The sequence below is a fragment of the Leuciscus leuciscus genome, assembly GCF_965113295.1.
Source record: "Leuciscus leuciscus genome assembly, chromosome: 15".
NCBI classification, from domain to species: domain Eukaryota; kingdom Metazoa; phylum Chordata; class Actinopteri; order Cypriniformes; family Leuciscidae; genus Leuciscus; species Leuciscus leuciscus.
This window is the reverse complement of record NC_138739.1, coordinates 23,528,714-23,793,713: the sequence shown is the minus strand read 5'-3', so window position 1 is coordinate 23,793,713 and position 265,000 is coordinate 23,528,714. Positions and strand designations below refer to the sequence as shown.

Here is a 265,000-nt window from a genome sequence, read left to right as displayed (position 1 = left end):
TAAAGTGATATTAAATTGTTATCTAATCAAAATAAGCAATAATAATAATAATAAATAACAACAACATTAATAAAAACTAAATATATAAAATATGAAGTTTAATATTATTATAAATAAAACTAATTCTACAAATAAAAAAACTAATTATGAGAAATACAGTTAGTCTTTAGTATTCATAATTATCTATCTGAAAAAAGAAAATGAATATACTAATGCAATATAAAATAATAATATATGATTTTACTATTAGAATTATAAATAATAACAACAACAAAATAACATTAATAAAAAGCAATACATATATCAAATAAATGAATAACTTGTATTTTATTATTAAATAGCTATTTAATAAAAATATTGATAATAATACTAAAGTAACAATAATAATAAAAAGTAACATAATATATATTTAATGTATATTTAATGTTAAATATAGTAATGTGTAATATTAATCATATTAAAACACTAATTATGGATATATTATTACTATTATATGTATTACAAAATGCTCATTACATATTTTATTAAACTGTTATATAATCAAAATAACAATTATGATATAATATTAACAATTAATTGTAATTATAATTATGTATAAAAAAGGTATTGAAGATTTCTGTTGATGAACTTCTATAGTTTACCAACAGGAGGCAGCAGAGAGTCATAAAAAAACATGCTGAAAGTCTAATATGGCTGAAACCGAGCCAGAGAAAGATCGAGACAGAAACGTGTCTTCTTCATCATGTGTGGTAAAGCAGCAGTCGGCTGATTCCAGCGATTATTTGCATGTCTGAGGAACTCCCGGGTTATTTTGTGTATTTGTAAATTAGTCGCGCCACTGACGAATTCACTCTCCCTGTTCACTGGATGTAAATGAAGCAGCCTCGCTCTCTTTGGCACTTCACATGAAGCTGAAACAACAGGAAAGTTAAAAGTGTAGATCAAAGCGAGGAAAAAGGCTTAGGCCGGAGGAAAATAAGCCGAGAGACACTTCAGAGAAACAGCAGTGTGAGCATGTGCTCTCTTGTGGTTGATCTTTAAGTGTGGCACTGGCCACACAGTGATGAACGCCTGTGCAAGTGCACTGACGCCTACAGTACATACTTCACTTTCAAGCATAGCTGGGTTGGGTTTGAACATAAAAAACTGGACGTAGGCTACTTGAGTTATACAAACTGAGCTAAGAACTCAAGGTCAGAATAAACGATTGTAGGTGCCATATACTTTCTAGTTTGTTGGTTCAAACCTTGGTCTCGCGCAGGAGGAATTGGAGGTCGCGTCCGCTGAGGATGCCGTGGTTCTTCACGTAAGCCGGCAGGTGGACCGTACTAGTGCCGTGGACCGTGCCGTGCACTTCCATGTACGAATGAATGATGTCCAGGTATTTCTTTTTATCCTAAAACACAAATAAAGACACGTACATGTGAAAAATAATAGACACTGGTAGATCAAATGGAATTAAAATGGTCTTGTGATTAAAAATCACACTCTGAATGATGTAAGCAAGATTGTGTGGGCGTGGCTAAACATTTTTGGACTAATATTATATACACTGCTCAAAAAAATAAAGGGAACACTTTTTAATCAGAGAATATCATCAAGTCAGTTAAACTCCTGGGATATTGATCTGGTCAGTTAAGTAACAGAGGGGGTTGGTAATCAGTTTCAGCTGCTTTAGTGTTAATGACATTAACAGCAGGTCCACTAGATGGGCAACAGTGAGACAACCCCCAAAATAGGAATGGTTTTACAGGTGGAGGCCACTGACATTTTTTTCCCTACTCATCTTTTCGGACTGTTTTTCACCAGTTTTGCATTTGGCTAGGGTCAGTGTCACTACTGGTAGCATGAGGCGATACCTGGACCCTACAGAGGTTGCGCAGGCAGTCCAGCTCCTTCAGGATGGCTCATCAATATGTGCCATTGCCAGAAGGTTTGCTGTGTCTCCCAGCACAGTCTCCAGAGCATGGAGGAGATTCCAGGAAGACAGACAGCTACTCTAGGAGAGCTGGACAGGGCCGTAGAAGGTCCTTAACCCATCAGCAGGACCGGTATCTGCTCCTTTGTGCGAGGAGGAACATGATGAACACTGCCAGAGCCCTACAAAATGACCTCCAGCAGGCCACAGGTGTGAATGTCTCTGACCAAACAATCAGAAACAGACTTCATGAGGGTGGCCTGAGGGCCCGACGTCCTCTAGTGGGCCCTGTGCTCACTGCCCAGCACCAGGGAGCTCGATTGGCATTTCCCATTGAACACCAGAATTGGCAGGTCCGCCACTGGTGCCCTGTGGTTTTCACAAATGAGAGCAGGTTCACCCTGAGCACGTGACAGACAGGAAAGGGTCTGGAGAACCGTGGAGAATGTTATGCTGCCTGTAACATCGTTCAGCATGACCGGTTTGGTGGTGGGTCAGTGATGGTCTGGGGAGGCATATCCATGGAGGGACGCACAGACCTCTGCAGGCTAGACAAATGCACCCTGACTGCCATTAGGTATCGGGATGAAATCCTTGGATCCATTGTCAGACCCTATGCTGGTGCAGTGGGTCCTGGGTTCCTCCTGGTGCACAACAATGCCCGGCCTCATGTGGCGAGAGCATGCAGGCAGTTCCTGGAGGATGAAGGAATGATACCATTGAAGGGCCACCACGCTCACCTGACCTACATCCAATAGAACACCTCTGGGACATTGTGTTTCGGTCCATCTGACATCACCTGGTTGCACCTCAGACTGTCCAGGAGCTCAGTGATGCGCTGGTCCAGATCTGGGAGGAAATACCCCAGGACACCATCCGTCGTCTCATTAGGAGTATGCCCCGACGTTGTCAGGCATGCATACAAGCACGTGGGGGCCATACAAACTACTGAGTACCATTTTGAGTTGCTGCAATGAAATTTCAGCAAAATTGACAAGCCTGCTACATCATTTTTTCACTTAGATTTCCGGGGTGTCTTTGAATTCAATCCTCTGTAGGTTGATCATTTTCATTTCCATCAAACGATGTGGCATCCTTTCGTTCATAACACATTACCCAGTCCATATTAGTATAGATATCCAGCATGACATTTTTCCCCATTGAGATCTGATGTGTTTTCAAAGTGTTCCTTTAATTTTTTTGAGCAGTGTATATTAGTCCAAAAATGTTTAGCCACACCCACACAAAACTATACACATACACATATCTATATACATATCTATATATGGTTTTTTATATCTATATATGGTTCAAACTTTTTTGAAGCCATTAAATAAAAGATTTCTGCAGGGATGTAATTTACCAATTTTTTCTGTCACCAGATACTCTGATTTGACTGACTGAAGCAATCAAAAAAGACCACAGGAAGCTTAAGAAACACACACACACAGATTTTTTGTTTTTTTTTAGCTGTGTAAACTTTTTTTCAGTCGAGCAGAAGTGCAAAAGCAGACAGGAACAGTCAAACTGGACTCTAGGGGGAAAACCATGAGATGAAGAGGAGAAAATTAAGCTTTTTCTTTACAAACGCTACAAAGAAGCCCACTTCCTGTCAGAGGGTGGAAACAGAAACACAGCCGATGGGTGTGGGCGCGCGCGTGTGTGTGTGTGTGTGTGTGTGTGTGTGTGTGTGTGTGTGTGTGTGTGTGTGCGTGTGTGCGTGTGCGTGTGCGTGACAAGGTCACAGGAACCAAATGAGAATGAAAACACAACTAACAAAATATTACAAATAACCCATATTAATCATAAAATAAATAAATAAACAAAATAAATAAATAAACAAAACCTAAAAATATATAAATCAATAACATGAATAATCTGTATTTTTATTTATTTTTTGTCTCACAATGTTTAGCTGGGTTCACGTCTGAGTTATCAGAACACACACTACCAAACAGAATATCAATGATCTCCTTGTTTAATCATCAATTAGTTCCTTGTTTCATCGACTAACACACGCGCAATGATAAGACTATAGGAGCTGTGAGTAGGGAATGCAAACGCAGCTTGTAAACACTGACACAAAGAGATCAGGAACTACTAAGCGTAAAAATGTGCATTGTTCGGATGTTTAATTCATGCAGTGCACTTAAGTTTGCATCTCAAATGTAAGGCGTTCGCATATTTAAAGAGCGTCTGTGTTCGAGATAGAAAATATACGCACGTAGATGCATTACATGTGAACTTGTGCTAATAATGCGATGAATGTATTTGTGTGTGTGTGTGTGTGTGTGTGTGTGTGTGTGGAGACACAGCCAAGACTTTATTTGCATTTCAAAAGCCTATACACATATCCTCTGATCTCTAGACGACACACACACACACACACACACACACACACACACACACACACACACACACACACACACACACACACACACACACACACACACACACACACACACACACACACACACGCACACACACACACCAGATTCCCTGATTCAGGGTCCATGCTCAAGTTTGTTTCCATGGAAACCAGTACTTGAGAGGCTGTGCAATAGCAGGAGTCTTTCTCTCTTTCTCTCGCTGGGTGAAGGACGGCATCAGTAATATCGCATGAGGTTAAATGCGGATGTAAATATATCCGTTCTCTTTCGGACCCTTAGAATTAAACTGATGGTTTTTTTTTTTTGGAGACTGTACCTTTAAGATATGTAAATGAGCACTGTTGCAATTAACTAATGTCTGTGTATTGGCAAACTTTCGTTTCATGTCCACGAGAGAAAGCAATTTATACTTGTGATCTGTAATATGACTCTCTTCATAACACACTGCCAAATATGCAAAAACTTTCCCTGAGCTTAAATGCAAATTCGCTGTCATTAGATATGCTTCCATTCAAAGCTGCGGATGTAACTTAAGTGCCAATTTGTAATATCACATGAAACATTCGCGAATAAAGCACAGTTTCCATCCCACGTGTTCAAGAGAACAAAAATCGGCACTTCCTGTGAAATTGGTGCAAAATATCTTAAAACCTTCCCTGAAGGACATAGTAGAAATGGATTGAGAATTCATAAAATGGTCCTTTCTGGAAGGAAGTGTGTGGGATTAGATGTCCAGAACTGTGCGCGCGTACGGAGGGATTTGTTTTTCATGTGTGCTCTGTCTCTCTCATCACATGGGCCGTTTCGGATCCAGATGGGCAGCGAAACTGTCTTAACGCGGAGCCGGCCGTGACCTTGCAGTGGGGAAACGCTGAAGTCATCGGAGTCGAATTGAAAACACTTTTTCTGGCGCGCAAAGTCGGAAAATGTGGCAAACCAATCTAGCATATAAACACAACAGGGTTTCACACATAAACAGCCCAAAAAATGCTGGACGCGACTGTTGTTTGACCAGAACCCACCTTCCAGAAGTTGTCCACCTTGCCATAAACCAGCGACTGGTTTTGTCTCTTGACGTCGTCGATGTGTTTGACGTCACTGGCGTTCAGGTGCTGTTCCACCACGAAGCCCAGGAAGCTGTTATCTGGAGTGTGAGCTGCGGGGTAAACAGAACAACAAATCAGAGAACAACCCAATCAATATTAACTTGAAGGCATAGTTCACCCAAAAATTCTGTCATCATTTACTTGACCTCAAGTTGTTCCAAACCTGTACGAGTTTCTTTCTGTTGAACACAAAAGAAGATATTTTGAAGAATGGTTACCACCATTCTTCAAAATATCTTCTTTTGTGTTCAACAGAAGAAAGAAACTCATAAACCCATTTAGGATAATACAAGACCGGCAGACTGTACTTTATCCCTTGCATGTTAAATATCTAGTTCAGTCATGAAACTCTAGAGGGCGCAGTCTGAGAGGTCCTTGACAATCTGCAATCAATCACATCATTACCGCATGGCACAAGCTGATTGGCCTCTGGTGATCCTGCAGTCAATGAGATTGCTTGTTCAATATTTAAATAGTCTGGTTTGTTGTTTGCTTTAAAGGCACACTATGCAAGATTTGTACCTTAAAGGGATACTTCAGGATTTAGCATTAAGCCTTGTATTAGTAGAAAACCTGTAGTATTTTCGAATTACCGTGCTTTCCACCCTCATATCCCCCTGAGAGGAGAGATTTATGTCTTTTTTGTCTGGAAAAAATCCTCCGATGACGCAAAAATCGTCATTTTGCGTCATCGGAGGATTTTCTGGCCAGAGGCTAAAGACTACAGCCAGTAGGAGGGGCTGTTCCGCATGTTTTCAACCCGCCCATAGAGAGTGGGATCTCACTCACAGAATGTACACACAGTCAGCCGTCTTTCTTTGGAAGCTAAGCTAGCAGGCTCTTGTTCTGTGGAGAAAGCTGAGTAGTAGGAGAAAGCTGAGTAGTAGGGGTTACCATCCTCCTTTTCCCGGACTTGTCCGGCGGGCGAGATCGTTCAAAATGTCCGGGATTCAGCTTTTGCTTTCTCTGCAGTCGCCATTCATTGTTTACATGCACACCTCTTGTTTCAATCTAACTGAATTCATTCCGATCGGTGAATCTGAATGTAGTGTTTACATGAACGCTAAACAAGTGATCGGTTGATGTGCGTTTTAACATTGCTAAGAAAATTCCCGCTCCTCCGTGAGAGATGCGAGACCGGCGCGTCTCAGTAATGACGCCACCGGCCTCGCGCCGTTCTCCCGCGGCCGTCAGCCTCGACCTGCTCGCCACAGTAAACATAATGAATGGCGACTGTAGAACGCAAAAGCCGAATCCCAGACATTTTGGGGCGATCCCGAAATCCCAGGCAGACTCGTCACGGAGACTCACTGGTAGCCTAACCTTGTTGTTTTCAACTGCGCTCTCTCACCGGTAGGCGTGGCCTCCTAGGGCAGCGAAGCAAGTGCGTTCTGGGAGTTGTTGTCTTTCATCCACATAAGCCAAAAATACATTTTCTGGCTTTTCTCAGTCTAGAAAGCTCCAAATAAAAAAATGTCTTCACATTTCTTCTACATAAATGACCTATTTTAAATACACATTCATCTTTCCAGAGGTGAAGTATCCCTTTAATATAACAGCTTCGAAATCATTTAGATGGTAAATGAACTCGTAGTAGGACGAATCCTCCCGATATTCGCTGGCAAAACCAGCAATGCAAGTTTGAGAGGTGGCGCCCCGCCAAATCTCGCGAGAATCACGACTTGCTTTACGGCACAACGCCACATACATCAACAACATATGAAGCAGCCTCCATGGAGGACACTAGCACGCATTTCAGACGTGAATCATGGCAGAGTCGACGAAGAAAACAAAGAAAGCGCGGTCGGAAGAGTGCAGAGACGGCTCTGGGTGAGTGGTATTTACGACAGTAACGTTAAATACTAGTACTCCACGGCGACTCTAGGGGGCGCTGTTTGAGAAAAACAGAAACTGCATAGTGTGCCTTTAAGTTAGTTATGCATCACAATTCCTCTGAACATAATAATTAATTAAAACAACAAAAAGTTTTATTTTATTTTAAATAATTAAGTATTATTTCATTAACACTTTACACGTGTTCCATTTATTTACATTAGTTAACTACATTAGTTAACATGAACGACAATTAAAAATACCTGTGAAGCATTTATTAATCTTAATTAATGTTAATTTTGACATTTTAATTAATTAATTATTCAAATCTAAATATTATTTAATGGACCTGAAATAACATGAACAATGAACAGCTGTTTTTTTTTATTAATTAACATTAGCAACGGTTATTAAATACTGTAACAAATATACTGCTCAATGTTAGCTAACGCATTAATTAACATTAACTAATGGACTTGTTGCCTGAGGGAAGATGTTCAGATTAATTGGGTACGAGAAAGATCCATGTGGGTGTCCACGTTGCCAAGCGAGGAGTTGTTACCATGACAACGGTAGTCCAAGAGGTCGCCAGGGTAACGACGTTTGGCAGAGAAACACCTGAATGCCATCTGTCCAAAAAATTCAATCCTGAGATTAAGATTTCTTATTCACACACACACGCTCACACAACTCATATGCGAGGCTTATTTAAATGTGTGTGTGCGTGTGTGTGTGTGTGTGGTTATTGCCTGTGGGAGCAGCTGTAGTGTGTTGTCACGGTTACCCGTCAATTCCAATGAGAGTACAGGGTGAAATTCAGAACTCATGCGGCCCATAATGCAATTTGCACAATTTTGCAGAACCCATAAATGCCGTTTAAATGGAATCCTGGCCTCTTGCTCTCTTCCTCGCTATAGTTACTGTAAATAGCGCACATACACTTGTACCTACACAAACGCACACACACGTACAGTCTAATGTCACCTGTCAACAGCATTCGCAGTTATCGCGTGAACAACAGCAGAACGTTATTTGGGGAATTCTGCTGTCATGCAGTCATACAGGCTTTTTCTAAACAAAAAAAAATAAAAAGGGGAGGGTTCGTGATTTAATTGCGAAAGACGAGTCTCGAGCTTACAAACCACCACCACCATCATCCTTCAGAAAAGCGTTTCAAAACAACACGCAGAAATGCTGAAGAGACACATTACACGGTTTGCAGGCGGCGTTATGATGTCAGTAATTCCCAGGAATGCGGGGAGTTTGTGTGTGTGAGAGAGAGAGTTTATTAAGTCTAGTAGTGGAAAAACAAAACAAAACCTCAGCATATTACACACACACAGACACACACACATACACACGTAGTTATTCTCCTGTCACTGCAGCGGCTTTAATCGCGATAGACATCTTTTCCTGATGAGTTTTATACACTAATGTGCTTAGTTTGAGTGTGGATTAGTTTCTGAAGGCCAAAGCTTTAGTCTTATATAAAAATTACAGGATAAAATGAAATCATCTCAGGACAAAATAGGTGTGTTGGGTCTAGGATTGTCAATGAACCGTTTCTCAAGTGGACGTGACGAGATACATTTTTTGGTTACCGATCATCTCAAAATGGCTGAATAATTAAACTTCTATATAATTATTTAAATGTATAAATATGTTATGTATTATAAATAACTACACATATACAAATATGCATTAATTATAATAAAAATATAAATTGATTTATAATCCATATACATATATTTATTAAACACTTATATATAAAATGTATAAAATTAATGTATAACATATATATATACAGTACTGTGCAAAAGTCTTAGGCATGTTAATATCCCCCCCCATGCCTAAGACTTTTGCACTGTACTGTATATATATATATATATATATATATATATAAATACACACACACACACATATTTACGTACATGCATATATAATATAAGTTTAATTCATTATATGTATCAACTAACATAACATTTTTACACATTTAAATAATTATATATTTAAAATGTAAAAATATAAAAAGATTTATTATACATACTATATTTATTAAACACTTATACATAAAATGTATAAAATTAATGTATAATATATATACATATACACACACACACACACACATACATATACACACACAGTATACACATACAAACATACATCTGTTCTAATTTTTCCATATGGCATTAGGCAAACTCTCTCCCTGCGATTAATAATTCAACAGCATAAACAGATGATTGTGAACTACCGACTGCGACGGAAGCTCTTAATTAGGAAACTGCTAAACGAGAAGCGTTTTTAATGCACGTCGCGAAACGCAACACAGGCTGACCCTCCTGCTGACTCGGAATTTAATTGTTCATATTTTATGCATAAACACATTCATATTCATATTCATATTTTGGGCTATTCCTCGCAGTAGCCAGGGGCTCTACTTTTGTTTATGAAAGGTATCTGGAAACAAGCCAACAGAAAAAAACCCATCTTTTCTCTGTTCGCATGTGGCGGCGCCAGCGCCATGCAAACGACAGAGAAGTGGTTTCATTTCAAAAGAGAATGAATGTTAGTGTGGTCTCTCAAATGATTCAAGCGGAAATGTGTGAATATCACCTCACAGTTTTACTCAGAAAACAGGAACTATCCACCATGACAAACACAGAGCAGCCACAATTCTAAAGCAAACCTTAAAGTGAAACGAAACCAATCAAATGGTAACGGAGTTATTCCAGGTCCATAATACTGTCCTGAAAGCCACTTCCTCCCTCGGTCTCGTGACACGCCGGCGATACGCTCATCTGATATGTGTGGGAAGTGTTAAGAACAATAGCACCTGCAGGACGGGCGGCCCGGAGGACGTTTAACAAAAGAAAACAGGGGCATGTCACTCTGGTCTGTCATACAGACAATTTATAAGGTCAACAGATGTTTATCATCTCTCATGTGTCGTGCAATCAGATATCGCAGTGCATTGTGGGATGTGTCGAGGGGGCAACCGTATAAAGGGTTTTGACTGACAGTGTTAAGAATTAAGGCATATACACACGTGCGCATGCATCTGATGCAACCGGGTCGCAATATTTGAAGCGTAAGGTTTCAGAATCGCTTGAGTTTGCTAATGCGTCTGAATTGACTGACGAGACGGACAGTTTAACGTGTCACTCTGCTGTCAACGGTCATGTTCTCACTGTAGTTTATAGACACCTGTGGACTCACGGCGAGGTCGATTACACACACATGTCAAGGGTACATCTTCTCCAAATAAACCTCCAGGAGATCAGATACACAATACCACACACTCACACACACACCACTGTCAAATATATAATTGAACTCCGATGTCGAGAACATGTAGCTTACAGGTAATATTCAACTTGAAATGATGTTTTGCAATGTAACATTTTTCATGACTATTTATGTCATTACCGTAATCCAAAACCATATATTATTATTTATTGTTATTAATATTAATATATAGGTTAGTCCTGGCTTTAAATTTATGCGGATTGAAATACAAATATTAAAAAATATTGTTTATTATTATTTAATTTCAGTATTTTTTTTAACAATTACAGAAACTATGGTAATGAGAATACGGTGGAAAAATGTGCTTAATTGAAATGAAAAATGTCAAAATACAAATCAAATCAATTATATAATTTATTTATATATTATTATTTTCATGCCAGTTGCGCAGAATTCCCCACAAACTGTCATTACCATAATGCACACCAATTATATATTATTTAAATTGAAAAATGCTGGTTGCGTTATGGTAATGAGAATACGGTGGGAAAATGTGCTTAATTGAAATGAAAAATGTCAAAATGCGAAACAAAACCATTATATAATTTATTTATATGTCATTATTTTCATGCTAGTTGCGCAGAATTCCCAGAAATAATTATATATTATTTAAATAGAATTTTTTTAAAAATTTTTTGAATTACAAAAAATCAAAAGTAAAATGCTGGTTGCATTATTGTAATGAGAACACACTGGGAAAATAAGCTTAACTGTCATGAAAAAAAAAAAAAAAAATGTAAATACATTTACCAATATTTATCTTTTGCATTTTTTATTTTTTTCTATTTTTTATTTTCAGTATTATTATTTTTTAAGAACTACAAAAAAATTACAAAGTAAAACTTTGTAAATTTCAAAACAAATTATGTTAATTAGAAAATGAAAGAATATTGTGCAAAATGGAACAGTAAAAATAATAATAATAAAATTAACAATAATAATAATAATCTACATTTTGTATTTTTTCATAACAATTAAGCACATTTTTCCACTGAAAACAATACATTTTTATACATGTATATATTTGGTATTTTTGGTTTTAAAAACTGCTGTAGTTTAAAAAAATAACTGAAATTATTAAATACTATAATACAATATTTTTCTTATATCATTTTAATATGACAAGTTTAATTTTAGACTTTTTTGCAATTAAAACAATGTCTGAAATGTTTAAAAAAATTATAAAACTACATTTTTCTTATCTTTTTTTTCTCATCAGGTACGGTTCACTACATCACTACACCGCAGAAACACTTCAAACATGTGTTCGGCCGCACACACACACACACACACGCACACACATCTCTGTGAATGTGAAACCAATCTCTGCTCTCAAACGGCCTTGATCAGAAATAAGAGCAGTTCTGCTTGGAAAGCTGCGAGTGTTATGAGAATGTCAAAGTCTGTTGGTAAACAAAAGAGCCATTCAGAGCCCGAGACGATCGGAGACGCCACCCTAAATCCCCGGAACCCTGATGCGGTCCAGGATAAAGTTTCCACGTCCAAAGGGTAAAACGGAAAAAGTGAAACGCACACATACAAAAAGCCTCTCTCATGCACACTTACGAAACATGGTGTTGAACTGTTGGGGGTTCAGGTTCCACTTGCCCCACGGAGTTTTGTGACCCTTGGACTGGGCGTAGTGGGCGTGGTTAAACTCCGGCTCAGTCCCGAAGGAGTCCAGGACCCTCAGCATGCACCTGAACACACACACACCGGCAAAGCTTGAGTGTTGCGGCACACACGCACGGTACATAGAGATGACGTCTGTACCTCAAAAAACAAGACAAGTCAAATAATTATATATTTCATTATGGTGATAAAAATCTTAATTTTCATGAAAAAGGAAAATTTTTAAATAAATAAAAATCTTACCGATCCAAAACTTTTGACTGGTAGTGTACATTTCTATAAATGTATCTTTTGCATTTTCATTTTTTTCTTTTTAAAGGGATAGTTCACTTTGAAATTAATTTTTGGTATGTTTTAGCTTACCTCAAGGGCATCCAAGATGTAGGTGTCTTTTTTTCCGCAGTAGTTTAAATTGTGATATTTTTAGGTCAAACCGTTCTTGTCTGTCAGTCATATAATGCAGGTCTATGGTCACTGTCTCAAAGAGCATGCACAGAGTCCAAATTAAAACAATTCCCCGTCGTCCAAATTAAACAATTCCCCATCGTAAGTACACATTGATGGCCTAAGACACGAAACGAGCGGTTTGTGTGAGAAAACGAACAGTATTTATATCGTTTTTACCTCTTATACACCGCCATGTCGAAGTGATCTGATCTGACGTGTGCGCAGACTGGTGCATAGATATATACACTAGACGTCGCCTTAAAGACATTCATTCCAATGAACTGCCGTAGACAAGGCGACATCTAGTGTGTATATATCTATGCACCAGTCTGCGCACACGTCAGATCAGATCACTTGGACTCGGCTGTGTATAAGTGGTAAAAACGATATAAATACTGTTCGTTTTCTCACACAAACCGCTCGTTTCGTGTCTTAGGCCATCAATGTGTACTTACGATGGGGAATTGTTTAATTTGGACGACGGGGAATTGTTTTAATTTGGACTCTGTGCATGCTCTTTGAGACAGTGACCATAGACCTGCATTATATGACTGACAGACAAGAACGGTTTGACCTAAAAATATCAAAATTGAAACTACTGCGGAAAAAAAGACACCTACATCTTGGATGCCCTTGAGGTAAGCTAAAACATACCAAAAATTAATTTCAAAGTGAACTATCCCTTTAAGTATAAAAAAAACCTTAAAAGTAAAAAAAATAATAATTTCAGAAGACTTTCCCAAATCCGTCCATACCAGTGATGCGCAGGTTGATCCGAAATGAGCGGGTGCCTGCGGTCACCCGCGGTTACCCGCGGTTACGAGTCATCCAAAAATATTTTTAATGATATTCGGGTCGCGGTCGGTCGGGTCGTTTGAAATAAAGATGCCAATTAAACCTTTGTAATTTATATAGTAGGCTACTATAGAGAGCACATGAGCGGAGTGGAGCGGTGAGAATCTTCGCTCATCGCTCACGGAACTGTCCACCCCTCCGCTCCCCCGCTCAAAGCTACATCAGGCCGCTCCGCTCATTATCGCTCGATCAGCGCTCAACGCAGTTTGATCCGCGCTCCACTCAAATCGCCCCCCGCTCGCTCCAAAAAGGGGAAAAAAAATCTTCATGTAGTCTATATCACTGTAGCTTAGACCACAGCCTTACCTCCTAAAGAACTAATGAGCAACAACAACATTTTTCAAATAGAAATGTTTTATTTCAAATGACAAATTAGGCCTATGTAAGAAGGAATATAGCCTACACAAAGTCCTGTAAAATTAAACGAATAAATGGGCCTAATAATATAAATAACAATTATATAAACAAAAATATAGCCTACATACAAATTTTAAAAGTAAATTTACTATTAGGCCCGAATTTTGATAAGTTAACTTTTGTGCAACGCGCACGATTCAAATTTAAATGGGCTTATATCCATTGTACACACAAACTGCTGTAAAATAAAACGAATAAATGGGCCTAATAATATAAATAAAATTTATATAAACAAAAATATAAAATAAATATAGGCCTACATAAACGTTTTAAAAGTAGGCCTAGGCTAAATTAACTATTAGGACAACATTCTTATAACTGAACTTGTGCGCAGCGCGCAGGATTAAAATTTAAATGGGCTTGTATCAATTGTTTGCATTTTACGCTGTATTTAATTTAGGCTACACTTTGTTACAAGTTACCGTATTCAATTTGCTAACCTTTTGCTTTCTTCCCAGCGTGTTCACATATCACACTGCATGTTTTCGAGAGATGTGTCTTTTTAGATTCCAAAATTAATCTTTAGGCCTACTGACTGAAACGATGTCGTTTTCTTCTACCACATAATAGTTAGTTTTACACCTGTATGACTTCTTATTTTCCTTTTTGAAGTAGCCTACTTTTTGAACTCCATTATTGAGCCGAGTTTTGACTGAAAATAGAATCCATCTTGCAGTCATCAACAGTAGACTGAGTCAGGCTTGACTGAGCATGCTTCAGAATCTTGGTGTGCGCGGAGCGAAATTGGAGCGGGAAATAGGGCGACGCTCCATCCTTTTAAAAATGCCATTCTGCGTTCTGTCCAAGATCCGCCCGCTTGCTCCCGCTCCACTCCGCTCACATGCAATTTTCTATGAAATACATAGGCCTACACTTTATTGGCTGAATAACTGGCGCGAAGATGACGCACGAGCTCAGTCTGCAGGTAGAGATGGAGGCGGCAAGAGAAAAGGTGAAGACTGGGGAGTGGAAGCTCCGCAAATACACAAACAGAAAGAGCAAAGTTGCCGAAATAATGAAAGATAATGACCAAAGTGCTGGCTTTGTCATGTGTATTTCTTGCTATGCATTTACTAGCCTACTTTTTAAAAATGCGGGTCAGGAAGCGGGTCGGGTACAATATTTTCTTTCTTTTTTTTTTGCGGTCCGAGTTGCGGGCGGGTTAGTTGAAAACGTCGGTCGGGTCCGGGTTGTTTATACATTGACCCGCGCATCACTGGTCCATACACAAAGAGGTTCTAATTAAAGTAAAATAAAGGAATGCGGTCTATAACCCCAGAGGAAGTTATCCGTTAGCAAGCGATAGTGTTGGGTAACAGCTAACAGATCATTTACTCGATACGCTCTATCCAGGCTGGAATGACGGCTCGGATTCACACCGGCGCGGAGAGGACGAGATCGACCCCACACTGTCTGAAGGACACTGGAGATCAGGTTCAGGCTCATTTAAAACGGCTTTACGTGGCCAATCACGTCTCGCCGTCTCAAAAAGAGTCTCGCGTTTCTGAAGAAAACGTGATCGAGGAAGGTCACGGCCACATACAGATGTTGATAATGAAACACTAAAACACTTACTGATAATGGACCCAGGACGGGCCCAGAGTCTTCTTGAACTGAGCCAGGCCGACGATGTCTATGTAGATGAGCTCCACGATTTTATCACCCTTTGTGGGGCAGCTGGACTTGTTGCCCATGACCTTCTTCATGATCCTGGAGAGAGACAGAGCTGAATTAAAATGAACTGGTACCGGAGCACGCAGACATCAAAGAGAGAGAGACTCACTCCTTAAGCTCGGCGAGAGAGGCGGAGATGCGGATGTCGTGTCCGAGGAGGTACAGCGTGGTGATGAGGTCACTCCACTGAACCAGCTCCCCCAGAGGACCCCCGCTGAACGCGTTCTCTGCGATCTTAAAACCAGACTCCTTCGTCAGGAGACCCAAGTGCACCAGGATCTAAGATACAAAAAATGAAATAATTAATTACTTTTTTTTTTTACTTTTTTTTTTTTTTTTACAAAAATGTCCAATTTTTTGTTATTATTAAAATGTAAATAAAACAATTTTAATAAAAAAGTTTAACATTTAATTTTAATAATTAAAATGTAAACAATTTAATTAAAAATAAAATAATAATACTATTAAGCAACAGTAAATATAATGATCATATATATATATTTTTTTTTTAATCACTCTAAAGTGGACAATTAATGAAATGATATGGTGATTAAGTAATCATTGATATATCAACTTTAAAAAAATAAATAAAAATAAAATATATATAATAATAATAATAATAATAATATATATAATATATATATATATATATATATATATATATATATATAAATTCTTTATTATAGATAAATAATAATAATAATATTACATTTTACTAATAAAAATGTTATAATATTATTATTTAATATTTACTAATACAATTCATTATATTAAATGATTTGTTTTTTACTATTTTACTGCATTATTTTCTTTGATATTAATCACACTAAATTAACATTGACAGTCCTAATTAAACCTGATCAAAAAGTCTGATTTGATTTATAGAGTATTGAAATATAATAGTTAGCTTTAAAAATTATTTTTATAAAACAATTTAAATAAACCTTCAATTATTGCATCAATAAAAAAAAATAAAAAAAGCAACAGTAAATATAATATATACAAAATATATATTAACAGTATTCTAATATACAAAAAATACAGTCACTGTAAATTGACTAGTAATTAAATATGCTGATTAATTTATATTAATTCACAAATCAATATTTTTTTATATAAGTATAATGTATTTTTTATTTTAATATAAAAAATATGATTAAAAAAACTGATATATGTGATTAATGAATAACGCAAATAAAAATAAAATATTAATTGCATTGCATATTTGAAAGTTTCTTAATAATAATCATACAATTTTATTAAATGTCTGATTCTATGATTTTTTTTACAGTCTTAAACATCAGATATGCTTATTGTGAAGAAGTAAATGGAAAGAGAAGGTTGAATTCTGGGTAAAAAAAAAACAGTGGGTTGCTATATCTTAAATTCTCTTATTTCAGTATCTGCAATCTTCTATTTTTTATTCATCTCATTTGTTTCAGTATTAATATGTCAAGGGACTCATACCATACGCAGTCACATTTATTTGGTGGATAAGTATCAGCGGAGGATTATGGGTAACAGTGACATGCTTTTAAGCTCTAAACGACTGAGGTTATTTCAGGTTTGACATCAGGCGATCTCTCGAAAGACTTGCACGTGTGGTTTTAGGTCCCGCTGTGCCAGAGAAAGTCAAAGACGCTCTTGGGGAAGTGTGTGTGAATTATTCAGTGGGAAACACATGCTGCTTTATTAAAAGCCATGTCGAGTCAATCCCGAGATTCCCGTTTCTCACCCACCTTTTTGCGCTTGTGGTTGCCGAGGTTCTGTTTGGAGGCGAGGGAGCGAACGGCACTGACCCACGGCTCCTCCATGCGCTTGATCCGCAACATCATCCAGCGAAACTCCTCGCGCCGCGACATCACGCGATACAGCTCCTCGAAACTCGTGCGGAACTCCGTCTGAGCAGAAAATACAGAAACAAAACACTGAGGCTTTCTAATTCTGTTTCCTCTCTCTCTCTCTCTCTCTCTCTCTCTCTCTCTCTCTCTCTCTCTCGAGTTATTAACTGAATCACAGCCCATCACTGTATGCTGAGGTGAAACCTCTGGAAACAGCTGTGCACAAATTACAGTTCATTCAGTTCGCTTGATAAATCAGGAAATGTTTTATGGAAAGCTCATTTTAATGACAAAAGACTAAAAGAAAACCTTTTTACATTTTTTTTTTTTATTGTATTTTTAGTAAATAATTTATATTTAATTAAATTTACTTTTAATTAAAATGTCATTTTTACATTTTCAAATTTCAAATTTTCTAATTATTTTTAGGAATGTATTTATATACATTTTATCATAACCTGGATTTAATTTTAATGCAACTACACCTAAAATAAAACTTTTTTAATTCAATTTTATTTTATTTACTTTTATTTAAAATTTCATTAGATATTTTTGTTCATTTTATTTTAAGTTTCATCATATTCTAGAGACTCTTTTATCCCCAAATTCTAGTAATTTATTTTGAATGCCACTACACCTAAAATAAAATCATTATTATTATTTATTTTAATGGATGTGTTCATGGACGTTTTATCATATTCCATCTAGAGACTATTTTATCCCCAAACTCTAGTAATTTATTTTTAATGATGACAGCCTAATCCAGCCAGTACACCTAAAATAAAACCTTTAACCTATAATTTATTAAAACATATCTTTATTTAATTTCATTTTAATTTTTTTAATCAAATTGCTTGTAATCAACATTTGGTCATATTCTAAAGACCATTTTACCCCCAAATTATAATTTAATTGTGATGACTACAAATTAATGTGTATTTAATTTATTTTTAATACAAATGTAATGTTTTTTTCTTATTATTATAATTTTTTTATAGATGTACCTGTGCAAGTTGTCATATTCTGGAGACTTCATCCCTTAAACTAGAGTAATTTTAAATATTTTATATATAAAAAACATAAAAAAATTATATATATATATTATAATAATAATAATAATACATAATAATAATTATAATACTACTACTAATAATATTATATATATATATATATTTATTTTTATTTATTTTTTATGAATTTTAAATCACTATAGACTTATCACACCACTAGCCTTAAAAGTAAATATTTTAAATGTTTACAATTTTATTTTTATGAAATAATTTATGAATGTTTTATTTTTATTTTTATGTATATATTTATGAATTTTAAGAAATGTATTTTTATGTATTGTTTTATTTAGTTTTTATTAAATAATTTTTAGAATTAATTTAAACACACACACTGACCTGTGCATTTCTGTCGGCTTCATCCGCAATATTCTTGATCCTCCACAGCAGACGAGGGCACCAGTTTTCAACCTAGCACACACAAAAACAGTAAATTAGCATTCGTCCTAGCTAATGATCAGACATGTGGAAACAGACATCTTGATGATAGTCTATGTCCCATTTCTTTAAGTAGCCTTGCGTATTTACATATCAGTCAGCTCATTTAACTACCTGATCAAGATTTAACATCCGCTGCTAAGGAGAGAGAGACAGTTGATATGGAAATGTATGCATGTCACTGTGTGTGTGTGTGTGCAGCTCTTTCTAACGCATTTCAGATGTTAACACACATGCAGCGTCCGAAATCACGCAGTGTCTGAGTGGGTACTACATATGAATATAATTCGCGACTTATGTATGAATATATTAGTATGAATATGGGTAGTATGAATAAAATTTGGACGCACTATATGCCAACCTTAGTGTCATTGTTTATACATTTTTTATTTAACTTATTTAAATAAAAAAGAAATAAAAATGAATGTACTGCATTTAGCAATGTTTTGTCATATATTGAAGACTATTTTATCCCCAAACTATCATTTATTTAATTATAATATATTTAATTTGAATGACTACAGACTATCCAACCACTAGCCCTAAATGGAAACCTTGTTTAAAAGTGTATGCATTTTATTTGATAAATTTATTAAATTAATTTCTTCATTTAATTCTAAGTATTTTAATAAAAATCTATTTGAAAATAAAAAAATCAATGTGTATTTTATTTATTTTTCATTAAAATGTATTATTTAATTTCTTTTTATGGATATAATTGTGGAAGTTTTGACACATTCTGGAGACCATCTTATCCCCAAACTACAGTAATTTTATATACAGTATTTGACATACTTTTCTCTGAAAGTTTGAGAGGATCGAACCTTCATTTTGTGGGTTACGAGTCCAGATCTGAAACTATTAAGCCGACGTTTCCGTCACGTCTTACCTCACTCAGATAAATGAAGAACGAACAGGTGGATCCGTCCACTCCGTAGTTGCCGTAGCAGGGGTCCGAACGCCACATGTCCTTCATCCACTGAACATGAGGAAGAAGAAAAAAAGGAAGAAAAGACACAAAGTTTGTCAAATCAGATTAGGACAAAAACAGTTACGAGAGACTTTATATAAAGTATACCAAATCCCCAGTTGATCTGATAAGCAGTTGTGCAGGAAGCCGTGTGTCAAGCACGCAGTTTTATTTCCTGTCAAGTTATTGCAGGATATTTATTAAATTTTTAGATCAGCCTGACCTTCAGAAAAAACATTGGTTTCCTCTTCCTGTATCCAATTTCTTCTCACCGTGACACACTCTATAGGACAGAAAGGGACTTATTGATCGCACCGTGTGGTTCACTTCACACTTATCGATCTGGGTTTTTGAGAAGGATGGCACTGTGTTTTAAATGAGTCGGCACTTGACAAGAAAAAGTTTGTAGGCAAGATATTTGAGAAAATACACAATTGTATTGTACTAAATTTACACAGTTTTTCATATTTACATTTGTTTTTTAATTAATCAGCATGTGAAGAGAAAAAGCTCGGATTTGCATATAGACTTGATGAGAAAAATCTCAGATTCGCATGAAGACGAAACATTTTACATTGTTTATGCAACAAAAATTTAAAATATGCAATCATATAGTATTTGATTACATACGTTTGCACATTTTCATTTCTTTTTTAATGAGTCAGAACTCATTAAACGAAACATTTTACATTGTAAAAAAAGTTTTAAAAAAATGCAATCATATTTGCATACAGTTGCCTATTTACATCTGTTTTTTAATGAGTCAGCAATTGATGAAAAAAAAGCTCAGATTCATGCGAAGACAAAAAATTTTTTTTACATTGTCTATGTAAAAAAAAGAAGAAAATATGCAATTGTATTTGCATTTAATTTGCATATTTACATTTGTTTTTAAAGAGTCAGCACTTGATGGATAAAAAGCTCAGATTCATATGAAGATAAAACATTTCACTTTGTCTATGTAAAAAAAATAGCACTTATTTTGCATACTTTGTATATTTACATTTGTTTTGGTGCATAAGTAGCCAAATAAATCAAATTAAAATCACAGAAAGTTGATTGAACAAGAGTTTAACATATGGTTTCACCAAATTATTTGCAAAAGTGGTGGATTTAAACCTTCAAACGCACATTCTCTTGATCACACCTTCTTTTGTTTGTTTTTTTCCATGTACATTTCTTGGTTTAATGGATAAACAAAACTGTTTTTAGACCTTCTAAGCTTCCAAATTTGAGTCAAACAACTTGGTTAGGCTGTTCTCACTGTTACTGCAGTCACATTTTAGTTTTAATTCTGCATGATTTTAAGAGGATTTCCATATCGCAGGAATTTCCGTGAGTTCTAAGACCTGTGATTATTGCAAAAGAGGCCAAGCTCAGGTCTGATCTGACTGAAAACGCTAACGTGATTGGCCGACTAGCTTCGGGTTGCTCTGCTTGATGTTAAATCCCACGTAATTGGCCCTGTCTGGCTGCTACATCAACGTGCTGTAAAAAACCCAGAGGGACTCGTTATGAGTATCAGGTGAGGTCATTGAGAGAAGTGCAATTCAAAGAAGGAAAAAGCATTTTCACATGGTAACAGTCAACTCTGAATTATTTAAGGGATTTTAAAGAGGTTAAATAATGTGACAGAACAAAAAACATTTTAAAATCAAATAGATTCTGACCATTGCATAATGATCTTCATTGGCTGTCTGCAAACAACGTCTACTTTGACGTAGCTGAGACTGGAAGAGTTTGGTTCGTGTTGTCGACATGTCGAGAAGAAGCTGTTTTCAGTGCTGCTAAAGCAAATTGGTTTACGACACACGGTGTAGCCAGTAGACCAATCACAACAGACTGAGTCATCTGACCAATCAGAGCAGAGTAGACCAATCATAACAGACTGGGCCATCTGACCAGAGTAGACCAATCACAACAGACTAGGACATCTGACCAATCAGAGCAGAGTAGACCAATCAGAGCAGACTGGGTCATCTGGCCAATCAGAGCAGAGTAGACCAATCACAACAGACTGGGTCATCTGACCAATCAGAGCAGAGTAGACCAATCACAACAGACTGGGCCATCTGACCAATCAGAGCAGAGTAGACCAATCATAACAGACTGGGCCATCTGACCAATCAGAGCAGAGTAGACCAATCATAACAGACTGGGCCATCTGACCAATCAGAGCAGAGTAGACCAATCAGAGCAGAGTAGACCAATCACAACAGACTGGGCCATCTGACCAACCAGAGCAGAGTAGACCAATCACAATAAATTCGGTCATCTGACCAATCAGAGCAGAGTAGACCAATCACCTACAACGGACTGGGCCATCTGACCAATCAGAGCAGAGTAGACCAATCACAACAGACTGGGTGATCTGACCAATCAGAGCAGAGTAGACCAATCATAACAGACTGGGCCATCTGACCAATCAGAGCAGAGTAGACCAATCACAACAGACTGGACCATCTGACCAATCAGAACAAAAAATTCTCTCGGAAAGATGGGGTTTAGAGAGACTGAATTCTTTGTTGAACCGTTTCAGACCCTGTGAGAAAAGAGGTGATGGTGCAATGTGTATTATGAGAAAATTAAAGAGTTTTGATCTTGATCTTTTGAAGCATGTACACCTGTTGTAGGAGACCTCCAAAACAACATTAGGAGACTTTAAAATAGCATAATAGGGCCACTTTAATACCAAGAAGAGGCATATTACAGACTTTCATGAAAACGTATTAATGAATAAAATTAATAATAGCCATGAAGTCTGTAAATGACCAGTCCAAACGAAGTTTTCTTTCTAATCCTTATTCTTTTCTAACGTTTCCCAAAGCCCATGATCCTTGTAGTACTCAGCTCATTAATAACACCAGCAGTTTAAAGCTTTCAACTATGTCTCAAAACAAATCAATATCTTGCTGCTAATGTTTGTAAGGGGAACGTCCCGCAGAGTGCTTTTAATTTTCCCTTTCTGGATTCAGGATGAAAATGGTTTATAAATAAAGTCCACCAGATGAAAAGCCATCATGAGACAGTGGCAGTTTCAGATCGAGAAGCTTTTCTCAGCAAGTTCGAGTTTCGAGAAACACTCACCTTCAACTTGCCTTCACAATGAGGAAACCCATCAAGCGAGGGTAGTTCGCATTTCTCCTGTGCTCCGTTCAGCAAGTCTGTGCACACAGAGAGAAAGAGAGAAAAGAACATAATAAGCACACAATATTCCCAAAACTACACAAATCACAGCTGAAGATCAACAAGCTTGTTCAGCACACCGGCATTCAACTGGAAGATGAATACCATCCAATTATAACACAATCCGCTCGCAAATTAACTCTGTAACACAATATTAGGGCCCCAAACCCACATAGTGATTACAAAGCATTCAAATTGTCTCAATTAAGCTGTTGCCTCATATGAACTGGAGAAAGCAAACTTTACAAACCAATGTTAGCCAAGTCTTCAAGTTTTGCGTGGATGGGCCTTAATCACGAAAAACAAGCATGACAACGTTTGTTTGTAATTTGTGAATAAGCCATTCCTATGTAAATGTTCCCTTCTAAGCAGATAAGAAAATGGGAAATTTATGTAAAAATGTGATTTATGAATGATTTGCACACATATTTGTTCTGCTTATGGTTCATGAAAAGGGCCCAATGTGTAATTGGTTTAAAACCGTTTTTATAAGTACATCTTATGCAATAAACAAAATTGTAGCGCAAAATTTACTGCTTAATACCGTTCAGACTGAATACTACACAATGACAACTGAAAATAAACAAGCTTTTGGGCACTTGGCCGAGGAAAGAGATCAATAATTCACTTAACACGGCAAATTAACACAGTGTGAAATTAACACTAGGCCCAAAACACACACATCTTGCCAAGTGCAATCAAACCATCTTCAAATAAGTTCTGTTGTCGCTTTGCACTGCAAGAGGAAAAGGAAAAAAATTACAAATCTTAAACACAAGTCGCAATCTTAACCCATGTATAATACATAATTCATATATTTGTTAAGGTTTATAATGTTGATAAGATCAGGACTTACTGCCATCTCGCTACTAACAATAGCTGTTACATCATAGTTATTCTTTGTATTTTTTTTTTTTTTAACTAGAAATTTACTATCTTTACTGGTTGGATCGAGCAAGCACTTTATATAACAACACAGTTTATATCTTTTAAAACAAAGTTACACCAGTGAAATCAACTAAAAGTGAGAAAATAAAGCAAGGTTCAGTAAAAGTAAAGTTCATTACAAAATTACTTAAAATAAAGTTGCTATTTGCAAGGTTTAAAACATAAGAATACATTAAACTAAACCTTGTCAGACAGCAAAAAAAATTGCAAACTTAGGCTATGTTCACACTTAGCGTCTTTTTTCAAACTGCCAGCGTCTGTTCTACATTATAACCCTATGGAGTAAACCGTTTTTTCAAAAAAGTCCTGAGCGCTTTTTTAGACGCCACCGCCGGCGTCTTTTTCTGCAGCTCAGAGCGTCTTTTTAAGTTGAAAAAAGTTCAACTTTTCTGAAAAGAACGCCCTACGTCAAGCGCCTTTTTGACAGCTGACCAATGACAAGCGAGTAGCGAGACCTGTCGTTTCCATAACAACAAGAACAACTGTCTGTCGTGCACCCACAAACGTCTTTGTGAACCGACATTCTCCTCCCCGGTAACTTCAAAAGCCAACGCAAGAGCCAACTTTCTCTTTCTCGACATTTTTTGCATCACACAGCACTAGGCTACTGTTGCAGCTGTTGTTATAGCAACAAAAGACGCGCTCGGCTGCTATTTGTAACCGAACGCTGCCAGCGTTTTTTTTTTTGCTAATTTTTGCTATTACGGTAAATTTTTGTTCATATTTTTTGTTTAGTTAGATTTTAGTTAGTTAGCTTGCTTTTGTTTTTTGTTATTTATGAGACACTTACGATCTATAGTGTTTTAAGGACGTGTTAAAAAACGAAGTACTTTATTACCGGTTTTTTTTAAGCCATGTGTTTACGGTAAAAACTGGACAGTCGGTGAAGCACGGCTCTGTGATCAGTAGTAAACGCTGCTCCATCTGAAATCACTGTGAGTTTGAGTTGCTTATAACGTGCATTTGAAAAAGCAACACTTCAAAATTCTTTCCAAACATGAGAAGCATTTATGAACCTCTTGTTAAACAAAATACATCATTTAATAACATGCTTTACTCTAAACTCAGTTCATAACATCAGTTGAGTGATTGAAAACATACTTCTATGAGATGATATGGCTTCTTGCACAGAATAAAACGCACAACATATTATTTCACAGTATTCTATACAGTGATAAAGGCTATATCTTTTAGCACTGAAGTATAAATATACTAGCCTAGAAATCTAGACGCACCCTAGCGGCAGCAAAATGTATTTTGCAGCCAGGGTAGTCTAGCAACTCTCCGTTGACTTTCGAGCTGCAAAAACCTAAATTGGGTCAGGCCAATCACGTCGCTTATAGAGTAGGCGGGGCGGGCTTAACATAGGACGACAGAGTTGCGACGGTTACCTGGCTGCGACTTGAAAAAGAATGACGGCTGCTGGAGAACAGTCTTTCGAATCGGCTTTGTCCGCGACTCTGGAGGACAAGGAGTTAAGTTTTTCTTTGAGAAAAGAGCAAAGAACGGCACTTTAGTCATTCTTAAAAAAAGGAAGATGTGTTCGTAGTTTTGCCGGCCAGATATGGCAAAAGTTGAATCTATCAACTAACGTTAGCTCCGCTGTTGGGAAAACGCTCTGGTTGGTTGAAGCGATGTCCTATTGCGTGCAGAGGGAATTTGAAAGACAGCCGTTTATCCCGCCCCTCGGATTGAGCCGTGTCTATGGTGAGTTTCCAGACCAAACATCTTGATGTAGGTCTGGCTTGCCAGGCTATAAATATACTTTATCATCATGAAAATATCCGAGAAGGCCTGAAGAACTCAGATAAACCATATATTGTCATAGTCGTGTGTTTATTAGTCATGTTTCAATCTTCTGTTTATTCAGCTACAGTGATAGTATGATGCCCATAGGAATTTCCTGGAACGACTTGTGTTATTGTACTTCTGCAGAGCATATTTGGAGTTTCTGCGCGAGAGCGCCCTCTTGCTTTCAGATGGAGTAGCATTTACTACTGATCACAGAGCCGTGCTTCACTGACAAGCTGCGCATAAAATAATCGAAGCCTTTACCATATCGTGTGCGGTTTCATTTCGATTAATCATGCAGCCCTCTTCTTATAAAAAAATATCTTATTTAAACCCATGAAAATGCAGAATAGTGAAAATTTCTTTTTAAAACTGTTATTCTATTATTACCTCTAAGCATTTTGACTCATGTCTGACAGCTGCGTTTTGTTCAACTACAATCTGCACACATCATATAAATAAATGATCATAAAAAAGGGTTGGAATGAAGACTGAAGTCATCAGCTTTTAAATAACAGTGGCACAGCTTTGTACTTTTATTTGCCCCTATAGGGAAGTTAGAAATCTAACCTCGCTTTTTCCTTTCTCTCAGTCACAGTTCCTGTCAAGTCATCAAATTCCTAAATCTCCTTCCTTCTGTGAAACAACTGATATGGATTTAGTCAACAAAATTGTTATGAAAGAACCTTGGATCATGAATGCACGATTTGCAGATTCCAATCCAGGTGCTGTGGAGTAGGCACACATAATCTACTGTACAAGCAGATGTGTGTCTCTTTTCGAATGCAAACACGTACCCACATTCTGCAGACAAACCCTGATCCAAGTACAGACTTTCACGGTTTCAGTACGATTGCTCGGGTGGTCCCGGGGGTAAAGAGTAATGCTTCAGGGCATAATGGCGATAATATATATCAGTGACTCAAGTTACTGAGTTTAAACTGCCAAACAAAGTAGAATATCAAGTGCAAGGCTGAGTATATGATGTCATCCTGCGGAGCTGCCATTTGTAAGCGTGTTAAACATTACAATGTTTTAGGCTTAAACTGCTATTCATATCAGTTCATTTTACAGCTATTTGAGAGATTAAAGGACAGTTAAATCATAATATCATAACAGAAAGAGCCACAGTGACTTGAGTAATTTAGGTTAAAGTCATATGAATCTAGCGTTAGGCTTAAATGTGACCCTGACATTTTTTTGCCATAGATCATCTTCTTCTGTCTGTATTCTCCTGAGGAGATTTACAGGATCCATAGACCTGAGTGAAAGAAGAAGATTCTTGAAGCTTGCAGCTCAATCAAATACCATTGTTTTTACAGGAAGTGGGTTGAAACAGATCACAGGAAAGAAGAGAGAGCAGAGGAGAGAAGAGGAGACTAGATGAAGGAGGGGAGAGGATAAGAGGGGAGACCAAATGAGAGAAGAAGAGACAAGATGAAAGGAGACGAGAGGAAAGAAGATGATGTGAAAGGCAAAGAGACAAAATGAGACGAGACAAGATGAGAGTAAAAGAGATGAGAGAAGAAAGGAGATAAGAGGAAACAAGGAAACAAAACGAGATCACATGAAAGGAGCAGATACAAGACAAGATGAGACTAGATGAAAGGATAGGAATCTCGATGAGATGAGATAAGACGAGACGAGACAAAATGAAGGGAGAGGAATCCAGGTGAGATGAGATGACATGAGTTAAGATGATATGATAAAGGAGAGGATCCAGGTGAGATGAGATGACATGAGTTAAGATATGATATGATATGATATGATATGATATGATATGATATATGATATGATATGATATGATAAAGGAGAGAAATCCAGGTGAGATGAGATGATGCAAGATTAAGGGAGAGGAGAGGAATCCAGGTGAGGTGAGAAGAGTTGAGATGAAATCAGGTGAGAAGAGTTGATATGAGATGTGTTGAGATGAGTTGAAGAGTTGGTACAAGATGAAAAGAGAGGAAAGGAATTCGGGTGAGATAAGTTGAGACAAGTTAATAAAAGATGAAGGGAGAGGAGAGAAATACAGGTGAGTTGAGATGAGAAAAGTTGAGGATAGTTAAGAAGAGATGAGATGAGAAGAGTTGAGAAGAGCTAAAATAAAAAGAGTTGAGTTGAGATGAGTAGAGTTGAGAAGATTTGAAATGAGTAGAGTTGAGAAGAGTTGAGAAGAGTTGAGATGAGAAGAGGAGAGATGAGAAGAGTTGAGTTGAGAAGAGTTGAGAAGAGTTGAGAAGAGTTGAGAAGAGTTGAGAAGAGTTATGACATGAGTTGAGATGACATGAGTTGAGATGACATGAGTTGAGATGACATGAGTTGAGATGACATGAGATGACATGAGTTGAGATGACATGAGTTGAGATGACATGAGTTGAGATGAGTTGTAATGACACGAGTTGAGAAGAGTTAATGGAAGATAAAAGGTGAGGGGAATCCAGGTGAGATGAGATGACTTGAGATGACAGGAGATAAAAAGAAAGCAGGTGAGTCGAAATGACAAGATATAATATGAAAAGAGTGGAGAGAAAACTAGGTGAGATGACATGAGATAATACAAAATGAAAGGAGAGAAAATCAGGTGAGATGATATGAAAAGAGTAAAATGAGACAAGTATGTACAATAGAGCTGCATGATTCTGGATAAATTGAGAATCATGATCTTTTGGTGTAAAATGAAGATCGCGATTCTCCTACGATTTTGAAGAAGAAAAAAACATTAGACGACTACACAAAATAACATGCAAGAGGTTCTGACAAAATGTTCATTGCTTTAGTCTATTTAAAAAATTATAATTTGAACAAAATAATTCAATGAGTCAATCTCAAAAAGTCTATAAACTTTTATCCCAGTACACTTTTATCCCGTTATTTAAATGCTTGTAACACATAAATAACGATAATGTGTGGTTGGATCTGATGAAGCTGCTTCATACTGTACATTTACATGGCAGCTGCTCTCTACGGATCACCGGCAGCGCGAACGCAGATTTGAATGTTGCAGCGTGACGATCGTACTTTCAAAGGTTAACCAAAGTCCCTAAAGTCATGGGTTAAACAGTTTCACATTGCAAGCGTCAGCAGAGTGAGCAGCACGTGTTTTGTCACTGCTCATATCAATGAACGAGAGCATTCATATTGAAATCATGACGGCCGACTCTCACTCATTAACATAACACGGGCAGCGACAAAATATGTGCCATTCACGCTTGCGATGTGTAACAGGCCTAAGACATAGTAGAATCATTGTCATTTAGGAATAAGATCGCGTGGGTGTTTGAATCGAGTTCGCGACCTTTTAACGATTAATCGTGCAGCTTTAATAGACAGTAATAAAAGAGGGAAACAAGATACGATAAAAGGAGAGAACAAGAAAGAGGAGACAAAAAGAGATTAGAAGAAACCAGATTAAATTAAATTAAATTAAAGGAACCGTATGTAAGATTGTGGCCAAAACTGGTACTGCAATCACTTTCAAATTACTGTAGAGCGGTGTATGGATGCCGGATGCCGAAACACTACTGACTTCGTGATTGGTAGATAGGTGGAGGGTGGAGCATCAGGCCAAAACACAACATGACAACATCAACATCAGTTGAGGGCTGCAACTTCACTTTTAAATGACAATATCCTGGCCGGACTACTGTTGTCAGTGATATATACATGATTTCTTAATATCTAGTGACATATCAGGGCCATTTTATGATTAATTGAAATACATTTCTTACATATGGTTCCTTTAAATGAGATGATATAAGTTCAAGTTCACTTTATTATTTTAAGATGAGATGAGAAGAGACAAAACTAGAAGAGAGAAAACCAGATAAGATGAAAGGAGAGAAGAAGAGAGAGGAGAGGAGGAGAAGAAACAAGATAAGGCGAAATGAAAGCAGATGAGATGAGATAATATGTATTGGAGAAACAGAGATGAGAAGAGAGAAGGAGAGATGCGACAAATGAGAGGAGAAGAAACAAGACGAGTCAAGAAGATGAGCGAGCGGAAAAGTTCATGGGGAGGAAAGACGAGATGAGAGGAGACAAGACGAGATAAAGGGAGGAGAGACAAGGACACAAACTGCAGCCATGCAAGGGTGTTAGCCATGTGATCTCCAATTATTTGATTTGCAAGGATTGGATCATCTTTCTGCTCTCTTTCTCTCCTTCATAAAGCGCAAGACATGACGGCGCTGTAGAACAATGGCTAGAGCAGCACACATTAACAGCTTTTCCCGAAAAAGAAACAAACTCCCCACTGAGGGAACACTAAACTGTAAAGGACGTACATGTCATTCACAAATCCACATCGTTTAAGGTCACATGCTAAAAGAATTTAGGCCATTTTGTGAGTCACATGACACAAATAACCCAAAGGTCGTGGGAGAAACAAACAAAATGGCTCAATGAAGCATATTAACACTAGCCGAAATATAGCTGAAAGATGTAAAAAGAGGGATGACTATGAAGAGAAGACAAAAGCAAGCTGTGAAATATGTCTCTCAACACTAACTCGATCAGCTGGTTGGGTGTGTTTAACATACAAACACAATTTAGAGCTAAATTAGACCATAATTATGCCTTAAATGGACACAAACAAAACCTGATCTGTTTCACATACACACCGGACATCCTCATCTACCGCAGAGGGATTGTTTTTCAAGACAGAATCGAATAATATGAAGGCCCTTCCAAGGAATTATGAAAATCCAGGCTGAATTTGAATAACAGCATACTACTTTTATTATATCTACCATATCTTTTTATGGTACTACTATTACAATATGCTTTCCAAACTGAGCCCTAATATGCATGGTAAGCATAATAAATGATTTGCAATACTGGAATATGATTTGGAGTCCCAAAACACGTTGGAAGTACACAAACATTGCTTGGATGGTGTACGATTTTTAAAGCGTGCACCCGGGCATGCATTCTCAGGCTAATGTTACCCACAATCCCTTGCGTCACTTAATACAATTTGTTTGTGGTGGTTTTTCTATTGACTTGTTCTGTTAAGATGAGATGAGATGAGAGGAAATGAGATTAGACAGGAGAGGTTGATGGCAAGGCATTCTGGGATGTGGTGACATCATCTGTACTGATATTAGCTAAACATAATTCCACATTTGCATGCTATCCATAGTAAACCGAATTTGATATTTAAAATAGCACGTCGCAAATCATATTTTGAACAGCTGAAAATAGTACGCCAAACTTACTTATTGGCATGGCATATGGCATACTATTTCCAAGTGTGCATGCGTTCATGTACTTTAGGCTAATATTACTATATTGCTAATATTATAATATTACTAATATTACTTTAGGCTAATATTAATATAAGTTGACTAGTTTTTGGGACCTTTTCTGTTAAAGAAAAGCATCAAGAATTCAAGATCTGACCCAAAGTTTTACAATAATTAACATAACAAATAACAAAAGAAAAAAAAGTACATGATAAAGAGGTCTATGGTATAAAAATGCAATTTTATGCCATAGCAACGCCTCAATATTTACATACTGCCTTACTATACACTTACAATATACTTTCCTTATCACCACAGAAGTGCATATTTAAGACACTAGATTATGAAATCACATCATCACACGTTTCATTGTTGATTTGACTGAGAACGTCACGCTAGATATCAGTAGTCAGTTTTTTTCTATCATGAACTTTACTGAACTTCCGTATTACTGTCAGGTGCAAAAACAATGATTAGCTGGGAGGGAGACAGAGAGAGAAACGGAACAATTTCGACTATTTCTTCCGCATGTGCTGCTACATAAACAGCTGTGCTTGACACAGGCTTAACATACACCCTTGTAAACACTCTCTCATAAACACACACACACACACACACACAGAGAGATGGGCGTTTTCCATCACACACTCCTCCAGGCTAGTGTGAGACCCTGCACGACAAACATAACAATCATCAAGCTGACAATGAGTGTGTCTTTCAACGAGATGAAAACAGCAAGAAATTGAGGAGCGAGAGAGGAAAAGCACTCAGGAAAGCGCTCTCTCTCTCTTTTCCGCTTCAGTGAGACAAATTTCCCTCAGAGCAGCCGCGTGTGTTTGTCTCTCTCACGCCAGAAAACACACACCAAGGGCACTTCTACAGAGAGCGAATGTACAGCGCTGTGTGTGTATAATCTCTGTTCTAGGCGATTTGAGGCCATTCAGTGTCCCTGCCAAGCAGGAATGGTTTTGCTGAAGCTTTCAAATGGATGTGACTCACACACGTTTCATTTTTAAATGAGGACAGATTATAGATGATTTCGGTTTACATAAAGGTGAATCTCGTGAAAACAAGTCCAGGCCACATTGCACATACTGTATAAAGTATATATAAAGAGACATTATTTTCATCAAAATGTTCAAAATTTGCCAAATTAAACATGGTCATTACAAAAAGATCTGGAGGATTTATTTGGGCATTTGTTTATATAAAAATATATTTAGACCGCTTAAAGGAACACTCCACTTTTTTGGGAAATAAGCTCATTTTCCAACTCCCCTAGAGTTAAACAGGCGAGTTTTACCGTTTTCGAATCCATTCAGCCGATCTCCGGGTCTGGCGGTAGCACTTTTAGCATAGCTTAGCATTGATCATTGAAAATCGCAACTTTTCATTTTTCGTCGGTCTTAGTTCACGATGTAACTACAGAAGAGGCAAGTTTTAAATGGGAGAAATATCGAAACTCTTTGGTCCTTTTTTTGAGAGAGATGCTAACGGTCTAATCAGATTCAATTATCTATGCTAAGCTATGCTAAAAGTGCTACCGCCAGACCCGGAGATCGGCTGAATGGATTCAAAAACGGTAAAACTCAACTGCTTAACTCTAGGGGAGTTGGAAAATGAGCCTATTTCCCCAAAAAAGTGGAGTGTTCCTTTAACATAGTGATTGCTATCAGGATAGGAGACTTTCAAACAGCATAAAAAAAAAAAATTATGTGAAGAATCACCTATTGTAACTTACCTTTCATTTTCTTTAAGTAAAATATATTTTCTAAATTCTTCCTAATGATTTTGAGGTGAAACATGATCAAGCCATGTTCTTGACAGGTTACGTGACCTTATAATAAAACTAACCCTACGTACGTAAATTAATAAATAAATACATAAATAAATAGGTAGGTAGGTATTTGGTAGAATAGCAAAGTCCAAGAAGTGAGCTCAGTAATGCTGTTTTATGACCCGGAACGGTCGTTTCAAGCAACACATCCCAAAAATATATGAGGTGAAACAGTTCTGGACAGAGAAATGGGCCAAAATCACCCCACGCCGCTGCTGTAGGTCTGATTTGCAAATACAGAAAGCCTTTGGATGAAGATATTCCACAGAAAGCCTTAATTTGTCACTTTTTACATAGGGATTACAAAAACTGTAACTAGACAAACGTTTTATTTGACATTTTTTGGCCCTTATTTAAAGGGTTGGTTCGGAGTAAAATCAACCTAGGGTCCTTTGCACCATGACCTCGAGCCAAACAAGGATGTAGTGTAACGACGAATTATTATTTTTTCCGAAGTGTTGACACCTTAGTGTTATCTAATAATTGTTGCAAACTGATACTACCAACAAAATATTAGTGCATTCCTGGAACTGGGCGTCGTTCCACTACATCCTTATGCATCGCTTTCTGCCAGGACTTTTACGTGCTTTTCCCAAATCACGGAAGTGACCTCGACGTCCGGGTTAGCAGTAGCATGAGCCGTCAGGCAAGTGTTATTTAAAATAAACTCCTGATGTACTTACAAACTTTCCAATGCCTCGTTTTATGAGTACAGAACCTATTTGTACTACTGTAGAAGTTTGGTACCATTCTGGGCATTATTACTGGGGTAATTTACGAGATACATCCTAGCCTGCACTAAGCCATCCGGCTGATTTCTCTAAATAAGCTCTAACTTTAATAATGTTCAACCAAGGAAAAAAAAGCTTCTGGGGGGTGTTTGGCTCGTGGTCATGGTGCAAAGGACTCTAGGTTGATTTTACTCCGAACCATCCCTTTAAGTTCCATTGTGTGCTGACCATCTCTCTGAATCGGATCATCCTCCCACAGGAGAACCGTCCAGCACAATGGGCCTTTCAATACAGAGCACTGATAACTATCACATTTCTGACTACACAAAAGCTAAAGAGTCCAACAATGTGACTGACAAGACAATTAGTTACACACAAATGGAGACAACACAGAGAAAAAAAGACGTGTGCTCTCTCATCAGCAACACACTGCTTCATGACACACAAAAGCATCAAAACCGACAGATGAAACTCTCCGGGACCACACACACACACGGGCCGAAGACAAGTTTGTGTGTGAGCCTTGCTTCTTTCTGACACACTCACACTTTTGGGGAAAACATAGCTTAAAACATCTCAAAAAAAAAAAAAAAAGGTCTATAAGCTTTCTAAAATACCATCTTTATTAATTTCGAAACATGCTAAATGTTGTTTATTTCAAAATCGATGAAAATGATGTCTCACAACTACAAAACAGGAAGTACCCATCGTGGTTGGCTTGTGAGAAGAGCTTTTGCACAAGTTGTGGTCAATATTACTGATTAAGCCAGTTCCCCAAACAGGGAAGCCATATCCGCCCCGGGCCCGGATGTATGAAACCAACAGCAGAAACGCTCCACAGCCAACCAAAGACTCTCTGGAGACAGCAAAAACATACAGAACTGGGAACTTATGAGCAAATGTGAGAATAATCTGCGCTCTATGTTCAATGACCAAATAATCCGAGCCACCAAACAATCAGAAGCTTTTCCACAACAATATGTTCAAATGACACTAATCTAGATAACAGTTTCCGAAGGACAATGTTATGGGAAAACATGTGTTAAATATTTTAAATTATCACTGTTATGTAGGGATAAATGATATTAGTACTTTATTGTTTATTTATTTTTTATATCAGTTTTGGTTTATCTTGATTGAGTTCTGTTTCACTTTTAGAGTATTTCAAACAACTGATTTAACTTATAATATTTGTTCATTCATTCAGTCAAAAATCTCAACTTTTAATATCGCCCATCAACATGAAAATAATTATCGGCTAGAATTTTCATATCGGAAACCTTAAGTGGTAGAAAAGAGACAAAAAGAAAACCAAACTAGAATTTTGGTCACACATTATCTGAAGAAAGTGATCAAACTTGGCAAAATTTGCAACCCTGAAGTTAAGCTGATCGAGTTTTCACGCAAAAATCGAAAGTTTAATCGCTTAGAAAAGTAGCAGGACATAACATTTGAGGTATCATTCACATCTGTTTAGCAAACGTGTGGGATGAATTAATTTTTAAACTAAATGGCCGTTCACACCAAGGACGATAGGAATCAGCCAATCAGAAACCACCAACTTTAAAGAGCTCGAGCATTTAAAGCGGCAGACGCCACATATATTGTGTGTTGGTGTGGATCCTAATATAGTTATCTTTATAGTTAGCATTCTTGTTATGAACAGGCCTTAACTCTAACTTTAGCTCTGTCTCTTCTCGCTAGCAAGGATGAACGTGGTCTTTGTGCTATTGTTCTTAGCCTGCAAGTGTTTAGCTTATTAATTACACGTTGGCCTTGCGTCCACCAGCGGCATCTACGAGCACAATGAAGCCAGCCATTCTGTTTGCTAACAGTGGGCATCTCTGTCTGTGTCTCTCGTTCTCCTTCTCTCTCCGAGGAGTCGAGAGCCAGAAACGCAGAGCGTGCCAGCGGCGTCATTTCAACAGCGTCCAGAGAGACGGTAACAGACACCGCTGGCGCAAACAAACGCACACACATAGACACACAAGACACGGGCCGCACGAACACCTGGGCTCTCTTCGCCGCTGGCACGCGATGCCGATAACCTCTGAGAAAGAGAGAAAGCCTGGGTGAAACGTGCTATGTTTGGATAGATAACATCGGCGGGCGTCAGTTCAACGGTTTTAATCGGGTGGATCCGCAGACGCAGATGTGAGATAATGCCAATGCAAGTCTGATGTTATCCTGAAAGTGGAGATAGTGGAAAACAAACATTAACATAATTACAGGTGTCAAGTGTGTCAATTTTGAGCTAGCACTAAACAGTTTTTCCAATTCACTTCCAAAGAAGTCTCTCAAACATTCATTAAAATTGAGTAAAAAATGGTTTTAGCTTGTGTTGACCTTGCATCTTTGAACATAAGTTCTTTTCTAGCATCAGTTAGTTGTGATTTATCAGATTAATTGTTGCAGATATAATACTCTAATCCAACTCTGATGCATATGAAAGAGACAACAGTGAGAATCCTACACAAGAAAAATCTTTTTCTTTCATTTTTTAAAAATGATAATGAAGGAAATATAAACGTGGAAAATAGTTGGCTGAATATTTGGAAAAATAACAGGGTCTTTTAATGTAACTAGGTTATCTTTCTACGCTGAAAGTAGTTATATTTTCTATTCTTTCTGGGATAACTTGCCACTTGTTGTGGCAAACATTATTATTCATATGAAAAACAGCTGAGCTAACAGGCTGCTAGAACTATGAATGCTCCCAAAACAAACTCAACAAATAGATTCGGTCTCTATGATCTCATAATAAAGTTTTTCAGCCAATCAGAAAACAGATTCAATCGTATGTTGTAGGGCTGCACGATATTGGGGGAAAAAACGGACATCGTGAGATATACAGTATATTGCGATATGAAAAAAAAAAGGAAAAAAGAAAAGAAAAATCACAAGATGACTTGAATAACTCTTTTTGGAAAGAATGAATCATTCTAGAATTATTGGGGTGATTTTGCATAGAATACGCATAGAAAATAATCAACAAATTACAAGCATAGATAAATACAATAGAACAAAGACACAAATCAAATAAACAGTGCTTTGTGTTTTTCAGGTAAGACTAACAGCATTCATGTACAGAAATTGAATAATCAAATTCACTATAAATTAAATATAATTAATCTTTGTTACAGCTTCAAAAGTGATTGTCTTTTTCGTTTGTTGTTTGATTACCATCAATGACACAGACGGAAGCAGGGATATTATGCTGCTGTCACTTTGTACGTTCACGTGAGCCATATTTGACCGTGTTCACAAGGGTACCAGCCGAGACGGGCGTCTTGACATAATTTTGTGTGTATATGTCCATTCAAGCACAAATAGACGCGAAAGAGAACGGAAATGTTTGCGTTGAGAATTGACTATCGCGGCTGTGCACATCATGATATCAATGTCAACAGAGTAAAAACACTGCTGGGAAACATAGAACTTTTGAGGTTAACGGCAGGTGACCTACAGACAAAAAACCATTCAATTTCTTCAAACTCTTTTTTTTCTTCAAACATTAAATGCACCCATTTAGAGGAACCCGGGAAGAATGAGCAGAAGGTGAATGTTCTCTTGTGTGGGTGCAAGAGTTCACACGTACATTCACCGTTTTACAGTTCCAACATGAAGACCACAATGAGTCTTTGTGCGGGCCCTTCAGACGGTATTGGTTAGATTTGTCATCATGTTGATGGACTATAAAGAGTCGTTTGATAGCTTTGAAAAGCAGGACTTTTCTTTCATTTCTTCACTAGCTGCCAGGCCCCACTCGGTCATTCGTCAGGGAATAATAGCGCTTTAGAGAGCTTGGGACTGCAAGTAAAGATTCAAGCTGCTGTCATCCTGAACTATGACTTACATCTGAAAATGTTGGTTTGAGTTCTCAAAAACATCTATAGCTATGTTTCTATCACCCTGTTTTTATGCGTATTTTAAGTATCGCATCAGAAACGAGTGATGGAAACAGCAATTTAGAAAAAGAAATCCCTTAATTCGACAAAAGTTTTTACGCTAGTACGGATAATGGGAGATCGAAACGCATTTGCTGAATAAATTCTGACGTAGCGAACATTAAACAAACGTGACTAATCGGCTGTTTCGGCTGATGGTGTTTTGTTTACTGTTGGTTACTAGGTTACCAATACCACCGTCATCCGCTCAAACAACTTGATGGAAACGCACCTGATTCGTTTCTTGCGAACTTTGAAAAGATTCGCTTCACGTTTGGTTGGAAATCCAGCTTACGGCATGTCAGCCGTGTCCGGTAGTCTTAAAAGATCTAGTCTGTTAAGAAAACCGACCTAAAATTACATTCCAACACTTTGCTAACACATTAGAAAACTCACCGTTATAAAACTAGCGTCTTCTAGGTGGTTTTAGCGTGTAGGATTTCCTGGTTGTTTTAAAGTGTTGTACAGAAGAGTGTTCATTATTTAATCTAGTGTGTTGTTTTTCGGATGCTAGCGTGAAATGGATGGTTCTAGTGAATTGCTATGTAGTTGCTACTCTGTTCTTGGTCATTTTAAGGGCCGTTTACACCAAGGATGATAACTATAAAGTTTTATAAAGCTAATTCTATGAGAATAGGGTAGTCCACACCACAACTATAATAATAAATCACAATTTCATATGAATTAAGTATGAAAAAAATGAAGTATGAAGGCCTACCCTGATATACCGCCACTGGGGCGTAAGCAGATCATCCAAAAACGTACAAATGAGATCGTACAAATTCTAATTAAGACACCAATTCGCCAAAATGTAAAACAGTTATGAACTGCAATGAGACTGTGTTGTTTGTTCACATATCTAACCCCAAATATGATAGTGATGCTTGACTTGACTGTTTATAATGGCAAAAGAGCTAAATTATTTATGCACTGCGCAATTTTCGCAAATCAAGTTAGCATTGACAGGACAGTGTGTGTTACATAACATCACACCATATCCATCACATACTGTAATTTTAACCTCTCTTTGCTGCTTAATGTGCCTTAAAGCAGTTTAGCTCAGTCTGAGAGATAAACAAAGGTTGTCGCCAGAAGTGTCATCGCAGCGGTCTGTCACAAAAGCAGTCAGAAAGAGAGAGAGTTAGCGATATCCAGCCACTGTCAAGCACCACATGACTCAACAGGGGTTTGGCCTATATTAAGCACAGTGAGTCAGAGGCGATGGATCACATCCGCACACACACCCCAAGTCGAGGGACAGACAAATCACACACATACAACCTTTACGGAAAAGCACAGAGGTGGTACCAGGTTACAGCGAATGCATCAGATGATAATACCATGGTATTTTGATATAAGCATGGAACTAAATTATTACCATATGTTTTACATGTTACTTAATGGTACTTCAAAGAACACCATTATAGGTTTCCCAAAAACATGGTATTACAGTGGTACTACAACTGTAAATGCACAAAAACAGCATTACTGTGGTAACTGTCCAAAACACATTCCAAAAACCATCAATCATGGTATTACTGTACATGCACAAGAAAACATGGTATTGCTGTAGTAAATATCCAAAGACCATGGCAATGGAACTGTACACATAGAAAAACATGATGTTACTGTGGTAAATGCCTAAAGACATAGTATTACCATCAGGGCCGTATTAAGACAGTGTGGTGCCCCTGGGCACTATACCTCAAAGGACACACGGACAGTATAATCATCAGTGATGCACGCGATTACATTTAGAAATAGACAAGTTTTGTTTCCAAATGCACCAAGCAAAGATCCTTTTAATTTTATAAACTTTTATAAACCCAGCCAATATAATCACAATGAACACATCCAAAATAAAATCTTTAACACATACAGTATAACAACTGCAAAACCACTCAATTTCAAGACATCTGTCCATTTTGGATTTAGATTCATTTTCTGTAGCCGTTAAAAAAAAAAACACACACATTTGCGCGTACTGGCGCGCACTTGTTGTGGACCAACTCAACTCCGACAGATTGGGGAGGGAGGGGGGGAGTGATAGTGGTCATGTAATCTTTAGTTATTTATCATTTGTTATTATTATTATTGTTAAATTAGTGTTCATAAACGAGTTATGTATGGTCTTTCAAGAATTTCAAGTTAATAATATAACAATTTACGAAAAATATTTTTAAAGCTTGTGTCATGTGGTGCCCCCCTAGTGGTTGTGAATGGTTGGTGCCCCTGGGCACTGGCCCAAGTGCCCTTATGGATAATCCGGCTCTGATTACCATTGTACATGCTAATATACAGTAGTGGTAAATGTCCAATGGTAAACCATTGTATTTCAGTTGTACATGAACAAAAAAAAATTATTGAATTACGGTGGTAAATGTCCAGAAACATTGTATTACCATTGTACATATCCAAAAAACACAGTATTACAGTGGCACATGTCAGAAAAACATGGTATTGTTGTGATATTTATGAAAACTAACAACTGCAACCATAGTTCAACTATAGTATTTGTAGTGAAACCAAGAAACATGGCCACTAGAGTTTAACTATAACAACGCCATGGTTCATTTTCATGTTCTAAAACATGGTATTACTGTGAAAAATGTACAAAATGATACCCTTAAGCAATGCCTGAGATGTTACCAGTACAGACTGTGATAGTATGGTACAGTGATTGCAACAGATGGTAATACCATTATACTTTGGTATATTCAATATAACCAAATGATGGAGAGTACCATAGTTTTACCATGGCAGATGTCCAAATTACCACAGCATTACATTTACATCAGTCATCTGGTCGATTATAATCAAATTTGAAGTCTACCAAGACAAACTTCGCTTTGGTGACAAATTCAAGCTACATTAACTCTCAGCTCTGTCAATACAACCTGAAAACAACACTACATCAGCGGATTGATAAACACAGATGTAGTAAAAACCAACTAGCGTAACTGTAAACCATAAAAAACACCTAAGCGGAACCTTATTGAGGAACACAAGATCGTAAAGAAAATTACTTCTACTTTTAATGAACACATAAAAATGAACAAAGCAAAGCCCCATCTTACATTATTTGCTGATTAATATCGTCTTGTTTTTCAATACAAAGCTACCGCCCGTAACATAACCAAGCCCTTTCTTTCTAGCAAACACTTGATGGTGAAACTACAAATAGTTAGTTTTGTAACGTGGTCGTTAATCATCTTGTAGCTGAAGGAAAATCAATAGAGTCCAATAAAGAGGGCAGGAACTGTGAAAGAAAACCATGAATGTGTGTGTGTGTGTGTGTGTGTGTGTGTGTGTGTGTGTGTGTGTGTGTGTGTGTGTGTGTGAGGCATGCAAGAGTGCGTGCCACGACGTGTAAAGAGTGCTGTGTTTTCTCAGAGGTCTGCGGAGGGACACTGATTTTGGAAATTGGGGGGGGGGGGGGGGGGGGGTGGAGGGGTGTCAAGGAAAATTTGAAACGCTGAAATGATCAATAGGAAGACTAACAGAAAATATATCAGTGTAAAGAGTAAAATATGATGAGAAAGGCCATCTGTACCTGCCACGTTTACTTTTTCTGGGTTGACAGGGTTCGGTCCAGGGGTCCCGGTTCCATTGGTCAGGTTAGTACTTGTGCCGTTGTATATGATATTGTCCACTTTAGACTCCAGCTTTGATAATCTCTGCATTATATTATCCAGCAGAACAGCTAGAGTCTTCTTCAGATCTGCACAAAAGAATATTATATACATATGATTAGCTAAAAGAATATAGTAGAATAAAAGCAGTAATTATTAATTACTAAAATAAAATACAAATAAATTATAATTATAAATATATTATATAATTATATATATATATATATATAAATAAATTTACACTTATATTTTATTATATATATAAAAAATACAAGAAATATATTTTATACAGATTATTTCAATTATATATATATATACACATACATACACACAAATAAAATATTTTATAAAATTTTTAGAATGTTTAATAGAATTATATATAGCGAGATGCAAAACATTTGAAAAATAAGCATGTATGCATGCATGCATGTATGTCTGTATGTCTGTATGTATGCATGTATATATACACATATAGGGCCCTATTTTAACGATCTGAAACGCAAGTGTCAAAGCGCAAAGCGCAAGTAACTTTGTGGGCGGGTCTCGGCGCTGTTGCTATTTTCCCGGCGGGATAAATGACTATTGCGCCAGGCGCAAATCTAAAATGGGTTGGTCTGAAGTAGCTTCATTATTCATAGGTGTGGTTTGGGCGTAACGTGAAATAAACCAATCAGAGCGTCATCTCACATTCCCTTTAAGAGCAAACGCGCTTTTTCCATAGCGGATTGCTATTGAAACGGCGGATTTGCCAGGCGCGCGCCAGGAGCGGTTCACAGCCAGGAGAGCAACGCTCTCGTCACGGCCGTAAAAGAGAGAAGTTACATTGAAATGGAGAAACCCACCCAAATTAACTTCGGTTAAACAGGCGTATGATAATTTGGGTAAATGTGTAAGCTAGATGTATGCTTTTATAATAAATAGTCTATCTATCTATCTATCTATCTATCTATCTATCTATCTATCTATCTATCTATCTATCTATCTATCTATCTATCTATCGTAATAATGTATTCAAAAATGAAAACTGCTGCTTCTGTGTAGATGAGAGAATCAAAGTGTAGGCTATGTGCGTTGTGCACACGCTACATTGATTATGGCCAAGCATGCGCCCTTAAAATAGCATATGAATAACATGCGCAACGCGCCACTGACTTTAAACTATTTTTTCCTGGTTAGTGGCGCAATTGTTTTCTAAACCTGCAAAATAGCATGAATGAACGTTTGCGCCGGAACACGCCTCCTCTTTGCGCTGAACCGCCCCCGGGAGCGCAAGTGTATTTCCTAACTTACCGACGTGCTTCTGTGGAGGGAAAAGTCCGCTTTGCGCGGGTGCAAAATAGGAATGATACATGCGTCGGTGTACAAAGTCACTTGCGCTGGGTGCAAGATAGGGCCCCTAGTCTTATTTTTCAAATGTTTTGCATCCGACTGAAATTTCATGAGAGCATAAATACGCAACTTATATGCAAATATCTGTAAATAAGTCCCAACACCAAGATTAGTTTTTTTTCTTTGCTTTTTTTTCCTTTTTCTGCCACAAGTTTCAGACTAAGCATTTATCCATCTTGTATTCTGTACAAATAGAATAGAAAATAATAGAATGGAACAAATTTCTCATTTATATTTCCATACCCCCACACACACTTAACTGAATGAGGTCAAAACACCTTCAGCATTTCAAACAGGTTTTAATATGATTTCAGCAGAAACCCAAGCTTCCTGCAGAACAGAGGGATTAAGAACCATCCATATGCTCAATAACTCAATAATCTGGAGTTTCATCTTGATAACACACTATGAAAGATGATTATGTTCAAATGCAGAGAGAATCAGAGAGGATGAGTGAGGCGTGGAATGATCCAAATGCAATTATGAATCCGAATCTCGAGATTGATTTAGATTGATTCAGTAATTCAGTTTAAAGAATCCAATAAACAAACACACCACATGTAATAAACTATAAAAATACAGAAGGAGGACGAATAAGTATAATTATTTTACCATGGAACATTTCTCCTCTTTCTGGGTGACAACACCTCAGGGCAATTCGTGGCAACTACTTGAATAAAGAACAAATATGCTGTTAAACTGATTTCCAGTGACATAATTCACCAATCCTTAAACTACTTGTTCTTGTTTCTCACTCGCATCTCAAAAACCAAAAAAGGGGAAGAAGGAGAGAAGAGAAACAATGCATCTCACAATGCATGACTAGTGAAAACTTGTCCAAACCAATCAAAATCATGATCCAATTCCAATATTTCCAGCTAAATATAATTTTTCATGCAGAAATGTCTCACATTATGAAAGTTAAACTTGTGAATGTCTTTAACTCATTTCATCTCTTTCTCTCTGGCTCAAAAAATTGTCCAAATCCAGTCGGATTTTCTCTGACAGATGGAGACAAGAGTATAATCCATATTTCTATGTCACCGAGTACCTCTACTCACAATTATGATGACGTCATGACATCATCATCACACTTCCCAGGACTAAATCCCTCAGAGAGCAGTAAACCCTTCGGGGGTGGGGGCAGTCATGTGACATTAAAGGTGCTGTATATACATTTTTGACGGTATTAAAGCATTAAAATACCATAAGTTGCAGAGATTTCGGAAACATTCTAAGCTCAAATACTTGTTTTTCCAAAAAAACGACTCAACAACCAGTTATTCTACTTTGAAATGTGAGTTTCAGACGCTGGTGTTTATTCCAGTCTTTTAAAATAGTTGAATGATTGAATGCTCGCGAGGTGCCTGTCAGTCAATGACAGTCAACTACTTTGAATATTATAGCATTTTGGGCATTAACATTTTGGACACTCATTTTAGGTGGCGTTTGTTCAACTCACTGACTTTCACAGTACATTGAAAGTAAACATAACCGGAAATAAGTGAGACGTACTATTTCCAAACAGAAGTGCGTCACGAAGCTCAGTGCAAGTGGTCCATTGGGTGTTATATGAATGTTTATATTCTTTTTCTCTTATCTCTATATTAAGTAGTGTTAATAAGCGAGGCGCTGCTTTGTGTACAGCGGTACTAAAAAAAAACCCATAGGCTGTAAAAAAAAGACAGCGCTGGATTTGTGTTTTTACCCTTCATATTACCACGGAGAGTCATATCTGACCTTACATCTCTTTCTCTAGCGCTCTCTCAATTTCACTCTCAACGGATAATACAAATTGATCTTTCGCTTCGGCCTGGTTTAATCATTTCTGGGTGTCTGTAACTCTCTCCTCACCTGTCTGTCTGTCCGTCTGTCTCACTTATTAACTGCAAATGTGATGCATTAATGGGATGCATATCCGGGAGCTTCAGCGAGACAGATTTAGACAGGAGACAATATACCGACCAAGATTAGATTACAGAGAGCAAGATATAGATCCACATTCTAAACAAAAAGCCGCAGTTCTGGTTTACAGGGAAAGCAGAAAGTGGACCAGAATACAATACTTGAACGTACAGCAAACTAACTACAGATGCAAAAGTATACAAGGAGACCAGCTAGATTTTTGCTTCCTTGTTTACTAGAGAAACTAGATTCCATCACAGATGTCACTGTGCTTTAATTGAACAGGTCAAACAGGAACAGATCAGGTTGAGACAGGAATCTGTTCTTACAATGAACTAGGGATGTGACGGCGAAGAAATGTTCCCACCGGATCGTATAATCGATGTGTGACAACACCCGTAATAAGGGAGGCCGGGACTGGGTAGGTTTGACGCTGATGAATGCCTTGCGTATTTTGCTTTCGAATTAGCTGCAATTGCTTGAATGGTGGGTTCATTATTATTATTATTTATGACTATGTTTGCAGGATCCCTATTAGCATTAGTCTTAAATCCAAAATATTGCCAAATAGACGCTTTTACATTTCCGCCATCGTCTCGTCAGTCACCTCGCCTCACTCTCGTCACGTGATAAATGAAATCTTGACTCCTGCTGCTGATCAGTTTTTAATTGTAATGTCTGTTCTCTAATTGAACTACATTATTTGTATTACTATTAAAAAAAAAAATCAAAAGGATTGTGGGGGGTGGTGCCGCAGTGGGCAAGTGATGTAATTGGTGTGCGGCTGAACACCTTGCAACACCGATTATCGCAGCAAGCCTACAAAGGGCTATTAAGGGCTGCCCCCTAATAGTCAACTAAACGTTAGTTGACGAGAAGAGGCTTAGTCGACCAAAATTGTATTAGTCGGTTAGTCGCAGAAAAAAAAAACCTCCACAGAAAGTGGCGAAGTCACGCAGTTCGTGAGGGCCAGATCGTTAACGGGGATATACTATAATTTCCTTGACATTACAGTACGTCGGGTAGGAAATCATAACGTTCTCCTATCATCCATCCCCCTCAAATATGGCTTATCATTTGAAACATGCAAGTAGTAGCAAATTAACTTGGCCGCTTGGTCTAATGTTAACCTAGATCAGGGATGTCGAACTCAGTTCCAAAGTTTAGTTCCACCCCCTGCTTCAACACACATACCTGTAGTTTTCAAATAAGCCTGAAGGACTTAGCTGAATCACTTGTGTTTAATTAGGGTTGAGATAAACTCCTTTGTTTGACACCCCTGATCTAGATAAAAGGCTGAATAAACAATATTGGATCTTCTGAAACACCACCACAGACCCATTTTATCTACCAAGTGAAAACCGCAATTACAACCAAAATACAAATAAACTCTATTTTACTGTGTCTAAATACATAAACAATAAAAGACTCATTTTAAAGCAAAAATGTATTTAGACATCCCAACATTATAATGTACAATTTGCAAAATGTATATTGCTTTTGAGATTTGCGAAAAATTATTGCAAAAACAAGATCATTTGTTGAGATCATACGATAATTATCGGATCCCCTGTTGATGACCCCTGCCTTGAGAAAATGAAGTACTTCCTCCTCACACTGGTTGAGTTACCTCTAATAGCAAGGGCCTTAATTAGCAATAACCAACCGACTAAGGCATTTGTTGCTGATAATGTTACCACAGCAACATCTTACACGTCTGACATTTCACCTGCTGGAGCACGGTATGCTATCAGGGTCAACTCTCCTACACGAGAAACCCAAAAGTTACATGCGTTTACTTGCACCAAGTTTCTTGAACCCGGTAAATACAGCAACAAATTGCGACTTCATCTGTAAAAGAAGCTGTTTAGTGCAAGAAACGGTGGGCATATTGTTTGCAAGAAGTGTGGTGTGTGTCTTTGCTTCTGAATCGATAGTCATCCGTGGGCCGTAATGAGGCCTCTTGCCCAATGGAGCGCCTCTATTAGCGGCATGAATAAGTTATCGACGGCTGTGTTCTGAGAGAAGGGCTAAAACAGACACCGCCACAGCTTTCTTCTGCTTAAGAACGATGACATTGTCTCTATAAACATTGATAGTTATGGTTGCGGCCCATCACAAATGCGACTTCTGCATGGCATCGCTTCTCAGCTGCAGCCTCAGGTCATCATGGGAGCTAAATATAGGTTAAAACATGCAGTGGAAGAAAACAAAATACGCAGGGAAAGACTAAGCCAGAGGAGTTATAACAAGCCGTAGTGCTGCAGCAGTGCAGCAGTCGTGTCGATTTATACGGCTGATATGAAAAACGGACTTCAAACTGACTGCTGGATGCAAATTTCATAACTGCAGTGTTCCCATCTCCTGCAGTATCTTGGATTCCTGCAGCTTTTCTTTATAGTACAGCTCTCTTTTCATAACTTCTATTGCAAGCGGTAGATGAAAGTCATCGGTTGCGACTGACCAAAAAGATCTTCAACGTTCCCAAACAAAAAATTAGAAATACCAGCGATGAGATGTCAACTAAGCAATTAATCGTATGATTAAGTTGAACTGATTCTCAGTTATTCAGGTCATAATAGAATGTTATAGTAGATGTAGGTAAAGTAGATTTACTTATATAACTCAAAATGTTCACAGCTCATCCAGGTTGCTTCAACGGTTGTGACTGACGATGAAGATCTTCAAAGTTTCCAAATAAACAAAAAGGAAATATGAATGCGAGATGTCAACTATGAAACTTTGTGGTCAAAATTTACATCAATACATCAAGAATGGATGAGAATGGATGATTTGTTTTATTTTTTAATAGCGAATATCGCAATCTTGCGATTACAATTCTTCGTTATACAGGTTATAGTAGAATGTTCTAGAAGATGTATTCTGGTTAACTGGATGCATTTCTGTAGTTCAAGATGTTCATCACTCATTCCAGTGGCTTCATCGGTTGCAACTAGCAATGAAGATCTTTGACATTTCCAAACAAAGAGCAATAAGAATGATGAGATGTCAAATCATACTAGACCGAATATGATTTCGAATACAGCTAAGGACTCACCGTATGCCGTCATGGTGCCTACGTAGGGTCCGTCCATGACGCTCTGGTTCTCCTCAGCGAGGGCTTTGATATATCGCTTGCTGAGATCCAATATCTGCATGCGTAGCTGCGCGCTGCTTTCGTGCGTCGCCCTCTGCTGGATTGTGAAATGAAGCAGCATCATCCCCCAAATGAAACCGAAACTCACAAGGAAGAATCCCAGCTTTTGGGAGGACAACTTCCACAAGTACACAGAGCCCATGGCGAGGAAGTTCGTTTGAGTGTGTGGAGTGTGTGTGCAAATCAGGATGAGTTGAGTCTCATGGTGCTCAGGGGGGCGTGGTCTCTAGTCTTTTTTTTCCTCACTGCAGTCCATTCCTTTTAGCTCAAGCTGTCAATCACACCAGATGACACGCCCACCAGAAGCTCCATCGCAATGAAGACACTGGGAGAAAAAACAAACAAGAAAAGTCAAAATTAGCATAAAGGCAAGGCTTTTACCAAAATGTTAAAATTTTTGTTGTAAAGTTTTTGAATTGTTGGACAATAAAATGGGTCAAAAAAAGAAGAGCCATATCTAAAAACTACATCTACAAAGTACATAGATACTTGGAGGTGGACTTGACTTGGGCCAGTAAGAAACTACCCAGAAGACCCTAAGCAATAATCCAGAAGACCCTATGCAATAATCCAGAAGACCCTAGCAACCACTCAAAAAGTGACCACCCAAAAGACCCAAGAAGTGACCCTAGGAAACACCCAAAAGACCCTAATAAGACCTCTAACAAGCACTCTGATGACCCAGATGATCCTAACAACCACCCAAGAAATGACCAAGATGACCCTAGCAACCACTCAAATGACCCAAGAAAAAACCAGGATGACTAGCAAGAAGACCTAGCAAGAAGACAACCACTCAAATGAAAATTAGAAACAATCCAGATAACTGTAGAAATAGAATGCAAAGTAAACTATTTTGTTTCACCTGCGCTGCCAGGCAATGTGATTACAACTGTGACATCATAATGGATGACCACATAACCAGGCTCACAATACAGTCTCTAGTGTATCACATTGTTGTGGGATTAAACAGAGACTGTTTCAACAGACGTAACAGACCGTGCGGTGGCATTTCAATGAGGGGATCGAGTCAAAGCAAAGGATGAGAATGTTAAAGTAAACCTCGCCTGAAAGGCTTCCAGAGAATGAAAGACAAATAGGTATTTGATGAACACAAATATACTTGTTTGTATATGGGGCATAGATTTAAATATTGTCAGCAGAAGGGTATGCCACTGACATAATGCGGGCACAAAGGTTGAATACACACCATCTGTGTAACCAGTTTTAGAAATGTTGCCCAATCACTTCATTCTTCTTTCAGACCTACTATAAGTGACCTTTGATATTTTCTAAGTTAAAGTAACAAGCCACTCAATGTCAAGGCATGACGCAGTTATTACAAACCTATCAAAATTACTGCACAACCTTGGGTAACAGGATAAAAGTTATAACCTAAATAGTTGCAGCTTACAGCTCTAGGATGATATTGTCATTAGCCTAAAAGAGAAGTCACATTTACTGTTGCTCTGTGAAATTTCGTGAGTAAAATTTCAACAGGAATCCATGGTTCAGGAGTTTCGTATTATGAGCGAAATCTGCAAGAGGACAATTTTTACCGTTCAAGAATTTGCCGCACTGACCAACAGAAAGCTGTTTGGTTTAAAAGTAACTTCTCTCTGAGTTGTGCTTCATACATCACTACGACATTGACAAGGGAAAAGAAACCCATTTTCACACAATATTTTGCTTAAATTTAGCTAAAGTGTGATATTGCCAAAAAAAGCATGATATTGTAACTATATATAAACATAGTCGAAGCTCAGCCAATCAAACTATTCATTCTGCGTATCCATTTTAATTTTTTTTTACAATCCAATAGGAGTAAAATGTACATATGTAACTTATGTACGAATGTTATTAACAATATAGCTGCAAGCAACAATTATCGGTGCCAGGTGCAAGAAGACGATAAGACATGCCAACATGGATGGGAGTGTAAATCTGGAGATGATACGATTAGATTTTGGTGAAAATTGGACAAACGGACTAGGAGGAGTTTGAAAAAGTAGGTATTGAATCAAAATCAAGATGGCGGACAGGAAGTTCGGCCAAATATGGCAAACTTAGTATCTATGTTCTCGGCGTGACCCAAAGAATCTATTAAGACCAGTGTCATTACAATAGGCAGATTTATTCAAAAGTTATTCGCATTTTTAGGAATTTTGTTATAACTTTTGACCAAAAGGTGGCGCTGTCTCAAAATCTTTAGAGTACCTTCAGGGCATGGTGCTGATGGCACATACTGAGTTTCATAATGTTACACCAATGCATACATTTTATATCACAATACTGTATTAAAGTCAATGGCAATTTCATGTTTTGTTCTATTATAGCACCAACTAGAGGCACAAGTGCATATTTTTTTTTATGTGCTCTCATACATGTGTGTCAAATTTGGTGAAAATATCTAATTTCGTTTTGGAGTTATAGACATTTATATGTTTATAAACATAAAAAATAACCCACACCTGACTTTGTTAGCATTTTCTTGCCACTTACTATTGATATTTTGACATTTGGGCATTAGCATGAAGACAACGACCTATGTTTTAAAACTTCCTACGGTGGTTTCGTCTCGATCGGTCAAACAGTTTCGAAGATATTGGCAAATGTTTTTTCAAGCGCTAAATCACAACACTACACAAACAGTAAGGTGAAACCTAGCATGTTTGGTATCGTTGGACTCGGAAAGGATTCAGGAACCTAAGGAGATGACTCCCGTGAAAATAAGTCAACCACACCCAGAGTTATAAGCATTTGAAAAATACATTTTGCCACTAGGTGGCACTGGTTCGAAACTTCTCAGGCTCCTTCAGGGTATCGTATTGATGACCCATATTGAGTTTCGTAACGATACATTCATGCATTCATAAAATACAGCTTTTTGGTACAAAATTCAAAATGGTCGATATGGGAAAATTGGATATCAGTCGACTTGGCATGACGCCCTGAATCTAACGAGACCACTTTTATGATTTCTGGACAAATCGTTCAGAAGTTATGAGCAAAAATTGCCATTTTTTGTATCTCCGGACCAGTAGTTGGCGCTGCGCCGAAACACAGCATGTCGCCTCAGGCCATGCTTGTGATGACATGTACCAAGTTCGGTCTGAATGTGATAAAGCGTTGCGCAGATATAGCCTTAAAGCAGGGCTCAGTAGTTTCGGGATTTCTTCGCTGTATTCTCGCTTTTTGCTCGCAGGTTTCTCTCTAGAGCTCCCCCCACAGCTTCGGAATAGATATTTGACAACACTGTTGTAAAAACTCGTTGGCGATTCTCAGACACCAGAGGCTTGTAGATCAACGACATCAAAGCAGATGAGACATTCTTTAAAACGTCTTCTTCATTCGGGTTCGAACAGCGTGAGGGAGCGCAATAATGACAGCATTTTAGCAGATTTCTTTTGGCCGTAAAGCAATTGTTTACATCGCGAGACCTGATATCACGCAATACTGATATCAGCCCGCCGGCTCAAAGTTGCAAGTGCGGATTTTCCGCTCACGGGCACCAGGGGGGTGCGAAACGACCACCATTCAACCCGAAATAAGTAATATAACCATTCCAATGACTCCGAAGCTGTTCAGTTAAGGTAAAAAAGTTACTTAGAGCACCTTTAAGTCTGTTTTCGCAAGCGCAACGTAAAATTAGTTTGCACGGTATTCAACAACGGTTTGACGAATCAACTTGAATTCCATAACTTTTTGTTGGCATGGTCTGAAGATGATCTGGTAAAATTTTCTTGAAAATCGGAGCAACCAGCAAACGAGTTTGAAAAAGTATGTTTTTCAAAAAAATCTAAATGGCGGAAACATTTTCATGACGGAAAATGACATCATAGGGTGCAATCGAATCGGCTTGAAATTTAATTTTGTTTCTAGCCGTTAAGGTTAAAAAGTTATTAGCATAAACACGAGTGCAACTTTGGACAGTTGGTGGCACTAGATGGTGACTGTTCAGAGTGTCCTCTATCAGTGTGCCAAATTTCATAACTTTCCCGCAAGAGGTTCTATGGGCTGCCATAGACTTCCATAAGGAAGAAGAAGAAACGGAAGAAGAAGAAGAAGAAGAACGATTTCAAGAGGTGCCTACGCACTTTCAGTGCTTGGCCCCTAATTATTTGCTTACAATTATTTGCTTACACAACTTAAAAAAACAAGTTGTGAATACACACAACTAGAAAATTCACGTGTTATTTAATTTACTTGCGAAATTCATTAAGTGAAAATTGTTTCTACACAAAATAGACAGAACTATTAAAAACTTTAAGAACTGTCATCGCCAGGCATCGTTTGACGAATGAGAATAACACGCACATTTCGTCAATTCAAAATCAATTATTCACAGGTGGTCAAAATGTCTAATAAAACGCAAAAAGATAAGGGAGCAAGGGGGAGTTTTTATAATGTGGTCATAAAATACAACAAAAAGAGAAAAGACTTTAAAGTTTATCTTTTAATGCTATAAAAAGGACTACTAAAGTATAGTCACAGTTCAAGTATGCACACACACATCAGCATGGTAAAATCCTTCCTCCTGACAACAACTGCCTTTCTTTGCCAAACAGACATGTTGGATGCCATGTCATGTCATCAACCCACATGTAACCTCCCACACACTCTCTCCCCTATGCATACTGTTGTACAAAATATCAATGAATCTTAGATACAAATGCTTCAATATGAATCACAAAAACAGAAAACCTAAAAATCTACACTACAGTTGACGTGCATAGCGGTAAACCAGAATACATTTAGAAAAAAACAACAAAGAGATGCCACATGACCACAAAGAAACCAGGTCAAGACCTATTTTTCCATTAGGTTAACAAAACTTACTAAATCTGATACTGGTGTGTAGTAGGGGTAGATACAACTCCCAAGGCAAAACACATAAATACAAAAATACCCAAACTCATATCACATCACATTTAGTAATTACTGAACAATGACTAGTGCCTCAGAAAAAATGATACATTACATCATTTGCTGCTAAAATTATGTTTAAGAAGGTTTCACCCTTCTGTTGTTATGTCGGTATTAAGAGTAGGTGTAACTTTTTTATGTTTTACTGTTGTGGTTTTACAGTTTAGCAAACAAATACTTATTGGTCACTTTTAACTTTTAACATTTTTTGTTACTTATCCACAGACTTATATGTCTGTTCAAGTATTGCTACAAAGTACTTTTGATAAAAATCTAAATAGAATTAATTCGATAGTTTAAAATAGGACAAAGCATATAGGATGCTTTGTAATTGTTACTCAACAAACTTGAGTGAACTGTATAAAGTCTTGCAAGAAAATAAATGTGAAAGGTGTTGAAAATACCAGAAAATTACTAGATGTGTGCAAAACTACTTAATTTTAGTCTTAGTTCAGGCTAAAGTAAAAAAAAATGCTTTTAATAGATATCTTTATTTATAATTACAAAGATCTATTAAATATAATTATAATGTATTTTATTATACTGATGTATAATTTGTAATTACAGGCATGCAAATATTATTTTTGAAAAAAAATATCTTCCAGAGAGGAGTAGATAATATTGGAAAAACGTTTGACCTTTGTACACACTACCTGGAGAAAAGCAAACATATTTTGTTATCTTTTACAGTGCTATCTTATAATCTGGGCTTGAACGCCTCTAACAGAATTTCTCAATTTCCTCATGATCATATTAAAACTATTCTGTTGCACATTAATGTATGTAAATAAAAAGCAGCACCTTTTTTCACAGAGAGAACCTTGCGTGCTCAAATTATGTATAACCGAACGATGGAGACATAATTATTAATCTACATAACAAATGCATCGGCAAACACAAGGCCGAACTTTGGCTCTCAAATTCGGTTTAGTTGATTCTTTGCCAGACTTTGAATTGAATAATTTTGCCGATCAAGTAATCTGTAATTACTTGGAATTACGACATTGTTAGAACCTCCACAAACTCACATCCTCTTTCTTTGGAATTCAAGGTATCTTGCATCACGACTGATACGACAGTTTTCTCCAGTGTTAAAATGCTGCCCTGAAAATAACAACTTTCTACAGCTTTAGAGGAAACCTGCAGGGCGCAAAGTGCCTGAAATAGAGTGGAACAGCATTCACAGAGAAGTGCCTTTTGCCTCGGAAACTTACGTAACCATAGGACAGCTATGGGAAAATGCCTATGAATAATTTACAATAGGCAGTAATGTTTTGAACAGTAGTTGGTCAAAGAGGTTATTGAACAGTACTGAGAACACTCAAAACGGTTAATCTGTTGGTCTGACAGAATTTAAGTTCAGCCAACTTGGGTGATCAACACACTCAAGAACTTTAAAGTACTTAAGTTAAGTAAAGTACTTTAGTAGCTGCAAATTAGTCCTGATTAAATTTGCAAATGATAGGCCTAGGTGTTATTGCTACTCAGATACTAAAACTTTGCCCACATTTTAATGAAATTCTATGATAAAATTATGTACATTTTTTCCCAAGAACTGATACTAAAGTATTTTAGTGGTTGCAAATAAGTCCTGATAAAATTTGCACACGCAAGGTGTTATTACGACTCAAACTACTAAAACTTTGCCATCGTCTTAATTAAATTCTATAATAAAATTACGGATTTTTTCAGTCAACATAATTTGATCACACTGACTGCTGAGAAATATTCAACGGAATTACTATATCCTACAAATTCCAGCTCTAAGGATTCCTTTTAACTCCGAATCAAGTAAATATTGGCAACTAAAGTAAATATTCGAGATATCAAAAGTAATCAATGTTAGCACTGTACAAATAAACTCAGGTTGTACTTAAACATCACAAGTAACAATGAGCTTCATGTAACTTACTGTTCTTTCTGATGAAATTTTATGAGACTATGCACTATATGTTTTTATTTGTATTCTGGTTAACTCATTTTAATTTGATTACCGACTGCATGGAATCTTGCATGTTTATTGAATAAACATTGCTATAAAACATATACCTGATACCATCTGTGAATGTTAACACAGTGTCGGCTACAAAACTAATTACACTGTGTTTGTGCTTAAACATCACAAGGAGGCGAGTATAGTCAAATTTAGTGCTGTTAACATTTTAGGATTTGTTGATTTAGGATTGCAATATAGGCCTAACCTTAGTTCACAAGTAGTGTATTTAAAGTGCATGATGATGAGGCAGCCAAAACATAAAAATAGAAAATGTACTTGCACTTTTTAGTTTATTTTCATATTTTAACTTCCTGTTAGTCTTACTTCAGGTTTTTCATGCAAGTAATTTTTATTTTATTTTTTTGCAAAAAAACTACATGAACAGGTTGATCCAGTCACTGATGCCGGAAACATTGTCAAAGAAATTAACTATATCTTTCAAAGACTTTCAAATAAAGTAACAAGCAAAAATCTATCAAAAAAAAAAAAAAAAAAGAGAATAGCTAATAGCACGTACTGATCTCATTAAAAGAGTTTTGTATACAACCACGCTGTTAATAATAGGCTAAGACATTACCAATGCATGGAACATGCTATCCACGCTGGAACATGACAGGAAAATGCCTTTAAAACATTCTAAATCATGCTAATAACATTCTAGAACAGTCTTTCTCTTCTGGTAAAATGAAACAAAACAAAAAATTATGACATCATCCTGAACTACACAGCTTTTTGTCCAACCAAATGCTCTTCAGAATAAAAATGGCCCAACTCTAGAAAATACACATTGCGCATTTAAAATTTACAGTCTTTGGCTCCGATCACACCTGACGCGTTTTTTTGCAGTGAGAGGCGCCTTTTTTCAATTGGTTTCCTATGGCAGTGAGCGTTCTGCGCGCTGTTTATGCACCACAGGCGCCTCGCGTTTTACCGCCTGCTGTGCCTCGCATTTTTGCAGTTGAAAAAAAAAGCGCCCGACGTCATCGCGTTTTTCCCCCCTGTCCAATCGAATGAATGGAGAGGCGGGCCTTCCGTTGTAGTGATGAAAGCTACAGTTGCTTTGAACGCCCGGAGAGTGCGATGATGGAGGATAAACTTGTGGTGCTCTTGTGGTTACCAGGAGCTTAACGACTTCACGAACCGTAACTACCACAATGTTAACAGAAAGTAAATAAAGTTAATAAAAGGCTGATTTGACGTTTACTTGACTGACAGGACAGCTGTTTTGGTGGTTGCCTAGCAACATAAAAAAACGCAGCGCACTGCTCGTTCTGCGTGATGGGGCAGCGCCGTGCGCCTCGCGTTTTCGAACCTGAAAAACGCATTAGGGGTGATCGGGGCCTTTCTCTTCTGGGAAAATGAAACAAAAATATTGATGACATCATCCTGCACTACACAGCTTTTTGTCGAATCACATGCTCTTTATAATAAAAATGTCCCAACTCTAGTAAATACACAAGAATGAAAGCTACGCTTGTAATTTCATGGCTTTCAAGTTGAGATCTGACAAGTTTACTAACTGAAATCGCCATTGGTTACTAAACATATAATTTAGGATTTTAGAATTTAGATGTTTCTGTAATATGGCCCCAAGGCACGGGTCGGATAACATCCTAGAAAAACATTAAACTACAGAACACAGACAGGATGTTTTTAAAGGAGCTTCAGCCAGAACATTGCAACTGATTTCTGACAGCCAAACACAGCAAGGGTTGATCCCAGTGAGTGAGACCTTTACTCCGGGCAAAAAAAGGCCTTGCGCATGCCGGTGAAATGAGGCTTGCTGTCAGAGCAATTCTCTTGAGGAAATTTTCGGAATTTGAAATACGTTTTGTTCAAAAAAAAAAAAAAAAAAAAAAATGGTTAGTGAGAGAAACATAGGTTCAGAAGTCTGCCATTACATAATAAAAAATTACACGTTTTTTAAGAGAAAGCTATTGGCTTTCCAATGTAACTGCCAAAGGAATGCATTTTGTGGCATGTCGTTTTAAATCTACCAAGAGAAAACAGGTTCTGAAAAACTTTGAAGTGGTTTTTTTTGGTTTTTGTTGCTGTTGATCAGGTTTTTGTTGTTATTGCTGTTGATCAGGTTTTCTAGACAATGTTAAAGGGTAACTCTCACCAAAATGCAAACTAGGGTCTTTTTTGTGAATCTACCCGAAGCGAACTTTCGTTTAAAAGCATAATCAGAATGGAAACGCCACTTTTAAGTTTGACCGTATTTTAGTTTTCGGTCAAATTGCCTTTTGAATGGGAGAGCTTGGGGCACTTCTATGATAGCATCAATAAACGTCAACTAAACTTAAAATGGATGTCAAAACAATGGCCAACTGACAGTGTCTTGTTAATGCCTGTGGTGAAAACCAGGAACACAACATAACATAACTAGGTAATGTGGCTCATTCTGATTGGATGATATGTCATTTCCCCTACTTAAAACACATCAAACCTCCTGAACTGGTGAAACAGTAAATCTTCTCATACCTGGAAATCAGTTGCTATTTCACCTAGTGCAAACCACACATCCGTTCCACAAATTAGCTCGCATAAAGCTTCTCTCATACAGGTTTAAGAGGTTTGAACATAAAGAATGCATTGTGAAATACAGCGAAGAGGGCGGAAAGGTAGCCCGTGCAGTCGAGACGGAGGCAATATTGACTTGAAATGAATGGCCAAGGTCAACGGCTTTGATACCACAGATTATAGATACTGTACTGATGGTCTATTTACAGGCCATCACATGCCAGATTAAGCTCAGTCCAAGAAGAGGAAGTTATAAAGATGTAAAACAGCAATAAATAACTTTTGAAGAACATTTCTGGGCCTGATACAACATGGGGCATTGTGCCAGTTATCTCTGTGTTTCTCCAACCCGTGAGGTCAACTCATTTAGACGTTTGGTGTTCTGAGGAAAGCTATAATAGCAATTACTTTTGCACACAATTAAGGCTTATGGAGTTGAACAAATCCTTAACCTCAAGTATTAAACTTTGTCAAGTATTAAATTTCATGCCACTATGGACATGAATAATACAGTATAATTAATAGCCAAGAACTGAATCTGAGCATATTTTCACTTTGTATCTCAACAGCCATAAAAATTATCGACAAGTACGCACCAACAATGGAAATGGATGGGGTAAATGCACAACTGTGACTTTGAAGTGATTAAACATAGGCTGACATTGTTGGAAATACACCAGATTACTGTCTTTCTGTGTGGTGGGACAGAAGACTAAACACCAATATTACAAAACAAACACTGCACACATTATTAAATTATGCAGTGTGTTCAGTGAAACCCAGAGAAAGATAATAAAGTAATAAATGATGCAGAACTCGCAGTTATTCTTCATAACTGACAATGTCACATCAAAAACCTCTGTACTAGTCTACATTACGCTCTAACTGGTCTATATGCTTTATGAATTGGTACTTCTAGGACTCAACCCTAAAACCTTCTGTTTGACACCTCAGCTTTTTAACTACAACACCGAACAACTCCAGAATTACAATTAAACCAATTTTTAATAACTATATCAATAGCAGGCCAAACTTAATAAAGCTTAATTGCTAAATGCCAAGGCTGGCAATCCAAAGGTTGTAGTTTTGAACCCCATAATGTTGATCCGATCACCACTTTACCCTTGAGCAAGACACTTAACCTCAGATTATCCCATAATACAATATTAAAGAATTACTATGCTTGTACCATGAACTTAATTTAATTTTCAACCATTGTAACTACATGATTACCATGTTCAAATACCATAGTATTTACATTGTCCTCCAAGGTACTTCAAATTACTATAATAACGTGTAAAAATGCAATAGTAGTTTGTTGTATGTGTACATTTACAAAAAAGCACAACCTGCTCATCAGTATGTGCATATTAACAACAAAAGTACAAACTGCGTATCAATGTACCATAGTATTCTAATGTAATGTACCATACGAACACTATAGCTACGTATAAAAGAATACTGAAAAGTACCATGACTGTGGTATCATGGACCTATCATGTCTTTTAAACATGTACCATACCATAGTATTCTCGCAAGTACCTTGGAGTACAATGTCAATAGCAAGGTACATGAATTTCAATGCCATGGTATAGCCTACATACATCAAAGTACGATGGTATTACCATCACTTTCCGACAGAAAAGACACATTGTGTTCCTGTAAGGGTTATTTGTAAATGTATAATCAAATCACTGATAAAACACCTAATGTATTTGGGATCGATAGATTTGAGTGTATAAATAACACAAATAAAGACGTATAACACATATGCGCGTGTTCCGCAGTGGACTGCAGCGCACCAAACGCGCCCCGCTTTCATTTCATACGCGTTTATAAGGCAACCCAAGCAAACACTCACCTGATTAAAGATTTAACGTTATGATATGGATGTTAAAGGCTGTAGAAAAGCCGGTGTTAGCTCTGTGATCGGAGTCGGTGTGGTTCCAGGCACCTGACAACGGTCTGTGTGTTTCGTTTCGCTGTCTGATCACATTCAACACAAAGAGCGTCGACGCACAGGAGACCGCAGGGAGCGTGGCGATTTTACCTACGGGGTTGAAAACGTTAAAAAAAAAAAAACGAGCTTTCTAAGGATCCCTAACTTTGTAGAGCATTGGCCTACATGTGTCATTTTTTTCCTTCATATTTCATTATTGATTTCAAATAACCTAAAAACGAATTAATCTCACAAAATAAGACTCCACCGTGTTGTCTTTTCCATCCAATAACTACCAAGTGGCTGAAAAATAAATAAATGCATAAATTCACAATATCATAATTAAAGTACGTTAGTAGGCCTATCATAAAAGTTTATATCGATTTTTCCGAAACCATGTCAGGGTTTACAAGAGAAAAGTGAATGAACAATTCATTTGAGTCGGATCTTTGCGATGAATCGCTGCTTTAAGGTGAATTATTTTTTGCCTAACTGATCCGGTTCTCAAGTTCAACTCACTAGTCCGGTCTCAAGTTCAACTGTCAACCGCCCACTTGAGGGGAAGATTATCAGAGAATATTGACTTAAATACCGGCCCATTTTTCACACAAAGCGTTGTTGGCTATGATGTCTTAAGACTTGAAATATAGTCATATGGACTAGTCTACTTTTATGTTGATTTTGTGGTCTTTAGTAGCATAGACTTGACATCTTCAGTGCATTCAGTGTCGTTAAAAGGCATTCCTTTGTATTCCACAAAATAAAGAAAGTTGTGTCCGAAGGTTCAAAACGAAAAAACTTCAAACAAACTTATGAAGTTGTCATAAATCGTCTCGACCCACTCCATATCTCCCGAGTATTCAATCCATTTCCACGCCCTTTATGACGTATCACATTTTCGATATTTCGATATACTTAATTAACAGATTATATTAAACCGAACCATAAACAAATAATATCATAACATTGTAATAAAAATATATATAAAACCAAATAAATTTAATTAAATGACTACAACAAAAGTCATAGCCTAAGGGCTTAACCCCTTGAGGGTAAGAAAGATAATTTAGATTAAATAAACATATACTGTTGGTTTTGACATAGGCTATGGGCTAGAATAGGCTACGAAGTGTTGGTGTATTCTGCCATCTATTGGACGTTCAATGGACTTGTTCAAAAGCTGTTTTGGATTGTCATTGATTTCCAAATTGAATGATTAAAATCAATCTTGTAATCAATACTAATCAAAACTAATCAATATAATGAGAGAACATTTTTCTTTAAAACTGTTAACACCATGACAGCTGATTTCTTAAAGGGTTTTTTCACATTCATTACTCACTGCCAAAACCACACAACTAACTCTCTTCCGTGGAACTTCATGTTAATGTTAAACGAAATGAGGGTGAGTAAACCATGATGGAATAGGCATTGGAGTAAAATGAAGTTTGGAGTCCGTTTAAGACTGAACTTTGGGCTTAAATTGAGGCCAATTTTAACGTTCATTCGTGTTTTGAACAGAAATGATTCGAGCTAAAGTGCTTTCAGGAAAATTCAACTGAAAAAAGCGTGTGAAAAAAAATCTATTCAAAGAGGACATTGATGAAACTATGAAAAGTACTTCATGGTCAGACAATTTAGTGTTTCTTTTCTTCACAAATACAAAGAGGACATCCAACATGTCATGAGACAAGGACAGACATTTAGAATGTAGAAAAAAAGACATTTGCTGAAAAATCATTGATGGAAACTGGCCTGTGAATTCGGTCTTGGATGGAAAATTGGATGTTCTTTCTCTCATTTTAGCAATCTATTTCTATTTCTCTCTCACTTCATTTCAGCATGAATAAACACTCTTACATATATTAATCTCCCTTCTCTTAACAGGTGATGGCCTTGACAAGTTCTGAAGAAGGATAATTACACATTTCACTGAAAATGATAGCCCTATTCCCAGACATTCCACAATTCTGTGCGCAATAATACACTTAGAGGGTGTTACAGATCCTCAACATGGATCCATTTCTTGAACAAGTTTGCACAAGGCATATAATGTCATATCATTTCATATTATGTACAGATATGTGACCCTGGATCACAAAACCATGTCTTATGTTGCACGGGTATATTTGTGGCAATAGCCAACAAAACATTGTATGGGTCAAAATTATAGATTTTTCTTTTATGCCAAAAATCATTAGGATATTAAGTAAATATCATGTTCCATGAAGATATTTTGTAAATTTCCCACCTTAAATATAAAACATTTATTTTTGTGAATGGATGCAGCACTATCGCCAATAGAAATAGACAACTTTAAAGGAGATTTTCTCAATATTTCGATTTTTCTGTACCCTCAGATTCCAGATTTTCAAATAGTTGTATCTCGGCCAAATATTGTCCTATCCTAACAAACCATACATCAATGGAAAGATTATGTATTCAGCTTTCAGATGATGTATAAATCTCAATGTTAAAAAAAATACCCATAAGACTGGTTTTGTGGTCCAGGGTCGCATATGTAAAATGTGTGAAATGGCCACATAGTAAAATGATCCTCCTGTATATTTATTAGTTTCCATGTGTAATGATACGTGTGCATGTCCTCAAAGGGTGTGACTGGGTGTGTGTTTCACATAAGCTTTATGCTAGGTTTACAGTAAGGAATGAAGGAACCGGTTCTGCTTTTTGGTGGTTTTGTTGCTATGGAAATGGACAGTGAACACTTGGGCGAGTCTTCAAATCGAGCAGATTGTGCATGCTTGCACTTTCGCATGGTAAGAGGTCTCATAAAAATGCTGATATTTTCCTGAGGGATTCCGACAGCTGGATTGTTTGCCGTCGGATTCCGTTCCCCCCATGTTTCTTACACAATGAGGTTCTAGTTTACAAAACTGATGCTGGCTCATAGCTGTCAACCCTCCCGTTTTTTCTGGGTTTCTCACGTATTTTAGCTCTTTTCCCGCTGTCTTCCCGTTTTAGTATTTTCCCGTAAAATATCCCGTATTTTTACGCTCTGATTGTGTTAACTCAGAACACGCAACTATCTGTGTCTGTGAAGTGGCTTGCACTTGGGTTGCTAGACCTCCAGTAAAGCAGGTGGCAGTATACAGACAGTAGCTTAGGCTACTATCGAAGAAGAAGAAGACAGTCGCAGCCGCGGGGGCCAGGAAGAGGGAAAAAGTAGCGGGAAGTGAACTTCAAGGAGAGTAGAGTAGATGAGTGTGATGGTCGATGATGGATCAGGACGCCGACGGCCAAAATCACAGAATTAACCACCAATTTTTTGAGTTCTTTCTCACTCTGTCTCCCAACATTAAGCTAAAACACGTTGTAGCAAATGAAAATGTGTAAGTAATGTTTACTTTGTTCATAAATAAAGCACTTTAAACATATCCATTGGTCTGTAGTTCTTTAATATATATTGTGTAGTTATAAACTCTTTAAACTGTTAATGATTAGTGCTTTTTTGTAAAAGTTTGTGGGTAAGAATCGTGAAAAAAAAAAAAAAACCTTATTTTGGGGATGGATTCCGGGAAATCTTCCTTATTTTCAATGTTCAATGTTGACAGCTATGTGCTGGCTTTGTTAGTGCAGATAGCCTTGTGGGCATCCAGCTGACATGTAGTGCTATTGTGCCTTGGGAGAACCGAGTTCGAGTCCCGGCTTGCAGTTTTTTCCTGATCCGGTCCCCGGATTTTATTTGAGAAATTGGGTCGTGTTTTGATAGCTCTTAATTCAAGAGATATAATTATAATGGCAGGAGACTGGAATTGCACTTTGAATTACAGTGTAGATAGAAATGCTGAAGAACTTCACCATAAATCAGCACTTGTTTTATCCAATGTGGTTAAAAGTTTAAAGCAGGGCTATGCAGTTTCGGGAATTTCTTTGCTCGCTCACTTTTCGCTCGCAGGTTTCTTTACAGAGCTCCCCCTACAGCTTTGGAATAGATATTTGACAACACTGTCGAAAAACTCGTTGGCGACTCTCAGATACAAGAGGCTAGTAGATCAACGACATCAAAGCAGATGGGACATTCTTTAAAACGTCTTCTTCATTCGGGTTCGAACAGCGAGAGGGAGTGCAATAATGCCAGAATTTTAGCAGATTTTTTTGCCGTAAAGCAATTCGTTACATCGCGAGACCCCGCCTGCCGGCCCAAAGTTGCAAGGGTGGTTTTTCGGCTCACAGACATTTGTGGGGTGCGAGACGATCACCATTCAACCCGAAAAAAGTCATATAACTATTCCAATGACTCCGAAGCTGTTCGGTTAAGGTAAAAAAGTTACTTAGTTCACCTTTAAATCTGGAAGATATTTGGAGAATAAAAAATCCATTGCTTAAACAATACACTTGGGTAAAAGTTACAGTTCATGCTGCTAGATTGGATAGATTTGATATTACATGTGATTCTAGAAACAGAGTGGGTAATGTTAATATAATTCCAAATATCATTTCAGATCACAAAATGATAATGGATTTTGTCATTTTAAATGAAAGTAAAAGGAGTCTGTATTGGTATATTAATAATAAACTTGGGCAAGACAATGTTTTTTGTGCGAATTTTAAATTGTTTTGGGAAACATGGCAAATGCAAAAAGGAAATTATGATGATGTAAAACAATGGGACATTGGAAAAGTGCAAATTAGATTTTCTGTCAGCAATATTCTTCATATTCAAAAAGGACATTCAAGACCAGGATACAGGACTTGGAAAATTAGATCTCTGATATTGATGAGAAAATGGAGTGGACTGCATTTGGAAACGACTCTTTCAGAGAAAAAGCTTCAGTTAAATTCTTTATTGCGTGATAAAGTGAAAGCTGCCCTTGTTAGGGCACGTTTTATCCAAAATAAAGACATTGATTGACCCACAAAATTCTTTTTCAATTTAGAACGAAAGACTAATAAAAGAAATGTGATGGTGGGTTTAAAAAATGATGAAGGTGTTATTACCTATGACTCTTATCAAATGTTGATTTTTATACTGACTTACACACAGCCAATGTCACAGATCCTGAATGTGAAGAAGAAATATTTTCATGTCTTAAGAAGCGATGCCTGAGCAGCAGGAGGTTATTGATTTACCAATTACTTTTCGAGAAGTGTAAAATATCTTGCATCAGAGAAGGTCTAGATGGTCTTCCAACTGAATGTTTCTGGCATGTGATTGGAAAAGATTATTTTTAAATTCAATACTGGGTCTTTACCTAAGAGCTGTATTAGCAGTGTTGTCCTTGTTACCAAAGAAAGGTGATTTGTATTGTTTGAAGAATGGATTATAAGAATGGGTGGTGGTGGCGCAGTGGATAAGACACATGCCTTTGGTGTGAGAGACCTGGGTTCGAATCCACTGTGAGACACCAATGTGTCCCTGAGCAAGACACTTAACCCCTAGTTGCTCCAGAGGCGTGCGACCTCTGACATATATAGCAATTGTAAGTCGCTCTGGATAAAAGCGTCAGCTAAATGAATAAATGTAAATGTAAATGTGGATTATAAAATGTTTTTAAAATGTATTGCAAGTAGACTAAATAATTATGTGAGTGTGTTAATCATGAAAGAACAATCATATTGTGTAAAGGGGCGATGTATTCGAGATCATTTCTTTTTAATAAGAGATATAATAGATTATGCAATGTATAATGATAATGATTTAGATAATGATAATGACGTTCGTGGACCACGCTTATTTGTTTGATTTACTTAAGGCTTTTGGTTTTGGAGATGGTTTCATTTCATGGGTTAATTTATTGTACAATGAAGCTGAATGTGGTCAAAATAGCTGGAGGTTTCAGCGAAAATAAATTGGTCAAAAAGTGAGGCATTATGGTGTGGTTCAGAGAGGTCAAATGTCCCACAGCTGTCTAATAATGTAATATGGAAAAAAAAGATGGATTCAAGTTTTTAGGAGTTTTTTTAGGTTCTGAGACATGCAAGGACTTTGGAAAAAGTATGTCTCTGGTTATCTAACTTGAAATGGCTAATTCTCCAGCTGTCCTATGAAGGGTCTTAGTCAATAATCTTGTTGCTTCATCGTTGTGACATAAAATGACTGTATTGGACTGTCATTAAGGACATTCAGAGATGTCTTGTTGACTTCTTTTGGACAGGTCAGCATTGGTTGAGACCTGCTGTACTTTACCTGCCTCTTCGTGAAGGAGGGCAAGGTCTGATTGACATAGCATGTAGGATTGCTGCTTTTCGGCTACAAGCTGCCCAGAGACATTTGTATGGGAAAGATGTCACCTGGGCTGATGTGGCTTGAGGTCTCTTGAGGAGAGGAGGACGACTGGGACTTGTTTTTAATGAGTTTGAAGGATGTGGCACTAGTTGAATTAGCTCCTTTTTATTAGACGGGATTAAAATCATGGAACAGCTTAAGAATTGTCCGAGAACAGCGAATTGTAAGTGAATCATGGATTAAAGAGGAACCTCTTCTTTACAATCCTGCAATATCTGAAAATATTGAACTCTCATTCAATGCAGGCTTCTGTGGTGAGAGCCCAGTTTATAAAAGTCTCTCATCTTTGGAGGAAGAGTGATTGGTTGTCTTCAAGGGATATTGCAGCAAAGCTTGGCTTTAAATCACTCCGTACTGCAGAAAAAATAAAGACTGAATTTTCCATCCATCAACGTTTACAGAGTTTTACAGAGTTGTTGAGGGAGGAGGGAAAACAACAACAGTGTATTAATAAGATGGTTGAATTTCCAAATTTAGGAGTAAGGGGCAGCTGTGGAGACATGGCCGGAGGATGAAGGAAAGTTATTGAGTTTTAAAACTCGAGAACTTAATTTGTTCTGTTATACTGGAAAGCGAGCACTGTATCATACTTGTGTAAAAGTGATGCATTTTGAATCATTAAAATCTGTTTCAGACTCTAAATGACAAGAAATAGAGGGATTTGATTTTTCCCCTAAAGGTAGCTGGAGGACTTTATATAAACATTCAATTGATAAGAGAACTGGTGACATCCAATGGCGGATAGTACATGGAATAATAACTACCAATAGACATAGGGCACATATTGATCCTACAGTAAAGGTTGAATGTCCTGAAGATGTGCATCATTTATTCTTGCAGTGTGAAAGATTAAAGCCAATGTTTATATTGTTGGAAGAATGAATTAAAAGTAAAATTTATGAATTTACAATAAAAGGATTTATTTATGGGCCTAAATATAAGTAAGAGATGTATTAAATATTTTTTTTAATGGTCAAGCAAAGTTAGCTGTGTGGCTAACAAGAAAAGTGAAGCTGAATGGGGGTGTTTCTACTGATGTTAATATGACTTTTAGAGGTCTAATATCTGCCCGGCTTACTGTTGAGTTTACATATTATAAAATGGTTGGAGATCTTGATACTTTCAATCTTACGTGGGCTCTGAATGATGTTCTAATTCAGAAGATGGAATTTTACAAATGAATGTATGAGGTATTTTCTGTGTATGTAATGTATTTTTTTATGTTTGGTTGTTTTTTTTTATTACTTTTTTTCCCCTCTTTTTTCTTTTTTTTGAGTGTATATACATGTATATTTATGTGTTTTGTAGATTAATATATTTTAAATAAGTGGCAAGAAAATGTTAAATTAAAGAAAGACTAAAAAAAGTCTCTCTCTCTCTCTCTCTCTCTCTCTCTCTCTCTCTCTCCAACTTCGCTTCCTATCTACATATTGTTCAATAATTATGAAAGGCAAAAATGGCAAAAAGTAAATCTTTAAAACGATTTTGGTTCAGCTTTATCCACACACAGAATGAAATCAGCATCTTTTAAGACACTGCATCAACATCTCTCATCATTTCGACAGCTGGATGTTTGCCGTCGGATTCCGTTCCCCCCATGTTTCTTACACAATGGGGTTCTAATGTTTACAAAACTGATGCTAGCTTTGCTAGTGCAGATAGCCTTGTGGGCATCAAGCTGACATGTAGTGATTTTGTGCCTTTGGAGACACGAGTTTGAGTCCCAGCTTGCTGACTTAATATTAAAAATAATATATATAAAAAAAACAAAGAAAATGAGGAAGAACAGAAAAACAAATGATGAAGCAAAGTATGTAGAGAAGGTGAAAGAAAGGAAGAAAGAGAGTATTATAGGCCTTCTATAAACATTGAAATAATGGAGCGAAAAAGTAATTATTTCCAGTGTATGTGAAAGTATTGGACTAGCACTTATTTAAAGAGTAACTACTAAGATATTAAAGAAATGTTATTTGTGATTTTTCATTTCTCTGGGGTTGCAAACACATCCTTGAATTTTTATTAAGCAACTCATAAAAAAAGTGATAAAGACAGTCAGGCGCAACGTGATAAATTTGATTGATATCTTTAGGAACAGTTTTGCTGGTTCCCATAACAACCCTTTTTTAAAGATCACGGAAGGAGGAAAATATACTCAGGAACCTTGTCATGCTAACATTTCAGGAACAATTGCTAAAAATAAATCATGCACTTGACATATTCCATTGTTGACGCTTTCCGATTTTCGTATGAGTGATATTTCACATCACAGATTTCTGTTCGGTTTTTGCTTTCATTTGTGGCGGAAAGGATTCTTACACAACATTCGCCATGCTCACGCTTGGTTTAGTGGAAGGAAAAGCTTGTTGCATGCAGGGATGTGTTCCCACACACACAGACATCCGCACATTATTTCATCAATACACACACGTTTCCTTTTTCAGTGGGGCCTCATTAAAGGGTATGAAGGGTTTCTCTCTCTCTCTCTCCTTCTCTTTTTTGGCTCACAGGGTTTTATACTTGCAGTATGTTGCCTATACTGTATAACAGTGCCACCTTTGGCATGGAAACATTTAGCATTGCATACCGTACATGTGCAGCATTTACCTGTGGAATTGATGGCACCAGAATGGAACGACAACAAGCCAGTGGAGGGAGTGTGATGGCCAATGTTCTGCTGAGAAACCCAAAACATTGTTGCAGACCAGGTGCACCCCTTCATGACAATGGTCAAGTTGCCTATTTCAGCAGGATAATGCACCCTGCACACAAAGTTCAGGAATGGTTTGAGAAACATAATGAAGAGTTCAAGGGGTTGCCCTGGCCTCCAAATTCCCCGGATCTCAATCAAACCTAACAGAACATTTTATCTTAAAGGTGCTCAAGCGATGTCACGCGTTTTTTAGGCCAAAACTTTTTTTTGTCACACCCAGCAAACATCTCCTCACTATCCGCTAGCTGCCTGTCCCCTGAACACATTGTAAAAAAAATGCAGTCTCTGTAGACAGCCCAGGCTCTGCAAACAGCAACAAAAACAAACTGGCCCAGCCTGGACCACGAAACATAACAAACAGTGTTCCAGCCAATAACCAACAAGAATGATTTGGGGGTGGGGTTTGGGGGGTTAGTGAGCACATGAAGGGGCGGGGTGTGGGGAGTGGAGGAGAGAGAAGCATGAAGAGGGAAGTTAGCTAGAGGAGAGATGTCCTAGACAACGACTAACGTTAAAAATTTATATTCTTGAGAATTTTGATAGGGCCGACACACGACCAAAGAGACGACGTTCCGATGAACAAATAACAAAGAAGAGGGAAAAGGAGAAGGAACGCGCAAAGTCCTGAATTTACATCGGAAAAGCATTCAAAAGGTGGCGAGAACTCCGCCGGCAGAAGGGCTTCCAATCCGACATTCAGGTGGCTCAGGTGGGTAAATCCAGTTTGTTTTTTTCTAAATGGTTCATGACTGTTTTAGGAAGCACGGAAGGGAGGGGGAGGGGACAGGATGAGGAGGAGGGAGGGTCGAGCTATAGCCTCCGTTTTGTTTGACAATACTTCGAACGTCAACAAGAAGTGACGTCACCCAGCATCACTTAGAGCACCTTTAACACACATTTATATGGCCACCTAGAGTAGCCTATGTAATTTTAGAATGAAAGCAATTGATGAAGTCTTCCATTTCTGTATTCAGTGGTGTCTCTGCAATCTGACGCATTTCAGCACTATAACGTGTCCCTTACATTCGGCGGTCCAGCACTTATCTAAAAAGGATGGACGACCCAAATGAATACGATTAAAATAAAACAATGGCAACATGTGGTGCACTGCCCAGAATGCAGAGGAGGGTGCAAATCCCAGCACAAGAGTACAGAAGATTTAAATAGAGACAGAAAAAGAGGGAGACAGAAAGAGAGAGAAACTTTTTGAAGAGGTCATATTTTGAAAGTGGGCTTCACACTCTGCAAAAAGTCGAGCATCCTTCAGGGCAGAGTTGTCCTTACAAGACAGATTTGAATTTGAAAGCACAGGAAGGACAAGATCAAAGAGGAGAACATAATAGAATGAGGGATAGAAATATTTCTGCTGAGGGTTGTTCTAAATATCTTGTTTTTCTTTAGAATAGAATAGAATAGAATAGAATAGAATAGAATAGAATAGAATAGAATAGAATAGTATAGAATAGAATAGAATAGAATAGAATAGAATAGAATAGAATAGAATAGGATGCCAGCTAACAAAAAAAATGTTCTAAGAACATTTATCTAATTTCCCTGTTAAGTTATGAAAGTATTATTTCTGAATGTTCTGTGAAATCCAGTTTTTAAATGTCTCAAAATTGCTATAGAACGTTAAGGGAAAATTCCATTTCATTATTTTGCAATACGTTACTTTTGATGTTTAATGTTTTAATGTTTTCAGAAAATTCTGGAACAAGTAAATGCATTTAAAAAACAAAACATTAAATGAACTAACACGTTTCAGAAAAACATTCCATGAACCATGTATAAATGATGTTTTTGGCTAACTTTTTAGGAACATTATTAAAGATCATATAACATATTCTATAAATGTTACTGGAAGAACTCTTATTCATAACTTTGAGAGAACCTTGCCAAAACCTTAGCTAACGTTCTGAGAACGTTCTAACGTTCATTTCCTGTTGGGATCGCCTAAGCTGAGGTTGAATTCACAAGTTCACAACATTTTCTGAGTGGGACAATTTCTATATACAACTATATATAAATATATAGGCCTCATCTTGCTGATTGGTTAGAGAATTTGAACGTGTAAGATGTCTGTTTGAGACATGATAAACAGGGTGGTTAGTGTTAAATGATTGGCCAAATAAGTGAAATTGCCCTCAAGTTGCTGCATATTTTGTCTCTGTCTCTCCGCTATAGGCCTATACACAAACACAGAGGAGATGCTGTTCTTACTGAATGCAGCATAGTCTAGTCTAAAAATATTTTACACAGGCTACTTGTGTATTTCCCCTCAAAATGAACAGTCATCAGAAAATAGCTCACAAACACCCACACTAGACATGGATGGCTCATCCCAAATAGACAGAGCAATGTGAATATAAAGAAAAGGACAGGAATGTTAAAACAGATAAAAGGCTATGAACATCAAAAATGCAAAGACTTATGTAAAAAGCTTTGAAATTAATCTCTAAAACGCATTAGTGACTTCGACAGTGCCTTTTTCAATCCACCCGCAGCAGAATCGCATTTCTACAGCTGTGACTTTAACTCTCTCCTTCCACTGCATGCATAACCCTTGCCTACACGTTCATCTGAATCAACCGTCTCCTAAATCTAATGAAAGCGTCATGCTGGGGAACTCTGCGGGTGATCTTTTTGAAAGGCCTCAATACGCCGTTGCGCACAGTTATCTGAAATTTCCAGAGGAGATTGGAACAAATGATGCGGAATAGAAAACTTTACGCAGTTGCCTATTTTCTCAAGAAAGATCAAGTTTTCGACTGATTAGGAGAGGAAAAGTCATTTTCAATGCGAGCGACCCTCTGTGTTCGTGCGTAATTGCAGCGTAATTGAGAGGATTTCTTTCAACACCGATCTATTCATCAGAATATTACATCAGGTTGCATATTATTCAAAGATTTAAGTGGGGCGACTTGCCAGGATTCCTGACTGGAATTTCTCGCTCGCGGAATCTTTTGAGGCTCGCATCGCGAAATTCAAATAGTCTGTTGGCGCCCTTTTGTAGCTACTGTTTATTTAGCCGCCAAGTCGTTTTAAACAAAACAATACAGATTTTTTTTCATATATTTTTTTATGTATAATAATAAAATAAAATAAAAAAGCGATTCGAAGTAGGCTAATTGTGTTTTGTCCATTTCCCGACGGAATTGATATAGTTTAGCCTACTAAACGCGTCTCATGTTCGCACTCAGTGTCTGTTAATTTCTCTGACTGAAGTCAAATAAACAGCTATATGTTTATTTTTTTCTGTGTAGCGTGCAATAATAATTCTAAACGAATTCTAAATAATTCTAAAGGGCTCCAGCGGCTATTGTTGCTATGGTAAATTCCTAGCGAACATTCTGTTTGCAATTGTCTATTTAGCGCAGGCTGACTAACAAAAAGGAATAAATATTTACTTATTGTTATATTTACAGTTGGTGTGCAGTGTGAAAACGAGCCTTACGTAGTAGTACTACGTAATGTCAACGAACACAACTAGCCTACGTTCACTGACGTGTATAGCGTTCAACGTACATTTACGAAAACGTACGTACACATTCGCAGCCCATAGATCATTTTAACATTTCTGAATTTATTTCATTAACAGGCCTATAGTTTTACTTTTTACATTATTTATTTGTAATATTAATATTACTAATATTGCAATAACTTATTTTTTCTAAAAAATATCTATTCATCTGTTCAGTTATTTAGTAGGCTAAGGTTTTTTTGTGGAATTCAAGATAGGCTAAACAAATATGAGGGAAAAAAAACTGCTGCAGGCAGTGATTCAGTAAAAAAAAATATTCATTTGAACATTTAACACTGTCATTTCAACCCCACCAGTGGTTGCGCAGAGGTGCATCCTCTCTTGTTTTTCTGAAGGAGTATTTCTGCTGTGGGTGGTGGTATTCAGTTCACTTCGCTTTCAGCAGATGCTGAGTTCATTCTCCAGTGCAAATATGGAGCTGGGTAAAATCACTGGAATTGCAGGATCGGCGCACATTGAGCTTTGTGCACAGAGAAACCACTGAACACATCATTTGAGGAAACAGTCAATTTATATAAGTATTTGAAACGCTGTGAAGCATTTCATTATGTGGATTATAGTACTGTGGATATTTGTCCAAGTTTTGCTTGGTACTTCAGTCGAAGCACAGGTAAGATGAACAAACAATGTGTTGCTTTTATACACCCTTATCTCACATCACATCACCTTCATGATTTATTTGAATTTAAAGCCTTAAAAAAATTATATAATACAATACAATATCTTAGATCTAAATGTTTTTCTTCTTATCATGTTTATTGTGAAAGTTTGAATCTTTAATTGCTACCTTTCCATCTAATTTAACCCTTAAAATGACTTTTAACTAATCTAACATATTATGTAATTCAGTTAATATCTTTAATTTAAATGAACCAGTTCATTTTAATTTTACAGAATAAATCATTTTAGGTTGTTGCCTGACAAACATTGTGAAGTCATATATGCAAAGTCAGATGATGTGAATGGATTTATCTGGAAATATGACATAATTATATGAAACATTGCAGAAATTTTAGGAGTGAATTGTTGGATTTAGTTTTTTTTTTTTTTTTTTTTTTTGACAGATGAAAACAGATTTATATTGTAACTGCAAGCAAACAAGCATGCAAATGCCTTCTGATGCTTTTCATGACGTTTTGCATTTATGTGTAAAGCTTAAAGGTCTGTTGTTGGCTTTAAAACTCCATGATTGGAGTTCTAATCAAATCCAAGATACTTAAGTCAAACACTTAGACAATCAATTTCTCTTGGTTTTTGTCTCTGGACAGCATTTGGATCCTGATGTAGGCTTAACAGCTCAGGAACAAGTTCTCCTGCTGTATGACATCAAACTGCAGTGCCTTCAGAACATCTCAGAACACAACCCTGCTGGTAAGACTCCGCTTGGAACCTTTTTTCACTCTAAAACCAACATCACTTTGATGTTCGGTGGTAGCTGAGAGGACAGATCATTTGCATAACTGATAGAAATATGCTGATATGAAATAGTTTTATTCTTACACATATATAGATCCGCAATTAGCATTTGGATTCCCATGGTCTGGTGGTAGAACGTTTGTTAAGCGTGTCAGAGGTTCCAGGTTCTATTCTGTCCTTGTATAGTTTGTTTTTCCCTCATTAAAATCAAAGATATTCATTAATGATTGTACTGTATATCAAGAGCAGGGACATGTTTGTGTGCACTTTGTTTTGTGATTTCAATGGAACGATTAGAGAGTCTCTGCAACGGCATAAGATTGGCGCGCTCATCCCTGTGAAGCCAAAAGCGAACTCTCCGCCTTTGATAACATCGACATCGAACACGCAGCATGATTTAAAAAACAACACTCTCCAGAGCCAGATCGCCTCTTATTAAACACAAATACACATCAGCTGGATATCTTTCATTCGCATCAGGTACATCTGTGCGGCGAGATGTTTAAAAAAAGTGGTGGGGACAATATCGACCCTGGCAAAAAAGTGGAAGGGACATTTAACACCCGTCCCTCCAGCAAATTACGCATATGCAAATATGGGAGGATTGAGATAAAAGGGACTCTAAAGCACATTTATGCCATTTGTTCATTAGTTTAAAAGATTTTTACGTGTGAATTCACATCTGACGCCTAATCCATTGAACAGAATGTGAGATCTGAATCTGTTTAGAGGACTTATCTGTCAAAATCTACAGCCAGAGAGATCCAAGATCCGTTTAAACATGAATCTCTCTTGCTCCTGTCCAAATGCCTTTGGTCTCTCTGGTTTGATTCTTTATTTAGACACTGAATTACCTTACAATCAAATAACCGTAAATCTGGCCCCTCATATAAGCATGGATGAGATAGTTTTTGTATTCAATCTGATGCAGATTCAAGGATATCGATCTTGGCTGATTGATTTCCAGTCGCTTTTTCAAGTTGGCCTCGTTCGATTATAACATGTACATGAAACAAATTATGTAAATGAAATAAAGGTCACAGTTTTTCAGCCTAAATGCAAATACACGTAATGTTGTTAAAGAGCTGGACTGGTAACCAAAAGGTTGTGGGTTTGAATCCCAAAATGGATGCACGCCTTAGCAAGAATTAAACAACTGAAACAAATTTCATTTAAAAAAATTGCTACGTTTCACGAATAATACAAACAAATGACAAGATACACATTGAATTAAATTAAATAGTGTCTTCTTGTAAAATCTCATTTTAAAGGGGTCCTATTATGCTCATATACAAGTCTATGATACGTTTATGAAAAACTCATTATCTTTCTTATGATTTACATTGTTGCAGCACCTTTTTTAACCCTCTGTCTGAACGCTGTTTTAGTTGGAAATGTTAAATCCCTTATCATAAGCGGCGAGTATCGAATGATTTCCTGAGGCGCTACTGTAACTAACTAGTTCGAGCCTTAGTCCGATAATAACAGTAAAAAGAACAAGCTGATCAACCCGAACCACCTTCACAAGATTTGGGCAGTGCTTTTCACAGTGGTAATTCTTTATTTTAACTCTCTCTCACATTTCAGATGTGGTATACCTCATTTATAACACCCCATAGCACTGAACTGTTCAGAAAGCAGTCGTTAGAAAAACGGTGAGAACAAAACAAAAAGTTGTGGTTGTACTGCTGAAGAATAGTGTTAACACTATTTTAACCACTGCTTCCTTAGTTCGCACCCCTTTGGAAGGCCGAAAAAGGGTGGTTTAAATTCGGGATGGAATAAACAGCATCTCTTGGACATGTCCACAACACACTACTAATGCAACTCAACCAGGCCTCAACCATTTTTTGTGTGTGGGAATCATTTTAATGAGGATTATTGTGACGTGTTCATTCTGGAAGAAAACAGTGTGATGCATTTTTTACAGTGTAATGCACAGCGGCCTGATGAAAAACACTGCACTAGTGCACATCCATTACAATGCTTCTGAAATCTGAAGGGAGTTTGTGATGTCACTGATTAATGGTTTAGTGCGGCTTATGAGTCACCCTGCTGTTTACGGAAGCTGACGCACATTTGTTTTTTCTTCCAATTTTCCTGTTTTTGTTTCATTTAATTGTGTTGGTCCCACCATCATCCACGTGCTAGCGGACCAGGCATACCAAGATAAGATTGTGAAAGGTTCCTGGTTACCAGTGTAAGTCTGAATTAGGATGCTGAGGCAGGTGCGATTTAAGAATGCAAGAGATTATTTGTGCACATGTGAATCATTACAGAGAATGGCAGAACAAGACAATATTCACCGAACTGAACCAGACTCTCTTGTGAATGTAGACACTTATATTCAGCTGCACAAGATTATACATGATCTGAGCTTGAATCTTGCTATATCCTGCAGTTTATCCATCAAAATCTTCTTATCAGCCAGTAATCTCACACATGCCATGTCATGTCTCACACAGCTGAATATTTTCAAATCCAACAAGCAAAAATGGTGTGCTATTAGATTTAGCTATTAGTGAATCCAATGATGTCAATGTGTTTGTGTAAAAATGTAGGTAAGGCCCTGATATACTTCAAAACAAAGTTTGTTTCGGTAGTTTCTGTACTTTTGGCAAACTCCTTCGAACTACCATTGGTCAATGATGATTACGTAATAGATGGGTGTGGCTCAGAGGCTCCGCCTTCTTGGACGTGGAAATCTTCTCCAGTTTATTTCTTCAGTTCAGTCTGTCGAGGTTGGATGTCCACACAAATAAAAGCAAGAACACACTGAAAATCCACTTTATTGTAATCCACTTTATTACAATATTGTGGATTATTGTGGACACACACGTGATGCAGGATGAATGAACAAGGCTTTAATAAACGCAGAGAGAACGAGAACACTCCACAGCTAACATTACATTAGCGCAAGTCAAAGAAGTGAGGAAGACAGAAGACTTAAATACACAGAGGAAGGTAATCAACAGAACAGGGAACAGGTGAGGACTTTTTAGAAACGATGACAACCGATTAATGACTAGAACTCAGGCAAAACAAACAATGAAAACTATGGCTAAGGGTATGTTTACACAACAACTATGTACTAAAAACGGAAACGCGTACAGACGACAACGTTGCCAAAATGATCCCCGTTCAAGAGGATCTGCGGAAACGACTAAAAACGCTGTATTCTGCTGCCAGGCCAGTAGTTGGCGATGTCACTTTGTAAAGAAACAATACGCGCCTATAGACTGAACACGTAATGCGCATGACATCACCGTTTTCACATGGAGACGATAACGCTATCGTTTTCAAAAACTTGAACTCTGAACGTTTTTTGGACCCCATAACGCTCTCGTGTAAATAAACGGCTAAAACGCATAAAAAGTTTTAGTTGAAAACGGTGTAGTTTAAATAAAAAATGTAAGCTACCTTTATACAACAGTTCAATAAACAATAATTTAATGTTGACTAAATTACACTTTTAGACAGAACTGTCAGCTTCTTTGTCTACTTTTACTTTCTAAAGTTGTTTTAAAAAAATTCTTCGATCTTTAAGAAAACTATTTTTGGTAACACTTTACAATAAGATTTAATTTGTTAACATTAGTATTAACTAATTAGTATGTACTTGTATGCAAGTTAGTAAGTACACATTAACTAACATGAACTAACAATGAGAAAGATATTTTTTACAGTATTTATTAATCTTTGTTATTGTTAGTTAATAAAAAATACAGTCTTAGTTCATGTTACCTAAATTAGTTAACTAATGTTAACTAATGAAACCATAAAACACTTCCATTTTCTCACACTATATGAGCTGTTGAAACCATCCATTCAACAAAATCCAGCATATTCTGCATAGAATGCTGTACAAAAGAGTTTTAGCGATACTGATACTGATGTATCCTTCAAAAAAAGACAGTTGAAGGGTGCAAAAGGAAGGCTGACTTCCAAGGATCCTTCAAAATGAGATGGACTTTGACGATGATGTGGCAGCCTCGATATGCAGCCTTACTAGGACGCAGCCTTCGAAGTGTGAGCACCCATTGGCATAAATATAGAGTCAGACAAGAGATATCAAGCAGTGAAAATATGCAGTGGTGCTGTACTATTACAGCTCCGTCGTCTTGGAACGCCACTCAGCCAATCATGTTCTTGGACCGGAATATTCCTGCCACATAAGCCGTATATATCTTTCCAAATCCTTAACCCAATTATAAAGCCCTCTCCGGATATTATACATGCTTAATCTCTAGTTCCTAACCTACTATAAAACTTGGCTTTTGTTTAAAGATTATGCTTGCAATTATTTTCTATTTATATGGAAATTTGTGCTTCGTTTCAAATGCATGGTAAGCATGAAAGCTAAACAAAAAAAGGTTTCCTTTTGTTTGACAACATTGGCTAATATTGGTTATTAATGGTAATTAGAGTGTAGCCTTTGTCATTTGCATCAAGCTGCAGAGCGCACGCACTGAAACTCCATGGCAACTATCAGCATTCTCAGAATATTCAAAATACTCAAACTCTAATATAATGTGTGGGCTTTGATATACTGTGCATATATACATATACATATATATATATATATATATATATATATATATATATATATATATATATATACACTCACCTAAAGGATTATTAGGAACACCTGTTCAATTTCTCATTAATGCAATTATCTAATCAACCAATCACATGGCAGTTGCTTCAATGCATTTAGGGGTGTGGTCCTGGTCAAGACAATCTCCTGAACTCCAAACTGAATGTCAGAATGGGAAAGAAAGGTGATTTAAGCAATTTTGAGCGTGGCATGGTTGTTGGTGCCAGACGGGCCGGTCTGAGTATTTCACAATCTGCTCAGTTACTGGGATTTTCACGCACAACCATTTCTAGGGTTTACAAAGAATAGTGTGAAAAGGGAAAAACATCCAGTATGCGGCAGTCCTGTGGGCGAAAATGCCTTGTTGATACTAGAGGTCAGAGGAGAATGGGCCGACTGATTAAAGCTGATAGAAGAGCAACTTTGACTGAAATAACCACTCGTTACAATCGAGGTATGCAGCAAAGCATTTGTGAAGCCACAACACGCACAACCTTGAGGCGGATGGGCTACAACAGCAGAAGACCCCACCTGGTACCACTCATCTCCACTACAAATAGGAAAAAGAGGCTACAATTTGCACGAGCTCACCAAAATTGGACAGTTGAAGACTGGAAAAATGTTGCCTGGTCTGATGAGTCTCGATTTCTGTTGAGACATTCAGATGGTAGAGTCAGAATTTGGCGTAAACAGAATGAGAACATGGATCCATCATGCCTTGTTACCACTGTGCAGGCTGGTGGTGGTGGTGTAATGGTGTGGGGGATGTTTTCTTGGCACACTTTAGGCCCCTTAGTGCCAATTGGGCATCGTTTAAATGCCACGGCCTACCTGAGCATTGTTTCTGACCATGTCCATCCCTTTATGACCACCATGTACCCATCCTCTGATGGCTACTTCCAGCAGGATAATGTACCATGACACAAAGCTCGAATCATTTCAAATTGGTTTCTTGAACATGACAATGAGTTCACTGTACTAAAATGGCCCCCACAGTCACCAGATCTCAACCCAATAGAGCATCTTTGGGATGTGGTGGAACGGGAGCTTCGTGCCCTGGATGTGCATCCCACAAATCTCCATCAACTGCAAGATGCTATCCTATCAATATGGGCCAACATTTCTAAAGAATGCTTTCAGCACCTTGTTGAATCAATGCCGACATGGTGCCTGTGACATCTCAACCCAGTCTACAAATAGATGTGTTACTTACAACACAGACAAAGCTGTTAATGCTCTCTCTTTTAGCCTTTATCACCAGACCACCAGGTAGAAATGAACTGTGCTGATTCATTCCCTCTGAATAAAGTTTCTAAATAGCATCAGGCTCTTGTGGCGCCGCGGACACTCTCCTCTCCCTTCGGGGAATTGACCAGTTGGAGTGGTGCTTCCATACTAGGACCTTGCCCTTTTCCCCAAACTGTTCTGCGGAGGTTGGATCAATTGACTGACGGAATACTTGCGCTCAGAATAAAGACTGACAACAGCGTCGAATCAATGAGCCGCGAGGAAAGATAAAGTGTGTGCTGTGGGGCTATTCCTTTCATAAAAAATAATTTCACTTTGCAAGATTATCCTTAAATATGCTATTCTTAAAAGTAATAATTCTTCTTCCTTTTCCTGCAATCAATCTGTTTTCTAACTTGAGCAGCTTGATATATTTTATTAATGATGCATCTTTTGCAGTACAGCTAAGTTACAGTAGTTGTCATATCTGAAAATGTGTGAAGATTGATGTGGTGATACTGTTGTAAAGTCTCACTTTGACCCTGTTTCCATCTGTTACTAAAGACACTATAATTACTTTAGACATTCCTCGATGGACTCTTAACAGTTTTAATTAGGTTTTACAGTAGGCTAGCTTTGAGTGAGCAATGGACCGTAATGAAACACATGCAAAATGAATTTCTTCCCTTCGTAAAACCATGCACAATGTCATCTATGGCTGGGTACTGATGGATTACCAATTTGATGTGGAGGGGATCATTTAGCAGGGAGTCTAAATTCAGCACAAGAATAATTTGTTTGTGAATCAGACTTCACTGGTCGCATTGTTTGTTTTTGCGTTCAGCTCGTGAGCACAGTTCAATGGAACAATGTTTCTTGCCATTATTTATCACTATCAACTTTGTCTCTGATGTTGCCTCTAACATTTCTTCAGATGACAGAGAATTGAAACATACGAGATATTGTTTACAATCACTCTATAGCGCCAAACATGTCAGATTATTAGCCTACTCATGGGATAAGTTGATGAGAAATGTTTAATTTTATTCTCTCTGACTGTAGACAAATCTGAGCAAACATTGTTGGGAAATTTTCTGAGATTCGCATGATATGGGACGCAGAATCTGGGGTTGAGAACAAAGAACTGCAGCTTATGTCGTATCGGAAATAATGGATCTTTACTGTGTTTTTTGGTGAGATTGCATTTCTATAAATTGTGATTATGGTTTCCGCATTGTGTACGCAGATGAGGTCTGTTCTCCTGGATGGGACGGATTGGTTTGCTGGCCTCAAGGTTCCCCAGGAACCATAACCAAAGTCCCGTGTCCCGGCTATGTGTACGACTTCAACCACAAAGGTACATGGCAGCAAAACGTCTTTTGGAAAATTTCATCAGTTTCTTCAACAAGATCTAACAATATCTTGTCAAATTGTTCTGTATCTTCTTTTTCTTAGGATTTGCATACCGTCAGTGCGACATGAATGGGTCATGGGTATCGGTGGAGAACAGAACTTGGGTCAATTATTCAGACTGTCTGCGGTTCTTGGCACCAGGCATTGAAAAGGACAAAGTGAGTCCAATTAAACAGGCTGGAAGAGGTTGTGGTGTCTTATTGACAAGTTTCAAAATCATTCAAGAGTCACTTTTTGATTATAATGCTCCAATGAGATGTAGTTAGGTTTGTGTCTTCAAACGCAAAGTCTTATTGCAAGCCATAAAGCTGCTTGGACAGATGTCATACAAATGCCACTAGTTTTATTAAGTCAACAGTCTTAGGAAATGTTTAAGGGTGTCTAACAAAAATCAAGTTTCGTTCATTGATGGCTCAAGTGTTCTTGTGTTTCCAGAGGGACTTTTTCGAGCGGCTGCACATCATGTACACAGTCGGCTACGCTGTGTCCTTCAGCTCACTGCTAGTCGCCATTTTCATCATTGGATACTTTCGGTAATTGAACGTCAGTCACATTTTCATACCAAGGAGACTTTAGTCCCACTTGGCAAGTTAAAGAAACACTAATAACTCCATGTATTTATTATGAAGTTGCACAGCAAGCAAGTACAAGTATGAGCGGCTGCTGTTGAGGGATTCAAGCGGGACGATACAGACAATCTCAGGTCTTCTTCTTTAAAGACTTTCAGAAATTAAATTAGCTGAAGAGTTCCCAAGTGAGTTTCTGCTATAACTGAACAACTTGTGCTCTGCATTTTCAATTTGAAAGGCTCCAGTGAAGGGTTTTATTGAGCCCACATTTATCAGCTATATAGGCACAAAAAAAAAAAAAAAAAATCATATGATTCAATTATATCATATGAAGTATTATTGTTTACTCAAAGGAAAACTAAAACCATAAAAACATTTTCATTACCTGAAAAAAAAAACACATTAACTGAAATATTAAAAATATGAAAAAAGTTGCCAAGGCAGCATTTCCCATTTTTTTGTTTTAAGTTGAAGTACTGAAACAACTAAAACTATAAACTAAAATTTAATAAACTTAATACAAATTAAATAAAAATAAATAAACTCAAATATTAAAAAAAATCAGTGATACTAAACACTGATATGAAGGTCAACGCAAAACTGTCTTTTGAAATTTTTGCCATGCATCCATCATTTATAAGCTACTTTTCAAATGTCTTTTTATGCTTTTATTGCTATAGACCTTTGACTTTCAATCTTAAAACATTAAAATCCTTCATAAAAATATAACTTATTGATACAATTGATAACATAAAATATTCACTGTTAAATATTTATGGAGTAAATAATTTAAATACATTTCTAAAATAAAAAAAGTGGTTATGATCATATCAATGAAGAGCTTGAGCTGAAATATGAGGCTTGCATTGTGTAAATAACACAAAGAAAAATCAAGGTAAATATCATTTTGATTTTGTATTGGTCGTAATTTCCAATCACACTGTATTTTTGTTAAATTATGTAAAAAGGTGAGTGTATTTAAGATACAAAAAATGATGAAATTTGAAATGAAATGAATTGAAATGAAATTAGCATTAACAAGACAAAGAAGGTGGCCCTTTTATTCCTTAATTTTTTTAAATGTTATTTCTGCAACCATCATTTCCACCACAGAATGAATGAGATGTAGCGGAAATGACAATTACACATGCGAAGCCTCTAAAGGGACATGGTGAAGGAAAAAAATATGAGATGGGAGGAAAAATTATTTGTGAACCCAAAGTTTCTCAGAAAAACGCAAACCTTTCGCGAGCGAATGCAAAGTTTCTCGGGGAACGCAAAACATTAGCGAGAGAACGCAAAAGCATTGACTTAATATTTTTTCTCCCATCTCATTTTTTTCCCCCACAACCATGTCCCTTTAGGGGCTCCGTAAAAGGACAAAAATGACAAGATTTTCAGTGATAAACATACATTTTCTCTCTTTTTATCTCCTAGGCGTCTGCACTGCACCAGAAACTACATTCACATGCATTTATTTGTGTCTTTCATGCTGCGTGCGGTCAGCATTTTTGTAAAAGATAGAGTGGTATACGCTAATGGTGTACTACAGGAGTACGACACCATGCTAATGGACAACATCAGCACCGTCTCCATTTCCCATCTTGACAAGACTCAGTATGTGAGTGCAATAATAAGGTTGATGAACCAGACCAAGTTTAATTATATTCTTGTTGAGATGAGTTGAACTAGTTTTGGCAACAATGACTTTAATTAACTTGTGCTATTTGGCCATTCATTCATGCATGCACTGTAATAAATTACTCTATTGAAACTGCATTAGAGACTAATTCTGCCTGCCTTTAAGTGTTTCTGGAATTTTCCATATGAGGTTAGAAGTCGTAATTACGAAGTGATTTTAAATTGATTTAAATTGAATGAGCACATTCCTTTCTCCCATTCAATTCAACATAAATGTAGGAGGGTTTCAAGAATAATGCATCAAAATAAAGAACAAATTATGTGTATTAAGTGTAGAATTAATGCTGCATCTGTGCATTTTACTATTCCTGTGCAGCCACAGGGAAAGATGGGAAATGTAGTTCAAAGGCAAATGTAAATGTAGTCCAACAAGCCTGTTGTTTAAATTTAGCCTGGTTAAAACCAGATCATTCTCAGTAGTAACTGAGTTATGGTCTGGCAAAGCTTCATTAATAACTAATTTCCAAAGGGGCGTCACCAATGGACGTTGCTCAAATGCCTCTGGGCGCAATTGGATAGACCTAAAACCAATCAGAGCGATCGTCATCGTGTAAAACCATATGCTGCGTCCCAATTCGCCTAAGTTACACTACGCCATAAAAGTATACTTTGGGACATACTACTTCGTCATCTTTATCGGACGGATCTGTCACATGCATCCGGTCACTTAAACTGTCCTGTCAATCGAAATATTTCCCCAAAGTTTCGTGCTTCATACTGTACATCGTTAATTATTTTGTCTGTAAAATTTCACAGAAATGTGTCTAATCTGACCGCATCTTAACACCGTCTCCTAACCATAGACAGTATATAAACTGGACACAGCGACCCCATTGGATTCAACGGAGAAAGTGAAGTCAATTAGAAGCACTCACTTCCTGATGGTCGAGCGTACTGCGCAGACTCAAACTGAGCTTGACGACGTAGATGTGACGTGAGCAACCCGTCTGTCTTCTAGTAGCTGTGCCAAGAGAAATCTGAATCATTCCCTTCCGAAACTTGCAGAGACGGAGAGCGTGAGTAGGAGGTGTCCATGAGCTAGGAGCAGGAGAAACTTTTGCTCGGTATTCTGAACAATTATTTTGTCATTTTGCCTCCACGTCCCCCCGATTGCCCGCGAGCTTCTCCTCCTGTCCATACGGTAATTTCTCTACCGTGCGACAGAGAGTCGCGTGGTTAGTTATGACGCAATCATTAGCCTATTTTTACAAAAACTGCTTCTACGGGGCCATAACGTAAGCTATAAGGTAATGGAGCCTTTTATACATTTTCGTGTTTCTTTAGAAATAAATAATGGACAAATGGAGTATTTAAACGCCTCAGATGTAAAGTTATTCGCTGTCAAAGTAACGCCAAAATGAATGGGAGTCAATGGAATGCTAACAGCAGGTGATGGTCTGCTAATCAATGTCGGCGCCCGGAGGAGCTTCAAAATAATATGAAACCCTGCCCCCCTGGTCCTAACCAGATGCGATGCGATATCGACAAATAATTTGTCTGTCCATACTAAACGCGAAATCAATCAAAACCCCCAGCCAATCAGAACAGAGTGTGGGTGGAGTCTCGTGGCAAGTGCACAGCACCAGAGAGTAATCTTGACGGCACTCGCAAGAAAATGGATGAGTAGCTACATAATTAAATTCCCAAATAAGACACCATTTAAATATTATTACATAGGCTACTGAGTTACTAAAACAATCCTTGACAAATAATACACTTGTTTGTTCACAGTTTTAACGTTTTTGTTTCCATTTGTTTAATTTCAAGATCTGAAGTGAATTATATCCATTGTTGCTTTTACAGCTACAAAGCTGGAGCACTATTGATATTCAGTCACATTTCACGCTTTTAACATTAAATAAAGCACATAAACAGTACCTGAGATTATTATTGCCACACTTTGTGTTTGTTGTTCCAGCGCGACGTCGAAGAAAAAATATAAACCGTTTCTAAAATAGAATTTTCAAGAATTGAAAAACGGCATGGTCACGACTCTTCTAATTATGTTCCCAGTATTTTTCCGGCATGACCAATAGTTGTTTTGTTTTTTTAACACACCCACACCTCTGAAAATCCAGAGTTTCCCACTGTTTAATATGGCATGATTGTGCTGGCATTCATGCACACTCGTTAATACGATCAGTCTGACTTAAAGGCAGCATAACAATGAGCTTTTGTGCTGTGAACGGTTGATTACAGGTTTCTGATTGGCTGAAGCCAACGTTGTTTGTATTTTCAGTTTGGCTGCAAGATCACAGTCCTATTCTTCATCTATTTCCTGGCAACCAACTACTACTGGATCCTAGTGGAGGGCCTGTACCTTCACAGCCTCATTTTCATGGCGTTCTTCTCCGACTCCAAATATCTCTGGGGTTTCACCCTCATAGGCTGGGGTAAGTGTGCATGTTCAGACCAATCAGAGGTTGATTTTGTTTTTAAACATTGTTTACTTTGCCCTGCCCAGACATAACCTTACTAATTTCACATCTTATTATGATAATTCTCATCTGATGCTTCTGTATCTGCTTCCAAGAATCTCAGTCGAATCGTTTGAGGCACAAACACTTATTTAAAGCCTTATTTATTTATACTTTATGTTTGATGCATAATACTCGCCAGGCAAGCCGAGCAGACATCTTTGAAGTGCAAATACTTCTGGGAAGGTTCAGGCGTTCTTAGATACTTTGTTGAAAGCCGAATGACAGAGAAGCCCAAACATGTTTGTTCCTCTTTAAAACAGATTAACAATGACACAGAGCGAAGGATCAACAACTTTAAAGTCAACAATAATGTGCATTACTTAAGCAACGCAGTGATGTTCTGAACATATTAATGTGTCATCATAATCAATAATGCATAATTAATGTGCCTGGCATCGATGTGTTTGCCGTAGAGTAAGCACCTAATGAGGGCAACATTTTCACATTCAAGCACTCCGAAACATCAGATCTAAAAGACGTCGCTGAAACTTGTTTGCTGAGGTTTAATTTAGGCTTTTTCATAATTAATAAATACATCTGTGTATATATATATATATATATATATATATATATATATATATATATATATATATATATAAATGTAATTATATATATTTAAGATTTAATAATTTTAAGAAAAAAATTATATACTATTTATTTTAAATATATAATATTAAAATATGTATTTTATTATTTTATATATATTATTTAAAAAATACAATTGACATTGAATATTTTATATTAGTAAATTTTTAGATACAATTATTAAATGTTCTTTAAAGCATGAAAAAGCACGATATTAATTTTTGTCAGAATATGGCTGGAAAAAAAACATTGAACATTATAGAAATCATGTTACATAAATATATAGATTTTATATTAATATTTTAATGGCTGCTGATGGAGGAATGCAGATGGTGTAATTAAAACATCTAACCAGTCAAACCTTGCCCTTTTAGGCTCAGCCAATAGTGTGAGTTTGGGGGTGGGACTGAGTGTTTGTTTCGACCAATGGCAGGTAAGGGGAGTATTTGAGTTTGTGTCAGCACAGAAATGACAGACTTCTCATTTTGATTTATCATCCAGAGGGTCAAGAAGACTTTCAGGAGGCTTTTGAATTGTAGGATCCGAACTGTTCAAATTATAACAAATTGAAAATTGTTTTGTTCCGGTGAGTCTGTGACAAGTGTCGGGCATGCTTCTGTGCTTGTGTGCTGCATTAAAGTTGATAAATCTTGTCCTTTTCTAATCTGTGCGACTTCAGGTGTTCCGGCTATCTTCGTATCAACCTGGGCTGTCGTCAGGGCAACGCTGGCGGATGTAAGGTGAGTTTTCAGAACATTAAGCAGCCTTCTCTGTAATATAAATAAGTCACACACAAGCTGTTTTATATATAACATTTCAAATAATATTACTTTTTCTCTCTAAGGTGTTGGGAGTTGAGCGCTGGCAATATTAAATGGATATACCAAGTTCCTATACTGACAGCAATAGGGGTGAGTTGGTACTAATTCGTTTATCAGAGTTTCTCGTTAGTTAATAGTTGTTACTAATGTTCATATTGCAATACAAATTTTTTGTGTGTGTAGTTATTACTACACACACTTTAGAATACGGAACAGTATTCTAAAGTGTTACCCAATGTTGTCGTTTTCAAATAAAAACAACAAATTTATTGATAATAAAAATGTAATATTAGTGCTTTCAATCAATAACAAAATGACTAATTAATCACACATTATTCTGTCAATTTTTTTAATATATATTTTATATTGTAATACTTTCACAGTGAATCTACAAAATAATAACAACATAAAAACAGTATATTTTAAATATTTGTTTGATGGCATCATTTTACTAAGCACTATGAATCACTGAGACTCGTACATCTAATGGTGTCTCTGTTAAATTGATTTTTTTCTCTCAATTTTAGCCATTAATTATGGCCATCCAGCATTACAGTATGATTGAAAGCTATCAATTTGAACATTTAATAGGCTTTTAATTTAAGGGAACTTTAACGATCTCCACATAAACCCATTGTAATAAATGTCACATTTAGCTGCACCTTTAATATATATCAGAGCTCAATGTGAAACTTTTTTTCTGCTGGCCTGGTCCAGATTTGTACTTGCCCTGCTAAAATGCACAAAAAAACAGTTATTGTTTTCATTGTTTTTGACTCATGTAACCTTGTAAACAGTGCTTTAAGGGTTTCAGGTAAGTCCAACAGGTAAATACACAGAAACTGAATAATCAAACACTGCATAACAATTAAATCATACAATTATTAATTATTAATCCTTATTAAAGCTACAAAGGCTATTCAGTCACGAGCAGTGAGTCATTTTCTTTTTGTCTTTAAAAAAATAATAATATATTTTAAATATTTGTTTAATGGCATAATTTTACTGAGCACTATGAATCACTGATACCAGTACTGCTTGTACTTCTGCATTATTGTATATCCGTATTGTATATTTATATTTTTAACTAAACAGTTATTGTAAAGGCAGGTTTATCACTGAAAATTGTATTGTACTAAGTATACTCTTTAACAGTATTTCTGTCAGTATCAAATATGATTGACAATTAACATACAGTTTGGATTGGCGGTATGGTTCTGTTCTGGGTGAGAACCGCGATAACCACCCTTAGGGTAAACAGAACAGAACCAACATGAATGTATTGCAGATATCATTAATTCAAGATTTTAAAGTACAACATAATTAGAGAATTTATTTTGATTCAAGGGGAATCAGAATGCCAAATCCTGACTGACGAGAGGAGGAGCTGGGGATGGAGGAGGGTAATAGCTCCTGAGAAACGCGATAGCTTCTTATAATACTGAAGGAGCTTATAAATGGATACAGTGATAGGCGTCGTATTCCTATAGGTATACGTGTATCAGCTGAGAGTCAGCTGATGCGAGCTTGACTAACGTGACCTGCCAGAACTAACGCTACGCTTGATTATGATAAAAAGGGAACACTATGGCAAGAGCTTTCTTACCTGTACGCGATGCCATTTTGCTTCGGCGGGTTGCGCAGAATGGCCTTTTCTTTCATGTCATTGTCATCCAGTTTGAAATGCTGACTACAAACATTTCCAGATTTTCCATCGCGCTTTCTCTCCGTATTTATGATTCTTTGCACTGGATCCTTAACTGGAAACCGAAAGTAACTAAACATTTACTGCTAAACATTTACTCTTTGAATTCTTTGAAGTATTTTCTACTAAAGCAAGTGGTATTTAACTCTTGTCAAGCGTATCCATAGCAGACTGGTGGGAGTGGCCTGGATGTCAACATGCCCAGTGCATTATGGGTGTTGAAGTTTTCCTATCTATTTTGGCAAAAGGGAAGACGACAGCTTTTTTTCTCTGTTTCTCTATAGTCTGGTAGCACCGAAAAAAAAAGTTTTCTACTGTATAGACAGCCAAGTTTTAACGAAAGACCATTTTGCAAGCGGTGAAGTACCCCTTTAAGGAATGTTCCATTTTGTGGATTCGTGAGATGTAAAAAAAAATGCTCAAAATGTTGGAAACATCTAAATATATATATTTTTTATCATTAAAATTAGTTATCATATTATTACAGTGAAATGAGCAGATGTAAACAAATTCAAAAGATTTTAATTGATGGATTCAGTTAAGAAGATCAAGACTACTGTAATGGGACAGGCCAAAATAAAAATTTTCGGGGTTGTGGGATAGAGACATTTGAGGAGTTTAAAACTAACTCCTCATTTAAGTGTATATTGGATAAGAGTCTATGGCAGGAAGCGTCTGTGCACGAAGGTACCTCACGAAACTGATATCGGACAGACTTCTAAAGCAGCGTAACGGTTTCAGCAAAATAGAGCGAGCTTTGGTGAAAACTACTATAAGGCCGTGTGTCCACCAAAGCGTTTTTTCACGCAGCTGGCGTATTTGTTCAATTGTTTTCAATGGGAGCGCCGCATTTTTAAAACGCCATGAGCGTAACAAGGCACTGAGCGTCTTTTTCACGCTGAAGCGCTGAGCGCTCTGCGTTTTTTACTGGTCGCCGAGAGTTGAAGAATGTTCAACTTTGGGTAAAACGCAGCGCTCATCACTGTCACTTTTTACCCAACCGTCCAATCACAGTGGAGGAGGGGCGGGACTAATACCACACCGACCTACCGCCACATTCTGCTTGTACAACGTCAACAGATGACATAAACAAGCATAATCACCGGGGAAAAAAATCATTTAAAACAAGAGCCGGAGAAAATACATTACATTGTATCGACATTTTAATATAGAATCAACACAGAAACAAAATATGTGTGAAATGAGATACTAGTAACACTTTTGTGGATATTCCGTATCATAACAAGCAAAGTGTCTCAACTGAAAAAAACGCAACGCTGGCAAAACGCTCTCAAGCGCCCACAGCTAGGCGTTTTCAGCAGAGCGCCATGAGCGCTTCGGTGGACACACGGCCTAAGTGAATATAATGACTACAATAGTAATTTCTCGCTAGAAATGACATAAGTGGAAAACTTTGATCAAAAATGTACATTTACACACAAAATGACGACCAGCCGCAACTTTCAGACGCCATCTTTATTTTTCTAGCTCAACTGTCACAGAATGGAACGCACAGGATCGTGGGATATCAAAGGCAGCGAAGGATACATCTATGCTGCCTTCAAAAATCGATCAGATGAAGGAATCAGGAGACAGGAAGTGAAACTAACATTGCATTGATGCGTTCCGACCTCGAAATGCGTCCTCCGAATGCAGCGTTTATCAGTTTTCGGACGCAGCCTGTAACATCTAACAGTCCTCACGGGACACCAAATTGCATCATATTTGTGAAAGTGGCATCTAAGCAGTTTTTAAGTGCGACACCATCAGACACAGCTGTCTTCCCATTAACCCCGGATTCAACCCTGTGCCCTGAACACGATCCGCTCTAAAAGAGATTGTCAAATCCTGTAATCCAGCGTGTCAAAGGGGTCGATTTGGATTGCGGCATGCTGTCGTTTGTTGACGTGATTGACCAGTTAGAGGTTCCATGCATATATTTATCTGTTGGATGGGCAGACGGAGACATTATGCTGTTAATTATTGGCTTTGCTGAGCATAAGCGCTTCCAGCAGTAATGGAGCTCCGATTTCAAGAACGTCTGGACCATCGCACAGCAGGAGAGCTGTAATTATGTGACAGAATGCAAATGTATTTTGGTCCTTGCTGCCTGTCAGCAAAACATATAAATTAGGATTTAACTCACATGGATGAATTTGCGCACAAAGCGCTCGTTACTAACAATTTCTATGGTGTATTGATTACGACGTCCAAACAGAGCAGCGCGGAATATGCAAAACTGTTGAAACCTGTTGAAACTTTCACGGCTCAGATACCACAGAAGCTCATCACACATTGACGGAATAATTCCAATGCGGAAAAATAGAAGCAGAATGAAATTAGTGTTTTTAGTGTGTATAACTAGTTAATTAAAATTGTCCGACAGGAGAATTCTGTCATCCCCCCCCCAACCCCAATCTGAAGCATCATGAAATTTCCGCCACATCTCAATTAATGTATTGTGTTTAATAGCAATTTGGAGTGGAAATTACTTTTCAACACCTTTGGAATAAAATGGCTTAATTATCCTGCAGATGGTAATTTTATAGCTGAAACACACACAATTAAATAATATTTTCAGGATAATTTAACAAAATTGCAGCTTGATTGGAAATGGCAGGCGATAACAGGCTTTTCACAACTGATATTTACCTCGATTTTTCTTAACATCACATTATCCCAGTCTGTCAGTTTCTTTAAATTGTCCAGCCGGAGAATTAATTAAAACATATAATAGGAAATAAATATATGTGTTTGTGTGTTGTGTATATATATAAATGTTTTAGAAAAATATAATATATGCGTATATCCAATAATATTTAATATTTTAAACAATTTTATTTTAAAATATAATATATAGTACATGTTTATTTACATGAACATAATATTCATCATCATTTTTATTATTATTTTATATGTGCATGCAAAGTGTTTGAACCTTTAGTCAAATGAATTATGAAACGATACAATTATGAATCAATCGTTGTTTCCTTTTTCTTTCTTACAGCTGAATTTCATTCTGTTTGTAAATATTGTTCGAGTTCTGGCCACTAAGATCCGAGAAACAAACGCAGGACGCTACGACACGCGTAAACAGTGCAGGTAAGTGCATGAAATTATTGTTATGCTGGTATATAACCTCATATGTAGGGCTGTACTGGAGGATATTGGATTTGGGATTGTTTTGTTCACCTGTGACAAATTAAAAGCAACTCAAAATGTATAAAAGTACAGGTGCTATTTTATAATCTATAAAATATGTTTATACCAGCCCATGCTGCGGTTCAGTTCTGTTTTGCTGTGTTCTTGTGCTTGTTGTCTGTGAGGTGGAGTGTTTGGACATCATTGGTGAGATATCCAGAAGAGGACTGTAATTTTCCAGAGGGTGTTTGAAAGGCTTTCTCTTGAGAGAGAGAGAGAGAGAGAGAGAAAGAGAGAGAGAGAGAGAGAGAGAGAGAGAGAGAGAGAGAGAGAGAGAGAGAGAGAGAGAGAGAGAGAGAGAGAGACGAGAGAGAGAGAGCTCGGGTAGTGCTGCTTTCATTAATAGCGTGTTTCCCTCTGGGTAAAAGTCACAGTATCCCTGACTAATAGTCTGCGAGTGGAACTGACTGTAAGATCAGTCTGTATAGAGATAGTCTCTTATCATAGCTCACGTTTATCAAGCAAACCCATCTAGTCTGTGATGATAAAGTACTCGCTTGGCTTTGAAGCACAGTTTCACTGTCTGTGGCTCTTAAATGATCCTCAACACTGAAGTGGTGCATACACACAAAAAAACTCTACAACACGATGGGTGTTATGGCTGGTTGCTAGGGTGTTCCGAATGGTTGCTAGGGTGTTCTGGGTGGTTGCTGGTGTGTTCTTACACTTTACAAAATCAACTTGGATGTTTAAGTCATTTCAACTTAAATTACAACAAACTGACTTTAAAAAATGAGTTGAATATTGTAAAACTATTGAGTTAAAGCAATGTAAAACATATGCTGTCATAACTTATTGATCATATAATTGTTTACAGTGTGGCTGTTTCAAGGGTGTTTCAAGGAATAATTTCCATGTGCTTGCTGTGGCATGGCAATTGGTTGCGACTAGGATGTTTTAGGTGGTTTTTTGGGGCGTTCTAGGTTGTTTTGAATGGTTGCTCTGGGTGGTAGAAATATGTGGATTTTGGGGGATGGCTAAGTGGTTGCTTGGTCGAAAAATGTAAGCTTGATTGCTTGATTCTCAACAAACCTTGCAATTGGGGTATCATGTTTTTAAGAACCACAAGATGTGGATTTAATAATTGTGAATCAAGTAAAATCCAGTAATATTGCTTAATAATGGTGACGTGCTGATGTCCATTTGATTGAACATTAGATATTTAAGACCAGTTAATTTAGTAAATAAACATTAAAGTAAATTACTGGAATTAATCCCAAATCATGTGTGAACAGAATTAGAGCCCCTTTCTGGAGAGTGTTTTAATCCTACAGGGGTTTGATAACCTCAGGTGAAATTAATATACAGGCAATGAAAGCCATTAATGACGTTACGGATGAACTGGCACATTCATGCTTTGCTATTAATGAGAGTCGGACTTATGCTCTGAACTTGAAGTAATTAAGCAATTTACATTGGATTTGAGTTCAGTGCAAGTCTCCTCAGCATCCGAAATGCCGCTGACTTAAAACTCGACTCAACTTTTCTCATTTTCTGGCCTGTAATGCGATAATAAGCCTCAAGAGAAACTTTGACTCTCACGCTGTCTGTGTCTCGCTCTCATTTTAACTTCAATCTCTCAGCTCTCAGTGTTGAGACGTAGGCTCTTTTTCATCGCTTTACTTGGTGTGAAAAACAAGACGATGATGTTTTAGGAAGTACCTTGGGTGTACCATGGTATACTATTTGGTATTATATACGCTCTCTTCCACCGGCAATAACCACGACAGAGGTGCCCTTGTGTGTGTGTGTGTGTGTGTGTGTGTGTGTGTGTGTGTGTGTGTGTGTGTGTGTGTGTGTGTGTGTGTGTGTGTGTGTGTGTGTGTGTGTGTGTGTGTTCACTACTGCGCTAACTTGGATGGGTTAAATGCAGAGGACAAATTCAGAGTATAGATTACTATACTTGGCCTTCCCGTCACATCACTTTATTTCAAAGTACCATAGTATGACCATCTAACTAACACCATCACTGTATCATGATTGTAAAGGTGTTAAAGGGATAGTTATGGAAGCTTGTTTCCGCCACAGAATAAAACATCTTAAAAGATGTTCTTAAAAGATAAGATCAGAATTGCGTGATATAAAGTCAGAATTGCGTGATATAAAGTCGCAATTGCGTGATATAAAGTCGCAATTGCGTGTTATAATATGCGTGCTATACTTTTTTTTCTGGCAATTGCGCGTTTATATCTCGCAATTCTGACTTTGTAACAATCAATTGCGACTTTATATCTCGCAATTCCGACATCGTTTCTCAGAATTGCTAGATATAAACTCAATTGTGAGTTGTAAAGTCCAATTCTAAGGAAAAAAAGACTGACTTTTAGACTGAATTTATAACACGCAATTGCAAGATAGTCAGAATTGCATGATATAAACGTGCAGTTCTGAGAAAAAAGTCAGAATTGCGAGTTTATTTCTAGCAATTGTGACTTTATATCAGAATTGCGAGATGTAAACTCTCAATTGTGAAAAAAGAGTCGGAATTGTGAGATAAAAAGTCGCAATTACCTTTTTTATTTTTTATTCTGTGGCGGAAACAAGCTTCCATAGATAGTTCACCCACCCAAAAATGAAAATTAAATAAAAAAATTACTCACCCAGGTGTTTTTGTAATGTCGTCGGCCCTTCTTTCTTTTATGGACAACAAAAGGAGAATTTTAAAAAAAAGTCCCGCTCGCGCTCGTCCATATAATGGCAGTGAATAGTGACCAGCATCAAGCTTTTTAAAAAAAGATGCAAAAGTATCAAAGAATAATCCCATGCGACACATGTCCTATATTTCTGGGGATATACGAAATTAAATTGAATGTATTATTTACCCAAAATCCTGACCCTGGCCATTGTGTCTTCTGTGCACGGCTGCACGTTCAAGAGACTCTTAGCTCCGCAGTTCACTCCGACTCGCCCATAAAAAGCACACAAGTTGTGAGAAATCAAGATTAACAAAAACACGACTTGAAATTCCAACAAAGTAGCCGTGTACTCTCTTCACTGAGTCAAATATCTCCGGACCGGAACTCCGTTTTTCTGATGACAGTCAAAATGAAAGGTGAACTCCATAACTTCTTGTTACGACGAACACAATGGATATATTTACCTCAGAGAAGAAGGTAGATGGATTGTATTTCCTGTCACGTCTGTGCATCTCACAACTTGTGTGCTTTTTCTGGGCGAGACTAAGTGAACTGCTGAGCTAATAGAGTCTCATGAACACACACATCACGCAGAGACCAACTGCCAAGGTCCGGATTTTCATTAAATAATACATTAAATGTCATATCGATATCGTAAATCCCCAGAACACTTGGAATATACAGCATGACACATAAGATCATTCTGTGATACTTTCGCGTCTTTTTAAAAAGCTTTATGCTGGTTGCAATTCACTGCCATTATATGGACGAGCGCGAGTGGGACATTTTTAAAAAACTCCTTTTGTGTTACATAAAAGAAAGAAAGGCATACGGCATTACAACAACACCAGGGTGAGTCAATTATGACTCAATTTTCATTTTAGGTTGAACTATCCCTTTAAAGGTTGAAGATAGTAATGGAAAAATGTCTGTCTGTCTGTGTCCAGGAAGCTTGCCAAGTCCACATTGATTCTGGTTCTGGTTTTCGGCGTCCACTACATCGTGTTTGTGGGAATGCCGCACACATTCACAGGTCATGGTTGGGAGCTGCGCATGTACTGTGAACTCTTCTTCAACTCTTTCCAGGTGAGTTACTGACTAATATTTCCTCTCCCAATAAATACTCACTAATGTGGCGTTAGATAACGTTAAGTATAATTATGTGTCAGTTTCCATTTCGGTTTAATTGGCTCTGTTGATGTGATAAATAACCGCTTATATTTTTCAAAAGCATTTTGTTGCTTATCTGTGGACAGTGTGAACTGCAAAACTAATTACGCCACATGGAATAAATTAAAGATAATATACGGAATAATTGAATAGATAAAATAAATTAAACTAAAATTAAAAGTTGTTGCAGAAGCTCTGTACTGTTCTGTCTTTCCTGAGAAATAAAAGTTTAAATGAATGCAATTAAAATAAAATACATTTAAATAAATTTAATTAAAAGTTTGCACAGAGAAAGCTTTCCTTCTTTACTTTTCTGTCTTTTCTGTGAAGTAAAATAGATTAAATTAAAACTTGGTGCTGGATTTCATCAGAAGCTTTTCTTCTTGGCTTTTCTGTCTTACCTGCATGTGAAAAAAAGATTAAAATAGATTAAATTACTTTCAAAATTCAATTCAAACTTGGTGCTGGGATGCATCAGAAGCTTTTTTTCTTAGTTTGTCTGTCTAAAAATAAATGTAGTTAAAATAAAATAAATTAAAAGTTCGTACTGAGATGCATCGGAAGCTTTCCTTCTTTTTTGTCTGTCTTTACTTTAAAATAAAAATGTAAATAAATTTAAATAAAATAGAATTAATTAAAAGTTGGAGCTGAAGTTCATCGGAACCTTTTCTTCTTTGCTTTTCTGTCTTTACTGTGAAATAAATATTAAAATAAATAAAATATTTTAATTTAATAAAATAAATGTTAAAATAGAAGATGCTTTTTTCCCCCTTGCTTCTCTGTCTTTCCTGTGAAATAAAAGGCAAAAAACTGAACATTTATACTTATTCTTATTTAAGAATAGGTTTAAATATTTAGATTTGGGCATTTATTTATGAATAAATGAATAATATATATATAATACATATATTTATTGATAAATTAAATAGCGAAACCAGATATACAGTACAAGTTTTTTTAAAAAGTAAGAAAGAACAAAATTAATAATGAACAAGTTTGGCAAGAAACTTTCTCTGACTTATGAAATTGGTGTTTATTGCTCTCTTTCAGGGATTTTTTGTGTCCATTATCTACTGCTTCTGCAATGGAGAGGTAAGTGTGGGTGGAACAACATTTATATTTTAAATACTGACACTTTAGCAAAGTTCGTATTCAAAGTGATCCTGTCAACCTTTCAGTTGAAGACAAAGATTTTAACGTCAGTCCACAACATTGTTTTTTGCTCATGATCCTCGGTTCTATCCTAGGTCCAGACTGAAATCCGGAAGACTTGGCTCCGTTGGACGCTTGCGTTTGACTGGAAGGTTCCTGTAGTTTTAGCGAACTACCGCTATGGGTCGGTCCTGAACAGCAGCGGCGCCAGCGTCCAGTTCCAGCTGACCTCTGTGACCCGCATTTCTGCCCTCCACACCAGCAGGGTGTACCGTTGCGCCGGTCGAACCAGTGTCAGCTCACACACACACGCCTCACATATACACACCACCTTGCCCGGGTACGTCTTCAGCAACTCGGACATCGAGAGCCTCCCGCCTTCGATTCCGGAGGAAATCGACGAGGAGGCCAAACACATCGATGACATCACGCTCAAAGAAAGCGATAAAAGCGTTAACGGCATCACCGTACGACGGGAAGCCCTCAGCATCTGCTTCGAAGAGAGCGGACAAAGCACAACCCACGTGGATTCTGATGACATCATAAAGAGGGACGATGACGACACCCCTAAGGAAATCACTAAATGTGCTGATGACATCAGGCTGAAGGATTCTTTATCTGTGAGGTACAAAAGTTTGGATCAAGAGGAAGAGGAAGTACTTTAAAAAAGCAGACTTAATTTAACGTGAATTGCCGTTTGCAACCCATTTACTGTGGTCAGCGTAAAAGGAAAGTCGCCTCAGAAAAAGAGCTTGGGGGGGGGGGAGGTACGACATGGATTGATTCATAGTAAGACCCAGAATGTGTATTAAGAAAGTAAAAAGGGTCCATTTTGATTTAATGCTTACTTGCCATTTGCAACCCATTTTACTTTCGTCATGTGACGTATTTACAATTAAAACAGGATATTCAACAACAAAAAAACGTAATATTTTCCTTCAGGAATTGATTGGATTTCGTTAGAATGTCATGCATTGATTCATAGTAAGACCCAGAATGTGTATTAAGAAAGTAAATGGGGTCCATTTTGATTTAATGCTTACTTCAAAAATCACAATGAATTGCCATTTGCAACCCATTTCACTTTCGTAATGTGACGTATTTACAATTGAAACAGGATATTAAAAAAATAAACCTGGATTTTATCTTTCAGGAATTGATTGGATTGTCAAAACTGGTCATATATACCAAAAATGAAGCCAGACCTGAATGCTCGTTTGCTAAGAACATGTATTCAGAAGTAAATGGGGTCCATTTTGATATCATCTTTACTTAAAAAAATGATCGCAAGCCGGTCAAACAGAGGCTATACGTGTTGTATAATGCATGAAAATACTGGGTTTGGTTTGGTTTGGATCAACTGGTTTCACTCATTTCTAGGCCTTGCGTTCAAAGCCCAGTTTGCGAGAAAGACTAATTTCTTTGCTGGAAATTAGCATCATCGCACTGCCGTACAAGATTGTTTACATCGTTAAGTTTGGTAAATTAAATGTGTGTAAATATTTCCTTCACAAAGTGTCACTGTGTTTTTTTGCGATCAAATGATGTTCAGTCAAACAAAGCTAAATGAATTTCTGCGCAAGTAGTTTGTAAAATCATTCTTACATGTTCTTAGTTAATGCAAGAATGCTTTTGCAAATCATTTCCACAAATTCCTTCCGCTTGTTTTATGTTTGAAAAATTGTTCGCAAAACCAGTTGTGCATAAGTTGGTTTTACCAATAAATGTAGACAAATATGTGTTCTGCTCGTGTTTTATGAATGCGACCCAATGTTCAGAGTTCTGCTTTGCGATGTAAGAATTTGATTATGCTTTTAGCAAGACAATCAGTTGGTCGCTGCTTGGCATGAATGTTTTATTGTACAAATTTTGTATCAAGCTATTTTTTTACTGCGGTTTGCCAGTAAATGTTTTTCTTAAATTGTTTTAAATGTATTGAGGTTTCACGCAAAGGTGTAATAAACGCAATTAATCATACATTGTATTTCAGAATATGAACTAACAACATTGCATGTGCATGCGATGTGCATGCCAACAAGAACACTTACATTTACATTGTAAAAATAAAATGTAAAAAAAAAAAAAGATTTCAAGAACACATTGTAATATAGTTTAAAAAAATATCAAAAAGATTTGATACAACTGAACTAAAAATCACAAATTTATATATTGCCAAAAGTATTGGGACACCCCTCCAAATCATTGAATTCAGGTGTTCCAATCACTTCCATGGCCACAGTTGTGTAAAACCAAGCACACATGCCTAGGCATGCAGACGCTTCTACAAACATTTGTGAAAGAATGGTTCGCTCTTAGGAGCTCAGTGAAGTCAAGCGTGGGACTGTGATAGGTTGCCACCTGTGCAAGAAGTCCATTCGTGAATATTCCTCACTATAAATATTCCACGGTCAACTGTTAGTGGTATTATAACAAAGCGGAAGCAATTGGGAACAACAGCAACTCAGCCACGGAGTGGTAGGCCACCATTGGGGGTCAGCGCATGCTGAGGCGCACAGTGCGCAGAACTCGCCAACTTTCTGCAGAGTCAATAGCTACAGATCTCCAAACTTCACGTGGCCTTCAGATTAGCTGAAGAACCGTGCGTAGAGCTTCATGGAATGGGTTTCCATGGCCGAGCATCCAAGCCTTACATCACCAAGTGCAATGCAAAGCGCCGGATGCAGTGATGTAAAGCAGCCGCCACTGGACTCTAGATCAGTGGAGACGTGTTCTCTGGAGTGACGAATCACGCTTCTCTGTCTGGCAATCCGATGGACGAGTCTGGGTTTGGCGGTGGCCAGGAGAACGGGACTTGCCTGACTGCATTGTGTCAAGTGTAAAGTTTGGTGGAGGGGGGATTATGGTGTGGGGTTGTTTATCAGGGGTTGGGCTTGACCCCTTAGTTCCAGTGAAAGGAACTCTTAATGCTTCAGCATACCTAGACATTTTGGACAATTTCATACTCCCAACTTTGTGGGAAGAGTTTGGGGATGTTCCTGTTCCAACATGACTGCGCACCAGTGCACCAAGCAAGGTCCATAAAGACATGGATGAGCGAGTTTGGTGTGGAGGAACTTGACTGTCCTGCACAGAGTCCTGACCTCAACCCGATAGAACACTGTGGAGACTGCGAGCCAGGCCTTCTCGTCCAACATCAGTGCCTGACCTCACAAATGCTTCCAGAAGAATGGTAAAAAATTCCCATAAACACACTAAACTAAGCTTCAAAGAGTTGAAGCTGTTATACCTACAAAGGGTGTGCCAACTCCATATTAAACCCTACGGATTAGGAATGGGATGTCATTAAAGTTTATATATACTTGTACGTAAAGTCAACATTTGTCATGTTCAATATCAACATATGGACAGCTTCTAAAATGCAAACCCTTTTACATATGTACAAATCTTTACAAATACGCAAATTATGTAGATGTGTTTTAACTACATACTGTATAATGGAATTAAATAATCCAATTCATTATAAATGCAATAAAATAAACATGAATTCCAGAAAGATAAACTTAAACAGAGGATTTTACTTCTCTGAAGTTCTTGTGTAAAAATACGTAACAATTCATATGTTGATAATGAATGTACTGTATCAATCCAAACGCACAAAATTAATCGATATGTCAATACAAACATAAAAAAATTCTACAGTATGGTACATTTGAATATCTATGAAGACTATAGGTTCACGTTAAAATATGATCATACAGGTGATCATAATGATGTAAATCTAAAGCACGACATGTTTACTTGTTCCAGTGAATAGCTGGATCTGATGATCACAACAGGCCACACACATTAGTGAGATAGTATAGTTAAATGTAATTTGAATTTGAATAAGCTTCATCCTGAATAGCTGAATTAAAAGAAAGACTCAAGTGTTTACCGTTCTGTACCCCAGGGTGCCCTTAATGTGTCTTGCTCTGAGTTTAAATCAACTGTACAGCCATTTATGGCCCCGTGGGAGTCGGGTTATGTGTTAGTACTGTGATTACAGTTACATAACCTTTCCCAACAGGGCTCCTGTTTAATCACAGAGAAAGTTTAGTTATAGAAAATAAATAATCAAGTTTAGGCTTACAACCAGGGTTAGGTGTTTCTACATCAGTGTTATTCAGCTATCATTTCCCTCTGATTTTAGGTTATGGGTTAGGACTACTTTTTCAGACATAAATGTTGTGCAGGGTCAACAAAATATGTTGATCGAGGAACGTGTCTTGCTTGGCAAAATCACGGTGACCAGATATTTACATACATTTCAGCTATTTAACATGCCAGAAAGAACAAATTAGACCTTTTGACTCTCTCAGTTGCTTGTCATAGAAGCAATGAAATTAAATGGTAACCGAAATTAGACTTTTATATAAGTGTCCTGATTCTAAGATTTTACTGTGAGCAGAAGAAACTACAAAATGATCTACAATTCCTTGCAAATTATCGACGATCCACGTCCATCCAGTTTCACCACCGGCATTTACACATTAGCATTTAAGTTATACATTTTTTAACTCTTTTACTAGTCTAATTGCCAACAATTGTCTCATTTATGTCTTTAGGAATAAAACTAAACTCTCCATAGGAATGAAAGAGCAACATCTGAACATTGTCCTTTTGTGGATCATATATTCTGAATTCCAATTCGATTGGTCGATGGCAGACATTCTTGTCTAAACGGCAAAAAACAAGCCACGTCCATCCAATTTCTCCTATAAAGAAGCTGAATAGATGTCCTCAGACTTGTGCCAATATTGATTTGCCTCCTGATTCGTTGCCCTTTTGAACATGCACACAAAGTCTTTTCATAGAAAGGAAATGGAGAAATGATTAACTTTAATGATTGCCATTGAGTAAGAGCAGGTGACAAAATGTCGCTTTCTCACAAATTATTATACCTTTTAAAATGCCCCGTCATCGCTAATCTTCCGAATTTCTGTCTCCATTAGCAAGCGCATCAATGCAAAGTCTCCCACCTCCTTTCCTCTTTTAATCATCCCTTTCCTGTATTTTCTGTGCTTATTAGCCACTACGACCAGCTCAGCCGGTGAAACCGATGTTAATGAGCTTCATGTTCAACACTCTTTCGCTTCAGCGAGGACCCCTGGGTTACTTTGCCCAGTTGGCACACACAAAAAAACCTTCTGAATGCTTGTTTCTCTGTAACTCTTGTGTAGAAGTGCCAGAAGCATTGTTATTTCCATGCAATCTTTGAAAAGAATATCTCTCTTTTTTAACAAAGGGAAGGATATTTCAGGCGATGGCAAAAATCACATTTTCCCCACCACCGGTGCACAAAAAATATGTTTTTTTTTTATTATCTTGTCTAGCATGTAATTAACGGCTTGAGGCATAATTCGTACAGTTATAAGACTTGCCGCCAAGCCATAGTTTCATATCTCATTACTGTATCCAGTGAGGCATAACTTGCAGATGATGGCTTCATTACAGACACTAAACACTTTTATCTTATTTGAATGGTTTCATTTCTGCAGGTGTGTTTTTCAATCAATCTGCTGATTGATTTTTATTCGTAGATGCATCATTCTCCCTGGGAAATGTTATTGCTCAGAGATTGCGCTTTCTTCTCTGTTATGATTCAAATAAGCCTCAGTAGCAATGCTTCCATCCACCGATTTTCATGCAAATTTTAGGAAATCCAATCTGATCTCACGAGAAAACATTTCGTATGAATTAGTACAATGTGACTCGTAAACAAATTTAGGATTATTGGGAAAAAACGTAAGGTAGTTCCAGCCCTAAACGTACCCGTCACTGGGGTGTAAGCAGATAGTTTAAAAACGTATGAATAAGATTATACGAATTCATACTAATTAGCCACCAATCGGAAAAACGTAAAATAGTTACGAATTGCCATGAAATTGTGTTAGGATATCACATAAAATAACATAACATAAAATAGAATGATGTGCATCAATTCTTAAAATGCGCATAAAAAAACGTATGCACTCAATTGAGGCGAATAATTTTTTATCCGATAAGAAGACAAGCACATAAACTACAATGGAAACCGAATAAATCCCTAAAAAAAACATGTGACTTTGTATCGACAAAGGATGTGATTGGGTAACTGACTAACTCAAATGTTGCTTTGGTCGCTCTGAAATGCCTGAGCCAAAGTTGTCATCAAAATGGTTTGGTATTTTGACCTCCCAAAACTGTCTCACACTGTTGCGTTCCCAAACACCAGGTATCGGAACGCAAGATATCATGGCAGCGTTTATTGCGTTTCGGCTGCATGTACTGAGGTGCAAGTCATTAATGATGTAGGAAAAAAGAGCCACAGTTTCTTCACTGATTACAGCAACTTCCATTTTTATTTTTATTTTGCGCCAGTTTCCCAGGAAGTGACAATTTTGTTCTCTTGAACACGTGGGATAAAAACGTTGTGCTTTATTTGCAAACACTGCGTATTGCAGCTATGGAAGCCAGCAAACGAACTGCGTCAGACATCACAGATTCTACCAGACCTAAAAAGCCTCGGCATCCATCTAAACTCTCCTCACCTTCCATTGTCAATTGCGCTCGCTCTTGTTTTGCGTGTCCTCAATCTGGAGTCTGAGGAAGAGGAGGAGGCGGGGAAACAACTCTCCACAATATTTCGTATTTGGACTGCAGTACCCATTTCAACCACTAGCTGTTAATGTTACATACTGCACCTTTAAAAATTAAGTGAATATGTAAATTATTTAGCCTACCAGTATGTGGCGCAGTCATCCTTCTTTTAAAGGATTACTTCACTTCAGAATTAAAATTTCATGATAATTTGCCCACCCCACATCATCCAAGGTGTTCATGCCTTTCATTCTTCAGTCGAAAAGAAATTAAGTTTTTTGAGGAAAACGTTCCATTCCACTGTCCTTATCTAGTGACACGATCGGTCATTAAAAAAAAATATATATATTTTATATATATATGTTTTTTACCACAAATGCACCACGCATTACAATCACGTTGAAAGGTCACGTAGTACATGGGCGGAAGTACCGACCTAGTGTTTACAAAGCGAACGTGCAAAGACTAAGTCAAACACCATTTACAAAAAAAAAGAAAGAAAAAAAAAAGGTAAAACAAAACTGTTGGACGATTTTGAAGTTGGAAGACAAAATGAGGTTGGACCTTTCCTACCTTTTTGAACCGGAACACACATGACCTTTCAAGACGAGAATTTGTGGTTAAAAAGCATAGAAATGTTTATATTTTTTAGAAAATTACCGATCGTTTCGCTAGATAAGACCCGTATTCCTCGGCTGGGATCGTGTAGAGATCTTTGAAGCTGCAGTGAAACTGCAATTTGGACCTTCACACCGTTGTACCCCATTGAAGTCCACTATATGGAGAAAAATCCTGGAATGTTTTCTCAAAAACCTTAATTTCTTTTCGACTGAAGAAAGAAAGACATGAGCATCTTGGATGACGTGGGGTGAGTTAATTTTTAGGAAATTTAAATTCTGAAGTGAACTAATCCTATAAGGTATCTTTGTGTTAAAGATCCCAACAAAGTTTCTAAAAGGAGGAGGAGGAGGAGCAAAAAATGGTTTTATGTATAAATCCAAGACGGCCACCAATTTGATGGATGTTTTTCACAGAAACAAAGACACAAAATATGAATCATATAGCCCAGAAAAAATTTACTTAATGAGAAATATTTGACTTTATATTGAGATCTCTTACTTTTGATTGCAGATCTTGGCAACTAGTAAAGTTTGAAACTTTATTGAGATTCTGAAACTCGTGTGGGGGTATGTTTCTCAGTAGTAAAAATTCTGGAGCGGGAGCCTTAAGCATAAGTTAATTTGCGATCCAACTGAGAAATCAGATCTCATTTGTGATTTTACTTGCTTACAGACTATGAAAACCAGCACCAATTTAGGAAATTCAACCGTCGTTATTTCTGGTTGTTACTCACATACACTTGCATGCAAAATAATGAACACCAAACAAACCCTATAACAATATACTAGGGGAAAAAAACACTTGAGATAATGAGATCGCACTTATTCACACATATATAACGAGTTCTCCATTTCAAAACCTTGAACATGGGGTTTCCAAGTGCTCGTTGATATTTGCACCTGCTAATTATACAGCAAGGGGCCATGAAGAGAGCAATGATTAAAAAAAAATTAAGCTTTACACGCAACACAGCTTTGTTTCCCTTTTTGTTGTGTTGTGATCTGGAACATCAGAGATTCTGATCTACATCGGGTGGGTGTTGTGATGGATGGAATATATGGGATTTGAAAAAGAATGTGATGATAATTGACAGTAATGAGCTGAACGAGCCCAGTGGCATGGAAATCAACGTACTGTAAGTCTTCAGGGAGCGACTGCTTCCTTGTTTCCTGTTCTTTGATGATGATGTTCTCAGGATCTGTGCTAAACAGAGGTTGCAAATGCATATTCACTGAATGTAAAGGGCTTGTTTACGCAAGAATGAAAATTCTGTCGTCAGTTACATCGAGAGTAAATCATATGTCTTTATTTTGTGGATTATAAAGGAATATTTGGGCTGCTCAATCTTTTCTGGAGTAAAAATGTGTTCTGAGTAATCGAGATCTTCACTGGTTTTAAGCGGCGACATGCTGAACCTACAGCCACACAGCAAAATAAATTATTTTACCCAAGTTTCCACTTTGCTGTTTGAATTGTGAATTTCTTGTAAAAAAAAAAAAATCACAATTCTATTCTGAAAAACAAAACAAAATAAAAAACATGCTTTGGTAACTCATAATTATGACAAATTAAGTCAAATATATGATGAAATTATGACATACTAAGTCACAATTATGAGATACTAAGTCACAATTATGAGATGAAGTCAAATTATTAAATAAGTCATAAAAAAATTTGACATAAAAATGTGAAATTATAGCACACTGTCAAAATTGACTTAAGTCATAATTATGACAATAAAAAGTCATGACAAAGTCGAAATTAAGAGTCAGTTATGAGATGAAAAGTCAACATGATGACAAAAGTTGGCAGTATGAATTAAAAAATAATTACCAAGTCATAATTTTGACACAGTGTTTCATAATTATGGAAAAAGTTGAAATTATGAGATACTGTAGGTCATAATTATGAGATAAAAAAAATTGAGATTGAGATAATGACACAATTATGACGCAATCTCAATGACGGAATTATGACTTTCTATGCAATTTTTATTTTATGTCAGAATTTGTACTTGAAATGTCAACTTTTCATTTAATATGACTTATGTCATCATTTTGACCTTTATATAGTATATCAAATTTCGACTTTTCATCTCATAACTAGGACTTAGCTTCTCATAATTTAGACTTTTCATCTCATAAATAGGATTTAGCTTGTCATAATTTCGACTTTGTATCTCATGATTATGACAGTAGCCTATATCATAATTTTGACTTTTCATCTCATAAATAGGATTTAGCTTGTCATATTTTCGACTTTGTATCTCGTAATTATGACAAAAGCCCTATTCGCACTGGATTAGTATTATCTGGGGACCTCGTGTGATTTAGAAATTACCCACCCACATCTGAATTTCGTGTGGCGCATTCGCACGGGATAAACGAAGCCTGTGATTTTACTCGAAATTACTGACATATCTCCCGGATATGATGTCAACTGGCTATTGCTTGGAAATATCTTGTCGTTATTATAGGTCTAGCTGTATGATATAACATAAACAGAAGAATGTTCCTTACCGCATGCTGCTATACATGTCTGTAAGGAACATGGAACAATGTGCTGCTCACCCCTCACAGCCAACATTCACTGGCAATCCTATAGCTACGATCCGCTTATTTGGGATTATTTCGGCTACAAAAAGAGGTACTTTAACTGCAGTGTTATAAAGTTGTGGATGGTTGTCTTTTTTTTAAAGCATTTTGTCTTTTATTTTTCGTGTTTGCATTTATGAGGAAAACGTGACCGTCATAACGGACGCGACCGCTCTGAACGCAGCACTAAAAGACTGCTTTAAAACTTTCACAGATACCTAAAACAGAAAGCACAAAGCCTTTCTTTAAAACGAATTTCGTTTTGTATTAATTGTATCTTAATTTTAATCAGTGTTTTATTATCCAATTTCCTGGATTTAATAAGTAAGAAGTAAATATAGATATTCAAGACACGGAGGGCGCCAGCGCCTCAACTGAACAGCGCTATCATCCATTAACCGAAACTCAGCGTATAAGGTAGCCTACTCTCCTCACACACGTAAAAAAAAATATATATATATACACAGAAATCTCTACTTTTAAACAAAACCATTCAAAACAAAATTAAATTAAATGTGCATTTCTCTCCAGCGCGTTCACTAGGATACTGCGAAGATCGTGAGTCAGTAGCCTATCGTCATCTTTGCAGCTGACACAGAAAACACTTGTTTATTAATAAACAATTAAAATGTTTCATTGCAATAGTTTACATATTCAGAATCATTACTTTTGCTGGTTCTTAGTGACAGCTTTTAGGTGCCGTTTACATGAACGCGTAACTGCATCAGCACCAGAGAGAGAGAGAGATTTTTTTTAGGAATTATAGCCTAATGAACAAACAAATATCTATAAAGGGCGCCGCCACGTTGTATTGCGCAGAACGTTCACCAAATTCTTACAGAAATATGTTCTAAATATTGCAATGTTTTTTTTTCCCCAATATCGTGCAGCCCTAGTGTAGGCTATAGCCATGACCCTGCACCCAAATACTATCAAAACACTCCAATGCAATCTCCATTCTTTGGGAAAGATGGATAAAAAAGCGCACAGAAAAGAAAAAAAACATTGACAAAATTATAAACGACCCGCCAAATCACAGAGATACCGATTCGCACGGGACTAATATTATCACAGGACCTCGGTGTTCGGCGAAATATGGTAGGTCATTTGCGGGGGAATTTTTACTTTACAAATTACAGACATGGCCGATTCGCACGGGATTAAGATCACAGACAATCTCCGCGATTATTACATATTACTAGAGGTCACCAGGTAATACTTATCCCGTGCGAATAGGGCTTTAGTATGCCATTATTTTGACTTTTTAACTTATAAAAATGTCTTGGCTTATCAAAATTATGACTTAGCTTGTGACTTAGGCTATATAATAATTTCCACTTTTCATCCCATAAATATGGCTTGTCATAATTTCGACTTTTATCTTATAATCGACATCTCCACAATGTAGGCTACTGTATGTTATCAGGGATGGCATGGCAAGAATATGCGTAGCCTCCTAGTGAGTTGTCCCTGCGGTTTGTAGCCTATACGCTTTAACATACAGCGCAATCAGTGTCTGAATCACGAACAAATGACTTATAAACTGGTTCTTTTTAGTGAATTAAAAACATGCAGTGCTACCAGTGACGAGTGAATCTAGACTTTACACAGGTTCCTTTTAGTGGATCAAAAACGTAGGCTACAGCTCACTACCGATTCACAACAACGAATGCCGGTGAACCAAATCACTGTCTCACAAACTCATGAAAGTTAGAATCAGTCAAATGGATTCGTTAGAGCGGTTATTTGTTCATTTTATTAATTCCCCTGTTGTTTTTCACAGGAGTCAGTCAGTCATGCAGGTTTGGAACGACATGAGGTGAATAAAGACAGAATTACAATTTTTGTGTAAACCATTCATTTCATTTCTCATTGTATGTGTGTGTACTGTGTATATCCATCACAATGGCCTTCTGGCTGTCTTATTACACTGTTCCCGCTCCGAATGTCCCTGTCTCTTCATTCTAACACTGTCATTAGATGCCATTCACGTTGCCCACAATGCAATTTTAGGGAACAAGATTTGGCTCGCTGTTCTCTCAAACCGTCCCTATCATTCAGGTATGATAAAAGATTGTGTAGTCAGCGAACTATCACATATTCAGATAGACAATACTCAATCACACCGTATTGATGTTCTCCCACTATACTCCATTTGTTATGTTGCAATGCATTGTGGGTGATTGATTTTCTCTGTCTTGTCTTTCTGAAGGAATAACTGGTATGAGATTGTGTTAGAGAAGCTTGACTAAAGAGATCCAATCCAATAATGAGAAGTTGAGAGAGAAGAAAACAAAAGTTCCAGAAAAGAGAAGGGAGAGGAGTACTAAAACTACCCATAAGCCCGCAGGTTTTCTATTAACTGGAAACAGACTGACAGTGGACTGCATCATTACTAAAGAACTTACAAAAGAAACCCATGTTCTTTGCAGTCCAATTCCCCCTGAACGGAAAGTGGAAATTCAAGAGAAAATCAGTTGTACTGCACATTTTTTGATCTCGTTGAAGGCTTATTTGTCAGAAAAGACAGTCTGAATACCCATGAGCCCTCCGTTTTTCTTTTAACTCTGGTCTGACTGTATAGTACATCATTATCAGTGTTATCATTCTCAGAGTTCTGTACCAATTAGGCCAGAATTGCTAGTCGACACAGCACATGATCTCGTTGTACATTGGCGAATATTCAATTTTGACCATTGCTCTCGTCTCGAACGTTTTTAACTGCAAAAACGAGTTGCAGTTTTTCTTCTGATCGATATATTTTCATTTCTTTTGCTTGAACTTAAAACTTATAAGCGTTTAACCATCTACCAAATGTTTATGCTGAAGTCGTCCATGCTGGCCGGTTGTTTGCGTAGTTAGTTGCGTTAAAACGAACGTGTGATAGTGATACCAGCAGACAGATGAGCACGCTTATTTATACAGCAGTGATTTACAAAAATATAGATCTGTGAAATGTAACACGTAAAATATTTAATTCATGAGGTTATACCGAAACAGTGTGTATTTTGGTCCTATGCAATGTCTTGCCCATAGATGTCCATTTATATCATTTTAAAGGGATCGTTCACCCAAAAATGAAAATTCTGTCATCATTTACTCACCCTTATGTTGTTCCAAACCTGTATGAGTTTCTTTCTTCTGTTGAACACAGAAGAAGATATTTTTAAGAATGTTGGAAGCTACTTGGTAACCCGACAGTTGCCATTGACTTACATAGTAAGAACAAAATATGGAAGTCAATGGCTACCATCAACTGTCTGGTTACCAACATTCTTCAAAATATCTTCTTTTGTGTTCAACAGAAGAAAGATACTCATACAGGTTTGAAACAACATAAGGGTGAGCAAGTGATGACAGAATTTTCCTTTTTGGGTGAAAACCCCTGATAGCACACGTACATCACGGAGACGTCTATTTGATGTGCGTGTTTACATCTGGAAGACGTATTTTTTAAGAGTGTTTGCTCATCTGCAATACGTCTATAGAACGTTTCCTGTCAGATGTCAAAAAGACATTTAGAAAATGTCTTCAGATGTTTATGATTTAGAATGTATGTAAATCTGACATCTTAAAGACGTCTATCAGATGTTAGTAAACAGCAGATGCTTTCCAGATGAAGTGATCTTTAACAGACATCTTGCAGACGTACGTGGGCTAAGAACATTCTCGCGGTGTTTGTTGTCGTCGATTACCACAGAACGCAATTTAGATTTGTCGACTTAGACCAGCTGTAAGTTTAACTTGTAACGTTACTCCACAATTTAACTTGAATGAACTTTGCAGAAACATTTTTATCTTCCCATGATGGTTTGTACGACGCAGAGAAACTAAAAAGATTTGCAGCCTTAAGTGACGTTGTTTTATAAGGCAAATGTAAAATTTATGAGCCAGAAATTTGGGGACAGATCCCTTTGGTTGGTTCAAATTTAACACTATTTTTGATGTCTGAAAGCTGGTTCAATTTGATGGAACAGTTTGAAGATTAAATGTTAAAATTCTTCCATCAGTAATGTGTCCTGAGGAAGCAATACATGCAGAAAAAAGACATTAAAACAATATATATTTGGATATTGATGTGACCATGCAGTGAGCCGAATACAAATATATCTTTATGATGCAGGGCTACACAGGAACGTTGACCTTGAATTGCTGTTATTCCTCTTGTCACAATGACTGTGGGACTTCAGCACAATAACAACAGCAAATCACTACTATTCTGTGTTCTAAATCCATTCAGAAAGTGCTGCAAATGGTTTTTGATGTCACCGGGGCATTGCAATTATTAAATGTTCCTCTTGTAAATTATCAGCACTTCCTTCTGTTCACTTATTGTGTTTGGGTGAATTGTGCGGTATTGTTGTTCTAATAATTATGAATATTAATAGGCATAGCCTATGTGTTGACACGTGTTTCATATCCGGTGACTGATTTCCTCTATATAAAGAAGGTAAAGAATAAAGATTTTTGTAGTTAAAGGATCTATTTTTCTTGAACTTGTGGTGAACACTTTCTATGAACTCTGCAGTGTTCCTTAATAAATAGCGCCACTATGTGGCTGAAAAGGCATAACATAAACAAAGGGAATAATAGAATGATAAATAGTAAAGAATAATAGAGTCCTAAAGCATAAATTAAAAGCTATTTTATTTGTGCATTTATTATCATCAGTTACTATTAAATAGCAATTGTTAAATTAAAATGTATATTATGTGTTGTTTCTCAAAGAAAACAAATCTGTATTAATTCTTTCAGTTATAAAAAAAAAAATATTGCTAAACCGAAAATAAACTACAATATTAAGTTCATCTTTTGAACAACTAAATCATGCCGCGTTTATTCAAATAAAATAATAAAATAAAAAGATGTGTGGACAATTGATTGATTTATTAGATTTTTATTATAATGTTTATATTCCACTTTACAAATTCTTACAATATTCCTGATGCAAAAAATCCCTTCTTTTTTTCAGAGCATGTTTTTGGCCTTAATTGGTCTTAATTAACTTCATCTTCATACAAACATGATCACAGAATACATAGAATTTATATAATAAATTACTTAAAAAATAAAATAAAAAAACAATAGCAAAAAAAAAGAAGAAATCCAGTAATAACTGAACCACATAATTTGCACCAAGTTTCAAACAAAATTGAAAATGTCAGGAGGACATCCAGTCTTTGAAACAAAACAGATCTGCTTTCGTAAGATTAAAATAACACGTAGGAAAAACAAGGGCAGACGAATCACAAAACAAACTACTTGGACGATGTTCCTTTAATATGCTAAACACTAAAGCTGTACTTTTTGAAACATCAAAAAGCAAAACTGGCGTATAGAGTAACATACGATACATTCAAAACATCAATGAGAACTTTGAAACGAGCGAAAACGCATTCAAAATAAAGTGACGATGCATTCAAGACAAGCGAAAAAAGAAAAACGCAAGATCAAAGCGGAACGAGTCCCTTGATCTAACGACTTCGTAATGTTCCTTGATGTCACAATGTAGAATGTTACATTGTAACTATGTAACAAAAGCATCAAAGACACAATGTAACACTGTAACGTTTTTGTGCAATTACTGATTGACTCAGTTTTATGGCAACGTAATTGAGATCAGGCATTAAATGTACAAAACTTTCATCGTGATAGTCTTGATCTACAATCAGCTGATGTCTTACAGATCTTGATAATAACATCATAAATCGTCAAAGAGGAGCTGATGTAAGAACATCAGTCTTTGAGATTTTTATAGATACGCTCAGCAATGCATCACACATTGGGGGCGTGGTTTAGCGCCGGGTGAACGAATTCCGGTTACCATAGTTATGTATTGTTTCGAAGCGGAAAATGAAGAAACATTGTTTCGAAGCGGAAAATGAAGAATACGCAACAATCTCATGGCAATTCGTAACTGTTTTACGTTATTGGCAAATTGGTGGCTAATTTGTATTAATTCGTACAATCTCATTCGTACGTTTTTGTATGATCTGCTTATGGTGGCGGTTACATTTAGGGGTGGGGTTTTTGTACGTTTTTGTACGATTTACATTGTACGAATTCATACAAAAGCGCTACCTAGTAACATAGTTACGTTTTCCCATAAGATCAGGTTTTCCGCTTTTTAGAAAGAAAATACTGAAAAGTATTGCTGCGTTCACGCCATGTTGTAATTACCGTAATCTGTAATACCGTAATTACATGTGACATTATGTTCGGAGCTGTTCGCGTCCGAACATTTAGTTCGCCTAAATGAATCTGCAGTGGTCAGGTGGTACAATACCGTAATTACATTATGTTCGGAGCTGTTCGCCTCCGAACATTTAGTTCGCCTAAATGAATCTGCAGCGGTCAGGTGGTACAGCGGTCACATGATACAAGTAGGAGCTCTTAGAAGATTCACATTTTAAAAGCTGTAATTACGAGCTCTGCGAAGACGTGAACGCTTTTTACAAGATGTAATAACAACATGGCATGAACGCACTTTATTTAATTTTTTTTTCTGCCATCCAATTGACTAAAATAAACTATAAAATAATGTTTTTCTAAAATAGCCACAGTTACACTGTAAAGATGGGAGTAACATTTTAACGGGAAAAAACCGGATGACATCATGTTAACTTACCATATATGGTAAAGCGTATTTATATTTAATAAGACAATACGAGCACTTTTATGGTAAAATGTTGTTGAAATAGTTAAAAATGATATAATTTCATGTTCAATTTGAATGTAATTGTGTTATTTTATTGTCATGCGCGTAACCCTATTGCTGTTGTTTTTGTTTTGTTTTTGCAGTGTTTTGGAAATGTATCTTCATTTTATTCATAAAAATATGGTACCCATGGTAACCAGTATTTGCCCCTCCCCCCATTCTGATTGCATCTATATATGCCCGTTGTGCAACTGTAATTCTGATCAGTACGGACGTCTATTCCAAGAACAGACCGTTTTCAAAGCCATTACGCTGTATTAACAATCACTTAACAATATAGAATTCAGCACAATAAATATAGAAACACAATACAAAACAAGGCCTCAGAAAGTGTGTCTCTGAATTGTTCTCTGAGAAATAACATGAGTGAACAGCGCTAGAATCCTGTCATTTTTCACCTGCTATTAAAATCCCATGAAAACTGCCTGAAATTCCACATTATATTGAATATTGAATCTGTGTTCTCTAGTTCCTGGATATTATCATAGCTTTGTGTTTGTGTGTGTGTGTGTGTGTTTTAACAGTCCGAGTCTTGGAGTCATCATCGCGGCATTGACGCCCAGAGATAGAGGGTGTGCGGTCACAGTAAGACGCAGTGCAGCCTCTGGGAACCCGACGGTCTGTCCGCCCGCCATTTGGCTTTCCTCTTCTTCTTCAGACCCCGTTCTGGGATCTGCTGACTGTGAACAGAGATCAACATCAATGCTATTGAGACGAATGGGAATGCTAACGCGTAGCTAGCTTTGTAGCATACGGAGGGTCAAACTAGACGTAACCTGTAAACTTCGACGTACCGTATCACTCTGACGAGCTCGTGAAACGCTTTGTCTACATTCATGGGCGGATCTTTTGCACTCGTCTCAATATACGTGATCTGTGATGAAGACATAAAAACACAATTACAATAGCAAAAATTATTCATAGTAGATGTGACATGATTAAAAAAAGATTTAGTATTATTAGTATAATTATGTTATTGTTTTTATTCAAAATATTAGAACATGTCTGGTAAGAAAATTCTTAAATTCTTAAACGTCTTATTGTGAACTATTTATTGGTTTGCATTATTGTAAGAAAATACTGTAAAATATTGCATAAAATATTAATTACTAACAAATGAATTGATTAATAATAATATGAAATATGTGATGAAGATATAAAAATACAACTATAATAGCAGATTTGTTGTAGTTAAATAAGATTTTGTATTATTAATAATTATTATATTATTGTTGTTGTTGTTTTTAGTATTAAAATATTAGAACATGTTTGATAAGAAAAAATGAATAATAAACATTAATAAACATTGATTATCCTCTTGTGAACTATTTATTGGTTTGCAATATTGTAAAATATATTTTTAACAATAGGTGTGATGTGAGGTGTGATAAAAAGATTTATGATGATTATAAATAATAATTATATTATTATTATTATTATTATTATTATAACATGCCTGATAAGAAAATAAAAAAGATTCAACATGAAAGCAAAATTGACACTTTCTTAATAATAAACATTTCTTTATTAAAATTTCTGAACTATTTAATGGTTTGCAAGCATTATGAAACAATATTGTAAAATATTTAAAAAACTTATTTAAATAAAAGGTTAAATAATAACAAGTTTATTGATCAATAATAATAAGAATTCATATGAAAACAAAAATATAATGTAATAATAATATAAACATAAAAATAATAATGTAGAAAAATGTCATTGGTCTTACTGTGAAATATTTAATGGTCTGCATTATTGTAAAATAAATTATGAAATATTTTTCAAAAGATTAAATAAAATTATATAATTACAAAGGGATCAATAATAATAATGAATATTAAAATAATAAAAAATGATGTAAAAATATTATATAAAAATAAAGTAAAACATTAATATTTTTCTGAATTTTTCATCAAAACATACTAACCTTCTTTTTTATTCTGCTAATGTAATCAAGGCCTTGTGAGTTGGAAAAACAATACTAACCAATAATATAATCTCCTAACATGTTTTACTTATCACAATCCAATCAAATCCCGGTAGATATGATAAACCGTATGATTTTCATATGAATGTTCTGGTTCATTCAGAATTATGTCACCGGTTTCACTCACGCTGTGTTTGGAGGCCATCTCTCGTCCCTGCTCACTAGTGATCTTGCGTAAATGCACCAGGTCAACTTTATTTGCCACCAGAACCATGGGAAACGACTCCCTGCGACACAGGCACAATCAAAACACACAGTCAGGGGCCGCTTACTCAACACAGCTTCAACTAAAAATGGAAAACGTTTTATGCGTTTTGCCCATTCATTTACACGACCGGCGTTTTGGGGGCCTGAAAACACAAACGTTTGAAAACGGGTTTCAAAGAGCAATACAAATATTAATAAAAATATTCATTTCTGAGTGATATTTTTTTGTTGTTGAGATCGACACTGGCAACAATAGAAATTTACATGTTGTGATTGTAAAATGTCCATGTTATGTGCGCGTTCCGTGACCGTCCAGTAGCCTATCACATCATTTGTTGAGTTGACCTAATAAAATGAGATTTAAAAAGTTTATTGTTATGTGGATCTTTAAAAAAAAAAAATTTTGTCTGGAGCCCTGCTGAGTAAACAACAAAAAATGTTACTTTATGAAAACGGTGACGCCATGCGCATGTGTATTATGTATTCAGTCTATAGACCTTATGTAGCCCCGCCCCTTTTCAGCGCTGCGCTCGTTGTCTTTTGTCTTCCGGTCTGTATTTTCACAGCGATCTTGCGTATTTATGAATGAATGGCTCATTTTAAAATCTTCCCGGTCGACTGACATTTGTTTAGTCATCTGCTTTAAACATTACAGTCCTCATGATAACTTTCGTTAACTTTACATTAAGTAAATCCACTTCAAAAGCGAATTATTCTTGGACAGCAATGCCATAGAAATATACAGAGCGACCACAAAAACGGAAGTTAAAAGACAATATTCTAAAGATGGTGGCGCCCACGTTTCTCTGGCGCATAAGGTCTATAGGAGCGTAGTGTTTCTTTACAAAGTGACATCGCCATCTACTGGCCTGGCATGAATAATACAGCGTTTTTGGTCGTTTTTCGTGGATCAGTGTGAACTGACAATGTTGATATCTGTACGTGAAAAACGCAAAGGAAAAAACTTGTGTGCTGATGTGTGTTGGTACCTGTCCTTCACTCTCAGAATAAGCTGGTGGAAACGGTCCACGTGTTCGAAACTGGCTTTATCAGTGACTGAGAAGACGATGAGAAATCCGTCTCCGGTCCTCATGTACTGCTCCCTCATGGCACTGAACTCCTCCTGCCCGGCCGTGTCCAGAACTACACAAACACACAGATCGCAACTGCAGTATCACACAAATACACACTGTTGTTTACTTCATTCAGTTCATTTGTATTTTTTTAAAGACCCCCTGTGGTGAAAATCAAGTTTTTAAAGTTGTTAATATATGACTATGTGGTGTTTTTAATAATGTTTTTCCAGACAAACCATGTGCACATTCATAAGTCAACACGATTGCTAAGTATTTTCTCCTTAAAACTGCAGTGAAAAAAAGACTCGGTTTGAAATCGCCCTTGTTCTCTATGTCACAAACATGAACTGTATATCTTTATTAAAAATATGTATATCAACATTAAAAACTGGATTTTCACCACAGGGGGACTTTAATGCTTATTAAATGAAGCTTTTTCACAGTAATTTTTGTCCCCTTTTGTAATAAAAGCATGTTGTTTACTTAGTTTAGTTATTTTAGTTTAAGTATTTTTATTTACTATTTTATTTTTAATATTTGATAATACAAATATTATATTGTTATATTGATCATTCATAATGATAGAAGAAAGTATTTTACAATTATATAATTCTTATCATAACATATTAATTTAATATAATTTAATATATATATATATATATATATATATATATTATATGAATTATCAATATAACAATGACAGTGAAAAGTTTAATTATATATATATATATATAAATATAAAAATGTAACTTTTCACTGTCATTGTTATATTGATAATTCATAATGAAAGAAAAAAGTATTTTACAATTATATATTTCTTATCTTAATATATTGAAAGGTAAAAGCTCCTCTTTTGTAAGAATATTTTCCCGTTTTGCAAGTTGCTTTGGATAAAAACATCTGCTAAATGTATAAATGTAAAAAAAAACTTTTAAATGTATATCTTAATTTATGACATCTCTTTGTATTACTACACATGGTACATTTAATTATTTATTCATAATATAATCATTGTGGTTATTGTTAACTAAAATGAAAACGACTAAAATAAAATAACACTGAAATAAAATATAAACATTAAATGAAAAATGTAATAGAAAATATAGCAAATAACTGGAATAAAAAAGTTGGAATTAATAAAACTGACAAAAGCACATAACAAATGACTTTTTCCTTGCAACTTTTGACTCTAAATATATTAAAAGTAAAATATTTTATAATTTCCAAATATCCTAAAGATTTCCTTTTTATTCTCTTTAACTGTTTAAACTCTAACTCATCATTTTGTGATTAATGTTTTGTGCTCATAGAAATATTTAATAGTCAGAAATGACTGCTTCATGATTTCTCCTTGTGCATAAAATAAACTGATTAGTTTTAGCTTGAGCTGCACTGCCCTCTGTTGGCATCGTATTGAACTGCTCACCGTCCAAAATGGCCCATTGTCCATCGATCTCGGTGTGTTTGAGGTACGAGTCCTCGATGGTGGGGTCGTAGTCAGGGACGAAGATCTTCTGGAAGAACTGTATGGTGAGAGCGCTTTTCCCCACGCCTCCGTCTCCCACCACAACCAGCTTATATGTGGGCAGGTTGTCCCCGGGAACCACGCTGGTCGCCATGGAGACAGCTACACCTGCAATAGAGAGAAAATGGTGTCAGATGAGAGATGCTGCTGTCGATTTGCCAGGCAAGCATACAAATGCATATTATGTATATACAGTTGATAAGACGTTAATCTGTATTATTTAATTAGCTGAAATGATTCAGTATGATAAATTGTATTTGCACTAGTGCCTTTATGGAGTTTCTTTGTTATCTGACAAAATGTTAATACAAAAAAGTAATAAAAAAAAAATACAAATACAAAAAAAAAAAATATATATATATAAATAAAATTATTAACAACAATAACAATTGTATAAATCTAGTTAAATTTTTTTTTTTTTTTTTTAAGTTAAATAATAACAAATGGATCAATTGATAATGATGATAATAATAAAACTGTAATAATAATAATGCAAAAATGTGAAAATATAACAAAAATAATGTAAACAATATTATTTTATCTACTCCTTTATCTGCATTTACAATCTTTTATCAAAACGTAACAAAAAAATCCAAATAAAGTGAAAAAAAAAAAAACGTAACAACTTTCTCCACCTCTGAAACAACTTTTAATTTCTGCTGATGTCATCAGGGCCTTGTGGGTTGGGAAAACAATATTAACCAATAATATCACATCCTAAAATATCCTTTACTTTTCACAATCTAATCCAATCCCAGTAAATCAAACCACATTTTTTTCTTCAAAATATTCTGATTCATACAGAATAATATCAAGAACTTGAAAGGTATGATTCATGAACGAAGGTTTTGTACACTGATTCGTTGAAAAACAAAATCTGACTCAAACAACCAGAACATTCTTCAAAACATCTCAGTGTTTTACGAAATAAATAAAGTGAGTTTAAGAACGACATGAGGGTGGATAAATGCTGATAACTTTCATTTTTGGGGGGAGCTGTTTCGATTCAGACTTTTAATGTCTGAAATGCCACTAATGGACTCTATATTGGCATTAAGAAGAAGGCTTTTCCCAGACAACCAACCAGATCATCACACACACAGGAAATACGGTCTAGACGAGACACTTGGATTGCCACGCTAGTGATTTTGCAGTGTGATCTCAGCTCAAAACTGCCAACAACAAGAAAGCCCCAGACATATTTACCACCAGTGAGCTCAAACTGTACAAACCAACGTCAAAGCTTCTGAAATACAGTGAGCAACCTCAAAAACACAAACACAATCTCTTATTTCAGAATGAAACACCCCAAACTGCTGGATCTTTACCCCTGATGTCAGATGTCAGTATTACACATCTCTTCCAGTTACTCTTCCTGTTAACCACAATAGAGGGAAGTTCAGGATTTCCTTTCTGAAATCATCTGGGATATGACTCCACTTCTTAAGGATGGTGAAACCACCTGGATCTAAAACAGGCCATTTGTGAATCACATTCTAAGACATTCTGTATTACGGAGCCCCACACATGATGTGCGGGAACAAATTATGTATATCGCGGCTACAAATTAAGAATTCGTTCCATATCTTGCTAATACGTCAGCTTGTTTTACTAATTTGTTCCCTCGTTTTTAAGTGAATCATGTGCACTATATAATAATTTGTTCCTGCGTTTTACTAAATCATGCGCACGATATAATAATTTGTTCCCTCATTTTACTAAATCGTGCGCACAATTTGATAATTGTTTTAGTTAAAACCAGGGACCGAATTAGTCCAACATGGCCAGGATTTACTAAATCGAGGTAACAAATGAACAAGTCGTAGGAACGCATTTTTTATTTGTCACCACGATACAGTCTATTCGTGTTGCGAAGCCGATATAAATATTACAATTTTACAATGGCAAATAATTTTTTTTTATATTTAATTAAATATTTACTTAAAAGATAAACATTTTAATTATAATACATTATTCACTATTTTTATTACATTAAAAAATATTTGAGTGAATAATTTTCACAATAATTTTTCACTAAAAATAACTGTAAACGTACGCGATTCGCAATATTTTCGAAATAGACGCTAGGCGTCGCTAAAAAAAAATCGGTCGATTAATCGGCCTTCCGTTTATCACTACTAAAAACAACCATGTCACATACTGTACCTACTTTAAATCATACAACTGTACTGTCTCTTTTCAACTAAAATTAGATTGTATATTTGTGCATGATGTGTGATATATTAATATCATATCTGTGCATGGATTCAGCACTCTGAGCTATGCATATATCAATACTCCCACCTTGATCATTCTGTCTGGGTTGCCTAATGCATTACCCATTAGGCTTCATCTTAGGTATGTGCATATCTATGATCTCCATGATATGAAACTACCCTGCAATGAAAGCATCTTCCTGGCAAAAAGGAAATCATGCAGTATCCTGCATTTTAAGATGTGTGTGTGTGTGTGTGTGCAGCGCTTAATGTTGCAATTCACCAATTTGATCACTTAACATGTTCATGCATAATGCATAAATGCATGATTCAACTGGTAAAACATGCATATCTATATAGAAACAATCAGGTGTCATCTTAAAACGCCCGTTTAATATATAGAGACCTAGATTGTATTCCTTCGTCCTGTTGATAGATGCAATCAGCATGCATTTATATGCATTGAAAATGATTACCTTATCACAAGATGACAGCATATGCCAATAGCCCGATCCGTTTCCACAGATGTTGCTGCCGACATTACCGAGTAAATACTCACGCGGAAACGTTTGTCTATTTGTTATACAACTGGATGCAGTGGCTTTTTATCGGGCCGCGCGGAGAGCCGTTTTCAGTTCCTCACACATCGAGAGCGCTCACAGTTACTTTACACTGATTTACAGCTCTGGCAGGGGGAAACCGGTCAGCTCTTTGACAAATATCAAACTTATTTTAAATACTTGACGATACTTATTTGTGCTACTACTTATTTTAAAAAATACTGTTCACTCAAAATGGATAATTTGAATTTTAGATAGATATATCAAGAATAAATCTGGAAAATAGCTAGTTGGTCGCCCCTCTTCCTCTCGGGTTTGGTACGTTCCGCTGTCAGAGCTCAGTTTGGAAGCACTCGCATGAGTCAATTCCTTATTTCAGTACTTTTTATTTTTACCTTATAGATTTGTTTTACTCGTTATGTTAGACAAACAAATTAAATATATAGCAAAAAGACAGATTCAATCATTAATTGACTGTATATTATCTTAAAAGAGGGAAGAGACAGCAAGTTTTACACAAGTTTTAAATAGGCTACTGTATTGACAGATTAAAATTGTAATAGAAAAAAGTTTACAAAATATTATTGTTATTAAAATATTATTAATAATAAATAACAACTATTTTACATTCAATAAATGAAAAGTAAATATTTTAATTCAAAACCAAATAATAACCAATAGATTGATCGATAATTATAATAATGATACAAATTTTAAAATATAAAAATGAAAATATAATATAAAACTAATAGTGTAAAACAATATTATCTTATCTAGGCTACTCTTTTATCTGCATTTACAGTCGTTTATCAAAACGTAACAACTTTTTCCGCCTCTGAAACAACTTTTCATTTCTGCTGATGTCATCAAGGCCTTGTGGGTTGGGAAAGCCCTATTAACCAATAATATCACATCCTAAAATATCTTCTACTTTTCACAATCTAATCCAATCCCAGTAAATCAAACCACAATTTTTCCTTCTAAATATCATACAGAATAATATCAAGATTTCATGTCACTGAAAGAAGTGAGACATTTTACACGTCTGAAGGCCCTTTCACCTCAGGTTAAGAAAAGTGAGGTACACTAAGGTACTTACATGTCCAAAAAATGGCACCATGTAAAAAAGACCCCTACTTTTTGTAACTTTCATTATAGCCTACTATATTTTAAGGTTTAATACCAAATTTCAAATCTGCTTTATAGTCTATCCAACAAAATTCATTCATTTCAAACTGACGAGCTGATGCTATGATTCAACTGTTGATGCATTTTCCCCAGCCCACGCTCTTTGAGTTAAAGATAAGAGACATTTTAGTTTCCGGCTCATTTGTACGCAAACAAATTATGTAATTTACTACAGGAGAATATGCTGGAAACAGATCTGTAGCAGTGATGTGTTCTAAAATCGCTCTGTGACTTCATAATGGTTGCCTAGTAACAGTCAGGCTTTCTCTTGAACCCTAATCGTCATCTAAACCTGCTTTAAAAGATCATCGGAGCCTGAACCTTCTATTTTAGAATGACAGAGTTCGATCTAGAGTTGCTGCCTTCAATAAAGTGCTAATGGGGTGTAATTATGTTAGAAGTGCAGATTCAGGTCACACCTTGTAAATGAGACGTAAATACATCCTCTCCAGAAGATGGCGCTACAAACACACGCAAGCTTAGACGAGAAGATGGTGATGTTAAAGCGTTTATATACTGTCTATGTGTTAAAGTGATAGTTCTCCCAAAAATGAAAATGTACTCACCATCATGTTGAACACAAAAGAAGATATTTTGAAGAATGTTGGTATCCAGACAGTTGATGGTAGCCGCTGAAGTCAATGGTTACCAACATTCTTCAAAATATCTTCTTTTGTGTTCAACAGAAGAAAAATGTGGAACAACTTGAGGGTAGGCTAAGTAATGACAAAATGTATTTTTTTTTTGGTTGAACTATCCCTTTAATTATGTAGGGTCTAGTTTGTAAAATATTTGGTCTACTTCCGATGATATTCCATCACACATTTTCATGTTACAACTAAATTGCGCATTTAAGCCTGTTTTAAACTAAATGTACACAAATGATTCCCAACTTATGTGTATCTCTCTGAGAAGTGAACCTTTGCATGCTAGGCCCCGCCCCGCGTCTTGGCCACGCCCTCACGTCAGACCTATGAGAATGTAGGCGGGGCGTGTGCGGTTGCGCCATGTTAACGCTGCACGTTGCAGCCGCAGCAGCCAGTAGCGGCAATACAGAGACATATGCAGGATTATAGAGCTAAACCCGGCCAGCAGCCACAGAAAAGATTGCAATTGCGTTTGAGGCTTTTATTTAATGCACCGCGCCCAGAAGAAGCCAGGATCGCGTCCTCGTTTTGGAATGATCATTTCTTACAGTGCCAGAGGCCCCTTGAATTGAATGTAATGTGAACATCTACAGCAATGTGGTTATTTTCCTGCAGATGAGCTGCCGTTTTATCCTCTCCCCCCCCCCTCCTATTCTCCTTTCATCATAAGTCAAGATCATCTTCAATTCACTGGACTCTCCTAAACCTGTATATGAAGGTAAGCATGCGTTATGGTTGTATTTCTGTATTGGTGTCACCATTCATGCATGCATGCATGTCCTGTCTTCCTTTTTTTATCCCATTGCATAGCAACCAAACCAACCAATGCAAGCTTCCAGATCCCTGAAATGGTGCACAGGCAGAGGCATAAAGCGTGCATTCACCTTGCACGCTGGTTTTAGGGACAGGTTGCTTCGGATGCCATGCAAATGCCTTTATGTAACGTCCCGGGTTTAATTTCTGCTGCATGTCAAGATAATCCATCCATACGATGCCCAAATGCATGCAGTGTGTCTGTGGTGTGTGTGTGTGTGTGTGTGTGTGTGTGTGTGTGTGTGTGTGTGTGTGTGTGTGTGTGTGTGTGTGTGTGTGTGTGCAGCCAGGCAACATGGATTGAATGCATAGTGTATTTCGTTCTGTTCTTGATACCTGGCAACCCTCTCAATGGCCTCTTTTCGAGATCCTTCAGCTGTCATGTGAGATATATTTGAGCTTTAGTGTTTATTTAAGGTTTGTGTCACATCTGTACATCTCAGCTGCCTCCCATTGTGCCTTATTTTCTCTGCCACATCATTACATAACCCCAGCTCTCATCCTTTGCATGCAAATAATCTGCTTGCATACAGTTGGATCCAGAGAGGACCTTACATTGGTGCAATAAGGTTTGTTTTAATTGTTTTCTGGGCACTACGCATCTCCCCTGGTTGAGTCGGTGACATCATCTACTGTTCTGTCCCCCTGGTGTGTGTGTGTGTGCGCATTCTTCAACAGACTGTAATGCAAGATCTGTGTGGTATTCTTCTGATAATGTGCTTGTTTGGATGAAAAGCCCTTTTACATGTGAAAATTGATGTGTCATGCAAGTCTATTCTGTTGAATGGTTTTTATTGCAGTTGGGTTGGATGGTCCTGTAAAGCTGGCTTTGGTTCAGGTGTAATAGGTGACACATGAATGAAAGCATGAATGACATCCTGTTGGTCTGTTAGCATCTTTGTCTTCTCTTCTAGCTCAGTGGTTATCGACTGGTTTTGCATGGGATGTTTACAAGCAAAGTTTTAGGTATACATGCAGTCATAAAAAAAAAAAATTGAGATATCTGATATATATTGAAATAAGCGTGACATTTTCCTGGAACAGTTTTTCTTGTCAGGTCCAACAGTGTCTTGGTAAATGTTTTGGGCTGCCACTGTAAAGATCTTTGCCTTGGCTTGTGAAATTTTAAAAACGCATTTTTTTTATTTTATTTTTTACAATATATTATGCATTTTCATTTTTTTACTTGTAAAATGTTGCTTGATGGGTCCAACAGTGTCTTGTAAGATAATGTTTTTGGCTACCGCTTGACATCCAATGAAAGATCTGCATTGGATGTTTACAAGCAAAATTTTAGGTGTGCATGGGATTTGTAAAATATTACTCTTGTAAATTTTAACAATGTATGCAGTTTTACCTGTAAAATGTCACTCCGTGCGTTTTGATGATTTCGACCGTAAAGTTTACTTGTAAAATATACTTAAAATTGAGCATTGAAGTGTGTTGAAAATACCATAAACTGCATGGGTCCAAAATATACGCAAAATTTGACTGAATTGGAATATTCCCAATTTTGTAAGTGCATATTTGACAACAGAACAAATACACATGGAACAAATAGTGGGTTATTGTATTATTATTGGCCATATTACAAGAACATTTGCTGTAAAATACCATAAAGTTTGATTTGACATCACGGTTGACAATATGGCTTCCCCTGATAATTATATATATTTTTTTGTCAACTAGTAGTCGTACATTCACACCATTAGACGACTAGCCTATATATACTATGAGTTTCGGTTCATTTTTGTGACGCGCTCTCCAGTCATTGGAGACCGAGACGGCAGAAAGCGCATCCTGTTTGTTTTCTTTATTTTACAAAAGCACAACGTTTTATTGTGAGTTTACAAAAACAAAGTAGACCCTTTACAGTTTTGAATGATGCATTACTCTATTATCTATATGAGCAAAAACGACATAGTATTTTAAGTTGATTTCCGCTGTTATCCGGAAAAATGCAAGCGATCGCGCCGACTAATACTTTAGCTTCCACAATCCGCACAAACACTTGGATGTGCGCCTAATAATAGCGCATTTATTAACATTTATCTAGGTTAACATTAGAGTTATGTAAAGTTTCTACAACATACATGTTTCAAATAATAAGCCATTTTTAAGGACGATGGATAAGCTGCCCGTCATACTGTATTTACCACAAGGACCACTTCATGTGGAGGTTTATTTTTCTGCGACTAACTGACGAAATAAAATTTTGGTCGACTAAGCCTATTCTCTTCGATTAACGTTTAGTCGACTATTAGGGGGCAGCCCTAGTTGACAATGACATCAACAACAAAATATAGCCTATGTAAATCGTTTTTTATTTATTTTTTATAAATACAAATTAAAATTCTAATTCTAAAAAATTCTAATTTGTTTAGCAATCTTAGCTCGATTAGGCAGATTCTTAGCTAGAATCTTAGCTAGATTATTTTAGCAATCTTAGCACAATTGTTGCCTTTATTTTATTTTTTAATATTATTATTATTATTGGCTTTCAGCATCGTATTTTCCCTTGAAGTTCACAGAAATTAACCAGAACACACTGTAGCTTATGATGCTTTAGTTATAGGTTATGGTAACATAAGAGAGATAGATGGAAATATTGGGTGGTAGGTGGTTTAGGGGGGCTGACCGAGAGAGTTTTTTGGGGTGGGGGATAAACTCATTTTGTAACCCCACTGTCTGAGATCTACTAAGGTGTTGGTGGTCTGATCCCCACTCAGCGGAAAAATTCTAAGTGTTTCGGTGTTTGTGGTATTCGATGACATCCGGGGAAACTTCTACAGAAGAGAAATGTTCCGCCACACACATGCTCTCACACACACATCAGAGTTTAGCAAGTTATACAAAGAGATTATCCTTTCTGCATTGACACGCATGACAAATAAGGTTGTGCTGATGCAAGTATCAGATTTAACATTTATTTTTAGGAGTGATTTAGTGTTTTTGAGATCTTACAATTAAAAATCTCTGCGGTTCTTCAACTTCAAATCTTTTCATATTTCAACAATGTCATCTTAACAGTAAGTGTGAGATTTTAAGAAACGGTGATGCTTTTGTTTCAAAAGTCTTTCTTTTAAAGGTACGATGTAAATTTAGTCGAACGTATATCAAATGCGTTCGTTATTGATTTTGTCTGGCAGTTCCTTTTCATGTAGATTGTGTCATAGATTAATAACTGCAGTAAGTTGGGTGTGGAATTTGAATAGGCGGCTGTGACCGTGCTGAAAGGTCACATGTTTGCTCCTACAGGTCATGAACTCTGACCCCCTGTTGTTTACGCAGCTGCCTTTTAGTGTTATGGGAGCTTGTTTCGTACAGCGCGGACATGTGTAAAGAAACTTAGTTGCGTCTATTTTTAGAAACTCCTAAAAAAAATGTAAAAATAAACTTTAGGCAACTGTAAATGACACAAATGCCATTTTAAAGGGCTTCAGGAGAAGATAATGCTTGGGGTATTTTAAAGAAAAAATATTTTTTTCTTGTTTGTTTGTAGAAACCTTTCAGATTATCATTAATTCACCCTCATGTTGTACCAAACCTGTATGACTTTCTTCTTATGTGAAACACAAAAGTTTTTTTTTTCTTATAATGGAAGTCAATGGGGGTGTTCTTTGGAAATTAAAAGGAGATTAAAATCGATACGAGAATCGATGCGTTAGCGCCAAATATCGATATTTGAATTAATAAATTAAGGCGCTCTAAATAGATTTCCCTGCTCCCAGTGTCGCTTCTTCATGGCTCCTCGAGGTGGCGCTCAACACATGAATGAGGGAAACCTGAACATAAGTTAATTAGCCTAAGAAAAAGAGTTTTAAGTCCGTTTACGTCCAAAGTCTGAACGCACTTCGGCTTTTATACCATTGATGGGACAAACATGTTGTAAATCAACATCTTTGACGCTTCCACAGATACACCTGAGTTTTAAAGCAGGTGTCTATCAGCAGATAAAGAGCATCAAAGATGTCTATTTACTATATGTATATTTACTTCATGAATGTGAAGTTTTAGCTCAAAATCCCCTTCAGATATTTTTTACAACATGTTAAAATTGTCACTTTTTGAGAGTGAGCAAAAACGTGCAGTTTTTGTGTGTCCCTTTAAATGCAAATGAGCTGCTGCTCCCGGCGCAGAGGGCGGAGTTTCAAGAGCTCGTGTGTGCTAGCAGCTCGATTACCTCACACAGACACACACTGAAAATTTAAAAAACTTTTAGCCTTTTATGTTCAAACAAAGATGGAGAGAGACTCAAGAAGAAGTGACAACATTTAGAATGCAACAGGACATTTCTGAATGGTTAGTTGATGAATTTATGTAGCTGATGTGGAGTTAACGATCTTCTAGTCATTGATTAGCATTTTCTGTCATGATAATCTATAAATAGTGTTCCGGGGGCGGGGTTCATGTAAATTTTAGGGTTAGTGATGTCACTAACCCGCCAGGAAGCTCGTGTAGTCCCTACCAGCCGTTTGTTGTAGTCCTTAAAAAGTGATTTCTGTAAAAGAAAATATCTCCCTTTGCTTTGTACTTTGTGCATTGTAACTTTGCAGATGTTGTTTATGCTCAGGTTTAAATAAAAGAGGTTGTTCAATTTTGAAATGTACAAGGTTTAGATAAAACAAATTGATAAGCAGTTAAATGTGTCACTTTACACAAAGAAAAGTTTAGTATAAGCATAAAATGTTTAATTTGCTTAAAATGTTACATTTAATTGAAAAACCTTTTGTGCTGTTTTCTAACAGTTTATAATAAAGAGAGAAAACCTGCACTTGACCTTTTCACGGCCATTTTGTTTTAATAGTTAGACCGATATTGTGACGTATCATTATAGGATTGTCTATCAATATGTCGATTATCGCAGAATTGCTGTATCCTGATATTATCGGTATCGTGAGCCATGTATCGTGTATCGTATCATGTGGTACCCTGTGATTCCTACAGATTGTTTCAAAGCAGCTTTACAGAGAGAACAAGAAAATAATGCAACAAAGTTTGTTCCCAGAAGAAAATAGCGTCACAGTCCAGCTTAAGTAAGTTCAGTGATGTTTCATTTTTGTTGTAAAAAAAGTTATTCATTTAGTTCATTTATATATAAATAGCCGCTCTGGAGAAAACCGTGATGTCATCGTCCAGCTCAGTTCAGTGCTCATATAATGGTGTCAATGCAGGCAGATCAAAATTATTTTTGAATATTAAATGAAATGTTAAATTTAATGTCCCCAACTAAGCAAGCCAAAAGCCAATGGCAACAAAGGTGAAAAAAGGCGACAAAGGCGAAACCGGGTGAAACTGGGGGAAAGACACTAGATTGGGTGGTGTGGAGTCAGAGACCCAATAGTTGGTTACAAACTCTCTAGACGTAGAGATTTTAGCCCTAGGAAACTCACTGTGAAGTCTTTGATTCTACACGTCGCCCACCAAGTCTAGAGTATTTGGTTCTAGAGTCCAGACTGGGCTGTCTAGAGCTAAACAATAATGATTAAAATGTAGTTGATATTTTTTCATGTCATATTCATTAATTTGAGTACATTTTAGATTGATTGAACTCTTTATGAAGTTCTCACAACAAGCCGCCTCTTGGTATTTCAGCAGAAAAGAATGTCATGTATTGCTTCTCTAGAATTATAATTTTTTTTGTATGTGCGTCCACACTGTTGACATATTTACTTGTTTTAGTTCATCTGTGTTTTGTGCCCCAAATAGACGCTGACACAGTCAAAATGCTCGTGTTAAATGTCACGTCAATGTCTCTAACTATTTCGTCTGAAACCTAAAATTCACTTTTTTTGCTGTTTCGGACAAATATTTTGAGTTGCCGAAAATTCGGTCCATCGCTAGTAAATTTTACTCTCATTTTAGTTGGCAAAACAAAATTTAGTTGACGAGGAAGTTGGAAGTTCAAACATTATATATAAACAACATGTATCAACAATTAGCAATTTTGTTAATTTTTTGTTTTAATTATTTATTGTCCGTGTTTTAGTGCATTGTTACAGGAGTGCATTCGCAACAAGACTTGCACATTCTGACTAGCTTGTAACTTAATGTTCAAATGTTGGTTTGCAACATTTTGTACTCAAGCTAATTTTTTATGTGTTAATGTGTATAAATCTTATTAATTATAGATGTATAAGATGTATGTTTGAGTTAATTAACCCACTATCAGTGTGCATTAGTTCATCAGTGTTCATTGTTAGCTTTAAAAACATTGTTAGCATAGTTCATATTTTGCGGTATTGTTTTTTCGTCGTATTTTTTAATATCTGCATTAATGTGCATTTTTCACTGTGTTCTCGTTATAATTGATTATATCATTGCCAATCAGAAACTTGGTTAGGTTTGAGAAACTGTGGCTGTAAAATGCAACGTCTCCTTTTGCTAGGTGTTGAAAGGAAGAAGAATTTGTATTTTTATTAATTTTTTGCTCTTGTAGAAATTCTTCTGTATTATTTGTCTCTTTTGAAAACCTGTTTATATTAGAAAAGACGGAGCAATTTCAAAGAGAAACTCTTCTGTTGGCTGATAGTCTTGGTCAAAATTGACCTTGTTAGCTTAAAGGAGAGCGTTTAGTATCACTGAAACCTTGAATGAAACAGTTTAATGTTATGAATTTCATCAGTTCCAGAAGATGAATAAGGTTAGCTCACAGAAAATATATTAAGCAATTTCCTTTCATGAGTTGTATGATGACTTATCTTCACAGCAACCCTGACCTGTGCTTCCTTTATGAGTTTCTTCAATTGACAAACCATTGTCTAGCTGTCGTGTTTTGATTTTTGCTTTCTCGTTTCTACTAGTAGAACCTGAAAGCTAAAATCTATAAAACTGCTCACTTTATTGCTGTTTACAGGAACTTTTCAGGTGGAGTACAGAATGTTTGTGAATCATGTTTGCCGTAGGATCACATGCGCTAGTGTTTTTTTTTTTCACTGCTTAATAACGTGTACTGTGGTGAATGCGGGTCAGCTGAGCTTGTTGGTGACCTTTAGCCTTGTGTGTTTTGCAGAAGGAGTGGGGACCGTAATGACCGCACGCTTCCGGTTGCCTGCTGGCAGTACTTACGATGTGGGAGCGTTGGAGGAGGCCAGAGAGAGACAGCAAGCGCAGGTGGTGTGTAACGTTTTACTGCTGGACAACACAGTACAGACCTTCAGTGTCAATGTGAGTACACATGTTTAACCTAAGCTACTAAATCAACCCTCAGGACTAGTTGTTTTCCTAAAAGAGGCCAAATTTTAATTTAATATTAAACTTCAGTATCCTTTGTGCTCCATACTTGAAAATCATTTGGAACAAGCATGTTTTTTCTTTTGTAAGTGATCAGTTTAGATTTTCATTTGGTGGATAACAAAACATGCGAAAAATCCCATAATTTACACTAAAGATTACAGAGGGGTTTTTTTGTGTGTGGACTTGGGCCAATAAGAAAACAACTAGCAGTAGCAACCAATCAGAATCCTCCAGCAAGACCGTAAAAGCCAATCAGAACACCTTAGCAGCTGCATAACAACGCCCTGGCAACCACTCAGAACACTCAAGGATCTTGGCAGCAGGCCAACACCACTCACATTTACTTCAGAAAATGAAAAATAAATAAATAAATCAAGATTAATTTAACAGTACTTCAATCCTAACTTACTAAGATTACAATAAATGTAAAAAACCCATTTTCTCCAGAGGGAAATTCGTTTTTAACAATATTTTCTAAACCTTTAAGGACAGACCTAAGTTCCGACGTTGGTAATCGGTGGCATATGCTTTTGTTGAAGCCATCCATTCGCATTAATTTCTTCAAATGTTTAAAATTATCTTTTTTAAATCTTAATTCCTGTATGGCAAACTCTACTTGCAGGGAATATCCTCTCCCATGAAACATAACAAATGACATAATCAGGTCTGGCAAAATACTTGAATATTTGTACATATTTTACAGAAAATTAAGTGTTGTTTTTATAGATATAATCAACAACTTTTATATTTTTCCATTTTCATTGTCATGCGCAATGCTTCATGGGATTGTAGTTCTTTCCCTCACTAAAGCCGTTACACAGTCTTGTACCTGAGTGAGTCTTTTTGTCAAATGTTCAAATTTTGTAATGTTATGATACACCTCGTATCTGGTTGGTTTGGTTGAATGGCTTATAACGCTTTAAAGAAGCCTTTTTTTTTTATCCTTATGGAAAAATGAATGACGGAAGACATAACTTTCGTCTTCCGTTTTAAGGATTTGTTTGGATGTTGAGAAGATCCAAAGATTCTTCCCCTGGAGACCTACAGAAACATCTCTAAGGGTTCAGATTCAGAAGAACTCTAAAAGACCTAAAATAACCCTTTAAAATAGTTAAAAACCTCTAGAAATAAATCTAAAGATTTAAATGCTCTTTATAAACCTCTTCAAGATCTTAAATTATATTTGCAAAGAATAATTTGAGATCTTTGTTCCACAGAAAATCTCTAAGGCACACTTTTTCCCTTAAAGTAATAGTTTTGTCAAATTGTATGTGTCGTTACAAACATGCATGATTCTTTCGTCTGTGGAACACAAATTAAGACTTTGCTGAAAGTCTAAGCTGCCCTTTTTCATAAAACCAAAATAAACATTGACCAAAGTTGTCCATATGATTTGTGCACTATATTTCAAGTGCTCTAAAGCATGCAAATGCTCTGTGCGAGGAACAGACTGAAATTTCAGTTGTTTTTCCTATTAAAAGTTTGAACAGTTTGAACATTTTGCAAAGTATCTTTATTTGTCTTCCACAGAGGAAAGAATCATACGTGTTTGGAATGATGTGGGGGGTTGTAATTAAATGATGACAGGACCTTGACTTCTGAGTGAACTGTTCCTTTACTAACCGCGAGTACATGTTTTAGAGTTGTGTGGATAATGATCTTCTAGAGGTTGAGAGTTCAAACCCAGGTAGAGCGTAGAGGTGACCCAGAAGCCGCAAAGTTACTGATGTCTTTCAGTTTGGCTGTGTCAGCATTTTACTCCTGAGCTGGAGCGCTGCCGTTATTGTGCAATAAATTGGTTTGGATGAAAAATGTCTGCTAAATGGCAGGTCGGTGAGAATCACCACAGGAGACCAGCCGTCTATGAGGTACAATAGAGGCTGACTGGAGTTATGCGATGTGGCGGCTCGGGTTGGTTTTCCGCGTGGAGCTCAGAGGGGCTGTTTCGGGCAGATGCTTCACATTCCTGGGTTCGACAGAAGCGTGTCCTGAGGCCATGGCTGTCATGATCATACATGCTGCACAGATCTGCTGGGCTGAAGGGTTAAACTAGCGTTGCAAACGTTTGTCTATTAAAACTGCCTCGGATTCAAAGGATCATATTTCAAGTCGCATGTTTTCGTTTGGTAATCAAATAAATTGGTAATAAAACATGCTATTTTGACTATACTATATATAACTATTGCCCGATATTTACTGTTTTATTGTGAAAATACTATATTTTTGTGGGAATTCCAAAAAAAAAAAAAAAAAAACGCTGCTTGTCCAGAAACATGGTATTTCCATGATACCTAATGAACATGGTGTTTCCATGCCAGGTCCAAAATAAAAATGTAAAGTATTGAAGTCATTGTATTATGAAAAAATACATTACTTCATTTCTTAGACATTATCTTTTTTATTTTAATTTTTTTACAATTTTGGTTTTGTTTCTTTTTGTGTTTGGTTTGGTGTGTTTTGATTTAGTGTTTGGTTTGGTGTTTGTTGTGTTTTTGTTTGTTGTATTTTGTTTTGTGTTTTTGTTTTGTGATTTTGTTTGTATTTTTTTTTTTTTTTTTTTGTGTGTTCTAGTTTGGTGTTTTTGTTTTGTTTGGTTTTGCTTTAGTTTGTGTTTGTGTTTTTGTTTTGTGTTTTTGTTTGTTTTTTGTTTGTTTTTTTTGTTTTGTGTTCTGGGGCCTGTACCATGAAGGTAGCTGAACAAACTCGGGGTTACAGGATTAGTTTTGAGTTGACAAAACCAAACCGATGCAATCAGGCTTTATTGGTACCATGATGCAGCTCATCAACTTTCTCTGTCAACTCAGGCTTTGATCCTTAAGCTATGATTACTCCACGCGCGCGTGCACATAAAAGAGTGACGTCGACACTGAACAACCAATCGCGGGTAGAGCGTGAGCGATATATTTTCCCGCGGAGGAGCAAGAGATAATCATTCAGAATTACGATGAATTTAAATATGTATTTCAAGCTTGAAACAATACGGTCTCTGCTGCCAAAGCAAGAGAAGACTGTTGGAGAAAGATTGCTGATTGTTAATGTGTAAGTTAAACAAATACGTTCTATATTTATGTAAAATTATGTATGTATGTGTAGCCTATATGTGTAATATAGCCTATTTTTATAATATATACAAAATGATACATGCACATTTTTTATATAAAAATAGGCTATAGGCTATATTACACATAGGCTACACATACATATACATAATTTTACATAAATATAGAACGTATTTGTACTACTAAGAAAGCTAGGGAATCCTATCATAAGATTAACAGAATAATAATAAAGATTTAAAATAATTCTTAACATGTATTATATTGTATAGTACATTTGTGCAATTTGCTTTTTGAAAAAAAATAAATAAATTGTGTTCATGTGATGTCACCCTATCAATATATCTTACCGGCAATTTTATAAAAGCCCTCTTTTATGGACATGGCCGATAAATGTCCGGGGAACACTATATATGAAACTATTCATGTAGCCTACTCCTGCAGAGCGAGGACCACCTTACGAATGGTTCGACAAACCGTGTTTTCCCCTAGCAGCTATAGCTTCTGTGCGTCACCCACCGTGCAGGAATGTACCACTTGCAAAAAAAAAAAAAAAAACGCAATATTTGCGGTACAGTAAGTGCATGAATTCGACGTGTTAAATTCTTTATGTGCGGCTCAAGAAGTTTGCAAAGATAAGACATTCCTTCCGCGGAAAATCTGTATCTTTCATACAAGTAGCCTAACTATCAGGAAAGGCAAGGGGATTTTGTCTGGCTAAAAACTCTTTCTCTACGAAGTGCTCGTCAAACAATTTGCGCTGAGATGTCACAGGATTTGGAAGAAAAGGTGAAGTCATTGCAACAGACACTGGGAATAACTTACGTCACCTATATGTTTCTTTGCTCTCAGCTGATTGGTCAAACTTCAGTCTGAGATCTTGAATCCAGAACATAACCTACCCCGGAGCAGGTTAGCCGTGAAGCGTAAGATACCATGGCGACGAACACCGATTAAAGCCAAGCTACTTTCATAGTACCTAAAACCCAGGGTTTGCGGAAACTAATCTGAAACATAGCTGGCTAGCCACCTAACCCGGCTTCATGGTACAGGCCCCTGGTTTGGTGTTTTTGTTTTGTTTGGTTTTGCTATATTTTGTGTTTTGGTTTGCTTTGATTTGTGTTTTGAATTGGATTATTATGTTTGTGTTTTGTTTTTGTTTTGTTTCTCTGTTTGGTGTTTTTGTGGGAGTTTTGGTTTGTTTTTGAGTGTGGTTCTTTTAATTTTATATTACAGTGCAGAACTGATATGAATGCCCACTTTTTGTCTTCTGTAGAAGCAAGATCAGGGGCGGATCTTGTTGGACGTAGTGTATAAACACTTGGAGCTAACTGAGCAAGACTACTTCGGCCTTCAACTAGCAGACGACTCTTGTGACAGCCAGGTAGGCGCTCACTTGTCACTCAGCCGTCATCATCGGCGGTAGATCACCCATAAACCCTTGTTCATTCAAGCAGCACATCATGTTGCGAAAAAGAGCATTGAATCTGAAAAATGCATATTTTTTGCATATCAATGATATGAAAGATGCAAAAATATTTTCCCATGTACCTTGTTCATTTTCAGTCTGTTATTTATAGCGAATACGAAGCAGTTCAGTAGTTATTTTGGTTTCTAGACAAAGTGTCTGCATAAACAGGAAAGTTGAATCTCAGGTCACACATTAAAACGCTGCTCTCGGTTTCTGCTCCTAGTAAAACGAGGTGAATGTTTAATTCGTTGCGTTTGATGTTGTAGATTTTTTAAATCGACAAGCAATTTTGGTGTCTTTCACATTGCTGAGTTTGTGTGATTGTCATGAAAATGAGTAAAAAGGGGCCTAAATTTCATACACGCTGTTTTATATTGTTTATGACTGTGTGTTTCAGAGGTGGCTGGACCCAAACAAATTTGTTAGAAAACAGCTCAAAAGTAGGTATTTTTTTTAACATTTTTAAATTTGAAGGTTTTTATTTGTATGATGTATCTGGGTAAAATGTTCTTTTTATAATTATTTTTCATTTTCAGGGCCATCCCCACATAATCTGAGGTTCAGGGTGAAGTTTTTTGTGAGTGACCCTGGTAAATTACAGGAAGAGTACACAAGGTACAGTTTTTGTTTTTGTTTTTTTTTACACTCCTACGCATATGAAAAGTAAAAATAAGACTTAAAGGACAAGTTCAGTATTTTACACTTAAAGCCCTGTTTACAGATCGTATCTGATGAAATAGAACGGTTAAGATTAACATTTGGACACATGCTCCTGTCCCGAGAATTTTAGGTTTATTTCGCTTCCCCCCCACCACCCCCACAATGGTTGTCTATATGCACTGGAAGATTCCGACCTAAAAACACATTAAACTTTCGTTTACAAAGACGTGAAACTCAACGAGTGGTCAGGGGGTGTTCACTGATATGTTCCATCAAAAATCGCTGAAAAAGATGCTTTCCAACAGGTTTTATCGTAGTTTTTGTCCAACTCCATTGACTTAATATGACGTGCTGTGAGACCGCAGCACCTTTACGATATTACTCCGCCGCTTCTTCTTCTGCTTCTTCTGTGTATTCAATGAAATGCCCGTGGTTTGCTTGCAATTGGCAAAGGTGCATTATCGCCACCAACTGGGCTGGAGTGTCTATTATTCAAGCTCTCAACGGAAGAATCACAGGTGTGACGCTTTTGGCAAAATAGGTCCACAAAAGCGAAATAAACCTAAAATTCTCGGGACAGGAGCATGTGTCCAAATTTTAATCTTAACCGTTCTATTTCATCAGATACGATCTGTAAACAGGGCTTTAAGTGTAAAATACCGAACTTGTCCTTTAAATCATATAAATTAAATCTGTGTATATCGTAAAAAATAACACATTTTCTCTCTCTGGAAGCTCATTACGTATTTATCAGTGATTTTGATTATTTTTTTATCATAGATATTTGTACTTTTTGCAACTGAAGCAGGATATTCTGAGCGGCAGGTAAGGACACACGTTCTACATGTAAAATGCATAATTTTCCCTCTCAAAGCCAATCTCATGTAACAGTTTTCATTTGTTTCTTTGCTAGGCTTCCTTGCCCTCAAAACACTGCAGTTCTTTTGGCTTCTTATGCAGTTCAGGGTAAGTATTACAGATTATTTATGCATTAACAATTAGTGGTCCAATGGGTTTTTCAGTGCCAATATCTATAGAGCATGGTTGCAGCCATTTACCTAATTTTAAATTTAATTTTGACATATTTTGAAATGCCTTCTGACATTTTGGCAAATAAAAAAAACTAATGTAATGAGGTGTATTTTGTATCTTTGTTTCGTGGTTTTGTGCGAAGTATATCACTTGCCATTCACCATTACTTAAACATCAATTTTAATGACGCAAATTTGAGGAAATGATTGCGGACTCGCTGACCTGAGGTTTTGTTTGGCTGGTGATATAACCGTCCGCACAGGATGCACAAAGGCTGTACGGTTTGCCAAATAGTTCATGATCTGCCTTTTGTCTCCTTCCTGTCCTTGTCTGACCCATTTCCAGTAATAAAGCTGAAAAATGTGCCGATTTATTACATGATTAACAGTATTTTGTAGTAGCCAGTAATGTTACACTCAGCACAGCTACTGTGTTTTACTTATAGCTTCACATTTTATTCTTTTATCGTATGGAAATCGCACAAGTTTGCTGTTTTTAATAGTTTATATAGTTTAATATATTCATTTTAATACTTCTTTTGTATTTACAACATTGGATATTAGTGCTATTTTTCATATAGATTTGTCCTATTTTTCATTGTGCTGACTTAACTTTAATAATTAATAGTATTAATAATTGAATAGCTGCTAAATGAGCATCAGACATTCTTTAATGCTTCAAATTTGAGTTAAATGTACTTGCAACTTTAGTTTTAGTGTTGTTTTTGTCGAGAATTTGATCAAATTGTTTATTGCTTCAAATTATAATGTTGAGATACATATACTTAGTTTTAGTTTTTTGTTGATAAAATTATACAAAATTGTTTGTTGCTATAAATGTACTTGCAAATTTATTTTTTGTGTTTTTTGTTTAAAAAAAAGTTTAAAAAAAATTGTTTCAAATTATAATATTGAGATAAATGAACTTGCAACTTTAGTTTTAGTGTTTTTTAATTTAGTTTTAAAATGTTACAAAATTGTTAAATGCTTCAAATGATAATGTTGAGATAAATGTACTTGCAACTTTAGTTTTAGTGTTTTTTTGTTAAGGAAATTTTACAAAATTGTTAAATGCTTCAAATTATAATGTTAAGATAAATGTAGTTGCAACTTTAGTTTTAGTGGGGGGGTTTTGTCAATTAAATTTTTTTTTATTATTATTGTTCATTTTATGTTGTTTAGGAATAAAAGTAAATGGTGTCGATTTTGATTCTTGTTGACTTGAAGGGGTCTCCAGTAGCTTCTATGAGGAAACTGGAAGCCTGGCTCTATGAAAGGGTGAAAGACACATTGTGCCTCACATTGACATACATACACACATGGTTTCTTGGCCTGTTTTGTGTTTCAGCTGAGTTGGGGGACTACAGTCACTCCGAACATTTGTCTGGGTACCTCTCTGAGTACAGCTTCATTCCCAACCCTCCGCAGGACTTTGAGAAAGAGGTCGCCAAACTTCACCAAGAGCACAAGTAAGACATGTCCATGAAATCCTCCAGTGTGTTAAATATTCTTATATTTAACTGAGTGTCAGTGGAGACGGAGGAACAAAGGGTCACAGCTGAACACACACACACACACACACATACACGGGCAGATTTGTAGAACAAGGCGGTTCATTGTTTGTGGATCGCTGAGATTGAGTCTCTCTTCTCTCTCTCTCGCAGTGGACTCACACCAGCTCAGTCCGAGTTTAACTACTTGAATGCTGCGCGGACGCTGGAGCTCTACGGCGTGGAATTGCACTATGCTCGGGTGAGTGACCGGCCCATCTTACCCCACTGGCTACCCATGTTGTTTCATATGGTACTGCAAACAAACACTAGAGGCTTGAATGATATCTGATGCTACTTAAAACAGCGGATGGACCCTTGTTTTGTGTTTTTTTCTGTTTTTGTGCGTTTTGTCTAGTTTAGTTTTTTGTGTTTTGCAATTTTGCCCACTAATTTTAATATATATTTTGTTTGTCTGTCATTTATTCTGTCATCAGTTTGTTTTATTGGGCGTTCTAATGTTTATAAGGTCATTCTATATATTGTAGTATTGCACCGAAATGTTTTTTTTTTTTTTTTTTTTTTTGTTGTTTTTTTTGTAACAAAAAGCGAAAGTTTTCATTTAGCCGGAAATTGAAACGGAAAATAAAGTTTATTTACTAATCAATTAATCAAACAAATTTTATTTAATCAACACTAAAGTAAAACTTGTATAAACATAAAAAAATGTTATGGTATAATTGTTTTTTCTTTTTACTCTAATTGGTTGTTGAAATATAAACATTCAAACAGTGGCTGTTATTGTTTTCATGACAGATTTATTCAAACATTAAATAATTAAGACAACATGTTAAGAAAAAACGTTATATAGTGCATATTTTTTGCATCACAGTTTCAGTCAATGATTTTGGCCAAAACAAAAAAAATGTTGGTTGCCGAAATTGTTGCATCACTAATAATATTGTTCTATGCATCATTTGTTCTGTCAATATTATTGTTCTTTCATTCATTTGATCTGTTGTTCGTTTGAACTATTCTATCCATCTGTCATTATTGGCTGATAGCGAAATGGTCGCCAATATATTGAGCATCCCTTCTTAAGCAAACCAAAAGTCTAAGCACTCTTTAAAACAAAATGGTTTTGATGTTGCCGTGGAAACTGCATCCTTATGGTTTCCTACTCTTCATGATTTCAGGACCACTGTAACGCAGAGATATACATGGGAGTTTTGTCTGCCGGCATCTCCGTCTATAAAGACAGGGTACGAGTCAACCACTTTCCATGGTAAGGGTCGTTTTAGCTGTAAATCTCTTTAGAATTGGGAATTTCATTGAAATAAACACATTTGAAAGCTTGTGGATACAAATTCTCATTTGAAACATCTTTTATGTCCCCTCCCCTCTCTTTCTCTTGTGTTTCAGGTTGAAAATTGTAAAAATATCTTTTAAATCTAAACAGTTTTTTATACAACTAAGAAAAGAACTGGTATGTATTTGTTTAGACGTATTGTTTTTCATTTAATCGAAATCTGTCTTTACCTTAGATTACTTACAAATTGTAGTCTGTTACTGATTACAAAATTATAGTTAGTAACATAGTCAGTTACATTACACATTTTAGGTAATCAGACTACTTTTAGATTACTTTTAGATTACTTTTAGATTACTTTTAGATTACTTTTAGATTACTTTTAGATTACTTTTGACCTACTTCATTTATCACATTTACAGGTCCTTCTCAAAAAATTAGCATATTGTGATAAAGTTCATTATTTTCCATAATGTAATGATAAAAATTAAACTTTCATATATTTTAGATTCATTGCACACCAACTGAAATATTTCAGGTCTTTTATTGTTTTAATACTGATGATTTTGGCATACAGCTCATGAAAACCCAAAATTCCTGTCTCAAAAAATTAGCATATCATGAAAAGGTTCTCTAAACAAGCTATTAACCTAATCATCTGGATCAACTAATTAACTCTAAACACCTGCAAAAGATTCCTGAGGCTTTTAAAAACTCCCAGCCTGGTTCATTACTCAAAACCGCAATCATGTAAGACTGCCGACCTGACTGCTGTCCAGAAGGCCATCACTGACACCCTCAAGCAAGAGGGTAAGACACAGAAAGAAATTTCTGAACGAATAGGCTGTTCCCAGAGTGCTGTATCAAGGCACCTCAGTGGGAAGTCTGTGGGAAGGAAAAAGTGTGGCAAAAAACGCTGCACAACGAGAAGAGGTGACCGGACCCTGAGGAAGATTGTGGAGAAGGACCGATTCCAGACCTTGGGGGACCTGCGGAAGCAGTGGACTGAGTCTGGAGTAGAAACATCCAGAGCCACCGTGCACAGGCGTGTGCAGGAAATGGGCTACAGGTGCCGCTTTCCCCAGGTCAAGCCACTTTTGAACCAGAAACAGCGGCAGAAGCGCCTGACCTGGGCTACAGAGAAGCAGCACTGGACTATTGGACAAATTTTGCATGTCATTCGGAAATCAAGGTGCCAGAGTCTGGAGGAAGACTGGGGAGAAGGAAATGCCAAAATGCCTGAAGTCCAGTGTCAAGTACCCACAGTCAGTGATGGTCTGGGGTGCCATGTCAGCTGCTGGTGTTGGTCCACTGTGTTTTATCAAGGGCAGGGTCAATGCAGCTAGCTATCAGGAGATTTTGGAGCACTTCATGCTTCCATCTGCTGTAAAGCTTTATGGAGATGAAGATTTCATTTTTTCAGCACGACCTGGCACCTGCTCACAGTGCCAAAACCACTGGTAAATGGTTTACTGACCATGGTATTACTGTGCTCAATTGGCCTGCCAACTCTCCTGACCTGAACCCCATAGAGAATCTGTGGGATATTGTGAAGAGAAAGTTGAGAGACGCAAGACCCAACACTCTGGATGAGCTTAAGGCCGCTATCGAAGCATCCTGGGCCTCCATAACACCTCAGCAGTGCCACAGGCTGATTACGGCCATGCCACGCCGCATTGAAGCAGTCATTTCTGCAAAAGGATTCCCGACCAAGTATTAAGTGCATAACTGAACATAATTATTTGAAGGTTGACTTTTTTTGTATTAAAAACACTTTTCTTTTATTGGTCAGATGAAATATGCTAATTTTTTGAGACAGGAATTTTGGGTTTTCATGAGCTGTATGCCAAAATCATCAGTATTAAAACAATAAAAGACCTGAAATATTTCAGTTGGTGTGCAATGAATCTAAAATATATGAAAGTTAAATTTTTATCATTACATTATGGAAAAAAATTATGAACTTTATCACAATATGCTAATTTTTTGAGAAGGACCTGTATTTGAATAGGATAATCTTGTACAATAATGATATAAAAATAGAAATAGATAGAAATTATATTATATTCTTTGCATCAACAACATGAATTGCATTAAACGTATAAAAGCAAAATGATGTAATCAATAACAAAATAACTGTATTCTGATTATGAGTATTATAAAATGTAGTATAATCTGATTAAAAGTAAAATGTAATATATAATCTGATTACAAGTACTTGCATGTAATGTTTGGAATCTGATTATGTAATGCATATTACATAATCAGTTACTACCCAGCTCTGGCTGTAGTGGTGAAATCGGAAATGAATTGCGAAGCTTTATTGTTTTGGTATTAACCACTGAAATTGTTACATACTAAAATGGATTATTTGTACAGTGAGCTCACCAAACCTTCTTTCTCGTCTTCCTCTTTCTGTTTTCCTTTCTGTTTCACAGACTGAGAACAGAGAGTCTTTATTGGGTTTCAACATGATGAGCTACAGAGCTTGTAAGAACTTATGGAAGGCCTGCGTGGAGCATCACACGTTCTTCAGACTGGAGCGACCCGTTCCTCCTGAGAGGAACCTCTTTCTGCAGTACTTCACCCTCGGATCCAAGTTCCGCTACTGGTGAGAATGTTAGAAGAGTTTCTTTATTAGGGTGTAGTGGATGTAGGAGCACGCAATGGCATTTGGAAAATTTAATTTATGCAAAAAAACAAACAATCCTTAGTATTTTTGTCTTGTTTTCCATTACAAATATAAAAAAAATAAAAAAAATCTTAAATCAAGATAGATTTGCTTAAAAAGCAATATAACTTAAAATATGAAGTCTTGTTTTCTGAAAATAAAATCATCCAAAATAAGTGAGTTTGTGCTTAAAATAAGAAAAAAATCAGTCTAAAATAAATTTAATTCAAAGGTAAAACAAGATTCGTTTTCTGACCCCATTTTTTTTTCTTGATTCAAGCATAAACTCACTTAATTTGGATGATTTCTTTCAGAAAACAAGTCTTAATATCTTACTTCAAATAGCTTCTTAAGTTAATGTATCTTGATTTAATAATGTTTATACTGGAAAACAAGACAAAAATACTGAGGAAGAATATGATCTTTTGCCGTGTAGATGTTCCACCTGAAGATTTCATGCTGGAAAACCAATGACAGATAATTTTGCTGTTCTTTTCTCCTTGTCTTGTGACTTGCAAGTATGGGAACGTGCAAATCGGCTCCTTTGATCTGAAATAATTCTGAGTTGGTTCAAAACTCTATCACTTTTTTCCCTCATAAATGTCCAGTTTTACACATTTTAAAAATTAAAGTGTGCTTAATATTGTGGTTTATCTGTTTGTTTTCTTAACTAGGTACGTATAAATAAATATATATAATGCATAAATATCAAAATGTCATACTGAATTTAATGGAAAAGATAAAAAAGGTATATTTTGGTTGTGAGTTGTGGTCACAGCTGTAAGTCATTTTGTCATCTGTTGTACGGCTATCTCTCCTGATTTTTGAGAGTCGGCAGTGACACTATGTTCTGGCTTTTTTGCAGTGGTAGGACAGAGGCGCAGTCTGTACAGTACGGAAAGGAACGAGGCATCAAGAACAGAGTTTTTGCACGGTAACACATTTTTTTTTTAATAACCAATGAGGGGGTGGGGCGACACTATGCAAGTAATATGCATTATGTAAGTAGAGTTTTTGAAAATGAAATGTTATGCGGTAGTAATACCCAACCATTGTCTTTGTTTGTTAACGGCATGGTTATTTTAGTCAAATTTATATCCTATTAGTTTTTATTAATTTAAATTTTAATATTTTCCATTTAATTAAAGTTTTAGTCATTTGTTGTTTGTCAATTGTGTTAAATGTCTATTATTTTATACATTTTTATTTAAGTTTTAGTTTTTTAGTATCAAGCATCAAGAAAAGTTGCCTTGGCAACTCACTGTAATAAAATAAGTTTATTTCAAGTAACAAAAAATTGTTTGGTTTTAGGTTAAGTTCATTCTAATAACCCTGGTTCACGACACTTTTACATCAGCTATATTTGTTAGTAGGCGTGCGTATATATGGTAATACCTTACATCATGCATGATATTGTTATCGTGGGCACGTCAGAATACCGTGAATAATTATTTATTATGAATTATTATATATTACATTAATATATAGGTAACAATTTACAAAAAGGATCTATTAGTTAATTCATTAGATAACATAAATTGACTTTACACAATACTTCTAAGCATTTATTAATCTTAGTTAATGGTAATTTCAGCATTTAATAACACATTATTCAAATCAAAAGTTGTAACTATTATTAAATGGCTCTAAGCTAACACAAACTAAAAATGTTTTATTTCTTTAACTAACATTAACAAAGAATAATAATTAACTTCTGTAACAAATGTAGCGATTGCTCATTGTTAATGTTAGTTAATGCATTAACTAATGAGACCTTATTGTAAATGTTACCTATTGTTACTTATAATTCTTTTGCACTTTAATCTGTTTGAAACATGTTTACTTTTATAAAAAGAAATGTGTGTATTGTTTTATTGTATTTACATGTTCAGAGTTCCTTTTGTTATAAGAAAAAAGTTCTTTAACCTGTTATAGTTTGAGAACACTTTTTTGAAACTTATTTCAATATCGTGATCGAACCATATACCGTGATAAAAGCTTCAGCAATTATCGCAACATGAAAATTTGATACCATCACGTCTGTTTGATAGTATGTGCCTGTGTGTCTGTGTTTGGGTGTGTTGCATCCCACCCATTTTGATCCCTGTGGTGTTAAAGTGTAAGTGTGTGTTTGTCGGAGTGTGGTCAGATGTTCTCAGAATGACACCCAAACACAGGAAGTGTAAGCAGGGCTGTGAAGCACACGACTGTGAAGGGCGTGCGCATGTCATGCACATGTTTGTGAAAACACACTCAGACATTTGTTTCGAGAGCAGCGTTTATTCGAAGATGCTGAGGCTGAAAATCAAACTACGGTTTATGTTTCATCATACTTCAAGGAGGTATTTCTTTTTGTCAACACCGACCCGTTCTCAGTGAACTATCCGATAATCGTGCTTTTGAGGAACTGAGCCGTTCCAATCTAAAGATTACCAGCTATTTGTGGTTTTTAGAAGAAGCGTGTGTACGAACATCGTTACATAAAAGCAGTTGTTTGTTAACTACTGGTTAGTTTGGTGTATTGTTTGTCACATTTTTTTCTGGTATTTTTGTTGGGGGAAAAAAACATTTGTAAAATGTGTCAAATGTTCCATGTTGGTTTATGTAGTAATATTACGTAGTATTTCTTAAGTGTACAAAATCTAAGTAAATTGTGAGAAAAAAAGTTTCAGGGCACTTTGAAAATGCTCAAGGCATTTCGTAGTAGCATGTGTGAACTAGGCAAAAGGAAACAGGGTTTGTTGTAAACCTAATGTTTGGTTAGTGCTACTACAGTATTTTAGTGCTACTATTCAGTATGGTTACTTAAGGAGTAATGTGAGTTTACAGAAAATAACATTTTCTTTGTAAACTAGTTTCTGTGTGATCACTTTTTCACGAAAAAGTAAAAAAAAAAAGTTTGTTTGTAGTTTTTCGGAGTAACAGGAAAGAGTGTTGGTGTTGCTTGTAACCTTTTTCTGGTGTATTGTAATGTGTAACATGTGCAGTGTTGGTTTACATAATTCTATGAAATATCGCAAAATTGTGAAAAATCGACTTTTCAGGTATGTTAGAAAACGTTCATGGTTTTCAGGAGTAATGATGAACATCATAACAGGAAACACATACAAATAGTTTGTTTTTGTACTTTTAAAGCTTTTGTTAAAAAAAAAAAAACACTTTAGAATGTATCGAACTTGTTGCTTTACGTACTGCAAATAACGTTGTCATTTTTTTCGCAACGTTACTAAAATTTACAAAAACAAAGTTGTTGTTTTTCAAAGAGTTGAATGTATACAAACCAAAGGTAACCGGAAATAACGTTTGTTTGTAAACTACTGTTTTACTTGCAAAAAATAGTAACATAAAAGATCATATGTATGTAGAGGTGTGTATGTGTGTATATATATATATATATATATATATATATTATATTATATTATATTATATAGTGTGTGTGTGTGTGTGTGTCAAATGTGCCATGTTGGTTCACATAAATGCTAAGTAATGGTGGTCCTATTATTTTCAAAAGCAAACAATTCTGATTTTGTTTTACATTGGAAATTGAATTCTACAATATTTCTTGCGGTTCTGGTTAATAGAGCATGTTGTCTTTTCGATTCACAAAAGATCATTTATAATGCATTTCCAGGTCACCAAGCAAGCCTCTGGTCAGGAGACTGATGAGCGGTTTGGACTGGGAGACCGTCAGCAGGAATTCCCTCTCGGACGACCGACTCGAGACTCAGAGTCTGCCGAACCGTTCTCCGCCGGACTCGCCCGATCAGTGAGTTCCCACAAGAACAAACTTCCCTACATATGCAGGTTCATTCACTTACAGTTTAAGTTTTTAATGTGTTTCTTTCCTCAGCAGTAACTCCGTGTTTACCACAGAGGGCGCGCGGGTCAGGCCGTCCTCCATCGGTCACCTAGTCGATCACGTGATCGATGACTCGCCATGCCAGACGTTCACCAATCACAAGTCTGCATCCTCCACGCAGGCCAACAGCATCAGCCTGGACTCGACACCGTGAGTTTCGAACTTTTTGTCTTAAGCACGCCAGAGCATTATATTTTTTTTATATTCATAAATTTTTTACTTTTAAAAGTTTGTTCTACTAACAACTTTATAGTGGATTCATTTCTTTATTTGTTTAAATTACTGATTTAATATAAATGGCAAATTTTATCTACAGTATTTTTTAACAGCATGTTCTTCTTGTACAATGTGCAAAACTGGTAGTAGAAAATGAGCAATTTGTGCAAAAAAAAGTTTTAGCGTAAAAACTCTATTTTCGTTAATTTTTGATGGTTTTCGCTATTTTTTTGTGGCCTAACATTTTGTAAATCATTCAGAAAAACATGTTTACTCAAGCTATTGCATTCAATTTAATATGCAAATTTATAGTTTAAACGTAATGCTGAAATAAGACACAGCCTACATTAGGGCTGCACGATTAATCGTAATTAACATGGAAATCGCGCTTAACCGATTTGGATTATTGCGATTATGAAATCTCAAAGGCTGCGATTATGCTTTTATGTGCAGCTTGTCAGCGAAGCACGGCTCTGTGATCAGTAGTAAACGCTGCTCCATCTGAAATCACTGAGTTTGAGTCGCTTATAACGTGCATTTGAAAAAGCAACACGCGTCAAACATCTTTCCAAACATGCGAAGCATTTATGAACAACATTTAATAAATCAATCAAAGCATTTCAATTTTCTGTTTATTCAGCTACAGTGTTAGTATGATGCCCATAGGGATTTCCTGGAATGAAGTGTGCGTTATCGTACTTCTGCGGCGCATATTTGGAGTTTCTCCACGAGAGCGCCCTCTTGCTTTCAAATGGAGTAGCATTTACTACTGATCACAGAGCTGTGCTTCACTGACAAGCTGCGCATAAAATAATCGCAGCCTTTGACAAATGGCATGCGGTTTCATTTCGATTAATCATGCAGCCCTAATTCAGAGATTAAGTGTGAATTGATTACAATCTAAAAATATATTAAAAAAGTTGCCAGCCTACAGCAGCGTTTTTGGTCATTTTCATGGCCCCCAGAATTTTGTGTTGTATGAATATCTGCACATGCAATATATATGTATCAAAAGAAATAACAGAGCCTCTGCTTTTAAACAAAAAAAGATCTGTTTAATTCTACTAACATTAGGCCATTTTAATTTATATGCTGTTTATTGTTGATGATTTTACATATGCATCTGCTTACGTATGAGATCGCTGGTTTCTGCTGCTTCTTTGCCTGGGTTTTGGTCTGGAGATTCTGTACTCGTTCAGGAGATGTGTAATAGTTCCCCCTACCTTATAACAGTGATAACACGGAAATAACTCGTAATTGGAAGGGGAGCGTTTTCTCATAAATGACGAGTTAACTTGTCAACGGCAGGGAAAGAGTTAAAATCTCTGTTAGGTGCGATTAAATACATAAAAATGTGTGATTAATTAGTTAATTTTTTTATCGATTGACAGCACCAGTAATCATTTTTACATAAGACATCCATTTGTTTATCAAAAACTTTCATCCTCTTAAATGACTCAATTGTCTTAAAGGGATACTCCAATTTAAAATGAAAATTCTGTCATCATATACTCACCCTCATGTTGTTTCAAACCTGTATGAATTTCTTTCTTCTGCTGAACAGAAAGGAAGATATTTAGAAGAATGTCAGTAACCAGACAGATTCTGGTCTCATTGACTTCCATAGTAGGAAAAAATATATACTATGGAAGTCAATGAGACCAGAAACTGTCTGGTAACTGACATTCTTCTAAATATCTTCCTTTCTGTTCAGCAGAAGAAAGAAATTCATACAGGTTTGAAACAACATGAGGGTGAGTATATGATGACAGAATTTTCATTTTAAAGTGGAGTATCCCTTTAAATAATTTTTTAACTATAATGATTTTTATCAACTTGACATATTGAGGGTTTTATTGCCGTGGCATTTGGCAGTGTGTTTCAGGCTATTGTGAAGATAAGCCACTTGAATTTTTCCCCCAGTAGGCTACAGCTCGTATGCAAAATGTTATGATGCTAAAACTTTGTTTGACATCCACATTGTATTTGTTTGCTTGTGCGTGTCCTGTAAGTTCTAACAGGTCACTTATTGATTACCCCTTTAGTTATATTGTGTGCAGTCGGACAATTGTGATATTTGTATTCAAAGATTACACAATTCTAGATTTTGATCTGCTTAATGATGCGTTCTCAGCACACAAGGGCTGGACTGGCACACTTTGAGTCATCAAAGTTTCCGCTGTGAAATGTTGTTCTTATTTTTAGCACTGCACACTCTCACTGGCAACCTGAGGTTTAATATGGTGTGACCACATATCTCTGACGAAATGACATGTTGTTGGTTGAACACTGTTTTCGAGCTAGTGGAAATTGCTGTGAGCTTTGTGGTGGGCACAGTTCAGAGTGTTACCATGGCAGGACCGATTGAGTTCACACTGGTGAACCCAACATTATTTTCCATTGGAATGAGTTGTGACCACGCTTAACACATTTCCTTTCTCAGATCGTGCCACTAATCTCGTTTCGCAATGTCAGAATTTCCGAATCAAGGCTGTCCAGTACACCTTTGACTCATTGTGTGAGTTTTCATGTTCTATATAAAGATGAGTCGCACTTGTTATCTCTTTTTTTTGACCTGAGAGAATAAATTCCTGTACTTGCTAGGTGAATTGTGATCAAGAGTTCAATTCAAAATTTAATAGCCTAATCAACATTCAGAATGCAAATAAATTAAAGTAAGGACCATTCAAAATCCAGTATGCAAATAAATGGAAGAAAGTAAGGACTAATCAAAATTCAGTAGGCAAATAAGATTGTTTCTGTTAGATATTTTTAAAAGCTGAAACTTAGAGTTTAAGAGTTTTTAAAAGTTAGTGCTACTAACAAAATATTTATTAATTGATTTATTTGTTTGATTAAATGATTAATTGTATAAACTGGCAAATTTTATTTCTAGCATGATGTTCTTGTACAATGTGCAAAATTGTAAAACAAAACTGTTTATTTTATGCAAAAAAAAAGTTTTAAAATAGAAATGTTTCAAGGTTTTCAAGTGAGGAAAAAAAACATATTGTGACTTCTTTTTTTAACAGTTCTTATGGATTTTTATTGCTTAGTTTTTGCTGCCCTCATTTTTATTTTTATATTTTTTGGCTGAAAGAAATGACTTGCTTTTCGCTACATTTTAGCGCAATTTCTTTAATTGATTTTAGTATTTGCGGCCCAAATGTTTTGTTAATCTTTTTTTTTTTACTCAAAGTAAAAACATGTTTGTGCAAAATATAATGGATAGATGCACTTTTATAATTGATAGATGCACTTTTATGATGAATAGATGCACTTTTATGATGGATAGATGCACTTTTATGATGAATATATACACTTTTATGATGGATAGATGCACTTTTATGATGAATAGATGCACTTTTATGATGAATATATACACTTTTATGATGGATAGATGCACTTTTATGATGAATATATACACTTTTATGATGGATAGATGCACTTTTATGATGAATATATACACTTTTATGATGGATAGATGCACTTTTATGATGAATATATACACTTTTATGATGAATAGATGCACTTTTATGATGGATAGATGCACTTTTATGATGAATATATACACTTTTATGATGGATAGATGCACTTTTATGATGAATATATACACTTTTATGATGGATAGATGCACTTTTATGATGAATAGATGCACTTTTATGATGGATAGATGCACTTTTATGATGAATATATACACTTTTATGATGGATAGATGCACTTTTATGATGAATAGATGCACTTTTATCATGGATGGATGCACTTTTATGATAGATAGATGCACAAGTTTGTGTTTTACGCATAAAATGTTAGTTAATCGCTAGTGACATTTCTCAGCAATTTTCATTATTATTTCTCATTTAGTTTATCGCCTAGTTATTGCAGCCTTCTAGTGTAGTTAATTATTCGTAAAACCATTTTTTGCGCAAACTATCGCATTTACGCAATTCGTTTTACTTTTCTTCTCTAGGGCTCATTGTTTGCTAGAAAAATCGAATAGTTTCAATATGAGACCCAACTAATAGCTTTTTATTTTTAGTTTATCAATTTAATCAATTGGTTGTTACAGCCCTAACATTTGAAAAGTTGACATTTTCTTCAATACAAAGTCTAAGTTTGTATGTTAAGTGGATCAGGAAACTTGACCTAAAACTGTACGCTATTTAGCGCAAACCCCACTTATTCATTTCGTCCATTTAGCGTCACGTTGCGTTTTCGACTCGACACATTCAACTGTCACAACCCACATTTAAACGACACAAAAGGCGAATCGGATGTCTCTCCCTTCAGCCTGACAATTGAAACAATCCTGGTCTTCGTTTTAACGGTGAATTTTTTTTCTTCTTTTTTTCGCCTCGTTTGTTTTTATTATGTAAATGTCCTGGAGGCCGGGGCGCTGAGCGCTGTCTGTAGACTGCAGAGCAGAGGGGCTTTCATGCTTGAAATCTGAGCATTCATAATGAGACACACACACACACTCACACACAGACATGGCTTCTCTCTGAGGCAACAGTCCCGGGTCTTAATACTCTCCGCCTGGTATGCAAATACTGCGAGCTTTGATGAATTGTTGGAAATCTTCACTAAACACCCAGCAGATATACAGCGCTGCTCATGCCTCCTGCTTCTTACTTACAGAACATAAATCATCGTTGTTGCCTAGGCTACGGCATTTTATGAAAAGTCTGCAAATGATTATGAAGGAATCAGATCATCTTACCCATGATCCTTGGATGGTTTACAGTTCAGTTTATCCCTGTTTACAGGCAAGGTTCCCACGGACGGTCATGGAAAAAACTGAGATTGGGATAATGTCAAATTTTAGACTTGGAAAGAGGAGTGAATTAAAGTTGTGTCTAGTTTACGACTGGCTCTAAATATTCAATCTGCTGGAAATTGGTAATCGTGCACTACTGAAAAATGTATGAACGGCTCATAAGTGAAAATATGTGTAAGAAGTCAAAGATCAAAGGTTGTCACATCTCTACTTTTGCTCTAATGAAGTATAAAAAAAGTTTCCAACTCTTTCGGATATTTATCAGCCTATATTGGATGTTCAACTTTGGACATTTGTTTCTTCCTGTCTAGTGCTAAATTTAAAGGATAGATTTAGGAGCACTGTTTCTTGAAGAGTTTTTTTCTTATAGTAAAGGACTGAAAATTCATTGCAACTATTCAACTTTCTCATCACTTATTAATGTCAAATTGAGTAGTTATTAATATTAATAATGTTGTGATGCCTACATTCACTTAAGTACCAAAACATTGATAAAATCTATAGATTTAAGTTTATTTGAGATAAAAAATTATATGTATCCACATTTATTTGCTTATCTGTATCGACCAGATTTGAACATGGGTACATTAAAATTGTAAATGTTGTTTAATTATTCATCTGTGGATTCCACAGTGTCTCTACATTAAAGTAGCATGAAATATACAAGTGAAACCGCTTCTAGAACAAGGAAAAATGTTGGGCGGGGCTTAATATTGTCCGAATGGAATTGCTTGGATGGTTGTGGTTTGCTATTGGTCGATCTCATGTGAGTGACAGGTTTGTCCCGCCCTCATGCCAGTGAACTCATGATCAGAGAAGAGAAAAAATGCAGCAAGAGGGAGAGGAATTCATTTTGATTAAAGATTATGAGAGCAAATGAATTTAAAACAATAATGATGTTCGCCAATCAATTATTTATAATAAATACTGCAGTATTCCATTAAAAAAAGTGTCCATTTTGGTGACTTTAAATGGCACTAATGTGGCATAAGAAGGGATGTGTTGTGTATTTCTCTAAAAATACAATAGATGGCGCTATACACTTGCACAAACACTCTTTCACACAAATCATGGACTCTTACATGATTTTTTTGAGTTACTTTGATATTGTCAAATGTTTGATTAATGCATTTCTTTGGTGTTACCAGCCCTGACCACACAAATGCAGTATGTGATGATGTATCCAGTCATTCATCTTTGCATTATTTTTTTATTTTTTTTCAGGTCTCCCGATGTCACGACCGATGAGCAGCCGCCCGCTCTTCCCCCAAAACAGTCCAGAAAAGACCCTCTGACCCACAACGGCAGATCACAGTCTCAGAACGAGTTGGACGACCACCTCAGCGAATTATACAATGTACCTGCGTCGTCGGGAAAGAGCATGGTGGGGAAAACTGTCTTAACACACACACTCACACTACATGCGTTTGTTCGTATCGGTTTGTTTGATTCATATTGTCTCTGTTTCCACAGAACGGAGCCGTGCCTCATGACAATCTTGTTCTGATTAAAATGAGGCCGGATGAAAACGGACGATTTGGATTTAACGTTAAGGTGCGTTTTTTGAACGTTCAGTTTTATGATTACACTGTTTATAAGATAAAATCGAATGTCGTAATTTGTGCAAATTCTGAATGTATGTATTTTATAAAAGCATATTTTGGATGTTGTTTATCTATCGGACAGATAGATGTTTAGATGAATAGCAGATGAGATAACATGTCAGTGTGCTATCAAAGGTCTTGCCTCAATTTATGATAATTTATAATTTATAAAAATAAATGATAACTATAATTATAATGTTGGCTTGAGAAAGACTATTACCATTATACAATAAATAATTGAGTATAAAATTAAATAACTGAAAGTAATTCTTAATAGTGCATTATTTATTTATATATATATATATATATGTGTGTGTGCATATATGAATAGATGGATAGATAGATAGTTATAGAGATTTATAAAATGTAGATATTAAAATATCAGTACTGTACAAGTATGTATTTTTAAATAACAATTGTAATTAACATAAAAAAAATTTTAAAGTGTATTTATAAAAATATATTAAAATTGTAAATACTGTTTTAAATAATATTCTTTTAAAAAATACATTAAAATGTATATTTATAAAATATATGTATTGTAAACAATTTACTTTTTATTTGTTTTAGAGCTTAATTTATATGAATATATAATATTTCATTACAGTTTATGTGTTATGTGTATAAAAATAATATTTATGTATGTATTTTTATATATTCATTAATTTATTTATTTTGAATATTTTCAATTATATAATTCTCCTCTTCATCCACAGGGTGGCGCTGACCAGAGGATGCCCATCATAGTGTCCCGTGTTGCTCCAGGAACTCCGGTAAGTTTATGCGTCACACTCAGATCAGATTGTTTTCTTTTAATGTCAGGTGATATATGACGTGTCGCACACCTCAGCCTGATGATGAATGATTCTTGACTGCATTCATTCAGACAGGAATATTAAAGTTTAAACAAAACTTTTAATTCACTTTGTTATTTGAAAAGCCTTAAGTCAATGTTGAATGTATGTTGATTTCTTGACTTGTCACTGGTGACTTTTCTCACCCTAACCCTTCATCTGTGACCTTTGACCTCTCTCAGGCTGATATGTGTATGCCGCGCCTCAACGAGGGCGACCAGGTCGTGCTGATTAACGGACGCGATATCTCAGAGCACACTCACGATGACGTGGTTATGCTAATTAAGGCCAGCTGTGAGGACCAATCAGGAGAGCTCATCCTGCTTGTCAGACCCAATGGTACGATCCGCCTGGATGGAGCTCCAAAATTCGAATTTTAATAGTTAGAATTATAATCTCACTTTCTCTCCTTCCTTTTCCTTTAGCCATCTATGATGTGGACGAGGAGCAGGAGAAGTTGGATCTGGAGCCAGATTTCCAGTACATTCCCGAGACGTCCGGTTTAGAGCAGAGCCACTCCGAGGCTGATAGTTTGAGGTTCTCAATACAGCTGCTGAAAGACGGACTTTCCAGCGGTACCGTGCTTGCGCAGTTTGATGTAAGTCAGCTGACACACACTTTTCAATTTTTTTATATGTATGTATGTATGCATCCATGTGTATATATGTGTGTGTATTATATATATGAAGAGTTCAGATGCAAAAGCCTCTAAATGCCATCTGAAATTTTCTCATAGAATGATCATTTTTATCAAGCTTGACAATTATTAGGTAATCTTCATTGCCATTTAAGTGAAATTATTGAATTTAAATATACGAGCTTGATAAAAATGATCATTCTATGAGAAAATTTCAGATGGCATTTAGAGGCTTTTGCATCTGAACTCTTCATATATATATAGATATAGATATATAGATATAGATAGATATATAGATATAGATATAGATACACACATATGCGTACACTGCTGCACTGGGCTGTCGGCTGAATCATATTCTAGTCACATAATTTCCTGTTGTTCTTTTCCGACTGTCTCGATTATTTCCTGTTTGCTGAGCGTACTGTTTTTATGTCATGAACTTGTACAAACCAAAAGCTTAATTTAGCTTGTTTATTAATGAGTGAAACATGCTAATGTTGCATAATAACATACAGTAAACAGGACCAAGCTACAATTTTTTTATTTTTTTTTATCCAAAAACATTTGGTTGATTGCAAATCTATTTTACTCCTATAGCAACTGTACAGGAAACGTCCTGGGATGTCCGTGTCATGCGCCAGATTGCCACAAAACGTCTCCAAAAATCGCTATCGGGACATTTCTCCATGTGAGTGCACAGCTTGTGTTTGTGTTGGACTCAGAAATGTTTTCATGATTAGCTGGATGTTCATAACAGTTTATTTTGTGACACAGACGACACCACTCGAGTTGTATTAAAGGGGACGGATGATTATATCAATGCAAATTTCATCAATGTGAGCATTCTTCTCAGATCATTTTTATTTTGAAGTTATTTTGGTAACGTTTTGTTCTTAGAGAGTGATAATCTGTATATATTTGTGTGTTTTCAGATGGAAGTCCCGAGTAAAGGTGAAGTAAAGCGGTATATTGCCTGCCAAGGGCCACTTCCTGGTACATGCTCTGACTTTTGGCAGATGGTGTGGGAACAGAGCGCCGCCCTTGTGGTCATGCTGACGACACAAGTTGAACGTGGCAGGGTATGAATATATATATTTTTAAATGGTATTCACACACATAAAGGTGGTAAAAAATGAGGTTTATGTTAATTAGATGTAATAATTAATGTAATTCTACCATTAATAGATAAATCGATTAAAAACTCCCTGGTTATAAAAACAATAAAACTATTAATACCACAATGAATGCTTGGTGGAAGGTACATGATCTATGACATTGCAATTTGGAACAATCAGCCAACACACCAATATGGTATAACCCAATGTTTTTAATAAATAAAAAAATAAAAAATATTTCCACATGGAGTCAAAGAGGAGTAACCAGCCTGAGCCACTTATACAATGGGGGCCTGTTCATGACCTTTGCTCTTATTTGGTCAAAAATACAAGTTACCTTATCAAACTTATTTTAAATATATACAGTTAAAAGAAATCATGAAAAAAATCAATTGGTTCTGGTACTCTGAATTTTTTGTTGTTGTCTTAGGCCCCATCCACACTACTGCGTTTTAGGTTAGAAACGGAGAATTAAAACGAATACGATCTCCGTCCACACCAGCGTTTTAGCTGCGTATTAGAATTGATCTCCGTCCACATTAAAACGACTGAAAACGTGGATCACGTGACCATTCACCAACACTGGTCATGCGCGTGCCGGTGTAAACCTAGAGACTTTCAAACATAGACTGTAAAAAAATGCTTTCAAACATCAAAATGTCATTTATTAATATGTATTTGTGTCAAAATGACATATAAACATCTTTTCCTATTCTATTTTGCCTGGAAACGCTTCCAACACGCTTGCGTGTCGCATGAAAAATAGGCGTCGGTTCTATTTATAGCATGCATGCGTTTACCGCGCGAGCCGCGCCTGAGACGCGGCAGTTTCTTACTGTAAGAAGCTGTTCCAGCGGGTGGAGTTTACTGGTACTGAATATTACCTGTGTATACTCCATGACTGATGACACCCAATCATAGAGCCGAGCGTGAGCCTCTGCGTCATCGTTTCTAAAGTCCTCCGTTTTGACCCGTCCAGACTAAAACGCCCTCCGGAGATTCAAAACGAAAAACGGGTCGGCAGCGTTTCTAAACTTCTCCGTTTTGGGTCTCCGTTTTTGCCGTTTTAGTGTGGACAGGAGGTGCAAACGTAGCAAAAGGTCTCCGTTTTTAAACGAAAACGCAGTAGTGTGGACGGGGCCTTAATCTTATCAAAATGTGTGGCAGAAAAATGTTCTGATTTCTATTGATGATCTTGTCTTATATGGTATATTGGACGTTTTCCCTTCTAGGTGAAATGTCATCAATACTGGCCAAATGTTTCCGCAAGTGGCACCTATGGAGGTTTCCAGGTTACATGCGTGTCGGAGGAAGGGAACTCTGCGTACATGCTCAGAGATCTGACTCTTACACACCTGGAGGTGACAACACCTGTTCAAATGTTCCTTATGTATTAATGTAAATAAACGTATGTGCTAATGTTGTCTGTTTGGATGTTTGAACAGAGTAAAGAAGAAAGGCAGATTTGTCAGATGCAGTACTTGGCGTGGCCAGATCACGGCGTGCCAGATGATTCGTCGGACTTCCTGAACTTTGTCAGTCAAGTACGCAGCAAAAGAGCCGACACTCCAGATCCTGTTGTGGTTCATTGCAGGTCAGGCCTGGAAAATGTCCCGACAGAATCTCTTAAAAGTAAAAAAAACAAAAAAACACCATGATTTGTTTATTGACTCCACCCCTTTCTCTTTCAGCGCCGGGATTGGTCGCACCGGGGTGCTTATCACCATGGAGACAGCGATGTGTTTGATAGAGAATGGTCAGTCGGTGTATCCCTTAGACCTCGTGAGAACCATGAGAGACCAGCGTGCCATGATGATCCAGACTCCTGTGAGTACGCAGAAGAACAGCGCACTTAAGTGGCTTTCGCACCGGAGAAACCTTTTCATAGTTCCTAGAACTAATGGCGGAAGAACCCACTTTTTGGCGTGTTCGCACCACAGGAACTGGGAAGGATTTTAGTTATAGGAACGTCTTTATGGGGAACTAAATTAGCTCCTACTTCAGAGAAGGGTCTAACCCAGCACAATAGGAACTACCAGTGATGTAAGTGTACGCTGATTGGCCGAACGCACGCAAAACACCAGCACCCGCTATTTAAAAATAAAAGCTGTGTACATGCACAGATTATAGCCTATTAATTTACTCCACGAACATGGAAAACAGTGATAGATGGACCTCTCAACCTTAACGCTAAGGAGAAAATCCAATGCGATTATGTATTTCTGCTCAGATAGCGACATTGGGCATCAACCACACGGTTGTATCTAATAACGTATCTATCTAATAACAGACCGTAAACTAATGAAGACTGAGTCAGGCACTGGCTTTCTCAGCGCCGTCAAAATAAGGCTGACGTCACTTCAGAGTTCCTACTAGCGGTGCGAATGCAATCGGGAAAATGGCCCTAGAGGAACATTTAGTTCTCGGGTAATCACCCTGGTGGCTAATTCCTATAACTACTTGGTGCGAAAGCCCCTTTAGACAGGAAGAGACTGTTTAATTGACAATTAACGTTTAGGACAGATTTGCAGTTATGCATTTGTCAGATGTTTTTATCCAAAATAAAAGGTTCTAACATGAGCTACATAGTTGACTTGCTATGAAATATCTCAGTCTAAGTTTATAAATATCGAAGATTCGATGCTACAAATCTTGATACAGTCTCTCAAAAATTGCATTGAATTATCTGGCATACATAGTTGTTTTTATCATGCAGCTGAGTCGCTTCATTTGCTTTTTGTTTGTTTGCAGAGCCAGTACCGTTTCGTCTGCGAAGCGATTTTGAAAGTTTACGAAGAGGAGATTGTAAAACCGTTCGAGATTGAGCCTCCGGTCGAAAAGGAAGAATGAACACCACTCTTCAGCGTTTCTGAGCTTCTTCTGTGATTTACAACTACTGCCTGTGAGATCTGCGCTCAGCTCGCTGTCGCCCCCTGCTGGAAGGCAGTGGACATGACTGCCTGCAAGCTAGAATACAGACGAAAAAGCACTATTGCACTTTACAGCGACAAACAATGACTTGAGGGGATTTTTCATTTTTACGAAAGAAAAAAAAAAACACGCAGTATCAGGTTATTGATTTATAGGTACTGTTAATAACGTTAATTATTTGGGTCGGAGAAAGAAATGAGCTTTTGCTTTCGTGCCAAAAGCTGAAATGAACCACAGTCCATGTCAGAATTAACTCTTGCAACTAACGACAGCATTTAACATTTTTCTGGTTATTTATTTGGTTTTGAGTTGTTTTTTTTAACAGTTGACTTAAAAGCAACAGGTGCTCGCCCCATTATCTTTTTTTTTTATTATTGACCTTGACTGTTTTGTTTTAACGTTTAAAACAAGTTTAAATCATTAACGTAAATTTTTTTGATTTTTAATCGTCAAACAAAAGCAGTCCATCGATGAAGCTTTTGATACACTTTCATTCGTTTTTACCCTGAAGATTTTGAGGTTATTCGCAAGGTACTCTAGACTTGCGTAAAATACTTTCGATACTTGATACAGTTTCCATAGTATCATTACGGTTCTCTCTAAATTTAGTGAAATTATCAGGCACCAGCTGCGTTGAAAATGAGCCATGGTGAAGATGTGTCTTGCTGCCAAATTTCACAGCTGTTTGCCTCTAAAACCAATTGGTGCGTCGCTTTGGCTAATCGCTATTTATTGCAAGGCTACGTATAGTGCGTAAAACGCCTGACGTTTGTATCGTTAAATATGCATCAGGCAGCTGTTCTGCTCTCAGATCCACGTTTGCCGGATCTTTGAAGCGTTTTATTTAGAAATTAAAGCTGTGAATTTCACATTAGCTTCGTGGCGGAAACTGGATACTCAGTTGATAAGTATGTACGCAGATTAATCGTTTAACGTACGATTTAGTCTAGCATTCTCTCTGGTCAGCATAAAGATCGTCACATAGTCTCAAATACCAATTTTCTTCCATGTTTACAATCAAAATTTCAACTTTAACTGTAAGAAGCCGAGTACCTTCAGATTTAAATTGTTCGCCCTTTATGAATAATTGTGTTCGTTGAGTAGTAATATCTGCTCCCCTCTCTGAAGATACAGGTTAAAATTCTGCTAATCATTATTTATGCTTATCCATATCTCCTCTTCTCTCACTAGTTACCCGTTAGCTATTACATGCAATATACTCGTAAGGTGGTCATAGTTCATTTAGTACTTGCTATGGCTGTAGAGATGATGGCATTTACAGAACACATTGGCCACTTAAGCGTTTTATTCACCATAAGTGCAACATTTTACAAATGCTTAATGATCAATGAATTTAACATGAGATTTTAGTTAGCAAAACATGAAGTTCTCATTCTGAAGAGCAAAACGTTTTTAATGCGACACCATCTTAATTGTTTGCGAACGTTTTTACGAACATTTCCCCCCCGTACGATGTTTTGCGGTGCCATTGCGCAAACGATTTGGCGTCAAGGACCAATCCCGCCCACCGTTTTGAATGTGAGCTGATTTTGCTTCAGTGTACGTCGTTATAGCGCAGCAGCTAGAAATTTACTACCGGCGTTGCGTCGGAAGTGGTGGTATTTTTGTATTTAAGGAAAAAACGAACGAAAAAAGGACAGCACTTTGCAACTGACTGTGGTAGTCAGCTGTGCTACTGTAGAATTTATACTGTTATTGTGTGATGGGGAAAAATATGTTGTTTAATTATTTATGTTGAACATTTTGTCAAATACGGACACCTGTGGGGGGGCTCTTAACTACATAGTGTCATATGTGAAATATTTGTAAATACAATGTTATATATTAAAAGTGTTCTGAAAAGATAACTGTGGTTATTTTTGTTTTAAAAGTACAGAGGAAATTGTATGTCATGTTTGTATATACACACAGTTGTGTTTGTATGTCTGTGAGAGAGCAAGTACGTCTTTTGTACAGAATGTTTTGTTTCTTACTGGCGTTAACTTTGAAATTGTGCTTAAATAAGCTGAGTCGTCTTTTGGCGCTTGTGACACACGTCAAATCAAATATAATACAGCTCAAACTCCTTTTTTCAGTGTTGTTTGTGATAAATATCGACCTTCCAATCATCCAAGAATGAAAGAACAAACACATTTCATTTTTGCAGCTTGTCTTTTTTTATTTTATTTTTCTTAGGATTTCACATAAGGTGTTGAACAGGGATAATTTATTGAATTGAATTTAATTCATGCTGACTTTATGGATCTCGTTGATGTTGTTTTTACTTCTTCATGACTTCGACGTCAACGTCCTCTGTGCGAGAAACAACCTTCCCATCAACCACCTCTTCGATTACGGTGCGAACGCGCTTGGTCACCACAGGTTCATCTGGAGAAGAAAAATGAAGAAAAAAACGATTACTTCAATATATAATAATATTTTAAAATATAATATTTTATTATATGCAATGTATATCGCTTTTTTTTTTATTCTCTTTTTTTTCTCAATTTAAAACAAAAAAACACTTACGTTTGGGGGGAGGAGGAGGAGCTACAAACTCTACAACTTTGATTGTCTGTCTCCTGTAACAAAAAAAAGTTTATTCAATTTCATACAACTCTTGTGATTTTTAGAAAGACAATTATGGTTAATTTGTTTTATTTATATATCTATATCAGTCTTACTGAATGTCCTCTCCATCCAGAAGTCTCCTGTACTCTGCGATCTCCATCTCTAGTCTGGTCTTGATGTCCAGAAGCAGTTTGTAGTCACTGCCCTGTCTTTCGATGTCAATTCGCATCCGAGAAAGCTCTGTCTCCAGACCGTTAATGACGACCTGCAACTGGTTGAGCTGGAGGCTGTAGCGTGACTCTGTCTCTCCCAGTGTGCCCTCAAGAGCCGCTTTCTGTGATAGCATAAAGCGCAGAAGAACAGTTAGGGGGTGGGACTATGCATATTAAATTATGCAAATTGCTCCCTCTAGAGGCAGCTAGTAGGAAATGTTTTCTTTTTTATATTATTAATCAAAGCTAGTAGACATTTGAGCATAGGATGATAATTAGGGGTGTTGCTATGTATATTAGATCAAATAAAGCTCCCCCTAGTGGTTGAATGTTTAATTAAAGATAGTACACATTTGAAAGATAAAGAGAGACTTTTACCAGGCTAAGTTGCGACTGTAGTTCGATCTCCAGGTTCTGCAGTGTTCTCCTGAGCTCGTTGACTTCACTGCGGGACATTGAGAATTCTTCTTGTCTGGTGGTGACCGTCTTGTTCAGTTCGTCGAACTGCGGGGAAAGAGGTTTGAGGTCAACATCTAGATGATTGTGTACGGGTTGGCTATCGCAGACTGGATTATTAACAATGAGCACTTACTTTGCTCTTGTACCAGGTCTCCATTTCTCTGCGGTTCTTCTCGGTGATGCCTTCATACTGATGACGGATCTCCTCCATGATGCGGGCCAGGTCTTGCTGAGGTGCGGCGTCAACCTCCACGTTTACGCTGCTGGAGGACATTTGAGCACGAAGAGCTGCGAGCTCCTACAGATCAATGAAATACATGTCGTTTTTTAAACAATGCATATTTTTAGAGAATGGATTGAAAAGCGGGAATTGCTATTGTTGGAGATGGATTTGTGTGAACTTTAACTTTAAAGGTGTGGTCACTCCTTCAAATCAGTCATTCCAATAGGAATGTGTGCGAAAGGGTGAAAAAAAAGTTTGCTCTTTCAAGTTGGTCATGTACATTGGTTTGAAAGTGACTTCTGTGTGAGCTGTCCATCTCTACAATATACATTATTGATGGACTATGGACCTGTCTTTAAAGGTGAAATTTCGCTGAAAATTCACTTGCGTGACCACAGAATTTGAATAATTTTGTAGGCAAAAAAAGGTTTTCTGTCTAAAGCATGACGATTTTGATGAATCGCTGCTCACAGAGAAGTCACTTTAAAAACAAGCAGCTTCCTGTTGGGTCAGTGCGATGACGTTGTGCGTTGACCAACTTAGAAATGAGCTAAATCTGTTTGCTGAACTGAATACAAAACGTGCAGATTTCTACTTGAATTACTGGATTTCGCCAAACAATGGTAGAAATATGACCACACCTTTAGGCTTTGAACATAGTACAAAGAAATCCATGGCTTCAGGTTATAGTAATTACAGGACTAGCGTTGCTAATAGAGCATAAAGTATAAAATTACACTTCGAGTCAGAAAAGATTATTGGCCTGGTGGATTATTGGGTAAAAATCTTGCCTTGCTCCACCGGGTTTGCCCTACCTGGAGGGCCAAAATTGTTTTTTGATCTCACCTCTGCATGGTTCTTCTTCAGGTAAACAAGCTCCTCCTTCAGACCCTCGATCTGCATCTCGAGATCTGAGCGGGTCATGGTGAGGTCATCCAGAACCCTCCTCAGGCCGGCGATGTCGGCCTCCACGGACTGGCGCATGGCCAACTCATTCTCGTACCTGAAGCCGAAGAATAGCAATGATTAGGATGGGAATTCAAATGAACTGAAGTGTTAAAACTTTGGGTGTGACATTAACAAACTCATTAAAAAGGGGAAATCCCGCTGAGGAAAAAAAAGCATCTTAGATTGGTTTGCTGGTTAAATAAGATGTTTTTTCAGCATGGAAATTCTAGTAAGTTTTAAAAACCAGTATCGGATATATTAAAATCAATACCAACTTCATGAAAAGATATTTTAAAGGGGTGATGAACTGAGAAATCAACTTTTGACATATAAGAGGTCATCATACTATAAAAATATCCTGTACGTTTCAGAACTGAAAACTTTTATTGACACCAAACACAGCGAACGACAGGTTTTTCAAAGTGGGGATCTATGACGTCAAAGGGTATCAAACATCGCCTCTGCAGAAGAAGATCAACGCCTCCTTCAACACTGCCTGTTTAGTCCCGCCCACCGATTCGCACATTACATGAAACTAATTATAATATGCAAAACTGTTATCCAATCATAGCAATGGGCGTTTACTTCCAAGTCTTCAATGCTTGGACTTTTTTTCAATGCCCATAAAAAAAGCCTTTTACTTATTCATTTTTATGTTTTTGAATGTTAAAACCAAGCGAACGTCATAAGTTGACCTCAGACAACAATATAATAAAATAAAAAAAAGCCAGTTCATGATCCCTTTAAAGGAGAGAATTTGATGGTAAAGGTTTTTGCTTGTAGGCCTACTTACTTGACTCTGAAGTCCTCGGCTGCCAGTTTGGCATTGTCGATCTGAAGCATGATTCTGGCATTGTCCTGGCTGGCGATTAAGATCTGAAGACAAACAGATGAAGAATTGAGACTCAAATACAGCTAATGAAAGTAAACCAAACATTTTGCATTGGCACATCGTCTTAGACATATATATAGATAGATAGATAGATAGATAGATAGATAGATAGATAGATAGATAGATAGATAGATAGATAGATAGATAGATAGATAGATAGATAGAGTCCATTTACATTTTCTGTAATGTCAACTATATTAATATACTACTTTTTATCAATAGATGTCTTTTTATGTTCTCTGATCATTTAAGAATTGATTATTAGATATAGATTTATATATATATATATATATATATATATATATATAGGCTAATATAATCATATAAATTCTAAAATATGTAAATCGTAAAGTTAAAGATTTTAATTTGGATATCTTCCTTTTGATAAAAACTCTGATTAATTATTCCACACTAGATAATATAAAATATATAACTCTATAATGTAAAATGACTCACTTTTTTGCGCAGATCTTCAATGGTCACGTAATAGTGGCTGTAATCTCTGGAGATAGGGGTTTTCTTCTCGTACCACTCACGGATCTGGCGCTCCAGCTGCGCGTTGGCTTTCTCCAGGGAGCGCACTTTCTCCAGGTAAGTGGCCAGACGGTCGTTGAGGTTCTGCATGGTTGACTTCTCGTTGAAAGTCGAACCGAAGCCATTGTCAACCCCGCCAAACGCGCTGCCCAGGTCGAAACCGCTGTTGTTGCTCTGTGCGTAAGAGACGCGCACGCTGGAGCCCCCCGCACCTCCGTAGACACTTGGCGCACGACCGACGGCGATGCGATTGGAGTATCCACCGCTGAGAGAGTGGGAGGAGAAGGGACGAGAGCTGGAGCTGGACATGCTCTTGCGGGAAAAAGACTGAACAACCTGAGTCATGGTTACCGTTCCTGTTGCCTCAGCGCTTTGTTGGATACCTCTGACAGCTGCTTAATGGTTTAGGAGAGCTGAGGATCTTTTATACAGTTTGACCAAGGGGTGGGGTTATTTCAGCTTATTTATGATAATGATTATCGGAAAACAATTAAACAGGTGTGTACAGGGTGTGCTCATAAAATAGCACAGGACCCTGAGGCACGCTTAACCTGATCGACATGATTTTGTTAAAACATTAATTCCCTGGAGTTTAAGATTTGTTGGGTCAGGATATAGATATAACAAAAGAATACCACTTTTTAACTTTCGTTAGCAGTAAAAGTGATTAAACATGATATAGGGCTAAAAAGGCCAGTAGTTCATGCATTCAAATGTTTTACTCTATATAATTCAGAATTGTTGCGGTGTGACATGCTGTAGGCTAATAAAAAAATAAAAATAAATGTGACCAATTATTCTATCATTTTCATGCATGATGTTTTATAACCACGCATCAGTGCGACTAAATTGAATATTTTAAAGATGTGAATGTTTATATTAAATATTGATTTACTTTCTTACACTGTAAAAAAAAAAAAAAATGCTGCCTTAAATTTTTTATTAACTTGGATGTTCCAAGTAATGTCAACTTAAATTACATTAAAATGTCTTTAAAAATTTGTTGATTTTTGTATGACTTAGGCTATATATATATATATATAAAAAAAAAAAAAAAACATTTTCATCTTATTTTGATGAGTGAAAGCAATGTAAAAACATAACTTATTGATCATATAATTTTTTACGGTGTATGATTTTTTTACTTTATAAATGAAAGTGTCTCCATACCACCCGTACAGTGACCGTGATAATGATAAGGTGATTGCCCTCTTCGGTATGTGCAGAATGAGGACTTTAAGCCACTAGTTCATTATCACTGTCTCTCCACGCCCTGATTAGATGTGAAAGTGTATGAGAAATAGGCTATGCTTGATTTAACTGACTGCCACAAACCTGGCCATACTTTAGTCAGTGAACTACCAGAACTGTTGTCACGCAACACAATTATTGCGCCATAAAGTGGTTCTTACTAACAAGCTACAGTTTCAATGGAAAATGGAAGGGTAGGCCTAATTCGTTCAATAATAACGAAAAGGCTCGCGCAAGAAGTGCTTGTCAATCATTCATTATCAATACTAATCAGCCCTAAGGCATGTAATTATGTTTTCGAGTTGTAGGCTACATCTATGATTAGGCTATGTCCTAGACACGCTGTAAGGTGAGGTACAATTACATGATCGTGTTCCCTACTGGTCTATGTTCATGTCTGTGTGCATAATTATTTTGTCTTTCACCTTTGCCTTTGTTATTTCTTTCCTTTTCATACCTGTCGTAGCCTAATTCCCTCATTAGGAGCTCATTTCTCATAGACTAACGAGGGAGTGTCTCGTTCTCCGTGTTATCTTTCCACTCCCACCTGCATAGCTCACTTCTTCCAGACCAAATCCTCGTCTCCATCAGCGTGGAAGGCTAGACTCGCCTTTCAAGCGGACCGTCGTTCGCTTGTTTCGGCCCGCACCATCAATCGTTCCCCTCTCACACACTTTCGTTTGCTACGTCACCGTTGTCGTGCATCACCACTCCCTTTGAGGATGGACTTTGGGGTCATGAATTTCTTTAAACCCATTTGTTGGTGGTGGTTTCACTCATTTGAATCTTTTATTTTGATTCAGGTTGATCAGCCGGGTTTGTTAGGAGAGAGTGGGGTAAGCTGTGCCAAGTCAGTATGGCCATAAACTACTGGGGGAAACTATCATGTCAATGGGTGAACTGAATTATTTTGAAATATGTAACTGATTACAGCAAATAAAAAATAAAAAAAATAAAAAAGTTACTATTATGAGCAATTAGACAACAAAAAATAATGATAGGCTATAATAATCACTTTGCTTTGCATGACACATTGACATAACAGTACAGATATCGCGGACTTGTATAAGCATGTGTCACTGGATGGAACAGCTCGACTCTCGGGAGCGCGCGTAACACATCCTTTTGTATTTCCCGGGAAAAACGTCCCGAGTCCTTCATTTAAAAATCAGTCTATAGACAACCTAGGAAGTCGGGGAAAGTCTCGTTTTTTAACTTTCTTTACAAGCTGTTGATACATTGGCAATAAAAAAGGAATGAATACAAGAATAATAAAATAAAAAAATAAAACATATGAGTACCCCAATATAATATAATATATGCCATAATTTATGAATAAAGATTTTTGTTTTTGTGTTTAGTGTTGGTCCTCTGACTAAGGAATGACCTTGGATGAAGAACTTGCAGAATTCAAATGTAGGCGATACTGGGCCATGGTTTCGTGTAGGTAAGATGATACAGGTAGGGGTAAATGGAAATCAAAACAACTAAATCTTGCATAAGAAAGCGCACTGGATTGCTTTTTAAGTGCAAGCACTAACATATAATCAGTTTACTATAAATAAGAGTTTAAAGTGTGTCCATGCTATGTAAAACGCTCATCGACATTTACAAGTTTTGCAAATGGATTTAGGCCTAAGTGATTTTCTCTCACACGCTGCTACCTGTCGGACAAAAGCCAAACTATGAAATACTGTACAAGCTGTTAGATGCATCACTTCTGTTTACACAGCAAAGGTCATGTGGCTTAAAGGTCAACTTAACGCCTCGGTAAGCCAAAAACCAACGGTTCATTTCGTCACACGGACCTGTCTGACAAGTCTTATTGTCGTTTGACTTAATGTGCCCATCCTTGTTTTGGTTTTAATCATCATCAGACACTCCTCTAATTGTTTTCTGCGACTTGCAGTCTCTTTTCTCACCCTGAGCGACTGTCAATTCAGTGTCAAAACAGATAAAAAAATTCTTTTGTGAAGGGTTTCACTTCAAAACGTGACTTAAACCCTTTACATGAAAGTGTTTTATTGCGGCAGTGTTCGGGCTGTCAACTGATACCTCATTGTGGTTGAATCTTCTTGTTGACCCGCTGTAGTTTTTGTGCAAAAGAACCAGTTTTCTTTATTTTTTTCACTTGAAATGTTGATATAGCCTAATAGTGTAAATTCTCATGAAGGTTTATATGTCTGATTTATATAAATCTTTAAATACCAAGATAATTATGATGAGATCATCATTCAGTATGACAAATCAATCTAGATTTCCTCTTCATCATGTGGTCACTCTTAATTTTCTTAATTTTTAAGTGATGATGCCTTCTTTTCAGATTAATTAACTAGGCCTATAGCCTATATAAAATGTTATAATTATATATATTCTTATATTAGAAAATGTAACTAATTCATAAATGATTTAATTTAACAAATTATAGCCTATATTTTATATTATATGCATATAATTTATTAAATTAAATCAATTAGATAATAAATATATTAAACATTTCTTATTGTGTGTGTGTGTGTGTGTGTGTGTGTGTGTGTGTGTGTGTGTGTGTGTGTGTGTGTGTGTGTGTGTGTGTGTGTGTGTATATATATATATATATAGGCTATAATAACACCATTTCAATCATTTACTTTCCACTCTTTCTTACTCCACAGTTTCTTTCCACTGACGACATGTTTTTGTGAAATATATGTCTTTTGATGTGGTTGTTGTGATATTGCTGTTCTTTTCATGGCTTTTGATCATGTTTCGTGTGGTTAGTGCAGACACGCATTCACATTGTCCGATAACGAATCAGGTGAACGGGATGATGTTTCATGTTTGCGGAACAATGTGCGTTTTTAAGTGTGAGACATGAATATTTGTTTTGACTGATATATCATGATAATTGGGTGACTTTGCTGGAGTCATTTAACGGCAAAAGGCCGTTGACAGTTTGTGTTTCGATTACATTTTTGCCTTTTTACAGTTAATCCTGTTTGAGTGTTTGTTTATCTTACCTAACAATTCTGGCTTAATTGAAGCATTTCTTTGAATCACCTCTTTATGAGCTCCTAAAAAACAACTGAAGTGTAACATTAAGGTTTTTAACAGCTCTCAAGTGTTTTTTGCTCCAAATTTCACATTGAAAATTCAAATAGCGACAGTAACAAAGTCATTTATCAGACCAACTAGTTGAATGCTAATCCTAATGGCTAACTTTCTCCAGGTGTTAGACATCCTTGATCAGAAAAGACACACTGGTTGAATGAAAATTGCAAATGGATAATTTTTCCAGGCGTAATAGACCTCATTAATCAGAAAAGACTAACCGGTTTAATGCCAATGACAACAACAGGTTGTCTTCCAGGCGTTATAGACCTCAATAATTAGAAAAGACAAACCGGTTTAATGCTAATGCTAACAAATTACTTTTTCCAGGTATTAGGCTATAGACGTACTTGATCAGAAAAAGTCCAGTTGAATGTTAATGCCTAATTTCTCCAGGTGTTATAGACTTGATCAATAAAGAAACTCTTCTGGTTAGAACTCTTTGACTAAGACTCACTGGTTTAATGCTAATGTTAATGGATAGATTTCTCCAGGTATTACAGGTCTCTTCAATTAAAACAAACTCAACAGTTTAATGCTAATGCTAACAGCTAATTTTCTCCATGTATTAGTCTTTCTTAATTAAAACAATTTCACCAATTTAATACTAATGCTAACAGCTAATTTTCTCCATGTATTAGTCTTTCTTGATTAAAACAAACTCACCAGTTTAATACTAATGCTAACGGCTAACTTTCTCCATATTACAGTCTTTCTTGATTAAAACAAAGTTGTATCCATTTTAATACTAATGCTTAAAGCTAACTTTCTCCATGTATTAGGCTAGTCTTTCTTGATTAAAACAATCTCACCAATTTAATACTAATGCTAACGGCTAACTTTCTCCATATTAGTCATTCTTGATTAAAACAATCTCACCAATTTAATACTAATGCTAACGGCTAACTTTCTCCATATTAGTCATTCTTGATTAAAACAATCTCACCAATTTAATACTAATGCTAATGGCTAACTTTCTCCATGTAGGCTATTAGTCTTTCTTGATTAAAACAATCTCACCAATTTAATACTAATGCTAACGGCTAACTTTCTCCATGTATTAGTCTTTCTTGATTAAAACAATCTCACCAATTTAATACTAATGCTAACGGCTAACCTTCTTCATGGATTAGTCCTTCTTGATTAAAACAATCTCACCAATTTAAAGGGATACTCCACTTTTTTTGGAAATAGGCTAATTTTACAACTCCCCCAGAATTAAACAGTTGAGTTTTATCATTTTGGAATCCATTCAGCCGATCTCCGGGTCTGGGGGTCACACTTTTAGCATTGCTTAGCATAATGAATTGAACCGGACAAGACCATTAGCATCTCTCTCAAAAAAATGAACAAAGAGTTTCAATATTTTTCCTATTTAAAACTTGACTCTTCTGTAGTTACATCGTGTACTAAGACCGACGGAAAATGTAAAGTTGCGATTTTCTAGGCTGATATGGCTAGGAACTATACTCTCATTCCTTCGTAATAATCAAGAAACTTTGCTGCCGTACCATGGGTGAAGCAGGCGTAATGATATGACGCAGCGCCTGATAATAGTCCCCAGCTCGGTAGCCTATTATCAGGCGGCATGTGCTGCGTCATATCATTACGCCTGCTTCACCCATGGTACTGCAGAAAAGTTTCTTGATTATTATGCAGGAATGAGAGTATAGTTCCTAGCCATATCAGCCTAGAAAATCGCAACTTTACATTTTCCGTCGGTCTTAGTACACGATGTAACTACAGAAGAGTCAAGTTTTAAATAGGAAAAAATATTGAAACTCTTTGTTCATTTTTTTGAGAGAGATGCTAATGGTCTTGTCCGGTTCAATTCATTATGCTAAGCTATGCTAAAAGTGGTACCCCCAGACCCGGAGATCGGCTGAATGGATTCGAAAACGGTAAAACTCAACTGTTTAATTCTGGGGGAGTTGTAAAATGAGCCTATTTCCAAAAAAAGTGGAGTATCCCTTTAAGACTAATGCTAACGGCTAACTTTCTCCATGCATTAGTCATTCTTGATTAAAACAATCACACCAATTTAATACTAATGCTAACGGCTAACTTTCTCCATGCATTAGTCATTCTTGATTAAAACAATCACACCAATTTAATACTAATGCTTACGGCTAACTTTCTCCATGTATTAGTCATTCTTGATTAAAACAACCTCACCAGTTTAATACTAATGAACGGCTAACTTTCTCCATGTAGCCTATTAGTTCTTCTTGATTAAAACAACCTCACCAGTTTAATACTAATGCTAACGGCTAACTTTCTCCGGGTGTCCAGAACAGACCTGTCGGTTGAAAACTACAGGTATTAGCTAGCCTCCTTGCAATGTAAGACCTAATTACCTACAGTAATTATCATTAATACTTTTCTCACGATCTGATACGTTTATCTAAATAAACTGTTGTTTCTTCTACATTGTTTGTTTGAGTGGTGGCAACACAGCTATGTGTAGTGTTTATGGTATCCAGGGGACATGCCTGTGCATTGTAGCGTCGCATGCCTTGCGTTGTTACCCTTTAAATGCACAGGTGTGTCCAGGTGGGGCACCTTCTGTCTTTCTGCACACACTTAGTGATTAGACATATGCTCATCTCCTGTGGAAATTGAGACATTAACTAGACACGCAAAGTTATACTATAAGTTACATGTTAGAGCATGTGGACAGATCAGTCATGGAAAAGGAAATTAATCATAATTTCTATAAGCACAATGGAAAGTCATTCTTTGTGAAAAGACCGTATAATAACACCCTGCACTTATATATCTTTATAACCCTTTCCATCCACCTTTGTATATGATATTTACTTTCTCATATGACTAAGATCAGCTCAGCTAATTGAAGTTCTTCTCAACATGTTGTTTAAATCGATGCAGAAGTCGGATTATCTTAAGAGATTCTTTGTTATTTACATAGAAATTATGGTGATGGATTAATGCTATTAGCAATAAGCGATTGCCATTAGTTTACACCCACGATAATGTTGTTAGTACTTCAAAAAGATGCAATTGTGAGGAAGACTAAACAAATCTTGGTGCAAAGCTTTGGATTCTTTAAAAGCTTCTAACCGAGACATCCTTGTGTCAATAAACCTGATGTCAGTCATAACATGTCTGCTTAAGAGTTTAAGCTGAATTATAACCCATAATTATTGTATTACGAATAATATATGAGGCTGATTTGAAAAGGGTGGTTGACATTTATTTGATTTTTTTTGGTCAAGATTTATGAATTAGATGAATAAGTCAGTTTTTTGTTAATATAAATAAGCTCAAATTTATTTATTAATGTTTTTTAATATTAACAATATTACAAATAAATAATTTGTTTATTCAAATCATATATTAAAAAATAAAAAGTATGTACGTATGTATATATGTATGTATGTGTGTATATATATATATATATATATATATATATATGTATGTGTGTGTGTGTGTGTTTATATATATGTGTGTGTGTATATATGTATGTATGTATGTATGTATATATATATATATGTATGTATATGTGTGTGTGTGTGTGTGTGTGTGTATATATATATATATATATATATATATGTATATATGTATGTATGTATGTATGTATGTATATATATATTATGTATGTGTGTGTGTGTGTGTATGTATATATATATATATATGTATGTGTGTGTGTGTGTGTGTGTGTGTGTGTGTGTGTGTGTATATATATGTGTGTGTGTGTGTGTGTGTGTGTGTGTGTGTGTGTGTGTGTGTGTGTGTGTGTGTGTATACTGTATGTATGTATGTATGTATAGTACTAATATTCTAATATGAATAAATAAATGAATAAATAAATAAATATGCATACTGTCCGGCCAAAAATTAGCTGTTTGAATTTAAATAGGCTAATGCTTAAGAGTCTATGATTGGATCATTATTGCAGTGATTATGATGTTTCTGGCAAGTTATATGTTTGACAACAGTTCTTCTAACCCTAATTGATGGACGCTGTTTAAATAACCATGTAGGAAGACACATCATGGCAAAATTTCAAGATGTCAAGATTCATCAGGCTCAAATTGTGAAAGAATGTTCCGGAGGGAGCATGAAGAATCATTTTCACACATGAATCGGCACCTCTGAGTCCAGACCTTAAATTCAGTGAAAGTCTTTGGGATGTGCTGGAGGAGACTTTACAGAGTGCTGGACTCTTGCATTGTCAATACAAGATCTTGACCAAAAAATGTATGCACCTTTCAATGGAAATAAATGTTGTGATGTTATAAATGTGGCTTCGATAACTATTGGCATTTCTAAAATGCTAAAGTATGATCTCATTCGACTCAGGACTGTAGACAGGCGGGGACGACCGGGAACATGCAGTCCTTGTAAAAGACTGTGGGTAGTGTGTCACCTTCCGGATCTCAAAGTTAGCTGGTCCGAGTTGACAGCTTCTGTTTTTCCCGTAAGCCATCTTGTAATTTAGCTGTCGGACAGGTAGCCGCTTGCTCAGTCATTACCTGTTTGTAATTACCTGTACTCCTATTTCAGACCAAGTTGTTTTCTCATGTAGCAGCGCCAGGGCCTAACAGGTCAGGCTGCATTCCCTGTCCCGTGACACGTCAACACCCCAGAGCCAGATGTGCGGGGTGGGACCACCCCAGACAGACGGACTCTCACTGTACTGTGACTGGCACACTTCAGTGACTCGCATCTGGTGGAAATCACCTGGGAAGGGACAGTGGAGAAGAAAAGGGGTGTGACGGGCGAGGGCGTGTTGGTAAGTCGATTGGCTTTTCTTTCTTTTTTTGTCTTCTGATGAACTTTCCCTGCATTATTGTGCTCTCTGAAGCTTTCATTTCACTTTGGTTCGGCAGATCAAACAGACAGAAACTTGCCGTTTACCGTCATCGTGCTGTTTGCGCAACTGCGTAATAAACAAGTCATTCTAGTAGCACCATTATATGCAACTTACTTCTTTCCTTCATCTGTTTGTCTCAAAGTCACAAGGCCGCAAGATTTGTCTCTGTTATTTTTCTCTCATTGAGCTAACAGTGTGTTCTCTGAGGAAGCAAGGAATGGTGTTATTATATATATATATATATATATATATATATATATATATATATATATAACACCATTATAATTAATGTAATTATATATAATTCATTACATTATGCATACATATTCTTATAATTATCAGATATTATAATTATTATATAAAATGAATTGAAAATTATTATATTTAATTTTATTATAAATTAATTTCATATTATTAATGTAATTTTATACATTATTTTAAATTGTACACACACTTATATATAATTCACTTACATACTTAAGTTAAATTATATTATTATAAATTATACTTAACTTAAATTATATACTTATACACTTATTTAATAACATTTCATTAAATGAATACAAACCGAATATAACACTTTATATTTATAAATATTTAAAAATTAAACACTTTTAATTAATAACATAATTTTAAGTTACATTCAAAATCATATAGGATGAAATATATATAAAACATAGTAGATTTTGTGTGTATAGGACAAATATACTCATATATAATTTAATCATTTTTCATATAAAATATGTATTATATAGTTTATAATTTTTTTTTATACATTTATAAATAATGAGATTAATGCAAACTGAACTTAAGATAAAAAAAAAAGTAGTCTTTAGTATTTATTGAAAGTTTGGAACATAAGTTTGAGAACATACTATTCTTTTGGCACATTTAAAAAAAATTTTTTTTAAATACTACTTATGCAGTATGTTAACAGTGTAGAATATGCCAATAATGTGCAGGCAATAAATAGATGTCATACTTCATTTGCTACGAAGGATATGTTTGGAATGGCATGCTGTTACACTACACACACTATTTACGCAGTATACACCATGTTTACAGCATTTAAAGTCCTCATGAAATCAAAATCGACCCTATTTACATTGTTAGTGCACATAACTAGTCTTGTGGTGAGCAATTCATCCGTTAGTACGCAGGAATTTTTCTTTCTTTTTTTTCAAAAACTGAAAATTTGCTTCCGCTCTGGAATGGCGTGCCAGACGGCTTGGGTTGAATATCCTTAACCATTCCCCTCCAACCGTCAGTATGCTATGAGCGAGGGATGGAGAGGTGGTGCGCTTAAATAAAACCCTGCCCTCTATTCAATATTCTGTTTCACTTGGAAATACGTCAAGTAAAGTCGGTAAATAGTAAAGTCGGTAGCAACTCCCGGTTCATGGGCCTTTAATAATAACATGACATTCTACAGTATATTAAAGGTTAAGGATGTTTGTTATGGCATACTAAGTACAATATTTTTTTGCAGTATGTAGTGTATACTGGGTTCAAAATGCCAGCACGTTATGCATGCAGTAATCAATGACACAACTTTAATTTTTTTATTGAAAGCTTAGAACATTGAAATTGTTTGCCTTGCTTCAAATAATTTTGATCAAACTGCCCTCGAACTTTATTATTCTTCCATACTTTATTTCTTGTTTGTAATCTATTTACAATATTAACCTATATTTGTGCATAGTAGTAGTAACTTCTGTTCTAACATAAATGTTCATAATGCCCCCGAATGTTTTCGTTAATCCGCACAGCTTAAGTGAAATGCTGGAGCTGTAATGCAGTTTGTATTTTGTAAGTATACCCTGAAGCTCTAAAACATGCCTCAACGCCTCACCTCTAAACCCGAAGACGAGTTCACCTAGACAGAAAAACTATTAAGCAAAAGAACTGAAGGCTTTATCAATTACTAGAATCTAATAGTGAAGACAAACACGCATATGCACACAGCCGACGGCGACACAACCAAACCGCACGAAATACAAGCTTAAAAGCTGGCACAAACAAAACACACATGCAGATAAAACACAAATGGACTTTGACCTGTGCAGTGTGTGTGTGTGTGTTGTTTATGTGTGAATTGTGACTGTAATCCAGGATCAGCGAGAACAAAAGCACCAGTAAAACTCGTGACACAAATTGTGGCCTCTTGCTTTTCACTTCGGCACGAGGCTGGTGGGACCCTGGTTGGCCCCTTCCACTGTCCCAGGACCAGTCCGACCCCAAGGGCCAGGGAAAGGCCTGGTCCCTGTCCGTAGGAGCCACGTCGACGGTCGGTGTTATATAAAATATTTACTCTGTAAACATCCTATCATCTGAGGCGTGGCAGGACAGCACGGGCTCCGAGACATTTCGTTTTGCTCAGCGCAAGGGGCCCAATGGAGGGACTGGAAGAGCCCAAATCGGCCCTCAGGGGCCTGAACGAAAGGCTGAAGGGGTTTCTGGAGCACATGAATCAGTTGGAAAAGACCAACTGCGAATTGGAGGAGCAGATCGGCGAGTGGGGAATGAGGAACCTTGCTCCTCGACGGAACTGGAGCGACAAGGAGGCGCTGGCGCAGGAACTTCGGGCTCAGGTGGGTTGGTGACGTTTCCACTAATTACCCTGCATCTTATCTGCATCTTATCTTCCTCATTACATTTGATATCCCAAGGCACTAACACAATGTGGCCCTGAAAAACCCCTCATACTGGCTCGAGGTAATGAGTCTAACTAAGACGTTAAATCTTTTTCTCAGATGCATTGTCTACTGTAGTGTTTCTCAATTCGGCCCCTGGAGGCTCCACTGCGCATTTTAGGTGTCGCAGTACTTTGACACACCCAAATCAGGTCATGGAGTCTCTGCTAATGATTTTGCAGAGGCTTGTCTGGTTAAAAAACATAACAAATGGCCCCGAGGAGCCCTATTGAAGTTGGTTGGTTTATGTTTGGCCCCAAATCTTTGTTAAATTAGTACCATATTTCAAAGTAAGCATACTGTATGTTCGGAATAGCATACTATCAAACTACTCATACTATTTTGTAGTTGACATTATGTGTACTGTTCAGCATGTATTCAAGATTAAGGATTTATTCGTTATGGCATACTATATATATATATTTTATTTTTTGCATACTCATTTTAATACAATTTATGCAGTATGCAGTATGTTATTCTATATTCAAGATGAATGGCATACTAAGCATACTATTTTTTGCAGTATATACAATACACTGAGTTCAAAATGCTAGTATGGCATATGCATGCAGTAATCATATTACAGAATGGCTACTACTGTACTACTCATACTAATTATGCAGTATGTTAATTATGAAGAATATGCTAAAATGTTGTGTGCATGCAATAATTAGATGGAAAACTATGTTTGATACTAAGATTGTTTTGTAATAACTACATGACATTCTATATTCTAGATTAAGGATGTGTTTGTTATGGTATACAACTCTTTTTGCATATAATTTTGCAGTATGCAGTATGCACAGTACACCAAGTACAATATACCATGTTTTGAGTGACATACTACCACATAACCCTTAACCACACACTTATCTATGCTGCAGTACTCATACTGTATACTGTGCATAATTACATATTCTTCAACTTGAATATAGAATGTTATGCTCTTTATGGCATACTATTTTTGCATAGCATTTTTTATATTATTTTGCAGTAAGTACAGTATACTGGGTACAATATGCATGCAAAAGTTAGATGACATACTATATATTTGAGTCTCATGATAAGTTCAGAATGGCATAATACCATATTACTCATATCATACAATTTTTGGCGTATATAGTATGCATACTGTGCAGCATGTAAAAATTGCATGACATTCTATATTCAAGATTGGATATGTTGGTTATGGCATTTTATGGCTCTTTTTAAAAACTATTTTGCAACATGCGGTATGTACAGTTTTACTGGGTACAATATGCATGCATTAATTGGATGACATATTCTATATTTGATTCTACCAATATGTTCAGAATCCCATACTACAATGCTACTCATGCTATTTATGCAGGATTCTGTGCAGAGTATGCATGCTATAATTGATACTGCGGACATGTTTGGAATGGCATATTACCGCACTACACATTCAGAACAAAAACTAAAACCAAAGCACAATATGCCCTATGTGAGCCTTTGTGACTAGCAGTTTGCATTAGCTGTATAAACATTCACTATTACCTGTACTTACTCATTATATAACCTCAAAATACATTATATATGAAGTTCACTTTTGACATTGACAATGATTAACCAAACATTGCTGTCACGATGGCTCATGAATCATCAAAATGGCAGACAGCCAATCATAATGTGCTAAGCTAATATTGTGCTTCATGAGAGAAACAATATTCTACCAAACTATAGAAAGCCGTTATGTTGATAAACCTGTTGATAAACACTTCATTTGGAATGGGATACCAGTTTACTGCTTATTCTTTTTTTAAATAGTATGCGAAAATATTAAGAAAATTTTGCATTTTTAATCCAAGTTTGTGTAAAATGTCTGATCAAGCAATTATGGGAAATATTGAATGTCGTACTGCATTGTGGGATACACAAACCCAGTGGAGTTCTGGTTTTATACAGCATATTTTGACATATTTAGTAGGTCATCCAAGTATGGTCATGTATAAATCAAAAACTGTGCAGAGTATGCATACTATATAGTTTGCTGAAATAGTAAGTGTAGTATGCTACTTGCCGAAGACCAGGTTTAAACCAGGTTTTAGGCTGTTGGTTGGTAATAGATGACACTATATATATTTGAGTTAAAAAATATGTTCAAAATGCCATATTGTATATTGTGACGCTTATAATAATTACATGACGTTCTATATTCAAGATGAATGATTTGTTCATTATGACATACTAACCTTTTGCCTACTATTTTGCATACTCTACTATTTTGCAGTATGCACTATGTACAGAATACTGGGTATATATATCTGCAGTAATTAGATGGCATACTACATATTTGAGATGAAGGATGTCATACTATCATACTAATATTACTTTTGCAGTATACAATATGTATATTATACTGTGCCACTTTTAACAATTACATGACTATCAATATTCCAGATTGATGATTTGTTATTTTTGACATAGTGCATACTGAGAAGTATGCAAAAATAGTACTGTTTACACAATATGCATGCAGTAAATAGATGGCATGCTACATATTTGAGACTACCGTATTACACATACAGTATGCAGTATGTTATCTGTGTAGAATATGCCATTATTCTGTATGCATGCATTAATTAGATAACATACAGTACTATATATTTGAGACTAATAATGCCGTACTATCACACTACTCATAAAACTTTTTTTCCCAGTATACAGTATGTGCAGTATACCACTATTAATAATTACATGACATTCTATATTCAAGATGAATGATTTGTTCATTACTCTTTTTTGCATACTATTTTGCAGTGTGCACAATGTACATCATACTGGGTGCAATATGCATGCATTAATTAGAAGGCATATTACATATTTGAGATATTTGTTAAGGATGCCATACTACTGTACTACTCATACTATTTTTGCAGTATACAGTATGTATACTGTGCAGCGTGCAATAATTACGTGACGTTTTATATTAAGATTAAGGATATGTTCATTATGGCATACAACTGTTTTACATACTGTGTTGCTTAGACTTTAAACCAGGTTTGTATAGGCTGTTGGTTTGAATTGAGTGGGACTAACAGGTACTTAAACTTTTACCAGAGGGATATTGTCTAACACCTGTGTTTCCTAAATCCGTTCCGGTGCCAGAGGCCATGCTGACCCTTGCGAAAGATCGTTAATCCTTTCGCACCTGGCTTGATCTTTGACCCTAACATAATAACAACCTGCAAAAGGTTGTAACATAGTTTAAAACAGACTTTTGTGTTGTTTATGTGTTGGATAGCTAACTGTTTTATGTGCTCTGGAGGGGAAATCAATCACTCCGTCAAGAGATTAATCAATGTAATGAAGCATGTGCACAACAAGCATTAGGTGAAAAATCTTGGCAGCATTTAAGTCTTCATAACTTCCTTCAGTCGCTGTGTTTTGCATATACTGTCTGTCAGGCAGTAGACAGCTAGAAAAACCACATGTTGATGCACACCCTAATCTTTAAGAAGTTCCCATGGTTAGATGGGTGTTGACAGCCATTAATCATGAATGAGACTTGTAATTTTTAAGAAATAAATAAATTGTATCATCATTTTGAAGAGGGTAATTTCTACCCACGGGCAATTATAATGTTCTCTATCTTGATTATAAGTATTTTTTTTTCCTTCTTCTGTGTTTGTTTTGGCAGGTTAGCATGATCCTTATGGAAAATGCAGACGTTTTGTTACAATCCGATGGAGTGAAACGCAGGGCAGCTCATTTAAAGACCAGGTTAGAAACTCTCAGTAAGCAAGAAATATGAAAACCACCGCCAGGTTTTTAAATTGGCACAACTTAGACATTATAATTGTTATTATTTTAAAGACTTTGCATTGTGGGATATACACTACCCAACCTAGCATGTTTTGTACATTTGTCCAAATGAAGTAGGTCAGAAAATTTGCATATTGTGCACCTTATTTATTATACGCCCTGCATTCCGACCATGCCCATTAAATATTTCACATCAGAAGAACAAAATATTAAAAAAAATATTTTGATTTGAACATGTGATTGCCCTCTTGTGTTGAGAAACAGCAAGTGCCTGGAAATACCACTGAATGCTTGATAATGAATTAAGCTAAAAAAAAATATGACACATAATCTTTAATTACATAAGATGTTCTTGGATGACATCAGTCTAACTTTCATAGAAAGTCAGTGCCTTGTTTGTTAAATATGATCAGTTTAATGCATTTAATAACAAGGCTTGCACCGAGACGGCATGTTTATAGCCTATGTGATATTTATTATTTAAAATTGGATTAAATGCATGCTGTTGATTACCACAGAAAATAATTACAAGTAATTCTTCAGTTTGTAAAAATAAAAATAAAAACCATAAATTTTACATAAATATTTCTGTGCTCCATGTGCTTTCATTGAAAGTGTATTTCTGTCAGGGATGTTTTTACAGAACTGAATAAAGAATCCAAATGATTTTCTGTGGGAATCATTTAGAACCAAACTTATATTTAATGTGGAATATTCCTTTAAGGCGGGTTTCCCCAACAGGGGGTTTCCTTTTGGATTTGTGAGAAATGCCAATTTAATACTTGAATTTAATTAAATACAAATGTATAATAAAGAAATATAATGAAAATAAGTGAAGGATGTTGTAAAATTTATTCTATTGTGAAAAGATTAACTTTACTTAAATTATTTGTACTTTTGATGACATTTTGGTGACTAAAATACAGTTTTCAATTTGTGAAAATTATTATTATTAATTTAATTATAATTATTTATTTAGTTTTTTTTAGGGACATTCTCACTTGTCAAGTCAATCTGCATAGAACATGTTTTAGTTTTAAATGCACTTTGTGGTTAAAAATGCAGTTTAGCTTTTTATAAAACAATAGTAGTCAAACGTTGTGTGTGTTACATTTAGATACCTAAGTATGTGCATGTGTGTGTAGGTGTGAAACCGAGGAGAAACTCCGTCACCTAAAGGAGCAGGAGGTCTCACGGCTGAAGATGAAGAAGAAAGAGGTGGAGATGGCCAACACACTCCTGGAAAAGCAGCTTTATGAATCCCAAAATGAGTTGCAACAAATCATGGAGGAACATGAGGTATGTGCTTGAATGTCAGTTACTGATTGTATCTAATTGTTTGTTACTGTGCATGACATGTCAGTCATATTCATAATTTAATGAGAGAGACCGTGACGTCTTTCTTTTGTATTAATACTTGTTAAAAATGTTCCCTGATGCCTTTGTGCCAAGTTGCGGTTAGCCTTGGGATAGGGTGTGTGTGTGTGTGTGTGTGTGTGTGTGTGTGTGTGTGTGTGTGTGTGTGTGTGTGTGTGTGTGTGTGTGTGTGTGTGTGTGTGTGTGTGTGTGTGTGTGTGTGTGTGTGTGTGTGTGTGTGTGTGTGTGTGTGTGTGTGTGTGTGTGTGTGTAGAGAATGGTGGACTGTTCACCCAGTTCCAGTTGGAGTAAATGTGAAAAATGCAGGACATGTCATGCACAGTTGTTAAATATGCAATCCTGATGTATTATTAGTTGTCTCACTCTATTGTAGTTATACCTTTTACATTTGTATGGAAGCAAAAAATCAAACTTCTATCTGTCAGTGAACAAAGTTTCCCCTCCAATGTAAATTCCTCCATAGTAATCAACTGTTTCAGTTGAAATTCTTGTTTGCAGCAAATATTTGGTGTTGGCGTTAACAAATCTTTATCGTTTCGTCTCAGAGGTTTAAGAGAAACAATATCTATCCTGTTTATGTATCTTCTCCATAACTAGTCGGGCCAATGACATACAAATATAGACAAATGAAATTGGGTTGCAGATGTCTGAAGGACATGTTGTTGTAGACTCGGGAAGAAGTTCTGCCACAGTATGTTTTCGTCAGACTCTTTTGATTCCTCATGAGGGGAGCCCTTTAAATTCTCCTCTTCCTCCCTTTCTTTTTCCACCCCCTCTCTCTCTCTCTTTCTCTCTTTCTCGTTGGCTGACAGAGAGAGCTGGATCAGCACCAGCGGCGAGCAGTAGAGGAGTGTGATAAAGTGCTAGCGCAGGTTGCTGCAGGAGAGGATGGCAGAGGAATGGATCTCTGCCGGACTAGCACCCAGTGCGACCACTCCAGCCCAGCCCAGAGCAGCCCTGATTCAGCCATGCCACCAAATCCAGCCCCAGGCTCCTGCCCCGCTTCACAGACAAGGCCCCGAAAGGATGCAACCAGCCCTACTGCTGCGTTTCTGCCACAGGTACGAGTATTCTCTCTCTCTCTCTCTCTCTCTCTCTCTCTCTCTCTCTCTCTCTCTCTCTCTCTCCTTCAAACACTCTCTATGGTCTGCTGGCCAGGCACTGCAGAGCAATCGTAGTGTGTGTGCGCATGTGTGAGGGAGTGAAAAGACTGCTAAACATAAATTATTATTAAAAATAGAACGAGGGATGTCAGTCCCATTGTGCATAACCATTGCTTTTCGCTAATTTGTCATCCTGGGAATTTATGCCCTCACACAAAAACACGGGCCGCTGGCCTCATAACTCTCCTTGAAAAACAGCAACACATTGCAGCATGTCTTTATGAAAACTCCTGTGATAAATTGAGGGTATTTTATGCCATAGTACTCCAAGGTACTTGGTAGGTGTCCAAAAACAAGGATTTACATGGTACCATGTCTAAAATACAAGGTATTACCATGAGAAATGTTTCAAAAAACATGATATTCCAATTGAACATATTCTTAAAAACATGGTAGCACTATGATACCATGTTCATAAACATGACAGGATAATGGCACTATGTCCAAAATCATGGTAGTACTGTGGTACTTTTTTGTTAGTGTGAACCTTCCATTTAAAGTATTCATTTATAATTTATATTGGATAAGACTATGTTGTTTTTGGAACAAGTATTTGGAACACATGCATGTCATTTTCCATTTCTGGAGAACTGCTGTCGTTCTTATCAGATGGAGACTGAGCTGATTCCTAGACTGTGATATACGTTAACTCAGACCACAAGAGCATCTGTTCAGTTTTCTTTATTGTGGTCTTTTGTGTGACCAGTCCTGAATGAAGTCCCACTTTAGCACTTAACTTTATTTTGTGAGGTAAATCATTGATGATTAAAACAATAAGCCAGAGAGGCTATTAATTAAAGTCATTTTACCATGAGTAAGAGGTTTCCTAAGGCACAGTGTGATGAAATCCCATAAACCATGGTAAGCAATGTAAAAAAGGCTCAAAAATGCATAATTTTTTTTGTTGTCTGCAGTATTCTTATGTATACACTGTGTGTGCTGGGGTTTGTGGGTAGGTGAGAGCAGGTGACGAGGTCCTGAAGGAGGCACGAGTCGAGCTCACTGAGGCCCGAAAGCAATGGCACCGTCTACAGATCGAGATTGAATCGTTAAGTGCCTTGGTGCGTTAAACTCCCACAAACATGCCCACAGACACACCCGGACACACATTACTCCAATTCAGGAACATGTAGACACACCTAAACACGCACTCTCACTTTCATTTAAACACATGACAAAGAAATTTAAATATCACTTACTGCTACATTGTATGAACGCAGGTCTGAATCCGGAACCTCCGGAATTGGATTTAACCACTATTTTAGTAGATCAAACAATTAGTTTGCAATGACGATTGAGTGTTAAATGCACATCAACACTTAACCTTGAGGGAACGGGTGACGAATCCCTGTAGGATTTGTCACCATTCCTTTCATGACTTCATAATTTACAAGTCAAGCACTGAGAATAACCACAAATGGCTATTTCAAGTGACAATAGTTTTTTTCTTTAATGATTTTGGCTAGTTATGTGAAGGTTGTGGGCTCAAATCCCAAAGCCCAAACCCTATTGTAGGCACCATGTTATGCGGGTTGAGCCCTGGAAATCTAACCCAAGTGTTGGTAGAGCCTTGTTCTACCACTTGACCAGTTCATAAATTGTAAAATTATTGGGATTTCCAGTGACCATGTGTCCTTGATCAAGATACTTAATGGTTGTGGCTTTGTGGTTAAACTCAAGGATGATAAAGAGAAGGTTGCTTGATGTCCTGCAAGGCATGATCCACATGCCATCACCATTGTGCCCTTGAGTCAGCCTCTTAACGTTAGATTTATCCGGGGGGTTATTGTCAGTTTCTGGAATATTGCTAGTTTGATCCCTGCAAAATGGGATTATTGAGTCATCACCATTGTGCCAAGGTACTCAATAGCTTGTTCCTTCAGGGGGACCGTCAATAAAAAAAAAACTCCATGGATCAATCACCATAAGGTGCAATCCATGAGCCATTACCATTGTGCTCTTGTGCAAGGCACCTAATCCCTGGTTGCTCCAGTGGGATTGTCCCTGTAAAACATGATGTCATCACATGGACCGTCATCAAAAGACTTTGTGAGGGGAAATAAGTGACCACTCTTGAGCAGACTTGCCCTTAATACAAGTTTCCTTGCTTGTGTTGCTTGACCCTACAAACTTTAGTCACTGTCCACTATTTCCATCACCCTATTCCATTCCACCAACCATGGAGATCCATCCATCCATCATCCATGCTGTAGCCTTTCCCAGTATCTCGTGCTGTAGGCTGACCCTGGTGATGTTGGTAATAAATGACAAATCTGTTTTATCCCACCAGGAGAGGAGTCTCCAAAGCACCCTACACCACACTCAGCTCCAGTACTCCGTGCAACTCAAGGATCTGTCCCGGTCTGTAAGGAGTCTGGAGTCTGAGCTGGAAACAGTGCGGGATGGTCTGGAAGTCCAGAGACAGAACCACAGCCAGCTCCTCAACACCAAGATGAGGCTGGAGAGAGAGATCGCAACCTATAGGAAACTCCTAGAACACGAGGAGGGCAGGTAAGGGAGGGATAGATTTACTGAGGTGTATTCGTTAATGCAATAAAACCCTTAGCACACGCTCAAACTTGCATGATGTGGTTTATGCAACTACCAAGGTAATACACTGGAAATTTCACAGGGTTGGCAGTGCGCCCTTGCTATTATTCACAGTCAGTCAACCCAAAGAGGTTTCTAAGGTTCCTAAGAAGTTGAGTGTAGTCTTGAGTGTGCTTTTTCTTTCACTCTTGAATTGCAGGTTTCTGACCTCAGATGGTCAGTCTCTAAAGCTGAAGCCATGGAAAGGGTCGATTTCTGCTCTTGAGCAGAACGGTCTACCCAACGGATGTGATGAGGATATTGCTGAGCCGTTCTTCACTGAGAGAACACCAATAAGAAGCCCAGCCCTTCAACGACAGCAGAGTCTTGTCACCCTGACAGGTGAGGATGATGTAAAACGTCCTCAAACTCGTTGTCCAACCTAACACTAGCACTGAAATGCACCTTGTTTCAGACTTGAGGTGTCATTCTCAACAACAGTTTCATCATACAACTGTGTCTGAGAGATGTTATGCAACTTTTGTTTGTGGTTTTCATCCAGAACCTGTCAGAAACAAAGACGGGGAGATCTGTACTGTGAAGACTCAGGAGATTCTGGAAGGAAATGTAGTGAGGGAGAGTGCTGAGGGCCACGGAAATGTGGAGTGAGTTTACATTAGACTCATTTTCAAGTCTTGCTTAGCAGCACTGAAGACCATTTCACACCTTCAGAACAAAGATCTTGACGTGCTTGCATGTGACTTCGCAGGCAATAAAAATGATGGTGGAACTTCTTCATCATCATCTTATGCTCCAAACGTGCTTATTAACAGATTTTGCTGCTTACTACTTTGCTTTTTTTGTGTACGACAGGACAGAGAAGATTGACAAGGTCATCAGGCAGTGGGAAGGCTCATTCTTTAAAGGAAATCCCAAGCTGAGGAAGAAGTCTGTGTCTCTGCGTTTCGACCTTCACATGGCTGTAGCGGACGAGGGCTGCAGCCAAATAAAACAGGACAGTCTCCCTAACGTGGAGGTCCGTCTGGTCATGAGGCGGTCTCGCAGCATACCCACCTTTGCGCAGTGACGTCACAATGCTACTACACCACAACTGTGACATCGCCATGCTACCACATCACAACTGTGACCTCACAATGCTATTGCGTCACAATTAAGTAGTGGTGACCACGTCTCTATTTCTCAGCAGCTAATGAAAAGTGAACCACTTTAGTGACGTCATAGAACTTTTGCCATTTAAGAGGGGGAAAAAAACGTCAAATCACCAGTAAAATGTTTCGAAAACAGAAAGCCAAATCGCTCTTATGATTGTAATGAATTCACTGCACATAAGGCTACTTTAAGAAATTGCAAGCAAAATTAATTTGTAATTGATTTATTTTTCTTCAAACTTAGGTCTTCGAAAATAAATGGAGAGTATGTATGTCTTGCGGTGTTTCAAATTTCGTGCAGTTGTGACTTTAGAGTATGACGTTCTCTGTGGACACTCTACTGCCACATTATTTTTGATTATTAGTATATATTAAGTTACTCAAAATATAGAATAACAATTGGTTTGTGAAAATACGTTTAGTTTATATATTTATAGAGCTTAGTCTTAAGTCTCACAGTGAAAAATGGTCAATGTGGATACAGACAAGATTTCACATTTAGTGCAGAGTAACAAAAGATGCCTTATTGCATTTGACAAATGCTACTAGAATTAATTTTACACTCCAGTGAACGCTAAGGGCGTATCAAGTTCTGTTTCTGCAGGAAACTGTAGTGTGAGTATCAAAATATTGTGAAATTTGCAAGAATAGCAAAACTCAGCAGCCAAAACAAAAGATTTATGGCAACACCGATGTACTGTCCCGCACAGACGTTTACAAAATGAGTAGCAGTAAAAGTCATCAGTCTATCACTGCGGAGAGATCGAGATGCTAAAAGTAAAATTTCGACTATGATCTTCTCTACTAATTACACTCGCCTCAAAGTTACATTGCTTCGTATTACGAATGCATATAGTTTACACTTCATTTAAAGTGCAAATACTGTGTCTTCCAATCTAAAATTATGCAGGATTGAAAACTTGACATGATCATGCTTTACAAAAACCAAAAAAAAAAAAAAAAAAAAATGCATATATTAATCATTTAAATTGATTTATTTACATTCCCTACCTCTGGTTGTTGTTGTACTGTAAATTCATGGGGTTCTTCCTGATGCAACAAAGAAATGAATACACATACATACATATATTTAATTTAAAGTTATATTAAATCTGAATGAATCTATATCCCTGATATATGAATGATATCACCTTATGGGCTTATTTAGCGCTTTAGTTTATTATGTAATGCACACTCTGGTGTCACATACAGTAGGAGAACCTTCACGTTTCATCTCAAGGGATTGTGACTCACTTTAAGAAATGCGAAGAGAAATTACACTGTATGCATTGGTAAAAATGCCTATTTGATATGCACTTTAGAGGCTAACTTTCAGATTTTTATCTGTATTCTACATTCTTTTTCCAGATGACTATGTTGCTTTTTGTGAAACATAACCTTTTTTTTTTTCTTTTTTTTTTTATCTGTATAATATCCATAAGTTGTGCCCTGCTGAGTGATTTGGCTTAAACACTGTATGACAGGTGCTAATAAAGCTATTATTATTTCCAGATGAGCTATTTATGTTATGAGCAAAGCTGTCCAAAGATACTTCAATATATAGACCACAGTGGCTGGAAAACTAGAACACAACATGGACGTCCCAGTTAAGTCTGGAACAGATTGTAACAGAACAAAAATGACAAATAAAAGTGATTTAACATAGGTTTCATACAGATAATGGCAAACAAAACAAAATATGTTGCACAATTGTTAAACATAGCAGGTTAGCATTGTTTTTATATGTTAACAATGCCCAAAACCATTTGTGCAGAAGAAAAGAGAGTATGTCATGTCCTCTTGTTTAGTTGTTGAGAGATGTAATGCCAAAGCTTGACAAGCAGTGTTTAAATGCACAAAACCAAAACATTTAGCCAAAGGCTAATGCAAACAATGTTTAACTTCACAAGTGAATATGAACCGCAAAACCCATTCTGAACCTGAAAAGCGACAACCAGTGTCAAAAAGTCATCTAAGAATGTTTTACTCAACTTCAAATATATATTTTACACCAGTCAAAAGGATCTCCATTAGTACACAAATAGTGTTTGTAATATTTTTGCATTTTCTGGGGAAAATACAGTATGAGTCGGCCTAAATGCTATGATACATTGTTGTGGCTAATTGGGCAGTGATAAAGTGTTATGAAGAAAGAATAAATGCTGCTCTCTAGTGATCATATATGAACATGCAGGTCACACAACAAGTTTCCCTCCTCTTTTATGAAGTGTTGCATACTTTTGAGTGCACTGAATTTGACGAGGAACGTGTTTAGATATGCAGATATATATGTCTATCCACCACTGTAGGCAACTTTGACATATAGCCTAATGTACTAACAACAACTGCGTAAATAATTTACTCTGCTGCTTTAAAGTACAATTTTACCACAAGGATGACTTCGTACCTATAGCACACAAAAGAGAGGCTTAAGCTCAGCTCTCCGCCATTTTGTGTTCATCCTCAACTCATGTGGCATTATGGGATAGCAAAGTGTAGACTGTTTGCACACTTTAGAATCTCAACAGATGAACAGTATTGTCTATTTCATGAATATTCATGAATTATTAATGTATTATAAATCTGGAATCTTAATTTTTTGTCTCTGTTTGAACTAGCTAGCTAACTAGCATATTTAGCTCCAATATCTTCCTCTGTTTGTGTCTTTAACCAGTTTCTTGTTCATCCAAGCTCTGATTTTGTTTCTTGTGGCCACTTCTAGCCATCTATTATGCAATGTATATTTTTATATACTAATGTCCTCTAAGAGCATTTACTACATTTGGTAGCCGTAGCTGTTTTTGCTAGTCGTAAAGAATATGTATTGTTATATATGAATATATTAAGCAAATAATTAGGAAACAATTAAATGTCTGTGCGTTTTTGGATGGAACTAGGTCACACTGAAGCCATATAAGCTTATCTAATCCCCTGAAATTTGGCAGAGATTTTAGCTTGCAGCCAGGAATGGCATTTTGAGTGTGTATCTGAGCTTGCACGTTTTAACATTTTTACATTTTCAGTGTATTACACACGTTTGTTTGTTTTTACTGGCTGTTGTGTAGCCAAGAATGTTGTGTAGGCATCACGAAGTTGGTCATCCACTTCTTTAACCAAAAATGTCAAAATGAGTGCATGTGGTTGTGTGTGTGTGTGAGTGTGTGTGTGTGTGTGTGTGTGTGTGTGTGTGTACTAACACAGCTGAATAAACACACATCCAAACAGACCCCTGCGCACATTGCCGTCTCTATGGCCTATAATCCACCTGTCTTTTTCTAGAAAGCACTGACTCAATTTTTGGATCTGATTTTCATGACAAAGCGAATGTCCTCTTTACAGAGAGATGTCTGGGTATAAAAGATCTGGAGTGGGACGGGCCTGAACCAGCACAGCTCCACACCTCTACCCCCCTCCACAGGCGCCGCTGCCAGCTGAACCTCTGCAGAATGGGCCGGGTGAGTACAAAGGTGATCAGGACAATCTGCTCTGATTATTGATAATTATATTACAAATATTTATTCCATTTGAAATATATTTGACAGATTTTTATATCATATTTTTTTTATTACATATAGACCTATGATGTAACCAGAGGTAGTTTATTATAAGGGATGAAATAAAATTCCACCGTCTCCTTCGTACAGATAATTTTCTACGAGGACAAGAACTTCCAGGGCCGCCGGTACGAGTGCGACAGCGACTGTACGGACTTCCATGTCTACCTGAACCGGTGCAACTCCATCCGTGTGGAGAGCGGGGCTTGGGTGGTCTACGAGAGGCCCAATTTCACAGGCTACCAGTATGTTCTGACCCGGGGCGAGTATCCAGATTACCAACGCTGGATGGGTCTGAACGACCGACTCTGCTCCTGCAAGATGATCCACATTGTAAGTTGCACACATGAATGCAAAACATTGTGTAGTGCTCATTTGATGTTCAATAGGTGTCCCTTCCTCTCCAGGTAAGCGGTTCTGAGTATAAGATCCAACTCTATGACAAGGGAGATTTCGCCGGCCAGGTACACGAGACTGCCGAGGACTGTCCATCCGTGGTGGAGCGCTTCCGTACACGCGAGGTTCACTCCTGCAAGGTGCTGAATGGGATCTGGATCTTCTACGAGCACCCAAACTACAGGGGGCGCCAGTACCTACTTGAGAAGGGGGAATATCGTAAGCCTGTGGACTGGGGCGCCGTCTGCCCCACGGTTCAGTCCTTCAAACGCCTGACGGAGTGACGTCTGACCTTTAAATCCATCCATCTTGCAGGCCTTCTTTACCTGCCCAACCACAACAGCATCAACACACCTGTGCTAAATTAATAAATGTGTGGTTGCAAATGAAACCGTTAAGGGGTTCTGTCTCTTTTTGTGGATGTGTGAATAACTTTGGAAACTACATGTTAAATAATACCGAAATAAAACAGACTAATGATTACTGCAAGAGGTATTTGGCATACCAGGTGCGAAAATAAACAAGTGTAATAATATTAATCTCTCTCGCTCAATGGTTAATGCAGGTTGCCAAACCCTGTCCTAAATTTATCACTCCTCGTTATCTTGGTGCAAACTTTTCAAGGACAACAATGTAAATGCGTCTACTTTGGCTGAATGGCGTATCAATTGCTTTTTTCGTGATTTGTGCCCCCTAGTGGTCAGGTGGAGTTTATAAGGTCTTTCCAAATAACATCTAAAGTTAAAAATCATAAATTTGAAGGACACTGATGCAATTTAAAATTCTAAAATCAACTTCAAATTAGTCAAATTAGAAATATAATTGCCTGCAAATTGTTTTAAACGTATAGTCAACTGTGCAAATGCCTCTCCTTATTGCTCCGTTTTCTACAGTGTTGCACGATAATGAACAAGGAATTTGTAAACACAGTAGCCTACTTTTACATGGATAATGTGACTGCTAAATGAAACATTTAAAAGTTATGATTTTAGCTTTTTACTTATATCTCTGGGGCTTTAAATTCCATAAAAACGCAAAAACTAATAGCCTTAAAGATACTTAGTTAACTTACTGTTCTTACTGTAACTTCCAACATCCTCAAGAAAAACAACCATGTGAACCATGTTCATCAACAGTTGAATCATCACTGTTTGGGCAGCAGCCATATCACCCTGTAGCCCATGACTGGTTGCCCACTAAAGCTAAGCTTGAGCCGGGTTAGTACCTGGATGGGAGACTTTCTGTGAAAATCAGGTTTCTGCCAGTAGGGGGCGCTCACCCTGTGGTCTGTGTGGGTCCTAACGCCCCAGTATAGTGACAGGGACACTTTACTGTAACAAGCACCGTCCTTCGGATGAGACATTAAACCGTGGTCCTGACTTTCTGTGGTCATTAAAAATCCCAGGATGTCCTTTGAAAAAGAGTAGGGGTGTAACCCCGGCATCCTGGCCAAATTTGCCCATTGGCCTGTATCCATCATGGCCTCCTAATCATCCACATTTATACTGATTGGCTTCATCACTCTGTCTCCTTCCACCAATAAGCTGGTGTGTGGTGGGCGGTGTACTGGGGATTTTCACTCACGCCTTCAATTTTGGACATATTTGATCATTATTCTTTTTTTAAAGAATCTTTCTGTTTTTATTAAACTCCACAGGAAGGCAGGAGCAGAACTGAACTGAAGAAGCTCAAAGGTTTGATACATTTTTGTTTGTGTTGCTTATATCTTCTCATTTCTTGACTGGGATTTTTTTTTTTTTTCAATGTGCAGTATTCACGTTTCTGTGCTCTTATGCCTCTCTTTTATTAAATGTAAACACAAACATTGGCTAGATAGACCAATATTTAGCTTGACTGTTTCAAACAATATTCACAGTGTTTTTTACTTAATCAGTTATTGATTTGTTAGTTGGCCTATTAGTTAACTTTTATTTTCAGATGTTTATAAATAGATTAATTATTATTATTATTAATAAAATATTGGTCATACAAATATTGGTAATGTCGGTCAGTCTCTATGGCAAAAACAGGGCAGAACCTCAGACCAAATAAACCACAGCAGTTTTGCTTGTGTGCTTTTGTTTAATTAGCATATATATTGCAAAAGTCAAGCTCGGCTGTTGAAATCTACTGCTTCTCTTCTCCTCTTCTGGATGTGATGTCATAAACCACTATGGCAACAGTAGCCACGCCCACCACAGCAGAGATGACCAATCGAATCACAGCTTCAGTGAAACTGCAACATTGGACAGAGTCTGAGGACAGAAGACTGATTCAATGTTTGGATTAAATGTACTAGTGTAGTACCGCTCACCGCTGACTTACCTGGACATGGTTGGCAGAGTTCAGTGTTGTTAAGAAGTTTAGTTTGGTTGCTGATGGGATTGTTGAGCACACAGCTGTAGGAATCATCCAGACACTCAATCTCCAGAGTTAGAGAGATGCAGTTGTGGAGACCAAACACACTGATGCTGGAGAATAAACTGTTTCCTTTGTACCAGGAGAGAGTCACATCACTCACATTCACCGCTGAACACATCAGGACACATTTTGAGCTTGATGATGAAGGACGTTCACTGGTAATGACAGGGACCACCAAATGTGACAAATCCCTTCCTATAATAAAAACAAACACGTTCCAGTATGAAAAAAACTATGTGAGAAATAATATTAAACGTTTTTTATTGCAGTATTATTCAATGTATTCACGTAATTTACACTAAAACAGAAAGACAGGGCGGGGCATATCAAAAAGCTCCTCCCCTTTAAAAAACTAAAAAAAACAATAGTTTTTCGTTTGTATCACAGCCGCCCTTTTTTTCCTCTTAATTTCTACAACCATTTCTCCTACTGATCTCCTCCATATCACTAAAGCGAAACTAGACTTCATTCAGATTCTAGAGAGCATTTGATTGGACAGAAAATCTGATGAGAAGCTGAAGTGAAGTGATGTCATCAAAATCATTGATCCTATTGAGAGACTTTAAGTTTTGAGTGCTTATATCTTCTAAATGCGAATTTCGTCATTGTTTTAGAGCACACTAGCTTATAGATAACAGTAAGACTAACATATTCATACTAAAAGCCAAAAAAAACGTCAATTTTGGTTTCATGGGGACTTTAATTTAACACTACTTTCATGTTTATTGTATGACTCCGTGGACCTCTCGTTTCATAAAAATGCGAATGCCGCCATCTTGCTTGTCATCTAGCGATAATGTAATAAAAATGACCTCATTTAGCTAAATGAAAGACTTTTGCTGTAATATTGTTTTGCACATTAAAACTGACCTTTTTCCACTTCTATTAACATTGTAACTTGTTTTTTTTTCCTATAAAAAACTGAAACACTTTTACTTAGACAAAATCAAATGCAGATTTGCTTTTACAGTATAACTGTCAATATTATAACAGATGGAGGTTAATCTCAATTTTCGACCAGAGTAAATTTGCATAATCAGTGTAGGCCTATGTTACCTTTTTTAACTCTTTTTTTCTTTTCTTTTTTTTCTTCTAGGCCTAAAGAAGTTTAAAAACAGATGGGCAGAAAGAATGGCTCAAAAGAAAATGTCATCTAAATGTTATAAATTGTAATTTTGACAAACGAGACATTTCAAGACTGATTGTGATCTATGAGGACAGGGCAAAAAAAACTAAAACAATATCTGAACTGCTCACCATAGACGTTCACATTAAAAATCTTGTTTGAAACTTTGTTGGCACGGGCGATGAGTAGTTCATACAGTCCATTCTGTGTAGTTGTGATACTTGTGATGGTGAGCGACCCGGTTTTGTTGTCTAACTGGAGTCTGTCTCTGAAAATCTCAATGCCATCAGGAAAAGAGATGACCTGCTTAGTCATTTGGGCTATACAAATGTCTGAACTTCTAAGCCAAATCCACTGTACGCGTTCATCTGTCAGTATTTCAGTACGTCCAGTGTGTAGAGTGACCGAACCTCCCTCCATCGCTGATACCGTCTCCGTTCCACCTGTCTGAGGACCAAACACACCTGGAGAACAGACAAGAAACCATTCCAGTTATTAAATGTGGTGCTCAAGCTCAACAAATGCTGCTCTGTATTACTTGTTGATAAATTAGATAAATTTGATTTCATTGGTTAACTGTTCCTTTATGAACTCTTTCAAAAGCCAGATACTGTAATATATATATATATATATATATATATATATATATATAAACAGCAAGAATTAAAAGACATAAAAACTTACCCACTAACAGCCAAATGTTTAAGCCAAAAGCACATGTGTAAGCCATATTTTTCAGCAGTTGGATGACCGATGCTTTGGCAGTTTTCTGTGAAAATGATTGATTCTTGATATAATAATGCAGGTGAGGGGTTTAGTTGTGCAAATGCAGAACTGAGAACCACTGCTTTTAATTCTGACTACAGGAAGACTTGGGCGTTGCTATAGGGTTTCTGGGCCCCTGATAGTTTAGTGCATATGGGGGTCGTGTAGTTGTTAACTAAAGAAACCTGGGCTACAACACTACTTTCACGACTTCTCATTTCACACTAACTGAACTATTACTGTCGTTCTTTGACCATCATTTCCTCTTTCGACATTCCAGAACCACGCACAATGTGTTCAGTGTTTGTGGTGTCATAGTCTTTAAGTTCAGAATGAACAATAATTGAATTTAATCAGTCATTTTAATCTCAAAAGAGTAAAGTGTAACTTTTCTTAAAGGAACATGTCACCCATTTATTTACCCTCAAATTGCCATGATTGTTTGATGAAGGTTCAGTTTATTGCCATTCACACAAACATTATTATACATTTTAATTTAATACATTTGATAAAGTCCAGAGTCTGTGGTTCTTATGTTCCTGATGGTCAGAGATCCAGTTTGATTGTCGATCTGTAGTCTGTCTCTGAATATTTGATCATCTCATAATATATCATTTCACTTGTCTTCTTATCAAGCCGAATGACTCTATACAAGTATCTTCAGCTGCAAGTCTCCACTCTATAACTTAGCCTATATATAACGTCTGTGTATATCACTAACATAAGTGTGTAGAGCAGGGCTACTCAAGTTCGGAGGCCAAGTGGGCCACATTTAAACCACATAAAATGCCACAAAGAGCCACAAATTACAACTTTCGGTTACACTTTATTTTAAGGTGTCATTGTTACAGTGTAATTAAACATTTAAGTAGGCTACTGAGTAATATAAAGTATACATGCACTTAATATAGGGTTAGGGTAGGATATTACCATACATATTATGGACGACAGCTCTGTAATGGGAGCGCTCAATAGCTTGCTTTATATTTATAACACATTGACATTAAGAATAAACGTTTTGTTTTTCATGCTTCGTTTTTAACGTACGCGCAGTCTCGCGCATTTCGAAGAGATTTTAACCTCTTATACTGTCTATGATTTTAACAGGTGCTCGACACATGCGCACTAGAAAGATTCTTCCTTGTCCAGTCTCTGTGCTTTTTCGCTCCAAAAGTTAGGATAAAAATGTCTTTGTACTCGTTTAAAACAGAGTTGCAGGTATCTTTTAATTTCCCTCACACAAGCGCTCATCAACACGGGCGGCTATATTGTTTGTTTTTAGAAAAAAAACCCCAGTCTTTTCAGACTGTGAAACAATGGCCCGTTTCAGTGCTGACACCTTGTGGACAAACTAAATTAGTGCAATAACAATTCAAAGCGAATGTGCAAAGTGCCGAACATTGTTAGTTGTGGTTAGAAAATGTATTTTCAAATTTCCATGTTTACATTAAAATATTAATTTCCTATCCTGAATTTGTAAAATTATATGATATTTCTAGGTTTTCCATGACTGTCATTCAAGGACTGACTGTGATGTTCTCCGCTTCTTTTCAGCTCTTCTGGATCTGATGTCATAAACCACTATGGTAACAGTAGCCACGCCCACCACAGCAGAGATGACCAATCGAATCACAGCTTCAGTGAAACCACAACAGAGAACAGAGTCTGAAGACAGAAGAAGAGGTTTTATTGAGAACCTGCACCTACTTTATGACAAACTCACCAACAACATCTCAACTGGAAGCAAAACCATTTGTCTGTGGTACTTCTGTAAATATCTATTATTATCACCGCTGATGTTCAGTAGGCCTACCTGCACATGTCTGACAAAATTGACTGATGTCCAGATGTTTGGTCTGGTTGCTGATGGGATTGTTCAGCACACAGCTGTAAGTGTTTTTATCCTGATATTCTACATCCAGAGGTAGAGAGATGTTGTTGAGATCAGACACACTGATGCTGGACAATAAACTGATTCCTTTGTACCAGGAGAGAGTCACATGACTCACATTCAACACTGAACACACCAGTGAACAATTCTGACTTGATGATGATGATGATGATGAACAGTTTGAAGAGTCTCTGGTGATAACGGGAATGGGCAGACGAGCTGAAAAATATATATTTTTACAAACAAGTTAAATTCATAGAGGGTGAGTAGTGTATACAGACAGTCAATGTTTGTGAGGACTTTCTTAATTCATATTTAATTATTAATTTATGATTTGTTCCTTATTTATCATTCATTCATTCATTGATATTCATGTGTTCATGTATTCTCCAAGAATATGTATAATGTACTCACATGTTCATATACGTTAAGAGATATATCTTAGGTACTTGTGTTTTGTTAGACATTGGATGTATTCCAAATACTGTCTGAGTAATGTTTCTCAGAATTAGTAATTCATTGTACTTGGTGTGCTTTTCCAGAAACGGTGCTTGCAAGATGTTAGATATGGTATTTGAAAGTGCTTGCTTCGCTTTCTTTGTTCTGAAGGTGTCAAAACCACACATAGCCTATCTATTTCCATCTATCTTTGCAAGCGTAGCATTCATGCTGAACAAGCCATTACACCGATAATGGATAAGTCTGTTAGACCTTTTCTTATCAGATTATTTTTTAGATTTTCTAGACCTTCTGTTTGAGTTTATCACAGCAAGCTTTCAAAGGAACAAATGCATAAATACTGTCATGTGTCAACTATTATTGTGGCATACGTACAATAATTTAGCAGCACTTGTTGAGGATGGGGCATATCAAGCTCAATACTCACCATAGACAGTAACATTGAATAACAGCCTGGATTCCATTATGAGTTCATAAAGTCCAGAGTCTGTGGTTCGGGTGTTCCTGATGGTCAGAGATCCAGTTTGATTGTCGATCTGTAGTCTGTCTCTGATTCTCTTCTCGTTAAAATATGTAATATCAGGTCCTCCTCCATTAAATTGAATGATTATAATAGTACCTTCAGGTCCAAATGTCCACTGTACATAAGGTTTATATCTGACAGTATCATCAGTGTGAAGAGTGACAGAATCTCCCTCCATCACTGACACTATATTTACTCCATCTATCAGAACAAAACACACATGGATAACTAGATCAAAAGGACAGTTCACCCAAAAATGAATGTTCTGTCGTCATGTAGGCCTAATGAAGTATAGAGTAACAGTTAATGAAAAACCTCTAGCAAATCAAAGCCAAAAAAACTTTTAACTCACCAACCAAATGTAATAAATACAAGAAAATAAATGCACAAAACATTGTTCAACTGCATGAGATAATGGAGGAAGTCTAATAAAGGAACTCTTCTGTCAGCAACTCCTCCAACCGTACTTTCTTTGGCTAAAAGTCTGTTCCTTAATCTCTAGTCATGTGTTACTGACATTTCATGTTAATATGTAGCAAAACAACACTATTTTTTGACAGTGAATATGTGAATGTGATTGATGAGATGGCTATTCTCCCATTTTAATCGAACGTTTGGCACCCCAAAGACTTGCGGTCATTTATGTGGAAAAGGAAATAATTTGCACATTTAGCAGACAAATTTACAAGATTGTGGTCACTGTTAACATATTTTTGTATTTATTTGTATTTTTCACAATCTGTATTTGGGTTACATTGGGCCATTTTCACCATGTCTGATTGTCTATTTCAGATGGGGGAAAATATCCATATTTACAGTCAGTTTACAATTTTGATTCTGTATTCGATAAGTGTTTGTCATAAAAAGGACAAAATAGTCGATTCCTCAACTTTAGCGCTATTGGATTCAACTCTACAAAAAGAAACTATTGTATGGAGATGACTCTATAGTTTATGAATCCTTAGGAATTGATTCTTTTGTTTTAACACATTTTTTTTTTTTTTATGTTTTGATTGACTAATACCAGCGAATTAGTGGTTGGGCCACTTTTTGTACAGAGCGTTACACAGTATTTGTTAATATGTGTCTCCCCCTAAGCTGCTACTGATTTGTTCGTGGTTTAGTGTGTAACTTTTGCACTAATTCCAGCGCAGTCTGTTTTGTGAAATTCCTCATTTAAAACGGAAGCAGCGACTCGAATGATGTAAGGCTATATGTCATTTAAAGGGAAAATTGTGAAATATCTCTATACACTAGACAAATTTGGACATTTGGACTTTGTGTCATGTAAAAAATTCAAAATAAAAATAAAACAATTAGTGTGTGATAACTACTGCTACTGCAACCTTTAGAGATGACTCAATATTTACAATGTTTAAAAATGTAATTCTGTTTATAAGGCCTAAATGTTAAAGGGGTGGTTGATTATGATTTCACTTTTTTAATTTTAGTTAGTGTGTAATGTTGCTGTTTGAGCATAAACAACATCTGCAAAGTTACAACGCTCAAAGTTGAAAGCAAAGGGAGATATTTCCTTTTAAAGAAATCGTTTTTTTAAGGACTACAACAAACGACTGGAAGGGACTACACAACATTCCTCCAGGGTTTGTGATCACTAACCCTGAAATTTACATAAACCCGCCCCCGGGAACGCCATTTATAGATTATCATGACAGAATATGCTAATCAATGACTAGAAGATAACTACACATAACCAACTAATCATTAAGAAATGTCCTGTTGCATTCTACATGTTGTCACTTCTTCTTGAGTCTCTCCATCATTGTCTGACTCTGGTTTTGAACATAAAAGCCTAAAAGTTGTAGAAATTTTCAGTGCATGTCTGTGTGAGGTTAGCCTGACTACATCAGACTTCGTACTTCCGCTCAATTTCAGTTCGCTTCTGTACTCAGTCTGAGATAGCGACCTATCTCCCAGTTTTCCTCCGGCCTGAAAACAGCCGGGCCAATCAACGAACAGAGGGCGGGCTGAGAGCCGTGACGTAGACGCTGATTGTACCGTGGATGCGTAGATTTACTTCACAAAAGTCGTTCACAGCCATGTTCACTCCGGTATTTCGCTTGATGGTTTTGTTTTCGCATCATACATGTGTTTACAGTGGAAGTTCGATCCGCATAACACACGTCATAACCAAACGTTATGTGATTGATATGTGATTTTAAACTCTAAACAATATCAATAGTTTATGAAAAATTTTACAGCAGAAAAAAAAAGTATACTCAAATTTCCATTATGTTTTCATTAAGACTTTATTGATTTCCTGTCCTGGAATTGTAAAAATTATCTGAAATTTCCAGGTTTTCTATCATGGTGTTATTCATGGACTGACTGGGATGTTCTCCGCTTCTTTTCAGCTCTTCTTGATCTGATGTCATAAACCACTATGGTGACAGTAGCCAGGCCCACCACAGCAGAGACGACCAATCGAATCACAGCTTCAGTGAAACCACAACAGTGGGCATGGTCTAAAGACAGAAAAAGAGGTTTTATTGAGAACTCACCAACAGCATTTCAACTGGAAGCAATTGCTGTAACAGATCTCTGACATATCTCACTCCTCAAGAGCACCCCCTATTTTCAGGATGGGTTCCAGTCTACATTTGTCTGTGGTATTTATATATAAATGTAGTAATATCACCGCTGATGTACCTGCACATGTCTGACAGAATTGACTGATGTCCAGATGTTGAGTCTGGTTGCTGATGGGATTGTTCAGCACACAACTGTAGGTGTTGTTATCCTGATATTCCACATCCAGAGGTAGAGAGAGACTGATGCTGAGATCAGACACACTGATACTTTGTACCAGGAGAGAGTCACATGACTCACATTCAACACTGAACACAGCAGTGAACATTTGGACACTAATGATGATGAACCATTTGAAGAGTCTCTGATAATGACAGGTATGGGAAGACGAGCTGGAAACATGAGAGAATAATGTAAAATAAACTATGATATACTATAGAAATATTCTGGGATAAACGAATTTAAAGTGCCCCTATTATGTTATTTTAAAGTCTCCTAATTTTGTTTTGGAGTCTCCTACATGCTTACATGCATCAAAGGTCAAAAAACACTTTCATTTTCTCATAATATACATTGCTCATCACCACACTGTTCAATGATTCTGAAACGACTCGATGGATGAATCAGTCCCTCTAAATCCCTCCTTTCCGAGAGCCTGCTCTGCTCTGATTGGCCAGACAGCTCAGTCTGTTGTGATTGGTCTACCACATACAGCGCGTTTCGGAAGCTAACTCCGATAACGAAACATTGGAAGAACTAGTCATTCAACCCGAACCTTCATCGCAAGGTCGACTTGAGCAGGACGTTTCTCAGTGATGCGCTACTCAGTTTGAGGCACATTATATGAGATATTTTAACTGTAATTCCTCTACATTAGCATTAACAAGTGTATGTCCATCAACAAAACAATGTGCATATTTTTAATTTATTGCAGTCCATATAACAGTGCATAACGGGACTGATGTAACAAATGTTTGTAAAACAAATCTTGCTCCAACCTTTATATTTACTTAAAGTAGTAAGAACGACAGACAATCTGCATTAATAGACATAGTTTTAGGTAATAGTGGCCCACATCTGATTAGCATAAACTATTTCAGTAAGTGAATCCGGCAGTCGTCAGTAAAATAACGTGTTGTGGGCTGGTCAAGGTGTTCGCAGGTGGAAAATGTACAACATAGATGGGCATTAATTTATGCAAATGTTTCTTCTAGGGACGTAGAACCGTAAAGCTGCAGGATTCGAGTTAAAAACGACTCGTATTGGCGGTTCAGAGTCGATTCTTTCTTTTGGGACACAATAACTTTATTGTGAACTTTCGACTTTACAACTTATCAGAACGTTTACATTCACAAACCGCTATATTACACACTGCATGAAAGGGAATATTTAAAAAACCATAATAGGGGCACTTTAATATCAACCGTATCCGTGTCCTGCTGTCAATTAATATTTTTAACATATTAACATATATAAAACATTTCAAAATATAAAATAATTAAAATGATGTATTGTTAAAATATGGCAAGGAAAGACTACTCTGTAGACAGTAACATTGAATGATTCTCTTAGTGCGCATTTGATAAAGTCCAGAGTCTGTGGTTCTGGTGTTCCTGATGGTCAGAGATCCAGTCTGATTGTTGATCTGTAGTCTATCTCTGAATATCATCATCATCATCATCATAATATCATATGTCTCCTCATCAAACTAAAAAACTTTGACTATCAGAGTATTTTCAGGTCCAATCCACAACTGTCTTTTATGTATTTCATATCTGTGTTTATCACTAATATTAATGTGTAGAGTGACAGAATCTCCCTCCATCACTGTCACTATCTTCACTCCATCTGTATCAGAACCAAACACACATAGATAATCAGATTAAATAACAGTTCATGTAAATCCTCTCACTGTACTGAACCTGAAGTCATAAATCATGTTTAACTCACCAACCAGAACCCGGAAACAGAAGAAAATGAATATGCAAATTTTTTTTCAAAAGTATGAGATTAAAACCAAATAAAACCTGCTGATCGTTTTAGTAGCCTATCTTAAACTGTAATGAGTCTAATGGAGGAACTTTTCCTTCTGTCAGTTCCTCAATCTCTGAGTCACGTGTTCTAGTCCATACAGCACTTATTTTTTGGCCTAATATTAACAAGATTTATTTAAAAAACATTTTTTTTTATTCATTTGCACATCTGCATATTCAATTTAAATTCTGTTTGGCGCCAGAATGATTAGTCACATGAAAAATAAAAAAATGGAAAAAAAAGAAAGAAAGAAAACATCCATAGCGTATTCACTTTAATAATCTCTCTTTAATAATTGATTGTAGGCTACCTTTTATTCACGAAGTAGCTAAGTAGATGACACTGTGTAAATCATGTTACAGATGCTGTGAAAGAGACAGAACTACATGTAGTTAAAAGGATGATACACATAATCATTGATCAAACCAACCCCTAATCTGGACAACATAGTCTGAGTTCATGTCCTGTTGCCAACGGTGAACTCTGCAGTCAGTAGCTACAGTTTAAAATGTACAGACTGCCGCTACATTTTACACAAACTAAACTTACTCTTTGTCACTTTCTTGTAGAGCTGATCAAACGTCTACTCCACCTGCTTGATTCATATTCATCTTCTTTTTTCATTATCACATTGATACAGATTTACAGTTAAAGCATTTGAGATTGTAAAATGATCTCCAGGAAACCCTTCAAATCTACTGGGATTCAAACAAACAACCTTCAGTTCCTGATGCTCAGTTCAAACTGGATCCATTCAGCCCTGACTGAACAAGCAAATTATACACAAGAATTTTTAAAATTGTTCAACGTCATACTTTAGATTTGAACTGTCTTTGAAGAAGAGAAGAAGTGCAAAGCAATATTCTTTATTAGAAAAAAGAAATCACAATATTCTGTGCAAAAGCTTATTAAGACTTCAGCATCTATCAGTGTTCCTGCTTTTTTTGACCAATGGATTTCCAGGACTTTTCTTGTTATTCACTGGATAAGGATAATTTTGATTCTGAATCATTTAGACTAATGAAAAAAAGAAAAAGAAAAAAGAAATTGCTAATATTTCAAGGTTTTGTGTGACTGTGGGAATCCTGACATATTGCACAGATGTGAAACCATATGGATCATTATTCAGGGACTGACTGGGATGTTCTCCGCTTCTTTTCAGCTCTTCTGGATGTGATGTCATAAACCACTATGGCAACAGTGGCCACGCCCACCACAGCAGAGACGACCAATCGAATCACAGCTTCAGTGAAACTGTAACAGTGGACAATGTCTGGAGACAGAAGAAGAGGTTTTATTATAGAGAACCTGCACTTTAAGATAAAACACACAATCAGCATTGCAACAGAACTATGATTTACCTGGATGTGTCTGACAGAGTTCAGTGAAGTCCAGATGTGTGGTCTGGTTGCTGATGGGATTGTTCAGCACACAACTGTAAGTGTTGTTATCCTGATATTCCACCTCCAGAGGTAGAGAGACGCTGCTGATGACATCAGACACACTGATGCTGGACAATAAACTGTTTTCTTTGTACCAGGAGAGAGTCACATCACTCACATTCAACACTGAACACAGCAGTGAACATCTGGACACTGATGATGATGATCCTGATGATGATGAAGAACATGTAGAATCTCTGGTGATGACAGGAATAGGAAGACGAGCTGGAAAACATTAGAGAATAATGTGAAACATTATATTCACTATAGAAATAAATAATATAGAGATACATTAATTTAAGCTCTATCAACAGTATCCTGTGCTGCCAATTAATATTGGTTTAAATATACAGTATTGACATATAAAATATTTCAAATGATTGATTGTTTAAATATGTTGAGGAAAGAACAATGTAGTGACTATCCTTAATCAAATTGTCCTGTTAGTCACTTCTGGGTCTGCTGAGGGGTTAGACGCTTCATTTGTCTAAAAAAATCCATTGTCCACCAAGTTGCACAGAAAATAAACTGATTTCAACTGAGAAAAAGTAATGCAAACTTAATGAAATCAAAACAACTTTTGCTGGCAAACAAACAGAAGGCAAGGTCTAAAGACCATGTGCTCCCAGCTACACCCAGGGCTTAAAGCTTCTCCTGTCCTGCAGAGGGTGCACCTCTCAAGAAAAACAAAGATTTACACAATTATCCTTCAAATAAGGCAAATAAATGGCTCCTACAAACACATTAAATTCAACTACTCACTGTAGACTGTAACATTGAATGATTCTCTCTGTAAGAATGAAGAATGTATTCGATAAAGTCCAGAGTCTGTGGTTCTGATGTTGCTGATGGTCAGAGATCCAGTCTGATTGTCGATCTGTAGTCTGTCTCTGAATATGTCATCATCATCATAATATATAATATCATATATCTCCTCATCAAACCAAACAACTCTAACTATCAGAGTATTTTCAGGTCCAATCCACAACTGTATATCACGTATTTCATGTCTGTGTTTATCACTAACATTAAGAGTGACAGAATCTCCCTCCATCACTGTCACTATCTTCACTCCATCTGTATCAGAACCAAACACACATAGATAATCAGATTAAATACCAGTTCATGTAAATCCTCTCACTGTACTGAACCTGAAGTCATAAATCATGTTTAACTCACCGACCAGATGCCAGAAACAGAAGAAAATGAATATGCAAAACATTTCTTCAAAAGTATAAGATTAAAACACTCCACCAATCTGAGGAAAGCAACAGAAATGTGTCATTAATCTCAAATAAAGTCTGCTGATCCTTTTAGTATATTAAACTGTAGATAATGAGTCTAATGGAGGAACTTTTCTGTCGGTAAGAATGTCTCCTTCAGTCTTCACGCCTCTATAAATGGTTAGATGTCTGTTCCTCAATCTCTCAGTCACGTGTTACAGCCCATACAGCAAAACTTAATGTTTGGCCTATTATTAACAAGATTTATTTAAACAACTATTTATGTATTGATTTACAAATATAATATAAAATTTAAGTTGTTCTTTAGCTCCAAAATGATTAGTCACATGACATTTATACTGCAGGTGATTGGCTATAAAACCTGACAGCTATAGAGAAAAGACTGAAAGAAGAAAGCATGCAGGCCTTGTACTTCTTCAGCTGCCAGTGAGATGAATGAACGGCTTTCTCCAGATATTATAGACCTCTTGGATGATATAGTCTCTTCACAGAAAGGCTGTTATGTAAGTCAATGTGAGGTTCAAATGAGCTGAAAAGCAGTTCAACACTCATAAACACACACTCACACGTAGCTTATTGAGCTCGTGCATTTAAGGAAGTGACTTTCACGCATTTATGTCTGTTGCTCATCATCTGTGTAGCCGCCAGCATTTAAACTTCTCACTTTCTAATTAGTTCTAAAGGGCCATTTCTGCATATCTTTTTTAGCACAATATAGAGGTATACAGTAGAGCTACACGACTGACAATGATTCGCCTAAAGAAAATCATTCCGGGTCTTTCAAATCTGTGTTGGCGCTGTCTGAAAGCTGCTTATAATTAGGCCTATTTAAAAAAAAATAGAAATAAAATAAAATTTGTTTAAGATGGAATTTTGGTTGTTATACAGACAGAAACTTAAAGGGTTAGTTCACCCAAAAATGAAAATTCTGTCAGTAATTACTAACCCTCATGTTGTTCCAACCGCGTAAGACCTTCGTTCATCTTCGGAACACAAATTAAGATATTTTTGATGAAATCTGAGAGCTGGATCACTTCTCCATAGACTGCTAGGTGGCCCAAACTTGCTGGCCCAGAAAAGTTATTAAAGAGATCGTTAATATAGTCCAAGTGACTACAGTGGCTCAATCTTAAGTATATCAAGCGACGAGAATACTTTTTGTGCGCAAAAACAAACAAAAATAACGACTTTATTCCACTATTCATTTCCTTCTCTCTGGGCCTCTAGTTGGTTCACGTAGTGTTTTTGCGCTGCGCGTCACACACATGACCAGCGTCGGCCAATAGTGAGCCTACGTGGTGACGTGTAACACAGACGCGCTGCGCAAAAACACTACGCAAAAATATCTTAATTTGTGTTCCGAAGATGAACGAAGGTCTTACGCGGTTGGAACAACATGACGGTGAGTAATTACTGACAGAATTTTCATTTTTGGGTGAACTAACCCTTTAAGGAATATAAGGGAACCGATTTTTTAGTCATTAGTTATTAGAAGATTAGTCATAACTAGTTGCATTAATTATTACAGATGCTATCCATCATTCTGAAGAAAAAATAAAACAAGATAATAATGACATCCATAGCGGATCAAATGTCACTTTAATAATCTTTTTTTAATAATTGATTGTATGTGTTATTCACGAAGAAAACAGTAGATGGCACTGTAATCATATGTTACAGATGCGGTGCAAGAGACAGAACTAAACTTCATTTTTGTCACTTTGGCCCCAACTTCATGTAGAGCTGATAAAACGTCTATTGATTCATATTCTTTTATTTTTCATTAAAAATATGATACAGACTGATACAGATTCTTTATATATAGTTTATTTATAGCATTTCAGATTGTAAAATTATCTCCAGGAAACCCTTCAAATCTACTGGGATTCAAACAAACAACCTTCAGTTCCTGAAGCTCCGTTCAAACTGGATCCATTCAGCCCTGACTGAACAAGCAAATTATACACAAGAATTTTTAATATTGTTCAACGTCATGCTTTAGATTTGAACTGTCTTTGAAGAAGAGAAGAAGTGCAACGCAATATTCTTTATTTGAAAAAAGAAATCACAATATTCTGTGCAAAAGCTTATTAAGACTTCAGCATCTAACAGGGTTCCTGCTTTTTTTTACCAATGGATTTCCAGGACTTTTCTTGTTATTCACTGGTAAGGATCATTTTGATTCAGAATCATTTAGACCATTTTGTGATTCATTGAAAATGGTAAAAATCCCTAATATTTCAGGGACTGACTGGGATGTTCTCCGCTTCTTTTCAGCTCTTCTGGATGTGATGTCATAAACCACTATGGCAACAGTGGCCACGCCCACCACAGCAGAGACGACCAATCGAATCACAGCTTCAGTGAAACTGTAACAGTGGACAATGTCTGGAGACAGAAGAAGAGGTTTTATAGAGAACCTGCACTTTAAGATAAAACACACAATCAGCATTGCAACAGAAATGGAAGCTTTAGCTAAGTTCTGCCAGGAAGACTCAATCACTACGTCACTTATTACCTTCATCTCTATCCAATCACGTCTTCATACTTTCTGTATAAAAGATGGTACTTACTCATGTTTGAGTTCGCAGATGCCGACGCGACATCAACCTCCATCCTCCCCACCACCACCAGGATGGTCCTGTCCATACCTTCTAGGGGGGTCGGCTGCGCCCCTGCCTTCGTCTCCAGGCAGGAGATGCAGATCCGCTACCCTCGGATTACGAGCTATGGACGGGGCCTACGCCAAAGAACTTTACAATGCTTGCCGGGCTGCCAATAAATATATGCTTTGTTACATCACTTTATCTTCCGAGTCTTTCTGGTAGAACTATGATTTACCTGGATGTGTCTGACAGAGTTCAGTGAAGTCCAGATGTTGAGTCTGGTCAATGAATGAATTGTTCAGCACACAACTGTAAGTGTTGTTATCCTGATATTCCACCTCCAGATGTAGAGAGACGCTGCTGATGACATCAGACACACTGATGCTGGACAATAAACTGTTTTCTTTGTACCAGGAGAGAGTCACATCACTCACATTCAACACTGAACACAGCAGTGAACATCTGGACACTGATGATGATGATCCTGATGATGATGAAGAACATGTAGAGTCTCTGGTGATGACAGGAATAGGAAGATGAGCTGGAAAACATGAGAAAATAATGTAAAACTAATTACTATTTACTATAGAAATATTCTGGGATAAATTAATTCCTTTAAGCTTTATCAACATGAGCTTTGGCCTGCTGTCAATTAATATTGTTTTTTTTATATTTTGACATATATAAAAGTTTTCAAATGATTGATTGTTTAAATATGCCAAGGAAAGAACACATTAAATTCAACTAGGCTACTCACCGTAGACAGTAACATTGAACAATTCTCTTAAGACTCGAGTGCGCATTTGATAAAGTCCAGAGTCTGTGGTTCTGATGTTGCTGATGGTCAGAGATCCAGTTTGATTGTTGATCTGTAGTCTATCTCTGAATATGTCATCATCATAATATATAATTTCACCTGTCATCACATCAAGCCTCATGACTCTAACTATATGAGTATCTTCAGCTTCAAAACTCCAATCTATATAACGTTTATAATGTATTGGTATATCACTAACATCAGTGTGAAGAGTGACAGAATCTCCCTCCATCACTGTCACTATCTTCACTCCATCTGTATCAGAACCAAACACACACATAGATAATCAGAATAAATAACAGTTCATGTAAATCCTCTCACTGTACTGAACCTAAAGTCATAAATCATGTTTAACTCACCAACCAGATGCCAGAGACAGAAGAAAATTAATATGCAAAACATTTCTTCAAAAGAATGAGATTAAAACATTCCACAAATCTGAAGAAACGCAAAATAAATGTGTTATTGATCTCAAATATCTGCTGATAGTTTTAGTATCTTATAATGAGTCTAATGAGGAACTTTTCTGTCAGTAAGAATGTCTCCTTCAGTCTTCACGGCTCTATAAATGGTTAGATGTCTGTTCCTCAATCTCTGAGTCACGTGTTACAGTCCAGCACAAATTCTTTTTTGACCTATTATTTACAGGATTTATTTAAACAACTATTTATGTATTCATTTGCACATCTATATTATTTAAGTTGTGTTTGGCTCCAAAATGATTAGTCACATGACGTTTAAACTGCAGGTGATTGGCTATAAAACCTGACAGCAAAACTGAGAGAAAAGACTGAAAGAAGAAAGCATGCAGACCGTGAACTTCTTCAGCTGCCAGATGAATGAACGGCTTTCTCCAGATATTATAATATAGAGCTGAAAAGCAGTGCCCGTGCATTTAAGGAAGTGACTTTCACGCATTTATGTCTGCTGCTCATTTGTGTCGCTTCCGCCATCATTTTTAGACTTCTCACTTTCTGAATTAGTTTTAAAGGGCCATTTCTGCATATCTTTTTTCAGCATAATGTAAAGGTATACCCAGTAGAGCTACACGACTGACAATGATTCGCCTATATTAAACCTTTGACAAAATCATTCCGGGTCATTCAAATCTGTGATGGCGCGAAATGTCAGAATGCTGCTTACAATTACTTTAAAAAAAATCAGTTTAAGATGGATTTTCGGTTGTAATACAGACAGAAACGTAAGGATTATAAGGGAACCGATTGTTTTTAAAAGATTAGTCATAACTAGTTGCGTTAATTATTCCAGATGCTGTCCATCATTCTGAAGAAAAGAAAAAAACAAGAAAGATAATAATTACATCCATAGATAGCGGATCAAATTTCAATTTAATAAACTTTCTTTAATAATTGATTGTACATGTTATTCACGAAGAAAACAGTAGATGGCACTGTAATCATATGTTACAGATGCGGTGCAAGAGACAGAACTAAACTTCATTTTTGTCACTTTGGCCCCAACTTCATGTAGAGCTGATAAAACGTCTACTGCACTTGGATTGATTCATATTCTTTCATTTTTCATTATCACACTGATACAGATTCTTTATATATAGTTTATTTATAGCATTTGATATTGAAAAATTATATCCAGGAAACCTCTCAAATCTACTGGGATTCAAACAAACAACCTTCAGTTCCTGATGCTCAGTTTAAACTGGATCCATTCATCTCTGACAAGTTACACACAAGAATTTTGAATATTGTTCAACATCATGCTTTAGATTTTAATTGTCTTTGAAGAAGAGAAGAAGTGCAAATCAATATTCTTTATTTGAAAAAAGAAATCACAATATTCTGTGCAAAAGCTTATTAAAGGAACACTCCGACTTTTGGGGACTTTAGCTTATTCACAGTATCCCCCAGAGTTAGATAAGTCCATACATACCTTTTTCATTTCTGTGCGTTCTGTAAGTGTTATTTGACGTACCCACCGCTAGCCTAGCTTAGCACAAAGACTGGATGTAAATGGATAAGGTAGCATACTAATCCCAATAAGTGACAAAATAATGCAAACATTTTCCTTTTTATGTGTTGTGATCTGTATAGTCACAGCGTGTACAAATAAGAAGGCTATATGAGACAGAGACCATTTTTAATCGTATAAATACTGGGAACTATATTCTCACTAGGTGTCTCGTGTGCTGCGCTAATCACTCCGCCCAAGTAGCTGTGCTCCTACGCCTAGTGAGAATATAGTTCCCAGTATTTATACGATTAAAAATGGTCTCTGTCTCATATAGCCTTCTTATTTGTACACGCTGTCACTTATTTTGTCACTTATTGGGATTAGTATGCTACCTTATCCATTTACATCCAGTCTTTGTGCTAAGCTAGGCTAGCGGTGGGTACGTCAAATAACACTTACAGAACGCACAGAAATGAAAAAGGTATGTATGGACTTATCTAACTCTGGGGGATACTGTGAATAAGCTAAAGTCCCAAAAAGCCGGAGTGTTCCTTTAAGACTTCGGCATCTAACAGGGTTCCCGCTCTTTTTGACCAATGGATTTCCATGACTTTTCTTGTTATTCACTGGATAAGGATCCGTTTGATTCTGAATCATTTAGACCATTTTGTGATTCACTGAAAATTGTAAAAAAATAAAATAAAATAAAAACTCTTATTATATCAAGGTTTTCTGTGACTGGGAATCCAGACATATGCAAAGATGTGAAAACATCATTATTCAGGGACTGGCTGGGATGTTCTCCGCTTCTTTTCAGCTCTTATGGATCTGATGTCATAAACCACTATGGCAACAGTGGCCACGCCCACCACAGCAGAGATAACCAATCGAATCACAGCTTCAGTGAAACCACAACAGTAGACACGGTCTGAAGACAGAAGAAGAGGTTTTATTAAGAGCCTGCACCTATTTTATAACAAACTGACCAATAACATTTCAACTGAAAGCAAAATTTGTCTGTGCGATTTCTGTAAATATTTACTATTATCAGGAGAAAAGGACTAGTCAGTGGATACGGCAAGAGCATGTAAGCATTTTGCTTAATGCCAGTTTCTGTTTCTGTTGTTAAGACAAAATATTTGCTAGTAGGATTAATTAGTTTGCTGTTTGTTTATTTTTATGCTGATTGTGCATGTTTTTTGCATTTAGTTGTAATTACAATACACTGTAAAAAATTTCTAACCCTCCCAAATCAAAAATTTCAAGTGGCCGATAACATCTAAATTTTTCAATTGGCCCAAGTGAAATTCTTGTTGCAATAGTCTGTTAAAGGTACCGTATGTAGGATTGTGGCCAAAACTGGTACTGCAATCACTTTAAAAATACTGTAGAGCCGTGTATCACCTCCCCCTCCCCCCTGACTCGAGGTTGCCAGATAAGCTGCAGGATTCAGCAGAAACGTATGCTGCTTTCAATGAGCTTCCAATGGCAAGTGACGACGAGACGTACACAGTAAGTTTTTTTCTGTTAATTGTGTTTATGCTTCATGAGAGATATTTTGATGAGTCATTATTTATTTAAAAAATGTACTAATTGTCATTAGTTAAATATAATCGTAAAGATTTATGCTTGTATGTGACAGTATAATCATAAAGATGTATGCTCGTATGTGACAGACAGAACGGTAGCTGTTAGTCTAATCTTTTGTTACGTTATGTATCTGTCATTAATGTAAGTACAAGCCTATGTCACTATGTGTAACCAATATCAAAGATACAACTATACATTTAGCTGGACAAAGTCAATATCACCAATGGCTGTCACAGGGTTGTTTTCAGTCCCATCAGAATATATTGTTAGAGTAACTACATTACATTAGCAATGGTCATATAGGTCAACTTGCAGCATGTGTAACTTAGAAGAACGAATGACGAATAATTTTTTTCTGAGGTAAAGTTAGGCTGCTGTCTCAATTAAGTTACGTTTCAAATTGCCATAAGTTAATGGGTGTGCTAATGTTGTTTTCCTCAGCGTCTCAGCATAAGTACAGAGAAACGGGCTCCTATAATGCATTGCTAATGTTAGCATACGTCCATGTGAGCTGTTACGTTACTTTGCACGAGCATGCATAACTTTGTTCGACTGTCATGAATAACGTTATATGAAATGTCCATTGACATCAAGTACAAGTTATCCAAGCATAGATGAATCTTACCTGTCCAGGAGAAAATTAGCAACGTTGGCGTCTGTTTTAAAATTCTTCTCCGTTTTCAGCCGTCTCCATCTGTCAAAAGCATCTCCAATACAAATTCTGGTTTTATTTCGGACTTTGTCACGAAGAATTTCTGAATTGTAACGAGGTCTTTTGGATTTATTAACGTTAGACATTTTTATCCGACTAGAGTTAGGGTAGGTTAGAGCAAAGCTGGCAACCCGGATCCCGAAACACTACTGACTTCGTGATTGGTAGATGGTGGAGGGAGGCGCTTCAGGCCAAAACACAAAATGACAACATCAACATCAGTTGAGGGCTGCAAGTCCACTTTTTAAATGACAATATCCTAGCCATACTACTGTTGTCAGTGATATAAGTATTTGAAATGAACATGATTTCTTAATGTCTAGTGACATATTAGGGCAATTTTATGATTAATTGAAATATATTTCTTACATACGGTACCTTTAACATTGGCTCAATGAGAAATAATACGTCAGACTAATTGAAAAATTTAGATGTTATCGGTCACTTGAAATTTTTGACTTGGGGATGTAATTTTTTTTTACAGTGTATACGAAAAAGCATTTTGCTATCTGTTAATTTGCGCTTAAGTGGCGAACTGTCCTGCAGTATTTTCAAATTGAACCATATGCTTGATATAGGCTTTGCTTTGCTATAATTATAAAGCTTGTAGGTCCTTCTAGGTTCCTTGGGGAGGGGAGGTATCCAAATCAATGGGGTACCTCAGGGATTACTTCTTGGACCCCTCCTCTTCTCCATATACACTACATCACTGGCACCCATTATACGGCACATGGTTTCTCCTACCATTACTATGCTTAGCAACATAGCTCTACTTCTCATTTCATCCAGATGATCCAATGGTAGCTGCACAGATCTCAGACTGACATCTTGGCATGGATGAAAGAACATCACCTACAACCTAACCTTGCTAAGACAGAGCTTCTCATCTTCCCGGCCACGTCTTCAGTACAGCACCATTTTACCGTCCAACATGTGGACTTCCAAAATGTGCAATCAAACCTCTCCACATGATTCAAAATGCAGCAGCACGTCTTGTCTTCAATGAGCCCAAGTCACACCTCTGTTTATCTCTCTGCACTGGCTTCCGGTTGCGGCTCGCACGAAGTTCAAGACATTGGTGTTTGCCTAAAGAAAAGCCATGGGCTCTGTACCCTCCTAACTCTGCTATCTCTTACGTGTCTACATCCACTCCAGAAGCCTTCGTTTGGTAAGTGAGCGCGCCTCGTATAGTTCCATCAGAGAGAGGCACAAAATCACTCTCAAGAACGTTTTCGTTCACTGTTCCTCACTGTTGAAATGATCTACCCATCCCGACAGCCGAATCCCTCATAATTTTCGAAAAACAGCTGAAAACTAATCTCTTCCATGAGCACTTAACTGCAGAAACTCCATTCTTTCACTATTCCTTTGTCTATGCTCTCATTATTCCTTAATCCCTTCCTGTTCTAGCTTGTACTATTTTGAACAATGACTGAAACTTTGTATTACTGACGCTTCTTATGCTTTGGCCACCTTATGATGAATCGCTTGTTGTATTCCTCAAGTCTAAGTAGCTTTGGATAAAAGCGTCTGCTAAATTAATGTTTTAAAAAGTCACCGCTGCTGACATACCTGGACATGGCTGACAGAGTTGAGTGATGTCCAGATGTTTGGTCTGGTTGCTGATGGGATTGTTCACCACACAACTGTAAGTGTTGTTATCCTGATATTCCACCTCCAGAGGTAGAGAGACGCTGCTGATGACATCAGACACACTGATGCTGGAAAATAAACTGTTTTCTTTGTACCAGGAGAGAGTCACATGACTCACATTCAACACTGAACACAGCAGTGAACAATTCTGACTTGATGATGATGAACATGCAGAATTTGTGATGACAGGAATGGGAAGGACACCTGGAAACATGAGAGAATAATGTGAATTAATTTGATAGTATTATTGTGACTTAAAATTAAATCCACACACTTACCATAGACAGTAAAGTTAAATAATACTGCCAGTGACTTTTCATGTCTGATGATCCGCAGGTCATACAATCCAGAGTCCATGGTTGTGATGTTCCTGATAGCCAGAGATCCAGTTTGATTGTCAATCCATAATCTGTCTCTGAATAGCTCATCATGATAATATCTTATCTCAGGTGTCCCGTTACCAAAACGAATGTCCACAAGAGTGTTTTTAGGATCAAAGCACCACTGTATATAACGTATATCATGTGTGTGTGTAATGCTAACATCAGTGTGTAGAGTGACAGAATCTCCCTCAGTCACTGACACTGACTTCATTTCATCTACAAAACACAGATAAGAAGTTTAAAAAACACCACTAAATCTGATGCTGTAAAAATACATTTAACTTACCAACCAGATGCCACAGACAAAACAAAACAATTATTTTTTAATAAAGATAAAAACACTCCACAAAAATGATCAAATTCCACAGCCTTTATTTTGTGGAAAGGAGACAAAAAAAATCTATATGAAGTTTGAAATAATTTTAATAGTATTCAATAAGAGTTTGTCATTTAAAAAGAACTGACTTGGTGAGGACAGGGCACATTACATTAAAGTACTCACCATAAGCAGTGACATTGAAAAACACTGTACTGTGCCTGAAAGGGGTGTATATGATGTCTAGTTGATAAAGTCCAGAGTCTGTGGTTTTGATGTTCCTGATGGTCAGAGATCCAGTCTGACTGTCCATCTGTATTCTGTCTCTAAACATCTGTTCATAATGATAGATAATTTCAGTAAACCAATCGGCTATAAGAGTACTGTCGGGTCCAAACCTCCACTCTATATGGTGTATATTTCTGTGTATATCAGTAACATTAGTGTGTAGCATGATAGAATCTCCCTCCGTCACAGATACTCTCATCACTCCATCTGTATCAGAATCACACCAAGATAACAAGATTAAATACCAATTCATGTAAATCCTCTCACTGTACAAAACCTGTAGTCATAAATCATGTTTAACTCACCAACCAGATGCCAGAAACAGAAGAAGATGAATGTGCAGAACATTTCTTCAAAAGTATAAGATCAAAACACTCAACAAATCTGAAGAAAGCAACAGAAATGTGTCGTTTATCTCAAATAAAGTCTGCTGATCGTTTTAGTATATTAAACTGTAGATAATGAGTCTAATGAGGAACTTTTCTGTCTGTAAGAATGTCTCCTTCAGTCTTCACGGCTCTATAAATGGTCTGTTCCTCAATCTCTGAGTCATGTGTTACTACGGTAATACGGTGACACATTGCTGCCACATACATGTTATTTTTTCCACTCAATTATGTTGTAATAACGAGATCTTATGTTGTTAAAATGACATATTTTCTCGTAATAACGAGATCTTAAATGTTGTTAAAACGACAAAACATCTCGTTTTAATGACATAAGATCTCGTTATTACGAGAAAATATGTCGTTTTAATGACATAAGATCTCGTTATTACGAGAAAAGATGACGTTAAAACGACATAAGATCTCGTTATTAAGAGAAAATATGTAGTTTTAAGGACATAACATCTCGTTATTACGACATAACATCTCGTTATTACGAGAAAAATATGTCGTTTTAACGACATAAGATCTCGTTATTATACGACATAATTGAGTGGAAAAAATAATATGAATGTGGCAGCAATGCATCACCGTATGTTACAGCCCATACAGCACAACTTAATTTTTGGCCTATTATTAACAAAGATTTATTTAAACAACTATTTATTTATTCATTTGCGCATCTAAATATTACATTTAAGTTGTGTTTGGCTCCAAAATGATTAGTCACATGACATTTATACTGCAGGTGATTGGCTATAAAACCTGACAGCAAAACTGAGAGAAAAGACTGAAAGAAGAAAGCATGCAGACCGTGAACTTCTTCTATTGAGCTGAATGAACAGCTAGCTTTCTCCATATAGACCTCTTTGGATGATATAGTCTCTGTTTCACAGAAAGGCTGCTATGTAAGTCAATGTGAGGTTCAAATGAGCTGAAAAGCAGTTCAACACTCATAAACACACACTCACACGTAACTTATTGAGCTCGTGCATTTAAGGAAGTGACTTTCACGCATTTATGTCTGTTGCTCACATAGACCGTATATAAACGGTTGCTCATCTGTGTCGCTGTCGCCATCATTTTTAGACTTCTCACTTTCTAAATTTGTTCTAAAGGGCCATTTCTGCATATATATATATATATATATATATATATATATATATATATATATATATATATATATATATATATATATATATATATATCCCTCTGATGGTCTTCCTTTAGCAGTCACAGTGGGGGCCTTCCCGGTCATAAATGACCGGACACCTAAAAATGAAACTTCCTCCATCCCAGTAAAAACCAATGCAATTTATTTTTGTTCTATAATATTTATTCTTTTTAATTTAGAATTTTGAGACAATTTGATTGAACTTATTAATATTTATGCAATATTTATAGTCCATTTTTTGCCATTGGAAATAATGATTTTTTTTTTTTTAGAAAAAAAAATTCTATGCAGTATTTTCGGGTAAAATAGAGACTAGGCTTTCAGAAAAAAAAAAAATTTAAATAAAATTAATCAATTTATTTAACATAAAATTAAATAAAACATGTTATTGCATGGGTTTACCACTAGATGCCTGTATAGCTCTAAATGGAGATGTTTGTGAATTCTAGTTGTTTTTGGACCAAATTACTTACTTTTAAGATGTGGATTGAATGTATTTTTTTAGAAATTCTCAAATAATACTTTTTGCCAAGGTTTATAACATTTTATTAATTATTATTTTAATAATTTTAATAATTATTATATTAATTATATATACATATATTAATTATAATTATTAATTATGTTATGTTTTTCACTCTTGATGTTTTAGAGCTTCACCCCTTCATAGCTGAGCACTTTTTTTCTGCATCGTGGCTGATTTGTAGAGAATTTTTGTGTTTTTGTCAATTTCCCATTCATTTCCTATGGGGGTCATTTTTGACCGAAGACCAAAATCGTGACTAATTTTTTTACGACCACTTAGCATGCTCGGATCATGAACTAAATTTTTTTGTGTGTTCACATACCTAATGCCAGAAAAGTCACCAAGTTTCGTAACATTCTGATGAAGCTGTGATTTTTAAAAATTCAAAACAGATTTTTGTAATCTGAATTTATTGGTGTGTATGTGTATAAACGTGTGTTTGTATGTGTGTGTGTGTGGGTGGGTGTGAATTTTTTGCACTCTTGATGTTGTAGAGTGTCACCCCTTTACTACGGTGTACTTTTTTTTAGAATCGTGTCCGATTTGTAGATTGTACAGACAAAAATTCAGAGAATTTTTGTGTTTTTGTAAATTTCCCATTCATTTCCTATGGGTCGGTCATTTTTGACCGAAGACCACGAGTGTGACTATTTTTTTTACGACCACTTAGCATGCTCGGATCATGACCTCAATTGTTTTTTTGTATTCACATACCTAATCCCAGAAAAGTCACCAAGTATCATAACCTTCCGATGAAGCTGTGATTTTTAGAAATTCAAAACAGAAAATTATTCGGTCAGAAATGACCGAGGACCATCAGAGGGATATTGAGCACAATGTAGAGGTAGGCCTATACCCAGTAGAGCTATACGATTGACAATGATTCGCCTATATTAAACCTTTGACAAAATCATTCCGGGTCATTCAAATCTGTGTTGGCGCGAAATGTCGGAAAGCTGCTTATAATTAGGCCTACTTAAAAAAATAAAAAATAAAAAAAACGGTTTAAGATGGATTTTTGGTTGTTATACAGACAGAAACTTAAGGAATATAAGGGAACCGATTGTTAAGTCATTAGTCATTAGAAAATTAGTCATAACTAGTTGCGTTATTACAGATGCTGTCCATCATTCTGAAGAAAAAATAAAACAAGATAATAATTACATCCATAGCGAATCAAATGTCACTTTAATCATCTTTTTTAAATAATTGATTGTACATGTTATTCACGAAGAAAACAGTAGATGGCACTGTAATCATATGTTACAGATGCTGTGCAAGAGACAGAACTAAACTTCATTTTTGTCACTTTGGCTCCAACTTCCTGTAGAGCTGATAAAACGTACTGCACTTGGATTGATTCATATTCTTTTATTTTTCATTATAAAATATGATACAGATTCTTTATATATAGCCTAGTTTATTTATAGCATTTCAGATTGTAAAATGATCTCCAGGAAACCCTTCAAATCTACTGGGATTCAAACAAGCAACCTTCAGTTCCTGAAGCTCCGTTCAAACTGGATCCATTCAGCCCTGACTGAACAAGCAAATTATACACAAGAATTTTTAATATTGTTCAACGTCATGCTTTAGATTTGAACTGTCTTTGAAGCAGAGAAGAAGTGCAAAGCAATATTCTTTATTTGAAAAAAGAAATCACAATATTCTGTGCAAAAGCTTATTAAGACTTCAGCATCTAACAGGGTTCCCGCTCTTTTTGACCAATGGATTTCCAGGACTTTTCTTGTTATTCACTGGTAAGGATAATTTTGATTCAGAATCATTTAGACCATTTTGTGATTCATTGAAAATGGTAAAAATCCCTAATATTTCAGGGACTGACTGGGATGTTCTCCGCTTCTTTTCAGCTCTTCTGGATCTGATGTCATAAACCACTATGGCAACAGTGGCCACGCCCACCACAGCAGAGACGACCAATCGAATCACAGCTTCAGTGAAACTGTAACAGTGGACGATGTCTGGAGACAGAAGAAGAGGTTTTATTGAGAACCTGCACTTTAAGATAAAACACACCATCAGCATTGCAACAGAACTATGATTTACCTGGATGTGTCTGACAGAGTTCAGTGAAGTCCAGATGTTGAGTCTGGTCAATGAATGAATTGTTGAGCACACAACTGTAAGTGTTGTTATCCTGATATTCCACCTCCAGATGTAGAGAGACGCTGCTGATGACATCAGACACACTGATGCTGGACAATAAACTGTTTTCTTTGTACCAGGAGAGAGTCACATCACTCACATTCAACACTGAACACAGCAGTGAACATCTGGACACTGATGATGATGATCCTGATGAGGATGAAGAACATGTAGAGTCTCTGGTGATGACAGGAATAGGAAGATGAGCTGGAAAACATGAGAGAATAATGTAAAACAAATTACTATTTACTATAGAAATATTCTGGGATAAATTAATTAATTTAAGCTCTATCAACATGATCTTTGGCCTGCTGTCATTTAATATTGTTTTTTAATATACTGAGATGACATATATACAAGATTTAAACTGATTGATTTGATTGTTTAAATATGGTGAGGAAAGAACACATTAAATTCAACTAGGCTACTCACCGTAGACAGTAACATTGAAATATTCTCTGAACCGATGCACTTGATAATGATAAAGTCCAGAGTCTGTGGTTCTGATGTTCCTGATGGTCAGAGATCCAGTTTGATTGTTGATCTGTAGTCTGTCTCTGAATATTTGATCATTATAATATATAATTTCACCTGTCATCACATTAAGACTCATGACTCTAACAAGAGTATCTTCAGCTTCAAACCTCCACTCTATATAACGTTCATAACGATGTATATATCTAACATCAGCGTGAAGAGTGACAGAATCTCCCTCCATCACTGTCACTATCTTCCATCCATCTGTATCAGAACCAAACACACATAGATAATCAGAATAAATAACAGTTCATGTAAATCCTCTCACTGTACTGAACCTAAAGTCATAAATCATGTTTAACTCACCAACCAGATGCCAGAAACAGAAGAAAATGAATATGCAAAACATTTCTTCAGCCAATAAGATTAAAACACTCCACAAATATGAAAAACTTAGTTTCAAGTCTTCACGTCTCTATAAATGGTTTTATGTCTGTTCCTCAAACTGACAAGTCAAGTGATTTCAAATTACATCTGCTGGTGGTTTACAAAATTGCATAATAAAAGTATTCAGTCTAATGAAGAAACTTCTCATTCTGCTTTCCCATGCCTCTAAACTGCTGTTCCTTAAACTCTAAAACCAGTTACTAAGTTGTCACATTCCCTGAGAACCACTTTTTTGTCAGGTTTATCTCCATTATTTTATTAGAAGAGCGTTGCATCTTCATTTTGCAAAGCTTCCGATGTCAGTCGCTTTCAGTTATTTATTTTAGCTTTAAAACTGGGAGCTTTCAAAAACAGCTTCGAAACCTTTGCGAATCATTTGTTTCGAGCCAGTAATTCGGAGTGCGTATCATACTGCCAAAAAAGGCTTTGCTGCGTCATGCTTAGAAATGTAAATGATTATCTATAATAATATTTCATTGAAGAACAAAACACCACTAGCAGTTACACGCCTAAACATCAGATGGCGCAGATGAGTCAAGACTGTCAGAAGTAACAGCGGTCGAACAACAGATCGCTGAATGCTAGATCATGCGGAATCTCTCTTGTTTACAGTCTCTGTATTAAACCATTTTAAAACGTTACAGAATAACGAACTGTCAACTCGCTGGATTTACAAATAGGTACTGTATACATTATGCTCACTACAATAACAACATAACATTTAAAAATATCAGATATCTTTCTATAAAGTTCTAAAAACTTGTATTTTATGATAAGGGTAATTATTAGCAAAATCATGTTTTCGTGTATGTTTTTTTTGGTATTTTCAGGCATTTTAGCAGCTCAGGATGGCTTTGGTCCCCTATGATGAGAATGTACTGCCTGCTCTGTCAAAGCTTCACCAGACTTCAGCTGAATTTAATCTGGCCAATCACAGGATCCGACTCAGCCAGGACTGGAAGCGATTGGGGGTCGCTGCTGTGGTCTGGGACGCAGTAAGTTTAAAAAAAATCATCAATTGAAGGCTAGTACTGGTTAAGAATAGGTTGCAGGTTCGAATCCCACAAGATTTGATCCATGAACTGTCTCAAATGTTTATTTTTGTGATTCAGTAGTCCATCCCTGTTCATTTTCCAGGCTGTAGTGCTCTGCATGTTCCTGGAGATGGGAAGCGTGGATCTGAAAGGAAAGAAGGCTATTGAGCTTGGAGCCGGCACAGGTTTGGTGGGCATTGTAGCTGCTCTGCTGGGTAAGAATGAACGATTGATTATTTTCCTGACTAAATACATTTTTTCTGGATTATTTTGGTCAGTACTATTCCATTCTTGCAGGAGCCCATGTGACGATTACAGACCGAGAACCTGCCTTGGAATTTCTGACTGCCAATGTGCGTGAAAACATTCCTCCCAGCCAGCAGGAGGCGGTACAGGTATCTGAACTTACCTGGGGTGAGAATCTAGATCTGTATCCCTCAGGCAGCTTTGATCTGATACTGGGAGCCGACATTGTTTACCTGGAGGAGACGTTTCCCGCTCTCCTGCAGACTCTTGAACACCTGAGCTCGGAGAACACGGTGGTGTTGTTGTCCTGTCGGATCCGATATGCGCGAGATGAGCGGTTCCTGATGGAGCTACGGCAGAGGTTCTCCGTGCAGGAGGTTCATTATGACTCTCAAAGGGACATTCACATTTACAGAGCCGTGAAGAACAGGACCAACACCGAACTGTAAGAGCTGGTATTGAGGAAACTTTGGGTAGAGCTTCCTGTTTGTAATTCAAAGCATTTTAAGCTTTATAAAACATACTGAAGGGGATTAAATAACAATATTTAACAGGACCATGGTGATTTTTGCTTTATATGTTTGGCTTTATGCTGGTCACTTCTTAGGCAGCAGGTGGCGCTGCTATACAGGCCTGGAATAATAATCTGGCCTTGTGCTAAAATAGACACCTGTTTTGTCTTCAGCATCTCTTTCTATTTATTTTCACTTGATTTTTAAAAGTGAGTACTTTGATTGCAAATGAAATGGATAATAATAATAATTAACTATTGTTATTTTCTATATACAATCCAAAATATACCTATTATTATAACTAATATAATTAAAACTAATATAATACAATTATTATCACTTAAATTAAAGTTATTATTATTATCATTACAAAATATATCCATTGTTTTAAATATAATTAATATGATTGTAAAATTATTTAAATAGAATTAATACTTATTATTATAACTATTATTGCTTTCTATATGCAATCCAAATATATTTATTATTATAATCAATGTGTTTTATTTATTATTTTAAAATAATAATAATAATTATTATTATTAACAATTTTTGTTTTCTATTTACAATCCAAAATATATCCATTATTATTAAAGTTAATATTATTTAAAGCTGTTATTAATTGTATAGATTTAATATGATCTAAAATTATTATTTAAATATCATTAATAATCAAATAAATAATAATAATTAATACAACTTTTATTGCTTTCTATACACAATCCTAAATATATTTATGATAATTAACTTTTATTATTTAATATTAATTAAATAATATATTTTTAATTATTCATTATTAAGTATAATAATTATTATTATTAACTACATTTATATTTATTTACATTTAAAGTCAGTCATTTAGCAAACGCTTTTAACCGAAGCGATACCAGTGCCTTGAATTTGATGCGAGCGGCAATTGGCAACCAGTGCAATCTTATGAGGCGAGGTGTGATGTGTGCTCTCTTCGGCTCGTTAAAGACCACTCTTGCTGCAGCATTCTGGATCAGTTGCAGAGGTTTTGAAAGTGCATGCTGGAAGGCCTGCCAAGAGAGCATTAAATTAGTCCAGTCTGGATAGAACAAGCGCTTGGACAAGGAGTTGTGTAGCATGCTCTGATAGGAAGGGCCTAATCCTCCTAATGTTGTATAAGACAAATCAGCAGGACCGGGCAGTTCTAGCAATGTGGTCTGTGAAGTCTAACTGGTCATCAATCACAACTCCAAGGTTCCTGGCTGACCTGGATGGAGTTATGGTTGATGAACCTAGCTGAATGGAGAAGTTGTGATGAAATGTTCGTTTGGCTGAGACCTCAAGCAGTTCTGTCTTCGCAAGGTTGAGTTGAAGGTGATGGTCCTTCATCCAGCAAGAAATGTTTGTCAGGCAGGATGACATGCGAGCAGCTACCATTGGATCATCAGCCTGGAATGAGAGTTGTGTGTCATCAGCGTAGTAATGACAGGAAAAGCCGTGTTCCTGAATGACAAATCCTAGTGATGACATGTAGATGGAGAAGAGAAGTGGTCCAAGCACTGAGCCCTGAGGTACCCCAGTAGTTAGATGTTGTGACGTAGACACCTCACCCCTCCGCAACACCCTGAAGGACCTACCTGAGAGGTAAGACTTGAAAAACTGGATTGTGGTTCCTGAGATGCCCTTCGCCATGAGGGTTGACAGGAGGATCTGATGGTTATCTGTGTCAAAAGCAGCAGACAGATCCAGCAGGATGAGTACTGAGGATTTGGAAGCTGCTCTTGCCAGTCTCAGAGCTTCAATAACCAAGAGCATGGCAGTCTCAGTTGAGTGGCTGCTTTTGAAACCAGACTAGTTGTTGTCCAGGAGGTTGTTCTGTTCTGTGTGAGACTTGGTTGAACACGACTTGTTCAAGGGTTTTAGCAATTAATAGAAGAAGGGATACCGGTGTTAGGGGGTAGCAGTTTAGAACCCAAGGACCAGATGTCAAGTCAAGTCAAGTTTATTTGTATAGCGCTTTTCACAATACAGATCGTATCAAAGCAGCTTCACAGTATTAAATTAAAATAATACAACAGATGTTTGAAAGAAGACCCAGAGTCAGAATTATAATAAATTGAAGAAAAGTTTTACTGAAGATATTTGCAGTTTCATCAGCAGAAGTCAGCTTCAAGACTCACACGGGAGTTTGTAGGCCGCCCCATTTACAGTTACAAAGATCACAGCAGTTATACCCTACACCAAGGCCTTGCTTCAGGTTTCTGATTGGCTAAGAAATAGATAAACATAGTAATTTTCCACACATATACAGATAGACTGAAGCATATCTCGATCGATTATGCAGCTGACACTCGGACCCTGAAGTTAGGCACGTTGTGACCTTCCAGGTCGCAGATTTGGGTTGCTGGGCGCCAACATGTTCAGAACAACAACTCAGTCAATCTCCAATAATGCCAGTGGTTCCTTAACCTGTAACCGAGAAGACTAACACACACACACACACACACACCTATACACAGCTTTTCCAAGGTTGGATTTGGCCAGTTTTCTCAAAAGATAATGCATTCTTTCTCATTATCTAAGGATAACTACACTTTAGTCTAACTGGAAAGTAAGGCTTTAACAAAGAGATGGTCCCTTAAACTATAGACTTCATTGACCCCTGTGACCATAGTTGTCAGAGAACCCTAGAAAAGCAGATGTATGTATTGAAACATGTTGAAGACCTTTCTCAAACAAAACATCTTTCCATATTTCATTTCTTGAAGCCGGGCTAAATAAGCAAGCCCTGTTACTGCATTCAGATATCAAATACAGACATTAGAGAATACATGAAAAGAACATTTCAGTGATCACACTGGTAACTTCTATAACAAAGGAAAATCTCACAAGCTTAGAGAAGTCATTCAACTCATGTGATATTTAGAAGGAAAAATATTGATTAATACCTTGATTATAATCACTCATTACATACGATATACATTGAAGCAGAAGTGGATTCCCCCTTTACCGGTCTGTAATGTTCTAGAAGTGCTGGTTTTAGAGTGGGTTTCTTAAGCAGTGGGGTTATCCGAGCCTGTTTGAATACTGTGGGAAAGTGTTGAGGAAATGAGTTAGTGTAGGAACAACTGATGAAGCAAAGGCTTAAAGGAGATGAGTGGAATAGGATCAAGCGGACAGGAAGTAGGGTGACTGGAAAGGATCATAACTATTCTAATGTTTTCCATATACCATCCAAAACATATCCATTATAATTATTATTACTAATATTATTATCATCATTATTAACTTGTTTTTTTTATTTCCAAAATACAATCCATACATATATATACACAACAGTAATTTGTTATGATGTTTTAGGACGTAGAAAGCCAAACCCGGTTTTATGTTAGCTATGTTTTTGATGCATTAAACCTCAGATACTTATCATCAGACTGACCCTTATCTTGGATAAACATGTGTCCAGTTTTATAACAGACAACCTACATCCTGTCAAGCGAATCCAAAACTCCAGCAAAGACTTTCCCAGTCCTCAGGCTCTGAGATATTTTCGTAAATGTTTCAATAATTTGAGAATTTTTAAAAGATTTCTCTGCAATTGCAGGTTTCTTTTACGTTTCCGATGGAGACTCGTAAATGCTATGATTCATTATTGCGTCATGGAATAATGATGTTTTTTAATAAACGAGTTATCACTGGACGCAGAGCGCCGTGACATCATCACTGATGCCGCTAGAAGGTCGTTAACGCACATCACCTGTTAAAAGCGACACAATTTTGTACGTGCCACACCTGTAAGAGGATGTTTTAATGCGCCGAGGCCCATGCTGCATTAGGCCGGATCGAATTTAAGTGAGTGTGTGTGTATTTGTTTGCAGAGGAAGTCCGCTTTGTGGCAGATGAGACCGTTCCACCTGAGCGCAGTCAATAAAGAAGACACTATGATATTTGTTGAGCTTTTAACAGGCTTTTAAACCCTTGTTGTCTGCTGTTAAATGATTTCTGAAGATCTGCCGATAGGAGAGAAAACATACTTTGAAGTTTCCTCCAGCTTTCTAAGTCGCAAATGTGAAATATTTAGTAAAATGTCATAATTAGCTTTTTTTCCAAATCACTGCCAGAAATTTAAAGATCTACTTCCGAGAATGGTTGTAAACAGGCTAAAAATGTCCCACAGCCTTTTACTGTTTCCGTCTGTTTTCTGTGACATCACATCTTGTCGGCTCCATTATTGCAGGAGTCAGTGGCATCAGAAGGTTTAGCCCTGATTGGTCAAAACTGAAGTCATGCTGGTTCTGAGAATTGCTAATTGCAAAATTAGCATCGTAATTACAGTAAGTGTCTGTCTCGAAAACATGGATGTGAACTTTCACTCCTATACGATAAAAACCTTTTGTGAAATCTGTCGTGTTTTACAGCCCTTGACAGTGGAAAAGAGTACATTGCCCTTAGTAATCTTATGTTATCTTCAATGTTATATTATCTTGAATTTTAAACTAGAAATGGTTTCATCGTTTTGATTTCAACCCTTGATATATGTTAAAGTCACTAGTTGTAGTTGCAGTCATAATGATTTATTCCATCGAAAACAATCTCATGAGAAAACCCACTTCTTAACACTTCTTAATTTTTATGGAATATTGCAGTTTATTATAAATTATTTATACATCAATAAATGCATGTGACCTCGTAATCTTTAATCAAAATAACAACTTCTCGCTCTTGGAGTGACATCTCTTCTCTGATGATGCGTTTACTGGCGCGAGGGCGGGGCAACCTGTCACTCACATGAAATCGACCAATAGCAAACCACAACCAACAATCAATTCCCCATGGACAAAATCAAGCCCCGCCCTACATTTTTTCTTGTTCGCGAAGTGGCTTCACTCAGATATACGTCACAATACGGAAGAAAAGACTATCGCAACTTCCGTTTCATGCAATGTGGCGATTTCTAATTAATTTGTACAGTTATTTGGACGAAAACGTACTTGTTTTAGAAAAAAGTAAGCATGAAGCTCCACCCCTAAAGCTAACTATCAGTGGGGCATAAGCAGATCATATGAAAACGTATTGAATGGGATCGTACAAATTCATACGAATTAGTCACCAAATCATAAAAGATGGAAAGATGGACAAGTGAGATTGCAAGAAAAAACATTCTTAGAACATATTTTTGTTTACTGGGAAGCCTCTTTGAATTAAAGAATCTGTCGAAAGCATAATGCAAATGTTTATGTATAGCTCTTTAGATACAAAAAATTGCCAGGAAATTCCTGTCATCGAATTTCCCTGCAGTTCCCTCTGGCTAGTTGTCCAACAGTTGTTCTTTCCTCTGTGGCTTTAAATGAAGTGGCAACAACGTAAACAGCCATTGACTCTCGACAAAACACAACTACACAGTGCATGACTGCAATCCAGCATTCAACACCACACCCAAAGGAAGCATATGCTTAGACACCAAAATAAATAAATACACTCTCTGACACTCTTTCAAAGAAACAACCGCGGAATGGAAAATCAATGCAGTACATCATACTTAATGGCAAAAATAAGTGTTAGCCATATTTCTGAATCATAATATTTGGAAATAAATGTATAATGTGGGAGGAAGTCCATTTTGACTTAATTAAACAATGTAGAAACATGTGAGATCTAATTTCCAGTATGGCCTACATGATTTTAAGAATTGCTTTTAAAGATTTAATGAGTTAAATTATGTTGAGATGTTTTTGGTGTAGTATTTGTGTTATCAAATCCTTAAATTGAATCAGGGAGTTGGATTTCATCATGGGGCATGCGGACGGCAGTAGAGTTCTAACACACGCTTCATTTCCTTTCAAACAACTCGAGGGGGAAGTGCGCCTGTCACCTCTCATATTATTTATTATTTGCTTTATCAATGACCATCATAAATGTAATGGTCTGAGTGGCAAATATGGGCCCTGCTGTAAATGTGTCAGAAAACAGGCCTTTACAGTATGTGCGTGGGAATGCCGGCTTTCTATAAGGTTACATATGGTTTATGGAGAAAATTATGCTATTTTTAGGTTTAAAAAAAAAGTTATTCTAATGTATTCCCATCTGTTCTGATAGTTTATGAAATATTGTGTGAAATGTCATTGCCTATGGCCTAATTTTTATTCATTGCATTATCAAACATTGCTAATTACTAAATGCTTAACATAACATAATGTACATTTCAATGCTTCGATGGGTAAACTTAATAATATATTAATTTACGAACAGTTTTAGGTGAAAAGCAGGGAAGTCCGATTCATTTAGCGAATCGTTTCGTTTGAGCGGTTTTCAATTAGCCTAATCGAATCAGAAGATCGATTCATGAGCCAGTCGAGTCATTACTTAAATTATGAGTAGTCTCTAATTTTACGTTTGTAAAATAATAGTTAATATTTGTTAGTTGAACATTTTTATAACAAACAAGTAACACACCAGTTACACACAATAATGCGACTGTTAATTATTAAAAACATTAATTTTATCCAGTATTTTGTATGATCTTTTCGACCGAGTGATAATGGTCATTCATGTGAATCGTTTCAAAAGAATGATTCAAATGATTCATGCAAATGAATGATTCATGCAAATATTGAACATTTAAAAAAACAGATGTAATACGATCTGCATTGCATGCATATTTGAGGACACTGGAATGATGGCATGTTGTGAGGGAAAGTGAATTAAACTTGAGGAAACTTTTTATCTTTAGTGCACAAAACGTCACACCAGCTTAATTACTCTGACATGCATTACGGAGAAATTACTGTCTCACTGATTAAGTAAGGTTCCGCGTTTTAGAGGAATGCGAACTTTAATCTGTCACCACTTTATTGTTTCCCTAACAAGCAAAGTTGAGGTAATATTTAACACTCCTGCTCTGTTCGACTCTTGAGAGCGTCCGCGCGCGCAACAGAGACAGAATTGCGTTGGATAATAACGGAATTCTGAACCAAGACTCGCGCATTTCACTCTAAGATGGTCAGTAAGTGTTAAATAGTGCAAATATTGTGTGCACAGTTTGTAAATTGCGCTTTTTAACTTCTAGAGAGTTGTGCGTAAAAGCGCATTTGGAGAGTAGCCTACCTATCAAGGTGTTGTGTATGTTGTCCTGTATGATTTATAGCGGTTTTTATTTGATTTGGTTATTTTTTGACATGTTTTAGGATCTTAAAAAATGGCTTCTGGCAGCATTTGGGATCGTAGTGATCGTTGTCTTAATAGCCGTTCCAACTGCAATTTTCCTCAACGGTAGGTGATTTTAAATGGATAAATCCATCTGCGTTTATGTAGATACGTTTATATATGCCTTATGAAATCATGATTTCTGATTGATAGCTCTGTTGCTTCATGTTAAACTTGTAAATGTCCAACTGTTAGTCATTGATTATAAGTGTCACTCCTCTATGAAGTAATGTTATAGTTAGTAGGATGACTGGCTCCGGGAGTGTTTACATCCAGTGTTTTCAGAGGCTGAACGCTTTCCAGCGTTTATCTGGGACATTATCTTCCCCGAATTTGAACTTTGTACAGATAATGATTTTACTTTTTTATAATGCACAAACACACGTGTGTATTATACAACACATTCACTGAGAAAAGTCTCAATAAATATCTATCTATCTATCTATCTATCTATCTATCTATCTATCTATCTATCTATCTATCTATCTATCTATCTATCTACCTGTCTGTCTGTCTGTCTGTCTGTCTGTCTGTCTGTCTGTCTGTCTGTCTATCTATCTATCTACCTGTCTGTCTGTCTACTTTTCTATCTGTCTGTCTATCTGTATGTATATCTATCTGTCTATCTATCTATCTATCTATCTACCTGTCTGTCTGTCTGTCTGTCTGTCTATCTATCTATCTATCTATCTATCTATCTATCTACCTGTCTGTCTGTCTGTCTGTCTGTCTACTTTTCTATCTGTCTGTCTATCTGTATGTATATCTATCTATCTATTTATATCTGTCTGTCTGTCTGTCTAACTAACTATCTATCTGTCTTTCTGTCTACTTTATCATCTATCTATCTTTCTGTCTATCTATCTATCTATCTATCTATCTATCTATCTATCTATCTATCTATCTATCTATCTATCTATCTATCTACCTGTCTATCTGTCTGTCTGTCTACTTGTCTATCTATCTAACTATCTGTCTGTCTGTCTGTCTACTTTATCATCTATCTATCTATCTATCTATCTATCTATCTATCTATCTGTCTATCTGTCTGTCTGTCTACTTGTCTATCTATCTAACTAACTATCTGTCTGTCTGTCTGTCTGTCTGTCTACTTTATCATCTATCAATCTATCTATATCTATCCCTCTATCTACTTGTCTATCTATCTGTCTGTCTGTCTATCTATCTATCTATCTATCTGTCTGTCTGTCTGTCTGTCTGTCTGTCTCTCTTTCTCTCTCACTTTCTCTCTCGCTTTCTCTCTCTCAGATAATAAAACTGAAACCCAGAGGACATTTACTCTAGAAGATTACTTCAACGGCACAGCGAGAACCAAGTCATACAACTTGCGCTGGGTCTCAGGTACTATGAGTTTTGGAAAATTTGCTCAATATTTATTTACATTGCAAATTTAGACATTTTTATTAAATAGAAATTATACAGTGTCTGTACCATGGTACAGCGACGGTATCAAATGAGAATACTACAGTACTTTTAAATATACCATGTACCATAGTACTTTTTTGTAAGTGCATGTATACTATGGTATTTACATAGTAACATGTCCAAAAAAAACATGTGCTTTTTGTAAGTAAATGTCTGTAAGTGGATATTGCCATTTTTTGTAATAAAATCAATAATTTGTTGTTACCTTTCTGCACAATTTATCCTGCAGATGATGAATATCTTCACAAGACAGGAGAGGGCTCAGTGCTTCTGATCAACGCAACCACAGGAAATGGAAGTGAATTCGTGAGCCAACAGATATTTGTAAGACATTTTGCATAGGCTATTAGAGCTTTTACCACACATTCCCTTTTCTAAATATAAAAACACAGTGGTGTTTTAAATACTAGTTTGAATGGACGAATGTGAACCATGACACACTAAAAGCAATCAGACTTGTGATTTCCGTTATGTCGATTTACAATTTTACCCTAAAATCACATATTTGTACACATTGAAAGACATTTTTAAGCAACCACATAATCAACTCTCCAGAATACCCTAGCAAAGCACTCAAAACCACCCTAGCATCATGCCGGAGACTTTTACACAGGGAAGCAGCACATTTTTTAAACAATTTTTACACAGTATTTATGGATTTTTTTGGGGGCGCTGTTCTCAGAACTGTAAATGTAAATGCACATTTGTATCGATTCTTTAAATATACAACAGTTGTCTGTCTTTGGTGTTATCAGGCCCGTGTGGGAGCTTTCGATTATATGGTGTCAGCCGATCGAAAATATGTCTGTTTCCTGAGCAACTACACTAAGGTAATCAATGAAACGCTTTGATGAGTAATCAATTATTAATCATATCCCAATGTTGAATATTGGCTTTCTTCACCAGCTATGGAGACACTCGTACACTGCATCGTATTCCATCTACGACCTGGAAAAAGGGTTTGTTTACTAATGTTTTTAAACATTTGGTCTGTTGAGCTAGCTAACTGTTTATGCTAACAAACTGCATGCTATGGATCTCTATATCTTTCATAACTTTGATCAATGATCACTTTGTATTTTTTGAAGATGTCTAACTTTCTCTTTATTTCAGGGATTTTATAAATACAGATATCCCACATGAAATCCAGTACCTAACGTGGTCTCCAACTGGCCACAAACTAGTGAGTATCTTATCAGTTTAACACAGTGTCATTTACAAGTTGCTGTCATGTACATGTCGTAAAACCTTATCAATATTGTCCTCATTTCACTAGTTTATGCCATGTCATCGGTTGATAAAAGTTTGTTCTTTCTGTCTATGAAGAACTAGGTTCACTAGCATATGCTAATACATGCTTTGGTGCTAGCTAGCTAAAAGTAGCAGCACTAACTACATTTTAGCTTTTCCAGTAACAAGCAAATTTTTACAACAAATTCTGGTGTACTGATGTTCCAGTACTAACTAGTAGCAATGCTGCTGCTAACCTAAGCTAATTCTTTTAAATTTTTCCTATTGCATGACAAAGATTTTTTGTTGTTGTTGTTGTTGTTGTTGTGAAACATTTAGATAGCAAATTCTGCGATTTATTAATACAACAATTTTCTAGCCCTTGTTCTCCACCCTTTGCAGACAAATTCCGAGCAGACATAAAATAATTGTTTTTCTCTAATCCATGCAGGCATTTGTGTGGAAGAATGACGTATATGTGAAGGAATCTCCCAACTCCACATTTATCCAGGTCACCAATGACGGAGCCCACAACCTGATCCTCAACGGCATTCCTGACTGGGTGTATGAGGGTAAGAGATGCATATTTAATGAAGCGGATGGATGTTAACCAATCATAACAGAGGTCATTAACATATTGAAGACTTAAAGGAACAGTTCACCCAGAAATTATCCCAAAAAAACACCATTAAGTGGTCTTGCATATCTGTTTTCTCTGTAGAGGAGATGTTCTCCACCAACTTTGCTTTGTGGTGGTCACCAAATGGGAAGTTTGTGGCGTACGCCAAATTTAACGACTCTCAAGTACACAATATCGAGTACACATGGTATGGAGAAGGACAGTATCCAGATACGGTCTTCATACCGTACCCCAAGGTAAAAGACCTTAAGTTTCACGGTGCAAAATGTGATGTTGCACAATACAGTATTGTACACATTTTTTACGCTCCCATTCATTAATTTCCAAGGCTGGAACCCCAAACCCAACTGTAAAACTTTTTGTGTTCGATTCAAACTCATCCGTGGTCGAGGAAGTCCAGGTCCCTAGTGATGTTGGTGCGGGGTAAGGAGTTTTGGATTGGTTCTTCATCTTCAGGCAGATGTAATAATAATTTGACATAAAACTAGATGTTTTATCACAGAGAGCACTACCTGAGCACTGTTACGTGGGCCTCAGATGAGCGAATTGCAGTCCAGTGGCAGAAAAGATCACAGAACTATGTCAGTTTGAAGACGTATGACTTCAATGGTGGCACTTGGAGTGAAAGTTCACTGGTACGACCAACTTCAGAGTGTTTTTTGAGGTTCAATAATAAATATTACAATAATAACAAAATTATAGCATCAAAAGTGTAGATTATGGCTCCTTTAATAAATCAACTGAAGCATAATCTTCTTTTTTCTCGTGTGTTTTTTCAACAGAACCAGATTATCACAAGCAGTACTGGTTGGGTTGGCCGGGTATGAAGTATTTGATTACAAAATGTCATATGATTTTTGAATGCAATGTTTATGTCTGTTTGTTTGTGTTGTTTTTCGTAGTTCTCTCCAGATGAACCTGTCTTTCGGCCGGACGGCAACAGCTGCTATCACATTTTGAGTAACGAGGAGCAATTTAAGCATCTTGTTTATTTCAATGGAGTGAGTTTACAAGCTATAGATTACATACATTTATGTAATGTATTAATTAATACATTAATACGCTTTACATTTAATTGATTTCATGATTGCATTAATATGTATTGAATATTTACATTTTAGAATATTAAAAAATATTATTGTATTTTTTCGATTTTTGTCTTTTTTACTTAAAAAATATATATATAATCCAATATTGTTTTCTAGATACAAAAAACGTTTGTGACTAACGGAAAGTGGGAGGTCATTAGCATCCTTAAAGTCACAAGCAATGCCGTGTAAGTTACTTTACTAGAAAAGTCTGTCATTGAGTGTCCGGTTTCTTTTCTCAACTCTTTTCTCTGTTCTCGACAGATACTATGTAAGTAACGAACACAATGCGAGTCCAGGCCAAAGGAACGTTTACAAGTGAGTGCTATAGTCTGAAATCAATCAGGCATTTTTATTGTTGAAAAATTAAATAAAATGTGTTTTTTTCTTTCTGCAGAATCGCCATAAATGGTGGTGCTCATTCAGAGAGGGAGTGTCTGACCTGTACTCTCAATGCGGACCGGTGCAAATATAACTCTGCTGTCTTTAGCGCTGAAGGAACCTACTACTACATGAGCTGTTCTGGTACGTCATGTATATTCATTGTTTAGGTCATTCCACTTCTCTATATGCAAAGTACATAAAGCACATATAAAATCAATGAAACGTTCCCAAGTCCTGTTATTTGTTTGTTTCCGAAGGGCCTGGACTGCCTCTGTATACACTGAGAAACAGCCGAGATGGAACAGGTAGGGCTAAGCATTCAAATCAACTGTTTCATTGGTGCCATTAGCAGTTACTTTGCGCACAGATTAGCGGTTAGCGTAAATGGGTTCATATTCCATTTACTTTACAACATATTCCATTTACTCTACTATTTTGTACGCATGTCTTGAAATTCTGGAAAATTGCTTTTCTAAATGATCTTTATTAGGGATGCACAATATATTGTGACCATTTCAGTTATCTGACTTTTAAATTGATCTGTATCAGATGACATCAGATGACACTGAGAGGGAGTTTCTCTGTATTCATGAATTTATTACTTAATTATAAAAAATATTTTTTTTTTTTTACAAAATAGGATCAATTTATAATATGATTTATTGGTTATCGGCCAATAAATTATCAGCTTCAGGTAGAATTTCAATATCAGTGCATCACTAATTGTTTTAATTCCTGGTACTGATAAAAGAGCCGTTCACACCCAGGATGTTAACTATAACAATTATGATAAAGATATAGTTGTAAAAATCGTTCTAAATATAAAAGAATAGTAGAGACCACACCACAACTATAATGATAATGGCACAAAGGAATGATTAATTGGAATCACTTAAAAAAATCCAGCAGAAAAATGATAATTATATATATATATATAAACGCCATCTTGTTCCAGTGTATACATTTTATATATAGGAATGACAATAAAAATGCACTTGACTTGACTTGATAAAAAAAACATTGACAGCCAATCAGAATCTACCAGACTTTGAAGAGCTTGAGCATTTAAACAGCCAGATGACAAATCTGCAGTGCGCGCTTAAAATAAACAGAACGATATTGTCCGCTGGTGTGGATGCTAATATAGTTATCTATATATTTATTGTTCTTGGAGTGAACGGGCCTTAATTCATTTCTTTAATCATTTTTAGAGGTGAGAGTTCTTGAAGACAACGGAGATTTGGAAAATACTCTGCAGAGCATCGCAATGCCGTCGGTTACGCACGGCACGCTGAAGATCGGAGAGTTTGGTAAGGCTGAATCTGCAGGATAACTCAGAAAATATGTTTGTTCTAAATCCTAATCTTATGTTTCCCCCCCCCCCTCAGACCTTTGGTACCAGATGATTCTGCCTCCCAAATTCGACAAATCCAAAAAATATCCTCTGCTTATTGACGTGTAAGCTAGCTGCATTTTTTTTGTGATCTGATTGTGAACTCTGATCTGGTTTGGATGGACACTGCAGTCTTGATTCTTTCATATCCTGTAGATATGCGGGCCCCTGCAGTCAGAAGTCAGATTTCCGGTTCAGGGTGGGATGGTCCACATACTTGGCCAGCACGGAGAAAGTGATCGTGGCCAGCTTTGATGGTAGAGGAAGTGGTTACCAAGGAGACAAAATCATGCATGCCCTCTACAAACGACTCGGCACTTATGAAGTCGAGGATCAGATTACGGCTGCTAGGTACAAATATGTGTCCACATTGCTCTCAATTGAATACGTTTTGATGTTATTTGTGCTCCAGACATGAATGATTCATCAAACGATGTGTCTTGTTGCGTAGAGGTCAGCTGTTACTTTACTAGGCAATCTGACATACAATCTTCAACTGGCGGATGTTAAAATGAAGAAAAAATCTGGACTTACATTGAAGGATCCATATCTAGACTCTTTTAACTTGATCCAGTAGGCAACCACCCAGATCACCTTGGAAACTACTTAGCAACACCCTAGCAACCATCCAGATCACCCTGGAAACTACTTAGCAACCACCTAGAACACCCTAGAAAACACTGGCAACCCAGCAATGCCCTAACAACCACCTAGAACACCTCATAAATTACTTATACTACTAACCACCCAAAACAGCCTGGAAACCACTAACAATGCCCAAGTGACCACCCAAATCACCCTAGCAACACTCTAACAACCACCCAAGTCACCTTAGAAATGTCCTAGCAGCCACCCAGAACACCTTGAAAATGATTTATCAACACCCTAGCAACCACCTAGAACACCTAGTAGCAACATACAAGTAACCACTCAGAACACCCTGGAAATATAGCATCATACTTGTGATCACCCTAGCAACGTCCTAGCAACCACCTAGAACACCTCAGAAACCACTTGCCAACATATTAGTAACCACCCAGAACACCCTGGAAATTTAACATCATACTTGTGATCACCCTAGCAACGTCCTAGCAACCACCATGAACACATCGGAAACCACTTATCAACGCTCTAGCAAAAACCCAGAACACCCTGAAAACCATGTAGCAACTACGTGGCAATATCCTGGCAACTGCCTACCCAGAACACCCTGGAAACCATATAGCCATGCCCTAGCAACCATATAGCAATGCCCTAGCATCCACACGAAACATCTAGCATCATCCTAGCAACTTAGCAGTGTCTTAACAACCACCTTAAACCCCTGAAAACCAATGAATAATGCCCTAGAAACCATATAGCAATGCCCACCTGGAACACCTAGTATCATCCTAGCAACTTAACAGTGTCTTAGCAACCACCTAAAAAACCAAACCCTGGAAACTAATGAATAATGCCCTAGCAACTACCCAGAACACCTCAGCAACCAATTAGCAACATCCTAGAAACCATTCAGAACACACTGGAATCCACCTAGCAACACCCCAACAACCACCCAAATTGACGTAGCAACTGCTCAGAACATCTCAGAAACTACTTATAAACATCCTACTAACTACCCAGAACCGCCTAGTGACACCCTAGCAACCACCTAACAACTTTACAATGCCCTAGCAACCACCTATAGCACCCTGGAAACCATCTAGCAATGCAGTGTCCTAAGAACCTCTTAGAAGACCCTAGCAACCTCCTAGCAATGCTCTAATATCTCTACAATAAAAAAATTTTTTTAGTGAGATGAGATATATTAGCAAAATTTCACTCTTATTTTAATCATATATTACATTTAATATCATGTAAATTTGCAGTTAAATGATTAAAAATGACATGCTGATATTGTTCATTCATCTTCAGACAGTTTATCGACATGGGCTTCATAGATAAAAACAGGGTTGCCATCTGGGGATGGGTAAGTTTAATTACCAGAAATATTTAATATCATGAACCCAACAAAGTTTTTTTGAGAGATGTTTTGATTGAAAATAGTTCTTGTTTTATGTTTCGTTAAAATGAATGGCACTTTTTTTTTTTTACATTACATAATATTTTGTTACATAATGCCACTATATCTGTAATCCTGTGTTTTGCGATACAGTCTTACGGTGGTTACGTCACTTCTATGGTCCTGGGAGCCGGGAGTGGAGTGTTTAAATGCGGTATTGCTGTCGCTCCGGTGTCTAAATGGGAATATTATGGTATGTAGCGGTAAACAACCTAATCTCAGTGTGCTTTCAACTTTTTCACCCCGAATTCATTGATATCATGTGATAAGACGGTTGTACTGTAACTTCCACCAGACTCGATTTACACTGAGAGGTACATGCTCACGCCGGCGGAGAATCAGGCCTTTTATGACGTAAGTTACCCTCTTAAATTCTACAATTGTCTGATTAAATCTGTGGTTTTCCCATGATGACGTCGCAGAGAACCGTGAGTCAGTCCTAAAATAACTCACGAGAGGAAAGCACAAGAGCTGCGTCACAGAGGATTTATGGGATGTTATTATTCTTGCAGAATTCCACAGTGACGGAAAGAGCCAAGAACTTTAAATCAGTCCAGTACCTCCTGGTGCACGGCACCGCTGACGGTGAGATACGACCCATCTCTCTCTCTCTCTCTCTCTCTCTCTCTCTCTCTCTAACCCAGATGATGTGATGTTAAAGTGAAAACTAGCACTGTCAAATAGATTAATCGCGATTAATCGCATCTAACATAATAAAAAAAAAATATATATATATATATATATATATATATATATATATATATATGCTCCTGGTCAAAAGTTTTAGATCGGTAAGATTTTAATGTTTTTAAAAGAAGTCTCTTCCACTCACCAAGGCTGCATTTATTTGATAAAAAAAACAACAACAAAAAAACTGTATTATTGTGAAATATTATGACAATTTAAAATGTTTTCTATTTTAATATATTTTAAAATGTAATTTATTCCTCAGATGAAAGCTAAATTTTCAACATCATTACTCCAGTCTTCAGTGTCACATGATCCTTCAGAAATCATTCTAATATGATGATTTGATGCTCAAGAAACATTCATTATTATTATCAATGTTGAAGACAGTTGTGTACAAAAAAATTTCACAATTCTTTGATGAATTGAAAGTTCAAAAGAACATTTTCTAACATTATAAATGTCTTTACTGTAACTTTTGATCAGTTTAACTCATCCTTGATGAATAAAAGTATTGATTTATTGATTGATTGATTTCCCCAAAAAATTAAATAAAAATTCTTACTGACCCCAAACTTTTAAACTTTTGGTAGTGTTTAATGTTACAAAAGCTTTAGATTTCAGATAAATGCTGTTCTTTTCAACTTTCTATTCATTATAGCATCATGAAATAAAAATGTAAAAAAACTGTTTTCAACATTGATAATAATCATAAATGTTTCTTGAGCATCAAATCATCATATTAGAATGATTTCTGAAGGATCATGTGACACTGAAGACTGGAGTAATGATGCTGAAAATTCAGCTTTGATCACAGGAATAAATTACACTTAACTATATATTCACATAGAAAACAGCTGTTTAAAATTGTAATAATATTTCACAATATGACTGTTTTTGTTTGTATTTTTAATCAAATAAATGCAGCCTTGGTGAGCAGAAGACACTTCTTTTAAAAACATTAAAAATCTTACCGATCTAAAACTTTTGACCGGTAGTGTGTGTATATATATATATATATATATATATATATATATATATATAGTACATATATTACATATAAACACATATACACACACACACATATATGTATATATTTACAAACTATATATACACACAAACTCATACTGTATGTATGTGTATATATATATATATATATATATATACACACACACACACACACACACACACACAAACTTTTATGTTAGATGTCATTAATCGTGATTAATCGATTAGATTTTTCCCCCTGTGCTTTTCTGTTTTTAGATAATGTTCACTTCCAACAAGCTGCTCAGATCTCTAAAGCGCTCGTGGATGAAGACGTGGACTTTGATGCAATGGTAATTCATGCAAATTTGTTCTAATAAATTATAGTATATATATATATATATATATATATATATATATATATATATATAATTGAATTTACAATACAATTAATCCGAATATTTAGTTGTATAATGTATTATTTATTTATTATTAAGGTATAAATATGCTCAATAACACTGCAAAGCATTTTTAAAAGAATGAGTAAATATTGTTTCAAATGGTTCTAGATGCATATATATAACATATATGGTGTTCTGTTGTGTGTCTCTGTCAGTGGTACACTGATGACGACCACGGTCTCGGATCGGCCAGTCAGCACTTGTACACTCACATGAGTCACTTTCTGAAAAACTGCTTTGCTTGAAGTTGTGCAACTTTCCACCCAGAAGCCACGGCACTGAATCGGCGTTACTTCCAGACCACTTCACACTCTTAAACGCGTGTGTGACCCCCGATGAGCAGCCGCTGAATCCTTCTGTACTGTGTTGCAATAACAGACTCCGTTTATTCACGTTTATCACTTTCAAATGTTCAGTCTGAACTACTGAGTCATGATTAGATCTTAAATAGTACATCAGAAAAAGCAAATTCATACATACATACTGGATAAACATGAAGCTTGATGATCTAGCTAAAGAAGGAAAAATAAATTATGTTTCCAAAAAATATTAAAAATAATTTGATTATTTGATTATTAATATCATTTTAATCACTTTTGTATGCTGGGGAGAGCAATATTGTGTATTTTCCATGTCAAGTTCATCGCCACCTGTTAGTTTAATGTAAAGAACACAAAGAAAGTAATAAAATATATGAATTTAATATTTTGATCATTAAATTCAAAAAGAGAAATAGATTTTTTTTAAGTATTTTCACACTTCAAGTCATTTGTCATCAAGCTTTTGTCGAGTATCAAGTAATCTCGTGAGTTTTTAGGTAAATATTTATTTCATGTGCCTTTAAATTATAAGCCATAATTTGTATGAATTTACTATATCAGAGTTTTTTTTCGATCTTTAATAAATTTTATAAATGCACTCAATTGTTTGTGACTCATTTACAAGTTTACACATTACATATTCATATTCAAAAGTTTTAAGTATATTCAATATTTTTTTCAATCTTACAAAAAGCCTCTTTTTAAAATAATTTTTCATAACTTAAACTTGTTAAACTAGTACTTTTGTTATCCTGATTTAATTTAATTTATTTAATTAATGTATTATTAATAAATAAAATGGATATTTAAGTTATTAATAAAATGTAATTATGTATAATAGTATATCATTGAGATACTATTATAGTTTTATTCATATTTATTCATGTTTTTATTTTATTTTACTATTTTCAAGTTTAATTTTAATTTAAGGTTTTAGTAATTTTGTTGTATGTTTTTGACATTTTTATTAGTTTTTTTTTTTATATATATTAAAAAGAAAATCAGTTTTAGTTGTTTAAGATCAAGTTAAACTAAATAAACATGAGAAATACTGCCTTGGCAATTAGCTCAAATAAAATAAGTTTCCATTTTTGCATATTGTATTTTATTCAGTTAACGTTCATTTTAAAATGTAATGAAAATGATTTTCATTTGATGATGAGTTTTAGTTAAATATTATAACCCTGATGTAGTTTCAACAAAATAAAGTTGTTGATTAAAAACAACAAATATCAAATGCTTGCACACAAGCACCTCAAAATGCATTCTGGGAATTTTTGTATATTCAGCAAACCAAAACATTTTCAATGACATCTTAAAATTGCATCAAAATGATCGGTGTCACTCAAATCACACTGATTTTGTGTGCAAAGCATCCTGGGTAGGACATAAAAATCATGTACAACTAACGTATAACAGACGGAAAATGGGTTTGTCACGTTCTCCGCGAACCCTTTGTGCCAGAGTGTCCGTCTGCCCTCTTGATTTTCTCCGACAGTAGCACTCGGCACGTTATTTTTTTTCTTGGTTTATTTGCGAAAGCCTCCATCCTGCTGTCTGACACCTCGAGGACAGCTCTTATCTGGAGGTACTTTGGCACATCTCTCTCTTTAAACAAACACAAGCGGATTCATCCAGAGCGGGTAATGGACTGACACTAATGGATTTCAACGCGCACAGACGCGTGTGTGTGGGCTGCCGAGACGGGCCGGCCCTCCTGGACCGGCTATATAAGACCCAGAAGTTTGGGAAGAGGCCACGAAACCAACAGCAGAAGAGCCAGGAGAAGATCTGTGCTTGAGGAGCAAACGCACTCATCTCATCTCATCTCATCTCATCCATCCATCCATCGGTAAGTTGAGCATCTCTTCAAGGACTTCATTGACCTCTTGTAGATGTTTGGTTGGTTTCAAATGGAGTTATCTCTCTCATTTTGACAGGGCGCGTGTTCAACTCTAAAGAAGCTGTGAAAATGAAAGGCGTCCAATATCTCGCTGGTCTTCTTCTGCTCCTCTTTGTTCAAAACAGCATGTGCGTCCCACTGCAAGATGACAACACAAGGTCAGAGGAATCTTTTATTTCATTTCCGAGCAGTAAATTACAAAAAAAATCCCTTGTTATGATCAGTTTGGTAGTTTGAAAACAGCTCTGCATTTTCACTTTATAACTGTTTGGGGAGTTTTCAGTTGGAAATGTGTCCATGATTTTGCGACGTTCACGGTTTGACACTGGTTTTTCTTCTGGTGGCGCAGCACAGAGACAGCAGAGAGTCTTGTGCCGAGGGCTCAGGGCTTCACGAGCGTAAAGAGGCATTCTGAGGGGACGTTCTCCAACGACTACAGCAAATATCTGGAGACCAGGAGGGCACAAGACTTTGTCCAGTGGCTCATGGACTCAAAGAGGAACGGGTAGGCACGATTACAGTGTAATACTGTTCATAGATTTCTGTAATAAAACAATTACAACTTTATTCAACATTTGGTGTAAAAGAAGTATGACGAAAATTACAAATCAAATTGAGAACATTTTGAAAACATGAACACTGTAAGATCAAATAAGAACAAAAAATATAATTTTATATATACTATATAAGAAAAAAATACTATGTATATTGGAATATACTGTATATGGAAACTTAAAAAGTTTTCTCAAATTTATACAATGTATTTATATTATTCTTAAAAAAAGTGTATATATTTATATATATATATATATATATATACACACACATGTTATAAAGTTATAATAAACTATATATATATTAAGATTGTATATTTTAAGGTTATGTATATTATATTTTTATGTTTTGTATTTTATATATAATATCATAAAACTAAAACACTATAATATGATAAGCAATTATATGAATAATATACAGTAGTCAACATTTGAAGTGGATCAAAACCTTTCATCAAGGTATTCATGATTTTGATCCACTATTTTAATATTAAAATAATATATGTATATAAAATAATACGAAAAAAAACTAATATAATATAGAACACCATAATATAATAAAACTAGAAGCTTGTGAACAAACTATAAAATAAAAATGTCCATTATACCATCATACCTGTTTCTGGTATATATATATATATATATATATATTTGATAATATATAAAATAAAACTATATAATGTCATTAACATTTATATAACCAATTATATTATTATATGAAAAGAATATGTTTGTAAAAAAACAAAAAAACATTAAATAAATAATACAAAATGTAATAATATTATATTATATTTTAAGCCTAACACTATGTTAGCCTAACACTAACCGACGACTTCTAAGCTAATTCAAAATCAAACATTTAATCAATGATTACTCACTTAAACTCTCTTCTCCCCCCCAGTGGTCCGTCCAAACGTCACGCTGAGGGAACCTACACCAGTGACATCAGCTCTTACCTGCAGGACCAAGCGGCCCAGAACTTCGTGGCCTGGCTCAAGTCTGGACAGCCCAAGCAAGAGTAGGCTTCCACGCTTCTAGTCCCTTCTTCAGTGCCTTACAGTGTGAAAGTGATGGAAATAAAGAAAAAGATAGTGTGTGCGAGAGAGCAAAATAGCTGAAACGCCCGCTTCATCATGCCTTCTCCTCCCCAACATCTGTTTCTTTTCTACCGCACTCTGTCCATCCTCACTGCCAAATGCTAATGCTAATAAATAGCGCTGAAACCAGGCTGTTTGCTTCTGGTTATCTTTCTCTGCTAATGTCTTCTTCTGTTTCTGGTACTGCTGTGCTAATCAAACAAATATTGACTGCAAAGATGCTAATTATAACCAAACTTCGCATAACTAATGCTACAAATAAACTGATTTTCAAAAAACATGCTAAAGCTAAACTCACTGCAGGCCACAAGCTATCCTGCTAAACTGTGCTTAACTCAATGCAGGCCGCAAGCTAACCTACTACACTGTGCTTAACTCAATGCAGGCCGCAAGCTAACCTGCTAAACTGTGCTTAACTCAATGCAGGCCGCAAGCTAACCTGCTAAACTGTGCTAAACTCAATGCAGGCCGCAAGCTAACCTACTACACTGTGCTTAACTCAATGCAGGCCGCAAGCTAACCTGCTAAACTGTGCTTAACTCAATGCAGGCCGCAAGCTAACCTGCTAAACTGTGCTTAACTCAATGCAGGCCGCAAGCTAACCTGCTAAACTGTGCTAAACTCAATGCAGGCCGCAAGCTAACCTGCTAAACTGTGCTTAACTCAATGCAGGCCGCAAGCTAACCTGCTAAACTGTGCAGGCCGCAAGCTAACCTACTACACTGTGCTTAACTCAATGCAGGCCGCAAGCTAACCTGCTAAACTGTGCTTAACTCAATGCAGGCCGCAAGCTAACCTGCTAAACTGTGCTTAACTCAATGCAGGCCGCAAGCTAACCTGCTAAACTGTGCTTAACTCAATGCAGGCCGCAAGCTAACCTGCTAAACTGTGCTAAACTCAATGCAGGCCGCAAGCTAACCTGCTAAACTGTGCTTAACTCAATGCAGGCCGCAAGCTAACCTGCTAAACTGTGCTTAACTCAATGCAGGCCGCAAGCTAACCTGCTAAACTGTGCTTAACTCAATGCAGGCCGCAAGCTAACCTGCTAAACTGTGCTTAACTCAATGCAGGCCGCAAGCTAACCTGCTAAACTGTGCTAAACTCAATGCAGGCCGCAAGCTAACCTGTTAAACTGTGCTAAACTCAATGCAGGCCGCAAGCTAACCTGCTAAACTGTGCTAAACTCAATGCAGGCCGCAAGCTAACTGCTAAACTGTGAACTCATAATTCACTGGTTTAAACTTTGAATAAGTGTCATTTGCACATGCTCACAAGTTGTTTATCGCATATGCGCAGTGTTGGGACCAACAGAGGCACAAATTTGGGCCGCAGGCGGCATGTAGACGGCAGTTTCACCAGTGACGTCAACAAGGTCTTGGACAGCATCGCTGCTAAGGAGTATTTACAATGGGTGATGAACTCTAAGACGTCAGGGACAAGGTAAAGTCCTCTCTAAAGTGGCTAAAACACTGATAAGATAAAGACATATGACTTTTTTGAATGATAATCAGTGCAAGAACAAAATCTGGGTCTTTTTTGATGTGATTATTTTCTTTTCTAGTGGCAAACGTGGCGGGACTCAATGAAGAACTGTTGGGCTTCCCTTGCGAGAGCTTAAATTTGGATCCTGAATGGGGTTCGATCATCAAAATGAAGGAAAGCCATATCTTTTAAAGGCAAAACAGATACAACTCTTGAAATCAAAAGCCATATTAATATTTTTTAACTTTGAGCACTGTGGTTATTATTTATTTTCCCTAGTGTTGAAGAACATCATGTTAGTTATAACAAACAAAAAAGAAAATAAATATTTTTCTATAGTTTTGAACTATTTTCTATGTGTGCGATAAAAACAAACTCAGGTGAATGCACTAAACACTCAGGTAAAAAGTGACAATTTACGTGTGCCACCACTGTATCAAAGTACCATGGTAAATGGTGTTTTGCTCTGCAAAATAAACATTTTCATATTCCACACAAGCCTGTTGTTTTCCTGCTTGAACACATGTGCATTTAGCGCAACCTAATGGATATCTGTAGCAATACACTTGTTTGCGGATTCAGTTCATTAAAAGTGAAAAGCCTTTTACAGCATGTTTATTTTTTAAAGTTATAATTAAACAATAGTTATATTTCTGAAATGAGCAAGATTCCTAAATTAAAAATACATTTGTTAACGCTTTTATTTATTTACTCATTTATTTTGTTGCCAACTTTAATGTTTATCTGTTTATTATTATTGTGCCATAATAGTATTAATATTGGTTTAAGAAATTGAATCCTAATGTGAAATATAAAACATTATTTTTGAATGTTACTCTTTTTACTCAATTGATCTGAGATGTAAAGAAGATTTAGAAAAATAGTAAATTACTTCAATTCCAAAACAGGATAATATAAGCAAATACTATCTTGTGCAGTTTATTCAAACATTTATATACTCATACATTTTTATATTTTTAATACTTTGCACTTGCATTAATAAAATAATAGTCAAATATCTGAAATTAGCTAAATATTTATTTATTTCAATATTTTGTTTATTTTTATTACAAAAATTATTATTTTTAGAAAGTATTATAATTATTATTAATAGGCTAATACCCCAATGTGAAACCATCACAGATTATATTCAAATGTTTCAAAAATATGTATGTATTTGTTTATTTATTTATTTTTTATTTGCTGTTGATCTGATTATTTCTGTAAACAAAAATAGAAAGAAAGCTAGACCAATATTTAAGAAAAACATGTATTTATTTATTTATTATTATTAGTGAATTAAATTATGCTAAAAAACTAAAAAAATTATGTGAAAACAGGATAATATAATAAGAAAACACTTGTTTGCTTGTGTAATTTATAGCGTGTAACGAAATTCAAACACTAATTATTATTTATTTTTTTATCATGGGAGTTTATCACATAGACATATAAATACATATAAATAATAAGATAAAAAATAAAATATATTTATATGTTTACGTTTATGGTTTATCATATCTTTGCACACTGTGCCTGGCGTCACTTCCTAACCGGGGGGGGGGGGGCGGGGCATCGTGAGGAGGCGCGGTTTGCGTCATCTTCGTTGCGCACATTCTCTCGGCGTCTGGAAGGGCGTAGCGACTTTGCCGGTGTCATTCATTTCAACGCAGAGTGTAACAGCCGTTTTTAACGACTGTTCGGGGAGTTTATACGCATTAAAAGCATGATCATGAACGGAATCCATGCGGATGAGGAGGAGGTCCGAGAAGAGTCGAGCTCCTCCAGCCACAGCCCGGAGAAGAGGAAGCGGGTGATCCGGGTCTGGTGTGACGGCTGGTGAGTGACATCACACACTCATACGGTAATGAACACAAAGTGCGTATGTGTCTCTACAGCATCTTTACAGTGTCTTATAATGTTAGAATTCAACATAAGAATATCTATAGTAGCACAGAGATGAATTTACCATTGTATTGTTAAATTACCAACAAAAGTACCTTATCGGCACCATGGTGCTGTCAGTTATAGTTTCACATTGTATTACTGTGGTAATTTGAAAAATGCAGTGGTACTAAAATACATGCCATGCCCAAAATATTCCGTTACCATGGTACTTTTCTTCCATCATATTTAATTAATTGTTTTTACATTGTATTTTAAAATACCATAGTATTACCAGAGAACATGTGAAAACAAACATAGTAACTTACTTAGTATGGTGTCAGGTGGCAAAGTACTATGATATTTCCTATTGCATTGAATGATTACCATATATTTATGTATGTGTATGTGTTGTTATTGATAACTAAAACTATTGAAAATAATTTTTTGGTTACTGAAAATAATAATAAATATTAGATGGAAAACTTAAATTAAAATAATTAGAAATGTTGCCTTGGCAAATAACTAAAATAAGTACTAAAATTACTTTAACTAAAAAACAATTAAAGCTATATTAAAAAAAAAACTAAAAACTAATAAAATGACAAAAGCACATTACAAAATTTCTCAAATGTAAAATAGACCATATAAAAAAAGCTCATTCAAAATATTAAAAAAAAATACTTTAATAGTTATATACATAATACTACATTAACAGGTGCAGGTTCAGAAGTGTTCTTGTCAAGTGATTTCTAAGAAATATTACAGATAGAAGTGATATTACATGTTTCTCACGCCTAAGCTAATGGACAATGGTTCATAAAATGCAAACGCAAACAAAAATTTCTGAGTTGCATTAATATTGCAATTCCATTTGGTGACACCAGAGGCTCAGAAATGACACACTTCACGTTTAAAGACGACATATTCATCCATAATATGAGTTTATGAGTGATGAAATGAAGCTCATGTTATAAATAACCCAGTGTGAAGTGTGGTGCCCAGCAAGGAATCATGGGAAATGAAATTGGAGATTATGTTCCCATGTAATCCTCCCATCGGCCCAGCTAATGATATTATGGGGGAATAGGGCTCGTCCTGGTTAGATAACCCACCGTCTCTAGTTACTCCTTTAATTTGGCATGCAGAGCTGTTATTTATTACATACAGCGGTTTCCTTTCTTTGAACGTGGGTCATGTTTTATTGACCCTCATTAACTCTGTATTTAAAGTCCACATCTGTCTCCACAGCTATGACATGGTGCACTACGGTCACTCTAACCAGTTACGACAGGCCAAAGCGATGGGAGATTATCTTGTAGTAGGAGTACATACTGACGGTATGCTTCACACTTCATATTTCAGATCAATGCTTTGTACTTTACATAAACACTGTAATACCCGAATATATGAGGAAATTATCAAATTTTTTCTATCTCACGTTCAGAGGAAATAGCCAAGCACAAGGGTCCTCCGGTCTTCACGCAGGCCGAGCGGTATAAAATGATACGGGCCATAAAGTGGGTTGATGAGATTGTGGAAGGGGCGCCGTACGTCACCACGCTGGAGACGCTGGACAAGTACAACTGTGATTTCTGTGTGCACGGAGGTGAGGGGATCCTTTAGATATTTAGACACACATACTAGTGATCCAGAATCATTTTAAAATCTTTTAAAGTGCCGTATTGTGGAATTTTATTCCTTGAAAAACACTTGTTTTGCATCAAAAACGGAAGTAATTTAGTTTTTGATAATCATTTGTTTACAGTACATACTCTTTGATTCTTAGAATTGAACAGCCTATTTTTGTTACGTTCATTTAAGAGTCCTGTATGTACTGTAAATGATGTTATGATTGAAACTTTACTCACATAAAACATGGTGTAGTTCATGTTGGCGTTTATCAGAATGGCCCTAATTACTGCATAGGCATAATATTAACATATATGGCCATATGTTTATATGCTAATGGATGTGATGTCATAATCATGATTATTTCTAAACCAACAAGTTCACACCAAGAATGATAACTATAAAGAAAACGTAGTTTTGTCGTCTGCCACTTTAAATGCTTGCGCTCTTTAAAGCAGGATTAATTCTAATTGGCTGTCAATGTTTATCATTTATTAGCTGAAAAAAAAAAATTATTCATTGTCATTATCTTTATAGTCGTGATGTGGACGTCTCTGTACTTAAAGAGTTAGAACAATTATTAAAACTTTATAGTTATCATCCTTGGTGAGAAACAGGCCTTAAGTGTCTCGGCATAGTGATTTTTACATTGAAATGTCTCCCTTTAAAGCACAACATAGTTGAAATGTAAGGAAAATGGAATTGAATCTGAAATAATTTCATGTATTTTGCTAGATGACATCACATTGACCGTGGACGGGAAGGATACCTATGACGAGGTGAAGAGAATGGGCCGATATAGGTAAAGTCTAATGGTCCTCAGACATACACCTGTGGCACACCACTGAGTTTTGACCCAGGGATGGGTGTAACGGTTGTCTAAAATGTCGTTTTCATCAACAGGGAATGTAAACGCACACAGGGAGTGTCTACGACAGACCTAGTGGGCCGTATGCTCCTGTTAACAAAGGCGCACCACAGTAACATTGTGCGTAAAATTTATCCTTTATTTATGTGTGTTGTTAAGCGTTATGTAAAGTCTTTCTGTCAGTCCCTAATTCATATTCGCCCCTCTCTCTCTCTCTCAGGATAACACGGCCTACCAGCTCCACACGGATAACTTTGGGAAGGTGAGTAGATCTGCATATACTCAGATATAATATATAATTGTATAATCTTTTTAACATTTTCATAATTATTCCACCTCTCGAAACGTTTAAATAATATACATTTATATTATCGTAGCTCACATATCATAATCCAGTCAAATCCTGATGGATAAAAATCAAGTCTTCTACATTATTATTTCCATTTTAAAATTTAGTTTTGCTTGGGAAACTTTAATGGGTTGCTCTTTTATGTAGCTCTTAATTTTATATATGGTTTATGAATTCAAAACAATATTATAAGCCGCGTTTCCACCGAAATTACCTGGAACAGTTTGTCCCAGGAAAAGCTTTCTGCGTTTCCACCGCGGTCTAAAGTATCGTGAAAATTAGGCAAATTAGTCTTGTGACGTAGAACTGCATGCACTGCAACAGATTTTTAAAAATGGTGGTTGAAATAAAATGCGGCATGAACTCAACCAATCAGCACGTTAATCACACAAGTCCCACCCTGGAAAGTTCCTGAACTTTGAAAAAGTACTACCTCGCAAGCAGGGACTTTCTGAGGGTGAAATTTTACCCGGAACTTCATTTAGACCCTGGATCCTGCGGTCGAAACACACAGAGTGCCACCCCAAAGTCACTAGTTCCTCGGGAAAGTTCCTGCGGTGGATATGCGGCTATACATCGTTATACAACGGCATACAATTTAAATCTTTTGGCATTTGCAAATGCAAAACGTTCTGTTTTTTCTGTTCTCCTCAGGGTCCTAAAGGGCACAGTCCTTGGACTGGCGTCTCTCAGTTCCTGCAGACTTCTCAGAAGATCATCCAGTTCGCCTCAGGAAAAGAACCGCAGCCAGGAGACACCATCATATATGTGGCCGGAGCTTTCGACCTTTTCCGTATCCTTTTAAAATCCACATGCCACTCTACACTTGCCTTTTGAAGACATCCAGAAAGTTTTTAAGCAGAATTTGGGGAAAGCGATTAAGGGTACTCTGGTTGTATATCTGTGTATTGGCCTTGATTATCTGACCCATATAGACATCGGTCATGTGGATTTCCTCGAAACTGTTCACAAACAAGCAGAGAAACCTTACGTCATTGTCGGACTGCACTTTGACCAGGTGCGTTTCATAAAAACAAACACGCACACCCACTTTACAAGAGTTTACAGATCTCTCTACTGTCATTGTGCTTGCCAAAAAGGGCAAAGTTTGATGTCTCTAATTCTAATTTTGATTGGACCAAAAAACGAATGTGAAACAGGATCGCTCACAAACCTGTTTTACAAAGTTTTTGAACTTCATAGTCTCGGGTGGATTGTGTTTAAGTTCCCTAAAATGCAGAATACCATAAACATTACAGTTATGGTTACTACAATAAAACTGGTAATTACTAATATAAAACAGAAATGACACAAAATGATAATTGTTTATTGCTATTGGTTAGTACTAGTTCAGTATTAACAGTATTGGATCTGTCATTTTGTCTGTAAATTATGTGTGAAATATAGCAGTTTTGATGTGCAATAAATGTAAAGTTTAGTAATTGTTATTGTCATGTTTATTAAGTGTGTTCATATAATTGATTTGTAGGAAGTGAACCGCTACAAAGGGAAGAACTACCCCATCATGAATATTCATGAGAGAACTTTGAGTGTGCTGGCTTGCAGAGTGAGTGCATAATTTAACGTCTCCTCCAATCATTTCTTTGCATTTCGCATAAAGGAGTGCATAACTTACCCACCTCCGTTAATAAATTATTGATTTGCATAAATTACTAACTCCTCCAGTCAGTTCTCTGGATTTTGCATAATTTACCGTCTCCAATTCCGTTTTATTACATTGTTTTTGTATTCTTGACACTCTTGTTTAAGAACAATGGGCCTCTGTATTTAGAGAGAGGGAGTGATATTTAAAAAACAGAGAGTGTAGGGGGAAGTAACTCGGCAGAAACATTAAGAAACATCTCAAGGTCAAAAGAACAAATATCACAAGCAGTGAAAAAAGTTCATTTGTTCTGCATGTTTATGAGATGGCCATTAAAAATCTCGCATGGTGTGCTAATCCAAACATAACCTAGTTTACAAACCCTCTTATTCATCCACAGCACACATTCTCTCACGGATCAGGCGCATAACAGCATACCTAAAGCATGACGTCGCTTTCAGACAGACCTCCCTCACACTGCGATAGCAATGCAAACCACACGTGCATGCCTTTCTGAAGACTGTCCCAGGGGATGATGGGAGGTTTCATTCGGCTAGGCAATTTTAGGAACTGAGTACTTTGAACTTAAAGATCCCCTGCAGTGAAAATCAAGTTTTTAATGTTGTTTTTAATATGCTTTGCGACAAACCATGTGCAAATTCATAAGTCAACACCATCGCTAAGTATTTTCTTCTCAAAACTCCAGTGAACCAAAGACAGTCTCAAAAACGCAGTTTGAAATCGCCGATCGAAATGTTGTAACCAATCACATCAATGTGCGGGCGAGCTTTAGCATATCATTAACTGCTGAGAAGTCAGGTTATCCCATTATATTTTTCTGTTGATATAAAACATCGGGTACATTTAGCAATATAGCAGATGAATTATGTATATTACGATGTTATGAAGAACTATATGACTTTCTCCACTGATGTTCCGAGCGTTTCTAAGGATGCTGATTTTTTGAAGGCAGACTGAGATGGCGAACGGGAACGTGGTTTGTGTAACATTAGCAACACATTATTAGCTGTTTGATAATGTAGTCAAGCCAAAGGCTAATCACAATAATTACAGTTATGTGTCCGACGTTGTAGAGATCGATACATAAAACGCATTACCATTCTGATACATCGACTTGTAGATTAGCCTGGATAATTCACTCTTTTTCTTCTACTTCTGAATCAGTCTCTGGTTCAGACTTACATGGCTCAATTAAATCAATATTTCCATTTCCTTGCCATCGTGTAGCGTTTACTAGAGTAAAGTCAAGTGGATCAGGTAGTCTAAGCTGGAGTGAGTGGAGGAGGAGACCAATTTGCATATTCATGGATCCACATATACTAAACAAAGCAAGGCTGTAGAGTTACATTCAAGTTATTTTAAGGCATGAAGAAATTATTTTTACATGAAAAAACGTTGAAATATGTCATTTTGGTGATCCAAGATGAGTTTTAAGGGATCAAATTATTGACTACAGGGGGCCTTTAAGGAACAATGGAACTTGATGAACTTAGAACTGGAGAACTCTGAGAATGTAGAACGTTTAGAACTTAAAGAACCTTAAACAACCTAGAGAACTTACTTTAGAACTTGGCAAACTAGAACTGGAGTACTTTGTGAATTTTGAGAACCTTGAGAACTTAAAATTCAGAGAATGTAGAACTTAGAACTAAAGAAATGTGTGAGCTTGGAGAACTCTGAAAAATTGAAACGTAAAACCCCCCCGAAAAGTTAGAGAAGGTAGGAATTTAAGGTAGAAGCGTAGAACTTTAGAACTTGGAGAACTCTGAGAACTTAAATCCTAAAGACATTACAACTTAAGTTAGAACTATAAAACTGGAGAACTTCTAGAAAGTAGAACTTAAAACAATTACAACTTAAAGAATGTGGAACCTGGGCAGTGTAGAACTTTAGAACTTGGAGACCTCTGTAAATGTACAACTTAAAGAAATTAGAACTTCAAGAACTTGGAGAACTATTGAACTGGAGAATTTCTAGAAAGTAGAACCTAAAGCAATTACAACTTAAAGAATGTGGAACCTAGACAGTTTAGAACTTTCTGCTCTAGAAGAATTGACTGTAGAACTTGGAGATGAGTTTATAGGTGTTCGTAAACTTTAGGCTGTGAATAACTGTCTTGTGATCCTTTTGTGTTCAGTATGTGTCAGAGGTTGTGATCGGGGCTCCGTACGCAGTAGGAAAAGATCTTCTGGATCACTTTAAGGTACAGTACTAAAGCAGTGCAACGTTACATTGTTCATTCATTGTGGCGAATAAGAAACTAGTTTCAGTTTAAGCCCCTTCCAGACAATAACACAATAAAAGGCTTTGAGTGTAAAGAGAACGTGGTGTGTGTGATTCACACAGTACGATATTGAGGCGTAAAGCTGTGTGTGTTGTGCACTGCTCTGGGACAGCAGCCAAACTCAGAGGCTTTAGTGACAGAACACTATTTCAGCAATTCTGTGTTGTTGTTCTCCGGGAACAATCTAGAGATTTACTGCTCGCCTCTTTAACCAGAACCCCTCAGTTATAGTTTAACTTTAGAGGACTCAACAGAGAGCTTGGGACATTTTTCCAAATAATACAAACGGTGCCAAATATATTGGTGACCATATTGATTTATTGGATGTTTTCTGCATATTAAAATTGTTTAGTTGACATATATTTTTGTATTGGTGCTTATAATAAAATGTGTGAATATATATATATATATATATATATATATATATATATATATTGTGTGTGTACTAGTGAAATATTTTCTTATATTTTATTAAATTGTACGATATACATAGAAATTTGGTACTGAATTTTTTTTGGAAAAAAGAATATCTAGTATTATCTGCTTAATTTAAAAAAGTTTTTTTAATTAAGCAGAAAATAATATTTATTTTTCAGTTCCAGATTTTTTTCCCCTCATTATCATCAGCACTAAACTTGTATCTATCTTTTCTACATTAAAATATTTTGAAACTTGACTTCAATAAATTTGAATTACAATTTTTAAAGTTTAGATAAAATCGTAATGCTCTACTCATCTTTTTTTTTTTTAAGCAGAAAAGTAAATTTTTTCAGTTTCTAAGATTCCTTTTTTGCATTATTGATTCAGTGGCAAATTTCTAAAGCACTAATATCCATCTTTTCGTTTTTACATAAAAATATTTTAGAACCCAAATTCAAAATTTTAGATATAATCGTAATGCTCTAATGATCATTTAAAAAAAAAAAAATTAAGCAGATACGTTGTTTTTCAGTTTATACGTTTCCTTTTTCCATTATATATGATCAGTACCAAATTTCCAAAGCACTAAACTTTTAATCTATTTTACTAAACATTTTTGTTTTTATTTTAATACTCGACTTTAATTAGTTTTAGACACTTTAATTTGAACATTGTTTTTTTATTTTTTATGAACTGTTATGATTTATATATATATGTGTCTGGCTGTAGGTGGATCTGGTGTGTCATGGGAAGACAGAAGTGTTTCCCGACAGCGACGGTACAGACCCTTACGATGTGAGTAAAGTCTTCAAACATTCAACATCTCTGAATTATCTTCTCCTCCATAAATACTGTTTTTAACCCGTTTCTCTCTTCTCAGGAGCCGAAGAAGAGAGGGATTTTCCGCATCCTAGACAGCGGCAGCAATCTGACCACCGACGACATCGTGCAGAGAATCATTGAGAACAGGTGTGAGAAATAATCAAGCAAAATGTGAAAACATTGCTCGCTTGAAGTGTGTACGAACATATGCAACTGGCCCAATCTCTCTTTTTGTCCGGTAGATTGCAGTTTGAGGCCAGGAACCAGAAGAAGGAAGCGAAAGAGATGGCCATGATCGAGGCTTTGAAGCATAAAGATGATTCGCTGAAGACCGAGGCGGCTCTCGCGAAGAATTAACCGAACTATCCAAACCGAACAAATCAGGGGCTTCGACGTAGAACGAAAATTGCCCCCGGACTGTTATAAAACGCCTCGATTTACGAACAGTGCCCGCATTTAAATGAACGTGGTGGAACACGGACCTGTTTTTATATGTTGTACGACTCTTGTTTGATGACACCACTTTGTTGCGTGCGATGAGTTTTAATAGTACCTATTAAATGGGTTGAAAAACGTTCTCTCAATGGTAGGAACGCTGAGGAACGTTTAGCAAATACTTTTGCGTCGTTTTTATAAGGGTTATGGGAAGATTGTGTCATTAAATTAGTGATCCATCCGCACGTATCCGTAGATGAGCAGAGAAATGCTTGTGTAGGAACACTTCGTGTTGACTACGTTGGTACGTGTAAGACTAATTGGGTTTATTTGGGGATTTTTCTTTTAAATTTTGTTTTTTTATTTGGGTGAATCTCATGGAAACATATCCAAGTCACATTTAGCCCACAATCAAATTCTATTTTTGCATAAAACAAATAATGCCTGTTTAAGATTATTAAATGTTTTTGTATTGTGACATTATTTTTGTCACAATTTCCATCCATAATCTCATTACCATAATACATCTGAATATTTTATTTTATTGTTTTATTTTTTTGCACATTATTTTCAGTATTGATTCTCATTATATATATATATATAAAAAAATGCTGTAATACAATGATAATGTTTGTATAAATTAAGGATTTACTACCATATATAAATACTTTACTATATACTATACTAATATATATATATATTTCTATATTTGGGGTAATGAGATTTTGGCTAATGAACAAATTTGCAAAGTTCTCATCAAAATAATCCTCGGCAATCTTCTTAATGGTCCTAATGTGTGTGTGGGTATCGGTAAAATGTGACCTGGGTATGTTTTGACAGGCTTTACCCCGGTATCTTTTAATCTAGTGGTACTGTTGTAGTTTTACCCGTCTCATCATAACTAGAAGTTTGATGCGTGTGTTATGAAAAAATTCAGAACTGAAGTTTTGTCAAATATCGTTTCATATACTGTTCACAGTCACATACTGTATCTGGCATTTTTACTGTCTCTTTTACTGTTTTTAATTTCTTTCTCATACCTTTAATTGTTGTGAAGTGATCAAAATCACAACCAAAGACTCTCCGACCTCAGGTGATTCTTAGATGTCAGGACGCTGTGATATACAAAATTCATTGATGGTTTATTGTCACACTTTCATTCATTTTAATGTGCGACATAAATAATCGTTCTCTTTGTGCAGTTTTGTCACCCGTTTCTGTTTTTAATGAATTTCAAAGCACATTGTTTTTCAAATGTTCTGTACATTTACAGTGAATTCCTGTGAAAAAACACTAATTTAAAGTCTCTTCGTTACAGATGTGAGCAGAAATGTTAAGTGACCAATTCTGAGTGTACCGTTAGATGCTGAATGTTCATGGCAGGTTATTGTCTTCAGACAAGCTTTAATTTATTGGAACTAATCCCATCATAACCTGTAAATCATCAAAACAATTATTTTCACAATAAAAAAGTATCAAAACATGTTTCAATGTATCAACAGTGGCATCTGTTCAATTTTTAGAGAAGACAAATAGTTTTGAATGTTTTGTTTTTCTAATGAATATTTATTGATAATTGTGTGTGATTTTTGTACATAAACACAATGTGAAGTAAAAACATAATTTCTCTTAATTTTGAGATTTATTTGAGATCCCAACTGCCATCAATTACTAATACTTGCTATAGTTGTACATTTAATCAAAGTTTTATTCTAAATATTTAAGTTGATAATACATTTTTTTTATATATATATATATATATATATAATTACGTTTTAGTTTTGTTGTATATTAATCAATAAACTATATTTAGTGTAACCCTTATATTTTATTTAAGGCTGTATTTTACTTCATTTTTTTGTTGTATTTGTTTCTTTTGATGTTTATAATAATTTTTATAAATAATTTCCTTTTTTACTTCATTTTATTTGATAACGTTCTATTAATGATTAATTCATGTATTACTTTATCTAATTGAATTACGTTTAATGTTATGGATTTGAGTGACTGCCAGCTCTTTCGTACGAGCTCGTGCGTTGGACGAAACCCATCTCAGGTGACAAAGTTCCACAAACATCACGTCACTTCCTTCCTAAAGAACGCGGACAACCCCAAAAAAGCAAAAAGAGACGCTCTGTAGACGACACACACCATTTAGCTGACCCGTAATGAACAGGTAGTGTTGTGTTGTGGATTAGGAGTGTTTGCGCGGCGTCAGTGTTGAGCTCTCACAATGATCCCGCACGAGCGATCAGTCTGACGAAACTAACCGGGAACAGACGGATTTGAAACTTTTTTTCCCTCTTTCTTCCTGTCCCACAGTGTCTGTCCCAGTCTGTCTCTCTTTATACAATAGAGTTCAATCACTCCAAAAACACGCGCAATTGACTTTGGTGTCATTTTACGCTTTAACCGGGACTTTGGATAAGAGCGCGCGGGATCTCGCCGGGATGTTTTACGCGACTTTAAACGTTCCTCTTCGATTCCATCCGTGGTCTTGAGATTTCTGTTGGATCTTTAGCTCTTTGGGAAAGACATGAGCTCTGGATATGGGTCTGTGTCTGGGCTCAGAGGTGACAGAGGAGGGAAAGAAAGCGAAGATCCACAGCTCGCAGATAGACCGAGATCTGTACGAGTACGCCAAGAGAGAGATGAACGTGGTGAAGATCCTCATGCTGGGTAACACAGCTCTCATCCTGCTCATCTGCCCGTTGCTTTTAGTTAAAATAACATGGATTTTGATGTTTACATGGGCCTACTTGAACGTTAGACATGTAATTTTGGGTAATGTACTAGTTTACTAAACAGTTGTGGGTTTCAACTTCAGGTCTGGGTTGGCAACTGCGAATTTATGAGTTCAAGCAAACAAATATGAGATTGCAATTGGACGTTTATTGGTTTACATAGCAAATCTCAATTAAAACTGACTTGTTCTGTGTTCAAAAACCCTAGATCTTGGCAGGTTGTAGATTGAAACTTCAGATCTGGCTAGGCAACTAAACAGTTGTGGGTTTGAACCTCCAATTTTAGCTGATATCTAAAATGTAGGTTTAGACCACAGAAGGTAAAAGGTTGTTGGTTGAAACATTAGATCTGTGCAGAAAATCGAACCACTGTATAGTTCAAAGCTTCAAACCTCATGGGTTGAAGCTGAATGGATGTTGATTGAAGCTTGGATCTGATTCTGTGCTGTAAATTAAGCATTTGTGAGTTTTGCACCAGAGTTCTGGGCTGGAATCTTCAAGATTATATGTTAAAACCCCATATCAGAGTTTAAGTCGACAGATTGTAGGTTCTAACTCTATATATAGGTACACCGTACTGTAACTGAATAGATGTGTGTTCAAACCTCAGATCTGGGCTCATATCTAAAATGCTGTAGGCTCAAACTAAACATCCGGGCTAGTAACCGAAAAAGGTTGTTCGTTCGAACTTCAGAGAGGGTTTATTCATGAACTGTCATGGTTGTACCTTTAAACAAGACACCTAATCTATGTAATCCTGGAGGACTGTTCATGTAATGTTTCAGGTAATAACTAAATGTCTATTTAGTCATTTTATGGTACTTTTTTTTTAAATGTAGGTGCTGCAGAAAGTGGGAAAAGTACATTGGTCAAACAGATGAAGATTATCCACAGTCATGGATTCACCAAACAAGAACTAACCAGTTTTAAGGTAAGGAATTTTTGTTTTATGTTTTGTTGTTTCCACACACTGGATGCCCACCATTGTAAAAGGGTTATTGCATTCAATAGTTTAACATTTGTTCTCATTTGTACTATATTTTGTCAGTTTTCTCTGTACTTCCTCTGCCATCTGGGAAATCAAGCCTCTGTGTGTGTTTGGGGATTATTAAAAGTTTAAGGGGTCACTGGTTCAACTGTGAAACAAGACCTCAGTTGAACGGAAGACTAGATCTTGCCTCAGCATTTTTTTTGTTCTGTTAGGAAGGGAAAGGGGGGAGGAAATGCATGGAAACATGACACAAAAAAGTTTGTGAAGTTAAAAATCGTTAAATTGTCAACTTCCGTGCACATTTTCTTTAAAATTTCCCCCTATAATATATCCGTTTCCTATCCGTTTCATCTGTTTGGCAGATGAAACTTCCTTCAAAACTCAACCATCTTCCTATAAACTCAACCATCTCTTCGCATATATTTTTTGACCTGTCACTCACAAGTGTTACCATGGCAACAATGTGAAGCCCCACACTGGCTCCTTTAGACTAACCTGCGGTCTTCATATGCCGTATCGCCTTGGAAACAGAACGGACACTGATTGGCTTATTCATCGTAAATCGCAACCAGCTGTGGTCTCAACATGCTCATCAGCCCTGGTATCGCTAAAACCGCAGTCTTTGACTGTCATTTTGGGGCTAAACGTTTTCTTTGTGAACAACAATAGTTGTGTAATTCAATCCAGTTCTTCAGTTTACCAAAAAGACCCTAGGCTAGGGGTTGGCAATATGAATGGCAGTAATTTTATATCACGATGTATCATGTACTGTATATATGACGCTATTGTTATTCTTTGTTTAAAATTCAATGGAAATTATGAAAAAAAAAAAACATTAGTGCTAGGCTACAAAAGGATATTTTATGGCTATATATTGACATTACAGTTCAGCTTGCAAAAATAAAGACTTTATTTTATATAGATCAAACTTTGCTGGGCCGAATACAGAGCCTTGAGGCATCCTGAACTCAAAACGTTACTTAAACACGACTTGTCTGAATTTACTACAAATTTAGGCTGTTGTATGACATCTTTTAGCTTGTGAGTGACAGGTTAAAGAGGTGTACTGTGAGTTTGTTGACTTTGTTGAGTTCACACTGACTGTCGAATGCACAGAAAACGGCAACCTTTTTTTTTTCTTTGCTTGTCTTTGAGAGAATACTACCTGACTGAAACTTCCCTCAGTATTTCATTGCTTCACGTTTAATAAAAGCAGCTTTGATCCTTTGGAATTCTGGAATTTGTCCATCCAGTATTTTGCGGTGATGTTTATCAAGCTAACTGAGCATTAGTGCACATGTTTCTAGTCAGATCTTTCTCCAGTTGCTTTATAAATCAGCTGATCAACGAACTGTCCGTTGTATCTCCTGTGAAGTGCCAGGTGCAGATCTGCATGTGTGCTAGCTTGACCTAAACAGAGAGTTTGTGTACCATGTTCTCTTCATTAAACATTCCCTCAGGGTCTGTTTGTGTTAGTGACACTTTTCGGTGAGCTTGAATTAGATTGATGTGCTGAGAATGTGCCAATGGGGTTTTGAAGAGCCTCAGGGAATACTTTAAAACCCCAATAACCACCCATTATTTCCAGGCAAATGCACAGGGATTGGTCAGGATGGTTAACTATTTGACTTGTCAGCAAGCAACCACCTAGTCTTTTTTTTATGTTGAATTTTAGTGGCAGGGGGATGAGTCTCAGAACATATTAGCATAATAACAAACTGTAGTGAGGACTAGTTGCTTGCTAGAAAAAAGTAAGTTTTGTTAGTGGCAGATTTTTGTTGTGTGATGCGGTTTTATTGGCCTTTGTCAGCTGATAATGACAACATTGACCATCAAACAATGGAAAACCATGAGCCAACCCTTTAAATAAACACTCACCCCAACACACACGCCCTTTTTGCGATGGACTCATCGTCCGTGTTATCTTTCCCAGCATGACTTCCATTATCTTTAAACAAAACAAAAAGTGTTGGTATGTGGGTAGAATGATGTAATATTGTACAGTGTACAGTGTAAAAATGAAATGCACAGTCAAAAGCTTGGGCCTTTATAAAAAAAACTGTGTTAAAATTATGCTATGTAAAAATAGCACATACGATATAAAATGATATAGGCTACATATGTATGATTGTTTTTAAGTAAAACATACTTTAAGTATATTCAATTTGATATTTAAATTATATATATCTATATAAAGTAATTATATATATTTTTAACAGGATTAATTTATTCTTTGTCTGTGAATTATTTCCACCAGTTTATTGACACATAAAAACATTCTTTTTAAACATTCAATTATAACGTCTTTAAAAAATTTACTTGGAAAAATGATCTTTCCATTTTCAAAATGTTAAAGGAACTCATTTCATATGATGACACTTTAGCTGTAACCATTTATGTGGATAGGGTTTCATGTGAATTCTAAACTGAAATCACTCCTTAGGGTTTTTTTGTTGAAAAATTGGAGATTGATTACTGTCATTGTCCTACTTATTGTGAAGTGGTAATGTCTTACTTTGTCTGTATGTGATAAGGCAGGTTTTTACTAACATCTAGACATACCGTTTTTTTTGTTGATCTAAATCCCTTATAAATGTGGCAAAATTGATAGTTATTTCTTATAACATTCATTAGTTCTGTAAAGTGCGGTAGGCATTGAACTGAATGACACAAAGTGTGAAGTATGTGACCCAATGGAGATCTCTAGATCGGATTAATGTTAGACTAGCCATGTCACTGCATAGTTTGTGGTCAGTCACTGTGGTATAAAACTCTGACTGGAAGAACAATGTTTTGTACTTTGCATCACTGTAATTAATGAATGAACCCAACAGCGGTTTAGATCTGTTTGCAGAAAGGGAAGAATAAAACAGTAAGTACCCATAGGATTAAACTTCTCCCATTGTTCTAGATACAAAATAAACATCACCCTTAAGCTAAAGGATGTCGTACAATAGCCATATTTTGCAGTAAACATAGACAAGCCTAGTTTGAGTCACGTCTTGAGTTCGGGATACCTCAAGGCTCTGTATTCGGCCCAGCAAAGTTTGATGTAGACCAAATGAACGGCTTCATTTTTAAAAGCCAATCTGTAATTTTTTTGTTATGCTGACCTCTCCCATGCCTGTGTTTTTCTCTTAAAATGTATGTGGCCAGTCACAGGCTTCTGTATAATGTTCAAAAGTCCATTTTGTGCTCCACCAGTTTTTATTGGACGGTTGCATAAAGGGTCATGCTTTTGCGCACACATGCATTCATTTGTACAGACCCATAATTATGGCTAGTTTCACATTGTACACAAGCTTGCAGACACGGGCACAGTCTGTAATCAGACTGGCCTTGGTTGACTTGGACGTAGTGTCGCGCAAGGGCGGACTGTTGACTGTCAGAGAGAGGCCAGGGAAGGGTGTGGTGGCCTGTGGTGTGTGTGAATCATAAATGAAAGGGAAAATGTGACGTTTTACAGGTAAGAACTGGGACTTGTCCTGACCTGAATGTCACAGGAGTGTCTTTTTCTTAATCTGTTCTTTCTTCAACTCTTATACTAAACTGTTGACTGCGGTCTTGAACCACACTGAGATCTCCCCTCAAGTTGTCTTTCCTGTTTCCTCTTTTTGTGTTTCTCACCCTAGACCTGCCTTAAAATATGTTGTGAATGCAATTTTATGTTCATTTGAACTAAATCAACACAACCATTCACAAGCTTGGGGTTGGTAAAATATTTCTCTTCTGCCCACCAAGGCTGCATTTATTTGTTAAAAAAAAGTTTTTTTATTAAATGTTATTACCATTTAAACTGTTTTCTAAAAATTACTGACCCCAAACCTTTGAACGGTAGTGTATATTGTCAAACGTTAATAAAGATTACATATACATCAGATGTTCACACATATACACACAATAGAGCCATTAGTGTTGCATATCTGGTGACCCTTTTTATGGCAAGACTTCACACAACTCGCAGCTGGGTTTCATGCTTTCATTTCCTTCACCTCCCTCTGACTCGGTTTCTTTGATGAAGTGGTAAATTCTCCTGTTCCAAACGTGACATCAAGAAGTAATATGAGACTTTGGAGTGCCGTTGTCGGTGGTCTTGAATTTGGGCTTGACCCAAATGTAGTTATTGTAGAATGTGTTGTTCTTTGACTTGCTCATGACTTGCCTGGAATTTTAGCAAGTCATAACCTCTTCAGGATTTTACATGACCAGAGATCTAGAATTTGTTGTTCTGCGTTGTCTGAAAGTTCTAGAACTCAAAAGTTGTGTAGGTTCTTGAAAAGAAATGGTGGATTGTAGAATTTCGAGAATAGTTTAACATTCTATAATCATTTACTTACCCAATCCAAACTTGTGACAAAATGGCATCCTAAAATTTATGGTTTCCATGTTTTATGGGGACTTTCCACAGACATAATGATTTGTTACTGTAAAACTGTAAATTTTATCCCCTAACCTTAAACCTACCCATCTCAGATAAGTTTCAGCATTTTTACATTTTCAAAAAACATCATTTAATATGATTTATAAGCTGCTTTCCTCATGGGGACCCAAAAATGTCCCCATAACGTAGGGAATACCTGAACCACACACGCATACACTCCTGGTAAGATGTTTTGCACTTATCCTTTTCCACAAGAATAGTTTCATAGTATCGAAGTGTGTGATTCACTCCTGAACTTTACCTCCTGCTTCGCTCTAGTGCACTTTTTTTTATGTGTGTTTGCAACAACAGGAAATCAATATAAGTGCATCATATATCCAAACCACATAACTTCCACACCCCCTTCATGAACACAGAAAGGCTTTTCGGCGTTCACTCTTCCCAGGAATGCTCTGCGCCTCTGATCTATGGTCCAGCAAACAAAAACTGTTCAATAAAGGGTAGGAATGCGTTTGCTTTGGCCAGAGAGTTAGGGGCGGTAAAAGGGGAAGCATTTGAGCACAACACGAGTGGACGGGCCGCTGAAAGTGTGAAAAGAGAAAGGCTTTGAGTGGCACACATGTGGACTGATTTTGTGTAGTGTCAAAATTTTTCCAAGTTAAAATGAAATCATAATTTATCTTATTTCCCTTAAAAGACACTTCTGGTCATACTGTGCACAATCCTTCATGTTAATAAAGAACAGTATTATATTTATGTATTTTTTATATAAATAAACAAGTATCATAATTGTCTTAATTGTATAAAAAAAAAATATATATAATATATATATATATATATAAAAAAATTTTTTTTGTATTTGTGTATAAATAAATATGTTGCAATATGTAAAAAACGTAATGACTGCCACGCCAGTTAATTTTGTTAATATAAGAAAGAAATGATGGTGATCCAAAAACTGTACAAATCATTCCCATCTCTGTGAATTGTTCTGACCAAAAAGGAATGATCAACATTCCATGATTCATAACTGCACAATCGCATTGAGTTGCAGCCGAGCGTTAGATCGTCACGCAGCGGTTTCTGTCGGCAATAACGTCCATTTCCTGTCACTCAGGTGGACGTGAGACAATAAGGACAAAAATTAATTGAGTGGAAATTCATTCAGGAAATGTCCCAGTGACAGGAAGTGGATGTATTTGCTTAGATGCACACACAACGCGACTGGTTTCTGTCACAGATCAGTGAAAGGGTTCTTGGGTAATGCTTTCATTTTTGGAAGTTATTTGCGTTCGAAGGGACAAAGACGCCTGCCAATCTCAAGAGAAAGAACTCAAAATAAAAATGAATATGCTAAGAGTATGAATATCATGTTTTGTTCTTACTTATAATATGAATCATCTTCTCTTTTCATATATCTACTGTTCCAGCCTGCGGTGTTGGATAACCTCCTGACCTCGATGAAGTTTGTCCTCCATGGAATGGGCGTCCTTCGAATCAACCTCGCCAACAGCAAGAACAAGGTCTGCGCTCGACTCTTTCCATTATACTGTGGAAGAATATTTTTGTGTGTATATACATTTATGTTTTCCATTTTAGATGTCAATTCCCCAGTTAAACTGCTATTTAGAATGACTGTAAAGAAACATTGTTTCTGTTTTATTGTTTGCAGTACTTACAGGATCCACTAGGTGGCGGCATCTTTTCAGAACTAGGGATGTGAATGCAAACATACAGTCCAAACTAACCTGACAGTCATTCAGTGGTGTGTTATTAGAATCCTCCCTCGGTTCTGGTGTTCCAGACGTGTGTCTCAAACAGTTATTATATTGTTCAGGATGCACCTTAACGGCACTATGAGGGTCGTCTGCTTTGATTATGAAATATGACCGTGGTGTATGGTCGGCTTCAGCAGGTCTTGTGATGAGCATTGTACTGTAAATTAGACAAATCAGGCCAATTGTTCTTTAGTTACAGAGCTAAAGACGCGCATGTGTTGGGTCACACTTTGTTCTAGTTTTTAAAATGTTATGTTTTATGCTTATAAACCCTTGCTCCAATCCCTAACCTTAAATTTCCTTGCTTAGCCAACCCCTAACTAGATATAGATCACAAAGGGTTGGCTAGTCATGCAAAAACTGACGAATCTAGATGGCTAGTTTTGATATTTTAACAGCAGTGCTTTAATTAGCATGCTAACAGCATGCTAAGCCTTCGATGTTTGATAGTTTGCGCTTTAAAACATTTTAAGTTCTTAAAATTGAGAAAAGTTTTTGAAAAATTCTTCCGCAGACTATCAAATGTTGCATTTATCCATGTTTATGATATTTCTCCAGGTCCACGCTCACTCCGTTCTCTCGTGTGGCCGTTGTTTTGACGAGGACCAGATGCT

General features: G+C 36.6%; 15 protein-coding genes and 3 long non-coding RNA genes across 35 annotated transcripts in view; 9 read left to right on the top strand and 9 right to left on the bottom strand.

The window, feature by feature from the left end:
- The window catches only part of mgat5 (alpha-1,6-mannosylglycoprotein 6-beta-N-acetylglucosaminyltransferase), a 65,285-nt gene extending 6,166 nt beyond the window's left edge, over positions 1-59,119 (bottom strand). Inside the window, exons 1-12 of the mRNA XM_082139941.1 lie at positions 58,967-59,119; positions 47,562-47,985; positions 41,131-41,298; positions 22,982-23,058; positions 19,814-19,903; positions 18,826-18,897; positions 17,318-17,479; positions 15,688-15,857; positions 15,480-15,614; positions 12,120-12,253; positions 5,331-5,464; positions 1,247-1,396 (exon numbers count right to left, since the gene is read on the bottom strand). Of these exons, the coding sequence (XP_081996067.1) occupies positions 1,247-1,396; positions 5,331-5,464; positions 12,120-12,253; positions 15,480-15,614; positions 15,688-15,857; positions 17,318-17,479; positions 18,826-18,897; positions 19,814-19,903; positions 22,982-23,058; positions 41,131-41,298; positions 47,562-47,802 (1,533 nt within the window). The 5' untranslated portion in view covers positions 47,803-47,985; positions 58,967-59,119. The remainder of the gene's footprint in view (positions 1-1,246; positions 1,397-5,330; positions 5,465-12,119; positions 12,254-15,479; positions 15,615-15,687; positions 15,858-17,317; positions 17,480-18,825; positions 18,898-19,813; positions 19,904-22,981; positions 23,059-41,130; positions 41,299-47,561; positions 47,986-58,966) is intronic.
- Positions 34,218-35,141, bottom strand: LOC309476793. The gene is made up of 2 exons (XR_014198366.1): positions 34,943-35,141; positions 34,218-34,910 (listed from the first exon to the last, which is right to left on the bottom strand). It is a non-coding gene; the product is annotated as an uncharacterized lncRNA (long non-coding RNA).
- Positions 36,549-39,006, top strand: LOC309475042. Its single transcript, XR_014197485.1, has 2 exons — positions 36,549-36,796; positions 36,838-39,006. It is a non-coding gene; the product is annotated as an uncharacterized lncRNA (long non-coding RNA).
- Positions 59,120-71,930: 12,811 nt separating the features above from the next.
- On the top strand, positions 71,931-96,880 carry pth2rb (parathyroid hormone 2 receptor b; the record flags this gene model as incomplete). The annotated part of the gene is made up of 13 exons (XM_082139942.1): positions 71,931-72,152; positions 72,811-72,913; positions 80,029-80,139; positions 80,238-80,353; positions 80,631-80,728; positions 82,202-82,385; positions 84,705-84,858; positions 86,210-86,270; positions 86,375-86,441; positions 91,064-91,158; positions 94,841-94,979; positions 96,114-96,155; positions 96,311-96,880. Exons 1-13 carry the CDS (start codon positions 72,090-72,092, stop codon positions 96,878-96,880), a joined length of 1,803 nt encoding a protein of 600 aa, XP_081996068.1. The 5' UTR covers positions 71,931-72,089.
- Positions 96,881-110,890: 14,010 nt separating this feature from the next.
- mrasb (muscle RAS oncogene homolog b) lies at positions 110,891-120,390 on the bottom strand. The gene is made up of 6 exons (XM_082139944.1): positions 120,215-120,390; positions 117,424-117,630; positions 115,911-116,064; positions 114,842-114,941; positions 113,522-113,601; positions 110,891-113,407 (listed from the first exon to the last, which is right to left on the bottom strand). The coding sequence occupies exons 2-6, from the start codon at positions 117,614-117,616 to the stop codon at positions 113,308-113,310; spliced, it is 627 nt and encodes a 208-aa protein (XP_081996070.1). The 5' UTR covers positions 117,617-117,630; positions 120,215-120,390; the 3' UTR covers positions 110,891-113,307.
- Positions 120,391-122,509: 2,119 nt separating this feature from the next.
- On the top strand, positions 122,510-159,956 carry ptpn4b (protein tyrosine phosphatase non-receptor type 4b). 3 transcript variants are annotated; one of them, XM_082137970.1, is made up of 27 exons: positions 122,510-122,851; positions 129,959-130,113; positions 134,515-134,622; positions 135,107-135,149; positions 135,246-135,324; positions 136,150-136,194; positions 136,283-136,335; positions 137,749-137,869; positions 138,065-138,152; positions 139,087-139,175; positions 139,313-139,376; positions 141,638-141,810; positions 142,736-142,804; positions 145,502-145,636; positions 145,721-145,879; positions 151,947-152,106; positions 152,196-152,276; positions 153,043-153,099; positions 153,363-153,519; positions 153,606-153,778; positions 154,418-154,508; positions 154,595-154,656; positions 154,753-154,899; positions 156,168-156,296; positions 156,381-156,529; positions 156,627-156,762; positions 157,687-159,956. In XM_082137970.1, exons 2-27 carry the CDS (start codon positions 129,976-129,978, stop codon positions 157,783-157,785), a joined length of 2,805 nt encoding a protein of 934 aa, XP_081994096.1. In that variant the 5' UTR covers positions 122,510-122,851; positions 129,959-129,975; the 3' UTR covers positions 157,786-159,956. The 3 variants fall into 3 exon arrangements, with proteins under 3 accessions (XP_081994096.1, XP_081994098.1, XP_081994097.1); XM_082137972.1 differs by having other exon boundaries at positions 145,724-145,879; positions 157,687-159,734; XM_082137971.1 differs by lacking the exon at positions 122,510-122,851 and adding an exon at positions 125,786-125,975 and having other exon boundaries at positions 157,687-159,734.
- A 63-nt stretch (positions 159,957-160,019) lies between these two features.
- Positions 160,020-164,116, bottom strand: LOC309475274 (keratin, type I cytoskeletal 19-like). The gene is made up of 8 exons (XM_082137991.1): positions 163,628-164,116; positions 163,073-163,155; positions 162,178-162,334; positions 161,242-161,406; positions 161,028-161,153; positions 160,551-160,771; positions 160,396-160,448; positions 160,020-160,254 (listed from the first exon to the last, which is right to left on the bottom strand). Exons 1-8 carry the CDS (start codon positions 164,048-164,050, stop codon positions 160,148-160,150), a joined length of 1,335 nt encoding a protein of 444 aa, XP_081994117.1. The 5' UTR covers positions 164,051-164,116; the 3' UTR covers positions 160,020-160,147.
- LOC309475272 (gamma-crystallin S) lies at positions 164,023-190,181 on the top strand. Of its 15 annotated transcripts, none has more exons than XM_082137975.1 (12): positions 164,023-164,149; positions 166,318-166,403; positions 172,596-172,802; positions 174,996-175,474; positions 179,238-179,320; positions 180,508-180,661; positions 181,552-181,800; positions 182,859-182,963; positions 184,193-184,413; positions 184,652-184,833; positions 184,994-185,096; positions 185,305-187,111. In XM_082137975.1, the coding sequence occupies exons 4-12, from the start codon at positions 175,277-175,279 to the stop codon at positions 185,516-185,518; spliced, it is 1,509 nt and encodes a 502-aa protein (XP_081994101.1). In that variant the 5' UTR covers positions 164,023-164,149; positions 166,318-166,403; positions 172,596-172,802; positions 174,996-175,276; the 3' UTR covers positions 185,519-187,111. The 15 variants fall into 15 exon arrangements, with proteins under 15 accessions (XP_081994101.1, XP_081994102.1, XP_081994114.1 ...); XM_082137976.1 differs by lacking the exon at positions 164,023-164,149 and adding an exon at positions 165,239-165,792; XM_082137988.1 differs by lacking the exon at positions 164,023-164,149 and adding an exon at positions 165,239-165,792 and having other exon boundaries at positions 172,574-172,802.
- A 1,431-nt stretch (positions 190,182-191,612) lies between these two features.
- On the bottom strand, positions 191,613-195,802 carry LOC309475277 (uncharacterized protein). Its single transcript, XM_082137994.1, has 6 exons — positions 195,676-195,802; positions 193,782-195,527; positions 193,229-193,561; positions 193,028-193,069; positions 191,876-192,166; positions 191,613-191,805 (listed from the first exon to the last, which is right to left on the bottom strand). The coding sequence occupies exons 2-6, from the start codon at positions 193,825-193,827 to the stop codon at positions 191,678-191,680; spliced, it is 840 nt and encodes a 279-aa protein (XP_081994120.1). The 5' UTR covers positions 193,828-195,527; positions 195,676-195,802; the 3' UTR covers positions 191,613-191,677.
- Positions 195,803-201,579: 5,777 nt separating this feature from the next.
- On the bottom strand, positions 201,580-219,883 carry LOC309475276 (uncharacterized protein). Its single transcript, XM_082137993.1, has 5 exons — positions 219,395-219,883; positions 218,984-219,292; positions 218,453-218,758; positions 217,707-218,367; positions 201,580-201,877 (listed from the first exon to the last, which is right to left on the bottom strand). The coding sequence occupies exons 1-4, from the start codon at positions 219,435-219,437 to the stop codon at positions 218,078-218,080; spliced, it is 948 nt and encodes a 315-aa protein (XP_081994119.1). The 5' UTR covers positions 219,438-219,883; the 3' UTR covers positions 201,580-201,877; positions 217,707-218,077.
- On the bottom strand, positions 202,170-204,066 carry LOC309475278 (SLAM family member 9-like). The gene is made up of 4 exons (XM_082137995.1): positions 203,941-204,066; positions 203,524-203,838; positions 202,681-202,986; positions 202,170-202,592 (listed from the first exon to the last, which is right to left on the bottom strand). Exons 1-4 carry the CDS (start codon positions 203,981-203,983, stop codon positions 202,441-202,443), a joined length of 816 nt encoding a protein of 271 aa, XP_081994121.1. The 5' UTR covers positions 203,984-204,066; the 3' UTR covers positions 202,170-202,440.
- Positions 209,913-214,808, bottom strand: LOC309475275 (cell adhesion molecule CEACAM3-like). The gene is made up of 5 exons (XM_082137992.1): positions 214,605-214,808; positions 214,198-214,506; positions 213,591-213,911; positions 213,232-213,516; positions 209,913-210,285 (listed from the first exon to the last, which is right to left on the bottom strand). The coding sequence occupies exons 1-5, from the start codon at positions 214,645-214,647 to the stop codon at positions 210,134-210,136; spliced, it is 1,110 nt and encodes a 369-aa protein (XP_081994118.1). The 5' UTR covers positions 214,648-214,808; the 3' UTR covers positions 209,913-210,133.
- Positions 219,884-220,002: 119 nt separating the features above from the next.
- Positions 220,003-221,311, top strand: mettl21a (methyltransferase 21A, HSPA lysine). Its single transcript, XM_082137996.1, has 4 exons — positions 220,003-220,155; positions 220,306-220,470; positions 220,613-220,724; positions 220,807-221,311. The coding sequence occupies exons 2-4, from the start codon at positions 220,324-220,326 to the stop codon at positions 221,202-221,204; spliced, it is 657 nt and encodes a 218-aa protein (XP_081994122.1). The 5' UTR covers positions 220,003-220,155; positions 220,306-220,323; the 3' UTR covers positions 221,205-221,311.
- A 2,660-nt stretch (positions 221,312-223,971) lies between these two features.
- On the bottom strand, positions 223,972-230,165 carry LOC309475766. The gene is made up of 2 exons (XR_014197837.1): positions 230,092-230,165; positions 223,972-224,324 (listed from the first exon to the last, which is right to left on the bottom strand). It is a non-coding gene; the product is annotated as an uncharacterized lncRNA (long non-coding RNA).
- On the top strand, positions 227,932-239,736 carry dpp4 (dipeptidyl-peptidase 4). Its single transcript, XM_082138633.1, has 26 exons — positions 227,932-228,236; positions 228,422-228,506; positions 229,710-229,802; positions 230,116-230,210; positions 230,642-230,716; positions 230,793-230,845; positions 231,000-231,069; positions 231,568-231,688; positions 231,838-231,992; positions 232,085-232,179; positions 232,259-232,391; positions 232,539-232,577; positions 232,659-232,757; positions 232,962-233,032; positions 233,109-233,162; positions 233,242-233,369; positions 233,486-233,533; positions 234,440-234,538; positions 234,617-234,686; positions 234,778-234,972; positions 236,536-236,590; positions 236,777-236,876; positions 236,979-237,037; positions 237,196-237,268; positions 238,637-238,710; positions 238,974-239,736. The coding sequence occupies exons 1-26, from the start codon at positions 228,234-228,236 to the stop codon at positions 239,061-239,063; spliced, it is 2,232 nt and encodes a 743-aa protein (XP_081994759.1). The 5' UTR covers positions 227,932-228,233; the 3' UTR covers positions 239,064-239,736.
- Positions 239,737-240,111: 375 nt separating this feature from the next.
- Positions 240,112-244,895, top strand: gcga (glucagon a). Of its 2 annotated transcripts, none has more exons than XM_082138648.1 (6): positions 240,112-240,990; positions 241,079-241,199; positions 241,391-241,546; positions 242,497-242,613; positions 243,989-244,132; positions 244,254-244,895. In XM_082138648.1, exons 2-6 carry the CDS (start codon positions 241,111-241,113, stop codon positions 244,276-244,278), a joined length of 531 nt encoding a protein of 176 aa, XP_081994774.1. In that variant the 5' UTR covers positions 240,112-240,990; positions 241,079-241,110; the 3' UTR covers positions 244,279-244,895. The 2 variants fall into 2 exon arrangements, with proteins under 2 accessions (XP_081994774.1, XP_081994773.1); XM_082138647.1 differs by having other exon boundaries at positions 240,112-240,994.
- An 860-nt stretch (positions 244,896-245,755) lies between these two features.
- pcyt2 (phosphate cytidylyltransferase 2, ethanolamine) lies at positions 245,756-255,977 on the top strand. The gene is made up of 13 exons (XM_082138634.1): positions 245,756-246,013; positions 247,310-247,398; positions 247,506-247,667; positions 248,426-248,492; positions 248,594-248,678; positions 248,779-248,820; positions 249,562-249,700; positions 249,843-249,925; positions 250,397-250,474; positions 252,669-252,734; positions 253,965-254,030; positions 254,116-254,204; positions 254,300-255,977. Exons 1-13 carry the CDS (start codon positions 245,901-245,903, stop codon positions 254,412-254,414), a joined length of 1,194 nt encoding a protein of 397 aa, XP_081994760.1. The 5' UTR covers positions 245,756-245,900; the 3' UTR covers positions 254,415-255,977.
- Positions 255,978-256,582: 605 nt separating this feature from the next.
- Positions 256,583-265,000, top strand: part of LOC309475399 (guanine nucleotide-binding protein G(t) subunit alpha-3-like) — a gene marked incomplete at its 3' end in the record, with an annotated part of 9,961 nt that continues 1,543 nt past the window's right edge. Inside the window, exons 1-4 of the mRNA XM_082138161.1 lie at positions 256,583-257,171; positions 258,076-258,167; positions 264,039-264,131; positions 264,945-264,997. Of these exons, the coding sequence (XP_081994287.1) occupies positions 257,042-257,171; positions 258,076-258,167; positions 264,039-264,131; positions 264,945-264,997 (368 nt within the window). The 5' untranslated portion in view covers positions 256,583-257,041. The remainder of the gene's footprint in view (positions 257,172-258,075; positions 258,168-264,038; positions 264,132-264,944; positions 264,998-265,000) is intronic.

Bases quoted from the DNA above. Each gene is read 5' to 3' on its own strand.
- mrasb (XM_082139944.1), bottom strand. From the start codon at position 117,616: ATGGCGACCAGCGTGGTTCCCGGGGACAACCTGCCCACATATAAGCTG. The intron at 116,065-117,423 runs GTGAGCAGTTCA...GTGTTTGTGTAG, and splicing joins ACAATGGGCCATTTTGGACG to TTCTGGACACGGCCGGGCAG. The intron at 113,408-113,521 runs GTACGTCGAAGT...CTCTGTTCACAG, and splicing joins GAGCTCGTCAGAGTGATACG to TCAGCAGATCCCAGAACGGG.
- ptpn4b (XM_082137970.1), top strand. From the start codon at position 129,976: ATGACCGCACGCTTCCGGTTGCCTGCTGGCAGTACTTACGATGTGGGA. The intron at 141,811-142,735 runs GTGAGAATGTTA...GCTTTTTTGCAG, and splicing joins GGATCCAAGTTCCGCTACTG to TGGTAGGACAGAGGCGCAGT. The intron at 153,100-153,362 runs GTAAGTTTATGC...GACCTCTCTCAG, and splicing joins GTGTTGCTCCAGGAACTCCG to GCTGATATGTGTATGCCGCG.
- LOC309475274 (XM_082137991.1), bottom strand. From the start codon at position 164,050: ATGACTCAGGTTGTTCAGTCTTTTTCCCGCAAGAGCATGTCCAGCTCC. The intron at 163,156-163,627 runs GTGAGTCATTTT...GTTTGTCTTCAG, and splicing joins TTGAAGATCTGCGCAAAAAA to ATCTTAATCGCCAGCCAGGA. The intron at 160,772-161,027 runs GTAAAAGTCTCT...ATGCTATCACAG, and splicing joins TACAGTCGCAACTTAGCCTG to AAAGCGGCTCTTGAGGGCAC.
- LOC309475272 (XM_082137975.1), top strand. From the start codon at position 175,277: ATGGAGGGACTGGAAGAGCCCAAATCGGCCCTCAGGGGCCTGAACGAA. The intron at 180,662-181,551 runs GTATGTGCTTGA...GTTGGCTGACAG, and splicing joins AAATCATGGAGGAACATGAG to AGAGAGCTGGATCAGCACCA. The intron at 184,414-184,651 runs GTAAGGGAGGGA...CTTGAATTGCAG, and splicing joins CTAGAACACGAGGAGGGCAG to GTTTCTGACCTCAGATGGTC.
- LOC309475277 (XM_082137994.1), bottom strand. From the start codon at position 193,827: ATGGCTTACACATGTGCTTTTGGCTTAAACATTTGGCTGTTAGTGG. The intron at 192,167-193,027 runs GTAACATAGGCC...TTTTTATTATAG, and splicing joins GAAAAAAAGAGTTAAAAAAG to GAAGGGATTTGTCACATTTG. The intron at 191,806-191,875 runs GTAAGTCAGCGG...TTCTGTCCTCAG, and splicing joins ACTCTGCCAACCATGTCCAG to ACTCTGTCCAATGTTGCAGT.
- LOC309475278 (XM_082137995.1), bottom strand. From the start codon at position 203,983: ATGTTTTGCATATTCATTTTCTTCTGTTTCTGGCATCTGGTCG. The intron at 202,987-203,523 runs GTGAGTAGTTGA...AATGTTTTCCAG, and splicing joins ATTCAATGTTACAGTCTACA to CTCGTCTTCCTATTCCTGTC. The intron at 202,593-202,680 runs GTAAATCATAGT...TTCTGTCTCCAG, and splicing joins ACTCTGTCAGACACATCCAG to ACATTGTCCACTGTTACAGT.
- LOC309475275 (XM_082137992.1), bottom strand. From the start codon at position 214,647: ATGTTCTGCACATTCATCTTCTTCTGTTTCTGGCATCTGGTTG. The intron at 214,507-214,604 runs GTGAGTTAAACA...ATTCTGATACAG, and splicing joins CTGTTTCTGGCATCTGGTTG to ATGGAGTGATGAGAGTATCT. The intron at 213,912-214,197 runs GTGAGTACTTTA...TGTGTTTTGTAG, and splicing joins TTTCAATGTCACTGCTTATG to ATGAAATGAAGTCAGTGTCA.
- LOC309475276 (XM_082137993.1), bottom strand. From the start codon at position 219,437: ATGTTTTGCATATTCATTTTCTTCTGTTTCTGGCATCTGGTTG. The intron at 219,293-219,394 runs GTGAGTTAAACA...GTTCTGATACAG, and splicing joins CTGTTTCTGGCATCTGGTTG to ATGGATGGAAGATAGTGACA. The intron at 218,368-218,452 runs GTAAATCATAGT...TTCTGTCTCCAG, and splicing joins ACTCTGTCAGACACATCCAG to ACATCGTCCACTGTTACAGT.
- mettl21a (XM_082137996.1), top strand. From the start codon at position 220,324: ATGGCTTTGGTCCCCTATGATGAGAATGTACTGCCTGCTCTGTCAAAG. The intron at 220,471-220,612 runs GTAAGTTTAAAA...TTCATTTTCCAG, and splicing joins CTGCTGTGGTCTGGGACGCA to GCTGTAGTGCTCTGCATGTT. The intron at 220,725-220,806 runs GTAAGAATGAAC...CCATTCTTGCAG, and splicing joins CATTGTAGCTGCTCTGCTGG to GAGCCCATGTGACGATTACA.
- dpp4 (XM_082138633.1), top strand. The intron at 231,689-231,837 runs GTAAGAGATGCA...TTTTCTCTGTAG, and splicing joins TCCTGACTGGGTGTATGAGG to AGGAGATGTTCTCCACCAAC. The intron at 234,973-236,535 runs GTACAAATATGT...ATTCATCTTCAG, and splicing joins GATCAGATTACGGCTGCTAG to ACAGTTTATCGACATGGGCT.
- gcga (XM_082138648.1), top strand. From the start codon at position 241,111: ATGAAAGGCGTCCAATATCTCGCTGGTCTTCTTCTGCTCCTCTTTGTT. The intron at 241,547-242,496 runs GTAGGCACGATT...TCTCCCCCCCAG, and splicing joins ATGGACTCAAAGAGGAACGG to TGGTCCGTCCAAACGTCACG. The intron at 244,133-244,253 runs GTAAAGTCCTCT...TTTCTTTTCTAG, and splicing joins TCTAAGACGTCAGGGACAAG to TGGCAAACGTGGCGGGACTC.
- pcyt2 (XM_082138634.1), top strand. From the start codon at position 245,901: ATGATCATGAACGGAATCCATGCGGATGAGGAGGAGGTCCGAGAAGAG. The intron at 248,493-248,593 runs GTAAAGTCTAAT...TTTCATCAACAG, and splicing joins AAGAGAATGGGCCGATATAG to GGAATGTAAACGCACACAGG. The intron at 254,205-254,299 runs GTGTGAGAAATA...TTTGTCCGGTAG, and splicing joins CAGAGAATCATTGAGAACAG to ATTGCAGTTTGAGGCCAGGA.